At 43.1% G+C, this 288,358-nt stretch overlaps 11 protein-coding genes and 1 long non-coding RNA gene across 17 annotated transcripts; 8 read left to right on the plus strand and 4 right to left on the minus strand.

Moving 5' to 3' along the window:
* Positions 1–3,282: 3,282 nt before the first annotated feature.
* sema6bb (sema domain, transmembrane domain (TM), and cytoplasmic domain, (semaphorin) 6Bb) lies at positions 3,283–132,003 on the plus strand. 4 transcript variants are annotated; one of them, XM_039606955.1, is made up of 17 exons: positions 3,283–3,301; positions 60,048–60,175; positions 61,406–61,520; positions 69,287–69,347; positions 69,489–69,551; positions 79,011–79,109; positions 80,565–80,655; positions 81,073–81,192; positions 82,641–82,729; positions 83,471–83,688; positions 89,474–89,605; positions 90,577–90,726; positions 91,654–91,833; positions 94,315–94,455; positions 99,712–99,789; positions 105,307–105,365; positions 125,935–132,003. In XM_039606955.1, exons 2-17 carry the CDS (start codon positions 60,067–60,069, stop codon positions 126,840–126,842), a joined length of 2,613 nt encoding a protein of 870 aa, XP_039462889.1. In that variant the 5' UTR covers positions 3,283–3,301; positions 60,048–60,066; the 3' UTR covers positions 126,843–132,003. The 4 variants fall into 4 exon arrangements, with proteins under 4 accessions (XP_039462889.1, XP_031582637.2, XP_039462888.1 ...); XM_031726777.2 differs by lacking the exon at positions 3,283–3,301 and adding an exon at positions 4,426–5,965; XM_039606954.1 differs by lacking the exon at positions 3,283–3,301 and adding an exon at positions 15,363–15,558.
* Positions 132,004–164,116: 32,113 nt separating this feature from the next.
* On the plus strand, positions 164,117–176,760 carry rorca (RAR-related orphan receptor C a). The gene is made up of 10 exons (XM_031743517.2): positions 164,117–164,459; positions 169,716–169,801; positions 169,926–170,067; positions 170,185–170,625; positions 170,749–170,870; positions 171,553–171,685; positions 172,326–172,433; positions 172,602–172,712; positions 173,481–173,593; positions 173,716–176,760. Exons 1-10 carry the CDS (start codon positions 164,453–164,455, stop codon positions 173,875–173,877), a joined length of 1,425 nt encoding a protein of 474 aa, XP_031599377.1. The 5' UTR covers positions 164,117–164,452; the 3' UTR covers positions 173,878–176,760.
* A 1,607-nt stretch (positions 176,761–178,367) lies between these two features.
* On the plus strand, positions 178,368–192,939 carry sh3gl1b (SH3-domain GRB2-like 1b). Its single transcript, XM_031743522.2, has 9 exons — positions 178,368–178,748; positions 184,198–184,266; positions 186,456–186,528; positions 186,613–186,756; positions 187,001–187,134; positions 187,370–187,528; positions 188,179–188,282; positions 188,387–188,520; positions 190,513–192,939. The coding sequence occupies exons 1-9, from the start codon at positions 178,704–178,706 to the stop codon at positions 190,704–190,706; spliced, it is 1,056 nt and encodes a 351-aa protein (XP_031599382.1). The 5' UTR covers positions 178,368–178,703; the 3' UTR covers positions 190,707–192,939.
* Positions 192,940–193,833: 894 nt separating this feature from the next.
* On the minus strand, positions 193,834–202,512 carry mpnd (MPN domain containing). The gene is made up of 13 exons (XM_031743529.2): positions 202,371–202,512; positions 201,794–201,996; positions 201,473–201,694; positions 198,320–198,419; positions 198,145–198,223; positions 197,967–198,063; positions 197,810–197,882; positions 197,641–197,717; positions 196,349–196,517; positions 195,460–195,530; positions 195,002–195,091; positions 194,817–194,909; positions 193,834–194,746 (listed from the first exon to the last, which is right to left on the minus strand). The coding sequence occupies exons 1-13, from the start codon at positions 202,372–202,374 to the stop codon at positions 194,660–194,662; spliced, it is 1,365 nt and encodes a 454-aa protein (XP_031599389.1). The 5' UTR covers positions 202,375–202,512; the 3' UTR covers positions 193,834–194,659.
* Positions 202,513–202,556: 44 nt separating this feature from the next.
* Positions 202,557–222,001, plus strand: LOC116323254 (trypsin-like). 2 transcript variants are annotated; one of them, XM_039607254.1, is made up of 5 exons: positions 202,557–202,686; positions 220,424–220,574; positions 221,029–221,161; positions 221,357–221,614; positions 221,698–222,001. In XM_039607254.1, the coding sequence occupies exons 2-5, from the start codon at positions 220,471–220,473 to the stop codon at positions 221,863–221,865; spliced, it is 663 nt and encodes a 220-aa protein (XP_039463188.1). In that variant the 5' UTR covers positions 202,557–202,686; positions 220,424–220,470; the 3' UTR covers positions 221,866–222,001. The 2 variants fall into 2 exon arrangements, with proteins under 2 accessions (XP_039463188.1, XP_031599399.1); XM_031743539.2 differs by lacking the exon at positions 202,557–202,686 and adding an exon at positions 220,173–220,336.
* LOC116323267 (galectin-3-binding protein A-like) lies at positions 203,952–214,451 on the minus strand. 2 transcript variants are annotated; one of them, XM_039607253.1, is made up of 6 exons: positions 213,517–214,451; positions 213,147–213,219; positions 206,420–206,611; positions 206,203–206,334; positions 205,817–206,087; positions 203,952–205,744 (listed from the first exon to the last, which is right to left on the minus strand). In XM_039607253.1, exons 2-6 carry the CDS (start codon positions 213,202–213,204, stop codon positions 204,721–204,723), a joined length of 1,677 nt encoding a protein of 558 aa, XP_039463187.1. In that variant the 5' UTR covers positions 213,205–213,219; positions 213,517–214,451; the 3' UTR covers positions 203,952–204,720. The 2 variants fall into 2 exon arrangements, with proteins under 2 accessions (XP_039463187.1, XP_039463186.1); XM_039607252.1 differs by lacking the exon at positions 213,517–214,451 and having other exon boundaries at positions 213,147–213,458.
* Positions 222,002–222,136: 135 nt separating the features above from the next.
* LOC120436356 lies at positions 222,137–223,541 on the minus strand. Its single transcript, XR_005610345.1, has 3 exons — positions 223,461–223,541; positions 222,313–222,358; positions 222,137–222,213 (listed from the first exon to the last, which is right to left on the minus strand). It is a non-coding gene; the product is annotated as an uncharacterized LOC120436356 (long non-coding RNA).
* A 9,987-nt stretch (positions 223,542–233,528) lies between these two features.
* LOC116323255 (duodenase-1-like) lies at positions 233,529–234,876 on the plus strand. Its single transcript, XM_031743541.2, has 5 exons — positions 233,529–233,663; positions 233,742–233,892; positions 233,997–234,129; positions 234,258–234,515; positions 234,612–234,876. Exons 1-5 carry the CDS (start codon positions 233,606–233,608, stop codon positions 234,777–234,779), a joined length of 768 nt encoding a protein of 255 aa, XP_031599401.1. The 5' UTR covers positions 233,529–233,605; the 3' UTR covers positions 234,780–234,876.
* A 15,516-nt stretch (positions 234,877–250,392) lies between these two features.
* On the minus strand, positions 250,393–253,003 carry LOC116323274 (granzyme K-like). Its single transcript, XM_031743559.2, has 5 exons — positions 252,872–253,003; positions 252,589–252,730; positions 251,680–251,818; positions 251,133–251,402; positions 250,393–251,020 (listed from the first exon to the last, which is right to left on the minus strand). Exons 1-5 carry the CDS (start codon positions 252,933–252,935, stop codon positions 250,871–250,873), a joined length of 765 nt encoding a protein of 254 aa, XP_031599419.1. The 5' UTR covers positions 252,936–253,003; the 3' UTR covers positions 250,393–250,870.
* A 2,674-nt stretch (positions 253,004–255,677) lies between these two features.
* Positions 255,678–257,434, plus strand: LOC116323277 (granzyme B(G,H)-like). The gene is made up of 5 exons (XM_031743564.2): positions 255,678–255,800; positions 255,889–256,039; positions 256,137–256,269; positions 256,385–256,642; positions 256,749–257,434. The coding sequence occupies exons 1-5, from the start codon at positions 255,743–255,745 to the stop codon at positions 256,905–256,907; spliced, it is 759 nt and encodes a 252-aa protein (XP_031599424.2). The 5' UTR covers positions 255,678–255,742; the 3' UTR covers positions 256,908–257,434.
* Positions 257,435–260,755: 3,321 nt separating this feature from the next.
* LOC116323273 (mast cell protease 4-like) lies at positions 260,756–263,763 on the plus strand. The gene is made up of 5 exons (XM_031743558.2): positions 260,756–261,645; positions 261,723–261,870; positions 261,963–262,095; positions 262,212–262,466; positions 262,563–263,763. Exons 1-5 carry the CDS (start codon positions 261,567–261,569, stop codon positions 262,737–262,739), a joined length of 792 nt encoding a protein of 263 aa, XP_031599418.1. The 5' UTR covers positions 260,756–261,566; the 3' UTR covers positions 262,740–263,763.
* A 7,494-nt stretch (positions 263,764–271,257) lies between these two features.
* Positions 271,258–272,773, plus strand: LOC116323276 (granzyme B(G,H)-like). The gene is made up of 5 exons (XM_031743563.2): positions 271,258–271,351; positions 271,440–271,590; positions 271,688–271,820; positions 271,930–272,184; positions 272,291–272,773. The coding sequence occupies exons 1-5, from the start codon at positions 271,294–271,296 to the stop codon at positions 272,450–272,452; spliced, it is 759 nt and encodes a 252-aa protein (XP_031599423.1). The 5' UTR covers positions 271,258–271,293; the 3' UTR covers positions 272,453–272,773.
* The last annotated feature ends 15,585 nt before the right edge of the window (positions 272,774–288,358 follow it).

The following is a 288,358-nucleotide window of genomic DNA, read 5'->3' on the forward strand; positions in this document are numbered from 1 at the left end:
GGAACTTCTAGCAGACCTTAAAAAAAACATAATCTAAAAGATTTGTAGCCACAGTTGGAGAACGTAGGAGGAACCAGGTCACTGCGTACAACATGGAAAGCAGCAAAACAAAAGAATCTTACGACGACCAACAGGTAGTCTCAGTTAGGCTGCACAATTTCCTCACACTGTGTTTTATGACTTGCTTTTTGAATGCCCACGGCTGTCTCTCTGGGTCTCCCCTGTTTGTTTTGGAGAGCTTATTTCACCCCAGAGCCCCGACAGCGGGTCAGCTGCCACAGCGGAGGTGGTGAGGAAACGCGCAACGAGCCGGCTGACCCTGAAATATTTATGCTTCTTCAGTGTTGTGATTGTATGCGTTTTGACAGGGATGGCACATTACTGTGACCCCTTCCCAAACTAAAGGCCCGATGAGCTGCTGTCTGCTCTGACTCGGGGAGGTGAGGCAAAGCGCAGGATTCCACAAAACATCGATATTCCCAGCTTTTCTTTTTTTCCCTCTGCGAAAATAAAAGACACATCAGTATGTTTCGGTATTGATCCCATTCTTTTTCTGTCATTTTTTGAGGTGTTTTCTTTATCCCTTTCCACAGAATTCTGCAATAATATTGTCTTCAAACCTCTTGGCAGCAAAAATGTACTTTTCTTCTCTCTTCTCTATAAACTTTCTCATTTCCTCCACCTTATCACCGCCGTACTTCATCATTCAGGCTGACAGACTGATGGCTGCCTCTGCTGCCACGCTCATCTAGATTACTCCCAACTAATTTACACCAAGAGAATAAGTTTATTAACACTAGTCTATAAAACAGCATATTAAAAACAAATACAGAGATTATTAAAACTTATATATGATCATGTACCATTACAATTATTCTTATACTCAATGCAGAGCTGGCAAGTGGAATAAAATGGATAAAAATATGATTTAATATAAAGTGGTTGCTCATTTTGCATAGATTCATAAGCTGAGCAAACATCCTTCCATCGTTTATGAAGAAGACTTGTTGCTTTCGACAAAGGTTTCTTGTTCTAAACACTTTGCTTTTCTGTTTATATATCATGCTGAGAAAACTGAGCTCATTGCGTTGATGTTTTATATGATTTCATATGAATATAGACACAGTCTGACAGTGTGAATCATACTGCCAAGGTCATTTTCTGCATTCTGTTCAGTGCAGCATTATAAAACGGAACAAAGGGAAAATAAAAATGAAGAAATCGGGAATATTCTATGTTTTCCATTTGTATTTGGTGATTTTAAAGAGCTCCAGGTGTGAGTTGTCATTGTCACACAGATTCAGTTTGTCGTTTTTCATATGCTAAGTAACCAGTAACACATGGCTGCACTCCCAGTTAACTTCTTAAACCTCAGCTATCACTCAAGCAGGTCAAATACTGCAGTTTTCACTACAAGTCAAATCTAACTGGTTTGTTTGTCGCTTTAAATGATTCATAGTTTTTGCTTATTACTAATGAATTCCTCGGGATCTTGCACATGGAAGTGCAAAACCATAAAATTCACTGTCCAGACGTGATTCAGCGGAACAGTCTGAATGACTGCTCTAAGGTTACTGGGTCTGATCACATGAGCCCTGCATGTAATCTGTGCGTCTTTGTTCGCTAGTGTGTGAACCGTGTGACTACTTTGGTAAGACAGAAAATGGTCACCCTGGAGAATGAGGCTTCTTTCTTTTGCATTCACATTTCTGCTGAAAAAGAACTTAGCAGTCAAAAGCTCTCCCTGTGAAGAGTTCATCTAACTCTGGCATCAGCATATCCCCTCTTAGCTGCTTCTAACGCGCACACAGAAACACCCAAGGGGGGGGGGGGACTGTGCTGCCCTTCCCTTTTTCCCCATGTTGAAAGATTAAAAAGTGCATTCCCCATCAAAGGCTGTATTTTTTTCTCCTCCTCTTTTTTTTTTTGCAAAGCTTTCTGGCTTTCTCATGGCAGCTCTTCTTCTTTTTATCACGCTCAGGTCTACTGCCTGCCTGCTCTGACACACCAAGTGGGATGAAAGGAAGAGGATGAACAAAACGAATATTTCTTTATTTATTTATTGTCGGCACACAAACTTTGACAGGAGATGAAACGGTATGAGTTCTTTTGTTGAACATGGCTCAAAGTTTCTGTGTCCTGAATCATTTCTATGCAAAGTAGCTGGAAACAGAATAATAGGGCTAATCTGGGGATTTAAAAACAACAAGAGCAACAAAAAAAACTTCTTTTGGAGAGCTTTTTAATATTAGAGTAGTAGAACACCACTGCCAGCAGTAGTAGGAGGAAGTTTGTGAACGAGAGACATCATTAGATTTTCACGTTTCCCGTAGATTAGGAGAAGTTATGTTTGAAGGGGCCAGTGTTACATATCCATGAGCGAAAAAGGAAGTATGTAGGCCTAATGTTTGTGGTCTCCACAGTCTCCTGAAGAACATGAGTGCTTTGAAAAAGGCTGATCAAAGTCTGATGGGACTTTTCTGTGTCAATAATTCCATCAAGTTTAAGAAGATCTCCAACACCACTGGATGAAACGCAACCCCGGGCCACGACAGAGCCTCCTGCTGTGTGCTGTACCTCTGATGACGCTTCAGTGAACAGTACATGGATCAGCTGAAGGTCCAGATGCATCTCTCGGATACTGCGTCAGGTCTGTGCTGGATTCTTTTAGACCTACCGTTTCTTCTTTAGTCCAGTGCCCTCAACATTTTTAAGGACACACTGCACACCATGCTCAGATAAGCCAATTTTGGGGGGTTATAACTGTTTGAGAATCAGCCTCCACCTTTGGTGCAAAAAAGCTTTTTAATGCTGTCAGACTGTCTTTGAAATTTTGGGAGTTTCAACTAACGAAATGGGAACAAGTTATGTGTTTTTGTGACAGGCTGCTGCTAACAAAGAGCCTTAAGATACAATTTAAAACTGGTTCTTTGCTAAGTTGTCTGTTTCGTGTAGACACATATCAGAGTGCAGTGCATAACCTTTGAAAGACTTTAGGAAGCCTGGAGAACTATTGCTCAAGACAACTTTAAAAGATGACAAGAAAGTCTGACATCATATAAAAAAACTGTTCAGTTTATGTGGTCTGGGTTGTGCTGATACCAAGTAGCTTATGAAGGTTAATACAAGCAGTAGTTAGCACCGATGAACGTTATTCTGACATTTTATTGACTCGATGACTCTTCTTGTGTTAATATTCATTAAATCTGATTTTGCTGTAATTCCAGTATTCAAGTAAAAGCTGTCCAACTGCGATGTGGGTGGAGAATCAGGGTGAGGGCCCTGGCAGGGAATTAGCACTGTAAGTGTTTAATCACACACGTGCATATCCACATGCACTCTGAGGAGTGTACACAAGGACACGGGCATTTTAAATCCTTGTGGAATGAAGGTTTTTCCTCTATTTGACTCTGTGAAGTCACTTGGCCACTCATCTCAGGCACTCAAATTGCTGCACTGACTGCATGTTGTTGGTTCAGGTCCTTATAGACACATGAGACATGCTGGCTTGCAGGAGACAGGATGGAGGGAAAAAATTGGAGAGATTGAGGAGAACTCATCATTATTCCAGTGTTGGAAACCGTGTCTGCCTGAGTAATGATACCGCTGTCGAAGAGGTGTCCTCTGTTGTAACCGCAGTCAACCTGTGCAAAGACTTTCAGCAGCTCTCTTGTGGAGAACACAAACTTTCCTTCAAGTTTTAATTGCGGAAGCTACAAAGTCACAGACGGCATGGGATGATAAGGTAAGCAGGATAAATAATGTTAATAAGTATTACAGTGCTGGGGCAAGCAAATTCTGGCTGTGCAAATGACGATAAGAAAAACCAAAAAACCAAACAAGCAAAGCAAAGTCCTACAATAATGTGAAAGTCACAGAACACAAGTGGATTTAGAAAAGGGATAAATTCATGTTGCAGCAACATCCCAGGTTACTGCTGCTAAAAAACTAGTATTGCTTATGTAAAGTAACAGAGATGATGAAATCTTTATTACAGTGAGGATTTATCTTAATCTGAATGATACGCAGCCATAGCTATTTGACTATCTCCCTCATAGGAGAGGCTGAGCTGTGTGATCAGCAGCTTGTATGAAGGCTGTCAGAGCACTTGCAGTAGATTTATTAAGATGCTAAAGAGAGTGAGCTACACACATGAGCCTTCAAGCCTGCAAAAGTCATTATTTCAGCAATTAATTATTCATGAATGAAAGCTTAAAAGTAGCTTTGGCTCCAAGCAATTTCACTGAAAGGTCCAGTAGGTTTTAACTCCTTTAACTTAACACAGCAACAGCACTGCCGGCTCTCACCGCTCCCTTTCAAAGTCCTGCTTGTTTATATCAGTGTCACTTGAACAAACACAACTGGTTACACATTCATTTCAAACACAAACCCCAAATTGTGCTGAGCAACAATTAGATTTGACTGGAGGCTTATTGAGATTTAATGAGACTAAATTATTCCTCTATTGTGTTAATTTAGGCTCAGTGAGAAGATGCAAATACAGAAAGAGCTTAAACTAGAGCATGGAAACTGTTCAAAGTTGCTGAATGCTTTTATGGAATTACAGTGAGCAGCACTTTTACGAATTGTTATTAAAATTGTTTCCACTTGAAAATGTTAGAAAACAACTTTCTTTTCATAGGGGATGATTTCATTTTTGCATTTTAATGACTTTCAGCTGTTTGTTTCGAGGTTTAAATGTGGTAAATTTCACGCATGTTGGGAATAGATGACACTGGAACACTGTGTGATCAACATGCATCCTCGGGTAGGCTATTTGGATCTGCTTTATTGCGCCCTGGAAGCCTCTTTCAGGTACTTTCCACACTGCTTCACAGAGAGGAGAGCAATAAATGCTCATCTTTATCAGGAAACGGCTTTGAATCGGCCTCGTTGTTTCATCTTAACGTCAGCACAGTAAGCGGAACCGTGAGGAACTTCACCAAACCTTCTGTTGTTTGTGTTTCAGAATAAAGGTCTCTTGGAGTAAAGAACGGCGGGCTCTGTCAGGTGCGTGCCTCAGGTTGAGTTTGAACTCGTGCCTAGCGCCACTAATCAGTCATCACTTTGCCACCGTGAAACCGAGTCAACACTGAGCTGACTGTAGGAGCGCGCATGCCCCAAACAGCTGCCTGACTTTGATGTTCGGAGGCTTTGGGCTTGCCTCACCGTTTAAGCCCAATTAGTCATTAATCAATTCCATTCCAGTCGCTGCATGATTCTGCTTCAGGTTTTGGCTCTAACAGGCTCAGTGCCGGAGATGCTGTAGCTCACACTGCCGCTAGAAGAAACGCCGAGGTCCTCCGACTCCACCGGAGCTCCAGAGTGCCGCTCACGGAGCGGAACTGTTCGCGATCAGCGGATGAATGGGACTTTGCGCTGGACCCCGAGCCCGGCTTTGCGCGAAGGTGTGGCGCACAGGCGGTGAGGAGAAGTCCTTTCTTTCTCTAACAGGCGCGGACGAGAGCGCACTGCTGTGAGGACGCGAGGCTGAGAGCGGCAGATGTCAGTCCCAAACGCCGCAGCTGCTGTGCCGGATGCCCGTTGTCGCTTTCTCCTGTTCGTCACCCACTGCTCCCAGCGCGTCCACGTCCCTCGGGGGGAGATCTCGGACGGCTGTGAGGGAGTGCTGCTGCAGACACTAACGGGGAATGCCATGTGTCGCCGCGCGACATAGGAGCTCTTTGTGGGCTGTTCTGCACCGTGGACAGGTGGTGCCCCTTGTGTGTGTGTCCGTGTGTGCGCTCACACTAGCAGGGGGTTCGGACAGTTGTCTGGGGGATGTCAGGCCAGCGTACGAGATCAGCGTTTGCCAGAGACAGGTGCGGCAGGGAGGAGTAGTTTCCAAAGCCCTCCACCGGATCTGGTAACGCAGTAACGAGCTCGCTCTCGGATATTTTGTACCCAGTGAGGAGACACAACGGACTCGCGCTGCTTTCACACTTCTTTCCCCTGATAGTGAGAGGTAAGTGGACCGAGCTGTCCGGTGTGGAGGTGAGGTGTGGTGCGCTTTTGTGGCTCTGTCGCGCTTTGACGCTTTTCGGGGAAAAAATGATTATAGGAAGAAATGTAGTCATCAGAACCGAGCCGACCCACAGCACCGGGCTAACCTGGTGTCTGTGCATCAGCGCTACAGTCGCGCTCACTGTACAAATATCATACTGCGTAGCTTGCAGCTACGCACAAAACAGGCGGATTTCTGCTGCCCGCAGCCCGAAGGCGCTTCACCTTCCATCCATCGGTGTGGTATGGATTTTCATCGTTAAGGTTTGACTAATTGCATCGTGATGAGGTGTCAGTGCAGCTCAGTCAAACAGGTTCTCCCGGAGGGTTCATTGTGAATTCTTGATTTATCCTCTTTGACTCTGGCGTAAGGCTCAACTACAAAACATAATTTCCAAACCCAGAGTTGCAGAACAGTGGACGCACAGTGAGCCCGATTGGTCAGACGGACCCTCTCTGTGAACTGGTTTGTTTGTGCAGTGAGTGGGATTTGTGTGATTGCATGTTATCTGCTGCTGGTCTGTTCTGAAGTCCTACCCGCTGGGCCCCTAATGTCCACCACTCCTGCCTTCAGGCTCTGTCATCTCACCCCCCCTCTCCCTCTGCAGTAGCTGCTGTCTTTACAGTACATTGGGCTAGTTGGCTGGATAGTATCAGAATCACATTTTTGCTTTTGTGCAGGGACCACTACTTCTCAGTAGCTGGCTCCTGGTATCTTGAAGTTCTCCCATTTGGGGGCAGTGTTTTTGTTGCGGTCCCTGTTTCAAATTCAAATTGCTTTTCAGCTGCCTTTTGTCCAAAGCTGAGGTTTGTGGACTGGAAAGTGCAGTCCCCGAGGGTCGAGGCATTCCTATAATAAGCACTGGTGTAAGTGAGGGGAGAGAAGAATAAGAGAGACATCTTGAAAGAGTGAGACAGTGCCCCCGGACCAGTGTGAGGGTAGGCACAGCTAAGAGAATACCAGCACCTCCACTAACCTTTCTGTCGCTACCTTGTCAATCAGCCTTCGAGGACAAGAGCCTCTTTAATTCCTCTTCCTCGAGTCCGGGCTGTCACCCACTCTGACAGCCAGGGCTCGGGAGTGCTGCCGCAGGATGCACACAGTTCCTCTGTCCCTGCTGCTCACATCCTGCTGCACCAGTCTGTGTTTCAGACCTTTCTTAAGGAAGATACAAGTTCGTGGTGAAAAGGACGCAGAGATGATCGTGAACTGGAAACCTTCTAATGTGCCGAGGCATCTTTGACGTGACAGAGTGGGAGCTGTCCTCTTTTTCTCAAGTGCTGACATCCCTTTTAAGGCCCATCACACCATCAGTAATTACAAGACAAATGCTATCACAGGAAATTAATAAACAGGCGGCAGAGGAAATACCGCTGTGATAGGATCTGTAATGGATACAGGTTTTATTTGTTTGGAAGCCATGGACCAAACACCCTGTGAGAGTTTAGGAGAGAAGCATTGTGACATGTTTATGGAAAAACTGATCAAAATTTAGGTTGTGAACAAGATTAAGGAATGAAAATTATTAAGAGACAGACATTAGAGCTTCCGACAGATAAGACTAATTTAACCGTAAGCATTACTGAAAAAGAAATTAGACTGAACTCTTTAACAGCTTCACAAAAGTGACTTTTGATGGGATTCATAATGAGCTACCTGAGCAGAGCTGAATCCGAGGAGTTTGTGCATGCAGGGAAGGGGGGATAAATGCTTCCTCACTCAGTATATAAATAACTAGACAGTAGGAAGCATTGCTCCTTCCAAGAGAAATGACTCAGTGGGGGACAAGATAGCACAAAGAATTATAAAAGGCAAACATAAGGAAAGCGATTGAAGAAACGGTGTGCCTGATGTTGGAGCTGATGTCCTGAGCACTAAAAGTGATTAGTGGAAAAACCCCAACAGAAGAAAAAGCAGTAGATCCGAGTTAGAGCCAAACATAGGAGGATTTTTTTTGTCAATGGAGAACTCAGATAACAAGGCTAAATGAAACGAGGCAGGGGGTTAGACTGTTCCAAGGTCCCAGTGCTGATGTCAGTTTTTGGCGGCGTTTTCTCCTCGAAGCTTAACAAACCGCTCACTGGAGCTTGGCTAATCCTTGGCTAGCAGTGCCCAGTGATTTATTATAAAGTTAGCTAATTTAGGGAGTTCTGCAATATCCCACCATGCACGCATGCCCTCGACAGATCCCCCGCTGTCTGGAGTCGGAATTGCAATTTAGTTATGGGAATTGTTTGTGTGTGTGTGTGCAGGTCAAAGAGGGAGGCAGAATGAGAGTTTGTCTATGTCTGTCAAAGAGAAACACAAGGACCAGTGTTCTTCATATTGTGTCTGCCTTCCTGTGTATGGACTTTGTGAGAGCATGTGTGTGAGTCAGTGTGTCTGAGCCCTATACAAGTGTGATTCAGCACTGTCCAGCCTGGATTGAATGGGTGCCCTGTTTGCGTCTCATTTCTGACACCAACAGCCGCTCTGCACCCCTTGCTTCGGGGCAAGTGTTGCACCCTGTGTGCTAAAATAACAGGTGCCTTTATGCAGTGACTTAATCCTTCTTCTGCACCTTCCTCCAGCACCCCGCCGGGGGGTTACGTCACCTGTGATACTGGGTCTGCTCCAGCATAGAAATCAAAAACATAGATTAGTCAAACCGTTGTTTTCCAGATTGGCTGAGGAAAATGTTACGGCATTAAGTATTACCTCATCAAGGTTTTATTTTTACATTCATTACATCTGACTGCAGAATATACTGGTCAAAAGAAATTTGTAGAAACCTGAAATCTGTGATTAGAAACTAGGATTTGAAAAGCCTTCTTAGACCTCCTTACTGCCGGGGTTTCTTCTTGTTCTTCTGCATCTATTATCTGTTCTTTAAAGGGCACAGATGATTATCCGTGTGCATCATCATGATGAGGGCTACCTGTAAAAAAACACCAAGCCATTTTTCTCGAATGATATTGATAACCAGTTCCAGGCATTGCCCTCTCTCAGATAGTACAGACCTGCAGTGATACTGGGAATACTCCGGTTGGTTAGACAGTGGGGCTGTTTTCTGATGTGAGCTTTCATAAACTGAATAAATAACCCAGATCGTGTCATCAGGTTTGTTTGGGCTGTCATACATCTTCTTGGGTTTTTGCCAGCCTAGCAGAACTATTCGAAGCATCCTTCGAGGGAGCAAAGCCTTCACCACCTACATCAATCTAGTGTGAGACTGACAGATGAAATAAGACGAAATACTATTGAGCTGCGCGGTCCGGGGGGCTCATGCTAAACCCGGCACCCAGGTCTCTTTTTCTTCTTCCTTTCTCTTCAGAGTAACCCCCCCTCATTACCTCTCTTCTCCCCCCTCCTCCCCCTCTCGCTCTTAAGTCTCCTTTGGACCTTGATGTCAAGGCCTCTCAGGCAGTGTGGTCTCTGTCTGCAGGCTGTCAGGGCAGGGACACTGCCCACTGGGACCCTGAATGGGACAAATTGACCGTAACAATGTTCCCACTTAGCATGTGGAGCTGGAGAAAGAGAAGGTGAAAAGAAGGGACTGATGATTGAGGGGCAGGCCAGCCAGACCGGGGAGGGAGAAAGTGGGGGTGCAGGCAGGAGGTGTATGAATTGAAAACTTATATTTAATCACGCTGCTCGTATTTTGAAAATCCTGTCATCTCAAATTCTCCCTCCTGCACACACACACACACACACACACACACACACACACACACACACACACACACACACACACACACACAGATATTGCTTTGCTTGTTGTTATTTGCCCAAGGCTACTGCTGGGGTTGCCATAGCAGCAGGATAAACACGTCTGCTTGTGACCCTGCGAGCCCTCACACACACACACACACACCTCATTCTCAGTGCCCAGCTGCCTTTCATGGGTGGGGGGTTTGTCAAGGCTGGCAGTTTGATCTGCACTAAGGTGTTACCACTGCCTCACAAAGGGTCAAGGATCATCCAGCCCCCCCATTAAAATGCAATAAGGCCCACAGCCCAATGGGACCACCTCCACCATTTAATCACACACCGCTGCTCCCTCATCATCTGCTCTCTCCCTTTTATCTTTTAATCACTTGTTTTTCCAGCCCTGTCTTCCTTTCGCTCTCATCTCTCCGTCTTCATGTCTCTTATGCATCCAGTGCAAATAAGCCGAGGCAGCCAGAGTAGATGAGTGTTCAAAGAAGTGAAGCTCGATAGAGTCAATAATAAGCGGTTTTTCAGTGTTCTTTGAAAAGTCTGCCTCGTATAGCCGCTCTCATCGGCAGCCGTGAGCCAGTTTCTCCTCAGAATTTGTAAAGTCTTAATTTCAGGATTTTTTCCGTGCCCTTTAGCTGTGACAGAATGTCCCCGAGAAGAAGTCGGAGTGGGATCGTGTTGTGTAAGCCTGAGGTTGTGCAGTGTGGCAGCGACAAAGAATGCAGCAGCTATCACTATAGGCCAAGTGCTGCTGAATGAAGATGCTTCCCATTGCAAAGCTGCCATCCCATACAGGCTTATTGTATCTCCAAAGGGAGTGTGTGTGTGTGTGTGTGTGTGTGTGTTTTCCTGTTTGTGAATAAGGTACGAGCTGCAGATTCTTCCATTATCTGCAACAGTGAGAAAGAGACACTGTCACATGTAAACTGTAAACCAAACCAGGAACGATCCAGGACTGAAAGACAAGGCAGACAGACGAGATGAAGACAGACACCGGTGTTTACTTCCTCGATGCAAATAAACAACTTGTGTGTGTGTGTGTGTGTGTGTGAGCTCAATGTTTTCCACAGCCTTTTTGCTTGTCATTAGGACTTGTTCACATAGCTGTTCTGACACACACTCACAAACATGTCGGGAATTCATATCTTGTGGGGACATCTAATTAACATAATGCTTTCCCTAGCCCCTTATCCTAACCCTGAAAAATGAATACCTAACCCTAAACCTAACCATAACCCAATTGTAACCCTGTCACTAAAACTACACTTTGAGTCTCAAAAATGCCTTCAAACTTGTGGGGACCATGATTTTGGTCCCCATAAGTATAGTAAACTTCCAATTTTTGGTCCCCACAAAGACATGAATACACACTCTTTGGGTCACTCTCACACTCCTGACGTCTCTGTGTCAACAGAGCCTCCTTTTTTTTTTAACAAGAGAAGAAACTAATGAGGGTCTCTGGTCCCAAATACAACACGACCAGCAGACTGAGACTCACACTCAGAAACGAGCCTCCACAGGCCCAAAGCAAAGAGCACCACATTCAGTGCCAGCAGCAACGCCGCAATTATATTATTTTTCTTCTCTGACGTGATAAAAATAGCAACACTTATTTCTATAATAGCATTCACAGACACATGTTGTACACCTCCCTGGCTAGATCTCCCTTGTTAGGTTGCTATGATAACGAAGCACATAACTAATAAGGCACAGTTTAACAACTGTGCGGTTGCAGACACGGTGAAGAGGATGCCGGTCACACACATCCTGAATCATTTCCCGCATCGGCACAGCGTGAATCTGAAAAAAGCGTGCCCTGCGGGCCGGGCTGGTATTATCCCGCTGCTGTTTTATGGCTGATTCATTTCTTTGGGGAACTTCCAGCCCAAATGGCTTTATCTGGTTGTTTTATGGCTGCGGAGGAAGAGCAAAAATAAAATCAGAGTGTTCTCACGTCGGCATTGTCTGAGTCTGCTGCTGACAGAGTTGTTTACGGCTATTGTTGCTGCAGTTTTTTTTTTGCTTGTGTTGCTCCGGTCTCTCCAGCGCCGTGGTTTTAAGTTTCTGACTGTACTCTTTAAAAAAACAAAAAAAGTTAATGTCTCGTTGTGCTGCCAAGCTGCCACTTGTTTTGTGCTTTGAGGTAATTAACAGCTTAATGTGTTCAGTGACCTGAGGGAATCAGTCATGCTGAAAAAACAAAAAGAAAACTATGGCTCGCTGGCACCGGGCGGAGGGCAGTTGGCGAGGTGCAGGGGACGGAGCAGAGACTGTGACCTGCTGTCTCTCCTCGCTCGGTAATGGTGAAATGAAGAGAGAGTGGGGAGTGAGTGAGGCAGGGCAGGGTATGGTTTATGGATGGAGCTGCACTGCAAGGTATGTGGGGAAGCTGGGGAGGTGGAAAACAGTTGAAGGGTCTTGAGAGGAGGCTTGTTCAGCCTGTGTTGCTCTTGGAAAGTGGAGGCAAAGTGGGTCCTTCAACATACTTGCCTAAATTAATGGCTCAGAAGCACCAATTAATGTACAGCCTCGCTGTGGGTCTCTGCTGTGCTGAATCAAAGAGGTCTTGCTGTGCGGTGCGTCTGCTCGTCTCCCAACCGTCATGCATGTGTGCACGCGCTCACAAACACCCCCACGCAGTGGAGATTTTGGCCAAGGAAGTCGATCCAATGAGGGAGAGATGAGATGAAAGTTTCACACAGCGCTAACAAAGCTGAATGTCAAGGTTAAAGAACAAAAAGGATGATGATTTGGGGCTTTGTTAATAAGTGCTGAAAAGATCAAGGCAAGGTCGAGTTGGATGTCTCGGATGAGAAGAGCTGAAATAAGGAGTGGAGGCGGGAGGAGGACAGAAATCGCAGAATCAGACTGGGACCCATCTGGAGGCAACAGGTCTGATGACAGCAGGCGGGTCCTCGATCCAAGCGTCCCAGCCGTGTGAGACAGCCAGGACGAGAGCCAGGGTCTCCCCTCGTCCAAGACCCCCGGAGACTCGGCCCGTCCACCGGCAATCTGTCCCCTGGTACTTAACCACTTGAGCGTGACAGAGAGGCATGTTTGTTATGATGGGTTATGGATTACAATTGTTCCAGCTGAAAGTGGATGGTTGATTACACGGTATTAGCCACCGCTGTCAGAGACGAGTGGATTCTGTGGGGATGGTAGACGGTCTGTATACCGAGGAGTTATGTGGAAAATGATTTATGGATTTAAGCTTTTTCACAGCAAATCTGTTAATGCAGTAGTCCTGGTCGGAATTCATTAACATTCATTTCGCTTGATATGAGAAGCAGTGACAATAGCAGTCACAAACCAATAAGCCACAAAAGCAAAATAATTGATATCCTACACACATAACACCTCCTTCTAAAGCCTGCGTGCTACAATGGAGCTGATGATTGGCAACGGCTCTGTGCCGGGTTTCTCTGCGGTTGCTGTGCATTCAGAATACCATAGCTAGCGTGCACACAGTAGCTAGTGGGTCATTTGTATTTGCATGTAAATGTTTTTCACCCCTTGGCTTTGCTGGCGAGGCAATCAGAATGGGGCTCTGTCTGCATCACTTAGAGGGAGGCTGCAGTGACTGACTGTGACATTCAGAGCTCAGGCCGGGCTTCAGCATTTACTTTCATTTGCTTGTTCGCTCAAACGTTCGTTTCTGTGGGAAGGAAAGGGCAGAAGACGAGAAGGGGTGGCTCTTAAAAAAAAATGTTGATCCAATATCCTTTAGTCCATGATCATGTTCTCATTATTCATAGCTTGATTTTTCTCTAAACCTCCAAATCGGACCGTGTCATCCTGAATCCTCCTACCTCATCATCACACTCAGGGGGGCCTGAGCTTGGACTCCTCCTTTGTCCCGTATGGCGCCACCGAGATATACACTCGCAAGATTTTTGTCTCGGTAGGACCAATGTGACACACAACCACACACGCACGCAAGCACGCACACCTCCTACATGCCGACGATGGGTACATGTGCGAATGCATGTCCGCACTACGGAGGAGTGTTTGTGCTCGACTCATGCAGCACGTCTTGGGACTTGGCATCCGTCAGGCATCTCTCAGCCTCTGTCATTAAATGATGCACGGTCCTGTAGGTCCTTTAGGTTTGGCTAGCTTGGATTCTCGGGTTGCCGAGCAAGGCTCGCAGGCAGAAAAGACACCGACAGACGAGAACAGCGAGGAAGGAACGGATGTGTGGGTGAATGAGTTTGAGCAGGAAAGAAATGAATGGGTGAATAAATGAGTTCCCCTGCTGCTACTCATTTGTGTATTTATGCCACAAACGTGTCCAATAAACAAAGTATTTAAACATGTCTGTTACGATGACCGCAACGATCCCCGGTTCAGTTTGTTCGCTCTGCTGTATCGATTTTGCGTCTTTGTCTGAGAATGCGAGTCTGTCTCTGAAAGCCTGGGAAATGTTGCTCTATATAGACACAGAATAAACAAAGAAAACATTTACATAGTTTTCCAGTTTATGCTCATGTGTGTTTGATGTCACACTTCAAACATTTCTCTAATCCTACTGTTTGATATTTGAGCCCACATTTGTTTCTGTCTCTTCCTTTTACAATTACGTGATGTTTTTCTGTGGCAGAAAACATTGGATTGGTGCTGCCGTTATGTGCTCTTTCCTTATAAATGCAGTCGCAGTACATCTTCACTAAAGCTGAAACGTTGAAGTGTTGGTTCTAATTTGATAACGTGGCCGCTGTCTTCTTGTTTAAGGGTCTGGGTGTATTGATTCTGACAAAGCTCCACTTCAGTAACACCTAAAACAACTGCTCTTTTTGACCTCGCCTTACCTGGCAACATCATCACCATGGTGCCTTGACATCCTGTTGTGTGCATCAACACGCAGCCTACTTGTTACCTGCTGTGGCTGCTCTAACCTTTTCAACAATTATCTGCTTGCTTCTTATAAATAGCCTCGCTTGTTCTGTTTCATTTCAAAACCAGCCACGCTCTCATCTGGCTTTCTGCAGCAGCAGCACAGAGAAACTTGATACCAGAGTTTAAACCGAAGCAATAAACAAGACAGAAAATGCCCGAGCTCCAGCTCTGCAGGCCTGAGATATGTCATGTAGCATGCAACATTAAGGGTGTTGCAACAGAGGAAAAGCTTCCACGTTGTTGGTGTAACAGCAAGAAAAACAGAGCAAAATGATCCAAATCATTATGAAACACGCAGCCAGTGAGTTCCCTCCCGGATCCACCTCCTGCCTCCTCAGCATTCCTCTCATTTGTAACAGGATTTTTCTTTCTCTTCAATTTTTCTGTTATTGATGACTCTCAGTGAGTGTGTTTAATTGCGCTAGCCCGAGGGTGCGAGCCGAGTGCTTAGTTACAGAAACACTGGTGAGCGCTGCTCCTGCCAAATGTTAAAGATGGCACTTATCCTTGAGTGAGTTTTTAGTTTTTATCGCTTGCCTGCCGGACAGCACCGTTTGAGCATTTATTCTTTATTTTTATTTACTGTCTTTTTCTCTGGGCTTGGCTCGTGCCGCTCCACCTGGCACCGGGATCCTCTCTGCGGCCATCGGCACCATTAACCGCCTCACAAAAGTGCTGTGGCTTTGAAGCTCTGCAGGGCTGAGGCCGTAATGGGAGGACGGCTCCAGGCTATAATGCACGGATAGCTCCGGGGCTCCAGTGTTTGCTCCCTGGTTCGGATTTCTGTCCCCTTTCATGACATAAGGCTTTAAAGACATGTGGACCAATTATGGTCTGGCTTGTTATCTACTTTTCCTCATCACCTCCAAACTTGGTTTGATTCAGCTCTGACATCAAAGGTGAGGTTGACAGATGCAGCAATATGGATCGTAACAGCATAAAATGATGCCAGAGTGGTAAGTACATGACAGCGTTGTTGTTATTGTCACTCTCTGGAGCTTTATTCAAGGCAGAGATAACAACTGCTTGACACTCTGTATTTATGGCTGTCTTTTCTTTTAATTGGGTGCATTATGTTCATTTCCTTTGCAGCTTTTCAAATCTAATCAGATGGCTAATTTACTGTCTTCCAGGCTTTAGCCAGCTGTCTCCCAGCATAGACACTTTCCCCCTTCTTCCATCTTTCCCTCTTCTGTGTGCGTCTCCATTGTTCCTTCGGCTCATTTTTGCAGTCAAAGTGAGCGTTAGTGTGTGAGAGTAGGTGGGTAGGTTAATATGATAGGGTCCCCTGCTTTGTCTGGCAATAACACAACAAGGCAAGTAAAAATGTGAAGAGAATTAGTCGTCTGACAGGTCTGAGTCACCACACAGCCGAGAAGAGCAAGCCACTGTGAGCGCCTTAATGAATGTAATAACACTCCTCTGCTATAACGGCTCCCTATGTGGCGTGCACGCACACACACACACACACACACACACACACACTCTCTGGGTACCTGGCCTCTTATTCATACATTAGTACCTAAACAAAATTCCCAAAAAGCAAAACGAGGAAGCCGATTACGTTCTCCGCTCTCACGTCTGCCTGTGTTTTATGAGCCGTCACAGCTCAGCGTTTTCTTGCTATTGTCAAGTTGGCTCCCCGCTGCTGATAAGGAGTAATTGCGAGTGCAGCAGTTGACTTGCTTCTTCCTTGAGAGTTACCATCCAGGATGAAGCAGGCTTTGAGACACTTTTTGTCTACATCGGTATCTTTGTCGAGAGGTGGGGAGATTTCGTTTGCATCTGATAATCCCTTTTCACTCCTGAAATTAGTTTCTCTCTCTTGAGGGGAGCACGCAGAAGCAAAATTACAAATTAGCGAGGATTACAAATGTAAAAGTGTGAATCAGAGCAGATAGGGAAATGAGTTGGGTGCGTGTGTGTGTGTGTCTGTGTGTATTTGTGCAAGTGGTTTCTCTGCCAACAGTCAAGGACTCTAGCTGGGATACTCACCTGATTAAAAATGAATAGATCCCTGGATGGTGGAATCAGGAGGAGGGGAGGGGGGAATGTGGAGTGGCAGCCGGAGGACTCTTTAGTCATCACACACACACACACACACACACACACGCACGCATACACAAGGTTGGCTCAGTGGCTCATTAATACACCTTAGCACCACCGGCTCCAGCAGGCAGCTAGCCAACCTCTGAAAAAAAGCGATGAGACGCTGCTACCGAGGGCCGCCCTTTGCTGGGTGGAGGGATAGACCGAGGCCACTGGCAGGTTTCAGGTATCACTCATTAGTACCCAGGCAGAAACTAATGAAGAGCCTGGAGAGACACAATGACACAGACAGAGAGAGAACGAGACACAGTTCCTGAAACGTCAACATGAGCGCGAGCACTCGCACGCGCGCCGACACCACTGTTTTCACCGAGGAGTCGATATTCGGTTAGACTCGAAGCTTAAGGAGTGCCCGTGCAAGTGGACACGGTGATAAATCTTAAAGCAGAACACAGAGTCGTCGGTGTATTTTGGTGAACTAGTTCTCTTTCATCATCAGGTGCCAGGGGACGCAGACACACACACAGGGGAGGCTAGTAATAGAAATAACCCCAATCTTTGCTCGTAAACACATCTCGTGTTTTTAGGCGTGTCCCAGACCTCAGTCCACCTCCCTCAGCAGCCCGCATCAGTGTGATTAAGGAAACAACGTTGATTTTGTCACAGCACTCTCAGAGCTAAAGTACCTTTATGTAGTCAGAGTACAGGTGCACGGCGTTGTGATCGTCAGGCGTCTCAGCGGTCCCGTTCAGAGTGGGGTTGCTCGTTTTTAAGGCTCTACGGCCAAGGCAACCGGTTTCTTCTCCAAACCCTCCTGAGACTAATTCTTGTGCATCTCATTAACGTGACCGATTATGCACTTGGAAAGAGCGGGCCATGGTTTTGGAGTAACGAGGCAAAGCGTTTGCTGGCACACGAGTGTGAAAAATCAGAATGCCCACTCACATTGAGTCATTTTTGTCTTAGATCATCCCGACGGCTGCAAGGAGCCCTTTGACATCTCATTCTGTGTCAGAAATGGATTTCCATCTTATTTAGATGGCGACTGAGCGCGTGTGGACGGATTTGTGTCCTTCTGCCTGCTCGTTGTTTCGGTTTCTCCGTGCTCGTGACGGTTATGGTGTGGTAGGTTTTAATGCATTAATTACCATCTTAATTAAAAACATTCATCATACAGAGCTCAGTGAATTTAACTGAAATGACCACAGAGACCATCCACAAAACCCTATATGAGATCATGTACATATTCTGTACACAGATACTCAGATTCAGAGATTTTTGGGGGGCAAGCAGAGGTGTTCCAGTAGCAGGCTGTTTTTATTGTCTGTGTTTGTGAGATGGGTCAAAAGAATAAAATACCCAAGACTGTCCAAAAAGGGGAAAAAAGAGAAAACGCCATATTTATAAGTAGAAAATGACTTTCTTGGTGTTGTGAATGCACTAAGTGGTGTCCCTGAATGGGTGAAAAAAGCAATAAGATTTAATGTATACGGCATTTTTGTTATAATTAGATGTGCTGAGACTGTTTAAAATGCAGGCAGGCTTCAGAGGGAAGGAAAGCACAAACCCTCAGAGCCATCGCCGCTGTTTCATAACAGCTGGAACACAACATACTGCGAAGAGGAAACTAAGAACGAAATTCTCACCCTGACCAGTGTTTTATACACAAATATATAGTTTCAACTATTATTTATCTTTTATGTAAACTACTGCAAATTCCTACCATTACTGTACTCTTAATATAGAACAGAGATCCTATCATTCGAGGGCCGGCTTTATTTATAGAGCAGGGGACAAATTTAAGAGCAAGAGTCAAGTTTATTCTTTAAATGTCAGAGATTCCCCCCCACCCACCCACCTGAAATGTTACAGCCAAAGAAAGACAAAGAAAGCTGCATTACAGAGACTTGGTGTTTGTATTAAACAGCATCAGCAGTTTAATCATTCCCTGAAGGGGCTGAGTGAAACTAGCCAGAGTGTCAGGCTTCAAAAATCTGTTATTCTGGGAGAATTGAGAGAATGGGCCAGGATCTCCCGCTAATGTAATGGTGTGTGTCAGAATGTGAAATTCAGCCTGGCATTTTAACTGGGCAGTAATAGAGTTTCTGCTTAAAATGGCTCGTGCCTTTTGTGAGAGGCCTCGATAACATCAGATCAGGCTTAAGGCTCCAGCCCTCTCATGGACAACCCATTGAAATCAGGGCATAATTATATGGCCTCTGCACAACCTCCACCTACACACGGCTGCAAAAAGATCGGACCTCAGAAAGCTTAAATAGATAAAAACGTTATAATTAGATGACGAGTTGCATAAGCTGCTTTTATAATGGGATATTCTTACAAACGGCACACAGACTCGATTATACTTTAAGAATTAAGATCAGTGACAAGCAGCAACTAAACCTTTTGTTAACTAGAATTAATAATTTAAATTTTCTGAATGTTCTTAATATGTTTATGATGAAAATACTAAAAATATCATTTCAGTTTCTATGATGTCTTTTAGCTGATTGTGCCAGTTCCTCACCCACCCCTCGTGCTCCTCTCGGCACATTTATGGTCCTGGATTGCTGTTTGCTTGTGTGGCTCTCCAGCTATAAAGTCATACTTAGTCTGAGTACTCCAAAACGCCAGCAGCATGCTGCCTGTCGAATGAAAGAAGCACAGACAATGACTGCATGGGACAGCGTTCATTGTCTTTAACACTCGGTTTCTCATCAAACGCTGAGCTGACATCGGCTCAAAGACGAGCAAAAGTGGCCCGCGTTATTGGTTGTTACATATAATTTCAACCCACCCCCCAAGTGCCAGCAGTCGGTGGCAACATGTAGCCGTGCATCAGTTCCGAGTAGAAGTAACAATGCAGTACCATGCTGAGCCAAAACCAGCAGTACCACTGGATGTGGAAAATTTTAACTAAGCTGTTGTTTGGTTCATGTCGGGAGGATGTGAGTCATCCCAGGTCTGATACACCAGTCCTCCAGTTTCAGTGTGTTTTGTCTCCATCCTGCACGACTGACCTGACAGTGTGACAGGAGGTGATGGCTTCACTGTCCCACGGAAAGTACAGGGTCAGTGTCAGTGAATGAGGGGAATGTGCCCTCACTTATGACTGTGGGAGTTCAACTGGAAGAAGACCAGTCGAAGCCAGAGAAGCCTTGTACCTCTCCAGAGCGATCTTTGTGCAAATCTGAAGACCAGGAGAAGCAAAACACTTGGTTTTGTCTCTCAGTGTGTGCACTGTGTATGAGCTGGAGTGTCTAACTGACCTGGAACCCTCTCCTCCCTCTCCTCTCCCACAATTCCTTCTTGTTCTCTCTGTGGGCGTCAGCTGGGGTACAAAAAAGGAGAAGGGCCTGGGCCACTTCCAAAATGATTTCCATTGCTGCATAAGTGCGTTTGGAAGAATGCAGTTTGGTGCATGCCAGGAAAAGAAAGAAATAAATGACCCTAGAGCGAGAGCTCGAAGTGGGCCAATCGAAGTTTGGTCAGAGGAAGAGCGTGGCTGCCTCTTGCCAAGGCCCAGCAGGGCAAATTGAAGAATTTGAAGCAGTGGAGAGAACAGCATGATGTAGTTTAGAAGAAGGCCAAGCCCAGTTACAGTAGAGCTTTGAGTAGCAGGCCACGAAATTAGCACAGAGGAGAGGAGGAAGAAGATAAAGGCACCAAAATACCGATATTCAGCAGAACTAAAGGAAGCAACATCAACGTGTGTGAGGGATGGAGAGAACAGGAGCTAAGGGGAAAACCACGTCCCCCCTTTGTATGTTTGTAATCGTTTCAGCCTGTGCATGTTCTCGTTCCCCTGTTGCTTCTGCAATTATCATCACAAGACCAGGGGCGCTTTCCCTGAAGTTAGAGTGTCTGAGACACTTGGGTGGCTTGATAGAGTTTGGCACCTAGCGGCGACAGGGCCTAGAGACACCACTTAGTTAATTAACCCAAAAGACTGAGAGTGATTCTCTGGGCTGATAAACAGGAATTAGGTGAATGTGTTCCCCCCCCCATGGGAGAAACTCTGGAGAGAAAAATCCTGCAGGTAGTTTCAGGCTGTTTGCTTTTCTCCCAGCAACAAAGGCTGGGAATCTTATCGACACCGAAAGGCGGGAGGGAAGTTTTTACGGAAAGATGAGAAGTCTGCCTTATCAAGAGCCGATTCTTTGACTTCATGTATCTGCATATTTTCTGTCATTTGTGGGGATTTCGTTGCCACGCTTTGCATTTATAGACACTCCCTGTGGCTTTGGGCTGTTGTAGTCGCTCCTCCGCAATGCAATACCTGAGAGAAATATACACACTGGTGTTTAGGTGCACGTCTCCCTGCCTGTGAGGCTGTTTTTATGCAATAAGGCGGCTGACGAGCGCAGCAAATAGACGACACAGGAGCTTGGGCAGAAAAAGCGTGCTGGGTTCTCGTAAACCGATGGTGGAAACGATTAACATCCGCACCTTCCCCAAACGAACCCCAACTGCTTCCCCACCGCCTCATTTATTCTCGCTTTCAGTCTGCGGGCCTCATTTTCACTCGGGAAGGAAGGCGGTGCGTAATTGTTTTAAAAGCAACACTTTGTCTCAATCTTTTTAACATTTTTTTCCATCGTAATTAGTATCTTAATTTTTCATGGCAATTTTCTCAAATTCACGTCTCCTCCTTGTGCCAGAGTGCCGGCAAATTAGGAGTATGATAAGCCAAAAAAAGGAAAGAATTCTTCCTTGTGTGATTTATCCGCCCCACTGTCTGCCCGTCTTCTCTCCTTTTTTTACAGCTGTATTTTATGAGCAATGTCCTGTGGTTTTGGGGAGACAGATAATGCCATGTGGGGCGGGGTTACTGCTGTGTCACTGCTGACTCCAGCACACACGCTGCAGACTGTGCAGACATCCCGTGACCTCTTATCCTTTCATGGCTGCACACAATTGGCCTTCCTGGTGCCATCCATCGCTGACTCCCCGTGCCCTGGCATTTTAGCTTTGCCCTCCTATTTGCTATCTGCTCCTATTTCTGCCGCAGTGCCTCTTTCACATAGTTAGCTTGTGCTTAGCTTTAAGCCTATGCGCTTCCACCCTTTTTAATCACTTCCTGAGCACTTTGCATTGTTCCCCATATTTTCTTTCCCCTTATTCAACCTATTCACTCGCCCATGCTCGGTGCGTTTTTGCCACCACGGCTCAATTGCGTCTTAAATCATGAGATTTTCAGCTTATGCTTGCGTGACTGCCGTGGATGTCTGCTGATTTAAACATTTTCCTTTATTAGACAGGGTGTTGTTAGGTTAGCTGTGTAAATTGGCCTTATAGAAAAGGAGGCTGTATTGTTCATTAAGCTGCCATGTCACTAATAGCTACCTTGCGCTGGCTTTTGAAGTAATTGCTACCAAGGAGATTAAGCAATGATATTACAAGGGTGAGGGCATGGGCGTGTCACCCGTCAGCCATCTCTGAGTGCGTCAATAGAATAAAATGGAGCTGCTGTAAAGCATAATGTGGCATTTTCTGAAGCGTCAGTGTTGCTTGCAGGTAAAGTGAAACCGATCAGGTTTCAGTTTTTTGAATTTGATGGTTAAAGATGTGATTACTGGGTTTTTCATGCTTTCCTCGACTCTGTACTGATTTTGTCTCATTTCACATATAAAAGGGGGTTTTTCCTTCCCACTGTCGCCAAGTAACATAAAGCACTTTGGGGTGACTGTTGCTGGGATTTGGTGCTATATAAATAACAGTGAGTGAACTGGAGGGAAAACGGTTTAATCCTGGGAAACTTTGGGGAAAAAAGAAAGAAATGCTGTGACATTATTTTTGCTTTCACAACAAGATCAGCTTTGAAGAAAGAAAAATTTAGATTTGACTGCAAATACAAATGTGCAAAGAAACACAACCACCACCCACAGCGCCTAGACTCGGCTTTCTCCTCACACACAGCTTCCTCCTTTACTCCGCCTTTAGCTTTTCTCGCTGTCAGTTGTATATTAAAGTGGCATAAAACAGAGCACAAAGCAGGTCCCGAGTGCCCGGGTGCTTGAATAGCTCGATTTTAATTCTCAGGGAGACATAGTGTCTTGGCCTGCCAAGTGCAGACAGATCACAGCCTGGCCCCACCTCTTTAAAGCAGTCTACTGTACACAGTGTCCACTGATAATGAGATATACTCTGCATCCAACAGATTCAAGTCTTTTCACTTCTCCTCCGTCGCTCTGAGCCGACTCGCTTTAGAGCCCGGCTCTGAAAAACGCATTTAGAAAGGTGCCGCGCCTCTCGCTCTTTCTGACACACAAACACACGAAACCGAAACGTGACATATCTGCGCACCGCAGCGAGGCTTCGGTTAATTATCACTACACTCTGAGGTGAAAAGAAAAGGGACAGACAAAGATGCTGTGTGACTATTTGCCCCTCTGCCGATCTCATTTAACTCTGCGTCGCCTCACGAACGCGTCAGAGCATCTGCTGATGGCACCCTGCCCTCTCCGTGGGAGATGAGAGCGGCTGGCAGAGGGTGCTTCACTGCAGGGCTCCTTTTCTATTCGCTGGGCATCTATCACATCCCCACTTAAGTCCCAGTGCAATTTACAGTTGAAATGAAAACACTCCAGCGGTGGGGAGTTTGACAGGATGTGAGTGCTTTTAAATGCGGCCCCTTTTCTTTATTAAACACCACTCAGGTGAGACAAAGACATAAACAGCCGTTCACAGAGCTGGAATAAGTTCACTTTCGAGTGTTTTTATTATGTGAATTTCCTGCACTAGTTTGGCTTATTCGTAGCTCAGCAACTTAAGCCTCCATTAGCCACCCAGCTAGTTACTGAAAGCAGGCCATTATCTGGGAAGAGCCGCTAACAATAGATGATTTCTTGCAGCGCATATTTACAGTCTAACTCTGTAATTGATTTTTATGTAGGCAGTTATGTTGACTCTTCCTGATTGAGTTACAATAATTAGATTGGCATGCAATCAGGAATTTGCATCACATTTAACTCTGACAATTAGGAGGTCTCCGCACGCAAAACAGATGTCTAGAAATCAAAAGCCAGCTTTGCTGCTGGCCATCGGCCATCCTAATTGACCTATCAGAAGGCACCTTGGGTCCAAACCCCACTTAACTTGGTGGCTGCCTTATGCTCTGCCTGCAATCCAGGCTGCAGAAAAGAAAGTTTGTTTGTCCATGACACCGTCTTCTCGTGGAGATAAAGCAGGATCGCAGAGCTGATGCTGCTCTGTGGGCTTTCAAAACGGGGGTTGTTTTGTTTGGCCATCCAACGAGGTTCAGAGGTGTGGGGAGAGAAACTTTACTGCACTGCCAAAGGACAGGGAACCGCTGTTGCGCAAAGTTCCCTAACACGTGTTTTGTTTGGCCGCACAGCCCAACAATACATATGACTCCCATTTATCCTGTTAACTTAACCTCCCTACTTCTCTCCCTCTCTCCTGTACAAAGTTAGTACAATTCCCCGAGGGCAGAATCATTTCTCATTAAAGAAACCAAATCAGCCTCAAACTGCCAGGGGTTCGACAGTGAGCACATATTACCGTGGCACAGGATAACCCATCTTTTCCCAGACTTCCTCTACAACAACAGTTCTTCCCAAGTAAGGTTGTGAATGAAACTCCGAGGATTTTCCTGTTGCTCTTGTCTCTGCTGGGAAAAACAATCTTCTCGGGATGTTTGCAAACCCTTAAACATCCAGGCGTCTCTGAGGAGCATTTAATTTAGCTGTGTGTCAGGCTGTAAGACCGGGGAGACCTCAGTCCCTCCCCTCTCCATCTACCGTGACCCTCGCTCAAGATGGCCTAATGGCTCCTGTTAGCGCCGCAGGTTTGAGGTGGGAGGGGCCGTCCGACTGTCATTCCAATTTAATATTGGATAAGCAGAGGTCAAAGGTCATGTTTACACAGCAGCTCTTACATTTCCCACACGTCATGTCACAAGTGAGATATATGGGAGGCTGCATAGGAGAAAGGGAAGCTCAACTCGAGGCGTCACGTCCACTTCCACCCTTCTCGATTGCTGTCGCTTAGCCCTGCACCCCCTCCCTCCATCTGCCCGTCTCTCTGCATCTCACTTAAATTACGCTAACGTGCAGAGACGGGTCTCACCTACAGCGCCACATCTGCTAACTGCCATAAAATTCCAAATCCATAAGCTAACTTTAATATTAGCATTTAAATCGAGCGAACGAGGAGAAGTCACCGCAAACGCTTTCCCCCCCCTTTGGCATTCCCGGCGGCTTTTCCAGGCCACGGGGGAAGCACGATAGCCAACACTGACTGTTCTGTGATATGATACAGAGCTGTCATGATTGATTTCCATGCTGCCATGACTCTGAACCTAAATTAAGCAGGATCTGTATTCATTCTGAACCTCTGTCAATCCTTCACCCCCCCCTTTCCTTCGCTCCTTCTCTCCCACCGTCGGTGCTGTTTGCCATCGTCTGTGGTCTGCTGGTGGTGTTTTGGACTTTTAACTGTGTCTGAGATGAATGCTAAAAATGTGCAGGCGGTTGCAGGCCCATGCTCAACAGCGGTTTTGAGGAGTCAAAGTCAAGGGAGAAACTTTTTGCTGAGAAATTTCACAGAAGCCTCTTTTTTTTTTTGAAGCCCTGAAGATTACAGAGAATATATCTATGATTTTTTTTTTTTTTTTTTTACCCTTTAATCCCTCTTTCAGGTTAAGAAGGGGAAGCCCTTTATCTTTCCGTGTGTGGAGGAGAGAGAAGGACAGAATAAATTGAAGGGAATACTGGAGGTGATGGCGGAGACGATTGGCCAAAGTGGTCTGTGTGAGTCACACAGATCAAGGTCACATCACTGACTCGCCCGGGCTTTTGTGGGTGACCGCCGCTTCATTAACTCCATGATTCTCTTGCAGACCTCCATCTTTCTGTGTGCGTGTGCAGCGTGTTTGTGAGTCTGTTTGTACTTTCTTTGCATGCGTGTCAAGAGTCTGATAGGTTGTTGATAATGAGAGAGACAGCATCAGGACAGATGTAGAGGAGAGCAAAGTGAGCGAGGAAAAGTAGTTTTTGCACTCAGCTTCTTGACGCAGACCCCCTCCTCCCTCCCAATATCCTATTCCCTTCGTCCAAACTGAGGAGAAGAGCTGCAGGCGGAAGAAGCAGACAGGCCTTTGATCTCCAAGATGATGGTTACCAAAACCTCTCTCCCCCCCCTCTCTCTCTCTCTCTCTACAGCCACACCACGTCCTCCACAGATATGTGCCTAATCACAGTCTAGCCAAGCAATGATGCACCCACCACCTCTCTTTTCTTCGGCCTGTCTTTCCGTCCGCGCGTCTGTCTTTGCCGTCACCGTTTATCCGGCGCCGCTCCATTTCCTCACGTCGCCTCCCTCCGTCTCGTCTCTCTCACGCGGTGAATGCGAGTGGAGTAAACATAAGTTGTCACCGGTGCAGCCGGAGAAATCGCGCATCCCGTCGGCTCGCTCAGAAGCCAGCGCTGAGCCCAGGAGCGGCTGGCAGGCAGGTGGAATCGTGGGTAATAAACAAGGAGGATTTGGCTTTCTTTGAAAAAGAAGAGTTTCATACCTGCTTGAACTTAAATCGCTTTAGGCTGTAAAAAATTCCGCAAAATATCCCTTTTATTTGTTCAGTCAGTCTGCAGAGCATGAGACTGTCTCTCAAAGTCACGCATCATTTTGTCCCTGATTTATAGAAATCATCCCGGACTTACTTTCAGTGGAACAAATCGGAGGTTTTAAGCCCAAGAATCACATTAAAGACGCATTAAAGACGCATTAAAGACTGAAACTGTCCTAATTCCCTTATTTTATTTTAATTCATTTCTCAACAAACTCTGTCCGGTCTGAGGCCGCCTGTTAGCACGTCATATTTAAAACAGTGAGTGAGGATTGTTCTGCTCTCGGTAAAAACAGAAACTGTCATTATTTAAGATTACAGGAGGCTGGAGGCTATTTCTGAAATAATGACTCCACGACGGTGACTGTCACAAACTGACAAACTTTATTATGATGAGCAATAAAAGATCGCACACCTTCACTTATCTGCACAAAGAAAAGCAGATTTTCTACACGATGTCCGGTTGTTGGCACATTGTTTTTGCGGTTTGATGAGAATACAAACCCGAGTTTGTGATAATTAAAAGAAGAAGCAATAATTAGAAGAGCAGGTAAACAACATAATGTCATTAGTTCAGCCAAACTAAGAGCAGAGAGCGGCGCTGTAAAGTGCTCTGCACGTAGGTGCATTTCAATTGGTATTCCTCCCATTCACAGCAATAAAAGCAGGTTAGCGCTGTCAGGATTCAAGTGGGATAGCCGGGATTAGAGGGTAGATGGCCCCTCTCCTTCTCACTGCGTGCAGGCCTCACTCTACCTTTACTTCACTCTGCCTCCTCGTTCCTCTCTGCGCTTCGTCCGCATGCTGTGGGAGTCTTGTTTAGACCTTGCAAAGCCCCTGATTAGGAGACTGTACTACAGAACAGCTGTGAGCTCTGTTTTTCTCATTTTTGCCTGGATGGAAGTGGATGGACAGACAGAACACTGAAAGCATGATAAAAATAGATATTAAAGGTGATGGAAGCAGCAGGCACAGTGCTCATCCGCCATTAACTTAAAAACATGAGTGAAAAACTGTAGTGGATCAGTTGACGCAGTTATTGCCCACACATGTTCATAATTTCACGTATAGAGCCATTTGTTAGGCTGGTATGTTAGTTAGGGGGTCGGGGTTATCATTCATTTTTGTTTTATGTCATATATGCACACACTTCAAACAGACAAATCTGACCTCAGTAATCACACCTGTTCTTTATAAAATAAGGTAAATAATTCCATATTTGAAGTCAAACTCATAGTGACTGAATATCTGCACCTGTTGGACTTTTTCTCCCAGTGAAACAAGCACGCGTTTTGAGGGAACCATAGAAGCCGACGCAAATGCTCTGATCGATACTTCATGTTCTAGTATTTGTTCAAAGCTGTGTGCGGGCTTGTTAAAGAGGCATTTAACAATGTCCGACTTTTATCAATTACAGTTTTTGCTATCTGGAAAATGGAAATGCAGGAGCACAGGTTCAGAGGTTTAGACTGCAGAGTCTCTTTTAATACGAGGACATCGATTCACTGAGATTTCATTTGCTCACAGTCAATGGGGAGTGAACAGCGGTCAGCAGGGATAAAGTCTAACAGCAGGAAGCCACGCGTATATTTAAATGTTATTGTCTCAATCAGCCCTTATTGACTCACTGATTTTCAATTCTAGCTATGCCGCCGAAGCCAGGAAATATAGATCAACCAAAATAAGACAAGCGTGGAAATGCTGGTGGTGGGAGCAGGTGACCCTACAGGCGAGGTGTCAGAGAGATGGAGGTATTACATCAGACAAAGTGCATCTACTCTGGTCAAAAGAATCCATGCTTCGTACTGATGTGACCTGTTCAGTAAGCTGACAAACAGGTGTGTTTTAAGCCTTACCTGTCCCGCAGTCCCAGCTCACACTTGCACACCATCAATTTAAGGTAAAGGGAAGCTGATAGGGAACAAAATCTCCAGAGACGAGGCTACCGTGTAGATAAGTCACTGATCGAGTCTCACCTTCCCTCAGATTAAACTCATTCCACCTGCTATCTCACTCTCTTTGTTCTTAAGATTATTACCTTTTCACATCTACTCCCTCCCTCCCTCCCGCCCTCCCTCCTTTCTCCTTCCCTCCTTTCTCCCTCCCTTCATCCTCTAGTCTGGCTTCTTCTCTTTTTCCTTTTTTTGGTCTTTCTGTGAAATTTCCATATTTCATCAAACTTTGGCAGAGGGCTTTTCCATTCTCTCACAAACTAAAGATCTACTCTCATCCCCAGTTCAGTCAACTGGCAGCACATGAAGAAAGCATTGTCCAGGCGGCTGCTATTGTGTGTGAGAGCAGTGTTTGGTTATGGAACATGTCTGACTGCCACGCAGCTGCATTTGTTCCCTAAATGATGTTTTGTGATTGCAGATAGAAGTCAGAGAAAGCACAGCGTTTCCTCTGAGGAATGCTTTCAAAGGAAACGTGTTTCACACTTTTGCAGAGCAAACAGTTTCTCCAAACACAATGAGTCCTTAAATTGTGTGCGTGTGCATGTGCGTGTGCATGTATAGATGCTGGATTGCATCAATCGTAGTGCCATTGGATTTTTAAATGATAAAGAATGTATGTTAATGACATAGCCAAGTAAATTAATTAAAAGTTAAATTTTGCATGACGTTGTCACAGTGGTGCAGTGGTTACCACAGTTGGCTCACAACGAGAAGGTCCTGGGCTTAAATCCACGGCCTGGGGGGGGGGGGTCTCCCCTGTGTGGAGTGGGGAGCCCCCCCCCCTCCCTCCCTCCCACAGTCCAAAGGCATGGATGTTGTTTAGGGTCACTGGTGAGTCTAAATTGGTTGTACTTGCGAATGTGAGCATGAATGAGTTTTCTCTCGGAGTGCTCCACCTTTGCCCCCCGCTACGCTGAATTGGACAAGCCGTTAAGAAAAGGGTTTGGACTGGTGGATTTTCACAAATAATAAATTGGCCTAACTTAATTGGTTTTTAATTTGACTTTATCGGTTAATAAGATTACATTTTTACATCTCGTCCCAACAAAACTCTCACAGGTTCGTTCTGACAGGAGCTGCACAAACACGTTTTTAAAACCATGAGTAGCAGGGGCCTCTTGTTTCTTTTAGATGACTATAAGGCTTGGATATAAGGCTTGAGAAGTCTTTTTCATTTTGATCAGTGTGAACAAGTAATGCACTCTAAGTGTCCTATTTTTCTGTCATCAGCAGTGCTGAGTGAAAGCACGTTTTGGCACCGTAACCTTCTTTAGAACTCGGTTTGGAACACTTTCTAACCATAATGTGCTGCACTAACCTCCAAGTATTTCAGTTTTGGTGCAGACCTGCTCTGTCCTCACATCCTTCATGTTCAGATAGTAATGGTTAAAAAGTGAAAACAAGAATGAAGCACACGTGCAGTGGAAATCTCGCACAGCCGATTTACAATATAAACCAAAAAAATAGGAAAAATATATGTACGCTTAGTATTTTTTCCTTCTTTTTTCCTCTAACACTATGTGTGATCAGGCACACGAATTAGATTTCTGAATAATAATCTCTAAATCGTGGGTGTGTCTAAAGCTTTAGGATAGACTTGCTTGCATTTCCATTGTGCGACTTGGAGCCACACAAAAGCACTGAGATGGATTTGGAAGAGTAATATGACCTCTGTCAGATATTTTAGCCCTGGGCTGCTCTGCTTTACTAGCTAGCATAGTTGATCTCAGAACAAAGTAAGCCAGGTTTAAGCAAGCTCGTAACATGATATGCCCGCAATGATTCCCATGCATCCCGGGGTCACACATGGGGAGGCACATCACAGAGGCGACGTCACACCGGAGAGGACCATTCCCTCACCCTTGGCTAAAAATGAGAAACCTGATACCAGTCGCACACACGAATACACACCTCACACCCCCACGCAGGCACGAGAGTGGGAAAGGGACAAGGCTGAGTTAAGTGTAAGGCCCCAATGAGAGAGCATCTGTGTTCAGTATTGATTAGTATTTGATCCCTGCCACTCGCTCCTCTCTTCTGTCTCCCCACAGGCTCCATACTGACCTTCTCTGACAGTCTGTCTCCACACACACACACACACACACACACACAATCACACACTCTGAACCGGAGCTCTGCTTCTTGCCACGAGCATGATAACCTTGATGGAGATGGTGTGAGACACTGTGGGGGCGTTAGGGGCAGAAAAAAAATAACAAAAGAAAAAAAGTCTGAAAGAAAGGAAGGAAGAATAAAGGATTTGGCTTTGGGCATGCGATGGGAGACAAATGGAGTGACTCAATAGATCCATTATGAGCTGGGGAAGGGTGGTGGTTGAGAGATGGATGGCCAGGATGAAGCTTTGACGGGATGTGAATAGATGTAGGGAAGCATGGATAGATCGGGCAATCTGCTTAACCAGCTTACCGCTCCTGGCCCTGTTCCCCACTCTCCATCTTCTCACACTTTCTGTGCGCAATCAGACGTACTTTGATAGCACTTATTATCATAACTGTGCCAAGTGTGCATTAGCGCTTTCCTGCGTATTGTTATGGAGCAAATTCTTCAGTCACCTTACTATATATCTCTATCTGAGACTCGAGGTGAGAGGATTGGAGGTAATCTTCGATATTCTCTGCTAGTCTCTATATGTTCCCTCCATTTCCGAACCGCCTTTTATCTCCCCCGACCCCGCTGTGCCCTTCTTCTTTTAATCTATGTTCATCTCTTGCACTTGTTTCCCCTCGCGTTCCCTTTTTTCCTTTCGTTCGCTCCCATACATTTTCTCAGGCCGCTTCATCCGAGCTTCCTCTGGCTGTCTGCAACTGTTAAGTCATGTTTTATAGTTCTATCTGCTGGCTAGCCCAGCCTCTATAATAGAATTGCTCCTTCCTACATGGACAACAGTTTCCAGGGTAACAGAGACGGGGGAGAGAAGGCCACGGAGTGCACTGTGGTGTAGTCAATTTTATCACCAGAATGTTTTGGCCCATTTCTGATACACACTGCCTGCGTGGCTGGTATCCTGAGGTTTGGAAAGAAAGATGTAGGACAGTAATGTTTCCATCAGCCAAAACATTACTGGAGTTTTCTACTTAGGTGATTGCGTTTGCTTTTTTTCGAGTAAGTGTTTGTGTTGGCTCCTGCTGCTTTTTGTACAGGTTCAGTGGGTGATGCATGTCTCCTTTGTCAGAAGTAAACCTGACTGGCTTTTGCAGGAAGGAGTGAGTTGGAATGCCTGGCAGCGATTCACTGGCATTTCCCTAATCACTCCATCTCATCTTTTATTACCTCGGAAAGTCGTTCTCCTCTGGGGTGCTGGCACTGCAGATGCTTCTACCGCCTGCAGTATTGGACATTTTCTCAGCGGCAGAATAAAGGAGAGGAGACAGACCGTAGTATGACTGTCAGTAATATTCTCGCTTTGCTCCTGGGATTCAATACTCAGGCTAAGAATTGCTGCAAACTCTCTGCAAAACTACATTAAGAAAATATTCCGTCGTCAAGTCTTTGTCACTTCTGGGATTGAGGACTGAATTACACAGCAGAGATGATCTGTTTTCCTGTAATCCGCATTATTTCGAGCTCAGAGAAGAGCCCCGATACGAACATCAATCATAGCGAAAACGGCAAGATTGCATGCTTTTCACTGACTTAAGGGTAGTTTAACTGGTGCCCGCAATCAGATTTATTAGCTGCCGTAGCACAGTGACAGATTGGTTTGCATTGTTGAAGTCTGCTTTAAAACAGTCCTCACGTGTCCCCATGTGCACTTACACTGCTTTCACAGATTGTAATCAGCTGTTAAAAGATTCCTTTACTCCCCAGAGTTTATCTGATGTTGATATGAAGCTTCATCTGTTAATCAAATCATGTGGTGTTTTAAAGCTTTGCACTTTTTGTACATAATTACCCCTGTGTGCTCTAAGAGGGGCTGGCTGTGCCGTCATGGAATTTCAGGTAACATCACAGACTCAGAGCGTTGGATTCAAACGTGTGGGAGGATTCGGGGACGGCACAGAGGGTGCTGATCCCTCCCTCAAATGTAAGTGTAAGTGTAGATCTTCATGACAGTACTGTGCAAAAGTCAGCATTTCTTTATATTTTGCTTCCAGCAAGCTAGACTCTCATCCAGTCGAGGGATGAATCAGTGTGCTGTCTACACTGAACAGGCAACTTAGCAAATAGTATCTTTAGGAACTTTATTACAAACAACCTGTTGCTAGAAGGATTCATTTGCACTCATGTCTTTATTTGATTTGCTGAAAATGAAAATAACACAGTTATATAATAATATTTATGCACCAACAAGGTGAAGCCCAAAAAGCTCTTAGCTGAAAACTTGGCATATTTCATTAACATTAAAATATTGGAGGAAAGTGTGGAAAATAAAATAAGATGAGCCAGGCCTACAAAGCCATCTGTAGCAGATGAACAGCATCTTAAAGTCATGTTAAGGAAAAAATCCTTCTGTCTTACTGCCACAGGACTGAAAATCGCAGAAAAGTACCATCAGAGTTTGATCTGTCATGCAGTAACATCTGGACAGCCTCTGATTGGCGGCAGCTTTATTTTTCAGTGTGACAATGATCCCAAACACACTGCCAGTGCAGTGAAAGCATACCTGGAACACTATCAGTCATGGATGGGCCTCCCCAGAGCCCGGACCTCAGCATTACTGAAGCAGCGTGGGATCATCCTGACAGAGAACAGAACAAAAGGCAGAAACATCCAAAGAATTGCTTTGAATGTCCTTCAAGAAGCCTGGAGAACTCTTCCTGAGGATCCTCACAGAGATGACAGAGAGCTGCTCAAAGAGCTCAGACTGAAGAGCTGAAGGATAAAGCTGCTCACACCAAACATTGACTTTCAAACTTGGTAGAATTGTATAAACTTTGTTTTGCCTTTTATATAATGTGTTTCATGTATGTTTGCACGTTTCCCATTATCCTAGTAAAATATAAAAAATGAGGGGTGGCTTAAGACCTGTGCACATTGCTACATCACCTCATGAAGCTGTAGGTTATGCTTATGGCATTTGTTGAGTGAGACCTTTGGGACGAGTCTGTGATTGTGTTGGCAGTCTGGATTGTGCTGTTCACAAAGCTGCAACAGTAGAAACACAACCTGCAGGGGAAGAAAGTTTACATTTATCCGATTTTTGAACTTTGGATGATTTGCTTGATTTGTATCTTCCGAATGAGGCATGTAACTTGGGAATATACATCATTTTCAACCATGGGAAGTGAAGTGCTCAGTTTGAACGACTACAACAAGCCTTTATATGTGGGCCTGACTTATCAGTATTGCTGTCTGTGTGTTGATTTCATTAACTAGTTCCAACATCTAAAAATATAAAAGGAGCACATTTGTTCAGACTGAGGCCAAAAGTTCACAAAAAGTCCCAAAAGTGTAGTTTTTAAAGCTGAAGAATGGCCCTACTGAACAGCCTGAGCAGCAGAGAAGTTTTAATGTGATTCACGTGACTGTACAATGGAGAGAAAACACAAATATGTTAGTTGTGCAACTAAATTCCTGAAAGCAATTCAGCTGGAGTGTTTACACCTACGTTCTCTTCTGTTTCCAGATTTAATAAACACACAAGTACCAGCAAAAATCCAAATTGTTCAAACCACAAATCGCTGCAGCTTTACGCACTTCAGCACATTGACGTGATTCGTCTAATTTTGTCAGCTTTGCGAGGACTGTTTTTGTATCCGTCCAAAGATAGACTCGTGCAAACAGACATCACCATGGACATCAGAGTGGATGTTTGATCGCCACCTCTCTGGTGCCACTGATCCCTGGTTGTTACTGTAATGTCATCGTGTTTCTATAAAAGGGGATGAGACGAGAGCGCGTGTAACTCTGGAGGCAGGGCTGGCCACCGTACCTCGTTTGCTCCAAATGAGAGGTTTAAAGGGGGGGGGGGCGTGCAGAGTGGTGTAGCGTGGGGCAACAGAGAGAGGCCGAGAGGGAGAGCACGGCTATATTTAGTCTGACCTGAGTGCCCGTGTGTGGAGAAGGCCAGGGAGAGAAACAGGTGCAGCGGCTGGTCATTATGGACAAACACAAGAGCCTGATAATGGGGCCTCATCTGACAACTACCTATAGCCCTACATCACCGCCTATATTTAGTGCTGATCTGAGAGCGGTGGCTGGAGCTTAGAGCTGTGCATGTCTCTGTGTGAGAGTGCAAGTGTGCAAATGTCTCCAAGAAAAACAGTGGGTGTGTGGGTGGGGATTGGACACTGGCAGAGCTGTCTCTAGGGAGACTGGCATCTGTTTGAAGACGACGTACTGTGTTAGCAGTGTTTGCTCAGGCGATGCAGCCAATCGTAGAGGTGTTTCTGACCTGCAGGGTAATACGTCTCAGTATTACACAAACATGCGCCGCCTTGCAGTTTGTCGTATCTCTATAACATCTGCTGCGTGATTTACATGCGTCTTCTTTGCATTGGTGGCGTGCCTCTGACTCGCTGCTGATGTTCTGCTTCAGTGAGAGCAGTATTCAAAGTCGGCTCGACTGATATTAAAACTGTTTAGTAGATATTCTCAGTTTGACTTTACTGCATTTAAAGAAATAAATGCAAATCAGCTGGTGTCGGGGACTGGACTGCATTGCTCGACTCTCGGCACAAAACAAATATTAGCTGCCGTGTATCGAGTGGAGTCCTTCCTTTCGTCCACCCGTCTGTCTGAGACGATCCAAAACCCTGAGGCAGAAGCTGAAAAAGGAACCGGTGACACTTCCAGGACTGTTCAACCTTGGACTGCTGTCTGGGCCAAAATGCTGCGTCAGCCTAATAAAACTGCTTTTCCTGTACAAAGTCTAACTAGTGCATGTGCAGATGTGCTCCTCACTTGTGACATTTTGTTCTTTGTAGAGTGATATGAGGAAATTCATGCAAACTACCAGTTCCCAAACTAGCTGCAGAGGTACTGTTCTCTCCTGCCGCCTGGTTGCTTTACTAGTTTTGTCTTGTAACCTCAGTGATGACCTCATCTAACTACTGGGAGGAGGTAAATAAGCATCTTTCCTAAAATGTTGAACATTTTCTTTAGTTTTTACCATTTTGGATACATTGGCCATCCTCTGATGGTGCATCTGGAAGAAGACAAACGTCACCCTCATCACCAAAATCCGCCTGTACCGCACACTCGTATTGCTCATTCTTCTCTATGGATCCGAGACCTGGGACATCCTCAAGCACGACCTCAACAAGCTCGAGCTCTTCCAAATGCGCTGTTTACATCAGATTCTCCAACCCCCCTTTTGTGACCGTCCCAGCAACAGCGCGATACGTAGTCAGTGTCACCAGCAGCCCTCGATGGAAGAACTGATCCAGAAGTGACAACTGCAATGGTTCGGCCACGGCTGCCGTATGAGCAACCATCCGCCATATTGCCTTCTGCTGCAGCAGCGCCCCGCCCACTGGAGAATCAAGCGTGATGCGTCCAAGAAGGCTTGGATCGAGCAAACTGAAGACGATCTTAAACAACGACGTCTAACCGAGCAAGAAAGGTAAAGGCCAGAGATCGCAAGGCCTGGTAGTGCATCGCTGACCAAGATGGAAACCCTTCGTATCGGCTTCGTGGACGACTTCCCCTGCTGACCGAAAGCTAGGGATAAAAGGAGAAAAGAAAGAAAAGATATCGGACATAGTTTCTCATCTCGGCCAAATGCATTTATATGACTAACGCTAATGACACTGAGATGGACAGTCAAACGTGTCCATTTATTTTCATTTTCCTGTTCTTAAAGTGAAATGAATTATGCAGTAAAATCAGGTTGAAAGGTACATTAGCCATTCATCTAAGGATCACTACTTCAGTTATGCTTTTAGGAACAATATGAATGGGAGTCAGTCAAGGTTGCAGTTTGGCATAAGAGTGTGAAAACAGAAAGGGAGCCTCGAACGCTGTGGTAATCTGAGGCAGGAAAGCAGATAGCCCTGATAACTAAAACATAGTGGCTCTGTCATAATGAAATAATATCACCTGCTCCAATTACACGGAGCCTCTGGAGCAGAAGGCAATGGCACACTTTGGCTCTTTTTGATTTCAGAGAGAGAAAGCCCTGTTTTTACAGCCCAGTTTAGAAAATGAGTTTTTCATGAACTCACTGGGTTGATTTGTGCATTTTCTATTTCTGTTTTGTTGCCAAACAGCCAACGAGTCGGCTGGGAATACAGCATGTCATAGGAGATACCGTTTTATCTGGCCCTGCCTGCTGGCTGCAGATTGCAACAGACGAATAATTTTCTCATTCTGATGAATGTGGTTGCGTGCGGGAAAACTTTTCTTCCTACTTGCGCGAGAGGAGTTTTTATTGGAGCAGATCTTGTGAAACTTGCGCTCAGGTTGTGCTGTGTTTGCTGTTGCTAAGTGAAACATCATAATTGAGGTGCATGGTTGACCTTTAGCTGACTCATAAATTGTCAGCTGGACCCTTCACCTTGGCCTCAGACCGCCTTAGATCTCACGGGGGACGCACCGTTTAAACCATTAGAGTGTAATTTGAGAGAAAGGGGCAGGGTGGGTGCGAGGCGGTCGGTGATTCTTCTTCGTCTTTTTCTCATATTTCAGTCGGGTTGTTCAGCGGAGACAGCTGAGGTCATGGTCACTTGACGGTTTAAGTGAAGACACTTTTCATTGTGGGTAAAGGGAAGCAGAGCTAAAATAAGGGGGCGGGCGTTGGCCACTGAAAGCAGAGATTGAGGGGGGAGTTTGGGGATATAGAGGTGCATAACCTGCTCGAGGCAAAGAGACATGGAGGAGATGAAGGGGGGGAGAGGTGTGTCTGTTCAGTGAACTGAGAGAGGCACAAAAAAATCCACGAAGTCAATTAAAACTTTACAGAGCCCAGGAGTGGGCCCGGAGGGTGAAGAAATAAGGCCATGTTTTAAAAGTGCTATCATGTAGCCACAAATACAAAACATTCCTGCATTTGAATAATTCATGCACACATTTTGATTAATTTATGCTCATCAGATACATGTAAATACAGAGAACCAGCACAGCAGACTAGCCTTTCACCCCAGAGTCGGGATTTGAACTACAGGGAAACTACGGGGAAATCATGTCCTAAAAAGACATGCGCTCCCCTCCATCACATGGGTTTACACTGACAATGACTCATTTTTATCATGCAAATTAACAATACTCTAAATAAACAGCACCGCTCTCTCTCATGTTGTGCTGAAAGGTACACAGCAGCCTCTGATTCTCACTCCTTTTCTTTTTCTTAACAGTCACGCAGTGCTAAATTTGTAAACTGAAGGTAAAATTATTCAAAGTCTGGGAATAATTGATCAAAACAAGGAAACCAATTATATTTTTTGTACAGGCGGCAGTGTTTTGTGCACTCGGTGTAGTAAAAATGATCATTCTGTGTCTTCACGGCCACTTCCAGACACCTTAAAAACCGCCGTTAAAAATATAAAAAGTTTACATGGTTGGGAACGGCTAACGTTTTCGATACTTCCCAGCAGCCTTTTTTTCCCCTCAGTAATTTGAGCTGAAGACAAATGAGTATTTTGACTCGACTTTGGCTTGCTTCCTATCACATTTCCTTTGCAACATTTTTCTTGGTGCTTTTGCAGAAAGGGAGTCTGGAGCTAGAAGAAGAAATGCAGCAAACACTGCAGGCAAAAGTATGTGTGAAGGAGGAAGGATACGAGAGCAGGCTGGTGTGGTTAGGAAAAGGAATTCAAGTCGGTGCTGAAAGCCGTGTGCACATTCTCAAAGCATCTCACAATCTAATTTAATAATAATGTATTTTAGCTTGTTAAAATAATCCCGAACTTGAGGTTTGCATTATAAAAAAGAGTTTTATAGGCAGAAGGAAAACCAGTAAATCCTATAATTTGTTTGTGGGAAGCCAAAGTACACCATTAGAATTGCCTTAAATTAGATAAATAGATGCATCTGTTGGTTTAACAGACATCAGAGACCAATTAATAGAGTGGAGTGCTGGAGTTTATTCAGTTTCTGCGTGTGAGTGCATGCATTTCTTTTTGTTTACAGTATTGATTTAAAGGCCCTGCGGTCCACACAATCAAGACTTTAAGCTCGCCATAGATTTCTTTATGTAAATCTACACACAAACACACACAGAGCCAGAATCCTTTCCCTCCTCGGATTCTTTACCTCTGCAGCAAAGAGAAGCAGTGGCTGTTTTGTATCCGAAACACGATGTCTTGTCAGTTTTCTTCGCCTGCAGCCCTTCGTGAACCCGAGCCAGCGTCTCACCACCCATTTATCAATCGGCATTAGGCTGTGTGAGGTAAGCAGACGGGTCAATCCACCTCCAGATGGATCCATATTAGTGACAGTCACTCCATCCATCTAAGCCCAAACTACCCGACCTGTGCCAAGAGTTGACCCGCTTGAGTTTGGGAACTCTCAGCAGGGTTTGAACCGCTTTTCCGAAATGTTCAGAAATTAATAGTGCGCAGAGGAAGTTTGGCATGGAGGTGCATGCAAGGATGAATAAATATATAAGCCTTTAATACTTTATTTCCGCTCAGATCAATCACATTTTCACTCACTATCGTCAGCCTGTCTCTCCCTGACGATCGCTGTCTGTCTGTCTCTATCCGTTTTCCCCAAGCCCATAAAAGTTGGAGCACTTTAATAAGAAGATGAAAAGGGGGAGAGGAAGCGTGTGATGTGATGGAGATGAGAGAGATGATGAAATGGAGATAGATCTATATGGATGAGAGCCACAGGTGACAGGTGTCATCCTGTCCTCCCTCTCGCCCAAAATCTTTGCCCCCTCCCTTTTTGCTTTTCGTGACTCACACTCCGTCTCTCGTTCTGGCCGTTTTTCCTCCCCACATTCGCCTTCTCTCTCCCTGCTGCTGTCTCTGTTTTCCCCGTCTTACTCCCCGCATATATAGGCCGTGCATGGCGTGGAGCAGCGCTCGGATAATTAGCAGTATTTTATTAAATATGAATGAGAGCTGGTTCTGTGGGAGCCAGTGAGTGGGCCTCTCGCAGAGACTCATCAATTAAACAACAGAGTTTCCCTGCCTTTTGATTAAAGATAAAGAGGAAATAGGATGATCAATAGAGACCTGGTAAAGAGTGGCAGCACAGACGAACAAAATGCAAGGAAGGACGGAAAGAAAAGGAGAGAGAGGAGGAAGCACAAACACACAACAGGTCCTCCAGCTTTGAGGTTCTTCTGACATTCAGAAGTGACTCGATGGGTTGAGAATGTGGGAAAGTGTGTGTGTGTGTGTGTGTGTGTGTGTGTGTGTGTGTGTGTAACACTGGCGAACGCATCAGCGAGCGAACATTTCACGTGACATCGGCAGCATGGTGGGAAAGCCTTGCATCAATCATTACTCGGCCCACACAGACCAGAGCTTGGACGAAGGCCAAGGTGCCAGCGCGCCTCGGTGCCAGCCCCGCTGTCTGTTCTCGCCCCGCTTTTTTCTCGGCCTTCCTTTTCCCTCGCCGCCCTCGTTTGACTCTGCTCTCTCTCCTTTGTTCTCTCCTTCCTTCTACGCTTTTCTCCTCTTTCCCTTCTGTTGCTCCTCATCTTTTCTCACCTCCTGCCTCCCACTCTTCTGACACCGCCTCTCGCTGCGGTCAGTTGTTCAACAAGCCTCCCCTCCGTCAGCAGGGCAGGGCCCCGTGTCTTACTTTTGTCTTCCCTGGTAGATTTAAAGTATTTTTTGAATGGAATTATAAAGCAGAGAAGCTGTAAGTGCAAAGGGTCAGGTTTGACAGCATGGCACGAATCACTTTTGAACTTGGATCCTGTTGTTTCGGGTGATTTTGCACATTCACCAGCACATCTAAAACTACGTGGTCTCCGTCTGTGGACATATGGGCCTCTCACACTGCCTCCCACATGTTCGCCTTCTCAGCAGCCTTGAAGTTCAGGCCAAGTGCGCGCCAAAAGATGTCCTGTTAATTGACGCCATGTCTGATTACGCGTTGACACCGCTCACAGGAGGCGTTGTCAGGCTCCCGTCCAATAAGTCGCTGCAAAAGTGGGCGTAGAGTGCCGCCATGATCATCACAAACACGCACACGCTGAGATGAGAAACTCGCAGCCCTTCTCTCCAGGTGAAGCATGAAAGGGAATTAGCTTTCAGCCATGTTTCCAGTCCAATTACTTTTACTCGCTTTTGAAAATGACCTCCAAGCACATGTCAGTGGAGGCTCTAAGGATGCGTCAAACCAGGATGCCAGTAGTTTTGCTTTCAGACGACTGTTTGGAGTTTTATAAATGAGCTCAAGCCTAAAATGTTATTATTCTGAGCTGCTTCTGATCTGAAATCTAAAAACTATGAATGACACCTGCTGAAAATAGACAAAACACTTTCAAATATTCCTATTTTTCTGCTCTAATTAATGCATTCCTTGCTGTATTTTCTCTCTAATGTGTCCTTCAGACTGCGTTAATATACTTTATGCTTTCGACTTGTTTTTACTGGCTAATGTAAGACTGCTTTTTTAAAATGAGCAGGAAAGATTTGTATAGAGCAGTTCTGCTGAAATCACTTCTATTCGATTTAAATCTTTCTGCGCCCCCGTCCACCCGTCAGTGTCACCTGCTTCCTTTTTAAGGCGTTTGCATTGATTAGAATCAAAGAGAGTCAAAAAAGTGGGTATAAAAATGTGTACCTCGCTTGCAACCACCCTTTCTCCTCATCTTGTTTCTTCTTTCCCCATCTTTGATCACTTTAAACAGCATCTGGTGCTTTGGGACTAACCAGCTCCACCACCTACTTACAGGAAAACCAGCTAATAGAAAATGCATCCGAACATCTGGTCCCCTACGCTTTCATTAGCATCTGCATATTAACACCGCTGAAAGCTAAGAGCAGACACTTTGCAGTATCACAGGGACACATATTTTGTTGCATTTTGAGGTTCCAAGTGCATCCTCTGCCCTTGTTGTCTCCCCTCAGAGCGGCAGCTTCTTTCTCTTGGCATGCTCTTCTGCAGCTACTTGCCAGCTTACATAGCATTACCCTCATTGCTCAAACCCCCTTCAAAGCAGTTCACTCATCATAGCTCGAGGATGAAGGAGGCAGCTTCTCTGGCCTCGCTGAGGAGCTGAAGCTCAGCCCGACATTCAGGCAGCCACTGCCGCAAAGAGCAACTTCAGCCAGAGCCTAACTTCCTGCTTCACTTGTGATTGGTTATGGATTTTGGCCTTCAGTGTTTTGCTGTCTTCACAGGCGCGCAGCCTTCGCTCACCTCGCTGAACTCAGCTGCTTTTTTCGACTGCAAAACACAAATCTAAAAATCAAAGCACTCTGACTCTCGGCGCTTTTTTTGCGCCTTAAGAAAAAAAAGAAAGCCGTGTTTGTTCTCACATCCTCTAACATAAGTTTTAATGTATAACAAGAGCTCCCAACTTTTTTGTGTGGGAAGCTTGCTATCATTAGCAGCTACGATACTTTATGAGTGGATGCATTCACAGAGAAACTTTCCCCGAGGCCGAAATCAGCACCGGCCAGACTGTGCTTTGTAGAAAAGAAGAAAACTCAACTAAAGCCAAATCCACAAGGGTTTAACTCGTCTTTGTTTTTATTTTCCTCTGTTTCGTAGCTTAACGGTTATTTAAATTTAGTTTTTTCTCATTTTTTATGACATCGCTATTCTAACTGAAGCTCTGGTGATAAAATAAATCACACTAATGAGAAAAGGAAGCAGCAGCTGTAGTAATAAAAGTTATAGAATATAACTAATATAAGAATATATGTAGAAATATATTACTTCTCTGCTTCTACTTATCTGGACCTGGGGGGGATAATCTATACAAAAACAGTATTGATCATAAATGGTATAAAAGCGACATCACTCATTGGTTTCTTCTATTTCAAAGCCTCATTTATGTCGCCGCCATCTTTTCTGCCTCCAGAATCCTGCAGTTTGAAACGTGGTTTCATTGAACAGACACTGTTTTTTAAAATCTGTATGACTCAAAAGGAGTGGCTGAGTCCAGGCACCACACGAACCACGTGATGCTAGATTGGCTGCCATTTTGGACATGTGACCATCATGGCGATGGTGCAGGATTAAAAAAGAAGCCACTCAGGCCTAAACATCGATCCACCATTGGCTGCTGTAAATGTGTATTCCCCAAACAGCTGTCAAAAACCGATTCATAATTTTTACTTTAAAGGTGAATCTTACCCATATCCAGGTTGTGTTGCACTTCTACTGCACCTCGGCTAGTAGTTACTGAGTATTCAGTCATTTTTTTGAAAACTTCAACTATCGCCATCTGGTGGTCCTCAGATAAAACTGAAATATAGAAACAGAAATATCCTTTATTGTCTTTCATTGGGGAAATTCAGGGTTACAGGTTCTCAGGAACTTCATCACATCCATGTTTTACACTGTCTGTGGCAGGCACACACTGCCTCCCCTCGCTGGCAGCCGAAGTAGTTGAACAAGTCAATAAAACTCCCATTTTTACAACGCTGAGGAATAAAAAACTTTTCGTACAATAACACTGGCACAGGATTAGCTCAGGCAACCCAGAAAGCTAATGCAGAGACCTGGGTTCAAATCAAGGCCGTTTACTGTGTGTCTTTCTCCATCATCCTAAAAAAACCCCCTCAAAACAATAATGTTGAAGCTAGGGAGCAAAAGTTAGGATTCCTGTGCATCTGTAATACTAATAGCATTAATTTATCAGGGTAACACAATTATTTGCGAGTAAAAAGTGTTGTTGTCCCTGTAAAGCCCAGGTTGAAGCTGAGAAAAGTCTGCTAGCACCCAGACAGGAAGAGAGGCATCAACAACTCCACCAGAGGCACAGCACTGCCACAGACAGCTTACAGATAGTGGAATCTTACTATTTGTTGTGTTTGTGGTGCTTTAAATTGTTTTTTTTTTAAATGCCTTTTTCATTTTTTGTCATTTTTTCAGACCCTGGCTGAAAATGGCATTAAGTAGGATATTTTCCCGTCCATCAGTGTGACAGCCATATTTTATATTTTTCACTGAGATGAGCGCTCACCTGCTAAACCTCACCTGCTAGCTGTCCTAGCTGCAATGCAAACATGAACGGTTCGATGACTACTGGCAGTCAATCGTACAAATACATAATTTGAATAAATCTAATCATTTATTAATGACCTGGAAAATTCCTGGTAACCGTAGGTTAGTTATGAAGTATGCTGCACTGACTCTATCTTACTGATGATGAGTGTTTCTTGATACAATCTGACTGCTCAGGTTTCTTGTGTTATGCATGTAAAAGGTAACTGTTGATCTTAAATTGACCACAGGTGTGGATGTGAACATGTGGGGGTGTCGCACTGTGTGTTAGCGCTGTAACGGACCGAAAACCTGCTCGTACTTTACTCATTTCTAACTTTTTATTCGGGGGAGATGCTGGTGATTAGCCCAGCAGCTGCAGAGTCTTGCAGAGCATCCATGTCTGTGGTAAATCACGCACATGCATGCAGTCCAACGTACACACACGTGTTGATTCCCATGTTTACTGAGACTCTGCAGGACTGAGTGCCTTGTTGCCATAGCGCCTGCTGGCATTGAGGGACACGGCGAACTGTGGAAGCGAGGAGCGAGTGCGTGACATAAAGAGGAGGAAATAGTGACGCGGGGAAAGAAACAAGTGAGAACGGCGAGGGGTGGATGATGCAGTTAATGAGCAACCGTATGAATGTTTGGTTATTCAGACCTCAGTTGTTGCTTCCTTCACGCCTTTTTCCCTCCCCGCCTGCACTTTCTTCATCTTACTGACAGATTTCCCACAGTATGACTCATTCTGATTAGCACCGAGAAGCCCTTTAAAAAGCTCTCAGACTCTAAAATATAGACTAACACACTGGCCTCTTCTATGCGGTCTGCAATATAAGAAATGCTAAGAGAAAAGAGAAATAGACCAGCCCTTACAGCCACAGGATGATAAAGCCCGTGGTTTAATTCAGGAGTGCACAAATTGATGAACTGTGTCTGTCCTTTAGCGGTGGTGCTTAAATTTCATTTAATGCCACTGCAACAGCTAATCGCTTGTGTCTTTTCTCTGTGTTTGGCAATTATGTGTCTACGTGTGCGTGTTTTAAGCGGAAGGAGCTCCTCGTGTGGGAGAAAAGAGTGTTGCGAGTGTTATCCAGCCACCACTTGGGATGAGTAAAAATGGAGCCTCGGGTTGTGATGGCTGTCCTTATCTTGTCATGAGCCAAACTGTTTCAGCAAGAGAGCACGGCATTACGACACTGCTGGCGAGGCTGCCTCTCCACTATCTTTCCATTTGTCTCCCACCGTTCCAATCCAATCCTCTATTTTCGTTTTTATCTCCCCATGTCATCTCACCCCGGCTCTAAAATTCATTTATGCGCTCTTTCGCTCTTGTATGCCGAGCTTACATCTCTCTCGCCTCTCTCTCCATCGTTCCTCACTCTCTATACTTCTGTCTCTTTATTTTTCTCCCCCATCGGCCGAATCACCTCCTGACAGATATCCCTCTGTTTTTCTTTCTCCAGAAAAGGATTCCAGGACAGCTGTTTGTGGTGTTTCTGCAGCCACCTTGGCTATGATCTAGCTCTTACTTGCATTTCAGATTTTACTACTGAAGCATCATCATGATGAGCCTAAGTTAATGTGAGTGATGTGGTTCATGTATGGTGTGTTAGCAACAGTTGGCTGCTTTTGTGGACGGGATCGTTTGTGGGAGATTTTAAGGGTGTACCGCAGCTGTCTTTCTTTTTCCTTTGGACACCAAAAACGCTTCCCGTACAGCAGGCCATGGTATGTTTGAATAGTTAAATGGACTTGCACTCATAAAGCGCTTAGTGCTTTCTACTACGAGTCTCATTCACCCATTCGTACTGCAGTTTTTTCCATGCCTAAGTGCTTTTTATCGAATATTCACACAGCACATGACCCACGCTTCAGGCCTCCCATTCATCCATCCATCCATTGTTGGGACTTTGAAATACCAACAAACTAGGAATGGGCAATATATTGATATTTCAAGGAAATTAGGAAGGAATATTTATGATAATATACAAAAAAAATCATATCACTTCTTAAATACTAAAAATTTTTTAATTCCATTTAATTTGTTAATATTCAGAGGGCATCAAATCACAACAACAGTCACCTCAACGTGGTTTATATTGTAATGCAAAGCCTTTATAAGCATACAGAGAATCAGACGACCCCCCTATCAGCAAGCACTTGGTGACAGTGGGAAGGAAAACCTCCCTTGCAACAGGAAGAAAGCTCCAGCAGAACCAGCTGTGACTGGTTGGGGTCTTTTTAGGTAATTTCCATCAAAGGCTGAGATGTTGTTCTAGCTGGGCAGCGTGCCTGTGCTTGTCTCCTTGTTGTGTTACTGATATCATGATATGACACTGTTATATGATGTATAAAATGTATGTAATGGTCTAAAAATGCACCTTATGCAAAGTCATGAGTAGTAAAAAGTGTTGTAGATTAAGTGTTTGGAGCGGTCTCTTTGGCACTGAGTTTCTGGTTCATGGTGATTCCTCATACATGTGCCGACCTCATTGTGTGAAACTGTGGCCATATTTAACAGGGTTGCCACTGATTCTAAATGTGGCAACGTTTGTTTTGCAAAACTTTGATCCAAGATTATCAAATATTTCGAATAGTGCTCTGAGTCAGAAATATCATCTGCACGTTATTAATAGGAAAGAAACTGAATTTATATCCAGCGTGCAGAGTCTAAGCCATAGCTCCAAAGGCGAGGAAGGTCTTTATCAAACTGTAATGCCAGTGTTAGCATTAAATAATAACAGCCTCCTTCTCTGAGGCTGTATTTCTTTGTTGATGGGAAAGCCAAGCCTGACGTTCATGAGGCGATATCGAACAGTGCTGTTTTTCACACAAAGAACAGTGAGCAAGGGAGAGAGAGAGAAAGCTGGTGCCCAGCAAAGTGGCCTCTGGGCTTCTATGCAGCAACGAAACCCCAGAGATCTGTCAATAACAGGCAGGTTGTTGTTGGCTGTTGTTGTTGGATCAATCCAGGCCCCGAGCATTGCTTCACTTCTAATTGCCATGTGCACTGACAATACAGCACATGCTCTTTACTTTCATGTATCTTCGTGGTGCTTCTCGGTGTTTTCTAGACCGTGGTCTGACTGCTTTACGGTTTTGCTGTCACTTTTATGTTAGGTTTAATTTAAAGATTTCGAGTCGAGTCGAGCTGCGATTTGTTTTTATTTCGGTACGCACGGCTGGCCGCATAAAGAGAGATGGCAAAACATCAAGAGACGTGCAGCAGCACGCTTCAAAAATCAACCGCCGCTACCTGCTGTTAATTGATTAGCTGAAAACGAACCCATACATTATTCAATTTTGCATAATTTACAGTTCATATAGAGCATTTTACATCAGGCGTTTCAACATCATGTGCCTCGCTGCATCATGTGACTCACTTCCCACAGGGAGGTTTGTTTTTGCCCAGTGTGAGATGCTGTCTGAGTGGGAGTGGAAGCTGCTTAAATGGACTGGGTGCTCTTTCCCCAGTAATAAACTGACAAGAATGCCTCTTACTGCATTTGTGTCATTGAGAAGCACACAGCAAGGAGTTTAGATCCTGCACCAGTCGAGCCTACGTGCAGACCAACACTGACGATATCTGTGACAGTCCAGAGAGCAGAGCGGCCCGAGGCCGTGCTGTGTTTTAGAGGCGTTTGCAGCTTTAAGTAGGTCCACCTACACCCGTCACATTTACATTTTCTCACGGCTGTTCAGAGCCGCTCTCAATAGTGCTGTAAACTTTAGCAGAAGTAGAACAAGTGGGTCTTAAAGAGATGTGGCTCATGCAGGTGCTTTATATGTGAACCATCTGAATGATCTTTTTGTTCGTGCAGATTGTTAGAATTTGTTTTTTATTTTATTTAACCAGGATAGAAACTCATTAAAGATCTCCTTTATAAGTCAGATAGTAAAACACACAAAGACAGACACACACACAAGGACAGACACACACATGCACGCGCACACACACAGACACATGCACACACACACACACACACACACACACACACAAAGACAGACACACACAGTCACAGACACACAGACAGACACACAGAGACAGGCAGACACACACACACGCACACATGCACACACACACGTACACACAGACACACACACACGCACGCACACATAAACACACACACACACAGACACACACGCACACATAAACACACGCACACAGAGACACACAAACACAGACACGCACGCACACATAAACACACACACACAGACACACACGCACACATAAACACACACACACAGACACGCACGCACACATAAACACACACACACAGACACACACGCACACATAAACACACGCACACAGAGACACACAAACACAGACACGCACGCACACATAAACACACACACACAGACACACACGCACACATAAACACACGCACACAGAGACACACAAACTTTTTCTTCAGGTTTGGACACATTTGTAAAATAGTTTTGCGTGCAGTCAGATTTGTGGTTGTGAGCTGACCGTAGCACGCTTGTGTGAGTCCAATCACTCTACACACTGCACTACATTGTAGTTTATGTTTGTGGATCATATCATACACATTTGTAACATTTTTTACGGCAAATTTCTCTTCATACAGAAACAATCAAAATGTGCAAACCTCAGTGTGCATAAAGAATGAGCACATTAGTAAAATGTGATGGCGTGCAGGTGAAACGGCTCTTTAGTGTTCGTTGATCCTGCAGCTGACTCCAGGCGAAGGAGCTGCGAATCTGAACGGGTGAGTTATGTCAGCACCTCACTGTTTGTCCTCTCCTCAGTTGTTTTCAAATGGCAGCCTCTGTCAACAGCTGCAGCAGGGGGCTCGTCTCCTGTCTGCGCGTTATATACCCTGGTGCTCGAAAGCCCCCAGAAACACCAATCAATGAATGAACCACTTACCGTGGTATTCAGAGAACAAAGTAATGTCTAGTAGTCTGCTGGAGTGGAAGGAGCACCAAGTCCAGGGCTTTAATGGGGCGAGGAGTGCGAGGGCTGATGGAGCCGTGCGTTAGATTCTTGTTTTTGTTATGTGGCTTTTTAAAAGCCCAGATGAGCTGCCTCATTCCTCTCCACTGACTTCATGACAGGTAACACAGAGACAATCGCTTCCCCGTACAGCCTTCCAGCTCACGTATCCTTGAGAATGTTCTGTACTCCAGCCTGCACAGTCAGTGCCGTGAATGTCCTGCAGAGCTCACCTGAGCTGTAAACGCTCGTGTTGTTCTCGTGTCAGGTGCGAGCTCACCCATGTATTTCCCTGCACATGTTTTTACTGAATTAAGTTGACGTGCGAGGCGGGTTGGCCGTTGACTTCCAAAGGAAACGGCTTTCATCGCTCGTATTTTCTGCGGAAGGTGGCAGATCGCAAATGAAACATCGTCAAACACGCGTGTGATCGTAGACCAGCGAGGAGGCGATTGAGCCCGTTTTATGCAAATAGGAGTGGATGTTGCTGGGTGACTGAGCACAGAAAAGCCCCACTGGGATGTTATCTGTGAAGTGTGTCATGTGAATGCATTTATTTTTAAGCGAATCGCCACAAATGGAGGCCAAGCCCAAGAGCCTTGTGGGGTAACGTAAAGAAAAGAGGCCGTCAGCCAGAACACATCTTCTTTGACCGCCTGCCCGGGTGATTCAGGTCGAGCAAACTACATCTCTTTAATTTGTGTCTCTGCGCTATTGTTTAATAAAGCTAAAGACCCTCTTTTGTGCATCCGCTTCTCACATGTGACACTTTTGAATGATCTGGTCTCTAAATTGACTGCACTTAGCGCTCTTCTTCTCTTCTAATTTCCTCTCTTCTGCCCCTACTTTGCTCCAATCCCTTGTCATCCGTCTCACCATTGTTATCAGTGTCTGCACTCATGAGCTGACCACCTCCTTTCACTCCCCTGCCTCGTGACTTTAAGTTGGGAAGTGTCTCTGCACACACAAAGCTGCTGTATGCCTCTCCACACAACGCTCTGCTCTTGCCATCTTCCCTTCCTCTTTCTTTCTGCCCTTCAGCTTTCAAAGCTCATTCTATAAAAACTCGTCCTGTGAAACTCATCCAGCATCCCACAGCTACTCACCCGCATCCAGTCGCCGGAACCAAATCTACTTCAGCACAAACACACGCCAAACCATCAGAGCACGGAGGTGGGAGAGACCTGAGGTTGACGAGGGAGGGAGGGAAAAAGAAGAGGGCAATAAGATGTCAGGCGGGTGGGTAAAAGTGAGCTATCTTCACCCGGCCTCTTCTAAATAAGCCATCCATTCTTTAGTATTTTAAATCCCATCAGTCTAACCCTGTGGGGTGGGAGGGTGCATTAAAATGTAGGAGCGAAAAGACAGACGTGATTTGTTGTGATGGGACGAGAGCTCGAGCGAGAACAGGAGGAGAAGTAGAGGAATGTGAGATAAATACAATGAGGTGCAGGTTTGATTCGAGCAAAGACAGATTGGAGAGAATAGATGCAGATAGAGGCGGAGACGGAAACACGGGGAGTAAGAACAAGAGAGATAGACGTATACGGCTGAGCTGGCAGCCTCCTCCGCCGATTAACATGCTCCTCAGACACGGTGAGGGGGATCAAACTTGCACAAAGCCAGGCCTTGGAGTTATGCCTGCAATGCAATGAAAATGCATGTGTGTGTGCGCGTGTGTTTATTTCTGTTTGTTTGTTTTGAGTTTGGAGCTGCTCCTCGACACACACAGAGCAGTGTGTCTTTGTTCACAGCTGCCTTGTGTGCACAGTCGTCAGCTGGAGACGACTGTTGATTGACATCACAGTGTGTGTGTGTGGTGTGTGTTTGTGCGTGTGAGGTGTGACATTCAAAGCAACAGGGAAGGCCAGAGCAGAAAGTGGAACCCAGAGTTACTGTAGTGCATGAACTCACACTGGAATTTCTGGCTGATTGGTGGAGGGAGAGGACAAAGAAGGTGAGGAGAGGCGGTCAGAAGGAGGAGGAAGGAGATGCGTGCGTGAGTCCAGTCCTGGAGAACGAGTGTATGCTGATTTTGTGCGCAGGGACACGCTTGTGTGCGAGTGTCAATGTGAAATCAAAAGCTGAGGACTTGCAGGTACACTTTTTTTTAATATCTTTACTGGTGCCAGGCCTGATCTGTCAGCCGTCTGCTGAGAGAAGATACTCTGCAGTGCATCCCTGTCTCTGTACACAAAGACAAAATTGCTTTTAGAAGCTGTTTATGATGGGGGCGTTCACAGCGGCGCCTTTGACGAGATGATTTCCTGCAACATTTGCAAACAAAAAAAAGAAATCTGGACACAGCTGAGGGAACATTATTCTTGGATGTTATAGCGTGTGGCTTGTATAGCTGCTCTGCTCACTGAATTATTTCATCATTAACTCTGCACTGAATGCCTTGAAAGCAAACAGTGCAGGCTTCATGCACAGGACAAGCACGAATGCTAGAGAGGTCTGAGATTCTTGTGATTTGTCTTTCTTCACAGACCACCGTGTTTGTCGTCTTTGTCCTTTCTCACGCGGTTTGTCATCCAATGCGTGTGATTAGTTGTCGTGTTACTCTGCACATTGCGAATGTGCAAACCAAAGTTTAAAGTTATGGGGGATCTTTTTCTCTCAGAGCTCGAGATGTCTGTCCTCGTGTATCTGTAAGACACGACTTTCAGCGTTTGTTGTTTCTGTGACTTCAGGAATTCACCGCTTGCAGCAGGCGTCAGAGTTAACCTCTTAGTGGTTTTATTTTCTTTGCATTCAGGAGCTGATTTGCATCATATCGCTAGTTTTCCTCATTCATGAAAAGCATGCATTCAAATAAGTGTTACTGTGCAAAAAGTGAGGATTGTCCTCCATTTAAAGTGTCCTGTTTTGTTCCTGCCGTGTGACCCTACTCGCCCCCCTGACAGTCGCTTGTTGCCATTACAATAAATCCAGCTCTCCTGATTCAAAAGCAGAAAGGCCGAGCAGTCTCCAGATGGGAGCATGCTGCCCTGTCGAGTTACTTCTGTGTGTTTGTGCAGGATAATACATGTCCTTTGGGTTCTTTTATTCCAGAATAATCACATCAAGCCGGGTCCTGTCATGCTGCAGACCCTCTTATTGCCATTAGCGAGGTTTCTGTATTTTGTTCTAACCATGTTGGAGATTATCGCCTCTTGTGTTTTTCCTTTACTGACTTTATGGAGCCACGAGTCCTGATGGATGCAGTTACTTTTAGACTCCCACCGGTCTGAGAGTGTGTTTTCTTTTCAGTTTTACTGCAGTATAGCTGGGTTTCTCCTACGTGGATGTTTGAGTTTGATTTATGGCCTTGGCCCCTGATCTCTGCCCTGCTAATGATGGCTGTAAACTGGTGGGAAGCCAAAAGGTCAGGGCTATCCCTGCTGTTGTGATGTGACACCACGTTCCTTCGTGTTTTATGCGTCGCTGTTTCGATGACCACCATGGCGAGAGGTGCTCAGACGCAAAGGTGTGCTGAGCACGGAGAGGTAACACGTAGGATGGAAAATAAAAGAATAAAAGCGTTATCTCTGCGGATTTCGTTGGAGAGTCCTCCTGAAACGCAAACCTATAATTAACCCGCAGACGTCAGCAGCAAGCCAGCGCTGCAAATTCTTTGTTCTGCTCCTTCTAGATTGTGGCTGTCTCCTGATGTCTTCACAGCTGTAATTTTGAGGACTGTGAAGGTTAATGACAGCGACACAACTCTGGGGAGAGCTCGGAAAAACTCAAAGATATCCATTCATCAACAATAAGCTATTACAAGTATTACATTTGTGCGCCGTCATGCGGCGGTCTTTCATCGAGCTCCTTCTCACCCGTTAATAGGAGCACATCCACGCGTAAGAGAAAAGAGTCAAAGATTATCTTATTCCAGCTCCAACCTTTAAATCCTTTGAAATTATACATCTATTAGACACACAAAGGAGATACTGTACTAACCACGGGAGTAGTCAGGTAGCAGAGACAGAGCGCACATTTTCATGATTCGATTCTGATAAAAGAGAAGTGTTAAAGAAACGTTTTGTCCTTCTGCTCATGCTGCACATATTTCTCACCACATAAATCTTTGCCGTTTTGTCAGCGCATGAGAAAATCAGTGTTCTGTGGAAAAAGGTCACTCTTCATTTTTCATTGACTCTGTACACCCCCCCCCTCCCTTTTCTCTCTTCTTTAACCACTTTGACCCTCTCTTCCTTTAAAAGTGTGTGAATTTTTTCTTTCTTACGGCTCTGGGATTTCATGCTGATGCAAATTTCTAGTAAACAGACCGCGGGTCACTCAAGTCCCAAGAAGAAGTTGTGTGTGTTTCACTGCAGAGGAGGGAACTCCGACATCATTTTTACAGTAGCCCTGGAAGAGAGAGAGGGGGCAAGACAGCGGCTGGGCTCGGAGGAGGCGCAATGCCCAAAGGAGGTGTGTTTTGTTGCGTGCATGTCATCTAAAGGGTACGGCGTACGCGCTGTATGTCAGCATAGTAGAGAGGGAATCGCTGTCTTGAGCGAGCACAGCAGATTTAAGGTGCATTTCCCAAAAGCGCAAGAACATAATGTACGAGGTTTTATTCCAGCAGAGACTCGGAGAACAACCAGACGCGGTTTAAACACAACACAGTTTAAAGAGAAAAACAACCACGGGGAAAACAAATGTTTCCAATCTGTTATTTACACTGTTGATGTTGGAGCCCGTTGAATATTCAGTAAAATAAAATTAAGAAAACAGATCGAAACACAACTGCTTTTGATTTAAGTCTTGTAAAAATGAGCTTGCACCCGATTGGCTGAATGCTACCATGTTGAAAAAGTCCAATATTAATCCTGTCTGTAATTAATCAGAATCCCAGTGAGGGAAAGAAGAGCTCCGGGAGCAGGTGTGATGCTTTTACATTTCTGTTTTCTTATCAGGAATCAGCCGCTGCAGAAATCCTGCAGCCATAATCATGAACAATAGAGCAGGAGTTCATCATCCCACCATCCTTAAACATTTGGTGCCTAAAGGATAATTCTGACATCCACTTATTGATTTCATGCTGTTTTCATGTGACAGACCTAAAATATGTTTTAGTTACCTGACCTTAGCCAATCTACCCTTAAATAGTTTTTTCATGATCTTTCCTTTAGCATTAATCAGGTGTGCCCACATCTATCACACACAACACATCAATGCATACACTTAAATGAAACAGAGAAGAAGTGAAGGCACTGCAGGGTCCCGGTGGAAAAGTGCAGAGGAAGAAAATGAAAAGCAGAAACCAAAATTACAGGTTAAGCGAGCAGATAGGAAAGCAGAAGGACTGACATTTAAATAAAGGAAGGGCTGGGATAAAAATACACAGGGAACTAATTAGGGAACAACATGCAGGTGAAATTAATCAAAGAGGCCAGACAATCACAAAGGCAGGAATAAGACGAAACATGACACACAAGAAAGTGAACAGGAAGTAACCATAAAAGAGGAGCAAACAAGCGAATAAAGAGACAAAGAGTCATAATCACATTTGGGAAAAGTAATGAGTAAGAAAGACGGGGGACTGGGTCTTACAAAACCCTGCAGCAGGAAGAAAAACAGCATCACAAAAGCCAACATTTTGAGGCTTTGCCATAAAACATAAGGTTGCAATCAACAATACCACTCAGATTTATGACCTTTGTGTGCTTCTAGAGAAGTTTCCTGTCACGTTTTAAGCTTGGCCCTAGTAACGAACAAGCGTTTTGTCTTTGATTTGCAGGAAGTTGTTCGTCTAGTTAATTATGTCTTCAATACACTGAATCACTGACTTTAAAAGGTCGGGGTCTCAGGGGTACAGATTAATATAACAGTCTGATAATCCGTCAGCATGTTTATGGTACATTAGCACATGTTTTTCCAATGTGTTACTTAGATGTGCACGTTAAGAGATAAAGAAAGATGTCATCGCTTGAGATGAGTTGAAAACCAGAAAAGTGCAGAGCCATAAGTTCTTCCCACTAGTCTGCTTTTGGCTCAGGGTGAAGATAAATCTGGCGACGCTCATCCTCTCTTTGTCTCTCTCATTCCGCACATTCTTTGGCTTCGCCGTCTGTATTTCCGGTGTGACTCCTCATCTCTGTTTGAATGCCTCGCTTGTTTCTCTTTCACCTCTGGTTCCCTTCATCGCTCCCCGCGGTGCCTTATTTTTGTCATCTTCTTTGTCCTGCCTTGTCCTCTCTGTTCTCCAGCCTCAGTTTTTTTTATAGCAGTTCGTTTCCATCTTTGCCTTAAACCCTCCCTCCCGGGCCTCCGTTCTCACGTCTTATTTTTCATTCCCTTACTTCCACACAACCCCGCTGCTTATTGAATCCTGACTGAAGGAGATCCAAGCAGCATCGGGCTATCACCTGTCATTGATTGTGCACACTCCATAAAGCAGCCTCTCCTCTTTCACTAATATGACAATTAGGCCGGCCCCTGGGAAATCTATGAGATATATTTAAGTAGAACATTCACAAAATCCTCTGCTGCATGCTTTATATCCTTTTCCATGTAGCAGCAGCCTCATGTACAAAACCCTGAAGGTCAACTTGGTGGAGCTCGCCCTGAGGCGAAGGAGTACTTCTTGGAACATTAATCCCTCTTTCAAAGTTATTAAGTGTTTTAAGACCCAAAGTCTTTTGGTACATGTGTGTGTCTCCTCTAACACAAGTTACTTCTCTGCTAAAGCCTTCAGGTTATTGTGGTCTCCCCTGAGTTACATCTGCAGCCCTTTATTCACAATGAAAACAAGCTTCTGGCACTGGTAGCGCTAGTGTTAGCTTTAGCGCTAACATGAGGGCAGCAGCTTGCAAATAGAAAAAAGTTGTTCACCAGCAGAGCAGAAGAAAGTGAGTGTTTATATGGAGTAGTGTTCCTGTCCACCATCAAGTACATCCACTATTCACCCCCTGCTTTTGTTCTCCACTAACTCCTTACAGTAAGTAAATATCTGGCTTTTCAGCTGCTCCTCCAGCCTGCTGGTATTTGGTGCTAAGCGGGGAGTGTATAAAGTCTCCAGTTTGTTGATGGAAGCAATGAAACTGAAATACCATACAAGCACGCAGCTAGGTTATACTTTGTGGGTCAGTTACTGAGCGTTTCCCGTGCATCACATGCCAAAGTAATCACATGAGCCACTGCTATTACAGAAAAATACACGCATTACCTGCAAACACCACATTTTTGGCGTAAAGAAAAATTTGCCTCATAAAATGGCAATAATAGGATTTGAGTCGAAATAGATCGCATTTGTGTTCCTTCTTCCTCTGCAGGCTTTTCAATGCCAGGCGACCAGTGTGAAAAAGGATTATATTATAGACTACTGCTTGAGTACTGTTTGATACCCCTGCATAATACTCAAAACCCTCCCTGTTAAATATTTCAATCATAAACACCCAAACCACCACCGCTGTGTTCCCATTAATACCGCTCCATTTCATTACCATTTTCGCTATATCTAGGACACGCATAATCTCGGGTTTCTTTCAACTCTTCATCCAAATTTTTAGCGTGAGTACCTCACAGCTGCGCGATAGGAGCACAATGAGAACATGCACATCATCAAGACTGGGGTTAAGGCAGCGCGGGAGAGAAGCGAGAGCATAACGAGATGGTAAAGAGAAGAAGAAAAGTTGGACCGAGGAGAGGAGGAAGTGAGAGCCATGGCAACGGTAATAAGTGACAAAAGCATTTCAGAGCATATTAGCGTCTTCATTTGATGAGGAGGTGTTCTATTTGCATGCAAAGTACCCAGACCCCTGCAGCAGAGGGTCAGTATCTATCTATAACCAGCATCCAACTCGACACTCCCCGTCTGAGTGTTTCCTCTCCTCTTTCAAGTCTGTGTTCTTGAGTCCTTATCAGATCGACATTAGTCTTCATTAGGGCTTTGCTTAAGACTGTAGATATCATTGATTGGCTGGTGATTTGTTATATAAGTCAACCACAGAGGAAATCATTCTGGGTCGGCATTGATGAGTTCAGGGGAGATACCTAAACACTACACCCACCACCCCGTCCCCACCTTTTTGACAGCTTGAAAATGACCTGCCTAAAAACCCAATCGAATCGGTCTGAGACGGAGTCTGAGTCGCACAGACCGACGACTCTGCGGAAACTTGGCTGTGCTGCTGAGTTGAGAGGACTCGGACTTACTGTAAGCTTGACCAGCTAATGTTTGCGTTTTTCCTCCACAGTTGTCATTTGCTATCTGTGTTAACTACTTGGCACCCAAGAAGGGCTTTTGGGATTGTTCCCACAATCCAGCTCAGTCCCTGTATTTATTTATGTGTCACAACACTGGAAGCAACAGTACCCCCGCGGTGCAAGAGCTGACAATTTTCCACTGACAGTGTAGGTTTTTTTTTTAAAATCCAGGGAGTCCACACGATGTGCCAACTGCAATATGACTTCAGTGACATCTACTGCCATTTTAATTTTAAACACGGAGCGCTATAGCACCCTGGGGTTGAATGTTTCGGATTAGTGTCTCCTACAAATGGCAAAATGTATATGTGACTTGTAGTATGCTTGGTTCAATGATAATGGCATAGCACTGTACAGCTTGTACCGTGCAGCGATGCTGCTGAATGGACTGGCTGTTGCCATTTGTCATAATTACGGAGATGCTTTGGCTCAGAACCATTTGCGTGTACACACACACACACGCACACACACTTGGTTTAATACTGGTGTACCTACTTATTCTGCTGTCCAATGAAATTGTATAGCCCTGGGTGTCTAATTATACTAATCGAATGCATACCGCCTGGCATTTATTCATACATTATTAATAGCAGAAACAATAGAATCTCTGATTGGATATACTGGCTTCCTGACTTCTCATCTTCTCCCTGTTTCTTACTCTTTCCCACTTATCTCCCACTCCATCTCTCTCTCTTTCTCTCTACCCCATGACCTCCTTTCTTCTCCCTCTGACTCTTTTCCCCTTCGTCTCCCGTAATTTGCTTGTGGGTGTTGAGTAATTAGCATTCCCTTCACTTTTATTCTGATGTCAGAGCGGGGAATTTGAGAAATGTCCCATAAAGATTATATGTCCCGATAAGGTTATGTCTGAGACTCCATTAAAGAGATGGGCTGCACAATGGCTGTTTGTATCCTTCGGGAAAAAGAGGGCGTGTGTAGGAGAGAGACTGACGGTGACTACAAACCGAGGCTCGTGCAGCCTTTTCTCTTTCATTAACACAAACATTACAGTGAACTAACTGCTGGTTAGTTTTACAAAAACCTCCACAACCTCCTGTACTGTGCTGTCCACTGAAATGCTGATGATGTTTAGGTTACCACATAGGTACTCGCATGATTGTAGACCAACTTTTAGCAGCAGTAAGTTGCAGCGATGGTTTTCTGTGTGAATTTATCTCTCACGTTATTGTGGAGGACGTCTGGGAGACGCTTCTTCTCAGCGTTGCTTCAGCTGGTTGAGGTTTGCAGCATTCGTTTATGCGCAGGGCTCTGAAGGTCCACCGCCAGCGATTCTTTTTCAGCTGTTGTGTTGGAGGTTTGCCGCTGTGTGCTTGGATCTTTGTCCTGTTGATGACCCAGTTTAGTCCAAGCTTTAGCCTCGCATTTAACTCTAGAACTCCAGATATACAGAGGAGATATTCAGTTGAGTTTTATTTATATAGATCAGACCATCCCTCCACCACCGTGCTCACAGTCGGTACGAGGTGTTTGGTTTTCTCCAAATGTGCTGCTGTGCATCATGGACAAACAGGTCCACTCTGGTTCGTAGGTCCAAAGGACATTGTTCCAGAAGACTTGTGTTTTGTACAAATCTAAGCCGTGCTGTCGTGCTCATTTTAGAGCTGGGGTGGGAAACTCCAGGCCTCAAGGCCCAGTGTCCTGCAGGTTTTAGAGCTCACCCTGGGTCAACACACGTGAATCAAATGATTAGTTCATTACCAGGCCTCTGGAGAACCTCAAGACATGTTGAGGAGGTAATTTAGCCATTTGAATCAGCTGTTGGATCAAGGGCACATCTAAAACCTGCAGGACACCAGGCCTTGAGGCCTGGAGTTCCCCTACCCCTGTGTTAGAGAGAAGAATGTTTCTCTGGTAACCCTTCCAAATAAGCCACACTTGTTCAGTCTGTTTCTAATTGTACTGATGATGAACGCTAAGTTTAACAGGCTGACTGAGGCCTGTACAGTCTCAGTTTGAGTTCTTGTTTCTGAGTATTGCACAGACGTCCCCTTCTAGGAAGATTGCTTTAACACATACAGACCAACAAACTGCAGACGCTGCTTTAATAGAGGTGCTCACACTTAATCAAATGAATTTGATTAGCAGGGCTTTCTGTATCACATGACTGCAGGTTTTTGGAAATGTAGTATTTTCTTATTTGCTGGTGTTAGTATATGCGTCACATTTGTCATGATTGTGGTTAAAAAAAATCAAATAAAATACATTTTGTGATCATTTTATCTGTTTTTTATAGTAAGTTAAGAAGTGGAAGGCAACAAAATGTAGCTGTTGCCACAATACTGATTTAAAATAAATGGAATAGGACAAAGACGGCCGTCCACTCTCATATTCTGGATTGAATCGGGACTTTAATGAGTAAGAATGAATCTGAAAAGTTGACATTTCCCATGAAGGATGGGGATTTTTTGAGGAGGTTTGTTTTTGGAGCCTCGGCACTGGCAGAAGGGAAGAGGTGATGCTCACCGTCACCTGAACCGAGGCGTGATGACTTTGCTTTTTTAACTGGGAATGATGCACTCAAGTTACTCTAGTAAAAGTCAACTATAAAAACATGGAGGTGGAAATGAGCATCACCGATGCCCTTTGATGGAGACAACAGCAGATATAACAACACTGTACAGTCAGCTTTACACCGTGCGCGCCTGTGACCACAGGCAAATGTTAAAGCATTTTGCATAAAGAAATCCAGATTCAAATGTCAGGTGTTGTTAGATGTTGCAATTGTGCATGACTGTAAAAGAAAATGCTTTGTGTTTGCAGTGGTGGTGGGAGGGAACTGCCTCCCCGCGAGATTTTCAAAGCAAATGACGCCATGAGATAAGTGTGGAGCTGTGGGGCTTTGTAAATTGCAGTGTTTCTGTGGAATTCCTTTGAAAACACAATTTATTGCAAGGCAGGAAATTTACTATAATTACAGATGAGTCAGACCTTAAGACTATAACAACTTTATAAAGTTCTCTCTGGCAGCTCCGTCTCACAAACAGAGATGGGGGGGTAGCCAGCTCGTCATACCTTTTGAGGTTTGCGGTTTAAGTCGATATCAATTCTGAGTGCTTTCCTCCTTCGAGGCTAAGTGCTGGAGCCATCGTTTTGCAGATGGATTGTGTAGGCTAACTTCATTTGGGTATCATTTGTATTTCCACATGAATTACGTTCTAGACCTACATGTCTCGGTGTTGCCCGGTGAAAAATGATTTGCGTCACTGGAAAGCATTTCATTTAAGTAAACCACCACTTCTCTCCCTCTCTGTCTCTCATACTGGATAATACGTGACGTGTATCGAGCCCGTCTCTCTGCCTTTATGCCCACAGAGGGTTTTATCGATCGGTGTATGGGACATACGTTGTCCTCTGTCTTGGACAGGATGTCACCCTCTCTTTTTCCTCTGATGTCTCTTTCCCGTAGGATTTGGATGTGTCATTGTGATGTGATGTTCGATGTGGTGATGCCACAGTGAGAGGTGGCTGACTGGACACTTCTCCTGGAGTGGATGACTTAATCCGTCACTCCGAGCAGATGTTTATCTCCCCTCCCGACAGGACGAAGACGCAGATGCTGTGTGAATGCAAAGATGAACTGGAGAGAACTAGCCTGCTAGTGAATGTGTCTACTACAACTCACCCGAGTTCTCCCTTTTTCTGTTTCCACAGACTCTGCAGTTGGGTTGCTATGGCAGCTGTGGCACCTTCCTACTTCTTCCTGCTGTGTTGGCTGCTGCGAATGGCTAGCTCGGCTTTCCCGGAGGAACCAGGGCCCCTGAACTTCATCCCTACAGAAGGTTTGACCCCTCACTTTCTCGCTCCTACTCCCTTTTCCTCCGTTGCATTTCTCTCACCCACGACATGATGTGAAGTGTTGGGTTACAGCCAAATGCGCATGGTGATGAATGAGGGGGGAGGCTACAGCGAAGGGTTAAGGTCACGATGGTGGCTGTGGAGATTTCACACAAAACGCGTTGAAGCGTGGGGTCACGCTCGGGAATGAGACCGAAGCCGTGGAAGGGGCTCTCGCATTCGTGACTTTCCCACACATGAGCTCAGACCCTTGAGAGATGCAGCCCCTCGAACGCTCAGACACTGTGGCTCCGTATCGGCTCTCCAGTCTCCGGCTTAGCCCTGACCTAGATTGACTGCAGTTCAATAATATTGACCGGTGGTTTTCCAGCTAAGTCCAGGCCCTTCTCAGTGTATCAATACCGAACAGCTGAGCGTAGACGTGACTACCGGGTGCTGCCTATTGGCTAGGCTGCAGTAGACCCAACAGCTGTGGTTTACAGCAGGTATAAGTGGAAACAGAAGGCTGAGGCCCAATCACAGCGGGTCAGAGTGATGCAGAAACTGGAGCAAAGATAAGACATACAGGATAGGAATGAAGTAGAAGAAGAAAAATATAGAAATGAAAAGAAGAAATCAGACTGTGCTGAGTACATGGAAAAATGTCAGATAGAAATACTGGTAAATATACCAGCTTTCCTTATAAATCATTATCTTATATGTAGCTGTTACACATCTGTGGTACAACATGACTGGAAATGTTTTATTGCTTCCATATTCAGTTCCCTTCCTCTTCCTCGATGTACAGCACTGATCATTTACCTTTCTGATATTTGTTTCTGTCTTTTTGAATTATCTGAATCAGCCGGCAGAACATGCATTGCCAAACTTGTCAACAAAAGGCTGCATGTAAATGAACAATCCATCAAAAGTGAATCTCAATCAGCCAACAAACAAAAACTTGTGAATATAATGACATATGAGGTGCAGTTCAGACATCTTTCATTTTCAGATTATTTGTCTACGCTCCCCTCCGTGTCTCGGTACGTTTAATGTAGCGCATCGGCTGTGCTTTCAAATGCAGATCTCAAATGCTTTCTCCACTTCACCTTGAATACCTGTTACTGAGGCTGAACTGTCAAAACAAACTAACACAAAACCACTTTTATGCTGAGTACTTTTGGCAAAGATGGATGTCCGTTTCAGAGAAGCCATTCTGTTTGATTTTCTGACAGTGGTGAGAAGATACCCCGTGTTTCTGGGCCGACCGCACAAAACGTGGCTGAGACAAGAGCCTCTGCACGTCCAGAGGATCCTGCAGGTCAATCGGACACTCTACATCGGAGCGAGGTACGCGACCCACACACACATGCAGACACATGTGTAGATGTACCGATCGGGCGTACCATTCTGACTGCTGCTAGGTGAGGTGAATAACTGGTTATGTCTTCATTGTGGCACCTGTTAGTGGGTGGATATATCAGGGAGCAAGTGAATGTTTTGTCCTCACAGCTGATGTTAGAAGCAGGAAGACTGAGCGAGTTTGACAAAGGGCCAAACTGTGACCGCTATACGACTTTGCAAGAGCTTCTTATAAACTGCAGGTCTTGCAGGGTGTTCTCGGTCTGTAGGGGTCAGTATCTATTAAAAGTGGTCCAATGAAGGAACAGAGGTGAACGGTGCTCCTTGATCACTGTGGATAATGTGCTGAAAGCAAGAATCGTTCAGGAACGATTGAGGAGCACAACGTTGCTTTTGAGGTGTCGACTTGGCTTCTAAATTCCCCAGATCTCAGTCCGATCCATGGAGACTGCCTTGATGGTCATAATGTTTTGCCCGATCAGTGTATATACTAATGTATGTTATGTCACTTACCTGGGGTTTTAAAATCTCTTGGACTGCCTGTTATCACTATATGTGTTACCAAGTAACTCACATCACCAAGCGCCATCGTCACAGGAAGCAATTTGCATTGATGTAACGACCAGATACCGCCTCACGGAAAGTGAGTGACATTTGGTGACTTCATACGTGTGAAACATACACTCCTGACTCAAAGTGAGCAAGTTTAACTTCAGCTGTGTCCAGACAGGAAGCGAGAAGCAGCAAAGTGGTGAATAAACCATAGACGATTAACCCTCCGTATCCCAGCGGCATTCCATTAGCATGGTCCACATTCCTGAGAATTCCTAAATTTGCCTAAAGAACTACAGAAAAGCGTCCATGTTTTCACTTAAAAACAAAAAATAGCTCTTTCAATTTTCATCATGTCTTTCTCATTATCTCTTTCACATCCTCTCCATCTTCCTCCTCCACCACTGCTGTCATCTTCCTCATCTCCACCTCATCCTCTTCCTCCTCACCTGAAGCCTCATCTCCAGAGCCAAAGTCAGAGATTTAACCTAAGACAACATGCAGATTAGACACATGACTCTCCGGCTTCTATACCGCGGACAAAGAATTGGCTATAACAACAATAGCTGGTTTTCTAAGCTCATGTTATTCCAGCTAATGTTGGACTGGAGTCTAACTTTAATGACAAGGACGAATTTCATGTCACAGATTCATCGATCCAGTTTGGACTCACAAAGAAGCTCCTGGAGAGGTGGATGCTTCATTGCCTCCTACTGATGTTAGCCAGAGCTTTGAGCTGACCTGGGCACCAAAAACTTTCACATTTCAGAAAATATTTAACGTACATATATCAGTTTTTATTCCCAATTTATTGTTAAATAAATTATACACAATATATTTTGTACAAAATATTTAAATTCATAACCAGTAGAAGAAACTCAACCACTATGAGGTGCAGACCTTCCACAACTTCAAGAAAGTAATTACGAACAAGCAGCTGAAGCAAACACCAGTGAGAGTGCAGGGCAGTGATGGACACGTGACAGCGTGGTGAATACAACAGATGGTTAGCTAAACAACCGGCACCTGAAATGTCTGCGAGCACCCAGACGCCACAAGCACATCACTCCCCGTGTGGATACTCCTTAGTGCTAACATCAGGATTCATCTCAGAGGAAATGTGCAAGTACAGCTGAGGCTGAAGTACACCCAGATGTTACATTAACACACAAAAAAAAGTCAATAGTTTTTGACCCGTGAAACATGGCACCACAAAGCCCAGGATGTGTAGCTTGTGGGACCTGCTTGGACCATTAGCCTCTGTTTGATATACTTTGTCTCTTGAGAGACTTAAAGAGACTCGGTGGATCCTGAGCGATCAGCCAAAAGTATCAGGAGACTAGCTTTTAGTAGCCTCGAGTCCACTCGCACAGCATAGGAACATAAATACTGAAGAACTGGTGACATTTGGACAACGACGGCAGAACATGACCAGTAAAACATTAGCTAAAGAGGTGTGAGAACTGATGTTTTTAGAACACTTTTAAAATTTTCTATATCGATTATTTTATTTACTTCTTACCAGAATATGACATTTTCTTCATTATAACCATTAATGCCAACCTCACACTGATCAAAAAACACCTACATTACGATTCCCTATTAAATGCGTTTAGCTTGTTCATGTACTGGTTTCACACCAGCCAATTAAAGAGTAAATACACTGACATTTATAGTATATTACACTTCTCTTATTGTCTATTTAAAGCACTCTAATTCACACACACATTTGTACAGCACTTTATATTATGTTTTCACACTTTTATCCATCACACACACTTGACCACGGACCGGAGGAGTCGGAGATCGAGCCGCCTCCGGTGGACGACCTGCTCTACGTCCACAGCCACCGCCGCCCCCGATGTGTAATTATTAAACAGCAGATGTAATTTTCTCCTGAAATGTCTCGCCTTTCAAATGAACCACATAAAACAAAACTGTCAAACACGCGGCACCTGATTCTACGATACTGTTGTAATGACAGCTGGGACACACATGAAGTTAGCAAGGAGTAAATCAGATTAGCTTGCTCGCAGGGTAATAAGCGTCTCCCCTCAGGTTTTTAGCATGTATTATTAATCTTCCAAAAGAAGTTTATTGACAAATAAATTAATAGTTACAAGGCAGACCTCTGAGATGGTAGGAACCTGGCAGACTGGCACAGCTGCTTTGTGTTACTCTGACATCTGTTAGAGCAAAAGGTGTCTGACAGCAACACGATGCCACCACGGTAGCAGTTGTCCTTCTCAAACAGGAACTTTAGAACTGAGCACCTGGAAATGTTATGTAGGCCTGCACGGAATAGCCTCGCAGCCATGTTGAAAAGATAACCACAAGCCACGGCGTGCTGCGTGCCATCTGTAAACGTTAAGACAGAAAGATTGAGCGCATGTTATTGTTTTATTGCTAGCTAGTAACGTGTTCGTTTAGCTGTCGCTCTCTCCTCTGGAGTAGCTGCATGTGAGGGCTGATATTTGAGCTGACAAATATCAAGTCGAGTGATTTCTAGTTTGTTCCCCGTGTGACGATGGTCCCCATATGCCTGTCAGTCTGCTGAAGGCAGTGATCCTGAACAGATAGTAGCCCCGGTGGTCAGAAAGGCCAGAAGCCCAGTCTCCTCAGCTGCGCCACTGCTGTGCAACATCTGGTTCTCCACCGGCGCCATTCAGGAGCCGACCTGAAGCAACCGAGCTAAAAAAAAGAGCACGCACGTTAAGATTTACTGTCCATGTTGTCCAGAAATTAACGCAGTTTGAAACATCCCGAAAGAAGGAGACACAGCTAGTTTCTGCATATGGTGCTGATTATTTGCTGTAGTGCAAGGAAGATTGAAGCGGTTTCCAATAAGAGACGCCGCTGTCGTCCAGGAAATGACCCAGTCCCTGGCCTCCAGCAGGTCTAACTTCACTGCTGAGACTTGGTAGTAAATATATCAAACTATGTAGCTTGGTTCCAGCCATTCTGTCTGCACCGGGAGGATCTATAAGCACACACATGCACACGGCCGGGCAATAAAACTTCCCACAGACAACTATAGCTACTGCAGTCTGAAGGTCTGCTTTATAACAAACGGCCATGAAACACTTAAAAAATTAATTTGAATTTACAGCTGTAGAAATTGTTCCTGAACAGGAGGAGAAATCTGATCTGAATGTCTCAACCAACCAGATGATGAGAAAATACTAAGCTTACAGGCGGGGCAGCGGGGGAGGCGAGCAGAGAGAAAGTTTCAAGACTATATTTCTATCTTTTTGTAAGTGGCTAATAGTGTTTGTGGCTTCCTGGCGGTAAACAATCAGCCTGGAAAGAAATAGATCCATGTGCAAACACATTTGTGAGCCAGAGACGGCCCAGCAGGGTGACTGAGTTTTAAAATGTACACTGTATGAATAAGTACCTGTGGTGGCAGGTATGACTGCCAAAAGCTTCGACAGAGTGCGTGGCCTGATAAGACGCCTCACTCATCCCCAAATCCTGTCGCCATTAGCATAGTTGCTCCTCTGACTGCAAGCACTGCTAAATCCCTGCCCCAGACGCCCGCTGAGAGCTGCTACCTCTCCGTGTCCTCTTCCCATCCTTGCTAAATGAAAGTAAACTCTGTATTTGACTGGTGCCAAGTGGAGTAAGAGTCTTGCTGCGTTAAGCCCCATTTCATTGCTGTTAAGACGAGCAGCTGTGGATCCTGTGGTCCTCAGCCCCGAGTCAGATCCAACAGGCAAATCCACACAAACATAAACCAATTGGAGAGTTTACCAATTGACAGCATGACTGAAGGAATGACTCGAACTCTTGAATAACTGTTCCACTTGTAAGATGTTTGTGCTGTCAGACTTTGTGCGCGTAGGCGTGTGTGTGTGTCTGTGTGTATGTGCGTGTGTTTTATCTGCACATTCTGCATTACCTGGAGTGGGAAGTGCTAACTTGCTGCCAGTCTGGATGTTTTTCACTGTGTTAGCCCGCTAATGTGACTCTTGAAGTGAACAGGTCAGGTAGCTTGTGGCAGTCAGACAGGGAAACACTCTACTGAGGCCGGAAGGGAAAGTTTAGCATGTGAAGCAAACAACCAATTTATTTATATAGCACTTTCAGACCAGTCCAGGCTGGAAACAAAGTGCTGTACACTTGACATTGCAAAAAAACGGCACATTAAATAAAGTTTAAAAATAATAATAATAATAAAATAAAATAATAATAATTAAAATTAAATTAAAACAATAAAATCAGTGCATTAGATTAAATTAAAGCAGGAAAATCAGGGTCAAACTGTGTTAAAAGCCAAGGAATAAAAATGGGTTTTAAGTAGTGCTGTCAGCATAAATCAGCGGTAATCTCGTTAAAATGATGTTAACGCCATAACTGCTCGTTAACCCATTGACGCCATGCAGCCCCACGCACGGGGCGATTCGCGATAACTCGCTAACGGAGGTTTGCCGTTATGAGGTTATAGCGTTAACGTCATCTTAACGAGATTAAGCTGACAGCACTAGTTTTAAGACGTGTTTTAAAAATGGACAATGAAGGGGCCTCGCTAATGTGCAGAGAGCAGGTTATTCCAGAGGTTAGGAGCAGCCATAGAGAAGGCCCTGTCCCCTCTGAGCTTCCTCTTGGACCCTGGTACCTCCAGGAGCAGCTCTAGGGCTGACCTGAGAACTTGGGGGTGAGTAAGGATGGCAAGACCGTTTAAGCATTTAAAAACAAACTTTGGAATTTTAAATTGAGCTCTAAGACATACAAGCAACCAATGGAATGAAGCCAAGATGGGAGTTATGCGCTCTCTTTTGCAAGTTCTGGTAAACAAGGCTGAGAGTGCAACTCTCAGGATCACCTCACCACGTTACCAAAAACATGAAAAATGAATGAACTGCTTTTCAGCTTCCAGCAGCTGTCTCGGTTTTGCTGTACAGTGGAACAGCGACGCCCGTCGCTCTCCATCACACTCAAAAGACTTGAGTACACTTCAAGGCACAGTTCAGTTCATTTAGACCGTAGTGCTGATTTTCCATTTAACGCTGTTTTGGAGATATCTCTGTCTGCCTTATGCTGAATAAAATAGATCTGTCGATGACACTCGCCCTAAGAGGCGTTCAAACACCTCATCAGCAACCAGATATCAAATAAATGCCCAAACCTTGTTTTGAGCAGTTCTATTTAAGAACTGTTTCCTTTCTGCCAAACTGCATCTGCAGATTGTATCGCTGCAGAGAAGAAGGCGCACAACTACCCATGACCGGAGGCTCGTGCTTAAGATTGAGGGTGTCGGTCATAGTGGAGCCATAATGTTATCTATCTGCATGCTTATTTTGGCCGCTGGATAGCCAAATGTCCTAAATTTAATGTCTGGATGTGGTCTGCAGACACCTGATGTCCCCTCTCGCATACTTACACCGAACTCCTCTCGGTCATTAATGTCGGTGTCAGTTCCTCCATTTCTGTTCCTTCACTGGTGCAACTTCTGCTGCACACTGGATTTTCACTCAGAAAAGCAGCACAACACTGCAGCTATGGCAAGAAAAAACATAGTTATCCTTTATTTATCCAAGCAGAGATTCAAATCTCTTTTCTAAGAGAGACCTGGCCAAGAGGGCAATTTGAGAGGTCTCGACCTTGAGCCTGCTGGTGTTTGTAGAAAGTTCATGAGCTGGTTGAGTAAGAAAATGGTTTCGGTTGAGCCTGTGTTTACTTTGAATTACCAGGTCAAAAGGTTTGGAGGCATTTCTAAAATAATAACTCCGGCACGTGGGTATCGTACACGTAGATAAGGCTACAAAGAGACACTTGTTGATTGTGCTTTCAGGAAAACCTATGAAGCCAAAGGGTTGAGGCGACTTGAAGGCTTAACACACATCCTGCAACATAAATGTGAACTCTTTGCACACCCTTAACTCTAACCTTATGTCACAAGCAGCACACAGAAACTGGCTAACGCGCATGTAAACAAAGAAAAGCATCCAGGCTTTGCGTCATTCGAACAACCTGAAGTGCAGAAGGAAAGAGAAGCAGCAGTGTAAATAATTCCTCATGCTCTGCACTACGAGAAACACAGTACTGGCTGCCAGCCCCTCCGACTCAGAGGCCTTTTGCTGTATTCATCATGCCGAGACGATGCTGAAGCAGCCTGGATGAGATTACGTCTCACTCTCTAGCCCTCTCCGCTGATTTGAGGATGCTTAAACTTTGACCTGTTAAGCAGGGGTACACCAAGCCAGTGTTTGGTGATTTTGCACTTCTTCTCCACTTAACAATTCTCCCGCTCTGCTGTGCTGAAAGGGCTGTAATATTCTGACACAGCAACAGGAAGTGAAGATAAATTATTCAGAAGAGGGGTGACCTGCTGGCTCTTGGCCTACCTGGGCTCTTATCAAGCACGCATTCTCACAGCCGCCTCTCTCGGTAAAATTAGATGCAAACACACACAGATACACGCTCTCCAGCTCACATGAGCAAGCACTTGTGCGCCTCGCCTTCTGTGAAAGAAATTAGGAGAGATCATGCAGCACAGATGGAAGGTAGAGCTGGGTCAGAGATGGATCGATACTGCAGGACTAACATGGCTGTGGCAGATTTACAGATTAGCCACTTCAGAAGAAACCCGTGCTTCAGATTCGTCCTGGCCCTCATCAATATGCAAACGTCAGCTGTTAGCTTCTTAGCCTAACTCTGGTTTAGGAGGCATTTTTCAAGGTTACTGCAAAAAGCAGACTAAGAGTGCAAAAAAGCAGTGTTTGGGAAGTCATGAATACATGCATGGTGTTAGGGTTTTGGACCACGTGTGGGCAGTGTGTGGGGGCGTGAAAGCATCAGTGTAACAACTTGATTAAATCATCCATTAATTCAATTTTAGGACTTTGAAAAAGACTGATAAGCCAAATTTGGGGCCTTGCAGCTGGGTGTCGTTTTTCTGTATATATTGGGACAAATGGAAGACACTGTAAAGCTCTTCCTTAATCTCTGTTGCTCTTATCAACTTTAAATGAATAAACAGCATTTCTGTGTGTGTTTGCGTCATAGCTGCATGTGCTGTGGCTAAATTATACACAAAGCAAACACAGGTTACAAATGCAGATGATGTACTCATGATTAAAGCGTATTTGCATCGGCAAGCTAGCAAAAGAATCCACGTTAGGAGGGAGCCGATGTCGCCTTGCTGCTAGCTTTAGATGGAGCTGTGCTGTCTAACTCCCTCTCTGTGTCTCCCTCTCCAGGGATGACCTTTTTCGTGTGGAGCTGGACACCACTGCAGGAGATGAGATGTTTTACAACAAGGTAAGCACCTTCTTAGCAGACACACATAGCAGTTACAGCCTTTTAGGTGTGCATGTCACTTCAAGCTGGAAAATGTCATTTTCCACGAGAGAAATGCCAGGCTAAGCAGCAGTATTTATCCGTGCTTCATTTCATTTATAGAAAAGAACGTGGGAGTCGAACAAGAACGACATCCGGATCTGCAGGATGAAGGGCAAACATGAGGTGAGACGCCGTCTGTCTGTCTTAAACATGCTGCAGAGTCTAAACATCCAGCAGATTCAGACTAACTTAAGTCATGTTTGTGTCCACCTGATTTATCTGCATCCAGTAATTCTCCTTTTAGCTCTGATTTTGTCTCCACTCCCTCCTGGGCAAAATATCCGGCTCTTGAGCCGATAAATGCTCCGCCGTGTTTTCCAGCTTGACACTAAGCCTGCAGACCTGAGTACTGTGTGTTTGGAGAGGTTTTTTGCTAAAAGCTGCTCGCTGTGCCAGAGAACAGCACTGAGCAGACAAGTGACACTCGACCGAAACAGTGGACAAGAAAATCAAAAGTACCCACTTAAAGACACAATAAATCTCAGTGGAGCAGCAGAATCAGGTGGCTCGGTCATTTTTAGAAGACTCTGTCACGTATAAATCATGTTGATATGATTTGATCACAGCAGCTGAAACGGCTCAATCGCTTTTCCAAACAACAGTAGCTCGTAATCCATAAAATCCATAAAGGGATGATATTAAAAATGGATTTTATTGCTCTGTATGAACTATAAACGACTGTAGCTGAAGGAGACTTTGGACATGTCTGGTTGGTGGATAGAAACTTGATCCTGAAGAAAGTAAAAGGATTTCATTTTGCATTTTCTCTGTTTTTCACCACTTTTTTTTCATATTCTCTGAACTGTTTATCGTTTCATTTCGTCATTTGCATTTGCGGTAAATTGGAGTGAGTGGTGTCTCTCTGCAGCTTGAGTTGTTTTGCAGCACATGTGAGCTGCGCAGTGGCACAAAGTCAGTGAAAAACTGTTTAAATCAATCAGCTTCCTTTGAAAAATCCTTCAGCAAGGCTTCAGTCACGCTGTCTCTGCACACACATGTGCACACATGGGCTTTGCTCTCCTAAATTATGGCACATGTTTTACCTTTTTTGCCTGGAGCCTTGGTTTCTCTGTGCCAGTCATCTGATTGTCAGCTCTGCTGGCGCAGCCTTAAGAAGGAGGGCTGTGACCACATGTTATTGTCCCTGCTCATCCAAGCCGTCACTCACGAGCCAACATGCACATCGATCGGGAGAGCACGCCTACTCCTGCCAACGTAGAACTCATCCCACCGTCGTGAGTTAGGATCGCAGTCTGTGCCCTCGGAAAATGCAGGTGGGCGTCAGGAAGCCGAGGCGGTGAGGAGGGATGGGGTAAAATGTCCCTGCAGCCGGCGGCAGCCCACGCCTGAATACCTCTTATATCTCCTGCACACACACTCAGTCCTTGCTGCTCCTGTCTGCCACACACAAACATCACGTATTCAGTGTCTGCGTGTGTGGGTGTATGCAGGTGTGATGGTTGTGGTTGACAGGGGAAACATGGGCTCTGTCCCCTCCAGGCACACAAAAAATGACTTATTTAACACAGTGAGAGAACACCTGACATTAAATCTGTGTGAGACATCGCCAGACAGAAGCACAACGGAGAATAGAGGGACAGAGACAAAAAGCTCGGCACAGAGAAAGGAGGGGGCGAGTGTGGGTCCCTGTTGGCCGGCCCTGCGGAGAGCCGTGGGGCTGACTGAGATATGAAAGGTCTTCTTGCCCCTAATGACTGTGCTGGCTGGTAATGCTGTGAGTCACACGGCAATGTGAGGAAGATAAGAACACTGCCAGGTCCTCTCAGTCAGCTCTCTGGGCTCAGATGCATTTGAAAAGACGTGCGTGTGTGTGTGCGTGTGTGTGTCTGTGTGATTGCATCCAATCATGCACTCACTCCCTGACGGTACATCTTATATTTACTGTTAAAATATGACTTGAACGCAGTTATTTTCATTCGTAATTACACTGAAAACAGCACAATAAACATTTTTAATTAACCTCTGACAGTATTAACAAAGATGCAACATTTTGAAGGTTTTTCTTTTTGAACATATTACATATTCAGTTTTCTGTTTTCTGCCAAAATAAGTACAATTATTATAATCACTCATATTTAAAATGCATTTTAAAAAATTCTATAATTTTTTTAACCATGCAGAGGCTGCTTTACTGCCTAAGTAATGATATGAAGATATAGCAAAACCGAAATAGTTTGTGGCAAACCAAGAGCTTGATAAAGAGAATAGCAGCAGTATTTTTACAGTAAATGCAAACATCCATCCATAATATTTTCTTCCACTTATCTAGATCAGTGTCTTAGGGGGTCAGAGCCCATCCCAGCTGTCATAGAGAGAGAGGCCGAGTGTATCCTGTACAGGTCACCAGGGCTAACACCTGCAGCCAAATTAGAATCACCAGTTAACTTAACTCCATGCATGTCTGTGGGAGTACCTGGAGAAAAGCCTTGCAGACACAGGAGAACATACAAACTCCTGATAGAAACCAAGGAGGTGATGGTGCTAACCACTGCACCTGCATGGCATCCACCTGAGAGATCATTTAATGATAAAGTATCTCCATCTGAATTAGCATCGTTAAATACTGTGAAGTCCTACACACACTGTGTGAGTTTGGGCTGTCCCAGACAGAAGACGACCAAGAGTCATGATGACATCTTCAGCGTCACAGTGAAAGCGGTTCAGATCGGACAGATTTGATCATCTCTGCAACCAAAATTCACATCATGTCAGAATCTTCCACTCTGTGTCTGTCGCTTTGACGCAGAAAATGGAAAGTCTAGTTGTGTTGGGGTAGCAAAAGCTGTTTTACCGTCGTGTCCTCCAGTCGAGGACGAGGAACGTGGAAGCAAATAGTGCAGGAGTAATAGCGGTGTGTTGTAGCCCATCATTTACAGCATTAAACCTGATGTCCTACCACAGTATATCGATGCCTCTGGATTGCAATAAAACTAATATATACTGCTGAACTCGCACGGTGGTCACATGAACATGAATTCTTTTGGAAACTATTCTCACAAAGTCCACATCCTACATGAACCTGCATGTCAAAATATGGAGAAATACACAGATCTTTACATGCAAACATGCAAAATGGAGTCCCTGTGAAGAGCCAAAGTGGGAACACGTTTTCTGGAGTGCATTTGATAAATGAAGATAAACGGACACACAGAACAGGAAGTCTTTCCCAGGATGTCCTCCAGGCACAGCCGAAACCCAAATTATTGGCTTACAGTCATCAGACTATAGCTGCTGGACTATTAAACTTGAGTAAGTAATTACAGCTGGTGTGCAATTGTGTGTTTTCTTAATTCATTATGACTTTATTGAGCTGAAGGGCTGCCTGGAAAATTTGGGGATTTTTAGATTCTGCAAGGCAGCTTTTGAGATCAGACAATTATGTTATTTAAAATGCACATATGATGCCACGATGATGATAAAATGTGCATCTCAGTATCAATATGATCTTGTTATATCGGTGTCTGCAGTGTTTACTGAAGCACTTTTGCACTTGATTGCATCAGACCGCCGCGGGCGCGTTTCTTACCCCCTGTTGCCGTTTTGATTATCATGCTGGAGGTCAAGGAGGATGCCTGAATATTTAACAAAAGAAGAGCCATTTCATGCATTAATGCATTCGCATGGACATGGTGCAGAGGTTTGGGTAAACACAGACGAGGGATCATCAGCAACACTGTAAATCCTGTACATTTATACACGCCGTACTTTAAAGTCTCTCTCTGCTGCACCTTCCCTCCGCCTGGCATTTCTTTCTCTTTGTCTCTGTGGCTGCAGAGGCAGATAGAAGAGCGCGGTGCCGGAGGACTGTTGCTGCACCTTTGCTGGCAGCACGACAGGCCTTCTACACTAGATGTCATGCCTCTGATTCACGAGTGCTGTCGTGCTATCCAACAGCACACATTGTTGGCTTAGTTTGGTTCAGTATGAACAACCACAGGCAGCATAACGAGGAGGTCTTCTCACCGCCGTTACGGTGTGAAAGGACCTTTTGTTTCTCACCTACCCGTACACGAGCACAATCAGGACTCTGTTGTTTTACGTGCCTCCCTTATCCTCTCCCCCACACTGGTTCCCCTCCTTCTCTCCTCCACTTCACCTCCTGAAAATGTCCCGTTCTGCTCGGGGGGATGGTCGTGTCAGATGTGATACATTCGCCACCTCATAATTGGTTTTGTAATTAAATGTTTCTGCTTGGTTGATCGCAAAGGACATAGTATCTCCCTAATTAGGCTGAAAATTCAATATCCTAATCCTTTCACCTTTTTTCTTTTCCCGTGTTGACCAAACTGCTGTCGATGAATGCAACAGTCAGCCTTGTTGTCACTCACTGCATATTCTACCCACATTAGATTTTCCTTTGTCCGCGCTTTCCGCTGTCTCTTTATCGCGCTCGTATTTGCCCTTTTGATTGTCTCTCGCTGCCATTCGCTCTCCTTATTTCCCTCTTTCCTTTCTCTCCTCACAAAAGCAAAGCGCACGAGAGAGAGAGAGCACGATGTCGTGGGTGAGACGCTCCCCAGAGGTGGCGCTGTGGCAGCATGGGCATCTAGACGCAGACAAAGGCAATACTATATAGTAGAGATGCTTAAAGAGCGGCCAGGCATCATTATAAGCAGCACTTAGCAAGATTGTTTGATCAATATTGTGATGATCGTGCTCTCAGAGGAGCTCTGGGTTTGCAGTCGTCCGACCGTTTCTGTGTAGAATCATCACAAGATGTGGTTTTATTGCTTTTTCCCAGCTTAAAACACTCCAGGTGGAGTCACCGTCATCTTTTTTTTCCAACTGGCCAATATCTCATGTTTCTGTGTCTTTTGATTGTGCTCAGCGTCCCAGGCCCCACACGCTACTGTGGACTGGATGCACTCGAGCTCATCACCAAACGTAGGACTTTTTAGGGTCAAAGACTTTGAATATGAAGAAAAGAAGGCTTCGTGATGCCTTTGGTTTTCATGATGTTTGCAGGCATACAGAATCACATTTAATTAGAATAATCTGGTTTACGTGATCGTTTACTCAGCAGGTCTGCAGCTGGAGAGCTGTGCAAAGGTGATCCAGGTTAAGTGCTACGGTCAAAGTGTGTGTGTGTGCTCGGACGACCCGGCGAGCTGTAGGTTTTACTACGGTTCGGCTCGCTCTCTGCTCATTTATTCTTGTATCTCTATCATCTCACTTCTTCGTCCTGCTTGTGCGTGCTGTTTGTTTGTGGCCTGTGGTGTGTTCAGTCAGAATTACCATCAAACGCTGAAGAAGGGCTACAGAGGGATGCGGATTAGCTTTAACATGCTGAGTAAGACCGCAGCACTCTGAACAGCACAGTGCTGCTAATTTGGTACCGCTGTTAATTTATCCTCCGCCCACATGCACACAAACATATACACACACTTTGTTCCTGCCACGAAGAGTCACTCTGTTTCCAGTCAGAATCGTGCATCGGGGATTTTTCTGGAAATGACAGACCTGTTGTTAATGAGTGGGGAAGAGGGTTCGCCAAGGCTTTGTGTGCGGGTGTGTGTGAGTGTATTGTGTATACAGTATATGTGTGTGGGTGAGTTCTGGCTCAATGGCGGCTCTTGGCAGAGCAGCGCTCTCTTCTCCCTGGTTGCTAACATCAGGGGACCAGCCAGGCATGTAATGGAAACTTTGGAGATTTAGAGGAGCAGCTTGCTAAATACGACCCCCTGATGTACTGCCTTAGATGGCTCCCATTGTACAAAACATTACTAAACCGGGTCATCGTGATAACTTATTATATTTTATGGGACTATGAAAACTGCTGTGGTTGTTCCTAAAACAGGAAAATGAGCAGAATATTTTACGACCCTTACCTGTTTTGTATTTCGGTTCGAGCAAAGATAGGAATCTTTATTGTAGCTGGAGGTAAAACACCTTGTTCTTGAAGTTTGGAGTAAAGAGTGATCGTTAGGGAAAAAAACTCTGAGCTGAGGTTTATGCCGAGTGAAAAGGTTGTTATCATCGAAGACTGAGGGCTGAGTTCTGGACAATAGATGAAAAGCACATGCTGAAGGTGGAGCCTCCTCGGTTTTAGTGGTGCAGGTCGTTGTTGTGTTGCTGTGGATCCTCTGTGCGTGATTGCTTACAATTATCTTAAAGCTGGTGGATGTGCATATTTCTGTGTCTCTGAGGAAGAGGTTAGCTGTGCAGTGGGAAATGCACTTGCTCTGTCATCGTCTGCAGCGTACAGCTAGCCTGGCTAACATCTGCCTCAAGAGCGAGGAGCTGATTAAACCCTGCTGTCTGCCAGCATCTAGTTGATATAAATGTACATTTGCATATGCAAACATGTGCAAACACTTGTGCAGCATTTCTTGGTAGCTTTCCACACTCCCTTTTTTTCTCATTCCTCTGTAAATTTATCCCTTCATTGACAATTACGTCCATATTTGCACCGAGGCGTGTGCTCCTGTGTAACTCATCTGTGCTGCAGATTAATTTTTCAGAGCACAGGCAGCTCTGCCGCTGTCAGTAAGAGGAGCAGGAGAAGGAGGAGGAAGAGGAGGAGGAGGGCTGCAGTCGTCTGGGTCTCGGGAAGGCTTGCCAGCCAGCACAGGTGGCGTTTTGCCTGGATTCTGCCCAGGGAAAGGGGATGCACAGAAAAGGGGAGGAGGCATCAGACCGTACAGCACATGGGTTTATATATGATTGTTTAATTCACAGCATGATCCTTTATAATAGGTTTTTTTTATTTTTTTATTTTAATGTGGAGCCCACAGTAAAACCTTCATCCTGCTGCTGCCTGAATTGGGCTTTGAATAAAAAAAGACTCGTATCTGGAGTGCCAAATGACTCCCTGGAATAGATGAATGGGGATTAATAAAATGCATGTGTGCAGCACAGGATGAGTTTGGATGATGTCTGTAAAGTGCAGAACTGAATAGTTAAAATGTTATAAACTGCGTTTTATTCTAAAGTCATGAAATCCTTAATGTTATCTGAACAGCCACTGCCAAGTGAACACATTTGTGCAGCGGTTTGGCTCTTCTGAGTATTCGCTCCCATCTCCGAGATGCTGGCAGTGGGTCTGGGTTGTTATTAAGAGTGCTTCATCTGGCTTTGTGATTACAGCTCTGACCAAGCTGACAGACTGCAGCCCCACCGACAAACAGCATGCAAATGATTCTCACACACGAGGCTGCATCTGTGCTGTGATTCTGATGCACGCACACACAAACGTACTCGTTACATGTGTACTTAACTACATGCATCACGCACACTCTGCGTGTGTGGGAGTGATAGCACGCGCTCGCACGTACTGTGACAGTCGCACTTCTGTTTGTCACATAGCGGCGAAACCATTAGAAATTTGCACCTTGCGCTCGACTCAATTCATGCGCTCTCGCCGTTCGCATTCACGTGGAAACACTTCCTGCTTTCCTGTTTCTTTCTTCCCGCTGAAAGACAAGATCCCTGCAGGGAGAGAAGGGGAAAGGTGGGGGAGAGGGTGGAGCATCTGGAATAACACTCAGCCGTCTCTCATATCACTGCTTTCCCTCTGATCTCTTTCACACATGCATGCACACACACACACATGTTGGGTATTTGTATCTTGTGGGGACATCTAATTGACATAATGCTTTCCCTAGCCCCTTACCTTAACCCTAACCATCAAAAATGAGTGCCTAACCCTAAACTTAACCATAACCCAATTGGAACCCTGACACTAAAACTTCATTTTCAGCCTCAAAAATGCCTTCAAACTCGTGGGGACCAGGATTTTGGTCCCCATAAGGACTGTTGGTCCCCACAAGTATTGTAATCCTTACATTTTTGGTCCCCACAAAGATATGAATACACGCACACACATGCCACTTTTACTTCATCTCTGCTCTTCTTTCCATCATCATTAATGTGAGCGGTGGTCTTGAAGTAGACCCCATCTGGTGTGTCTGTGTGTGTGTGTGTGTGTGTGTGTGTGTGTGGGAGAACTGGTGCCATCGTGACTGGGACAGTAGTGTGCTGGGTTGGGGGTTGCTGGCTGCTGTGTATCAGTGACCTACTGTACATCACCACTCACTCTGCGTACTCGGGCGGCTGTGCAAGTGCAAACTGCTGTCAGTCCCTTTTGACTTTTACAGTTAAAGGTCACATCTGAAAGTTGTGCTTAGCAACCATGGATGGAAAAATTCCTTCAGGAAATCAGAACATAAAATCATGATTTTCAGGCTCATGCGCTGCCCTGTGTCGTCTTACAGATTTGTTTTGTGTGCAGTGAAAAGAGTTTCAACAAAATCCTTTCATATAAATGAATAATCTTAGTTAAGTAGCGTAATAGTGCGTGGGTGGTATAATCAAATGTAGCTAAATTACCTCAACTAAATGTGCTCATTATGTGCAATGACACTTTCAAAATCATATATATGATTTTATATATTAGATTCTAATTATTGATTTATATCTGTTTAATTTTGCAGCTATTGAGTTTGATCACCTTTATATTGCTCAGTAGCTTGATCTATAATAAAGCAATTAATCTCTAAAATAATAAGTAAATAGTATGGAGGGTGAAGTGCAATGATTGCATCCAAAGTATGAAGCTGAAAGCAGCAGAACATGGAAATTAATAAAGTACTCGGGTATTAGTGAGTAGGTGAGCAGGAAGATTAGAAAAGTGTTTCCAGTAATTAAATTAAAAGGAAGTTAAAAAAATAAAAAAAAGCTGCTTGTTCACCTAAATGCTGCAGGAAAGAGAGTGAAGTCTGCACAGTAGCTAAAACATAAGCTAACCTGTACAGTTACAGATCTGTGATTACAATAGTTATCGATCAGAAATGAATAAATGAGAACGCTTAAAGTAATCAATAAGCTGTTGAGATATAAGGTATGATATATAGATATACAGTATGTTTAACATGACAGACATGGCTGAAACAAATAGATGCACTTCTTTACTGGTACATGAGGTCAAATTGAAAACTAAAAATATGAATAAACAGCCTTCTAATGAGTTTAAGATGATCGATAAGATGCTTTAACAGTAAATGAAGAAACATTTTTAGTAGCACAGTATAAATGAATAAAATAGCTAACAGTAACAACACAGTATCCGTGTGGAGACACCAACATTTATCTGTATTTGGGACTGTGGGGCAAAAACAGCCATTATGGTGGTGCTGAACTCAACGACTGTTCAAAGAATGAAAATGTGACTTGCCGTTATTTACTCATTACACACGCTTCATGTAGTGAGAAATTAGCCATAAATCTGCCGCTTGTTCTAAAATCCTAAGGCTGCTTTGGATTACCCTCCGTCAATCAACTGCTGTGTGTATGCGTGCACGTGTGCATGCATGTGTGAAGAGGGTAGATGCCTAAAGTCTCTGCAGGCTACGTTCAGACTGTATCACTGTGATTGACAGCAGTAATGGTGTGATAATTCCACACATCAGGCAGCCGAAAAGCTTCATTTCACAGAGCGGTTTGGCTAATCAGCGTCTGAAAAATAAAGGGTTTTTTTTCTATTTGCGCCATCATCTGTTCCTCAGACTCACCCCTCCTGCATATTAAGCCTATTCTCTGTATTTCTGTCTTTCACTCGTGCAGGATGAATGCCGTAACTTCATCAAAGTGCTGCTCAGCAGAAACGGAGGCTTGTTTTTGTGCGGAACCAACGCCTTCAACCCGCTGTGTGCCAACTACACTGTAAGTAAACGCAAGGCGGGTGATCGCAGCCGCCCTACACCGCCACCTGCGAGCGGTCGAGCGCCTCTTAGCTGATAAATAATGTCTATTTTTACAACAGAGTCTCCCTCCTATAGATCAATTAGTGCACTTGTTCAGGTGAGAACGTACAGCTTCATTAGAGCTGTTTGTCAAGCAGTTGAGTCAGTGCCGACTGCCTCCCCAGGAGTTATTTATCCTTGTTGTCTGGCAGCTCCAGCGCCTCGTTTTCCTGAGATACAACAGTTGTTATTTCTCGGCGGTTAAACTTTGTGGTCTGCCGAGCTTGTTATCATTGAGAGTCAGAGACAGAAAATCAAGAAGAACACAAAGAGGGGAAAAGAGGGAGAGGAGCGTGTTCACAGAGTAAGGCTGCTGAGACGTGACTTGTTGTGGTAAAGAGAGAAAAGCAATGCCACAGATGGAAGCGGAATCTAAAAGATGCCAGTGTTCGAGCTACAACTAGTTCGAGCTAGCCAAAATGTTTTCGGAATATTTCTCCAGCTCTGTCCCACAGCACATTTGTCAGACTCTGAAGGTTTGTATCCATCAAGCAGCAAGTCGCCAGAATCCTCCACCGTGCAGGGAGCGCGCTCCACTTCTTAGCCTATCCCTGTCTCGCTCAATTACAGTAACCGTTTTAAACTTGCAGAAGAAAAAAAAAACTGCACATAAATATTAATCATCGACTGGGGTGATTTCACATCATTCCGTAGCGATATTAAACGAGGAACGAAGGCAGTGGAGTCGGAGGGAGAAAGAGAGAGAGAAAAAAATCCTTTCACTATCAAAGGCTTTCTCAGATAAGTGTTATTTTCAGTCTCTCACATTTCAAACACGGTGCAACAGTGGAACACTGAGACGTACTTGCCCCATTATCTGTCAGCCGCTAATGACATTCTACAACAGCGTATACCTCACCTGTCTCTGCCTGATAGGCTGTCATTTTCTCTGGGGACTAGTTAGTGATGCTAGCTACTGTTTTATTTATAGCAGGGTTTTAATGAAATGACACCTATAAATTATTTCATTTCAAACAGCCGATGAGAGCTGAAGTCTTCCAAATCTGCTGCTCTCCTCAAATAGTTGCTTGCGGCGACCTTTAAACGGTTTGTGTTTGTGTAATTGATAGTGAAAGAATAACAGAGATTTCATTACACGAGCTGCCAATTTTATTGAAATGTACACGTGTGGACGTGGATGCATAGATGTGTGTGCATGTGTGTGTTATTTATGGATGAAAATGGGACTCTCTTGTTGTTTGCTGCTGTGCCTAATTGCCTCCAGTGAATCATTAGTTTGCACTTATGGTAACACTCCCTAATTGCCATTCTCTTGTGGTTTGTTTTCATGATGCTGCTGTAGATGTATTCATATTGTTTGGAGTACCCAGATTGATGCATGCATCTAATTGTGTGTGTGTGTGTGATTTAACAGGGAGACACTCTGGAGATGCTGGGAGACACAGTCAGTGGGATGGCCCGGTGTCCCTATGACCCCAAACACGCCAACGTAGCTCTGGTCGCAGGTACGACACACGGTTTGTTTAGACTGTGCTGTCACACAATGAGGAATGTGCAACATCATCAAAAGATATTTTTGTCCCTTGAGCAGAACAAAAGAGAGCTGCAGCGTTTCCTCAGCTTCAGTTTACCTTGTCGTGTTTGGACTGTTCATTAATAATCAATACTGTGTCTGAAACTGTTCAGATCCTTACCTGATATTAGCTGGTAGTAAAAAAATCACATGTTATTTTTGTGTGGGCGTGATGAAAAGTTGCAATTACATTGTTGAGTGGTCAGTCACATCGTGTTTATAATGCAGCGCATAATAGGTTACATTAACTCCAGCTTCACTGTTTACGATGGTGCTTTGGCAGACGATCCAACTTAGCAGCTGTTTTTATGTGTGTGTGTGTGTGTGTGTGTGTGTGTGTGTGTATCAGAGGGGAATCTGTTTACGGCCACAGTGACGGACTTCCTGGCCATCGACGCGGTGATCTACCGTAGCCTCGGGGACAGTCCTGCTCTGCGCACCGTGAAGCACGACTCCAAGTGGTTCAGAGGTACCTGCAGACACGCGTCCATGTGTGTGTGTGTGCGTGCTTTAAGTGGGCGTGTTCGTTTGTGTGCCGTCAAGCATAGTTATGTCGGCGCAGCGCGCTCAGCATCACGCCTGCTGTTGATGTTAATGTGAGTCTGATGGCTGGAGTTTGTGTCTACATTACTTAGCAGCACGCGGATCGATGCATATGCTGGTAGGACAGGTCTGAGTCAGCATGCAGGCAGCTAGCTGTACACAGAGCTGCCTCTTTCACAGAATCACCCATATTACACAGCGTCCGACCAAACGTTTGTCCCCCCCGGGCCTGCAACAGGATCTCAAAGTTTTACTTTATCCTTGTATATTTTTGTTGGCTCAGGGGAAAAGGAAGCTCATTTTAATAACTTTATATGCTGCTGTGATAATACAGCAGAATCTGTTAGTAGACCTAATCTAAACCTGTAAAAATACTCAGTTTTTAAACATTTAAAATGTCTCATGAATCTAATACATAGATTATTATCATTATTTTCTACCCAAAAGGGTTTGAATAGAAACCTTTTTGCGCTACGGTGCTGCCTCTTTGCTGTCAGCCGATGCACATGTCAATCAAAAAAGCCGCAGATCCACCATAAATCATACCTGTGATGACAGCGTCGCTGGCACAGTATCTGTGTTCTCAACAAGCTCGTTGTGTATTCATTATTCATAGCCATGCTCCTAAATACACGCTACATTTGGCACATGTGTATGTTTATTCGAGCATGCAGGTAAAATGCTTCCACCGTTGAGCCCGTCATGCCCCTTCAACGCCGTGTGCAGCATCGTCTGCTTCCTTTGACGTGACACGTTTGACTGAAAAACACTGCGCGCACTTGTTGGTGACTTTGACTGCTGGAAACGAGCGGGCCAATCACAGTGCATGACAGCTTTTTTCACAGACTGCAGCTTTTGTTATTTGTTGACACACAAGATCCTACAGTTATTTTACAGTTCGAATATTCGAGAGTAAGACACTTTGCATTTCCAGTGCTATTAGGAACATTTTTCTGCTGTTTATGCTACAAAGTAAAAATACAGAGTGTGATTGGTGGACACTCACCGGACTGAGTGGACCTGCCAATCACATTGCCCGAGCCCCTGGTCTTAATGCTCACACAGGTTTTAGAAGGTCCCAGGCACGCCTGCCTCGCTCCTCGGAAGCACGAGGGAGTCATAATGTGCTTATTGTTTGCTGTGAAATCCCCTTTCACCATGTAATGAAATTAAGCATGGCTGTTGCCTCTTTCTCACTGCCCCCATGTCGCTCGGTTGCTGTGGGAATTAATGATGCATTTGCAAATAGAAATGCTGTTTTGTTATACTCGTTCTCGCCTATACTTCATGAAACCTGTCCTCTCCGTGCACACCTCCTGCACACGTCGCCTTTCTTGTTTGTTTCCCTGAGTGTTTCTTTCTCTTACGACACAGAGCCGTATTTCGTCAGTGCTGTGGAGTGGGGACCTCACATCTACTTCTTCTTCAGAGAGATAGCCATGGAGTTCAATTACTTGGAGAAGGTAATATATTCTCCTCTCCTGCTGGGCTCTCTCACATTACCTTGAGGTCCATTCACAGCATCTTTTAAAAAGGACTGTAGAGAAATGTGGGAATCTATCATTAGAATACAAGCATGAGGAGAGCTGCAGGTCTAGTTGTCTCTCTGTTACAAACTGCGATGACCTTTCACCTTTGTATTTGTTTACGTGCATATCTAATGCAACAAGTCACGTTATTAACAGCTGTCTGTATTAACCTAAGAAAAACTGGTCGATTTTCTACTGACTTGATATATTTCTTGCCCCCAGAGCAGTAGCTGCATCTTTATTAAAAAAGAAAAATAAATAAATATAAACCTGTTTCTTTAATAAATTAGCAATTCACTTTTGGGGAGTGTTTGCAAAAGGTCCCTGGCTGCGACATGTTTACAGAGAGCAGAGTAAATTGATACTTAAGCAGCATCGCTATTGTGTGTTCAAAGAAGCAATTTTGAGATGCACTGACATTTTCATGAATAATTGATATTAGATTTAGCATTATAAAACAATGATCTGTCAAAAAAGGGTTTCCACATTGCAAATAGCATGCAAATGACTCTTCAGAGATCGCCCTGGAGTTAAAAAGAGCTTTTTAATATGCAGTTTTCAAGATGAAACCTCAGGAAATATTAACTGCCCAGCTTTGGAGTCATTGGAGATATATGCAAGCTGTGCTCGTTCTGTATAGTAAGTATCATATTCTGTGCTCGCGGCTCCTCGCAGGTGGTGGTGTCACGTGTTGCCCGGGTATGTAAGCGCGATCAAGGCGGGTCTCAGCGCGTCCTGGAGAAGCAGTGGACGTCGTTCCTAAAGGCCCGTCTGAACTGCTCCGTGCCCGGCGATTCCCACTTCTACTTTAACCTGCTCCACTCCACCAGCCCCATCATCAGGATGCATGGCAGGGACATCATCCTGGGGGTGTTCTCCACACCAGCCAACAGGTACCTGCACAAACAGGAGACTCTCTCTCACACAGGGAGACTTAACACCCCTGAATCTTGGCCTTTCCTTCAAATGTGAAGAGTTTCATTTAATAAATTATGCTCTTCATTAGAGTAAAAAAGCAGGATAAAGTAGTTTGCACACATGGACAATGTCAAAATTGGTGAAAATGCTCAAGTCGAGAATCTAACTGTTTATCTTTTATGTACAGAGTATGGTTGTGTCCCAGACTCCTTTGTCCATTTCACATTTTTATGACACTGCTTTGTATTTTTCAGCTGTGTTAAACTTTTGCCTTTGTATGAACTCAGTATGGGATGTTCAGGTGTGATATATAACTCAACATTGAGTTGTTTTCGTGAAATCACTGCTTATATTACATCATACTCGCAGCAGAACCTCAAAGGGACTGACTTCTGTAAACCTGTCTGCCTTTAAGTGCATTTTTTTGCGGGTTGTTTATGTTTTTATAGTTTTTTTTATATATAAATGTGTGAATGAGGCCTGGGGGGGAGGGGGGGTCCTCTGTCTCTGTCATGGTTGGTGTTTTTAAAGAAATGCACATGTGTGTAGTCGCCGCTTTTGTGGACCACCGTCTTCGCCGACTCGGAGAGAAAGAGCAAGGTTTCCTACGAGCTCCAGAAAAACGAACGTGCCTGTGTTGGGGTGCAGAGGTCAGGATTGTGGAGTACAGAGTAATTTAAGACACATGGAATGCTTTCATGGAGGACAAAAGGGTGATTTGTTGAAAGACACGATTAAACTGAAGAACGCTGAGAGGAGGAGGGGGGAGGAGAGATGTTGCCCGGTAAGTGGGGGATTACTGCAGGCTGAGGGCATTAGCAGAGCCAAAGACAACACAAACTGTAACCCAGAAAAAGTGAGAAAAGAAAATGTAAGTCACAGCTGACTCAAACGATGAGCCTTGGCAGTGTTTTTTTTAATCCCATGTCTCTTTCCTCATACAGTTACAGTAATCTGCTTATCATGCTGCGTTTGAAGATGCTTTCACCGAGCACTTTGATGCTGTTTTTCTCGGCATTGTAAGACATCATCTTAGAACTAAGTCTGAGCCTAAATTGCTCTGAATGTTTGCGTCCTCCGAGCAGCAGAAGGATGAAAGTCTATGACTATATTGCAGTCTAAGTGGCTCATATTATAGAGCGGGATTCAGTATAGTTTCTCTGTGATGGCCCACTCATGTTACACTACCTCAATGGCCTTTTGCTGTGTCTGCTAGTGCAAGCACTTTAAAGCACACACTTGGAAATGCTCGCAACTGCCTCCTTTTTGGTGCGATAGCAATCCAAACCTCTCACTGTAACGCCACCAGCAGCCTATCTGCCATCAATCAGTGGTCCCATTATAAGAATATCTTTATTTTTTAGAATATAATAAGGCTCTGTAGCAGCGGGCGCGGGAGGTGCACAGTGGGACAAGCACAGAGGAGACAAGTACATTTAAAAGGGAGGAAAGATAAAGAGGAGAAGAGACGGATGAGAAACTCAAGGACGAGGAAGTCAATAACGGACAACACGTGCGTTCTCTGAGATCTAAAATTGTTTCATCAGCTGCATCTTATCTGCGTGTTTGGAAGGGCACCGCTGCGAGTGGGGGCCACTGCCTGCAGAGACAGATGGATGCTTTATGCACACACAAACTCGCACACTCGGAAACATTCACAACGGTTCTCAGATAACAGCATTTACAGCTCACCAAAGAAGCGCGCCGGCTAAATACACACACGCCCACACCTGCCTGCGCAACCTGCCGCTGGGCCCTGTTTTAAATAACCCGCAGCCGAGCCAGAGAGAAAAGGAGGTTCAGATGGACAGATAAAGAGAAAAGTAAACACAAAGAGATACAGAGAATGTGTGAGGTGATCTAAAAAAACCTCCCACTGGCCCTGGTGTGGCCCACTGCGCCACACTGGCCAAGTGCTTGCCAGACAAATTGCTTTGGCTGGCAACTTGCAGTGAAAACAGCACGAAGAAGGACCTGGGAGTGGAGGAAAGAGCCATTCTTTCCTGCTATTTGGCCTGTGCAGCGTTGGACTGTAGCATGGGAATGAAGTCAGGGTTTTACTGTCTCCCCTGGACGCTCGGGAGTTACTCATCTCCACCTGTGAGCCACCTAGTCCTGGAGTCATTTTACAGCTGCTCCACTGTTTTGGATCATTGTGGGATCATTTCATCTCCGTTTCCAGAACATAACATCACCCCAGGTTGCCAGTTCCTTTGTCGATCCAGTGCCGGAGCCCAGGGTCATTTCTCTCCCAACAGGAATGAAAGAGGAGTCCAGACTTCCTACCGACCACCCTCCTGCATGCCTGATGCTCAAAAGGTCAAGGAAAGATCAAACTTATGAGAAAGTGTAGGAGCTTTCTGGTAGCTGTGTTTCCTAGTTTATATAACAAATGATATATCTTTAAAAAAAGAGCAGCAGGATGTCAAACTGAAGGGTTACCTGGGGCTGGTAATGAAAACAAACCATTCTCATTATTTTTATTTGTCGTTGTTTTGCCAGCTAAAAATGTCTATTTCTCCTGGAACAGACTGACAGCTCATTAGTTTTGTTATAACCGCCCAGGAATGGAAGAAAAATATTTTATGGAAAACAGAGTAAATCTGCTGCATCCTGAGAGCGGGAGGCCATGTTTGGGTTTGGTTGTAAAGAATCCCAGGGGTCAGACAGCGGGATGCCCCTGTGGGAAAACACAGCAGAGGAGGGGAAATGAGGAGGACAAGGAGCAGGAGGAGAACAGGTTTACGATGCCAGGATGCACAGCTGTGCAAGCTAGACCCCCTGGGTCTGCAAGCAGAGAAGGCACCAGAATACATAATAAGGCAGCTAGCTGTTTCTTGAGAAATGGGCAGTGGATAGGAACACGTAGCACGTGGAACGACCACGGCACGAGAAACACCGAGAGTTTAAGAGCGAGGTTTGTTAGTCGAAATAGGCCACGGCGGTTTGGTTAGAGAGAAGACGAAAAATCCACACGGACGTCGAAGGGAAAGATCAAGAGAAAGTATGAAAAACATAATTGTCAAAGTTCAGCAGCGTGGCAGGCAGGATGTGGACACAAATTAAGGACTCGTGAGACAAACGTTAAGCAAAGGGGAGCTTTAATGCTCAACTAATTCAGAAACACAAAAATATAAACTGTGGCTGAACTGGAATAAACAATCCCAAAACTTGAAATCTCAGGGAGACATGGAGCAAGGAAACACACTCCCCAGAGGCAGGAGACGACCAAGGACATGACCAAGGACACGACCAAGGACAGGGAGACACTAAATACTCCTGGTATAATGAGGGGAGAGGACCAGGTAGGAACAGCTACGAACAAAACGACTCGAGGGGAAGTAAAACTAAACACGAGACACAGAGAAGAACAATCACCAAAATAAAACAGGAAGAGAGACACAACCGAACAAAGAAAGACAACGAGACCAATGCAGAAACGAGGCAAGACGAGCCGTATGGGAACAAAAACGCAGAAAACTAAATAGTGCAGTAACCAAGATACACAGCGACTCGAACATAAGCTAAGACTGAAAGGCAAAAAACAGACAAAATGCTGGAGAATATAATAAATGGAAAATAGAAACGTTACAGGTGACATAACAAAAAGACGCAAATGAGCCAAATGGTAGAAGTTGAAAAGGTTCCAGTAAATCTTTTTTACAACATATTAGTCTTGACGGGAGCCTCTTGCCCAGTGACAGCCCACAGTTTCATCAGAAACTTCAGAAAAAAGCTTTAAGCCTGTCTGTAGAAATGCTACAGGTTACAAATTTTATTTCTCTATTTTTTTGTACAAAATCATTTTTCCTATATTTATACCGGAACAGAAATTTCATAACCCTGATGTAAAATCTATAAATGCATATATCCAAAGTCTCTGTAAGAGTTAAACCACCAATTAAAAAGATTTTCCTTCCGTCCTGTAAAATCCTGGCGTCACGCGTCCGTTCGGACGGTGTGAGAATATTTCAGGCTGTCAGTGAGTTTGTTAAACAGCGAGGAAGCCCTTCAGACTCCACAGAAGTCCTCTCAGACAAACATCACACAAGTCTTTGTAAGCCTTGACAGTCTGCCACTCAACACCAGCAAAGAAGGCAAATTCCAGCAGACTGAAGGGAAGATGGAGATGTAAACAAAGGAAAAGCAGACTCGAGTATGAGGGAGTAACTAGGAAAATTATTGGAAATGAATTTTGTGTGCGAGAAAAAAAACACACACTGACTTAAAAAAATACAAGTGGGAGAGACAAAGAGAATAAAAATAAGAGTGAGAATAATTAGGAGAGTTCTGTGAGATAAACAGCCCGAGGCTTTTTGGCTTGCTTCTGTCAGACACCGAGCCCTACACGGGCCAAGCCCAGTGACCTGCAGCGAGAGAGAAAAATAGAACCGGGGGCTGAAGGGGCGGGCGAAGGTAGAGAAAGGAAGCCAAGCTGGTGCTGATGCAAAGCTTGGAAGACGTGTCAAACGTAACATCTGGTGCCTGCAGCCCAGAGAGAGACGCCGTATCGTCCACAGATACACCTGCAGCTCCGCCGTGCCGCCCGGGGTCGAGTCGCATCCCTGCCTACGAACGATAAGTACCCAGGGAGACGGCATGACCCGATCAAACGGCACATCGGGAGAGCGCGGCTCCCTACCGCAACCAAATCCAGCCTTCAGGCGCTGCCGTTCCAAACAAACGCCGCGGCTTTCAAAGGGGCACTCAACAGAAACGCCTCTCAGCTTGATGCAGCGTCCTGGGGGCAAGCTTCAGAGACCCTCACATTCACCAGCTGGACATTAACTTTTGAAGGAAGCGTGAGAAGAGGAAATAAACAGACGGGGATTGTGTGGGTTTAATGTAGCAGCAGGTTCCAGGTGACTCAGTCTCAGGTTTTTTTAATGTGTGTGTGTATCTCTAAGGTATTAATACTGAGTCACTGTTCTCACACCACGCACTCCATTAGTCATTGATGAGGACACAGAGACTTCAGTGTGGAAGGAGGAAGCATGTTCAAAAACTCATTTCTTATCTCACCCTGACACCGCTCTCTTTACTCCTTTGTTCCGTAGTCAAAGCGCAGAAATGTGGCCTCAGAAGTGAGTCTGACTTTGTGTGAATGTGTCTGTATTTGTTGGTTTTGTCAGTGTGTGTTTGCTTGTGTCGAGTGTGGGACACAAACGCTTCTCAGAACAGACGCTCTGCGCCCTTTCGCCGGGTCTGCGAGTAGTTAAACAGCCTCCGAGGTGCACCGGGTGTTTTACTGTAACATTTTCTTGGGTTCGTTTCTTTACGGGAATCTTCTGCCCCCTCGGTGAAGAGAAAATATTCAGTGACTCACTTCCTGTTTGGTTTATATTTCAGGAATTCCAGCCAAGATCTTTTCACGGGCCTAATCTAGCTGTTGCATCCATCGCGTATCTATTCTTTGGACACAGAGTTGACAGCGTCTGTCTTACCCTGCTTCTCTCTTCGTCTCACTACTGATTTCCTTTGTGTTCCAGTAATGGATGTCAAAATATGAACGGCCCATATCCAATTTGTCATCTTTGCCGGGTGTCTGTCTCTTTCTCTTGTCACAATTGGCTTTCTATATGTTAACTTTTTCCTATTTCAAGTTTCACAATCTATTTTTCAGTCGAGCTATAATCTACCTCATCTTCTCTTTTCCGTCACTTCTTCTTTCCGCAGCCTCGTTGGAACGTACAGCCTGCTGACACTGAGCCATTCTGTGTCAGTTCAAAGTGTTTTTATCAATCGTCTCTGTCTCTGTAGCATTCCAGGTTCGGCGGTGTGCGCCTTTGACATGGAGCAGCTGGCTGCTGTGTTTGATGGAAGGTTTAAGGAGCAGAAATCACCAGAGTCTATTTGGACGCCTGTTCCAGATGAAGTCATCCCAAAACCAAGGTGCAGATGGCGGTAATCAATTTGTGCACCTGTGTTCGAGTTGTTATCAAAGAATGATCAGGGAAAAGCTGCGTTGTAAAGTTTTGTTTTGAAGTCAGAGTTGGCCGTAAGACTCTTTGGAAAATGTGTTTTGCAGGTTGTCGTTCGTGGGTAGGGTTTCATCCCCAAAGGGCATATAGACAATGCAAAGTAACATGAGTGAATTTTACTCCTGGGTCTTTCAGTCAGGAACACTTTGGGGAAAAATGGAGGATTGTTATTCCATCTGCAGCAAATTATATATGGCAGTGTGGTTTTGTTCTGAGCTTCTTCCTCTCACATACACTGAAAGCCTAAAATGGGGATGCAGCAAAAGCCCCAAGCATAGACAAAAGCAGGCTTAGCATTAAAAAGGAAATAGCTGGGATTTCAATGTCTGGGTCTCCAAGTGGCTTGCAGAGAACTGGAGGCGGGAGGGGGCAGTGTAAATTGTGCAGCCTTTATATAGGGTGTCTACTTTATACTAAAAAATGCCTCGAGAAGACTATTGTTGTGATTTTGTGCTATATAAATTAAATTAAATTGAACTGAATCGACCAATCAGATGGAAGGGTCCCAGCTGAACCCTCAGCCGATGTGGCCTGTGAACTAAAGCTACCGTTGTGCTTTTTATATGATTAAATAAGTAGGAAAAACAAAAGTCTGGTTATACACACTGAAGCAGAAAAATCCCTTATCACAAGGATAAAGCTTGTTGCCCTCCAATCTACGTCTTGTGCTCGTGCATATCTGTCACTTTATTTATACTTTATATGTCAGGTCCTTTTAACTAAATCAGATCAGTGTGTTTTTGAAAAAAAAAGGATATCTGTGTGAGTGTGAGACACTCAGACTGTCTAGACTGCTTAATTATATAATACTATCTTTACTGAGGATGGATTCAGAAACATTATATACTTTGTGCTTAACATGCTTAATCTTATTTTCCCCAGACCCGGTGGTTGTGCCGTTCAAGGATCCAAGTTTAATTCCTCCAACTCCTTCCCCGATGAGATGTTAAATTTTGTGAAGACCCATCCTCTGATGGATGAAGCAGTCCCATCACTGCGACAAAGACCCTGGATAGTGAGAACCATGGTCAGGTGAGACGGTCCGAGCATTGCTACTATATTACTCACTCAGACTGCATAAATATCTCTTTGCGACATAATGGCGAGAAATTACATTTATTATATCTGTCCAGCTGGAAATATGTCCATACATATAGACTATATATGGACATATTTCATTTTCCCAGCTATTCCATGTTCAGCTGTAACAGCTAAAACAAATTAAATCTGTCTAAAAACTGTTTGTTTTGTAACCAAAGTTGAAAATGAACGAAACTGGGGGTGCACATTAATTAAGCTTTACCAGTTCAAGTCGCAACAGTTAATTAGAGGAGATGCGGTGTGTATGAGATCTGAAATGGCCTGTAACCCTGTATATTTACATGAACTCCTCCCTTTGTTAAGTTATGTTGGTTGCTGTTGAAGCCTGTGGTAGCAGGCAAGCAGCTGTGGCCCATCAAGTCCCACATAAATACTTGTGCCTGCCCCCCCGCCTCCCACTGTCTACCGTACGGAGTCCCACAGCCACCAGGGGATTATGGGGACCGGGTGCACGAGGAATATTAAACACCCAGCACAACATGGCTTCTATTCTCATCTACTTACTCACACACACAGAACTCTGTGTGGATCAGCAGCACTCTGCTATTGTCCTAGGACAAACCCATTTACTTGACTAATATTATTAATGTCTGAAACGTCTGGCGTAATTAGTTTATTATGCAAATTTGATGAGCGGTTTCTTCGCTAAGGAATTCATATCATTTTGCAGTGACTCGAGTGAAAATGGCATATCACGATTTAAATTCACACCAGGCCATATTTTACACCTAAATCAATAATTTGTAATGCACTTAAATCATAAACTCACCTCCAGGAGCTACTTTGTGGAAGTGAGTCCCAAATGAGCTGCACAGCGCCGTGGCACTAACGCAGCGCTCTGTTTCCCCTGCGGTTCAGGTACCAGCTGAATAAGATCGTGGTGGATACCGAGGCCGGGCCCTACAGAAACCGCACCGTCCTCTTCCTCGGCTCAAGCAGAGGGACCATCCTCAAGTTTCTCATCATGCCCAACCAGGACAATACCGTTACCAATAGCAACATCTTCCTGGAAGAACTGGAGGGCTTCAACCCCGATAAGTAAGCGAGTACAACAAAGCATGATCTGATTAAGAATCACACATGTGTTTTGGACTGTTAGAAGAACAGTTTTTGGATGTAGATGTGAATAACATGTGATGGAGACTGTTGGCTGGTCTCTTTCATTAAAAATGAGCCGTTTTTACACATGAACTCGTCGGGCGTCGGGGGATTTAGGCGAGGACAACGTCTGAAGCTGCCCTTTTTCACATGGAGCACACTTCAGACATGTCCTCACTGGAAATACTCCATTTGGTTCAGGCGGCGTCTTTGCTTTTCCCACACGAGTGCAAATAAGTGCAAATGGACATCACATGGACTGCATCGGACTCTTTCGTGCACTTCCACTGAGTGATGCATGGTAAAGTTCAGGGCTCCAGTGCATGTGTGAAGAAAGTTTATATCTCATCCATGCATGATGTATAGCACGTGACATGTTAATCAGGAAGCTTTAAAGTTGCTGTTTTCTTTATGTGACTAACTACCCGCAGGCAGTCTTGGTATTTGTTATATAGACACGAAAGTGAAGAATTTCTTTATTATTCCTTTAAGGCACAAACCTGGGTAGTGAGAGAGCTTGGCGTGGAACAGCTCGCAAATAGATGACGCGGGTCGAGGGAAGGAAGGGGTTAAGTGACATCTAGCTTTGATGTATACGCAGCGCGGGGAGCCGGGGAGGTGATGTGGCTCTTACTAAAAGAGGCGCTGCAAGGGGAGACAAAAGCACTTGTCTCGGAAACACGGCGAATCATACAGAAAAGCTCACCTACTCTTTGTGCGATGTACGTAATTGTGGCAGATGTGAGGAGATGAAACGGCCTGCAGAGAATAGGAATTAGGCAAACAGAAAAGAAAAGCGGTTAATGTTCATTATCGAGAAATCTCAACATGTTCTAACGAGCCTGAGAAGAGCAGCATTAGTGAGAAAACATCAGTAATGAAACGATGATAAAATCACGCTATCTTTAATCTTGACCAAAGTTACAGATTGTCAGGAAAATTGACCCCTTATCTTCAGACTGCAGCTGAATCACGTTTAATATCTGGATCTTGGCAGAAGATCGGAGTAGATTGGGCTTCTTGATCCGTTCTAATTAGCATTTTGCACGAGGCGCGCAGCTTTGAGGCTCCTCTGAATGCCCATCATTACGTAATGAACACAGGGTACAATAGCCTTTCAGTCTTCTTTTTGTTCTTTGTTGAGATGGTGGATGACTCCGGGCTGGGAGGGGGGGTTGCCTCACAGATGCACGCAGCTTTGGCTGGTGATTATCTTTTACCGAGGCTAATTAGAGTCGTTTAAAAAACAAAGTACATGTTTCTAAACACGAGCTTTCTGTTTTAGCTAATTGTGCTCACTGATATATGCCATTTTTTTTCTTGTGGGAACAAAGTATTATTCCTTCAACCAACAGACTGGCAACACAATCCCATCTCCTCACACGGTTTCACTTGTTATTCATATATCTACCACTCTCTTTTCTTTTTCCATCTCCTCCCAAACACCAATTTCTGTCAGATGTGACAAAGTGGGGGACAGAGATGATGGCAAGTGAAATGAGAGGGCCCTGTGAATAAGCTTATGTGGACTGGAGTGATTTGGTGCGCACGGTGAGGTGAGCTCTCCGGGCTTTCACAGCAGGGATCCAGCTAATCAGGAGATGGAGAACTACCACATCATTCTTTTTCTGCAGACCACAGACTCACCTTATATCCACAGAAACAGGGCAGCTAACATAGTTCTCACTTAAGAAGTCATCACAGAAAAAAAAAACACTGACCTGTGATAGGTCGGCTTCCACAGTGAACCAAGCAATCACCTGAAATCACCGAATGTCTTTCATTTTCTCTTTACCAGACTCTTTTTTTGGCCTTTTTTCTACATTTGTTAGCTGTGTGATCTTTTCTTCACCTTCACTGCCCCTCCCCCTCCCCCCTCCCTTTTGTGATATTGGCTGTGAAGAATTGACTCACAACTTGGCCTTAGCAGAATGATAGATTCTCCTTAATGACTGTGGGCCTGCTGCAATGCTATTACCATAAACCATCCAGATACAACTCATGCATGAGTGCACATGTGCATAAAAAGGTATAAATCAGCTGCATGAAGGCAGGTCGGTGCCAGCTATCGCGGCTCTAAGTGCCAATTAGATGAGATTCAGCTCCTGGTGTTGGATTTGATGGCCAGCCGACCCCTCGAACTTCTATAATCAGTGCCGTGGATTTTTGGGTTGATACTGTAACATCTACACGCATGGTCTCTCTAATCAATTACTTTTTTATTATGGCTTTTATTTATAAAGCTGTTTATGTTTGGCTGTGTTTCATATTTAGTCATTAGGGAGTTTTTTTTCCAGCTGTAAAGCTAAGAGTGGGGTCAGAGGTTTAATGTGCTGCCTCGGTCTAGTAATTGAAATTGTGTAATTCTAAAAAATAATTTTTTTATGTGTGTCTGCATCTGTGTGTGTGTGCTCGTTGCAGGTGCGCTGAGGACTCTCTGCAGGCCAGGCAGCTGTTGTCCCTGACTCTAGACCGGATGAGCCACACTCTGCTCCTTGCCTTCCCGTCCTGTGTGGTCAGAGTACCAGTGGCACGATGCCAGCTTTACTCCCGATGCATGAAGTAAGCCTCCGACAAAAACCGTTCACACAATAGCAACGAAGGGCAGCGGGGCAAAGATGAGATGTTAGGTGACCCTCGAGGAACCATCTGGCCTTCACAAGTGTCCTTCTTCCAGCTGCAGCTGTAGCAGACCCGTCTTTGCTGCAATAATAACACAATATTACAACTTATAACATCTGCCACTTTGCCCTTGAGCAAGATGGCAATCTGTTAAATGCAGCACAGTAAAACGAGTCAAACTTTAATAAAATAGGCGAATAAGTTGGCATAAAATCAAGTGAAAGCTTTTAATGTAATAAATTCAATTAAAATAGTGGTGTATTATTTTTGTTTTACTCTGTCGTGTGCAGCATAATTTTACTTTCTAGTAATAATAATTGCTGATAATACAATACATGATATTTTAACTTGATAACAGAGTAGTAATGATATGAACGAGTCCTGCAGTTGAGTAGAAACGGAGCAGAAAAGCGAACCTTACGTGGCAAACACTTCCACAAATCCTCAAATCCCAAAAGGCCAGCTCCAAAAAGTCCAGATTGAAATGTCCTTGCAGTGACCAACTTGAGTGTGCAACACCCTCAACCTCTTGGCAACCAACCGAGATCACAAGGTGATTACACCTGCTGGGAGGCAAAAGTGAGGATCACCTGCAGTGTGTGTCTTCGCAGCAAGGGACTCGACTCAGCTCTCAGCAAACTGCTTGTATTCTGGTTTTACTAAAGCAAAGTCGCCCGTGTCATATATCAGCATCCTGCAGCAACTACCTTTGTGAATTTCTGCTTCACATCTGTGAGGTTTTGGGTCAACTCTGAATGTTAGTTAATGCGAAGTTCTGCGTTTGCAGACGTCAACAGATTTGAGATTTGCACTGATTTATCGCAGTTGATTGCGATGCATGTAATTGCCAACTTGACTCCACTGTATTGCAAACTGATAGCAGACTGAGTTAGCGTCTTATTGCCACACAAATGTGACATGAAAACTCACTGCGAGTGGTTGCAGACCTGGTCCCCATCTTTGAAGCAAAGAGGAAAAAGGAAACGAGAGGTGCCAGATACGGTAGCTGCGGTCACACAGCAGTCATCACCTCAGCTAATGTGAGTTAGCGACTGGTCTTGGTGCTGTTTGGAGCATTTTAAATGCTTGCTTTGCTGTTAATTGTGCTCACAGATCATCTAAAAAAATCTGTGCTCAGTCTGGCTTTCAATGAGTAAAATTAAAGCTTAATTTTCGTTCTGTTTCAGCACTAATTAGTAGTTGTGAATCCATACAGTGTACAGATGATCCTTGCAAAGCAAGCTCGTTACTCTTTAGCTAGTAACCTAGCACCCAACCCTCCCGATCACTCTGTTCATCACTACATATTAGATTATGGGAATGAACAGTGAAGAAGCTGGATTTCTGGAAGCCTGGCTGTGCTGCAATTAAACAAGATTTATTCAAAGCAAGATTGTTTCACCTGCACACACCCACACAGTCTGCACACTGGAGAGAATCACTCTTCAGTCTAGTTGCCCGTGGCTGTGGCCCTTCAGAGTCCACTGACACAGTAACACAGACTGGTACACACTCTGGTACATGAGGCGTGCAGTTGCGTTCACTGAACCAGGTGAGTCGTACAAGCGTGTAATGCACATTAAGAAAGCACTCGCATGCTTTCTGAGGTGTGTATGCTACGTGCACTTTTATTTTCGATGTGTGCGTGAGAGTTAATTTTCTGTGTGCAAATAGGTTAAACATTTCTTAGTCATGCTTCGCTGTCTTCAAGTGTATTTTTTTTAACCTGTGAAGAATATTTTTGAGCACTTTGAATTTGGTTCAGTGCGATGACAGTTGATGTGCAGATTCCTTTCCACCTGACTTTAATCCTGTTTGATATGCTTGCATTTTTAAATAAAATCTTCAGTATTTCATAGTAACGGCTCGGCTTTATGCTGTGTGCCGAGCGTACAGCTGGATCTTTTGATGTCGTTTAACTCTGGCTCATTAAGCTCTGGTGCAGAATATCATTAAAGGTGCATGCAGAGTCTTCCCCTGCTGGTCATTAGAAAGAAGACAGTCTTAAGGTTTAAAAGACTTTGTGCTTGCTTCATTTTGCAGACTCTAAAGCTACGCCCACCTTTTGCACCATCTGTCCTTAACTTTTGCACCTTTGCTGTTGCTGTGCAGGTAGTTTGGTAAAATGAAAGACTGCCAGCTGATTTGGTGTTGCAGATATAGCTGTACCTATAATATTTGTCTAAATACACCTTAGTAAGTTTCCCCTTGAAGACGCTTTTGGTCACCGTCAGCTTCTGCCATGATTTTGGGTCATATTTTATTTTTTTTGGCAGAATTGGTAACGTTCTCTAAATCAGATGGTTTCCTGGCACAGACCCGGCTTGTAAGAGCCGTCCTCTGATTTCATTAGCTTTTTGAAGGCCATTCCAGAAGCTTAATGTTAGCCTGCTTTATCCACTCCCCAACTAGCTCTGATGTGTTTTTGGGATTATTGTCCGGTTGGAACACCTGACTGTTTCAGTCATCTAGCTGCTGATAGGAGGGAGTCCAATTCTCCCTCTTCACTAAATTCTTCGGACTTTCCCATGGTTCTGAGTTTTAGTCAGTCCAATAAGTGCTGTTAAACAAATTCTCTTAACGCTGCAAAGAAAAACTATCACCTCTAGTCAAAAACTTAATTGGCCTAGGCTTTGTCAAGTTAAAAGACACTTTTGAGCCATCAGCCATAATGTTGAGCCTGTGTGGATTAGAGACATCTGAAACCAATTCAGACTTTTTTTTAAAATAAAAAAGCCATTAAAGATATATGCTGTGCAATCATTCCACCCTGGAAAATGAACACTTCAAAGAAATCACCAAAAAAGCTAAAATTACCAGACATATATATATTTAGATATCTCTAAATATGTGGTTTAGATGAATACTCTTACCCGAAATATGATTGGTGTTATTGACACCAGTTTTGTTTAAAACTTAGAGTCTTTCGGACACTTTTTTGGCAGTCTGTGGCGTTTGTGGTTTTGTCAGCATTACATTATCAGTGGAGCTGTGAGCAGGGGAGATTTGTTGCTGCACTCAAGGACATGGCATTTTATTTTTAGAGATGGAGTAAGCAATTTTTCAGAAAGTTTGACATTTGAACTTAACAGCCAAATAAACACACTCCTCCCTTCACTGCTCCAAATTCATGGGCGTGCATTGCTAGGACAATGACATTTAGCAACTGAGTTAGCTGACCCAAGGAGAAATGTTCCAGACTTCTTTTTGTCATAGCTAAAACACACAAACACGCCGTTCAAAGTGCAAGAGAGTAAAAAGCACCAAGTTAGTTGTTTAGATTTTTAGAAAGTTTTCACAGGGGAACCATTAAAGGTGCCTCCTGTTCCCCACCGTAACCAAAGCCAGCAACTAATGTGACCTCCTGCCAACCACTGCGAAACGTCCCAGTGAGCTGGAGCCAGTCAGCAGCTTTATAGGGAAAAAATATTTGAAAGTCACATTTTTACTACATATGCTTTGTAAACAGTTCCTGCAAGCTTGTCTCACATCTGGCTCTTGTGCTGGCTTTCTCTACGTTCGCCTAATTACGGACAAGACCAAAAACATGCCCACAAATGAACCAAAGCATGTGCAAAAACACTTTTTCCTCTCTGTGGTTATTCATCGGCTGTTTTCCTGTCTGGAAGTGTGCAGGGATTCACAGTGATGTCTGTGCACATGGAATAACTTCCCCTGCGGCTGGTTGGCTGGAGTAGTGACGTGTGGGCCGGTCCAAGCCACTTTGTTTTGTTCCCATTGAGAGAGCCAGGACTTTTTTTTCTGTGAACACACAGAATGAATTTGAAGTGTACTGGAATATTTTTGGCTGACTTTACCTTGAAGAGAATTAGTAAAAATATGAAGTGAGTGATAGTGTTAACATATCTAATTTATGACTCATGTTTTTTGAAAGTCAAATTTAGAAGAAAAACCTCAGGCAGTGCTGATGCTGAGAATCCGTTTTGGTGAAGGTTGCTGTTGAAAAGCTCACATCTCTGCTGAGACTCCCACAGTCTACTAAAAAGTCTTAAATTAAGGTCCCTTTGCACAGCATTCAGCTCCATGATCAGAACATTTACGAAAGACTTATTCGGACCGTTTTATCAATCTGTCACCTAGTTAAACATCAAGAATTCAGTTTCAGTTTTCAGGAAGTGTTTTTTTTAAGTGCCCGTCCCTCCTCACAGCTCTGTTATTAGCTTGCTCTCTATTGATTTTTCTCAAAAATGACAAAATATTCACTGCACCGAACAACATCTAACACGTTTTACAGGCTGTAAAACTTGAAGGTCAATGACTTCCAAGGAGATGGAAATCCATCTAAAAAATTCACACCATCACTCCTAATTATCAGTATTTGCTTTATAGTGGATTCAGTGAAGGAAAAAGTAATCAGGAGATATTTTATGACAAGCAGTTTTTAGTTGTGAGCACAGTATGGTCCAATCCATGAGCAAACCACCAGAAAGATAAGCAGGGTGATGGCTAATGAAAGTCAGTTAACTGCAGTTATAGTCACAATCTGCAAATCTAACAGTGAAGCTTACTTAACGCTTCCCCCAAACAGACGGCGTTTGATGACCTCCCCTGTACCCTTTTCCAAAGGTAGCTGCATACTCAGAGACCAACATCACTAACTTGCGATGCACACCCAGTTAGACCTGAAATATGACAGAAACTACTCGGATCAGAAGAGAGAAACATGGGTTACTCTGAGTAAGAGTTAAATTTGATATATCAAAGAAATATCCAAACACACAGATTTCTTTTTATTGAATTTATTCACTCTAACAGCGTGCTTTATTACAGACTCCTCTTTGCTTCCCTCTAGTTTCTCCGACAGTGGACTCTGATTGTTAGCTACGTTACCTGTGCAGGTGTTTTCAGTTTGCATCATTGTTACAATCATGTCATCTGTGGCTGTTTGTCTTTTAGAATGAAAGTGGAAAGAAATGAGCTAACATAAACATGCACAGCTAATATGAATAAAACTGTAACGCATTACCTCACCGGTGTGATTTCCCGTGAGTCATATTGAACAGATTGTTATCAGCTGCTTCATGACATCATCAGTCTCTGTGTTTAGTTGCTGTTTTGACCCAGAGACCCCTTTAAGGCAGCAGCTGCACAGCGTGCACTTATGGGGACCGAAGTAGAACTGGGAACCTTTTCGGTGTTCAGCCAGTCAAATCATTTGTTTCCTCTCCTCTGCAGGAACTGCATCGCCTCCAGGGACCCTTACTGCGGCTGGACCAGAGGAAGCACCTGCTCTTTCCTCAGACCTGGAACCAGGTACGGCATCCTTCTTTCGTTTTTCGTGTATTTACAACTCACAGCATCCACTGCTCACTTTTATATTTAAAACAAATTCTTTGACACACTGTTTCTTTAAGGTATTTTTTTCTTTATGTCACTCTGAAGCTCTGTGTGTGCTTTTCCTGCAGTTTTTCTCTGATCTGCTGCTTTGATCCAACTTGTTTTCCTTTGAATTTCTTTGTACTTTTATCACTCCTCAAGGTTACTTTTCTGACAGCAGACCACCCATGGAGACCATGCATTTTTTTCTTAAGTGTGGAAGTCGCTAGGTTTTATTTGCAATGATTTATATTTATAAGTGACATCTGTGCCCTCGGAGTAACCTCTCCGCGTACATAAAACATGTACGTGTTTAACTGGATTCAATGTTTTTGCATGTTTCTCTGTTTTCTGCGTAGCACACGCACACAGAGCGTTGTCTACATGAATGTGTGTGTGTGAAGTGCAGCGGCCTCTCTTGACAGCTCACCTCCAGTTGTGGCTGTTTCCTCCCAGAGAAATCAGATTTCTCTTTAGTCAAGCTGCTTATTGAATTAGGCTTTCAAACACAGGTGTAGTGCCAGCCGAACAGGCAACACAGGCCTTAAAGACCACCCCGGGCTGCCTGCTTATACTATTATAGGCCTCTATGTTGGTCTTGATTTGATTTACCAAGGGCGGTCAACTCGGCAATCGATTCTGCATTGAGTTACTGTGGATTTCCTCTTTGTGGAATAATGCAACCTCTCTTTCCAAACCGGTGCGAGAGGAGAGCTCAGCAGCTCGTGTTGTTAGATGCAGTTTCTTAGGGAGAGCTGTTTTGTAGTTTCAATAAAGGAAGATGTTATGCTCATGGTTTTTGGTTTGGGGGGGAAGTATGTTGTGCGTTCAGGATTTGCTTTTGCCAACAAGAATTTTGTGACAATTAAATATTCCTTTTTCCTGTAAACCACTAATTTAGTCTTTTGTCAGTTGTACCGACCAACATTTTCAAAATACATCAAGTGTCCACTCTTGATTACCACTGACCGGTTTTTATATGTCTGTGTTAATTATTTGCACAATGAAGCATCAATAAAAGCAAAGCAGCTTAATGACAACAACAACAAAATGAAATGTGAATTAAAAAAGCAAATGGGAGGTTAGAAAAGAAATCATGTTCAAAATTAATTGATCGACATTGTTTCTAAAAGAAAATGGAAAATATTTGCTAACAAAACACTTACAGAAACAGTGTGTGTCGGGGGTGGGGGCATTTTTAACTGGCACATTCAGGATATCAAAGCATGGTTATTAAATAATAAACAAAATAAGGGAAGTTAACCCATAATCTCTATTTGGTATAGTAAAAAGGTGTGGAGCCAACATCATTTCTTCATATTTCGATTGGAAAATGAGAAACAGGTGCAGGGATTTACTGAACATACCCATACATAAATCCAACTATAGATCCAACTATAGTGGATGTTTGTCGATGATAAAAGTTGATGTTTGGTGTGAGCAGCTTTGTCCTGTCTAAGCAGCTCTCTGAGGATCTTCAGGAACAGTTCTCCAGGCTTCTTGAAGGACATTCAAAGCTCTTCTTTGGATGTTTCTGCCTTTGGTTCTGGTCTCTGGCTGGATGGGGAGGCCAATCTGTGGGGTTCCACTGTGGGTTCTAATCCAGCCGTGATTTCACTGCAGTGCCATTGTCCAGAAACGTGGATTTATCTCTCCGTCAGACCTGTTCCACTGATCTTCAGTTCATACCTCAGTCTTTCTTCCTGTTTCACTTTATTAGTGTCTGATGAGGCTTCGGTGAACAGTAGACGATCAGCTGGAGGTCTAGATCATCTCTCGGGTCCTGTGTCAGGTCTTTGCTGGATTTTTTAACCCTGCTCTTTAAGGACATGACTTTCCAATTCTGTTCACACATGCCGAGATATGCCAGCAGCTCTTTGGGAATTATGCCTGTCAAACTGTGTGATCTTTGGCATTTTTGTAGATTCAACTAAAAAAAACTGGAACAAATTGATTCTTTGCTAAGTCGTCTCTTATGTGAAGACAAACACTGGATCAGTCCTTGAGCTCACTGCCTTTTCTCTGCTTGAATGCTTCGTAGGTCAAAAAAGATCCTCAGGAACAAGGACTGGACTGAAAATAAGTGAAAAAGCAACCGAAAGAAAAACTTTGAAAGAACTTCATAGTATCTGAAGAACTACTGCTCAATACAGCTTTATAAAGAACAGCAGCTTCTTGAATCAAAATATAAAGAAATGATGGGTAGAACTACTTCCACTAACCCTTACTGGGAAGCTGTGCTGTAACAGAGTCCACACTGTGGTCTTTATTACTTTCTCTTTAGTTACTGAATGAAGTCTTTAAACAATGATCCAAAGTAGCCGTGAGAATATACAAGAAAAGAAACAGTCAAAATGAAAAAGCAACAGTAAGAAGTGGGCACGCACACAGAGCCACAGACACGTCTAATGTATACAAAGTGAACAACCTGCCGACTGGGAGATGCAGCCAACTGAACACATAACATTACTCTTTATTAGGATGGCACCGCTGCAGGTTCACAGCACACTTGGACTCATTTGTCACAGTTTTTTTAGGCATTAAAAGCACGAATGTTGGCTGCTGTTTGAGTCTTTAGCTAATTACACAATGCTGACTTCTCGAGTCAAGTTCAACTTTCATGCACAGTCAGTGCTCTGACATGTCAGATGTAGCTGCAGTGCCATAAAACAGCGTATGTGAGAGTGATTGCTACAAACGTGCACATCTTTGTGGTAACGTACAGAAGGCGTGCATCAAATCAACCGAGCCCCTGCTAAATGCTCACTTATACTTATATGGTGACAGTTTAGGCTCAGCCGATCACATTAGGTCACGCATTGGTGTTGTGATTGTAAGGCTATGGCGTTGTAAAGTTTAACATCTGGGGAAAATATTGTTATTTATTCTTTTGCACCAGGTTTCTTTGATCTGAGGCCAGGAGACTGTTTAAGCACACAACCTTAAGGATCACTCTGGGCAGTGCCACCATGCAGACTGTTAAGCTAATGGCCTGCTGGCTAAAGCTTCATATTCACTGTTGTAAGAGAGTGTTATTGATCTTCTCACTCATCTATAAGCAGGACAGGAATTTACCGACAAACTTTAAAGGGGATCTGTTATTCTCATTTCAAGCTTTACATTCATTCTTGGACTCTACTACAGCAGCTTTTCATGAGTCACACTTTGAAATGATCGGTATTTATCTCGGACGGGGACTGGGAGCAGCTCATCTCTAACTGCCCCTCATAAACAGAAGGTTTTTGAGTGCAGGTTGTCAGCCAGAGCTGTTTGCCTGAGATGGTCCTATTGGAAATATTCTCTCTCTTTAATACAAACGGAGCCAAGAGCAGAAAAATATCTGACACAGTCTGAGCTTCGACTCGTGAGGATTGCGTGCACATATGCTGATCTCATCATTTAAAACTGGTTAATGGTTAATATGAGCACAGTTTAGACATAATAAGCCCATTTAGCTGCTGAGAAAAGTAGCTGTTGCCAGTGTGAACACATTTCAAGCCACAAAAAAAAAAAAGTTTTTTCAGTGGTTTTTGGCATTTTTACTTTACAGTAAAATTAAATAAATTAAATAGTGTTTTATTTAATAGGAACCGTGCAGTTTAACATAGCTCCACTACAGAGCGTGAAGCTGATGAGTTTATAGCTGATGCTAAAATAGACAAAACTTTACAGCATTCATTACTGCAAACTTAAATACACTGTAAATATAAAGCTACAATACATTTATACAAAAGTATTTGGCAAACACAACTTTCTTTTTGTTTGCAGACTTTCTTGTAAGTTTCAAAAAGTGGCAGCTCGTTACAATCATTAGTTCTCGTTTCTTCAGTTGAATCTACAAAAAAGCCAAAGATAAGAGTTTAACAGGCAGAGAGTCATATTTTTGCACCAAAAAGGGCTGAAACTCGATGCATATCTCAGTGCGGTGTGCAGCGTGTCCTTAAAATATTGAAGTAAGTGGAGACGTGGAGGACAAACGGCCTAAAAAACTATCTGCAGGAAATGAAAAGCATCTGAAAATCATAAGAAGACCTGAAGAAACATAAGAAACAAGACCTGACACAGGACCTGAGAGATGATCCATCTACTGTTCACTGAAGCCTCATCAGAAATGGTCACAGTGGAAGGCAAACAGGGAGAAATGACTGATGGATTCAGATTTTTAAACAGAGAAGAGAAAAAAAAATGCAAAAACGTCCAAAAAAGCCTGGAGAATTATTCCTGAAGGTCCTCACAGAGATGACAGAGAGCTGCTCAGAGAGCTCAGACTGAATAAAGGTGATCATATCAAATACTGACCATTTCTATTTTTGCTTTAAATACTGTATTTCTCATTATCTTTTCATGTTTCGATAAATCGCCGCACCTATTTCTCATTTTCCTGTGAAATATAAAGAAATGCGGGTCAGCTCAAGACTTTTGCACGCTAATTTACATGTGACCAAGGAAAACTAAAGAAACAGATGCATGCATGCTGCATTCAGAATGAAAATGATCTGTTTTTTTAGCGATTTCGTGTGTTTTTTACGTGTTTCTTTTCCAGAGCTGTGCTGTTGAAAAGGGGCAAAAGTGCACTTTCCCCTATATGATACTTAAATCACTTAACTAGAGGTCTTTCCAGTCACATGAAGCTCATTATAAATGAGTTCTGAAACGCATGGAGCCTGCAGGCACGCTTTTGCGTGCACTCACACACCTACACAAACGTTCTCGCTGCGTCCGTCGCAGCTTCCCCCTCGAAACGAGCCATAATCAAAAGCACTTGTGTTTGTCTCGGTGTGCACCTGGCCTGTGAGCCGTTCTCATTTCCTCTCCACTTCCTCTCTTCATCATACTCTATGTTATTGTCTGTTGAGGTTTTCATGCTCCCCTTTGGACCAAAAGGGAAATGACTTGTATAAATACAATATGTCATAGTTTTCCACAGAAATCAGTACAGTTTGAGGTTTTGCTGAATATTTCACTGATCATAAATGTATAAAAAGTGGTAGGATGCTATGATTACGTCCCCACCCTAATCTGCATATTAATGAGTGAAACACATGGTGTTGGACTGTTCCACCTCTTTAGCACTTTGCACTCCAACAGTTTGGAGTTTATATCTACAGCAAATATCTCTAATGTGAAGTCCTTTGCTGACCTAGAAATATTTGTAATTCATTGCATTAATTAGTTTAATTATTGATGCTGCTGGCATGAGTGGTATTTTAAAATTATAATGAAGATTATTGTGGGATATTAGGCAGCTCGAGGGCTTCTTCACTTCATTTTTCTCGCCGGCCAAACAAAAAAAATGAGATTTCTTAAGTGCCAGGAGCTCGTCGAGATGTACGCCCCAGTGTAACACTGAGGTAGCGCTCTCGTGTCAGAGCGGATCTCCGCTGTGGGCTCAGCGGCCGAGTCGCCGTGCCTCCGTGCCACCTGATTAATGACCGTGTCTCCTCTCCTCCGCAGACTGCCGTTCGAGCAAGATGTTGAACACGGAAACGTGGACCACTTGGGCGACTGTGACGGTAAGAGGAGCGATTGTGGCTCTGTGTGTTTGTGTTGCTCTGCAAATGTTCAAACAAATAGCTCTCCTGTCTTTGGCAGGCCTTACATAAGCTCGGTATGTTCGAGGTAAACAACAGCACAGTAAAAGAGAGAAAGAGCCCGGTAGTTTCAGTTTACACAGAAGAAATCCTCAAATAAACCCACAATACGTCCCAGTCCACCTCGGCGGTCGGCCGTACCTAACTCCTCCCCAGGGTTATCGCTCTGATCCTACACGAAGGCCTGAGAGCTGGTTAGAAAATTACAGTGTCTGTTTTAGCTAATTTTGTTCTTCTCTCTGTTTACTCTGTCCTCCTTTGTATGCTGTCTTTGCTTTGGTCTGGTAGGTTTTGTTCCATATACATGTGGTTAATTATACTCAACTCCAGCTTGGATTCCCCTTGATGTCTTCTTTTTTTTCCCTCTCTATCCATATCATTATGAAAATAGATTTGGTAACCAGCAAAGCACAATCTCTACTCTAGATACACTGAGGTTTCGGATACTCCCGTGGCACCCCTCGCTTTGATCTATGTGCTAATTTCAGTGCGTGCAAATTAATCCTTTGCTTCTGAAAGTTCCCGGAGTTCATGTGCCGTGCTCCCTGAGAGAAGAACAGATAAATATTTCATAATCAGAACCTGCGTACAACTCTAATCCTGTTTCAGATGGCCCCTCCGTTTGATGCTGCTCTCTCACGTCAGGTCCTCTGACCGCCAAACCGCGGGCGACTTCCTCTGGAGCTGATGACGGAACAAAGTTAGCCTTCAGGTTTTGACGTCACCAAGCCCAAGGGTGGGTCTTACAGAACGTGTGGAGGACCCTAGTCCTCCCAAGTAGTGGTCAGATACCTAAACAGATACCAGGGTGTGTTATATCAAACACAGAGTAATTAAAGAATCTCAGGGGTTTTTTGGTTATTAACACATTTGTGATTGCCAAAAAGCATAATGATCCGGACAGACCGACAGCCTATCCAAGCAATGAAACCTTAAACAGAGTTTAATGTATTTCTACTTTACATTAAAATAACATCTTGGTTCTTTATCAAAGCTGCTGCTCTGCACAGCCATCGTAGCCCGCTGCAGATCTGATGGCCGAAAAAAATCCTGCAAATGAAGAATAAGCGCTCACATTCATCTGGTTCTCACACTAATAAAAATCATAAACTAGATGAAAAATGGTCATTTTAATTAAATTGCACAATTTCGACCATGTGGAGATTTAGCTTGAGCAACTATATAGAGGAAGCTTAATTAAAAGCAAAACCTCTCAATCATTGCTGGTGTGCTACGCTGGTGGGTGAGAGATGAACACAATCACACGGGTGTATTAGTTGGCTAATGGGGTGTTTTACAAGCTGGGGTCTGGTATCCCGGTTTTGATGTTATGTTTACGGGTTTCATGCGAGGTCTTGGGTCAGAGGGGTCAGTGGGACCAGGCTGAGACTGGCTGACATGTTGAAGGTGCTGCTGCAAAGAGATTTCATAGAGCAGCACAGACTGAAGGTGCATTAGCTGATCTCATTTACAACTTGCGGTTGGCTATCGTGCTTAAATGTTGTGGCACATTGAAGCAGGAAACTCGTTTGAGGTCATGACAAAAGAGGCCAAGTGATCATATGAAAACAATTAATCTTCACCGATGTCAGATTTTCTCCCTTTGAAGCAGTGCATTCCAGAAATACCTCTTCAAAATAAAGGGCTCATATTTACACAGTCATTTCAGTCATTATGAGTCATTCGTATCCATTTAAGGGGACCGATTATCCTCATTTCCAGCTCCATGTTGTTATTATTGGATCCTACTAGAGCAGCTTTGCACAATTCGCAGTTTGATGCCATTTCCATCGTTATGACTCACTCATATCCAATTAAAAGGACCTGTTATGGTTATTCCCAGCTCCGTGCTTTTATTATTGGACTCGAGCAGCTTTCACAGTTTGATTGATTATTGATTAGATTACATACTCTACTTTTACTCTCCCTTTAAAGCCTTTAAGACCTCCCTGTCAGACAGATTTCTTCTGATTGGCTGCCCCTCGGAAGCAACTCACAGCCGGAGCTATATAATGAGGAAAGGCACATTGAAAACTCGTGTCCATGATGATGGACTTTAACATGGCAAACAAGCGTGCATGTCCCTTTAAATTGGCCACAGAGTGGACAGAGAGTGTTAATTTATGAATTTATCATTTGTACACGGACATGAAAGCGTGCAGTATCTGCTGGTCTTGGAGCGCCGCCACATAAAGATGTATCCTCCTGCTCTCCGGTCCTGCCTTTGAGGAATTTCCGAGCTCCGAGGCACGTTTTGGTCCCACGTCTGATCCCGTCGTGAAATATGGCCGAGCTGAGCTCAGCTGACAGAGGCGAGCTCCGCCGGTGCGAGGTGACCGGGCGCTGCTGGGCCCGGTCGGCGAGCTCCGCCGGTGCGAGGTGACCGGGCGCTGCTGGGCCGACATGGCGGGAACGTGAGCCGGCGTCTATCTGACAGCTGCCACCGACGCTCAGGCTGCACTTTGTCTCAGCGGGCGTGATGGACTCGGTGCCGCGCTCTATCCTTTCATCATATCTCTTTTATTTGACACTTTCATTGTCTCTGATACGGTCGCTTTCCTCGGTGTTTCCTGTTCGTGGTTAATGCCGAGTCCATCTCTCTTTGTCTTTCTGTAAGACAAAGACTCTTTCAGTCATCTGCAAATGTAATATTCAGTCAGAGGAAGACGGAGAGGCGCGGCTTCAGCAGGCCTGCTATGACAAACTGTCACTGACACCGTTAAGACTTTGAAAACAGAGTGCACATCCTCACTCCGTGTGCCTGTCAGCATTCCTCTGCGTTTTTATGTATATAGGACACGCGCTGTATATGCATGTGCTTGCAGCCACACAGACTCCTCGGAGGCCCGGATCGGTGGAACAGACAGAAGCCTTTTGGTTGCTGAATATTTCATATCTCTATATTGGACTCATTCCACCTGTCTGTACCTTGACCAAGCAGATGAGAGGTGAGATATGGTCTGGCCTATCTATGTCTCTTTAAGGGAATTCAGCAAACTCGTTTTTTGCTCTCTCCCTTTGGCTTCTCTTCTCTTCTTGAAGATGAGTCACTTTCTGTAGCTGCATGTCTAACAACATTTTCCCTGTCGCTTCCAGCCACAGTTCAGATTTCATATTTTCACCGTTAAAAACAGAAATTACAAAATAATAAATGAAGTCATGTGATGATTAACAGGAGAGGACATAAGAGAAAGGAAACTTTACTCTGAATATTGAATCTTCGCCTCTTCCTCTAAAGAACCGGATACTTTCCCCGCGGCAGGTAACATGTTTTCATCGTAACAATTTAAGAAGTTTAAAAGCACAAGTCCTCTTTGATAGAACGGCTGTCGGTGACAATCTGAACGCGTTACGTCTCCGCTCTGCCTCGCTCTTTCAGGATTCTGGTGTTATCTCGCCGCTGGCGTCTGAGCCTCCTCGTTGTTTCCTTTCTTTCAATTTTTCCAGACATTTTCTCTAAAATATTTTCCATTGCTGTAAATGTTTGGAACCAAATTACTGAATAAAATCAAAACTGCCTGCTTGGCTAGACACCGCCAGTGAAACTGGAGGTGAGAAAGTATGTTGCTATTTGTATTTCATAATTGGCTGAACCGACCCATTAAGGTTATGATGGTCATATTCAAATTATGCTTGTTTTGTTTTGCTATTAATTTATGGCGCCGTTGCTTTTGCTTCCTCTGCTTCAGCGCTCCTGCGACCGGGAGTTCCACGTGCTTCGCTGCATTTCTGTCGTTTTTCTTTCTCCCCCCGGACTGAAACGACACGCTTCCCTGTGATTAGTTCTAGTTTGCACAAGTTAGCGCTGCAGACTTTTCAACGTCTGGATTTTATTCATGTGGCAGGGACGCTGTCATCGTGGGTCGAGCTCAGGTTAACCTTTCACCGCCAGTGCTACTCCTGATGGGGAAGGTTGTGAGTCACAAGCCATGGAGATTTTGACAGAAAACGTGGACGGGAGCGACATGAAAGACTCGGAAATGACTTACATTTGGGAGACAGAGGTGAAAGATGATTCTCATGTGGGAGAATATGAATAACAGTCTAACAGGAAACGTGTGGGTCAAAAAATGTGTGGACGCATTCCCCCTTAAAGCTTTCACAATCATTGGAACAGGGAAAGGATTTTACGAGTTTAGTTTCCATGCATGTGCTTTGTATGTTCTTGGTGAGGAAGTTTGGAAAGCAAACTGTGTTTGTCCTTCACACGCTGAGCGGTAAACCTGCAGCCCGTCAAGGGTAGGTTGGTTATATTCATGATTTAAGGGGATATTATGCTAGTTTTGTTCTTCCGAGCCATTTATTGTGCCACAGTCTGTGGTCCTCTACTGCTTCAGTGCCTCTCCTCTAACTCTTCTCCCTCTGGTCTCTGTAAGTGCTGCACTGATTTCAGAGCAGCATTGTCGTCAGACCTCAAAGAGAGATGGATGGACGGCCTTACTTAGAGCCCGGCTAACTGCCTCCCCTTTCTCCTTAACCAGAGAGGAGCAGTTGCTGGAAGGAGAATCGATTTTCATCTCTTCGCTGGCTGATGGCAGTCGAATAGATATCAAGGGTGATTCTGCAAGGGGAAAGGAATGGGGCCGAGAGGAGCACAGACGGGGGGGGGCTGGGTAAATCAGATCAAGGAGTGGAGAGCAGAGCAAAAAGAATGAGTAAGGGATTGAGAGATCATAGGAAGAAGGCAAACTTTGAGGATGGAAAGGGTGAAACGGTTCAGGGGATCAGAAGGACAGAGTCATAAGGGTGAATATAGAAAAGAAGCAGAGTGATGGGGAGAGGGGACAAAAATAGTCTGGTTATAGGAGGAGGAAAAGGCGAGATGCTGCAGCGGTAATCACGTAGGAAATTGAGAAAAGAAGAGGGTGAAGGTAGATGAAAGCCGTGAGAACGGAGGCCGGCGCGGGGAAAGGAAGGAGCATCTTTTTTTTGGCGGAGCTTGGTCGGCCCGGTGTGACAAATGGACTGAGAGCGCCACGGGCGTCTCCTGCATCACGCAGCTGTCGCTGGCCTCTTCGGCGGGCTTGTGAGCAGGCTGTAACTCTGCCGCGGCGACGTAAAGCACCTGCCTCGTATCCTCCCGATCTTTTCTTTTCACACATCACAGAGGAGCTGTCCTTCTCCTTTCCTCACTCAAGCATCCACGTCTTTACTTTGCATCTCTCAGATTTAGTCCATCTGTCATGAAAGTCAATGAAATGAGGATAATGTCTCTCACAGCATCACTAAAAGAATTTCTTTCTGCAGTGTCAGGAGACCGCAGCGTGAGATCAGTTTCTTAATGGGAAACGGTGAGGAAGTTGAGCGTAGCTCAGGATATTGACTTGTGGTTATGTATGGCTCTCTGTGCATTTATTAGAAACAAAATCCCTCCTCCACATACACACACACACACACACACACACACACACACACACACACACACGCACGCACGCAAACCCAAATATTAGTATGTAGAGACATGCTGTTGCTCTAAACCCACTTTGATCAAAGCAGACTTTGGAAGCACAGCATTTAATTGAGACGGTGTGTTGTGGGAGGGACACTTTGATGAAATAGATGAGGTCAGAGAAATATCTGGATTCAATTATTCACGTGTGTGTGTGTGTGTGTGTGTGTGTGTGTGTGTGTGTGTGTGTGTGTGTGTGCGCTTAGGTAAGTCTATTAATCTATAGGCTCTATTTTCTCTTGTGCAGGCACTTCATTGTTGCTCTCTAATCTCTCTCATACAAACTAACATACAGCACAAACACTGAGACGGTGAAGCTGTGATCTGTACACATATGCAGCAGTTTCGAGGCTCTAATGCAGTAGCGGGCAATTTCCCAGGGGGCCACAGTGCTGTGAAAATAATTGCCCACCCCTGCTCTTATAAATGCATGCACAAACATAATATACGTTTTCAATTAATAAAATACTGTCTGTGACTTCATGTTGATTTTAGGAGACCTTCCCTTGAAAAGATGCAACCATCACGTAGCAGTAATATTGACATGACATGAATATTGACAGGGGCGTCTGCTGTGCAGTGAATAATACCCATAGTCAGGTCAGCAGTGTCAGTACATTCATCAGTTATTAAATAATTCTGACACAACTCCAGGATGGAATGAAATACATGTATTTTTCATTCCATCCTGGAGACACAGACTTTTCAGTCAGTTTCTGTCTTTAAAGCAATTTTGGTCCATAAAATAGTGGACGACAGTCACAATGCGGCAGGCAATCTGTGATAATACGATCATTAACTTTGATAAATCTGCAAAAATCACTTTGTTGCCATCTACATGTGCAGACTAACCATTAACTACTCACATTCCAGCCACAATCTCAGAGATATTAAACAGAAATTCAGGAATTCCTCTACAAACTGTGATGTGAGGATTTAACTGCAAAATGACAAACACGCTCAGCAGCCTTTCTTTTACATAGGAATACAAGCAGTTCGGTCAACTCTGCTGCAAAGAGTCACGTCGCAGACTGTCAGCAATCTGTCTGCATTTAAAAGTTAGACGGCAATTATTTGAAAACCTCCAGCCTGTCTGAGAAGACTGCAGTCAGTCTGAGACAGTCCGCCTCCCACCAGGCGAGCTGGGGAATCGCCCCGAGGTCAGAAGCGGTCGCAGGGAGGTTTCCTTATTTTTTCTTACTTGCTAGGGTCACAGGAGAGCTGGAGCCAATCCCAGCAGATGCTGACAGAGACGCAAGGTTCACCCCGGAGTCCTCGCAAGTCCATCACAGGATTATTTATTAAGTACTAAATAAAAATATTTGGACTGCTGATGGACAGAATGCGCTTCCTGGCCTCAGAGGAAACTTACATGACTTGCTATAATTAAGGTTGCCGTGACTACACATGCTGATATTGTATTCCGCCTTTTAATAAGCTCTTAATTTCTTCTTCAGCTTATTTGCTTTAGTGTGCTATGTGAGAACTGTGCTTGTACCTCTGGTCTCTAAAACTGCACATATAAGTTGTGCAGAGTGTCTGCACTTACGGTTCTGCTTGCAGGAACACCGTCATTAATATCTGCGAGCGAGCAGTTGTGTGCCCTCCAATTTAGAAGGCTCTTCACAGTGGACGTCTCAGCAAGCGTGACAAACTGCAGCTGGATTTATGCTGGATTTACTTTTAATGATGTTTGAGCAGAACATACTCTGTTGACAGAAACCCCCAAACTAACTCTGAAACGCTCGAGTGTTTTGTGTGTGTGTGTGTGTGTGTGTGAGGGAGATGAGAATGTGTGAACACGCATGTGACAGGTAATATAAGCCACTTCTGTAAACAGCGTAATGAGTCAGATTTGATTAAAGTGTCGACAGACGCCACATATGTCAGATCCACTTGCGACAGGCTCTCGCGACGTGTCGATTGGCCGGCTTCAGTTTTTCCAGGTCGTAACCTTTGCTGACAGGCCAATCGGTTACAGCATAAACACGGGCTAAACGGTCTGTCAGACCGCCAGCTTCGGTCTTTTAATTTGCCGTGAGGGCATCTTAATTCTAAGAGAAAGATTCTCGTATCCACATCATTTTTTGGGTCCTGCGAAATCTTCGGAAGAGCCTCCGGCAGCAGTAATCTAAACACTGCCTCATTTTACCTTGCTGTTTGCAAGCCTTTTGAGGATAGCGTCAAATTGTGTTTGTGCAGACACCTCATCAGCTAAAGTCAACTCTGTTAAACTAGTCATCAGACGGGATTCGGAGGCGATGTGTGGGTGTTTGTGGGGCCGGAGCCGCCGAGACGTCAGATTCCCTCCTCATTCCGTTTCAGCACTTTTCTCAAATCTCTGTTTTCCCTCTGCTGATAATAACGGAGTCGGTTTTCCAACAAACGCCTGCATCCAAAGTGACACACAAACAATCAGAGTCGCACATACGCATTCGGCACCCGTTTTTGCTGTGAACTCACTCAGCCGTAATGACATAGCTAGTGTTGCCACAGCGTAGCTACAGATGGAAGCAATTATGGTGCTGTGAAAATATTTCCTGAAGAAAGGCAGTGTTTTGACTGGTGGAACAGCGGGATGCAGTCACTCAGTAATTGAGGTCCGCTAAAACATCAATGAGGCGAAGGCAGATTGGAGATCCCTTGTTGTGGCGTCATGTTCGAGTGGATGACGATCACCACAGAGCTAGGACGGGCTCGGGCTTTTTGTCTGCTGCTTGGAACGCTGTGACGAGCTTTGTTTAGGAAGGAAAACCTGTTGCCAAATTTACAGCCGCGGCCTCATTTCATTCCATCCTAATTATTGCACTTTGGAGGGGGCCTCGGCTGAGGCTTGGGCAGCGGGGCTGATAAAGCCGACAGAGCTCTTTGTATTTAAACGGCAGCCGGTTAAAACACAGGATCTTAAGTTTGCTGATGATAAATGTGTTGCCCTGCAGTCTGAACCCATCCAGAAAGAAAGACAGAGAGGGTTTTTTTTTCCTTTTTGGTTTGATGCTGTCCCCTTTCAGAGGCTGAGAGCTTTCAGTAACCTTCATACCACCTTCCTCCAATCCTGTCACTCCTGCAAGTCGCATACAAGGGCAGGGAGAGTGAGGGGAAGCGGAGATGGAGGAAGCGCAGCGCGTAACTGCGCATCCCCAGACACCAGCTTGCGCTCTAGCTCTCACATCTTTCCCACCCCGAGGAGCTTCTGAGAGGCTCGAAGAACAGAGCCGATCCCCTCGGTGAATACTGAGGTTTAGGCTGATGAAATACGAGGACCTCACACCATTTACCAACTGACATGTGTAAGTGTGTGTTTGGGCGGTGAAATAGCGTATGGTGTGTGTCGTTTTTCAGTGTGGATTTTTTTTAAAGAGCTCTAAGAAGATAAGAATAGTAGCTTCAGCCTTTGGAAAGCTCGGCGAGGTGCAAGGACTCCTGAAGGTTTTCGGCTCTTTCATCTGACTTCTTCCTCCGAGTCCTCTCGGCTCGCATCGCATCTCGCTCTCCACAGCAGGTTCCTCACAGAGAGCACTGAAAAACACACAGGAGCCCGCTGACCCCTCAGAGAGCCACAGATCTTGGCTGATTGATGTTTTCTGTGTGTGTGTGTGTGTGTGTAGCCTCATGACCGTCACATATGTAAATCAAAAGCATTTGTTGGAGGGGAAAAAATGCCACATATATTGTAATTAAAATATGGTATTACAACATAGTGTCTGCAGAATATTTCAGTGGCCTTCATTGAACACACAGCGTGAACGTTTCCGGTTTGTGTTTTTCTTGGATTTGTCAAAATCAGATGAATCCATGAATCCTCCCTTAGTTATGCTGCAATAGGTATAGGCTGCTGGGGGATTCCCATGATGCACTGGGTGTTTCTTCTTCACTCACTGTGTTTATACACCTCTCTGCGTTGAATCATTAGTTATTATTAATCTCTGGCTCTCTTCCACTGTGTGTATTATTATTGGGCTTTTCTCTGTCTTACTGTTCAGTCTTTATCTTATGATATACAGGACGTTCATGATTTGAGAATTTGGCGCAATCTAAATAAAATAAGCTCCACTTGATGGTGTTACTACATTGTCAGTCGGAGCTGATCAGCAGACTTCGTCCCTCTATTGTTTTTGTTCTTGTAGTGCGAGAAAAACTGTGAATTTTTTTCTCCCAAGCTTCAATCGTTATTTGCTAATGAATAATTAAAGGCCTCCTATGAATCAGTAAATCCTAAAATAGTCCCTTTTAGGTGATCATTTGTTTTAAATGTTTATTAAGCACAAAAAGAGTTTGGGAAAAAAAACCTGTGCCCCATTTAAAAATTTCGAATCTATGAATAATCAAATATTTTCATGAAAAAATATTTAAACTTCACAGAAGTCGAATGAACACGTGCAGGCTTCCACGTCGCGCCTCGTCTCAGATGAATGTCGGATCCAGCCGGGCTTCCTTTTTTATGCCACGCAGTCATCTTGTACATATAAGTGTTAAAGTCAGATCCTAGGTGAGCTCAAAGAAACTTTCCTCCTTCGGCAGATGAAAGTAAAAACTGCTTTCTGGTGTCAAACTCTGCACGTATGTCGTTCTGCACACTGAAGCTCAAACATCCGACACAAAGAAGTGAAAGAAAAGCACTGTTTTTGAGGTGAGACGGACTCATTTCCAGAAAAAAATACATTTTTCAAGCAAATGTTCAAAGGCTTTAATGTCTGATAATAATGCTGTCACCTTTTTCTTTTTACTAATCCAAAGTTTGAGGCAACAACCTTGATAAACTGTAACCGTGGGGCACAAATAAAACCATTAGGTGCTTGATTGCAAAGATTCAATCAAATAAAACAACGTGATGAACAGTCAGGCAAAGAAAAAAGAAATGTTTAATATTTCTTTTAACTGATTGTAGTGCACTTAATGAGATCAACGGTAGTGCATTTAAATTGCCTCCAAATGTTTCGTCAGTGGAATAAAGCAAAAATAATGCTTTTGTGTTTTAGTTGCAGTTTTCCAATTTTGTAATCCGGTAAAATAAGAGCATACTGAGTACTTCTACTTTTACTTTGATTACATTTTGTGCCTTATATTTAGGTACAGACCCTTTAGCGTGCACATTTACTTAAGAATGAGTGTGGGGCGATGGTTTGTGATGGTGAGCGTCCTGGTTTGCATGAGCCGGGTGCCAGGCTCAAACAGAGGTGATACATTTGTATGAAAAGCAAAATATAGATGGGGTGTGAGGTGACCCTACGCTTTGCACAAGAGCACACGAGCGTACGCTCCACTTTGTCTCCGTCTGCTGAAATAAACAGCGGGCTGCGTGCCGTTTGAGGAATCTGAACTGGCCCGGGGCGCCGAGTAATATGGGTCCGGCGCCGCGTCCTGAAAGTCCTGCAGTGTGACAACCAGTGCTGTAACTACTCTGCTCTCACAGCTCTGGGGATTGTTTTTGTGTCACTCTGACGAAAATCGACCGTGGTGAGTCCCCTACATCAAACAACACTTTCCCTCCTTCTGAAACACATCAATAACACTGCTGTTTTTTTTCACGCTCCCCCAGCACCCCGTTTTTACTTTCACTTCATTGGTGTTTCTCTTCCCTCTGACACTGGCAGACCTCTTCTTTGTCACATCTCTCGGCCTCTATTCCTCTTTCTGTCCTTCCTCTACGCGCCGTCCATCACCCTCTTCCTATCTTGTTAACCCCAGAGTTTGTTGCGGCACTCCCGTATTGATCAGTCTAAAGTCTCTGTAGTCCGGGGTCCTGACAGGCGCCGTGATTCTGAGTGATCATTCAGCTCTGGAAGTATCCTGGCGGTGTCCAGTTGCGGTGCCGTGGGCCTGTGTCACGGCCGAGACATTTCATTAAAGGCCAACTGTAAATTAACAGAAGAGACGAGCGGCTGCACGGATACGGAGAAAGCAGCTTTTGTCAGCCGCCCGCCTCGACGTGAGGCCTGATTTTTTTTAATCATTTTGTTAAACCTTCATAAATTTGTATGTGGAAAGATTCCAACACTTCAGCTCTGGTGGTGTTAACATAAGAAAAACAATGTGGCGTGTGTTTTCAGCTGGTGGGTGTATAGCACAGCACAGACGTGATATATGGACGTAGCATGTGAGAAAGATTAAGTTGAATTGCCTGCTTCATGATTTGGGAACGAGAGACGTGAACCCTCTGGGCAGATTGTTAGACTAATTCTGCGCGGACCTGCTCTCCAATTTATTGCCTGCGACAAGTTTGTGAATATTTATTATTGCTCTCGATAGTGCACGTTTGGCTTTGCACCTAAAATGAGAATATCAATTACCAAACGAAAGCACAGCCAGCGCTGTATAGCACCCCTATATAGAGGGAAATAGTAAAAAGCTACATCCTGCTGAGGAACACACGCATGTACGTTTGCACACGTGCACTCTCGTGCACACAAGAAGCTCTGCAAAACAATTTATTTCACCACAGTGTCCGCCACAGCCCAGTTGCTTTGTTTGGATTGGATGCAGCTGAAACTGCTAACAGATTCTCTCTTGTTAAACTGCCTTTCGCTAAAAGGTTGACCAGATTTGGAGAACAAGGTCTGCTGATATAATCGAATGAAGAATGAGGAATAGCAACATGTGTGCATAGGCTGTGAAAAAAACATTTATGAGAATCGAAAAGAAAGAAAAAATCCTGTAGCATTTGATTACACGGCACCCCCCCAGATGATTTTAACACACGTTGTTCCCCAAAGCAACTCCAGACTTACCTCATTTACCCCTAGCAGAGTTTTCTATAAGCACAAAGAAGGAAGCCAAATGAGGGCGTGTTAAAAACGTAGATAGACGCGATAGCTGGAGAGTAAGAGCGAGATGGAAAAGAGGAATGTATAGGCAGCAAGGTCTGTAATTATGCAGTCATCACTGAAAGCCTTGACTCTAAATCAGCCAAAAGCCTGATGTGCCCTCGCTAATAAACCCAGAATCTATTAACAGTGTGTTTTTTGGTGGAGATTTTATGGAATTTTAATTACAAACACATGGGTGGTGTGCATAAATGTTTTAACATATTGATCAGCCGAGTGAGCGTCTCAGCGGCCCTCGGGAGCCAAGGTTGGGGTTTTTATTTCTTTATTTCTTTTTTTTAACCAGAGAGTTGTGCACAAGTCCCCAGCAGCTTTCTTTAAGCCGCGCTCTGAAAACGCTGTCAGGGACAGACTGTAAATGGTTTTACAGTCATCCCGAGAGTAAACAGGGTTTATGAGCAAGCAAGGTTTAGTCCAAGTAAGGAGCTGGGCTTCTTTTTAAAGCCTTTCAATTCTTTCCCAGTTTGCTGCCTGGCTTGAACACACATTGGTGTTAGTTTCACAGCTCACAACATGAGGTGCACTGCGTTTGTGTGCGTGAGACAGAAGTAGAGGAGGTAGTGGAGGTAATGGGTAAGTTATGTAGTGTATCTGTTAAGAGAAAAATAAAAGGAGTAAGACGGCAGGAAGGAGTACGTGCTAAAAACAAGAAACGAAACAGCGCCTGCAGTCTCTTCAACAGAGGAGAAGGAGACGAGGATAATGAGCAAAATCACTGAGCCATGGGTGCAGGCAGAGCGCGCGCTTACTTATTAACTCACACATATTCATACATCTATACACACTTATTCGCACCACAGCACACGTGCTTTGCCACGTGAAATCCCGCCGTCACTGCGTGCATAAACACATTAACATTATGCATAGAAATGGTGGATTCCAGAGATGAAAGCCCCTCAGATCACCGGCTGTACGCTGACACAGTCGTAACCTATCAAGCTCAGAAGTGTGCGCTCGTGGCATCGACAGGTCCACCGGGAAGCTGTGAAGTCTCTTTGTTCTGTTTTGATGTGCTGTAATTCTAAAACATGGATTCTGGCTCTCAAAGCGAATAAAAGTTCCCCTGCTTGCCTTTTGATTAAGGAACTTATCGAACTGTAGCAACCTCAAATAGTTTGCAAATTAATTTGTTAGCATCTAAAATGGCTAACGCTAGCGGACGGTAATCGAAACCGGCGTGAGTCATGATGCTGGCGGGAACACCAAAAACTAACACTTCATGGGTTTTATTCAAAACCTAAAACTATATTTTCAGTCTGGTTTGTTTTAGCAAAGATTTGAATTTCATTTCTGTGATACGAAGAATGCGCACACGCCCCGGCTAGCACCCCATCCTCACTAGCTGCACGTGCTACATCTAACAGTTGTGAATGGTTAAAACAGTGGGTGAGGTTTCCTTGGGTGTTTTTAGAGGCCATCTGAATCAACTCATATCTGAAAAAAGCCCATTTCAGCTGCTCGAATCGTGTTTTTCTTTCTTCCTCAATCGTCAAACTCCATTCAGAAGTCCAGCGTAACAAACTGCTGTAAAAACAACAGCGCTTATTTCTTTGTCGAGTGCAAAGGCGCGTGGGAATGTTATAGAGACGGACAGATTTACATCCCGGGTTTCCAAAAAACCCAGTTTCAACATCGCTGAAAGGTGTTTTATTTTGTTAAATAATAACTACGGGAAATAAAGATCTCAGTGATTTATTGATCATTAAAATGTGTTCAGATGTTGCAAATTGATGATGATTCAGTTCATAAATCACGACACGCTGCTCTCCCCTTCATAAGCTGCATTTATAGCTTTATATGTATCAGACTACGGCACAGAAACGAGAACAAATCAGTCAGCTGCTTAGACTCGTGTAAACTGCCTGTAAAACACATGTTGTGTAGATCACAGTACACTGACGGGAGCTGTGGCTGTAGATAACAGTGGGCACGCTGCAAGATAACAGTTTAACGCCAGTAAATCTTTCAGCGATTGTCTGAACTCGTGTTTTTCTGGAGGTCACTGTTCCCAGTTTTTGCAGTCATTACAGTATCATCATAACCTACAGAAACCATGGCCAAATCTGCCAGAACGATAAGACTCAGTACATGTGATAAACAGGGATTATGCTTTGGCTGCACTTCTCTAATCATAATCATCATCACCGATGGTGGGTCGAAAATAATTTTCCTTCCCTTCGTCTCATTCACACACGTTCACAAGGCCTTTGTTGAAAGTGGCGCCAAACTGTGATTCTGGAGCGAGCAGATACCGAGTCTTCTGCCAGAGCTCTAATCAAGGGAAATGTTGAACAACTGGCACGGCTAGCAGGGCTTTTCAATAATTTCCTTTACTCGCTCTCTAAATGCGGGGAGGTAGAAATGAGAGCGGAGGACAAGTAGGAGCGATTATTGGTAGGCACAGAAGTGTAGCATAACCGCGTCTGTCACACTGCAGAAGTAACTGAAACTTTGACACTCGAATATAAAATTAGATTTTACTCGACCAACCTTGATTTGAAAGTATGAATAAAAGTTTCCTTACTTCTCTTTTGAGTTCGAAGCTATTACTCCCATCATGCCGCCACCCCCGGTGATCAAAGGAGCGGTGGGTAGGAGAGAGAAATTGAGAAAGGATTAACGGCTAACAAGCGGATAGGAGGGAGGGCAGGACGGCGCCGCGCGAAGGAACGGATGACTGCGGGTTAGAGACAAAGCCGGCGAAGTACCAGAGAAACTCTGATTTTCTTTGTGCTTTGGATTTTGACAGTTAGGCGGTATAAAAGTATATTCGAGCAAATATCTTATCAGTGTTGCTTTCATCAACAGGGAACTACACCTCTCCGCTCTCTCTCCTCTGTGCTCCCTCCTCGGTCGTATTTCACTTTTGTGGTCACCTCTTTAATCCCCTCTCCTTTTTTTTATTAGCCGTGTCCTCCCTCTCATCTTCGCCCCCTCTTTTGTCTCATGTCCTCTCTTCTCCTCCCACTTTCTTTCCTTTTTTTTCTCCTTTTTTAGCATACATACTGTAAAATCGCTCTCCTCTCCCTTCTTCTCATTGTTACGCTGTAATTGGAGCTGGAAGCCCGGAGACAAGCAGCTCAGTGTTCGTCAGGCTGACAGGCAGGCCTGTTGGCTTCTATTAAGGTTTAATAAGTGAGCAGGATTGGAGAAGAGAAGGAGCCGAGATGAGGAAGGAGCGGGCGAGCAGTAGTTTCTGCTGTCACCCCAAGGATGCAGGGAAACCTGCCTGCTGTCACAAAAACGCACACTACCCAATCGCTCTGCTTTCTGCGTGCTCTCTTTATCATCGTAATCCTTTTTCAGCTTATTCCCACTGGCAAAAGATTTCCTCTCGATGTCAAGCATCCAAGAAAGACATAAGTGGGGGATAAAAGAAGCTGGCAAAAAATAATTAACATATCTAAGTGTCCGTGTCAAAGAGTGAGAGAGAGAGTTGGGGTGCCATGATTGCTGTGACACACACACACACACTCGTACAGCAATAATAAACACACTTGTCAGAAACGTGCCCCTGCATGAAGCTGACAGCAGCATTATTGCATCCATGCAGAATTTAATCTAAAGTGTCACACAGCAAGCCTGGACCACAGCCGAGGTACACGTTAAAGAAGCATCTGAAACCTCTGCATCCGAGTGCGCCGCGAACAATTCCAGATGTTGCGAGCGTGGGAGAGGAGATTTGCGGCAGTTATTGCCTCGTTCTGAATTTTTCTGCGGTCGCATAACTTCATTTTCGTTTACAAACTCATCAGGACTCGAGGGATTATTGAAGAAACATCCAACCCTAGATACGTGCAATACCTGACTTTTCAAACTCCTCAAGCCTCTGTGTGTGTGTGCGTGTGTGTGTGTGCGTGTGTGTGTGTGTGTGTGTAGGAGTAGAGCAGAGGGAATATGGTAGTAACTTTCTGCCTCTGTGTTGCATCTGTGCCTCAAAAATGTCCTTTTTCCTGAAGAGAGGAACAATAATGTAACTAATGCTGACAAGCTCTCCAAGCTGAATATCGGCCAAAAACATGGAAATAAATACAGCAATAATCAGCCTGTGTTTAGGCTGTGCGACCAAAGATGCCAACAATATGTTCAAGGAGAGAAGAAGTCCCAGTGAACAAACGCCAAATTCAGTCCAAACATGGAAGAGCATGGGTGCTTAAATGAATACACAAAGACTGTGCTGGTTAGCCTGCGTAACCACGAGCTGGCTGTGTTTTGATATGCTCTGAGATCTCAATTATGAGCTGCCATCTGTGTTCAGAGCAATTTTGAGATATTAGGCAATCAACTTTTTACATCCCGTTGGGCAAGATCCTAAATAAGCCTTAATACACGGTCAAATAAACACTTTCCAATGCATAGCATGAACCACATGTGAAGACCTGCTGCAGGAGAACAAACGTATTCTTTTGTCGATACGTGTTAATATTCAGAGGCTGTGATGAAGTGATTGGGAGAAAAAATGGGAATGTGGGGAGGAGGGATTGTTGAATCAACCAAAAGCAGAAATGAAAGACAAATACAGATCGCATTACGCTCTAAGGCTGACACGATCCCGCTGATCTCGGCTTATTGAGGAACATTTGTCTGATGAACTGAACTGAACTGTGTGTGTGTCACATAATTAGCAGACTGTAACTAAAGCCTGTGTCCACGTGTTTCACTGAGCTCAGCGGATTGGTGATAAAGCACTAATTAGTGACGAAAAGGACATTGATTGACCAACAAGGCCACTTGATTAATGGCAGGATTCAATCGATGGAAATTGCAAACTTGTGAGTGTATGAGCTCACATCGATGGCGTCCGCAATCTATTGTCCAAGCTCTAACATTTAATTGTTAGTGACAAGGGATGGATGAATGATTAAGTGCAGTTGTGCCCATTGTCACCTCAGCTCTGTGTGGTGCAGTCATGCTTTAAGGCAGAGACGTCAAACTCGTTTTACATCGTGGGCCACGCGCAGCCCGCTCAGTGAAACTCCCATTTCAAAAAACATTTCCATCATTTAATGACGGAATAATCTATTAACCTGATTACTTTGGTGTAGCATGAACGGCCATGTGCAAAGTCCTTATCAGTAAAAAGAAATGTGTAATACAATTAGAAGTCCAAAATTTATGACTCCCTTCACATTTTCCAAAGCTGTCCAGAGGAACTTTATTGGAGTCTCTGCCAGGCCAATTCTGGCCCCAGGACCTGATGTTTGACACCCCTGCTTTAAGTAGGGTGGGTGGTGTGAGGAGGGTAAACCAAGCCTCGCTCTGCTGGAGGTTTCTTCCTATTAAAAGGGAGTTTTTCCTTTCCACTATCACCAAAGCGCTCGCTCATAGGGGGTCATATGATTGTTGGCACAGACAGAGGGCAGGATGGAAATGTGAGCTTTAATATTCCTGTTATTGGGTCCAAATATGCAAAAATATTTTGTCTGCCTCACATGTGCTTTTTGTTAAATAGCAAATATTGACACGTCAAACTAAGACAGAGAGCCTGATAAATATTACAGCTATCAGCATTTCCTCACTGAGGAGAAGAGCTTCAAGTTGGCAGTTGAAACCAAAGTTTTTCCATTTTTAACTTTGTTTTAAATGCTCAGTAATCGTAAAATGTTCTTAAGATGTGGCTGAACCCAAAGAGTTTGAGGATTTTGTTGGCAGAAAAGTAAAGAAGCTGCAAGTAAAGTCCAGTGAGTTCCACAAAAGGTCAAACCCGAAGTATTACAACACGTAACACTGAAATTATCTGAGAAAAACTAAGTGGTTTTTCAATGAGTTTATTCCTCGAATGAGAAATTATTAATTTTTTTGTTATAAAACACGAGCTGTTATTTAATTATTATTAAACCCATTTGTCTTCAAATTTTGACATTTTTTAATAAAGTTAAACGCAATAAAAACTTTTCATTAAGAGTGTTTCATGGCTACACGATTTCTGGTCGATGATGAAGAACACAGAATATGCTAATACCTAACAAATTCAAATAACAGCTGTGCTCACTATTACACCCCATTATTCACAGGTTAAATTACCCACATCCTGTAAGCACTGACGCAGCAGCGTGCACCGTACAAGAACGCACGACTTTATGAAGTTACTTCAAGATGAAGCTGCAGATTTGTCTGCTGGAGACGGCGTCCTTGTTTTTATCCAGCCCTTTCACACAGGAAGTAACGGTCGGGGTGTTGTCTAATATTATTTTTAATTTAATTTGGAGTTTTATCATTGTCTGCCTGCTTGTTGCGGCTTCAGTGATGATGGCAAGCTAAACTATTAAATGTTTACAGGATATTTGTGGCATTTATGGGAAATTTCTTGAGAGGAAAGCGTAATTTTTCTTTTTAAACTCAGTTTATTTTGATTGTGGTTTCTTCTTCGGGGCTGTTGATACACCTGCTGTGTGTTTTTCTGATTACAGATGCTTGGTTTGCTCATAAAATAAAATGTGATGGTAAAGTCGTAGCTTCCTGTTCCTGTCGAGTCCCAGCAGAGAGAAACTGGCTTCAGGGGTCCGTATTTACAGCGGATACAATCTGCCCTCGGAAAAAGTCTCATTTAAGCTGAAAATAGAGCTTCTGTTTACCTGAACGTTTTACTGCCTGTGTGTGATAAGACGCTGGTTCGTGCTTCCCGGCTCGTGGAGCGTGATGTCTGATTTTATGTATCGTCGGCAGATTTCCTAAACAGGTTTTTATATATATGCGAGTTGGCCACAGTGTCAGGTTGTCCTGAGCGAAAGACCCAAAGATCAGCTAAATTTGTGAGTCACTGCTGTCGGTGTTAAGTTGAACAGTTTGTGTGTAAGCTCAATGTCGAGTCCACAAATGGCCAGATGTCTCCACGCAGGATTTCTTGGTACTGCGTTTTTGGACAAAAAGTTCCGAATCATTTTTAGGTCAGTAAAGAGTCAAAGTTTTTACCCCCTTTAATCCAGCCGAGAGCGGCGTGGCCGTTCGGCCGCCTCTCACAGCGGCTTAGCTCCCATTGCCCTGCTTTAATACCAATATGTAGCATAACACCAAACAACACAAAGCCACGGGCCACTTTAATTAAGCACCAGGCTGTCTCGTGCTGGAGTGTTTGAACCACAACTGGCACCATTAAAAATGAATATCTCTGTTAATAAAAGTATGTTTGTTTAAAAACACAACAGTGCCGTTTTCCTAGTGTTCATTATTCCTCCCGTTCTCTGCCCCGCTTTGTGCTCGGCAACTTGTAAGTGAGTAAGTGGCTCCCACTGTCTATTAATGATATCCATTTATTTTCTCTTAGAAAGGATTTATTTTGCTGTCCTTGTGGAGACATTCCTCCCTCTGCCACTACTGGAGCTGTAATTTAACAACTATTACAAGTGTTTGTCTAAGGCCCCAAATGTTCAAGTATGCTTTAGGCCACGACTCTCTCTCTTTCTCTCTTTTCTAACACCCTCTTTTTTGCCTTCATCTGCTTCCCTTGGCACGCACATGCTCTCATTGTATTCATTTGGTGCTGGTCCCAAGAGCTTATGCAGCAAAGAATGACTTCTTTTCTGGCATTTTTCTAATTGATCCATGGCAGCCCAGGCTGTGGTCTCGCTGTTTTCATATCTTCAATAATTCATAAACAGTTCTGTCTGAGGGACTTCATCTCTTGTACTCACAAAAAAACCCCCAAGATACAGAAAGTTGTGTTTCACAGATGAGTTGTTCTTTATCTATAAACATGATGCCTCGCGTTCACTCGTGCAAGAAATCATCTTGCTGTATGGATGCAACAAAGAAAATGAATGTATGCATACGTTGGGCTAACACTTACAGGGCATTTCTGTTTCAAAATAGTTTAAAGTCAGACTACCTACAGCACACATGTAACATCGACGGCACCTGAACTGTATAAGTGATTTTCATGGTATGGAAGCTTGAAGTTATTACTCGCCATTAACGACAGACTTGGCATCTCTCTCTGTAAAGCTAATGTTGTGAAACATGTTAGCTTTGAGAGCTATTCTCAATCAGGAAGACAGTTATTAGAGCTATTAAAATCACCATCCACTTTACATAATGAAGGCAATTAGCCACAGCTACCTTGGCTGGAAAGCATACGACCATTACCACCCACAGAGAGGAGATAGAAAATAGGTCACTTTGTCTGGCCGTTTGCGAACTCCCACGTGCTTTGTGCAGGAAATGCTGATGCTTTTTGCGTGCACCAGTTGACTGAAGGCTTTTTTCTTTCTCTCTCTGTTAGGAATTCTGCTCCAAGAGAGTTTCATGGAGGAGCCCGATGGCCTCGTGTCCGTAAACCTCTTAGTGGTGTCTGCTGTTTCAGCCTTTGCAACAGGAGCCGTCCTTTCTGGTCTCACCGTCTGCTGGATCATGAGTCACCGGCACCGCCACTCTCGCGGCTCCGGGGCCGGCGGCACCCGGCGCAAAGGTGACAAAGAGCAAAGCATGCTGGGACAGGGCCGCAGTGGGTCGGTGATGAGCGTGACGAGAACCAGCGGCGGGGAGCGGCGCTGTTCGCAGGCGGACAACCCCTTTGTCACGCCCAACGGCTGGCCTAAAGGAGAGATGGACCCCGGCTTGCTGCCCACGCCCGAGCAGACCCCCCTGCAGCAGAAACGGGGCGTGCATCTCCCGGACACCGAGTGGGACCAGAGTCAGACTTTCCTCACCGCCGTTGGGACTCCCTGCCCTAACAACTCCGTCATCTACCTGAGCTCCAAGTTCCTGCACGGCGGTGGAGGCGGCGGCGGTATGGTCCGGATAGATGACCCAGGAGAGGTGGTGCTGCCTCCGCACACAGAACGCCATCGCTACCTGATCCTCGCCACGCAGAGAGGGGAGCACGGTAGCAATCGGCCCACTGGTGCGCTAAGGAACTCAGCAGGAGAATACATCTACCCTGCCACACCGCAGGACTCCCCCGACCGACGGAGGGTGGTGTCCGCTCCCACTCCCCACATGGACTACGGGGAGCCTCGCTGGAGTCATGAGGCACTCAACTACAACAGCAACAATGGCGCACCCTATCACCCTCAGCGCCAGGGCCTCATCAGGCCAGACATGCACGGACCCCGAGGGCTGGGAGAACTGGCTGACTTCAGCCATCTTCTAGGAAAGAGCGTGGGCGAGCGCAACCCCAGTGGCCAGTGAGGCGACGCAGACGAGCCCTGACGCCAACCCCTTCCCTCCAACAGCAAACTGGAATCAAACAACCCTCAGATTCACTGTCCCGGTCCAACCTTACCCTGTCTGTCCTCTCTCACTGTCATTCAATGTTCAGACATCACTCAGCTGACTAAAGAGAGGGACAAAGAGAGAGAGCTGACAAAGAGGAGACAACTCTCTGTACATCTCCGTTCCTCCGTTCGTAATCCGAGGTGCGCGCCTCGGCTCTGTCGGTGGATCCAACCGCAGAGCGTGACTTTGACTCCACGGGACGACCGGCGAGCTAAAAAGAGGGGTGCGGAGAACGAAGGCTCTTCATAGAAGGACAGTGTGGAGATTAAAAAAAACAAATAAAATGACAATTTGGCTTGCAGCACCAAATGTGAAAGGTCTCCCTCAACCATTCTGTTCACTGTTTTAACACCACGGATCTTCTTTAAGTGTGAAATCACGTTTCTGCTTTGGTTTGCTGATGCCGGTGGCGTCCAGCAGACAACCATGTGCTTTTCTTTGGACTCGAACTGATGTCGCCGTCAAAGGGCCGCGACGCTCAGCCAATCACGCTGTGTGTATGTGCGAATACGTGTGGCCACGACAACCCCAGCCAGCGTCCTGTCTTAACTGTGAAGTATACCTGTATAACGAAGATGGTAATAACATTATTTTCTTTTTATAACCAATCACAGAGAGACAGACGGATTTTATCACGTGTCTACTTGAGGCTCTTTGTGTTCACCAATCGGAGGTTTGGATGGTTGGTTGATCGGTGGCTAGTGAGGAGGTCGGACTCGCTCTGTGAAAGTAAAAAAAGAGCAATAATGAGCAAGATATATATAAGGATAAAGATAAAGCCAATTTAATTTGATATTTTTATATCAGCATCTTCTCAGCAAAGAAAACCGAAGCTTCGAGATGTCGGAAAAAGGCTCTGGGAAAAAGGAACAGTATCTCCACTCCACCCCCCTCCCTTGCTGCCTCTCAGTATGCCTGGGTCTGTCTGACCTGACCCGAGGCCTCCCCGGGCTCCGCAGTCCATTTGAAGGAGGGAATGTGAGCTCTGACTGTCTGCCCGGCCGCTTGGGAGCTCCATTCAGCCTCTTCTGCCCGACACTGAGACTCTTTGTGCCCCAGAGGCGGGAGGAGACTGCGGCAACAAATAACCGTTAAGAGTCAAGGACCTAGCCCACCGCCACAGCCCGGCGGAATATCAATGAGGAGGACAGCAGCTCCATCCGTCACGAGAGACGCAGCGACTGGGCCCGGGCATCTCTCGCGGCTCACGCACACTGGCGATTCACTGGTTTGCCGGGACAGGGAGGAGCTGAGGGGCTGAAGCTGGGGCTGAGGCCAGAGTAGGGGCACTGCTCGCTGTTCACAATGGTCATCCCTTGTGGCTCCGTCCCTTTCTTACTCTCAGTGTGTTTCCCAACAAAAGCAGGATAAAGAAAACAGACGGGCATGGGTATATTGGGGTGTGGAGTTACTCTTTCACTGCGTTGTCTGATCTTTTGATGTTTCCTATTTTCATCAGCTCTCATCTGTCCTCGATTCCAACGTAGATAGCTTCATCTGGGTCATACGTTCGTAAAGGTGGTGTTTTTATGAGTGTGTGAGTCTCTTAGGGCTTGTATACATGAATGTGTTACTCATATTGAGTGCAACAAAACAGCTTTGATCAATCTTACTCTCATTCTCGCCCTGCTTTTCTTTTCTCTGTTGAACCATTAATGGCCGTCTAACACTCACAAATGCATGTTAACAATGTCAGAGCCCTGCGTGGGAGCGCTGTATGCTATGGACTACGTTTAAACCATTATACCGCGCACAAAGAAGTGCAGTTAAAATGGACGAGCTGGGTTTTCCGCTTTAAATTATAGATGCTATCAACATACACAGGACACACATCTTTTGGTCCTGATACAAAACGACCCTTTTTCTATTCAGATCAGTGGTTTTTCCATCAAAGCGGGACGCATGCCCGCCCAGAAACTTTAAGCTACCTTATAGTACCTCCAGGGTTACAACAGCTCGTCACTGGGGCTCTCTAATGTACTGCCATTGTGCCCTGGAGGTTTGTAGCTTACAGAGACCAGTCCCACACCTCTGGTGACAGTTTCATACCTTAATGCAGCAGTCCAATAAAACTATTAATCAACACGCATGTCTTTGAACTGTGGAAGAAGCTGCAGCGCCTGGAGAGAAACCCACACAGGAAGAACAAGCACGCAAGACAGATCCAAAAAATGCTTTTCATTTCACTTTGATTTAACAGTTTGGTATTTCTTAGTATTAAACTCCAGAAGAGAAGGTCCTGTGATTAGCCCCGAGGAGGTAGACTGCACTTGTGGGGACAGAAAAGCTCTTTCTTTGTACCCACACCTCTTAGCTCTCTGAGGATTTATGGCACCGTTTCCAAAGTTTTTCAGTTTGTTTTCTGTCTTAAAACTTTCGATCGATCGATCTCAATGCAGGGGTGGTCCAGCGTCGAGCGTCCAGAGTCTAGGTTTGGACCTGCAGAACCTCAGACCTTCCTGTGTGGCGTTTGCATGTTCTGATTGTGCCTTACTCCAGGTTCTCTGGCTTCTTCTCAAATGCATATGTTTTAGCTTGACTGGTGATTCTAGCCTTTTGTTTGTCTGCCTGCTTGTGTGAGCCCAGCCTCTCACCTGAAGTCAGCTCCATTCCCACCAAACGTCTGGGCGGACATCGTCAGTTTCTGCTGCAGCTTCTTGCATTTTTTCACCTTTTTTCTTTTACAAAATAAGTAATAAACGTTGTTCGAGCACATCGAAACACATGCAGGCATATTTCGAACAAGAACCGTGTGATCCAAGAAGCGTAAACAGAAGCATAAATCTGACCTGACACTCGATACCACCTGACAGTGTTCAGCTCCGCAGACACATTTCTGTTGAGGTTTAATACCCAGCCCTAACAAATGTACAGCCAGGCTTGACGTAATATATGAGACAGGCCAGTGAAAGAGATTTACGAAGGCAAGGACAGAGGAGGAGGTCAAGCAGGCAAACGTGATGTTACTGCATTACCGCCTCGCCACCACATTAAAGCAGTGTATTCTTTACACATTCCACCCTGAAACAGGTCATTAGTATTGAGGATAGGAAGCTCTCCACCAGCCAGGACGCCGCTCGTCTCTCTCCCACCGCCGAGTCTGCGTGTGTGTGCCCACGAGGCCTCTCTGTCTCGCTCGGCGTGCCCAGCGAGGCGTCTCCTCGCTCCGCATCTCCTCCGGTTTTTTCGCTAAACATGCTTGATTAGGCAAAGTACATTCCCGGCCCTCTAATGGCCTGATGAGCCCCTGAGAAGATTACTGCAGACACATCAGCCCTGAGAGGGAGGCGCTGTTCAACCAGCTCCGCTAACCACCAGCAGAACACACACACACACTCACACACTTGCATGCAAACACACAAAAAGGACTTTTAACCAAATTTGGGGCACAATTGAATTAGGATCGGGAGCTGGGCTCGGGCCTGCTGTAGGCTGACTCTGACTGGCGTACATGTTACTTTACTGACTGCATAATTTGATTACCTCAGTTCAACATTACAGCGGAGCTAAAAAATTCACGTGGACCTCATGTAAGCTCTGTTTATTAAAGCCATCATCCTCCCCTTTCTTTGCATACTTCATGTCATTCCCGTTCCTCCTCACCGAGCAGCTGCACTTCTTCTCCTTTTCTTTAAACCCTTTGATTGTTAGCAGACTCTGCCGGCCCAGCTCTCATTGCACTTGTCACCATTAAAGGTTAGCTGGTTAATTTAATGATTCAGTAACAGAAACAGAAATCAAAGCAACCTCCACTTTATTTCACATTAAATCCTTGATGTGTAACAGTTTTTAGACATTTCCGTAAGCTCTCATGTGGCAAATTGCTTTCTTTTTCCTATAAGAGCTTTTGCTTTGTTTTATTTAAATGTAGCGTATACTGCCTCCAGTCCTGCAAACACACACACACACACACATCCTTCCTCTTTATCTCTGCTCTGCACGAATCAACACACACATAAAATTTCCATCTGTGTCTTTGTGACCCAGCCTGTCTGTGATTTTATTTATTAAGATGTGTGTGTGTGCGCGCTCGCTAAAGAGACCATGCCTTTGTGTGTTGGGGTTGTTTGTGCCGTGTGGCCCAGTCACGTGATGCCCCCCAGCCAGTAACTGCCATTTTGCCCCACGGTGCTCCAGTGCACTGTCCGTGCTTTATGCCCCAGAAAAGGTCCAGGAAGGAGGCTAACTCGCTTGAAATCCAGCGATGCACGGGGATGTGGTGAAACGAGACTGCACCTCCCCCGGCCAACGCACGAGAAGAAAAAGCACAAACGGCGAAAACAAAACCAACGTTTGCATTTTTGTAAAGTTGTAGATGTATTTAGTCGGCGCTGACCATTTTTGTCATGTTTGCTTTTTTCTATTGTTTGTTTCTGTGGTAGATACTTGGTTTTAAGATTTCAATGGAATATTACTGTATATGATTTCAATTCTCTGATGTGCCCGATTTGATGATGACAATGAACCCGATGACTATCATGACGAGCAGTACTGTGAGCAGCACCCAGGTGTTGCGTCCTGTTTGGATCTGAATGTGAATGTGAATCGGAGGAAGAAGAGGAGGCAGAGCGAATTAACCACAAAGACCCAGCTTTGGGAGGAGGCCGTTCTCCTCCAGAGCGAAGGACCCCGCCGTCCTGCGGCTCCCACCAGAGGCCGGCCCCGGGGCCTCGGGGGCGGGCCGTCATCGGATGACAACACATGTCCCTGCTACGTGTACATAACCTTGATGCTTACATGTAATTTAAGTGCAGTAGCTGCATGACGACAAAGCCTCCGTGTGTGTACAGAAGTAGCGACGTGTGAATTTGTACAGTACATGCAAGTGTGTGTGCGCTTGTGTCCGCGAAGAAATCTGTCCGTCGTCACGCCAAAAGCAACACGTGCATGCACCCTACGACAACTGCGCAGCACACACAAACACAAAGGCCACACTCATACGAACACACAGACACGCTCCAGCAGTTGTTCGCCATGTCGCCACATTGTCCCGAGCTCTGCCTGTCACTCCGCATGGAGACTTTACTCTGTGTCAACTTTCTTATTCTAATAAACCACTCAGACATGGACTTCACATCGAGTTGTGATCACTGATTACGGTGTTCTAATTCATTTTTGCTTCGTCACTGATCATATTTGCTTACATAAAAACAAAAGCCTGATATCCCGATACAAGGAAAAAGTGTTTGTAGAGCGTGTATACGATGCAGTATGCTGTGTATATGAAACAAAGTGAGCTGATAGCAGCAGCTGTCACAATAATGTCGTGAAAGTAGAGAAGCAGTCGAGGGTAAAACAACCAGAGCGGATGCATTTAATTAGATTCCACAGCTGGAGTCACATTTCTGCGCTAATATTATTTTTTTAATCGCACACACTGTCAGCACAAACTTTAACAGCGGTACAGTGTTTGACATTATGATGTCATTGCATCAGTGATGACCATGGAAGGCTGTGAAACCTGCGTTTTCCTACATGGGTGCCTCCAAGAGAATTACGTTAATCTGTTTTATCTGAGGAAGAAAGAGAAAAACACCAGCTCATTTTGGATTTGACGGAGAAAATGTTTGATGTCTAAAAAAACTACTACATTTTGTAAGTACAGTCCTTAAAAGTATGAGCTGAGGAGAGCGGCTGCTGGACTTTTGGGAGAGGGACGATGCCTCGTTCTTGTCTCACAGTGTCTCACAGCACAATGTCTTTATTTCTTATGATAAATGTACTCTCCTGTTCCCCAAACATATCTGCAAACTGTGTTTTTCTTTCTTTTCTTTGCATTTGAAACTGATCAAATATTTAATACCCAGATTCCTCCTTTTGAAGTGTTATCACGAGCTCGCTGAAAGCGGACTGGTTGCTTTTATAAGCAGACAGTTAGGAACAGATCAGGCACACAGTTCATTTATTCATGGTGAAGTAATAACTCCATCCAGCACTTCATTTGGGCAGTTATCCAACCCCTTCAGCTAAAACCTGGGCAAGGTCATATTATTCCAGTTTGCTCTTTAGAGCCGTCATTATTTTAGTTTCATCCCTTTCAGCTTACTAATTCAGCCTAATTTTACATGTTTAATGGGGACATTTATTTTGTTTTTAATTGGATGATTTGCTGCGACTCAAATAATAGTAATATATCCATCCATCCATTTCCTTCAGGGTAGCAGGGGGGCTGGAGCCTGTCCCAGCTGTCACAGGCTGAGAGGCAGAACAGGCTGTGGACGAGCTGCCAGTCAGCGCAGGACCTCATGAAGAAACACAGTCAGAGGATAACCGATTCACTCGCTCTAAAGATGCTGTTCGGTAACGCTGAAGATCTGACTGTGTTGTCACGCGACGTGACGAATGAAATGGAAACATGAGCTTTGAAAAACGATGATAAATTATAAATAAGTCATTCACTGGTTGAGAGAATTTCCTCGTGTCTTGAGAAGGAAAAACGAAAGCCTGAAAATCGAAGCTGACACAGATTGAGATCCATTGTTTTTTCTCTACTGCACAACAGCCCAAAGCTGCAGTGAGCAGTCGTTGTAGTGTCATCACTCTTTGTTAGAGGGTGCTACTGCTCCATTACATTCACTGTTATTGTTTCATTAAATGCCAAAACCCAGAGGCGAAACGGCATCTTTATATTCAGTAAAGCAATCATAAAAAGGTGTAAATCCATGAAATCCACGTCATTTACCTGTCACTTCATATTGCTCGGTGTAGACAGAGTTTACCTTCCACCTCTCCTTCTTCCCCCCCCCCCCCGTGCTCCTCACTGGGCTATGCCTCCACTCTTCTTCCTCCCTCCTTCCTCCCCATCTAGTTCTCCATCTCTCTGGGGAGCCTATCAGGCCATTTCACATCTGTTGAGTGGTGCAGGGCAGCGAGGACCTGTCAGGGACTCTCATTCGCTGATGGTTTATGGGAGTGAAGCCCTCCAGTGCTGCAGTACTCAAATGATGGAATGTGCCGGTGTCTCACACTGTGTGTGCAATCCCACATTTGTGGCATCCTTGTCCGCCGTCCTCTGCGGAGCAAAACCGACTGCATTTGCCAGCTTTGGGATAATTTACAGTGTGTTTGCAGTCGCTCCGTGCTCTATCAGATCTATGAAAACGCACGAGTGTGTGTGCATGGCCTATCTATCTATACACACACACTCATTATGATGAATCTGATTAATGAAGAGGCTGAAACAGTGCCAGTGGGTACTCTTCTTGATTTGACTGCCTTCTACAGCTGAGCTCCACACCGTGCCAGCTCTCATTCCTCTCAGCATCTTTGTTTTCCAAATACTCACATTTTCTCCGACACCACTGAAAATGAAAAATATTCACACTTTTACACGCACTTTGGGCTTGATGTGCACTGCATGAAAATCAAGTGCAATAATGTGTTGTGAAAAGTTAAAAGGGCAAAGAAATCAAGGTGCTTTTTCCTGGTGAGTGGAGACACTGATGCACAGGCACAAGAAATGTTCACGCCGTTCCCGCCAGACAACGAACAGAAAATGAGCGATAGAACGATTCGGGGCAGATGAGCGAGCAGGTCGACAGCTGAATACATTTACATTTCGTGCAGACCCTTGCTGTGGAGATGTGGCTAATGAGATAACCCAACTGTGTGCTCATTCAATTGTCTGTAACTCTGCTCATGCCTCTGATGATATTTCCCAAACAAAAACATTCATACCTCATGAAACTCTTAATTGCTGTTAAAATCTCTAATAATTGTTAAATCAGAGCAATGTTTTTGTGCACGGCTGTTGGCTATGACTCAACACCAGCCCTGCTGACTCTAATGAGTCCACTACTGTGCCATATGCAGTACACAGAGAGTGTGCTGCATTGCTAGAGAAGAACAGTTTTTCCCTCAAACTGAAGAAATTTTGCCAATTGCAATAACAATCCTGACCATCGGAGGGCGATGTAAGCTGCTGGGAAAAAACACCAAAACCATGATCCCAAAGAGTAAATTGAATTATTCCCTTTACGTCCTTTTGAGTCCTCCAGCTTTAATAACTGGCTGGTGCCATGAGTTGTTTTTCACATTTTATACTGAAATGTATTAAATATTTTAATCTCAGTGCCTAGAATGTAATTGCTTGGAATTATGTGATGAAATGAGAAAAGCACAGCAATACAAGGCACACAATGAAATTAAAACCATAAGGGAATAAAATGAACAATCAAAAGGAAGTGAAGGTAGATGAGTTGACAGCCAGGGCCATAAAGCCTAATTTGGGAGTTTGAGTGGGAGCAGAGAGCCCCCAGGTGGCCATCCGTGGAAGCTCGAATAGGAAGGAGAGAGTTTGTGACTCATTACTGTTTTGATTGGAAAGGATGGGTCGTGCTCGGTTTCTGCGAAGACTCAGAACTGTGTGGCTTCACGGATAAAAGATGTTACACTGGAAGGGACTTGTGTTTCAGCATATTAGGATGTCTTGAGTCACCTATTATTATCTCTTGTAATCTTTAAAAGTGGTTCTCCAGGTTCCTGAAGGTCTTTCAGAGTTTTTGTGGGGACTTTGGCTGCTTTGTGACACATTTTCAGTCCAGTCTTGTGCCTGAATCTTTTTCCGTTCTTTGTTTGTTAAGCCACTCAACACTGATCTATGAATTATTCAAGCATAAAACAATGCACCTATTAGAGAGATGAACCAGTGTGATTCCATATATAACAGAAAACTTACCAAGGGACCAATTTTAAGTTTGGCAGCCTGTCACAAAACATATCCTTTCTTCTCATGGTTGAATCCACGAATATTGCCACAGATTGCACAGTTTGACACACAGAAAAAATAAGTATTTGTCTCAACAAGATGATTCCCAAAGAGCTAATAGTTGAAAACTTAGCATATGTTAACTGTTGTGTCCTTAAAAACTTTTCAGGAAACTGGACAAACAGAAGACAAAGGAAAAGTAGCAGACATCAGATAAACAGTATCTGAAAGTCATGACCTTAAAGAACAGGGAGAAGTCCAGCCTGACACAGGACCTTCAGCTGATCATCCTCATCAGAAATTATCTTAAGGGGAAGGGGGGAGGGAGGGGGCGGCTTTCAGGAAGCCATGCTTAATGAAGGGGGGAAAAGGCTGAGGTATGAAAATTACACAAGAACTGGTCTGACAGAGAGATGAATCCACGTTTGACATTTTTGGTTGAGAGCGATACAATGCTCAGTGTCTATCCATCTGTAAAATTCAATTCAGCTTTATTTATACAGGGCCAAATAACAATATCAGTCTCCTCAAGGTGCTTTATATTGTAAGGTAGACCCTACAATAACACATACAGAGAAAAACCCAACAATGATATGACCCCTATGAGGAAGCACTTATCGACAGTGGGAAGGAAAAGCTCCCTTTTAACAGGAAGAAACCTCCGGCAGAACCAGGCTCAGGGAGGGGCGGGGCCATCTGCTGTGACCGGATGGGGTGAGAGAAGGAAGATAGGGCAAAGACATGTTGTGGAAGAGAGCCAGAGATTAATAACAAGTATGATTCAGTGCAGAGAGGTGAGTAATATGGATAGCATCTGATTGGCAGCAGTTTCATTTTTCAGCATGACAATGATCCCAAACACACTGCCAGTGCAGCCCATCCATGACATACACTATCAGTCATGGATGGGCCTCCCAGAGCCCAGACCTCAGCATCACTGAAGCAGTGTGGGATCATCCTGAGGCAGAAACATCCAAACAAGTGCTTTGAATGTTCTTTAGGAAGCTGGAGAACTATTCTTGAGGATCCTCACAGAGATGACACAAAGCTGCTCAGAGTTCACACTGAGCTGTTCACACCAAATGTTCACTTTCAGGGTGTCTTTGCATTATATGCTATATTTCCATGTAGGCATGTTTCAATAAAAAGCTGCACCTTTTTCCCGTTTTCCTAGCAAAATATAAAGAAATGAGAGTGATGCAATACTTTTGCACAGAAGAATTTAGAATCAGTATTGTGGCCTCTCAGGGCAAATATACTGGGAACTTAATTAGCTCTTACAGGTTAGAGACAGACACACAGTGTCAGATCATTATTCATGTATGGCTTCATAAGATTTTTTTTTTCTTTACAGAGTGATTTTTGGGCATTTTATGGATTTGATGAGAAACCTCTGGATGTCTTGTTGTGTCATTATAACTTTGCCAACTCTTTAGAAGAGGAAGAGGGGCAGTTCAGTTCCCTGCAGGGAGATAAACTCTGCGGTTACCCTCATTTAACCACATATTTAATTCACTTTACCGCGAGCACTCATCTGTGTGAACATAAAAATACGACCAATTCAGAAGAATCGAAGCTGTCGCTGGAGGCTATTGTTTTATCACACGCATCTTTCCACCTTTATTTAATTGATTTCATCTTGGAGTTTGACAGCTGTACAGTATGAGCGATAATCTCAGCGGTCGTTCGTGATATGCACATCTGCGAGTCGCTGAAAGGATATAGGTCTAATTACGGTCGCCAGTGTGTGTGTCGGCGTAGGTGTAATTGGAAAATCAGCAGGGTGCGTAACGAAATGTGTAGGCCTAATTGGCAAGTCAGCGTGGTGTGCAGCTGCGCCCTGAGCAAACAGTGTAGGCAGGACATAACGAACATCGCGAACACAAACACCACTGAGATCTTGATGATTATTTATTTTTCGTCTCAGCAGTTCACCCCACAAATGCAAAGGCATGAATAAAAATAATGTTTTACCACCGCAGGGGTACATACAGTGTGTGAGCTGTAAATAAAACCATTTATCCTTTCAGGGCATCGTGGTGCGTGATGCTGTGGGGACCGTTTGCCCTCTGCACACCACCACTAAGTTTCAGCAGAAAGTGATAGCCAAAGACAATTAAGGTAACGGCGGTTATGGGAATGCACACAAATTTGGTCGAATTTATGCATGAGGCGGGGTTAAAATGCAATAATTCAGCCTCATAAAGCGAATTTGGGAGTATGGAGTGGAGAAAACAGTCTCATAATGAAAATTCATCTGCCAAGAGTAACAGAAACATGAGAATCAAACAAGCTGAGGAGCAAGAATGATGTTTTCTTGGCAAATTTGTTATGTTCACCCACTCAGCTGGCTGAACTCGGGACTCCATTTACCACTGCACTCACAACCACGTCCTTTCTTTCACCTTGCAACGTGAAGCCTTTCAGGTGTTTTAAGGGATGGTACCTATCAGACTTTCTTCAGCAGGCTAATCTAATTAGTAGAGTGCTGAGTGCTCTCTGGGAAAACGTGTAATGCTGTAGTCACTGTTCAGGTGCTTTCTATCGCACGAGGCTCCTCGTCTGGTTGGAGAAAGCAGTTTATGGCCTCAATCATTAGTTTGAAGTCTTGTTACTGTAAGTACAACATGATGTTCATTATGGGCGCCTATAAGAGTAAAAATGGATGATAAAGCAGGTTGTTGGCCGCCTTGTTACTGACGCGGTGCAGCTTTGTGAGCCTGCAGTGTCTCGAAGTTTCACTAAGATGGTAACAAGAAAAACATCCAGCCGGAGGCTTCCCACTGGGATCCCACTAATGAAAGGGTGAATGTGTCCAGTTTTTTGTGTTAAGGCATGAGGAGGCCTGGGTTATAAAGGTGTAACAGCGACATGATAGCAGTGCTTCCTGTTTTCTTAAAAAAAGATACAGCCAGTCATTTTTGGAGGTTATTAAAACAGAAAAGCTGTGCTCATAAATATACACCGAGTATTAGTTTGCAATGACATCTTTAAACATGGCCATCGCTTCACATTTTATGCATGCACCTAGATACCGGCCACATGTGTAGTACACATTATAAGTTACTTTTAATTTAAAGATCCCAAATAGCTCCTTCAAAGTATATATGACCATTTAATATTTGAACATGCGTGTAATCATCGTCTCATTCTCATTATTTCTTTCTCCTCCACCACCACTGCTCTCTGTCCTCCCTCATTTTCATCTCATCCTCCTCCTCCTTACCTCAAGTCTCGTCTTCTGAGCTGAAGTCAGGGCTCTAACACACGGAAATGTCTATAAACATGTTTATTTTTCCCCCATATTGTTGCAGGTAACTATTGCCAGGATATTAGACACATGACCCCTCTGTCTGCAGACAGCTGACAACAAGCTAAAGGCTAAACAACAAAGACAGCTGGCTATAAGCTAACATTCAAATGGAAAATGGACTGGTTCTTATATAGCGCTTTTCTACTCTATCTGCACACTCAAAGAGCTTTACACAACTTCTACATTCACATTCACCCATTCGCACAAGCACTTTCTATCTAACGCTCATTCACACTCTGATGGATGCATCAGAGAGCAACATGGGGTTAGTATCTTGCCCAAGGATATTTGGCATGCAGACTGGGATCAAACCACCAACCTTCCACCCCACTTGACCTTAATGGTAGGCTCAAGTGTCCTGAAAATTGTACAAGAGTTCACGTTGTTGGGATTTTCTCTCTATTATAGATTTTATTATTATTTTAATGATATTATATTAATTATATTTTATTCCAATCATCCATTCCGCTTATCCTTGTCAGGGTCAGAGCCAATCCCAGCTGTCTTAGGGCGAGGAGCAGGGTACACCCTGGACAGGTCGCCAGTCTGCCGAGGGCTAACACATAGACAGACAACCATTCGCACTCATATTCACACCTATGGGCAATTTAGATTTTTCAATCAACCCGTCGCCACTAACTGCATTATATTATATTATATTATATTATATTATATTATATTATATTATATTATATTATATTATATTATATTATATTAGGGTTTTTACCTTACAATATAAAGCAACTTGAGCAACTGCTGTTGTGATTTGATGTTCTATAAATTGAACACTATTAAATAATTCTTATTATTACATGATATTATGAGAAAGTTTAACTAATGCTAACTAATGCTTTCACTAACAGCAGCTAATAGAGGCTAACAGCAGCGCTTACTGACAGAAAAGTTCAGATTATCCTCCACAGCTCCCCTCAGCATCGCCGTCATCGGACAGAAGTGAGCTCCATCGACTCATTTCACAAAGTTTAACTCCTCCAGAATAAACAGATTATAGCAGCCACTATAGCTTGGTTATGCAGTTGAGGGAGAGAGAGAAAGAGGGAGAGAGAGAGAGAGAGAGAGGGAGAGAAAAGAAACAAATTTTAGATGGCTGCAGTCTACTGATGACGTTTTACACACTGTACCAAAAATATCACACTTATCATCAATGTTTATACCACGACAGCCTGAGCGTGCACCCCTCACTATGCCTGCTATTAAAACTGTATGCTGTGTTTTAACAAGCAAGTCAAATGGCTTTGATCACGGCTGTATTTCATACCAGCATCTTCAGCCTGTCAGCAGATCTACCATTATGGTCCAGACTGGAATATCTGACCTTCTAAATCCCAGACTTCCACATCCTGGAAGGTGTCTGAATGACTTTGCTTAGTCGCTGAGCCGCTGGTGAAATCATAAGATTCACTTTGTCCCTGTGGGGAGCAGTCTGAACATCTATTCCACGGATTGTCATTACCCTCCTGAGACCCAAGCTCTGACAAGAATACAATCTAAACATTATCTGTGAACAGAAAGCAATAAAAATATGTCCTCGTATGGGGGCAATGGGTTTATTTTACAGCATAACACAATAAATTTAACACGGCATAAAACGCATTAGTGATGAGAATGAGGTTTAAGGTGTAGCAAAGCATAAATGTAATATCCACATATGAGCGTGCAGCAGCTCGGGAGGTCAAATCCATATTGTCCTCATTGTGACCTGCAATAATGACGTGACCCCGTAACTTACAACTTGCACCAATGTGTGTTTGATTCAGATTAGTTCAATTTTGGTCATACGGCCTCAGCTCACAGCAACAGTCGTCTCAAGGGGATAATAAATAATAAAATACACACTACATGGTTAGAGAGACAACCCCAGGTACTTGCAGTGGTGTGATGGTAGGAAGGAAGAACTCCCTTTTAATAGGAAGAGACCTCTATGAGAACCAGGCTCCAGGAGGGGCAGCAGTCAGCTGTAGCACAAGTGAGAGGGGCAAGACGCCAGGTCGCCAGCTTTCATTTTCCCTACCCCTTCAAGCCTGCAGCATGCGGGCTACTCTGCACGTATTATTATTAGTAAGGGGTTAAAATTACACCTGTTAATAAATCTGGTGTTGATTACTTGCAAATGTGGTAATCTCCCATCTGCCCATGGAAACCAATTCCTCATTAATCTGCAGGTGCAAACATCTGCTGTGAGCACTGTTTTAGCTCGATGAAGCTGACGTCTGCATCATCTCTACTAGAACAGTGTGTGATGGCCAAATCTAACAGGGGGCAGGAAAAACAGATCTGCAGCGTTTAGTGGCTTTTTCTGTGTCAGTGCATCTCAAAAAATCATCAGACACTGTTTACAAGTATTTATACAGACAAGTCATCATAATAATGGAAATAATGATGTGAAAATGAAGCAATTTTCCCCCATAAATACAGCTGTGAACTGTCTGAGAGATACTTTTGTCAGTAGTTTGATCATTTTCTCACACACAGCAGACTGCATAATAAAGCAGCTTTTAACAGAACAGAGGGCTTCGCATATCAAAGTGTCTGTAACAGTAGCACAGTTTCAGAGAATCCAATTTGACATACAATACTCAGAACATGCTGCAAAATTGCCCAATTATCCAGCGGCCTGGTATTATGTGACGACTACACAGGAGTGTCCAGGTTGAAAAAAGGAAGAACAGGCGGCTGTTATAACAACTCTTGATATATTCTTTGCAGAGAACAAATGATCGTTTTTATCATGTGTGAAAAAGCACAGAACAGAAAACGCCGCGCATCTGTTCAAAATGAGCTTTTTGTATTGTCATCGTCGAATAAGAATCGCGGCTTTTCATCACTCTCTAATAACGACCCTTTCACTGGAAGTGTCAAACTTTTATAGCTTAATACATTCAGGTTATAATTCTGCATTTCCTCTGTTTTGTGAAAGAAAGCTCCAGAAGGGGTGGTCAGAGTGTAGATGTCACAGTTTACTGGGGCAGTAAAGCAGACTGCTGTTAAATGACGTCTGTTGATCCTTTGTCCCATTTCCACTTCCTTTGTCCCTTCTTCAATGCAGCGTCCATTTGTGCCTCAATCTTGCTCCCTATTTGCTGTAAACTGTCCTCGTTTTTTCTTCGCTCCTGCACAGAAAGGTGTTTACTTGCTTTGTGTGATGGCGAGATTACCTCTGCCTTTATCCAGCTGAGCAGGTCGGCGAGGCAACCAGACATCTCCTTGGAAACGAGGTTCAAGGGTCGGTATATTGCAGACGAACTTGCCGAGATGTAAAGATCGTGACTGGGCTTTAAATGCGACTCCTGCGAGTTCGTGTTGTGCCATTTTCCTTTCGAATTAAACCAAACAAATACACGTACCGTATTGTGTAAGTCTCTCTCGTGCTGCCCAAACGACCCTGAAATGGACACAAAACCTACAGACTTCCTGTGGTGTCTGGTACAAGACGCTTGAATGGGATCGAACACATTTCCTGTGCCTACTGGAGGTGTTTTTGTTTGTCTGCTTTAATTTAATCTAATGTGCTGATTTTATTGTTTTGTGTTTAACGTTTTTCTTTTGTTATGTCAGGCGTACAGCACTTTGTTTTCAGCTGGCAGTTGTCTCAAAGTTCTTTATAAATAAATTGTTTGCGTGCTGTTTGTTTTTGTTTTTGTCTCTGTGTGTTATCATTTTAAAACCTACACATCTGCGAGAAATCAGGTCTTTGCAGTTGTATTATAATCACAAGGTCATCATTTCTCAATGAACCTGTCATGGTCCTGGGTCACTGGCCCAGTGTTTCTGAGTTAGTGGGCTTTTGTTTAACAGGTCAGTAGTTTCTTATTCTCTTGGCATATTTAGTCTTCTTCTACTATACACTGTGTTTGAATAATTCCTCCCTCTGTGTTCACCGTTGTCTTGTGTCTAGTATTCTGTGTTAGTTACTGGTGTCGCATCTTTTTCTCTCCGTTTTGGCCTTCCGTCCACACTGAGACGGCGTTTTCGGTCAAGGAAAACGCAGCGTTTTGAAAACGCCCTCCAAAGCGGATGCATTTGAAAACACCGTTTTCGCGTGGCAGTGTGGACAGCGAAACCGGAGCCTTTTTGAAAACGACAGATTTTAGTCATGTGATGCAGTCATGTGACCAATTAAACTAAGATCGCGGAGGGCATTATACAGCAGTTGTTTTGTTTGCGCACAATTTTGACAGCCCTATTAAAGATTAATATCAGTTTGTACATGCTCCAGATAGCTTCTCTTCAAATTTAATTCTCACTCGCTTTTGCAACTTTGTACTTTTGCGTTACTTGCAGCAACAACTCCACCTCATTGTTAGTCCATTTAAAAAACTCGGTGCTTTTCCTCGACATTTTGCCGCGACGTTTTAGGAAAGTAAATAAACGGCAGACAGAAACGAGGCAGGTCGAAACAGCTTGCGTTTCACGCATGCGCAGTACTGAAAAGTAAGCGTTTTCGGCTGTTTCAATGTGAACGCACAACTCTGTGAAAACGACTGAAAACGATAGTGTGGACGCGGAGCGTTTTCAGACAAAAACGCCGTTTTCAAATTTATCCGGGCTAGTGTGGACGTAGCCTTATGTTAATGTGTCTGTTTCCTCAGTCATGTCCGTGTTTCTTCCCTCTCTGCCTCATCTTTGGTTTTCCTTCTGTTCGTGTCTGTTGTCGTGTCTGTCGCTGTCTCAGGTCTGTCTGCTTTGCATGCCATCGTCTTCCCACGTCAAGTTGTGTGTCTTAGTCTGAGTCTCAGTGTGAGTTTCTCATACTTCCTGTTTTATTCTGATAGTCACTTGGTCTCGTCAGTTAGATTATGTCCAGCTGTGTTCTCCGGGTGTTTCCTCCCTGCCCTGATTCCCTGTGTGTATACATTGTCTGCATTTCCTTCTATTCCTCGTCGTGACCTCCCTCCAGCTCTGTGTCCTGTCTGTTTAGAGGTTTCCATGAAATTAATACCTCCAAGAATTTGTCTTTTTTGTTCTGTTCACTGTTTTCTGCAAGTTCAGCAATGAAGCTGTTTCAAACTCAGTCCCGCCTGTGGTCCGCGACTTTGCCTGCCACACACAGCATAACCTGAAAAAACCAGCCATCCATTTTCTTCTGCTTTTCCAATTCAGGGTTGTAAATATTTATTCCTGACTTTGTTTTTGTGGTACTGTTTCTGTTGTAAGTATTTGATTTTTTCAGATTTGCACAAACTAAAAAAGTTGGGTAGCTGCATAAAATGTAAATTTAGACAGACTGCAAATTTGCAAATCTCAGCAACACATTTGTTCTTTAATACATAGGGGCTACTTCCCCATGCATATCGCATCTATTCCAGCAGCATGGCTTCATAATAGAAGAGTCTGGGTGCTGAATTGGCCTTCCTGCAGTCCGGACCTTTCGTCAGCTGAAAAAATCTGGAGGATCACGAACCAATGAATCCTCTATCAGACAAGAGCAGGACAATATTCCTCTCCCAAAAGTCCAGTAGGTGCTCTTCTCAGCTCAAAGATTTTTACTGATTGTTCTTGAAGAAAACAGGGTGCCACACATCTGTGGTAAACATGGCCAACCTTTCTTAGCTCTGCTGCTGCGATCAAATAAATAAATAAATAAATACAATTTTATTTGTATAGCACCTTTGAAGATAAAAATCACAAAGTGCTTCACAGAAAAGCTAAAACAGAAAAATAGAAATCAACCAAAAGCAAGTTTAAAAAGATAAGTTTTTAGCTGTGAGTCCACAGATCTCAGGCTCAAAGGAAGGGAGTTCCAGAGTCTGGGGGGCCACAGTTACAAACGCTCTATCGCCTTTTGTTTTCAGCCTCGTATTTTGGACGACCAGCAAGCCGTGATCACATGATCTCGGGAACCTGCTGGGGATGTACAGATGTAAAAGATCTCTGATATAGGTTGCTGCTTGTCCATGCAGAGCCCTGAATGTCAAAGTCAAAATCTTGAAGTGGATTCTGCAATTTTATGGGGAGCCAGTAAATGTTCAGCATTCTGAACAACTTGCAGATGATCCACAAAAGCTTTACTTAAACACGTGAACAAAGAATTACAATAATCCAAACGAGATGAGACAAATGCATGGATGACCATTTCTAGTTCTGAGGGTGTTACAATGGGACTCAGCAATATTTTTTAAATGATAAAAACAGGAGCGAACCAATAAATTAGCATGAGTGTCCAAAGTCATAGCTGGGTCCAAATTTACACCAAGGTTTCTGACAGAAGGTTTGGCAAATGTAGCAAGAGGGCCTAAGTTTTCCATAACCATAGGTACCAATTTTTTGGGAGTACTAACAAGGACTTCAGTTTTCTCCTCATTTAGCTGAAGAAAGTTATCAGCCATCCATCCCCTAATGGAATCTAAGCACCTATGCAAAATCAGTAGTTTGGAAACATCTTGGGGCTTAAAGGAGATATACAAGTGAATTCATCTGCATAGCAGTGATAAGAAATATCTTTAAAAGTGCTCAATAAGTGCTGAAGAGGGAGTATATACAGCAAAAACAAAAAAGGCCCCAAAACTAGGGATGGGTATCGTTTAGGTTTTATCCGATACCGTGCAGAAAACCGACTGTTGAAAGATAGGTGCCAGTGCTTAAACGGTGCTCAAACCCAAGCTTAAAGAATGGAGAACACAAACTTTGTCCAAAAACCTCTTCATGTTCAGCTGTTTTTTTTGTAAAAGATAACAATGTTAGCCTTTTCTGCAGCTATAGGGCATATATGGTCTCACTCTTGGCTGGAAGCAGTGCTTAAACAATGGAAAAACACAAACTTTGTCCAAAAACCTCTCATGTTTAACTGTTTTCCACTTTTCTTTGGTCATTTTAGCCTTTTTGGCCAGGGTGAAGGGAGTATCTGCCATCAAACAAGAAGACAGCCGCATGTAACTACAAGGGTGTTTGCTAGTTCACCTTACATGCATTAATGTAATAACGTGGTTAGCGTACTCAACGTTAATTACACACGAACAACATGAAGCTACTCACGCAGAGGAGAACGGCTGCTGCTGACATCATCATCCTCATCATTTCTGCTATGCTGACAGGGCTAGGGGCCAGGACTCTACTCTTTTGGGGGATGTTGCTAACTCCAGGTCCGATAACAGGCACCACACCCGCAGTAGATGTGCAGTGTGAGGTCTCGCAGTAAGCTATCAAACACGGCAAATTTCTCGGCTTTAAAAAAAGCTAACTATGCGTCGCCAGGTGTTTCATCACATTTGAGGTGTTACCTCCTTTGACAGTATCACAGTATCAGCTTAAAGCACTTGTTTGCAGGCTGCTGAGTTTGCACCTTTGCTGTGAAGTACAGCCAGACTTTGACCCTTCGCCTTGGACATTTTAATCTGTAGCTCTGCTCTGAAAGAACGCTGTCAGGACTACGTACCTGGCCCACGCCTACTATCCTCGGAAACGTAAAATGATTGGCTAGAATTGGCTCAGGAAAAAAAGCACCGAAATAAAGCACCGAAATGTGCGCTGCTTTTTCAGGTCTGGTTACTACCGTTTATGTCAGAACCGGTGCCATCATGGCACCGGACACCGGTACCCATCCCTACCCAAAACAGAGCTCTGTGGCACACCATATTCAAGAGAAGTAGAAGAGCACCTGTATTTAAAGTTAGCCACAGAAAAAGATTGTTCACACAGATAGGATTCCAGTCCAGTTCAAAGCAGACCCTGATATACCCACCCAATGTCTCAGCCTATCTAGCAAAATGTGATGGTCAACAGTATCAAAGGCAGAGGTCAGATCAAACTCAAAATGAGCTAATATTTTTCTTAAAATGGTCAATTTTCTCATTTTAAACATGTTTTCTATGTTCTACTGTGAATGAAATATGGATTTATGACATTTGCAGATCATTGCATTTCACACAACACACCAGATTGTCAGAACTGGGTTTGTAAATTGTACACCATGAGCTTCTTGTAGAGATCCCTTTATCTTCCGTGACCCACTATCCCGCACAAATGACAGCACGGCGATCCATCACATGCATTAGTTTGCGCGTGCAAGTGCGTGTGTTGAAGCTATGAATTTGTGTCAGTGTGTCAGGCCCACCCGGTCCCAGTGATTAGCTGTAGTACCGATGCGCTGTAACACAATGAGGGCTGGATTTAATTGAAAAGTGAGCCTCCTCCAAGCCATTATAGATCATTCATTGTGATACGTCTTATCTTAGGCCTTGTCTTACTGCAGTCCACCGACCGCAACTAGACTGAAAGTGAGACCGACAGAAGTGATACAGTGCACGCTCTGTCTCTGACCCCGTCACCATTTGTTCAGTGGCAGGTAGAATCTAATCAAGTGTGAGTCCTTGATTTAGCTCAGGCTTTAATACCTAAGATGGAAGACATAGTGTCAGCTGAACTAAAACATTAGCAAACAAAAAAGCAGAATATACAGCATTAAATTTAAAATATGTGCACAACATTTTATGCGATGGTTGTCGAGACAAAGTCAAAGACTTTCCATCTTTGTTCTGTGTTACTGTAGGAGCACCATTCTCCTCATCCCCTCTCCTGCTTTTTAAAACTGTTCTGATGTTAACAGCAAGCTGTGAGTCACCAGACATCTGCACACCTCACCGCAGACTAAAACGCTACGGTGCGTGTGCAGAGTGCGTCAGAGTCAGATAGTTTTCGACTCTGTTAATGGGCTTATTTTAAAAGACATGACTTTTTTTTCTATCTATGCTAATAAAGATAACTAAGAGCTCCTCTGTGTCGGCCTGAATGGAAGAGCATGAGGACATCTTTTTGCTGGAATCTTTTTTATTTATCTGCCTGTAAATACTGGCCCGAGGACAGAAACCTTGGTTCATATATCATTTGTCCTAAAGGGACTAAATAAGCAGCCTATGGGTTTGCAGACTGGAGTTCAGGCTGAGGTAATACTGCAGAAATGGCGTACATGTCAGACATAAGCTGCGACGTTCTCAGATAAACCTATTTCAGTTTTCTCTCATTGCATTTACATTTAAACAAACAATGAAAAAGGAAATCGCTGTCAGGACTCACAAGCACAGCTGAACGCACAGCATGGACGATGCAGTTCCTGCAGAGTACAAAAACAAGTCTCTATTATCCTGTGTCATTATCATCATATTCACTCCCATTCAGCCATTCTTCATGTCCTGTGCTCCACAACTAACAAGATGAAAAAGACTTGCACTGTGTGTTCAGGTATAGAAAGCGTACTCTCCACTTAAATACATAACAGGCTGCTTTTGCTCCACATAATGCATGACCTCATGCTGTAATGGTATCAGAGGTAATGCAAAAGCAAATGTTTTCCTGGCTCATTAGTTGTGATCATATACTGATAATAAATGTGGAGAACCAACACTGTGAAACTGTCTCCATCCAAATTATCCCAATAGAATAATTACAAGTATATTAGCCGCAAATGTGGAGTCGGAAAGCTCAGTTAAATGAGTTGTTGACAGCCACTGAGTAATTTGATTAGCTCAAGGTGTAATTTTACAATTTTCCCCTGATTGCTTTTGTTCACGCGCATCGAGCGAGAGCCTCTAATAATCAAACCATCACGTAACTTTGGCAGCTTTTGTTCGATTCCACTAAAAAGACACTTTGTCCTTTCACCACACACATCATGCTGCATGTGAACAGTCGGTCTCCACGACAAAGGATTAGCAGCTCTGTGCGCGAGTGCTTGGCCATGGGAGTATATTTTTTTCCTTGGACTTTTTGTTCAGTTATACAAGATCCTCTTTTTCTCTAATAACCAACAACAAACGAAGCATTTCGTCATCACTTTTATCAGCGATTATTGTTAAATGGCATCACAGGAACTGATATTAGGCTTCATTTAAGAAATCTTTTTCTTGGAAAATTGTAGTATGCTGACACCAATAAGGTCATGTGTATACCCACATAATACCCAGCGGCCATGTGCAAAAATAAAAACATGAAAGAATGATGAAAAGATGCTGCTTTTTCAATTTTAGTAAGTACGCTCTTGTGAAAAAGAAAGTACACCCTCTTTCAGTTCTGAGGCTTTGTGTATCAGCAGAGGTTGCAAAAGTACGGACATTCAACACTTAAATAGAAGAACAACTACTTGTGTTAAAAAGCACTCTGGTAAAAGCTGAAGTACTGATTCAACTCTTCACTCAAGTAAAAGTGAAAAAGTACAGGCTCTGAAATGTACTGAAGTGTGCTCTGCGAGTACATCTCAGGATAGACGTGAAAAGCAGCTCTTTGAAGGACGTTTCTACAAGCTTTGTTTTTCTTTGCAAAGCTAACTGAAACTCATGTCCTAATAACATCATAAAAAAATACTGCTGACACGCAAGAACGCAAACTTTATTTCAGCCTAAATTCAAATTCTTTTGAGATTCAGCTTTAACATCTGTTGTGTCGAGCACAAGTGAAGAAAAACAAAGGGAATTAAAAAGCCAAAGCTCTGTTTGCCGTTGCCTGTAGATGAATGACTTTGCCTCCACCCCCAAACAGAAAAATGAGTTTAATTAGGAGTTATAGCAGGTGTGGAAACTGTAACGTCAGGTGTAATGGTGCATCATGGGGTAAAGAATCACTTTGAAATAAGTCACGATCATTGTTGGTGTGAACTGGAAAAAACCCGAGAGCCCCATCTCTGACTCTACAGGCCTCAGTTGGCATGTTAGAGGTTCAATTAATGATAACACGATTAGAAAATGAATGAACGAGTGTGGCTTGTTTGGATTGCAAGAGTTCTGGAACAATGTCTTGACAGAGGATGATTAGTTTGCAGTCACAGGATTTGAAGACCTTGCAGTCGTTGCGTTTGACCATGAACTCCTCTGGATACCAAAGTGTTTTAGGGTCACATTTGAGGCCATCTGTGTGACAGCTAAAGCTTGAACTCAAAACTCTCCAAAAGAATGACTGAAAAAGAAAAAGAATCCTGCAAAGAGCCAATCAAAGTGCAGACCTCAAACCTGACTGAGAGCTGTGCATGAAAATCTCCCCGCAAACCTCAATGAACTGAAACCACGCTGTAAAGAAGAGCGGACCAAAATTCTTCCACAATGATGTGAGACACTGACAAAGCCACGCAGTCAGTGTTAGCTTAGTCTTTGTTAAATAAGTAATGAGATGGTGTAACATGTAAGTGTTGTGTATTTAAATCATTTCTGATTTAAATAATATTTATTTAACCTTGCCTTTCCTGCTCGTTAATGCCTGTATCTGATCTATTTTACCTTTTATACATATCTTTTATGGCTTTGTGCTTTTAACATGTTTTACTTGATATGCATTTTATGCTATTCCTGTGTATTAGTGACACTGACCTGTTAGCATACTTGGTACTTTGCTACGGTCCTATAATATTTAATAATTCTAATATTTATGTCTTATTTTCTGTCTTTTATGTGAAGCACTTTGGGATACCGTTGGTTTTTAAATGTGCTCTATAAATAAAGTTGTATTGTATTGTATTTTAGAACCTTCAGAGGGTTTTCAGGGTTCTCCCTGCCGAATGTTATGTGTGGGACAGTTTCCTGTATGTGTCACGACTAGCTGTGATTGTTTAACAAAGTGGTCAGTAAACGTCCTGAAACTGGCACTTGAGTTTTTGAAACAGATGATTTTTTTTATGTCCTGATGTAAAAATTTAGGATTGAAAGATTCATTTTACATGACTGTATATGCATAAAGTAAGTGTTAAAAAAGTTATTATAACTACAGGGGTCCAACAAACAATGGCCACGCATCATACTGATGCCTTCTGAAGTTTATTTCTCTCTCTCTCTTTTATTTTCTTCAGACATCGTGAAAACTGAAGAAAACACAAAGTATTCAACGTAGATATCTTTGACCTAACAAAGTCTCTCATGTCAGCGTCCATAAACAGTCTTGAGCTAGCAGAACAGGAAAAATGCAATGTAATGGATATTACTGAAAATTGCCAATGTAAAACATGTTTACAAACATTACATACACAGTATACCTGAAAACGATTACCGTGCGCCTCTTCGACCACATGTAGAATAACATCAATGTTTTGGCTGTAGCCCCATCCATAGCTCTGTATCCACGCTAGCCATGGTTGTGCTCTCATTACAAACTCTACCTCAAACTTTGCATAATTTTTTAACCCTTTCCTACAAATAAATGAACTAAATTAAACATGAATCTATCACAGAAACATATAAAACAAACACCTTTACTTAACTATCTCAGGGACAGTTACAGTTATTATGACTTACAATATTTTAGATCCAAGCTAAAAAAAAAAAACCCATTTGTGATGGGCTATAATCCATTTTGTGAGCTTTTCATGTTGTACAACTGATCACGAGTTGCAATCACAAGATGTGAGAAACAGACAATGTCTGTGAAACAACGCAGAAAACAGTAACGTCTTTGTTGTCATGTTCGTGTCCTCGTTTCTGAGTCCGACGTGCCTCATTCATTACAAATTTGATTTTTTTCCACTAACACTCATCCCACATTTTTTAGGAGCACGTAAACCTTACATGTTTGTTTTTTGTTTTACTTTTGTTGTTGTTGTTTTTAGAAAGTGTTGAATTATTAAATTAAGAATCCCTGATCTGGGTCAGTTTAACCATCCTAGGACAAGATTCGATCAATTATTTAAACTTCAGGCACAATTTGCATCAGGTCGCACTAATTAGGGATTGTTTACCGATACTTTGTTATATAATGAGAAATCCTAGCCATTAGAGAAGTAAGTAAAGCCTACATAGCATCGTGGTGGACCAGCTAAAAAGAGACTGCTGCTGCTTGTAGCTCGGCACATGTAATTCAGTTACAGCAGGCATAAGTTTGTTCAGTCTGAAGGCAGTGAGCGTTTTAGAATCTGTGATTAACTTTGTGTGTTCAACATATAACCTTGAGCCTTTTTTCGGTAGACAGACGATAAAATTTTGCACCTTATTTTTCTTTTCAAAGCTGTTATGAGAAGAACAATTGGGGTCTACATCCCAGCGTATTTACATTATGACAGATGAATGGTTTCATTGCTCTATTCTCAAATGTATTAAAAGAAGCATTACATTCCTGATGACAGCAAACTGAATGTTGCGAATCATCTTTAGAACAAACTACATACAGCTGTCACTGCTCCTGCATTCAGTGCTTTGTTTGGTTACAATGCGATGCCCTTGTGTAAACACGAAGCTGCACAGCATGTACAGGGTGCACAGGGTGTGGGGTGCAGGCTGAGAGACGGAGCATTTCTTTCTAGGTCGTCCTTCTTCTCTGTCGCTCTCTCACGCTTTCATTTTCACTTCCTTCTTTGTTTTTTTGCCTTTCCCCTACAGTTTATTTTAGAGTCTTATCACTCACCATTTTATTAATTGATACATAACACATCTATCTATATAAAACAAATGCCTTCTTTTTGGTTTGCATTAAAAGACCCGTCAATCCACAAGTAAACAGTAACCGACCTTTTCGCTCTAAGAAGTCGAACACGCGGACTTTCAGTCACCTTTTATGTGGATTGCTGATTAACTATTTGCCAATCTGACAAGACTGATTTAAACAACAGACCAGATCACAGCCCATATATACATTTATATGTCAGATACATAAACATGTTAGCTGTCAATGCAGCCTTTTTGGTGATTGTGTTGCTCTACATGTTGTATCTGTGCGTGCATGCTATTAATCAATAACAAGCGCATTGTGTTATTTAGGTTAAAGTACTACTTGATTGTATTCAGAGAAAATACACTTTTTTAAAACTGCATTTCAACCTTTTCTCTGTGCATTTCTAGTTGTAAGTATGCGCGGTGTGTTTTGGTGTCCTCAGAAACCCAAATGTTCCTGACAATAGGTGCATTTATTTTAAAGTTAGACACACTATAGGTTGTGTTCGTCAGTTTTCTTGATACTTTCAGTTTATACTTTCTTCTGTTTCTCGTCTAATTTCTGCTCTTATGTCCTTTATAGTCTCGGTGAGAGCAAAAAGCACCGTGCGTCATGATTCGCCGCCTTTTGCTCTTCCAGACACACCGAAACACTTTTTCCAGTTGCTGAAAACATCAGCTGTCAAATCAACCTGTGCTGAATGTGGAAAAGAGCCAAAGTCAGAACATTTTCCCGAAGTTGCCCGAGGGCACAAAAACACCAGCCAGGACCTCCACCGAGCTCTCTCCGCCGCAGCACTTGCATAATACTGATTAATCTGGCTCAGTGAGAATATTAATGTCTGCGATCCCAACACACACGAATGGAATTATAATGCTTTCATTATAGTCATTTAGCTCTATGAGCTCTAATTTACATCTGCTGTAGAGAGCAGCTGCGCCAAAGAGCTGGCTGGATGTCTGTTATGCAAGGAGCCTTCGCACATCTTATCACCAGGGGTCGTCGTTTCACTGCAGTGGGCTGTTATTCAAAACATTCCTCACCACATGACTCTAATAAAAACCAAAGAGGGGAAAGGGAGGACGCATACACATAAACAAAGACATTTCTCTCCTGCTGAGACGAAAACACAGTTTTAAACTGGTCGGCTTAACCAAACAAAATAATCTAATATTACTACGAAGCCTGCAGAGGAAACATGTTTGTGTAATCTAAAGACGGACAGCGATGAATGCACACACACACACACACACACACACACACACACACACACACACACACAAATCAAGTAAATACTGGGAAAAACAGGTTGTTGTAGTTTGCACACCAGATTTTGATTAGCTGGACCAAAAAAGTGCATTTTTGAAATTGGAAAGATGATTTTTTTTTTTAAGCACAACAACACAAAGATTTCTAATAAAGACAGATGAAAGGAATGAGGAAAATTGCTTGACTGCAGTTGAACTGAGAGCAGCTCTAAGTGCTCCGCAGCACAGATAGGTGAAATGAGGGGCTGATGGCTGGAAGTGATGGAGTTAGAAGAAGTAGGCCAAAGAGCTGGAGCAGGAAAGAGCAGAATCTGAAGGAAAAAAAATCAGGACCAATATTTTGTCGCACAGCATAATTACTAAGGGAGTGTGTGGATTTTGACAGGGTGGCGTTATCTGAAATTGAATATGGCAAGTTGTGCAAATTAGTTTCCGCTTGTGCCAAAATTATGTCCGCATGCATGCTGTGTCTTGGCTGAACATGTGACAAAACATTTATCTGCATCTTTCCGGCTGATTTGTACTCCAGTGTGATAAAACTCCTCTGACAGTCTGACTGTGCGTGTCACTGCACCTCTACTTGTCTTGTCCTGTTGCACTTCCTCTTGACGATCGTTGATCTGATACATTGTTTTCTGTGATGTGTATGCTGCAAGCCGTTATCAATACTTCATTAAAACATGTCAGCTGATCTCTAAAGTTCTGTTAAAACAATTTCTGTTGTTACGAAAGCCATTACGACTGGCTTTCGTAACAACACAGTCAACAACAGGAAGTGCAGCATGACAACAAAAGTTACACTTACACACAAAAGTAATCTGACACACGAGGCAGTAAAGATCAGCTGAAGGATACAGATGTATATTAAAGCAGCTCATGTGCACCAGAACTTCATACATGTGTATCTGTCACTAGGTCTGTTTGCATAAAGGTGACAAAGGTAGTGTGGAGACAGAGGATCACACAGAGAGGTGGGGAGGAGAGTGCGTGCATGTGTCAGCAGCTCATCGCAGCGACAGTTTTGACCTTTTGTTGAAAGGCCAGTGTGACAGAGCTCTGGTCTGAGGAGTTTGGCGTGTGCGTGCGGCTCATACCTGCTCGTGGATTCGTGTATACGTGGGTCATGCTTTGGTAAGTAGGTCGTAAAAACACAGCGTATCATGCTGATTCATCAAGGATAAGTAAATCCTCGACAGCATGGTGGCCCATACACAGCCCACCATCTTATCACCTGATAGAGCAGAAATTTGGGACACAACCCGGAGGGCCGAGTGACAACCGCTGACTCACTGCTTGGGATGTCTGCTTTTTTATTCCTTCCAGTTTCATGGCTTGTTTGAAGTGTTTTTAGGGTAATTAACCTACTCATGTTTATCATTCAGAGGACCAATGTGTAGGAACTACAACTGAACACCTTTTTCCAGGCATAAAGGAGAACTGGCACCATCATTTCTTTACAGTTTGTGTTTGCCTACCTTCAGCTCCTATCCAAAGTTTCATACACAACTGAAGACTTTATGTGAAAGATACACATGTTACCCACTGTTTCATGCAGTACGAATGAAGCCCCTAGTTGAGAGTCCTGATCAAAATAACACAAATGAGCTCTGACTGACCAGCGACACCGTGCACACCCATAACAGCGTGAATTGTGTCTCACACATGCATGCTGTCTTGAAACTACAAACAAATGATGGAGAACATAAACTTGATTGGAATCTTAACTTCTATGTTTGAAGACCTGTAGAGCCTGTATTTATACTGCTGGTGGTATCCGAGTTGGAGAATCTCTTTTAAAAGATCACAGAAACACAGACCTCACTGCACCCACAGATGATCCCCTGTGAGCAAGCACTAGGTGATGGTGATTGATTTAGACAGAAGATGAATGTGCACCTCCTATAAGGTCTACAGGGGGCTCTGTGAAAGAGCATCCAGGCCCTATTTCAACATGTTCACTGACAAGAATGCAACCGTTTGTTCCTGATGATAGCTCCACCCAAACAACAGTTGTATACAGCGTCCTTTAACATAAAATAGCTGCAGTAAAACTGACTTGATTTGAGCGTTTTTATGTTGAAAATGTTGCTTTATATATGCTTTATCAAACTGTGTAGAATAGAAGCAGATGAGGCATGAAAAATATGGATTGAAGCAAACAGAATGAATATAAATTATGAAGGGAAAAGAAATGGTCTCTGAAGAAGTTAAATATGTCATGATCCTGGGTGTTTGACTTTTGCTGTTCTTTGTCCTTAATTAAGAGCTTTCTTTTCCCCCCTTGTATTCCTGTAATTATGTTTTGGGTAATATGAGGAGTTTCTAGTCCTCGAGTTTCAGTCAATGTCTATTTTTCTACTAGCATTCAATTTGGCGTGTGTTTGGTTTTTTGACTTTGTGTCATTAGTTTGATTCTGTTCACCTGTGTTTTGTTTTCCTCCGCTGTTTCCTCTCTCCCGACTTAACTCGTGTGTATTTAAGCCTTCAGTGTTCCTTAGTCTTTGTCATGTCCTTCCTCAAACTCAGTGTGCTCTTGCTTTGTGGCTGAGGTTTTGTATTTCTGGCTCCAGCCCTGCCTGCTTTCTGTTTTTTAAACGAGACGTCAGTGTTAAACCTGCTTTTCTGAGTTCTGTCTCCAGAGTCCTGTAGTTGTGTCTTCCTCTGTCTGTCACACCACCATTCTGTGACTTGGTTAGGCAACTATTTAATACTAAAACAAAAGCAATTACATTTTAGATATAAGCTTTTTCAAATATGTTCCTACTTGTTTCTACTACTATGTCGATTCTTCCTGGGCCTGTCAGCTGGTATTTTCTTCATTTAACTGGTGAGTCTTACCCAGATCTAAATGATGGAACTTCTTAATTATATCTATGATAGTGTTTGTTTAAAGCAAACATCCTAATTCAACTACTGTGGTTATCCATATCAGGCAAAAATGGCTCAACTAACTACAAAAATTAACAGTCCATCAATACTTCAAAGCATTAACGACAGTCAGCCCCTGAAAGCCAATCGTCTGCTTTCTAACAGCCCAACCAGGAAACCTCAACCACCACAATAAATTTAACAAACGTTGCACATGTGTTAACTGCTCTAACAGTTGAAGTGTGATCCTGCTCTGCGGAGTAGAACTCCCACTTCTGTGAGAGCTGAATTAAAGTCTCTGAAAGCTGATCCGACATAAGAAGAGAACGTGGTCGTGTGCGTGTCTGTATGTGACCCACACACTTCACACAGACCTGTGTGAACACTCACACAATATGTGTTTTCATGTACTTACATGCACATGTGTGAGTCTTTGCATGCACAAATGTGTTTTGGTGGGTGTTACCATACCTACAGCACAGATGATCCATTACAGACGAGCCACGAGGTCGGGGGCCCTGCAAGGCTGTTGTCATGGAAGCAAGTGTAAGACACAGTAGATCTCCTTTCAGTATCATCTTCAGATCGTTGGGACGTCGGGCTGGTTCCCTCTGAGTGTCTCACTCTTGTGCAGTGTCTCACCTTTTCTCTCCTGTTCAGGTTCTTTCTTTGTTAGTTTATATTTTATATGGATATAAAAGATTCAGAAGAACTTTTTCTTAAACACACATTTTATAGACTTAGTCTTTGTTCTTACTCGCAGCATACTTTTGTAATGTTACAACCAAAAACTGCAATTCCTTTAATAACCACTTGAGGCTGTCTCCAAGTTATATGTACCAAACGTTTATAAAAAGGTTATTTCATTTTATCAAAAGTTTATACATGGTTAATATTTATATAAGTGGAGTTTAAAGCAATACACAGTTAAATGTATGGTCACTCACACTGACAGGTGAGCAGAGCCATCATAAAAGACACTTATTAGACACTTTTACGCAGAAAAGGAGCTAGCATCAGCAAATAATAATAATAATATCAATAATAAAAATAATATCACCCTTTTTGCCTTGTTAATTTATTCAAACTTTTTTTTAAGCCAAATTTTAGATTTATCAAGGTCTGGCTGTGTGGCAGGCAGGATAGGACCCAAATGTTCCTCACTGTACACACACTATCAATCAATAGCGATAGAGAAAGAGACCCTATGAGTGTCCTGTGAAACAGACATTCTGATAGATTGTGTTCACTCATCTTTGTTCATTTGTCTTGTGATGAAAAACTGACTGGTAGAGAGTCCGTCAACAGCCAAGTGTCAGAAAAGCAGAGTTTAAACCAAGTTTTTAAAGCAACAGAGGTCTGATTATATCGAAATACTGCAGAATATATTCCTGCCCTTTTATTATATGAATGATATGGCAGACTGGGCACACTGAGGTATGCAGAGACATGCATAGACAATAAATGTTAAAAAGGGTAAGTGTTTTCTCTTCTTTTCCTCCCCAGGAGCACATCTAAATATATGCCCATGCCATGAAAATGTGGAGTGGATTAGCAGTTAATTAGTAATGAAGGGAAGGGTGGGAAAAATAACAGCAGATGGGAGGAAGGAGATAAGAGGTAATGAACATTCAGGCCTTATACGCTGGAGCCACTTGAATGTCTGCAGCGTGGTTATTGAAAGATCCCTGTGGCGATGAAGAGACTTACTCATGATCTGGTTTGGAGTCATTATGGTTGGAGAATGATATATAAGCTTATGTCTACCAACGGTTTCAAGGTGGAAGTGCTGATTTTGCAGTACTTGCCTTCTATGCTGAATACATGAGCGAGGATCAGTAATATTATTCTGAGGAGATAAGTACGAACCCCAGTAGGCAGCAATCCCTTGTCCAGCTCTGTCCTTATTTAATGTTCCTCTAAGACTCCATTTCTATCTCCCAGTCATAATCTGCCATAATCTCATCTGGGTCCTGGTATTATCTATTAGGCTGTCTAAATTGATGTTTATTCCTCTGTCCTTTTATCAAACCCCTGTGACAACTCTGAAAATGCCTTCAGCCGCTTTTTCCTGTCACGATTGTAAGATTTGATATTATCTAGATGGAAGCAGAAACAATATCGGCAGACAACGGGACAAAGAGCGTGTGCACACACAGATACACCATGCTAAATGTCAGGTTTAATTGGATGTCTATCATTTGAATATTGCCTTTCAAGACCAAATAAACAGCACGACTTCACAGATGACAGGATCCAACGATAATGGGAACCTAAGGGTAACAAATGCAGCCATCTCTGGTATCCACAGCTGCTGATGGAGGACAAATACCAAGTTAAAAGTGAACTGAAGGGCACTCCAGTTTGCATCTTCTTTGTTTGTTTAGTACTTTAGTGCATGCTCAGCATGTCACATCCAGTTCACCTTGGAGAAGCATGACAGCAGTTGTAGCTGGTGGCATATGAGAGGAAAAGGTGGATAAGGGTTTATTTGTTTGTTTTACACAGATATTATTTGATTAATTAAAAAAAAAAATTAATCAAAAGTAAAACAGACCTCTGCCTCAGCAGGTGTCAGCCGGACTTACAGTGTTGCTTTGTAGATCATGTCGGAGGTTTATCCTGGTAAATCTTTGTGGTTCACATGAATTCCACTTACTACTTTTTCCTGCCTTCCTTTCTGCAGAGCTCCTATGCCTTAACTACTGGGACTCAATGACTTTATATCTGCTGCCATAATAATAATAATTCCACATTTAAAAGTTTTTAGTCAATGACTAAACACTGCAAAGTAAGTGACATTCACATCAGGCTGAGCTGTATGTGAGGTCAGTAATGAGAAGCTGGCCCTTATGGTGATAAATGTTGTATTTGTAGATTGCTACCACGATAATAATGTTCTGCTGGTTGGCTGGAGCCTGTTTGGAGGCGGCACAGGGCTGCGTTAGAGCACTCTGTTGCCCAAGTGCTCATGTTTCTCCCACACTTCCTTAAAGGTATCTGCTTGCTATTAGTTAGCTATAGGTGGGGATGTGAGTATGAACGGTCTCTTGTTGTGCCTCCCTCCTGACCCTAACTGGACAGGCAGTAAAGAAATGAATGGATAATATTGAGGATGTGACTACGAGCCTTCAGGACAGGTCGATGCAAAATCGCAGACCAGACATCGTTCTCGAATGTGGAAATATTATCCAACAGTCTCATCTACGGCACGCTTAACCTTCTGGTTCTGGAAATTTGCACCATCTAACACGATCCTCCATAAACTTTTAAACTTTTGTCATGATAAGATTGAAAGCTTGGAGAGCAAGTGTAACAGTAGCTGCGTGCACCAGGAGTGACTTCATCAAACACCAACGAGTAGGAGGAGACATCCCTCGTGTTTTGGAGGAGATGGAAAGGATGAGAGGCAAAGAAGGGCGCAGAAGTGGTACCCTATAGTTTGACATAATGACCTATTGATGCGAACCTGGTGCAGGTGAAAGAAAGGTGCAAACCAGATTACAGCCACACAGAAAGTCCAAGTGAGAGATTAGTAGGCATTTGAAAAAGGAGAAGGGAGAGGGTTTAGCAGGATGAGGGAGAGGAGAGGAGAGGAGAGGAGAGAGGATTATGGAAGCCTGGATCCTAAAATAATCCTCTCAGTGCACTGGGCTCTCTGCAGCGTGTGACAAAGGCCAGCTGAGGTCTTATACTGTTGTTGCATACATGCATCACGCCGTGAAAGTTCACCATTCACTTCTGAACGTGTTAGCATCATTAGTGCAGCCTCTGTTTTAGAGCTGATGGCGATTTGATTTGTTCTTTGATTTCTGTTTTTCTGACGCACACACACACACACACACACACGCACACACACTCATTCCATCTGACTTAATCTGGAAAGCTGGTTGAGCGCTACGTGCCCGTATGTGAAGCTCTAAGCGCCTCCTTCTTTCCATGGCCTGTGTTCTAATTTGGGTATTGCCATGGTTACATAAGATTCAGGGTCAGGAGGTCGATGACGTTGGAGGCAAACACCAGATAGATGTGTGACTACTTCATGGCGACATGATATAATCCGAGAAAGGTAGCAGATGAGGATGAGGAAGGAAACATACTGAATGCTGGGGAGGAAGAGGAAGTTTACATCTGCAGAACAAAATAAAGCTAAACGTTCCTCCAGCATTTCCCAGCACTGTATTCTTAAACAAGGACAATCAATGCACTGTGGCTCCGCATTTAAGTTTAAATGTTTTGCTTTCCTTTTTGTTTCGAGGATGTGTGGGAGAAGTTGTACAACGAGAATAGCAAAGGCACGCAGTGTACACAAACGTCTGACAAACAATGAGCACAAATATAAAGCATGCATAGGTGGAGATGAGAGACTGATATGATTCAGGAGAAAAGTGTTCACGGTGGAAAAAGACAAGAGGAGACTCACCACGCATGCACAGCAGAAAAACCAGAGAGGGAGGGGCGTAAAAGCTCTGCGTTGCTCCACTAACCTACTTACCATAATCCCTCTCTTCTCCCTATTTCATAACTGTGCCTACGTTACATGATACACTCGTCATCTCGGCCACGCCTGCAAATCAGTTATTTTCATCAGAGCTGTTATTAATCGTTTTGGTGTGCTGTACGATGCCGGGCTGTTTCTGCTGCGCTGCACACACACCTACTTCAACAAACACAAAGGGGAATCACAACAGGAATGAAAATGCATGTCATGCACAGAAGCGCAGCTAAGGAGGGATACTTTGCACACCCTACATCCCTCTCTTTCCCTCTCCGCTGCTCCTGATGTCTATCTTTCTTTTATAACTACACTATAAAAACACTGTGGTCAGTTCATTAGTCTGTATTTTAGGGTTAAAAGATTTGCTCTCAGCTGCTTCCCAAGTCCAACATTTAGCCCAGATTTCCCCATATCAGGAAACGGAAAACAAAACAAAACGCAGCATAACAATCTGTGCTCACACTTAATTCTCTACCCAGATTAGCGTTTGTTAATCCTGTGATGTAGTTAAGCTCTCTTGCAGTGTATCCAAGTAAAAGGTAAGCTGATCACAATCTTCATGTATATAAACATATCCATGTATATATATATGGGTGTTTAGTTTGCAAATGGAGTACCACATTCTTTCAGCTAGAACATACTGTTGTTTGTGTGACTATTCTTACTAACTTCTGCATTTACATAAGCAGCGTTTACCATTTAACACATTTTCATTCATAGAATTTATAATTATGCTAAAAACAGTTTTAACATGCATGCAGATGTCACAGCGTTGCAGTATATTTAAAGACAAAATATTTTTCAGGCTATTATGGGTCACTTTAACAGCCATGAAGAATAAATAGGTTTTCAGTTTCATATGTCATCGTCTGTCCTGTCAGGATCTTTACATCTTGCTTGTATGTAAGGTTTTTATGGAGGCCTAGCTTGTAGGTCCAATTTTAGGCTACCTATAATATATCACGTTTTAATGGAGGGACAGACTTTGTCACTTTGTTCCTACTGATGTGATGTGTGATCATTATTTTCTATTTCGGCTTTAGTGGTTTTTAAAAATACAAATGATTTGGGGACACCAGCCTGGAGCAAACGCACAAACTTCTGTGAAAAAATAGTCCAATAAATTGGATTATTTTTGTCACTTAATGTTTTCCATTGATGCTGAATTAAAGTAACACGCAGTATGTGGGGGTTGGGGCTGAGGCTGCTCTGTCAGCCAGCGCTGCCTTCTTCATCAGGATGGGGAACTTCCCAGACTGGAATGTCATAAAGGAGACTTCACTACTGGCTGACTAGAAGACCAGCACGCCCTGAGCATCACATGAGGCAAACTGGCTGCTGTGTGTCCAGCCTGGGTATTTCTGGTCCCTGTACATTGAAGCGAGATCGATCAACTGCAGACCAGACAACAAACGACGGAGGCACCAGACAAGTGCAATCAAACGATGAGTTTATTAGCACAGGAGAAGAACCATCAGCATATGGCTTCTTCTGACAAAAATACAATGGATGCGGGTTTTATAGCATAGAAAATTAACGCCCACACATACATGTCAATACAGGTCAAAAATACATCGTTTACAGACAAGAGTACATCATGTACATCTTAATAACTATAAACAGACATATAACTTCTCTTTTCTATAACACCTGCCTTTTAAGGTAATAAACTTCAAGCTTCAGGGTCTCTAAGGACTAATAATTGACCCTCGTCATCAATCACTAAGTGAACTAATTTGCCACAGGTCTCAAAGAGAAGCAGAAGACACTTGGGCCTTCGCTCAGGCCTGTTGCTAGATCTATGTGTATTGTAAGCATGCATGCAATTAACCTGCTATGTTCTCATCTTCCCTCAACATGTATCACCTGGACACTCTCACCAGTGAAGCTTAAAACCCTCTTGGATGGAACATCAACTCTAAACAAGCACAGATATGCAATGTGTATAAAATGAACTAAACCTGTGAATAAAATGAATGTGATGACAAACATATTCAATGCAATATGAACCCTGTAAGAAATATTACTGATAAAATAATGCTGTAAAACATGTTCTTAATGCATTTATCATAAGGCAGGTTATATGGTAGCAATAAAAGAATCTCTGAATCCCAACAACATCTGTAGAGAGGCCTTGGTTTGCAATGTCAGCAGTAAGTCAGAATGTGCACACAGGGCTGTCTTTAGTCAGAGATGCTGTTCATAAATATCATCATAGAATAAGTTTGCTTGAGTCTCCGCTCTTTTGCAGATGATGTGGTTCTGTTGGCTTCATCAAGCGATGTCCTCAGGCATGCACTGAGGTGGTTTGCAGCTGTGTGTGAAGCAGAATGAGAATCAGCACCTGAAACTCTGAGACCGCTGGAAAAGGGTGAAGTGCAGGGTGAAGGGTGAAGTGCAGAATGAGTTGCTGCCCCAAGAGGTACCAGAGTAGAGCTGCTACTCCTCCACATCCAAAGGAGCCAGCTGAGGTCGTATGGGAATCTAAATGGAAAGGGACTGGTTCTTTCCTCAGAGCTTTATCCAACATGCCTCCTTCATAAAGGCACTTGGACTGGAACAAACGACCAACCTTCCAATTAGTTGATGACCGGCTCTGCCTCCTGGGCTACAGCCATCTGACCAGGATCACCCCTGGACACCTCCCAGGAGAAGTGTTTGGGTCATGTCCTTCCAGGAAGAGGCCCCAGGACAGACCCAGGATTACGTCGCTCCAGCACATCCTGCATGGATGGCTGGTTATGCTGCTTTACTTTAAATTACAACTGAAAACTATATTAAAAAAATAAAATCCACATCCAAAGGATGGCAAATAAGCTGACAAATAATGATGTGAATGACACTAAAAATTGTATTAAAGATTTTCATTTAGCAATATATATATATACACACACACATATCTATGTGTGTGTGTGTGTGTGTGTGTGTGTGTGTGTCATTATTTATATACCTAATAAAGCTGTGATAATAAAGTTTTTATGTTTGCTGCTCTCTAAGTGTTCTCACACTCAATGATGGGGGGGTCTGGGGGTCTCGGGGCCTCGCTGGCAGTCTGCGCGTGCCGCAGGTCTGCAGGAGGAGAGTAAACAGTTCCCACGCTGGTCTGCTGCCGGTCTGAAGTGACACACTGCCACACTTTCCCACGCACGCGAGAGCCTCCTTAAAGCGCGAGGGGGAGGGGGAGCGCGCGTCAGCTCTCTGGGCACGAGGCGGGCGGGCCGCGGGATGAGGATCATGTGTAGTCCACGCGCCGAAACTAGGTTAGAGCGAACCGCGCAGCAGAGAGGAGCAGAGCGCAGAGCAGACCTGGAGTTTCCCGCAAACAGAACGCACATAGCGGAGGCGTGCTGTCACACACTTGCAGGTTACGGATCCATATGAGGAGTCGTTGTTGTGACGGTTTCCAGCGGCTCCGGTGTGGAGCGAGTAAGTGCGCGTCGCTGTCACAGTTCCTTGGCTTCATTTCCACGCGGACATTTATGACCCCAACAGTCGGTTAGACCCACGGCAAACATGAGAGGTGAGGTTTCTTTTCTTACTGTGGAAAACGTGACTTTTGGGTGTATTTGCGTGTTTGTTCGTGCGCCGGAAAGTTTCCGACTGCGCGCAGCTGATCGGACGTGAAGTTACCAGCTGTCACTTCAAAGACTTCCAGGCTCGTTTGCTCACTTTTGACACAAAAAGTGAAGAATATTATTTTAAAAAGAGGGTCGTGTTAAACATAGGTTGTGGCCGTGAGCGCGGATCCGAGCAGGGATTCGTGTCCGTGATTAGAGGAAATCTAATCGGCGAGCGGCTCCGGTTATGTAAGAGGCAGGGAGGAGGAGAGCGGAGTGATTCGTGGCTGCACGAAAACCTACAGCCAGGATTGTTTACGTTATTTCCAGCGTCAGCTCTCAGTGATTATTAACCTTCTTACTGTTTATACTTACAGACTCGCTTTAGAAGTAATTTTACTGTTGAGCTGGCTGCTGTGTGATACAGCTCTGGTTTACTAATAATGATAATAATAATAATAATGATAATGATAATAATATGGAGGTTGTTTGAGTTTCTCTTCTGTCTCGGTGTTTCGTGTAATTCATAAATCAGAGAGTTTTGTGTTTTCAGAGTCGGTTTTTCTGTGAAAGAGAGAGAGGAGGTGCTCCATTGACCTAGTTCTGTCATTGAGGATTACGGCGCGTGCGTGAGTGCGCGTGCGTGTACACAGATACCGTCGTCAGACTGATACAACGGAGTCGATCATTTCCTTCAGGGATGTTTTTTTTTTTCGGACGGGAGCTGAGCTGGGACAGCCTGCTGTCTTTAAAGCTTCAGTTTTCTTCAAAGTTGTGCTGCAGATAAAATAATGGGACACAAACGCGTCTCCTCCTCCAATGTGCGTGTTGTGTTTGGAGTTGGCTTTGCCAGTTTTAAATGGCTTTTGTGATGCTGGACCATCATGCACACCGCTGTGACAGGCAGGATATGGGCACAGCAGGGTTACAAGACACAGCCACTCACAACACAAATGTAAGCTAGATCTTAAAGTGCACTTGAATTTGGCCTTTTCCAGAATCATGAGTGTAGCTGAGTTTTAGGCAGGTGGGTGCAGAGTTTCATACTCGGTGCCACTGCATTAGAGCTCAGTTACCCCCCCAAATCAAAGGCACGGTGGCAGTAAAGAGGGACGCCGTCTCTGCTGTCCAAGGACACTGCTGTGCTGAGCTCAGCATCAAAGCCACTATCTGTAGGCTGTGCAGCCTTGGGGAAGTTCACAGCAAGTTACTGTATGTGTCAAGGTGCCCTTTGTGTCTGACAACTGCATGCTAGGATTCCAGACCTCTTATCTAAAGCTTTAACTCTTCGTGTAACCTGCAGGCTGCCGTGTGAGCACAGTGTTACCGCTCTGTGTGTGTTGTGACTGCACTTCATTCTGCAGTCATTGTGTTAAAAATATCATTTTCTTCTCTTTAACATTTGTTTAGAGTAAGAAGTATCATAATCCATTATCATTTGATAGGTGTGCTAATACACGATAAGCATTTCTGTGAAAGCAGATAGCAGACATGCGAACAGACATAAAGAGATTTTAATTCAAGGTGACTGTGATTGTTTCACAGGCCTGAATTTGTTCCTGCTGTTTGCAGCAGCGCGCACGATTACATGCTGGGAAGCGAATTCCTCAGTCTGTCTTTGCTTGTGTTGCAGAGGCCCACTTGGGTTTGAGCTTGGAGTAGTGCACACACACACGCACACACACACACAGTCAGCTGAATGCACTTTATCTTTTCTGATCAATGGTGCGGGATTACAGAGGCCCGCTTTCTCGGTAGACGCAGCACTGTGCTCAGCATATAATTATTTAATACAAGGCAAACAAAAAGTAGAATGAAGGCGTGCAAATATTTATATTAAGGCAGTCGCTTTAAATGTTTAATTGTTAGCAGTGTAATACAGCCAGTGTATAAAAAAATAAAAAATAAAAAAAAACCTGAAGAGAAACACCCTTTTAATCTGGCGAGGCTGACGTGTGCAGACAGGCTTGTGTACGGCACATTGTGTATATGCACTGACGTGGCTGGCTTCCAGTTATAGGCTGGTTATACTTCAAGCCAGATGTGTCTCATTGCATTTGTGTGAAAATCTGAGATAATTAGAAGAAAAAGTATACTGTGGGAGTGTGATATCCTCTGTGTGCAATAACATGTTTCATTTCACCGCAGATCAATCTATTACGCTTGCAGCACATTTTTAAAATGTTCGGGGTTAGTGTCAGGCCACGCTAGGCTATCTGTGCTCCGTAGGTAGGTCAGTGGGAAGAGAAGAAGAGAAAAGGCAATCATTACTCCTCACCTACCGAAGCTGTACAGAAAACAGGTGGCCACTGGGGCCCTCAATGGGAAACCTGTAGAAAGAGGGTAATTGAATAACCTGGCTGCAGCAAGCTCTTCAATGGCAACCAGTCCTCATGCTATGTTGCACAAACCCATATGCCGCGCTATACCACGCATGCCCTGGATACCCGTTCGATTATGGGTTAAGTATACAATATGTCAGGTAAATGTAAAGTGTAGGGCAAATAGGACCTTGGACGGTATTTGATTAGCTGGGATAAGAGGGCAAAGTCTGCCTCGCTCACTGTTTACAGCGCTGACAAAGAAAGAAGTGTTGAGTAACTGGCACAAAAGGGACTTTTACATGAAAACCTCTTTGAATCTGAAGGTTTCAAAGGCCGTAAAGCTGATGGAAGAATAACTTTTTGAATTGGAGGTTCCAAAAGACTACATATCCCACAGGTAGCACAGCCTGTGAAGTAAAAGTTTACATATTTGAGCTCGATCAAGCTTCAGTTATACAGCTGGTGTCAACTAGTACTGAAGCCACTGATCACTGAGCTAATATTAGGTTCTAATTCGATTGTGTCTAAAAACACACAGATTTCTGGGCTTAAACATACGATGTGGCATTGAAACAAAGACGAGTTTCTTTGTTTGGTCCTGGAACAAAAACGAATGCTCAGAAATAAACAGGCGAGAATAGAGATGCTCTTGTTCAGACCCGTCCTGCACAGCAACATGTTTACGAATCAAAGCAGAGTGTGTTAGCCTTTAGGGCCCAACATGATTAATCTACACGCTGGTATTTAAACAAAATCAAGTGTACTTATGTGCAGCATTTTAGTTTATGCAACATTTATTGGTTTATTTGGCAAAGAGCCCCTGAGAGCAGGGGAAATCTCTGCACAGCCACTCTGCACCAGGGTAAAAATAGATTTATGGCCAAGCTCAAAGTCAGATACGATTTCACTCAAACACCTGACATGCTGTAACAAGTTAAGACCTACTATTTGCTGCGTCTGCCTGCGTTTTACTGTACGACAGGCTGCTGGAAATAAGTTTGTGTCTTCAGTCTAGTCTCCTTCTATAATCAAATGTTACACCCTTGTCTTTCTAAACCAGAAGCAGGAATCCACCCCGCCTGTACTTAAAGACCGAGTCAGATCTGATTCCACCTTACAACCTGCCAGAAGCAGGATTGTGTTCCTTGCAGGCTTCCGCCACAGGCGCCTCCCCTCCACTGAATGGGAAACTGTGTCAGTGGAGCAGCTCCTGTTTGCTGAGCTTGGCTGTGCCGCTCAGCTGACTGGCAGGTGAGGCTGCGAGTCACAGGCGAGGCTTCTCCCTCGAAAGCCAATAGGAACGCAGGAGGGTGTGGGACTTTCGTCACACTGTTGCCGGGACAACCACCTTTGAATGAGTTAGTTCGTGGAATGCAGCCAGATGCAGTTATATAACAGGCTGAAGGGCGGGGTGAGGCTCTGAGGGGGGAGCGATAAAGGGAGCAGTGGAGAATGGGACTTTTTTTTCCCATTGCCTTTTATTTATTTATATCCCTCACTTACGTTTCAGTGTCTAGCTCGTTCTAGATCACCGAGATCCTTAAAGATATGTCACCTGTGCTGCACACAAAACTTCTCTATAAGGCGAAAATAGGGGGAAATTAATGAGGCCATAAGTCAAGATTTGCAGGATGTCAGTCACCGATCCGTCTAATTTAGCCTCAGTGTGTGACGCAGAACTCTCCCCACGCAGAGTGACTCATGTGATTTATTGGTTGTGAGTGGTTTAAATCAGCCCCTTCAGAAAACAGCAATTTTCCCAAAAGCTCTGAAGACCAGTTAAATCCTTTTGTGTGATTTACTGGTTACCTAATGCCCCGTGTGACCCAGCAAAAGTGGTTTAGTGGATTGTTTGGTGCGGCTGAGAGCCCTAGAAAAATGAGATTTTGCACACAGCATACACGGTGACAGTCAGCGTGGCAGTAATACCTGCTGTTAACCCGCTAACATTGTGTTCAACCTGGAGGAAGAGCTACAGAGCAAGAAAGAGCTGTGAAACTTTATAACCCCGGGCCTCAGCTAATGCAATTGACCTGCTATTCTGGGCTCGAAGGAGGCCCGGCTACTTAGATAAACAACATAATGAAAAGAACAGCCTGTTCCTCGGTAAGAAGGCTCAGGCTTTCAGTGAACTCCACGGGTGTACTGTGTACGTTTCTTTTGTGTTCTTTCTTCTCCTCCTGACATAATCACAAATGTGTCTCATCTTCATCCGCTGCATTTCAAATATCGTGCCGCAAAGATGATGTGATGCCAGTTTCTGTGAGGAAAAGTGCACCAAAAAGTCTCCTATGCACGGCAGCCACTTGATCTCAAAAAGCTGAGCGTTATGTCAGCCTGGAGTAAAGACCTGACAATACCTGCATTCAGCATGACTGCCCTAAAAAACAGATGCTGATGTTCCTGTAAGTGGAGCAGTGATACTGCAGAGTAACCGACTCTATAACTCCCTTATACAAACCTCTGTTCTGGGTTTTCTGCAGAGGATTTGATCCACTTTCAGTTTCACTGAAACTTACTGATATTTTTATAATAAATGTGACCAATTTGATTTTGTCAGTACAATCATAAAGAAAAAAAATGCTTCTGACAGTTAAAAGCAGATATAAATAATTGATCAACTCTTGCTTTAATAAAAGGTCCAAAAAATATTGAGAAATGCCGCGAGCAGAGCAACAGGTTTGCTGAAAACGGGTTAATGTTTCAGGCGTCGCCCACGCTGAGAGATTTTAACGATGAACGAGTGATGGATTGCGTCCTTTTTATGTTTTGTCTTTTGTACTGTGTATAAATCGTATCATCTTTCTGTTATTGTCATATTTGTTCTGATGAATCTGTACCTGTGAATGTGGATTTCATAATTTCTCGTCTTTCTGCACTCGTCTCTCTCTGCAGCTCAAATAGAAGTGATTCCCTGTAAAATCTGTGGCGACAAATCATCAGGGATTCACTATGGTGTCATCACCTGTGAAGGCTGCAAGGTGAGCAGCATTCATCAGCAGTTGGTTTAAAAACAGGAAGAGCTGATCTTTAGAAAGTGTCGATGCTCCTCGGCGTGAATAGTGTTTTGTCAGATGCGCTCATCACGTCTGCTTTTGTTTGCAGGGTTTCTTTCGGCGCAGCCAGCAGAACAATGCCATGTACTCGTGCTCGCGACAGAGGAACTGCCTAATTGACCGGACCAACCGTAACCGCTGTCAGCACTGCAGGCTGCAGAAGTGTCTCGCTCTCGGCATGAGCCGCGACGGTGAGTTTGCTTACAAGATCTGTATTTAATTAACTCCAGTTTTCGCCCATCACAGTGGTGAGACACTAACGCTTGTTTTACCGAGACCTTTAAATGTTTCGTTTTTCCCCGCCGCAGCTGTAAAGTTTGGTCGAATGTCCAAAAAGCAGCGTGACAGCCTATACGCAGAGGTCCAGAAGCACCAGCAGTCCCAGGAGTGCGGAGGGATCGGTGCCCGCGAGGAGAAGAGCGACACGGCTGACCATGACCGTACCTACAGGAGAGGCTCCAGCGCCACGCTCAGCGATCTGGACGACATCACAACGCTGCCGGAGGGGCTGCTTTTTGACCTGCCGCTGACTCCGGAGGATGGCGGAGGAGACTACTGTAACCTGGACATGATGGGAGGAAGTGCAGGCAGCGGCTCCTCCTCGCAGAGCTCCCCAGAACAGACCAGCTTGGACTTTGGTGACGGAAACCACAGCATCAAGCATGAGTACCAGCTGCTGCGTGACTCTGGACTCTTCTCACACGCCATCTTCAACCCGCTGCCTGACGGCTGCTCCCTGCTCGAGATAGGTCAGCGTCAAACCGTCTAATAAGACGCTGTAATTGATGATGTGCCTTATGAATATTAAAAACCTCTCGATGCCCTTGCAAATCTAAAAACAGAAACTAAGGTAATACTTTCTTTTGGTTCAGAACGCGTTGCCCAGAATGTGGTCAAGTCCCACATCGAGACGAACCAGTACACCTCGGAGGAGCTCAAGAGAATGGCATGGACCTTGTACAGCCCAGAAGAGACCCGCTCATACCAGACCAAGGTAAACTTTAGACAGATTATTGCTGACAAATTTGCTGCTGACCTAAACAAGTGCAGAGTCGTTTTTGAGGTTTTTTTGTTGCTGCTGCGAGTCCAACTGTAAACTTGCCAAAGCAGAAGAGACCTCGTATTACCAAGCTGGTGAAACGATGAAACAGAGTAACACAACACAGCCGGTATCGTGTGCACCACTTCAGCCGTCATTGTGCGTTTACATTGTTTTCCCTGGAAATCAGTCACCGGTCCTCCGTGCAAATTATGAAAGTCAGCGAGTGACTGTTTGTTGAGAAACAGTGAGACTTTATGACTTTATAATTATTATATAATTAATCTGACACAGTGGGACAAAAATGTTGTGCAGTGTGATTCCAGCTTGTTAATCCTACTCTGTAAACTCACACTGTCCTTTACAAGGTTATCAAAGGAATGCTTTCAGTTTTTACAAAGCAAAGAAATCAGAGGTACGACTTGTTGGAATGCTCCTTTCTTCTTTGTTGCTTTAATCTAAACATTCATGTAGGAAGCCACAGATGGACGCTGCAGATTCACACAAGATGCGTGAAATACTTTAAAACACACTGTAGGACCGAAAAAACCCCCAGGAACCATGCCAAACAACTTGTTTAATGTCTTATGTGTTGCGGTAATCAGATGGCCTTCCTGTGTTTGTCTTTCTCTTGCAGTCAGCTGAGGCGATGTGGCAACAGTGCGCCGTTCACATCACCAATGCAATCCAGTATGTGGTGGAGTTTGCTAAGCGCATCTCTGGCTTCATGGACCTCTGTCAGAATGATCAGATTATCCTCCTCAAAGCAGGTCAGTACATGACACACACACACCCACCCATTTCAAACTTATTTGTTTCCTATTCTTGATTTTATTTTTATTTTAGCGGTCTCAGATTAGAACATCGCAGCTCAAAGTGGTTTAATTCCATCTAAATCGATATAATTTATGTGTAGTTTTAAATCTAAATCTTCGCCTTTGTGTATTGTTGTTGTTGTGTGACAACTGAAACAATAACTCACAGGTTTTGAGTTGCAGCCAAATGTACTTTGTCTTCAATTAAAGAGGTGTTTATAAAATGTTCACACCCCACATAAAAGTTATGAACACTTCGCAGGCAAATAAAGGAGCTGTTAGTCCAGCGGAGGAGGCAGGAATGCATGTTTGGGAAATTAGTAGAGCATCTTTACTGGAAATGTTTTTGTTATTAATGTGTCAATCACACACACGGTGTGATGTAAGAAACATTGATGGCACACTGTGGGATTATTTGAAAAAGGAAATAAACCAAACATTTTTGTGTGGGTGACATTTACCACTTTCTATAGAAAGGTGTTTTCGGATTCTTTATGTAACCGTGGTAACCGGTTTTATTGTCTTTGATCTCTGCTTCAATAACAGCTCCGTATGAATGTGTTTGTCCTGAATGGCTTTTTGTTTGCGTCAACAGGCTGCATGGACGTCCTGCTCATCCGCATGTGTCGGGCCTACAACCCCATCAATAATACAGTGTTCTTTGATGGAAAATTCTCCACTCCTCAGCTCTTCAAAGCTCTTGGTGAGTGCACACGTTTACGGCCTCTTGCTCACTTGCTAGTTTTCTCTCCAAACAACTTTTATGAAGGGAAGAGCGGAGGTTTTTAGCTCATTTATAAATGGTTTACCGTTCTCATCACAGCCACTAGATTTTTGTTCTGATGCCATTTTTTCCCCTCTGTCCCCGAAGGCTGTGACGACCTTGTGAACGCGGTGTTTGACTTGGCTAAAAGCCTGAGCCGTATACAGATGTCTGACGAGGAGATTGCTCTTTTCAGTGCTGCTGTTCTGCTCTCGCCAGGTGAGATGACAGGAAATCACCCACTCACACATGCTAAACTGGTGTAACTGGTATTCTGGGCATCCGCGTACCACCTTGATGCTCTGGTTTTGTTTTTCTAATGCATGTAGAAGGGTCAGTACAGGTTTTCTGTCTGGGATCTGTAAACTTATAAACCGTTTTGTCGGGGATTGATTGCTTAAAAGTTTGAAGCTTCCCTTTTTTTTCACCTTAAAAATGAATTACCCGGTCCAGATGTCCTACAAATATAGCATAAGAAATATGCCTTCATGCTGGGTGTGAACAGGTTTTAGTGCAGTTCAAATTTTCATATTGTCAGCACATCAAAAATGCCTCCATGGTAACAGTGCGGTACTAGCGCTCACAAGATATTTATAAACCCCATAATTTGCTAAATGTTCTGGCACAACCTGAAAACTACTGTTGGCCTTTAACCAAAGCATACTATTGATGAATGAATGATTAATCCTCATCCCTACCAGGCAGCCCGCCTACATCATCATTGAATCATAGTATAAAAGTGAAACTGAAACCATGGCGACTGTGGTTAAATTGTGGATGTTTAACAGTCAATAAAAGCTCACATGTTTTGGAAAAAGGTGTGCAGTCCTGTAAAACACAGACAGTTACATATATATATTTTTTATAGCAAAACAATATAAAAATACTTGTAAAAAACTTCATGCTTTGTTTATATGTAGTTACACATTTAAAACTTACTGGGTTCAAATCTAAATGATGACCCGATGTGACTGCCTTCTCTTTCAGACCGACCCTGGCTGACGGATGTTCAGAAGATCCAGAAGTTGCAGGAGAAGGTTTACGTGGCTCTGCAGCGCTGCTTACAGCGAGAGGGAGCATCAGAGGAGAAACTGGCTAAGGTACAAAGCCTGCTGCAGCTCCTGTATCACCATTATTTTGGTTAAAACACCCAAATATTCAAACAGTTACTGGAAGTTGTGTCCACTTTAAATCCTTACTCTTTTCTACATTTCTCTTCTAGATGGTGTCTAAGCTTCCCACGATGAGGTCCATTTGCAACCTTCACATTGACAAACTGGAGTTTTTCCGTCTGGTTCACCCAGAGACGGCGTATACGTTCCCTCCTCTGTATAGGGAGGTTTTTGGCAGTGAAATCACCTTCCCAGACTCCACAGAGGGCTAGGGCTATTCAGCTAACTGCTGTGAGTCAAATAATGACACTGAGGTGCAGGGAGAGGAAGATTCAAATGTGGCAACCAGCTGAAGGAACACCAGCCAGCAGCTCAATGACAATCCTGCATGCTACGCTTTAGCGCACACTCCTCTCACCTCTGGCTCTCACTGCTCTGCGAGCCAGTCCTTTAAATCTAACACGACAGGAAGTGCTGCTGGGTAATCCGTGCACTTTACCTCCCTTTAGGGAGTTAAAGGAACTATTCAAAAGTAGCCTACGCTCTTTGTATTCTCAAAATTATTTTTCTATAAGACCTTAAACCTCTCGTTAGGTTGAGTTCTTTTCTAATAAATTGGACTCTCGCCGCTCTCACAGTTCCTGTAAGCTATTGTTGAATGTACCCCCCGTTCCCTGAACCATTCAGCACAGCCCTGCGCTTGATATAGAATGTACATACCTAAAATCCTCACCTACTTTGTGGAGAGTTGCAGTAACGATGCCTGTTTCCGTTGTCAGTCTAGTAACTGTTAATTGTTTCTTTAAGTATTTTTGGTAGCACCCATATTTTTCAGTTTTCTAACATATGAACAAACTGTTTAAAGGGACCATGATCAAACTCTCGAGCAGACAGAGTTTTTAAACTGTGTGGGTCATGGGCAGACATTTAGCGTTTCTGTTGCCAAGCACTTGGAAAGTCTTGCACACAGAGCACAAAACTTAGCGTTTACGCTGAAAATGTCGTAGGTATTTTTATGAGCACACCCGCAGACACTGACGTAAGTGATCTCTCTATTTTTTTAATCTAATCAGTGACCTCAGTCCTATTACCTTTTCCCTTTTCGAATGCCACTTAGAGAGACGCACACAGAGCTATTGTGAGTCTTTCAGAGAGAGACAGGCTGTTGCTGAGATGTAAAAATGTAAACTAGCACTTACGAGTCCTCCTTGGAATCAAAAAATGACCTCTGGGCACGAGATGTTACGGGTTCGCACTCATGCTAAACCAGTGAGAAACACTAAATAAACCCTCCAGCTGTAGATGAGCTGTATCACAAAGGTGCTCAGAGTCCAGCCCTCAATAGGTTATTGTGCCCCCCTACCCCCGCCGTTGCAACCCGCAGATTCAAAAGACTCTGGATTAAAGAAAGCTCTTGAATGTGACAGTTAGTGCATCACCACCAGTATGGTTGGAGGAGGAGATAGGTGGATGGTGGTGTTAGATTTCCTTTCTGCTCAGGTCCTCGCCGCTGTGTGGTCGGGCAGGTGTTCTGATCAGAGAATTCACCCTTCTGTTTCTTGTTCTCCACTCCTTTACTACCTCACCCTTTTCAAACACTACATGGCACAGCAAAGGGTTGACAGAGCCATCAGCTACCCCCCTGAGTTATTATTTCTGCTTCGTATTAGAAATCAGCAGTTAGTGCTCAAATCTGAACACCAGTGCTAACTGTTTCAAAATGTACTGTGTTTTTTAAAACTGGACAGGACATGAGTGCAAATGACCTGCTGGATGTGCTTGCCCTGAGGACATCCTCTCCGATTGTCAGAGCAACTCATGCCTTTAGGTCGAGGAAGCACGGGATAGATACAGATCTATCTTAAATCCTGGAGACGCACTCTGCAGACAGAGGCGTGTCTTCATAGCTGAGGAATGTATTAGACTTGTGTAGAAACAAAGGAGTATCCATTCTGCCAATATCCTAAAAAGGCTGTGAAGAAATTGTAATTCTAAGTTCTATCTCGAGCATTTTTTAAGACAATCACACGACAGATGTTGGATGTCTGCTTTTGTGTAAAAATGTAAGCCAGGTTTGCTCTGCACTGCTGGGACAGTGCTCTTCGCCATACACTATATTTTGTCAGATAGTATGAAGGGGGTGTTACTGTTGTCTTGGTACTTAAGACAGAGGCATTGTGGGATTGTGCAATGTTGTCTTTCCCATCGTTCTCAGTACATTGAGCTGTTTTTTGCCATGTACTATAGCTAATATTTTCATAAGCACTTTGACTCAGTTGACCTTGCGGCACAACAAGTAACGCTATTTATAATGTAATGTACCAAATACACAGCCACCTTCTTTTCAGATCGGCTGAAAAGGGCCGAATGGCATTTAGAGATTGTAACAAAGTGCAATACTTTGTGCGTCGAGCCTGAAAACGCTAGACGCGCTAACTTCATAGAGTATATTTTGTGAGCTTGCAGGCCTACAGTCTGTCCGGGGGGGGCAGTAGTTACGCTCTGCACTCGCATTTCTGTTTAGAGTCACTCAGGGAGATAGCTGGGCTCTCTGTCCTACAGTGTCTGCAGTCAGTCTAGCTAGCAAGACACCTTGCACCAACATAGAAGACCTTTAAACCTTGATCACTGTGTACAGTACATGTTCTTGTGAATGTTGGATTACAGAAGTATCAAAGATTTTACCCCTGTCTAATATCATTATTGCAAAACATTTTTTGAGTTGTAGATTAAATAGGATATATATAAATATATATATATATCTTCATATAAATATAAAAGATGGATTATAATCTCGGATTCTTGTGTTGGTTTTGTTGTGATCTTTCATTTCTAAATTTTTATCCTTTTATGTACTTGTTTCTCATCGGTTTAGTGTCCTTTTGTCTTGGAGAGATGTAATTCTATTTTTTTTAAAGAGCGTTTTTAAACATGTCGCCCTAAACTTTCTCTTTTGTCATGATCCTTCTGTTTATGATATTTTCACTCTATTTTAAGATTATAACTATGAAATCAATATAGATTTTAATATGGAATAATTTATGACATGTCATGAATATAAAGCCCATTAGGGTTTAACACAGTGAAGTGTTATTGCACAATGGTGATACTATATGTGGATTTAAGAATGTAATAAAAGTGTTTTTGCAATTAAAAAGAAAGTTGTTTGTGGCTTTGTGTTTTGCTGGTAAGAAAATTTCTTCTTTGTTAGGTTTTTGGTTGGGTTGGTTGTTGGGTGGCTTAACAAACTAAACATTCTTCTGAAAATGCTCAGATTCAAGGACTGGACTCAAAGTAGCTGATGTGGAAAGAGAAGCTTTGAAAGAACTATAACTCAAGACCAGTTTAAAAACTTTTAAAAAAGAAAGTCAACCTCCTTAGAAGCAAAATATAAAGTGCAATAATGTTTAAGAGGCATCTCCTCAGCTGTGCTTCATGAGCTGGAAGATGTTTACACTGTTCTGTATTTTGTAGAGTAGGTGATGCAAAAGGATGAAAATGTGCACCACTAACAAAGAACTGATATGATACAGAGCTTTAAATAATGGCCCAGGGTTTAATGTAGACTGTAGGTCAGAGGGCACGACCAACACACCAAATGTAAAGCAGAGAAATCATTAACAATTCCAACTTTCCAGTTATCCATGTTTAGATTTTGTCATGTCTTAATTCCTGTAACTCTCTGTCAGTCAAGCCTCTCCCGCCTGCAACTTGTCCAAAATGCAGCTACAAGGCTCCTGACGGGTACCAGAGAGAGTATTACTCGGATACTTGCTTCTTTACATTGGCTGCCAGTTAAGTACAGAGTCGATTTCAAGGTTCTGTTATTTGTTTTTAAAGCTCTCCTTGGCTTGGCTCCGGGTTACATTTCAGATCTCTTAGCCCGCATTAACCACTCGAACTCTGCGGCCTACCGATCGGATGATTTTACTGGTCCCATTCCCATGCTCCCAAATAAAATCTAAAGGTGACAGAGTTTCTTCGCCGCCGCTCCTCCGAGACTCTGGAACAGACTTGCCTCTTTTATAAAGTCCTCCTCCTATTTGGAAATCTTTAAATCAAACCTCCTTATTTTCACAGGCTTTCAGATCACTTTGAAATCAGCTGCTGATCTATTCTGTCTTAGATGGATGATGTATGCATGTGTATATGTATATATTTATTCATGTCCACGTATAGATGTTGTAAAAAAAATTGTTTATCTCATTTACTTTAATTCTTTCTTTTATTTTGACTACATTGTCCCTCTGTTCAGCACTTTGGGCAACACTTGTTGTCTTTTAAATGTGGCATACAAGTCAAACTGACTTGACTTGACTTGAATAGAAAGCATGCCAGTACAAGCATGGAAATGTACAGCAAATCAAAAGTACTTGTGTTTGAATCATAAACAAGCGCACTGTCTAAATGTAAATGTTTTTGTGATTTGGTAGTAGCTTTGTAAACTTACTGCATGTTTAAAAAAACACAGACACTCATTATTTTTCCTCATTTGGTTTTATAAATATTTTATGTCCCACTGAATATAAAATCCTTCCGAGCATCTTTGTAAAATAAGTACATTTTGAAACTCCTGGTTTATTTTCTAATCTCAGGTTCTACCTCGAGGAAATTGCAGTTTTTAGACATAAATATATAGAATTTACTTAAAATTGTGTGTATGTGATCAGATTACACCTGACCAGAGCACTGGCAGCCTGCGTTTTCCTGCTCCATCCAGCAGGAGGCAGTGTTCACCAACAAAACATCCGCACTCTCGGAAACTGATTATTTCTTTGAAAAAGGGCAGTGCGGCTTTGGCGTTCTGTGGAAGGCGGGCTGGCAGTACTGAGTCGTAACGTTTGTGGGTTTTCTCAGCTCGGAGAGTGCTGATACCGCTGTCTGTGGGCCCCGTTATCTGCCGTGACAGCGCGAAGAGTCTCGACGTGGACGTGGTCAGTTGGCGTGTCCCGACTTGGAGTGACGGCTGTGCGGTCCTATGATTTTCCCCACACGCTCTTCGCATTGGCCCATTTTCTGACAAACTATATCGCCAACTTCACGTATACCGCAACCTTTTTCACCTCGGTTGGAAGCTGAAGACAAGACGGGCTTCAAGATGTCTGTAGCGGGCTTGAAGAAGCAGTTTTACAAAGCCAGCCAGGTTTGCGAAACTTTTTTGCCGTTAGCGGCTAGCCTCGTTAGCATGTGCTAACGGTGTGCGGTGAGCTAATGTTTGTAAGAGTTTGTTGTGTTAGTTTGTGGTGACAGCAGCCTACTCTCCGTGTCAGCGTGAACTCTTTCTGTGGGTTTAACACTTAGTTTGTGTCTGTCTACTTTTATTAAACCATCCTAACTAACTAACTAACTTTGGCCGATGTGAGGTTAATTGTAAGACCGCTTGCATGATCCGCAGGTATCAGAGAGTCTCAGGGAGTCTGTCCTCTGTAGCTTCTGACTCGGTATCCTGTGGTAAACATTAGCTGTGCTTGCCGCAGGGACTCTCCGGGTGAGTCAGAGCTCTCACTTAAAACAAAAGTGTTGGAACTCAGTCCGAGTTTGCAGAATGCACTGAAACCACTTCATCTCCATCGGTGTAACCTGCAGAATGTCTGCTTTCAGCACAGCTGTCTGTTTTCCAGCTGTGATTTTAGGCTGGGCTCGGATCGGTATTTAGGGCAGCTGAGGGGAGTAAAAAAAAAAAACACCACTACATACCACTGTGATAAAAATGCCACTGCTCGCACTGGAAATGTAAAAGTCATGATTCTGGCGTCTGAGCCTCGGTGTGAATGTTTTTAATTTAGGCCAGCTCTCAGTGATGGGAGGGGACGGTTTGAGAGGGTTTTTTGGAGGCGCTTTTCTTCCTACCCTGCTGATCTAAGCAGGAAAGACATTTGGGTTCTGCCCCAGCTTCCTGTCAGGAACAGACTCAGATCCCTGTTGGTTTGCGTTTAACGGGGAAAATAAGATGATTTAGAAGCTTCGTGTCGAGGTTTGCAGCTCTTACTCTGCTGAAAATCATCAGGAGACGAGATTAAGTGGAGTGGTGCATTAGCAAGTGACCCCAGAAATGATGTGGAAAGAGTGTGCTTTCCCTTTATTTGACTGCATTGCAGCTGCTCCTGTTGCCAAAACTCCATGAGAGTCAATAACAGTCACATAGCTCAGATTTTCTACACTGGAGGCATGCAGGAAGTTGGCTGTGGAAATGATATCTGTGCCTCGCGCCTCTCATCTGCTTGTTTTGATCTTTTAACGTCTCTCTTTCACTTGTACTCGTTTTAAGAGATAAAATCTTCAAGCCTGGGATGTTCTGTACAAATTCTGGGTGGGACGAGTTTTTAGTACTGAATGAATACTTAGAAAGCAAAGTACTTTCATGTGAGAGTAACTCTGAATACATCAGCCTTCAGGTGATTTAATGGTTGACAAGAGGCAAATATCAGACACCTTTTGCATCGTTTATTTTTTTAGTTTAATAACACAAAACTTGGCTGATTCTAGTGTGCAGTTAGGAGGTATTGATGAGTGAGTAGTCATAGGAGAAAGCCTTGATATGCAGTGCTTATTATTATCTATCATCTTAAAAATGTTTCTGTAAAAACATTTTGTTGGACAGCACAGCGCAGGCTTAGAAACATCAGCCAACATTATTCTTTTTAGCTCATGATACTGGGTATTAAGACGCTGCATTCAGAAAAGGATTAGGTTACTGGTGAAAAGAGATTACATTTTGATGCAGACTTCATCTGGGATTAAACCCATTTATAGGAGTGATATTTCATCTGCCGTATAATCCCAGAGCTGCTTTTTATCACTCAAAGTCAATTTTTGGTAAAGTGTGCTGGTGAACGGATGCTGGCATTGGTGTTTAAATAAATAGACAGCATCCTTTATTTCTTGCCTGCGTGTGCATGATGTTCTTACAGCTGAAAGGCACAGAAAAGACTCACTTTTACAGCTAGTCCATCTGAGAATTATTATCATTAGATATACCATAGTTTTAACAGCGAATGTCTTTGACGTGAAGTAACAGAAACAAACATTTGGATCCTGTGTATTCACTGGAGAAAACTTGAAAATGTGCATTTTTAAGGGTCATAACGGCATGTGGGACAGCTGGTGGCTACTCGGGACAAGTCATAGTGTATGAGAAGGCCTCCCTTATACCTTCACTTTGATTGCAGGCTCATCTCTTAGCCATCATTTCATTCTGTGCGAAAATAAATTTTAAGTATAGTCGTACTTTAATGCTTACAAATAAAAAGAAATCAGTGTTCTTGGATGATCGGGTGGGATTTTTCCCACATTTGACTTGTTTTGTACAAAATTACGTAAATGTGATTCGGATAAACGTGACTTGTGATGATGATATTATGAGATCATATTATTGATCGATAAGAGTTGAGCATTAAGTTGGGAATCGCTGCGTAAGACTACTTTTAGCAGCTTCTGATTTTTGTACAAGTTTGACACCAGTGTGAAAGTACTACTCTGATTCATCATCGGCTTAGTTTGCTGCTTTAGTCGGCAGTACCGGGGGGTTTGAATCCTGACCAGGGCCAAAGGAGGAGAGAAGCCACTGACATCAAGCGTCTTATCATGCATGAAGGGTTTCACCCTGAGACTGTACGCTAAGCGAAAGGAAGGAGGCCGAGGACAGAGTGTCAGAACAATTATCCAGGATGAGACAAAGATCCATGAGTACGTGAAACTTTAGGAAGATGGCCTCAAACGATCATGTGCTCTGCAGCCACATAAAGCTGGTTCAGATGGCCTGATGGCTTCAGGGCAGCTGCTGCAGAGTCTGGCTGCTACTGTCTCACATAAGCAGCTTGTGAGTTAGAAGACGTTTGTTGGATGATTGAAGGCGGTCACTGCTTAAATAAGGCCTCAGTAAGATCGGTAACCTGGCCATGTAGAGCATCATATACAGCTGATACATAAGAAAGCGGCTCCCTCTTTCACAGCGAGTAGATCTGCTTGTATTTGATTTGGAAGTTTTACGCCGGATGCCCTTCCTGACGCTGGCCTCAAGAGATTTGTCTCCTGAACTTGAACCTGGATTCTTTCTGCTTGCAGTTAGCCCATATGCAGCTGATTGTGAGAAAGTTTTAAAATCTGAAATTCACTGGAAGCTAATTTAAGAAAGGAAGAGTGCTGTGCATCTTCCAGCTAGCTTCTGTTAGAGAACGTAAGGGCTCCTGACCAAACCTGTTGCCACGAGTATTATATCCGTGTTACCCACCAGCAGAGCCAGCAGGCTGTTGTATGCATAAGGTGTGAAATGATTAACCAGGTATAACTTGGAGGGAGCTGGAGAGTAAAAATGACATAAGACATCAGCCGATCTCTGGCTTTTAACTGTCTGAGTTCCAACTTCCTGAGAATCATCAGGTTTTTCTCACGAACTGTCTCTTTAACTATAAACCAGACTTTTGGGATTTGCCATCTTGATGTAATCTGAAGCCAAATAAGAGCTTGAACCTTGAGATAATGTGCGGGTATTTAACTAACACCGAGTCATTGTGAAGAACACGATACGTGTCACAGGCTGATCCCTCTGTGTAGCACTGTGAGCTGTTTATACCAAAACTGAGCTGTGATAGGGTTTTTCTGTGGATGCTTTTTAGCTTCGTCTCTTTATGTTTGTGTGCATGTAAATAATGATGTTACACTCACAGTACAGCTTGACGCTTAGGTCAGGAGAAGAGCTGAGGTGTTATTTAGTGGCCAATCAATGTCGCCAACAGAGCTGCAAAGGAATAAGATTTGTCTACGTAATAAAAATTCCCCATCATGGATTTAATTCTTTACCAAAGTGTGTAAATCAGACAGAAGTACCCAGCATAAAGGAGGGCTGTGCAGTGCTGTGTAGGTCCTGAGTTGAGGCTGTATCTATACTTGTGACCTCTGCATACAAAAGTATAGCCTGAGGATACCAGACTGTTGTTAGAGCTACAGCTGAGATGCGGACGTGTTGTAGTGGTTTTTCTGTTTGTGTTGAAAACTGATAACCTCAGTGAAACAGATGAAAGGCAAACTGCAGTTATAAGTCATGTAGGAAATGACTTCAAACAGCTGCTGATGGTTTCATCCTAAAGCTGCATGTGAAAACACAGATGTTCATTTCAGTCACACTGGTCATTAATCTCAAACCTGCTGCCTCCCTGGTACAGAGTCAGAGGTCAGCTTAGGAAAGAGCAGGTTGCTGTGTGCAGGATTTCCAGCTAACGAGTGTTTTTCATCTTTCCCCGCTAAAACCAGCCAGTGTGTTTCCAGCTGAGGCAGACTGTCTCCCACTGAGTACTACATGTGAGAGGGTCACTGTGGACAGTGTCCCGACCAGAGTTCATGTGCCAAAGAGGCTTAAGGTCAGGAACACTGTATGTCTCCGAGTAGATCACCGTGGGAAAAGGTTGACTGATCAGCCCATGGAGTGAGGGCTGTTTTAATAATATACATGGATACATAGCATAAACTGGATCCACTGTGTGCATATGGGTCTTTAGCGTTATCATCTACTGTACCTCATCAAAAAGCTTTAAAAGATATTTCTCAAATGTCAGGAGACTGCACAGATGCCGGCTATGAAGGCCTCCTGACTCATTAACTCATTACCTTAATTATGCTGCTGACCTTATGTGCTTAAGCCACTTCCTAAAAGGATCCTCTGAGTTGGGGGGGGCCTGAAAATGAGATCCAGGTCATACATGTGTAGCTAAAATCACGTATTCTTTGCTTGTTACGTTTCCTGTGTTTCATTAACTGTGCAGACGGTATAAATGTCTCCCTCTGTTATTACTGCATGGTGAAATAATTAACGATTAACAGAGAGCTCGTTGCAACTTTCCTCAGAACTTCAGCACACAAGAGCAAAGCAGATTCTTCACATCCAGGCTTTATTGCTCTCACAGTTTCATTGCTGTGGACTGGAATCATAGCAGAACCACAAACAGAGCACAAATTAGTCATTGTGGCTGGTGTTCGTCTGTGCACAACAGGGCTTCCTGGTGATATTAGGCCTCGTTTTGCTCCCTGTTCTGCTTTGAAAAGCTTGAATATGGTATCATGTATCCCGTGGGTGATTATCTTGAAGTTGCTCCAGCGCAGACTCATTAAAGAGACAGAATTAGTACTTTTATTGAATTCAGCCTCCTCAGAAATGTAGATTATTAGAAAACAGAATCTACAGCAGCACTTGTACAGTAACGTAGTTCCTTCATTTCTTAGCATGAGCAGAGACCACAGGCAAAAATCCAAGTGAGCTCACTAAGATAGTTATATGCTGTTGACATCAACAAGATCTACTTTGAAATAGCATAACATTGCATTTTTCATGCATTTGTGAGATTTCTGTGGTATTACTGCGAGCTTCTCTGTTGTTCTGAGTCACCCGAGGTTAAGGTTAGGACCGGGCATATAGCACGCAATGCTAACAGTCACCATCTTCCTGGGTGTATGATCACAGAGCAGGCAGTGGTAAATTAAAGATGTGCTTCAGCTTGTTTATCTGCTCAAATCAAAACCTTATGAGCAACATTAATGAATTTGCGCTCTTGTTTTCTCAATCCTCTCCCTCCCTTCCTCCCTCCCTTTCCTCCCTCTAGATGGTGAGTGAGAAAGTTGGAGGTGCAGAAGGAACCAAACTAGATGATGACTTCAGAGACTTGGAACGGGTAAGAGAGCCATCCTTGTGTAGTCTAACAGAGAAACATGCTGAAGCTGAAGGCCTGTGTGGTTTCACCGAGTACACAGGCAGCATTATTGTGTTATTTTTGTTTGACTTGTATTTACATGCCATGGAAAGCGTTATGTGATCCTATCATACAGTTCATCTGCTATATGTTGCACATGTCTCAGAAAAATGAAAAAGTAAATTTTTATAAACTGATCCTGATTGAGAACCAGCGCTGAAAAATGCCATTTGGACCCTCTTTAGGCACAAATGGCAAAGAAATGTCAATGCTGGAAGCTTTTGTGATGTCCTTGGGTTTCAAACTGTTGTGCAGACAAAACAAGTGAAGGACGTCTCTTTGGGAATTCTTTTTAACCGTTATCTGAAATGTTTCAGGGCAAAACTTTCATCATGAATAAATCCAGTGGAAAGCACATAGAGCAGCATGTGTAGATGCATCTCAGTACAATATAATACACCGATCAAACTTTTTCCAGTTCTGAGATACCTTTACTTGCAGTGTCTGACAAACCTGTCTCATACCAGTGCTAAATTAATAAGGTGTAACTGTGAGGAAGAGCCTGGGAGTCATCCTTTTATGCATGGCCTTTAAACACAGCTTTCCTGTGAGTGTTTTAAACTCGCGTGACATGAACACACAGTAAAAGTTGTTGCTGTAGCTGGAGTGAAATTTTTTTTTTTTTTTTTTTTTGCATATTTATCCCACTGACATGTTTCAGATCACCAAACAAATTTTAATATTAGACAAAAATAACTTGAATAAAAACAAAATGCAGTTTTTAAATGATTATTTGCCTTTCTCACACAGGCCGCCTGGACTTATTCTGTAATTTTGGCTGTAAAATTACAAAATAATTCAAATTTTTCTGAAATTGTTTGAATGTTGTCTGTAGCACAAACTAACTGAGTTATGTTATTTAAGGTTATCTAAAAAGTGCTTATAAATGGGCCTGTTGCTGGTCTAGTAATGTTTTTAAATGGTTGAGGGGGAAAAAAAACATCTAAACCACGTGGGAATAAAAATCATAAATTAACTTTGTTAACCACATTTCAGAAAGCTAAATTTAATTTCACTGCCACACCCAGGCATGATCACTGTCAGACCTGCTGAATCACTTAAATAGAAGCTGTCTGACAAAGTGACGCAGGCTAAAAGATCTAAAGAAACAGCCGAGAAACAAAGTCACTGACATCCATCAGTCTGGATCAGTTTACGGAGACATTTCTGAGGCTCTGGGACTCCAGTGAACCACAGTGAGATCCATTATCTGCACATGGAGAAACTGGGAACAGTGCTGAACCTTCACAGGGGTGACCAGCCCACCAAAATTCACCCAGGAGGTCACAGAAGAACCAGAACAATATCTGATGACCTGCAGGCCTCGTCTGGCTTTGTTAAGGTCAGAGGTCATGCCTCAACCATAAGAAAGAGACTGGGCAAAAATGGCCTTCATGGGAGAGTCTAAGAAGAACACCACATCTGCCAACAAACATCTGGATGACCCCAGAGACTCCTGGGAAAATCTTCTGACTGATGAGACAGAAGCTGAACTTTCTGGAAGGTTTGAGTCCTGTTACATCTGCATCAGTCTAACAGCGTTTCATAAAGAGAACATCCCAGCAGCAGGTGGACACAGTGGTGGTAGTGTGATGGTCTGGGCTGCTCTGCTGCTCCAGGATGACTCGCTGTAACTGAGGGAGCCATGAATTCTGCATTTCATATTTGCTTGGGTTATCTTTGGCTAATATTAAAATTTGTTTGATCTGAAACATGTAAGTGTGACAAACGTGGAAAAACCAAGGTAATAAAGGAAGGGCCAAATACGTTTCCACGGTACCGTACCTCCACAGTAGTTTGGCTTTACTGTTAGCTTCCTGCGTGCTACGTTAGGTGTCACAGTGAACCGATGGATGCGTGCTGGATGGACTACACACAGCTGAGCAGTTTGGATCGGCCCTGGGCAGCTCGGTGTCTGATCCAGGCTTTCCAGTCGGGATTCATTGGCTGTATATTGGATTTATGCAAACTTATAATATTTATCTTGTTACTGTGACCAAAGTCTGTTTAAACAGGAACAAATTAGCATACCTCCTCTTTCTCTCTGTGCTGTTTAAGTGCTCTGACCTGGGGCTCTGATGCAAATGTATGACGAGTGTGTGTTTCTGCAGAAAGTGGATGTGACCAGTAAAGCAGTGGTAGAGGTGATCTCCAAAACATCAGAGTACCTTCAGCCTAACCCAGGTGAGGAGAAGACCAGTTTCCCTGCAGCTGCTTAGATTATTTAAACTCCGGTTAGTTTCACCTCCATTTCCTTTATTTTCACAGCATCGCGAGCCAAACTGTCCATGCTGAACACCATGTCCAAGATTCGCGGTCAGGTGAACAACCCAGGCTATCCTCAGGCTGAAGGGCTGCTGGGAGAGTGCATGGCCAAGTATGGGCGGGAGCTTGGAGAGGACACTAACTTTGGTAGGATGCGTGTCTGTATTCTGGTTTAGTGTCATATTTTCATGTCAGAATAGCACTTCTGTGAGTCAGTAGTGGTTTTGATGTGTGTGGTTGTGGTAGTTTTGGGTGTGATAAATTTAAGCGGACCCAAAGCTTACCCAGAGTGTGCTGAAACACTTTGATTTGTGTGCTTGGATCCAGCACGTCTCTGCAGTTTGGCTCTAAAATCACATCTCCGCTTTCAATGTCTCTGTGTGTGGTTAAGGTGGCGCTCTGGTGGATGTAGGAGAGGCCATGAAGAGGCTGGCCGAAGTCAAAGACTCTCTAGACATTGATGTCAAACAGAACTTTATTGATCCACTGCAAGGGCTTTGTGACAAGGACCTGAGAGAGATCCAGGTATCATACACTGGAAATAAACTGTGATGTATAATTATACTGGTTAAGCTTTAATGTCTTTTATTAAATATCTTCTTCAAGTTTGAAGAAGCAGCACGATTGCTGTTTCTGTAAAATATTCAGTGAAAGACCTAAAGCGTCCATCTGAAACTCCTGACTGCTAACGTTAGCATTTTTTTTAAATGACAAAAGTCAGTGGGGCCAGTTTCATAACTAAACAGTAAATTTTCTGCAGCACTATCTGAAGAAGCTGGAAGGTCGCCGCCTGGACTACGACTACAAGAAAAAGCGTCAGGGAAAGATCCCGGACGAAGAGGTTCGACAGGCTCTGGAGAAGTTTCACGAGTCAAAGGAAGTGGCTGAGATGAGCATGTACAACCTGCTGGAGACCGATGTAAGGATTTATTAAGCGTGTTTGGCACATGAGCTTAAGCCCAATCCTGAATCCTGATCCTGAATCCACTTTTTTCTATCTCTAATATAGACATATTTCAAAAACATAACTGCGGACATTTTCAGCCTGGTGGTTCTTTAGATCTGATGCTGATATTACTGTATCATACAAAACTGTAGTGCTCTGTCTGGCCTGGTCAAATACAACCCACCCACAGAACAAACACACGTTACATTAGCTGGACCTGTACAAATTGATAAAGCACAGCCATTCAGCGCAACACTGAAGACAGCCTGCTAACGCCTGCAGCTCGGCAGTCACAACTTTTGATCTCTTTATGGTTCAGTACTTCTTATTCATAATAATCAAACTAATAATAAATCACTTCAGTTAAAGAATTCAATTTAGTAATGAAGGCTGGTCGACGGGGATGAGTAGGCTAATTGGGATGAAGTCTGTCAGTTTCATATTTCCTGTTATTTCTCTGGTGTCCTCCAATCTGTGGCCTGCGTCTGTGCTCGTTTTAATTTGGGACTTTGGAAACTAGCAGTTGGTGAAAAGTTGAATTGTTTCACAGTAAAAATCAGTTCATAATAAACAAAAGAGGTGAAACTCAAAGACGAAATCTGTGTGTGTGTGTGTGTGTGTAGATCGAGCAGGTGAGCCAGCTGTCGTCTCTGGTGGAGTCCCAGCTGCAGTACCACAGACAGGCCGTACAGGTGTTGGAGGAGCTTTCAGGCAAACTCGGAGACAGGTGCAGTAATGAAACCCGATGATTTAGCACAGCTGACTGTGTTGGTGTCTGCGTATGTCTTTCAACGTGATGTGGAAGATGCATTTGTTCATGTTTTTGAACAGGATGAATGAAGCTCAGTCTCGAACAAGACGTGAATACACACCCAAACCCAAACCCGTGTTTGACTTTGGAGACAACAACCATTCAAATGGAGGCTACTCGACCCCCATGGCTCCTCCCCCGTCACGCATCTCGGGTAAGAAACCTTTTAAGAGGACTTAAAAAAAGGTTCAGTGTGAACAAGTTGCCATGTTACAGTGAACAGAGTAACAAAAGATGGCATCTTGGCAAAAGAAAAAGCAGTACTGTCTCTTTATTGTTTTGTGTTCATGCTTCCAGTTGCAAAGCTGCATTAAGGCACCAAAGATGAGCCGCCCCGCCAGAATTTTAACAGCTAACCCTCCATCTGTTTGTGCCGACACAGCAGATGGGCTAAACCGAAGCAGTGTGCCCAAATAAACTTCAGTCCTTACAAATCTGACACAAAGTCAACTGAAAGTTCTTGGCATTGCCAGCAGGATTGCTCACCAAACAAGCGCCACTGAGTCCAGTGAGCATCTCCGTTTGTCTGCTGTGTGAGCGAGGCTTTTTAAAAATGATGGCATGAAATGTCACTGAGTTGGTGATCATGACAGCATGGGGTGTGTGCGTGTGTGTGTGTGTGTGTTTGTCATCTTTCCGGCCTTTCTCCAACCGACCTTGTTCCTCTTCCTTGTGACATCAGAGGCGACTTTTCACTTGACCAGGCCACAATCCTTGGAAACAAGGATTGTGTGAGTCACCGGTTATGTGTGTGGTGCTGTTTCTCAGTTGCTTTTAACTGGTGTGTGTGCGTTTGCACTTACTTCTGGGGTGAAATGTAGGAAGTGGACCAAAAGCTGCTTTTCATTGGTTGAACAGATAGTGGTTTATGGTTTATGCATAACACAGCAGCGGGTATGTGGTTTTGTTTGAAATGACTGACTTCCTGAATCTGCAAATGTTTTTTTTGTTTGATTCGTATTTTAATGACCTTTCAGTTAGGTTTTAGAGGTGAACACAGAAGCATGAGTAAACGTAAACCTTCAAACATGTAACCCAGATACAGACACTTTGGTCTCTGCATGGAAAAACTACATCATAACTGGTTTGTAAAACTTTTATTTTAGTTATGTTGGCCCTCGTTCGTTGTATGTGATATTTAATTTGTGCACAGCGAAGCGTCCTGTTTCCATGTCTTGATTTGCATGTCGTGGAAGCATAAAACACAAATAACTGACAGAGTTTGTTGTGGCTCTGAAAAGGCCTGTGGGTGTGGCTTTGACTGTTTATGTGTGACCTTTTTAATAAATAAAAATGTCTGACCCCATGTAACTAAACCAGTTAACATTACAGGACAACACATCTGATTGAATGAAGGAATGTTTTCATTTGGGAATCGGTACTAAATCAGCCGTGTTTGGCACAGTTTTAGAATCTCAGCAGTGTGTTCAGTGTTAGATATTTATTTTGCAACTTTTTTGACACTTGTCTTCATTTAATCTAATTCTGTTCCTGTTTTGTTTTGTTTTTCATTCATCATTATTTTGCACAATGCAGCGAGCATCATTTCTCATCTGTGTGTGAACGCTTTACTGTAAACACGTGAGCTCACATAGTTGTGAAAGAATTTCATGCTTGAATCACAAAAAGAAAAAAGTGTGACGGTGAAGGAGGTTTCATCTGATCTGATTCTCTAGATATCAGCACCTGTGTTTTGGGTTGTAAATATAAGAAGCAGTTGGTCCTTTTCCATTTAGAGTTTGTGTTGTGTTGCTGCTCTTGTAAACAGATGAAGACCAGAGAACAGCTGACCAAATCTTTTCCCGTCTCTAGCCGTCGCAGCAGTCTGCGGGTTGAGCCAGATACAATGAGAAAATTGTTTGGCAGAGAAAAAGCCCAGTTTGTCTGTGCATGGAGCCTCCTCGCTGCTGCTGATCTCAGTGAGGTCACAGAGAGCGAGAGGGAGGATCTGGTCTTGGAAAGCTGCTGTCAGAGGAAGTTCTTTATGCTTTAGTCTGTTCAGAAGGTCTCGTGAGCACTGTTTACTAATGTTATACTGATGTTTGATGTGAGTTGCTTTTCCTGGAACTTACACTCTGTGACCTTTAACCTTTTCAAATATCCTGCTGTCTTCCTCATCTCTGCTCTGTTTGCTGGTCATTTTCAGCCCCGGAACAGCCGAGCTGCAAGGCGCTGTATGACTTTGAGCCCGAGAACGACGGAGAGCTGGGCTTCCGCGAGGGCGACATCATCACCCTGACCAATCAGATCGACGAGAACTGGTACGAGGGCACGCTGAACGGCCAGTCGGGATTCTTCCCCCTCAACTACGTCGAGGTCCTCGTGCCGTTGCCACACTAATGCAAAGAGAGGGAGCTAGGAGGAGACTGATGTAAAGGAGGAGGGGAGAGGAGGTAGAATGAGAAGAGAGCGAAGCGAAGTGGAGGGATGGTCCGCAGAGGTTTCATTTTTCACCTTCGGCTCCAATGTCATCATCACAGAGCACTTTTTGGTCACCTGGAGTCCCGAAGAACTACCCGACCAGAATATCAGCGTTTCACATGGAGATCTGTTGTCCAACAGCAAGAAGCGTATCGAGGACTAACTGATGAAACAATTTGTAAGGAGTTTTAACAACAAATTAATAATGTAGAAAAAATGAATGTGGGTAATTGGAGCGGTCGGGGTGACTCCTTCATATCGTTTTCTTGTATTTGCAGTCTGTTTAAAACTCAGGTTGGTCACCAGATTAAGTGGGGTGGGGGTCATAACTTGGCTGAACATTTTCCTCATTTCAAAGTGAAAACTGGTGGTTTTCACTTCAGCTGTGGACTGGTTTGTGCCTCGTGATGCCACCTGCTGGCATGACTGAGAATTACTAAACTGAGATGGAACCACACACGACTAGCTGTATTTAAAAAAAAAAAAAAAAAAAAAATACTGCTTTGATATTTTAATGATAAACTTGAGCCAAATTCTTCTCAGATTTTGAACATTTTCAGGTTTCCCCTGTTGCGTAACGACCTGTTTGTTTTATCTCTGTCAGGCTGTGCAGCCACACTCACGGTTACTCCGTTCTAGTCTTTGATCGGTGTCCGCTCAGCTGACTATGGTATCTTAGTAAAGTTCAGCTGGTAACGTGTGAGAGGATGTTGTAACTGCACCTTTGTCCTCAAATGAGATTGATGTGTGTGACGGACATCTCCGGCGTCACACAGACCCGAAGGTTGCGTGTGTCCGACGTGTGGAAGAGCAGAGCGGTGTGTTCAGCTGAGGAGACGATGCAGGAGACTTTATAAAATGCAATAGAAACATATCGCTCGGCGTGCCTGTTTAATGATTCTGTAAAACAGCCATACTTTATAACGTTTCTGGCCTGTTTGTTAAACATGTTAACCTTTTTTCAGCCTTGCGGCTCACTTTAGACACCCGTCGGCTACACGCAGAGAAAACGCTGCTGGCAGCGTCCATCTCTCTGTCCCGCCAATGTCGTCTTAGCTCAGAAACGTCCTCGTGCCCCGTCTTTCTGACGGCTCACGGGCTCTGATTCACGTGATTGGTTAGTATGTTTAGGGCTGATGGAGGCAGACTGTGTAGACAAGGCTGGCTTCTTGTTCTGGATTTGGCCTCGGTGCACACCTGTGGGTGGAGTCTAATCCAATACACCCTGTACAGTCTGAGGGAACAATGTGGAAGTAAAAGGGAACCACTGAGGGAAACCTGCATGTAAGCGGATCTCCGTTTGGATTATTTTGGAGAGCCTTTGTTAGCAAACCTTTCTCTTCAGTGCGTCTGATTTCAGATGCTGAATGTTGAATACACTGTGCAGTTTCTTCTTTTTGGTCCATCACTCCATGCTGCCAAACACCAACTCCTGTCTAACCTGTTTACATCTTTGACCCTTCTGCACTTGGACGCTCACATGAGGTTCGGGGCTGAGTGTGAGCAGAGATGTGCTGTCTGGGTCTCACTGTTATCAGAGCCAAGTCTTTGTTTTAGTGCCTTTGGAAAAGAGAGGAGGGGGAGTATCCCAGCTTACACAGCAACCAAAACCTAACAACTTACGATGGTCACAATGACTTTTACTGCGTTTTCTCATCGTCGTCACCTTCCCGTGTAAAGGGGACATGCGCGTGTGCATATTTCTGCACATTTTGATGACACTACATGCAGTTTCCTGGATATCTTGATGTGACGTTTGTCAGCAGGCCACCAAAGGAAACTGTTTCTCTTTCTCACAGAGATTATAATCCCGTTTCAACATTTCTCACAGATTACTCATCGTAAAGGGTCGTGTCTTTGTTTCATCAGTCTTAAATGCTTTTTTCAATGTTAAATCATTCTGACTCTCTATAGTATTATTTTTTTTATATATACAAGACCTAAAAACCTTTAAATTAATCTCTGCATGTAGTCCTATATTACACCTAGTACGTGTATATCTTAGATTTAAGTTACTTTTTACTTTTGGTATGAATACAGAATTTAACTACAATATTGTGTCTTGTATTATCACAGTATTTGTACATGCTTCTGTCCTGTCCCCTCATTTCCCTGTTCTTAAAATAAATAAATAAATACAGTTTTAAATGAAGCCGTTGTTTGTAGTGAGGTGTCAAATTATGGCTTTAATGTTGGATTTTATATGGAAAAAAGGGTACATCACTCTAGGTGTGTGTGTGTGTGTGTGTTCACACTGCTCAAAAAGAACTATGGGAACTTTGAATCATCTGAGTGAAATAAGCATAAAGCACTGACCCTGCTCCGGTGCAGGTGGGTCCACAGATCCCGTTTATCCCTCCTGACTCATTTTTCCCTAGTTTCACTTTTCCTTAGTGATCTCGTCTTCTCTGGTAGGAGGAGCCTACAGTACCTGTGCAATCATCCAGCTCCACCAGGATGAAGCATTGATAGGTGGAGATATCAGGAGATGAGCAGTTTCAAGTTTCCTTGAAGCTTAGAACTGAAGCTTCTTCAGTTCTAAGAGCAACTGGTGGAAAGTCCCAGATTTTAAGCCCTATGGGAGTGTCCCCAGGAGGGTCATGGAACCCCTATTGATCCTCTACCTAATCACACGAGCCAAGGTGTGAAAACGGGTGTGGGTCACAATCAGCCAAAGTTTCAAGTGAGCCCATTGTGAGACCTAGCCCCCACCCTATCATCTTTCCTTGGCCGACTGTGACCCACACCCGCTTTTCTTTCCGAGCTCCTTAGACCACGATGAGCCGGATGACTGAGAACCACAGCGAGTGTCACCCTGTCGTGACAGACCTGCCCTGTCTATTGTTGGGAAGGCACAGAGGAGCTGGACTACCTGTGCAGCCTGAATAGGCTGCAGGTACCATCTCCTGTTACCAACAGCAACAAGGACACTAACAAAATGAGGTCAGAATCCGTTGTTGGTGTCGGCCCTGCTGTTCTCCGGTCCCTTTATTTCTTTGGAGCAGTGTGTTTTAGACTGAAGGGGAAAAAATAACCAACACTTGTGTTTAAATAGTTCCAGTGTGTATATTTTAATGCTTTGTGGATCATCAATCAGCAGGCTTAAGGCATTGCTCTGTCCTCAAAGATGTACCTCTACAATCCACAGGCAGTAATAAATACAGTACAGGTAGAGAGGAAGCAAATGTGTGTTCCTAACCAACAGGACTCAAGTTTCACACAACCTGACAGGAAGACAGTAGACGGGCACGTTCACAACACGCTGGCACAAACACAGACACACACCTGTTCACTTCACTAGTGAAACTGAAAAATTAACTTGTGGCACAGCGGACTTGATGCACTTACAAACCCGGCTGCAGAGCACACTTAAGGTCGCTGTCGTAGATTCTGCACTGCTTTTCACTTTTCCCCAAACGCCGATCCATTGGCTTTGTCAATAAAAGGCAATTATAAGACATAAAAGTTCACGTTGTATATATCTGTCGATATTTGCTCATTGCCACAGGTTACTGGCACAGACAGGCACATACTTTAGGTCCATGCGTAGAAGGTAAAAGGCCGATTTGTCTTCTGCAACGTGGTTCTGGGTAGTGTCCTGAGGCAGAAGAGCGAGGTCTCATGTTTTCTAACATGCTGCTTTTTGGGTCTCCTCTAATAAAAACAACTTTCTGGGGCAGCTAATATCACAGCCACTGTAATGTATTTGTCTGATCTCACGATAATGCTGTATTACAGGTAAATATCACTCTAATGTACGAGCAATCGAGGCATCTATATGTTTGTAAAGCAGGGTTTACATTGTATTTCACACCAATCCTGCAAGCTCTGCAAAAAAAGAAAGGCGTTTGAAGTGAACGACGGTGATCCGTTCAGTGCATGCTCCCCAGCTGACTGTAGACGTGCTCCAGGATCTGAGAGTAGGCCTGGTCTTTGGGAGCGTGGCAACTCAGAGAGCCCTGAGGAGGAGGACGAGCTCAGTCAGCCGGCATGCAATCTGATCAGGTACACAGCGAGACTTTAACTCACCTTAATTTTGTCCAGCATGGTCGTATCAGGACACCAGTACTGGTTGAACTGGACGAGGTCAGGAGCTGCCCTGTAGTAGTCGACCAGCAGCATCTATGCAGAGGTTTGTTTTGTTTTTTTATTAGTTACAGCATCACAGAAGCTTTTTCCAGTCTTTTCATACGATGCATCTTGCAGTATCATACCATCTCATTAAGAACATCACTGGTGAGGAAGTTGTCCTGTACGTAAGTGACCTCAACAGCAACTGGGATGCCGTAGTCATTAGGTCTTTGCTGCAGAAAGAGACCACATGTGTCAGAAAAACTCAAACCCGTTTCATCTGACACTGCAACCTAACCTGCTGACCTCTAAACAGATTTCCATTTCCTCTTAAGAAGCTTGAGTTTATTCTGAAAACGGTCACACTTTAATACAAACTGACGATAAGCAGCTTCATGAGAAGGTCAACGACAGCACGTCTGAAATTTCCACGTTACAAAGAAACGCTGCTGTACAGAGCCTCTGTGGACTGAGCCAACGATGGCCACGACTAAGGCTTCGAAACTGAACAACTCATTATGAGACCCTTTGATGGGCCAGTTCTGGCTCCAGGCTGTACGTTTAGGTGAAGGGGACCAGTTCAAACACTTGCAGCACTCACCTCAGGTGGCGGCACGACCCAAAATGGAGTTATTGTTGATGCCACGCCTTGATTTCCGTGATAATACGGACCTGAAAGAGAAAAGAGATGAAAGCTCAGCCACCAAACCCCGAGGCTGCGTGTGTGATGACACGGAGCCAGTTTCAGGGAGTTCTTATATTTTTTCTGTTTGCAAACACAAACCTATATCAACATGTAGATTTGACCATTAACAGGCTTCACTGTGAGCTGTGGTATAAATAGATGTCAGGATCTGATCACGGCTTTGTGAGTCTGACAGAGGCCATGTTGAGCTTTGTGCTCACACACACTGAGGTTTTAGTATCACGTTCCAACAACAGAACCAAGCTTCATGACAGCGAGCGTATTTCATAGAAAATACTGACCATAAAAGTGGAAACCCCATCTCCGAGTTTGGATCTTTTACTGACCTTTGACCCTTTGAGTTTGTGTCTCCATGCACTTACAGAACCCTACCTACCTGATGCTTAATTCAAATGTATTATACTGCAAACATTAATAATTATACTCTGTAATATTAATAATAATTAAAATGCATTAGGTACACCTTCATCATTTGTTCCTGCTACAGTGAAGCTCCAGCTGTTTACAGCTCGTTTTTCATTTATTTTCTCGACAAATTCCCACATTACCCTTGAATGCAACACTGCTTGCAAGGCTGATACTGACACCTGTTATCTTGCAACATCTGCTGAAACCTCAACTCTATAAAGCTGTTACATCCTGTAGAACTCTGAAATGTGCGTATAATCCTGCGATCTACTAACATCTTTCTTAAAATAGTTTAAATACATCATCCCGTCTGAAGTGCAGTGCACCGATTAATACTCAGTGAACCTGATCTGCAGCACCGTTATGAAGGACGTACCACAGATGATGCCCAGGCAGGGCTGGAAGCCGTTGTTTGAGCCCTGCAGCCTCAGCTGATGGTCCATCTGTGAGTCGATGTCCTGCAGCGACGGCAGGGCCGGACCTCGCGGGTGACTGTGGTACCAGCCCACCAACGACAGCCCACGCATGAACAGGTTCTGACAAATCTGAGACGGCAAGCACAACAAAGAAACAATGACGGACGGCTCGTTTGATTTTCATGTTTATCGGATCAAATCAAAGAAATCACAGAAAAACTACTGCTCTGATTTTTTTGGCTGTACTTTGTAAGCCTGAAGGCTTTTACACTCCGGACACGTAAAAGTCGTGAAAATGCTCCAAGTGTTAAAACTATTTTTCGGACTCATCTGTTCTTCATGCAGCTGTTCACACCAACTGTGTAATTTCACAGGACAAATTTGCAGATTTTTTTTTTTTTTTGGATCAAGCTACATTTTTTTCCCCAGTTTTTCACACGTGAATAAACAGATCTGACCAATCGGATCACTGCATGTGGTAACAAGTGCGGTCAGGGCTAAAAGGCGCACCAGTACTGAATATCCAATGATATTCAAACAGTCAAATAATCCTGTGCGACCTCAGACTCGCAACTAACTGAAACGATTCCTCCCAACTCTGCCAACAGGAGCACAAACCGATCAAACCAGGGAATCGTCCTTGCTGCTGCCTGCTCCTCAGAGTCGGACGAACCAGAATCTAGACTATGAGGTACTAAATAGTGAAAAGGGGGTGGGATTAAATAAGTTCATGCTTCTTCCTGCTCCTTTTTGAACATGTAAGTTATTTATAATTATTATTGCTTTGTTTTCCTTTGTTTGTCTCTTTTTTCCTCTTTCATTGTTCTTATGCTATTTAAACATGTTCAAAATAAAGATTCAATACAATCCAAAAATACACTAAAACTCAAAGTAAATATGACAGTTTTGCATTATAATAAACTGTGTGTTGCAAACTAAAAGCTAAGATAGTCTCAGGTAGACGTCAAAGCCAAGAACAACTTGGTTGCAGAGTCTTTGCATTCCTGTAGCTTCTGCTCGACTTCAGATTCGAAGACTCGCATCTCAGATGCAAGAAACTACTAAACACTTGTGTTGTTGTACATCGTTTTAAAGGCAGACACATCAACAGCAACAACCTTCAGCTCGCAGGCAAAGATTCAAGCACATTTTCTTTGGTTTGTGTGGTGTGTTGCGTGCTGCCAGGCTGTAAACTGCAGCTTGTAAGTGTTTTAAGTGGGTTTTTCCACCTCTGTGTTTCTGCGTGCGTTACCTCCTCCTCAACAGCGGAAGCCGAGTCTCTGTCTGCCAGCCTGGTCCGACACGGGAAAGCCCTCAAGACCGTCAGCACTGAAATACAGAGCGAGAGGAGGGCAGCTTTAGCCCGGCGTTCTGCTGATTTGATCACTATGCTCTCTTTTGTTGGATAAAGTCGCACTCACGCTGCGTGTTGGTATCCCATCGTCCCCCGAGGTATCCCACCACCTCACTGGTGGTCAGGTGACAATGGAAGTCCTACAGCGGGAGAAGTGGGCAAGTTAGTCTCTTTACCTGTGATCAGTGTGAAGCTGGTCTGCTTGAAAGCGTGTTAATGCTCACCATTAGCAGCAGCACATTACTGGACACGGCTACATTGAAAGGCTGGAACCTGTTGATGGCTGAGAAGGCTGACAGCTCCACTAGTGTGTGTGGATCTCTGAGGACACAAGCACACCTTTCATCGTACTCTGATTCGCTTCATGCACAGAGCTGTGAAAGAAGTCAGGTAAGGTGGTACCTGGCAGCATCTCGGGTGCCCAAAGTGCAATATCTGACGGGAATTCTCTCTCTGTCAGTCCTCCGTGAAACCATCACATCTGTAATATCGAACAGATGAGGATGAGAGGAGGGGAGGGGGGAGGAAAGGAGGAGGGAAAGGCAGAGGGAGGAGGAGGGAGAGGAGGAAATGATACCATGTAGTCCGGGTTTGGTGTTTTTGTTCTTGTCGTCTGCCTGCACAGCTGCCTTTCCTTCCTCCTCATCCTCGTCATCATCTTCCTCACTCACCAAGCTCTGACATCACAGGAAGTAAAACAAATGTCAAAGTAAAGTTCTGGTCACACTGGATTTACCTTACTGTAATGAATGTTTCATCATTTCCTGTTGGCAGAGACTCCAAATCGATTTCACCATCACATTTTTCTTCTTCTTTGCGTTTCCTTTTTCCCCGTCAGCATGTGAGTCAGCACCAGCTAACTGTCGTGTCAAACCACAACCTTTATTCTATTTTCACGGCCTGGCCTGTTTTAATATGTTTAAAGGCTCGATCGCCCTTTGACAAAACATTAGAACCACTCCTTATTTTTAACACCACATCTGTTTAAAAGGGTCTTTCCGAGTACTTATACCATCACTCCACATTTCTGCAAACCGGGGATTTTAGACTATGAGAAAAATATATACTGGTCCAGCTCACGATGTGACACGGATCAAGTGTTCCTTCTGTTACAGGAAGTTAATAAATGTTTTGAATATGGGCTCGCTTTCACATTTACATTTTCTAAGAGACAAAATGTCCCTGGTGTCACGCTGCAGACGTGGTTAAGAGGCTGTTAATAAATAAGTGTCTAAAAAAAGGACACGATGTATTTCACAGTGTGATTAAAAAGATTTTCCATTCATCCATCCTCTCCCGCTTATCCCTGTCAGGGTCGCGGGTGGGCTGGAGCCTATCACAGCTGTCTTTAGGGCAAGAGGCAGGGTTCACCCTGGACAGGTCGCCAGTCTGTCACAGGGCTAACACATAGACACAGACAACCATTCAACCTTCCAATCCACTCCCAGTGTCACAGTGGACCAGGTCAGGAGACAACTGAGGAAGCTTTGCCCCAGCAAGGCAGCAGGCCCACACAAGGTGTGTCCTAGGACACTAAAGGCGTGTGCTGCTGAACTTGGGGAGCTGCTACAAAGAATCTTCAACCTCAGTCTGCTACTGAGGAGAGTGCCCGCCCTCTGGAAGACATCCTGCATCGTCCCGGTCCCCAAAAAGAACCAGCCCAATGAGCTGAATGACTTCCAACCGGTGGCACTGACGTCACATCTTATGAAGACTCTAGAGCAGCTCTTTCTCAACCTCCTCCAACCACAGGTACAACATGCCCAGGATCCACTACAGTTCGCATATAAGGCGGATGTCGGCGTGGAGGATGCCATCCTGTACCTCCTACACAGAGCCCACTCAAACCTGGACAAGGGAAAAGGCACGGTCAGGATCCTTTCTTGACTTTGTCAAGTGCCTTGAATAAAATCCGGCCCTGTCTGCTCCAGGAGAAACTGGACAGGATGGAGGTGGACCCCTGCCTGGTCACTTGGATCTCCAACTACCTCACTGACAGACCACAGTACGTCACTGAAGGACATCACGTCTGACACTGTGGTCAGCAGCACAGGAGCACCACAGGGAACTCTGCTGTCCCCTCTTCTCTTCACCCTGTACACACCTCTGAGTTCTGCTATAACTCTGAATCATGCCATATTCAGAAGTTTGCGGACGACAGGGCCATCATGGGGTGTATCTGGGATGACCAGGAAGAGGAGTACAGGAGTCTGGTGAGGAACTTTGTTACATGGAGTCACACAAACTGTATAAAAAAGGCCAAAGCAGACTGTACTTCCTCGGGAGACTGAGGTCCTTCGACATCTGCAGGAAGCTCCTGAGGATGTTTTACCAGTCGTGGTTGCCGGAGTACTGTTCTATGCTGTGGTGTGCTGGGGGAGCAGCACAGCAAAGAAGGACAGGTCCAGGCTGGAAAAACTAATCAGGAAGGCTGGCTCTGTGGTTGGCATGAAGCTGGACACTCTGGTTTAACATACATATATATATAAATATATGTATATATATATATATATATATATATATATATATATATATATATATATATATATATATATATATATATATATATATTATTTATTTTTTTTTTAATATCCAACGGTGCAATAGACTCACAATAGTTGAAACGTGCAATTCCCTGGTATTGTTATTCCTATTTATTCTATTTATCCCTATTGTATACTCTGTATTTATATATGTGTATATTTAGTATATTTCTGCTCACATTCTGCAACTTCTGTCGGTGCTGTGCTACTGGAAACTGAATTTCCCGGAGGAGCCCACCCGAGGGATAAATAAAGTTTTATCTAATCTAAATCTCTCTCTATTCGCACTCTCAATTTACAATTAACCTATCCCCACTAACTCCATGTCTTTGGACTGTGGGAGGAAGTCGGAGAACCCGGAAACATGAACAGAACATGCAAACTCTAAACAGGAAGACCCTGACCTGATGGTGGAATTGAACAAGGACTTTCTCGCTGTGGGGCAACAATGCTAACCACCGTTTTTCATTTTTACATCTTTAAATCGCTTCATCGTCTTAGTTCATTTGCAGGCGACAGGCTGGACAAGACATAACGGCGCTGGCTCTGTGTTACACCACGACAACGTGCAGTTTTTACGTGGTTTCACTGCCAGAGCTGAAATTTCATGTATTAGATAAGAAAATAAAAACTATCTTCTTCACACAGTTAAGAAATTATAATCCTGTAAAGGTTTAAATGTTTATAACGTCTACTAAGTAATCATCTTAGTAGACGTCTAAACCTTTACACTTTTAGTAACACTGTTAATTTCTTATACCTGTTCTGAGTTTTACTTTGACATCTGTGTTTATAATAATTTTTTCCTGTATTCATCACAGTTACTAAAAATATGAGTTGTTTATACTGTAAACAAGCGTCACAAGGTGGATGTGTTGTGCTTTACTTCATCGGTGAAATGGAAAAAGAGCTTTGGGAAAGAGTGATATTCTCACAGATATTACTTCCTGTAAGTCATGTGACCAGAGGAGCAGTGAGAGGACGTGTTCATGAGTAACACAGGTGAGAGGAAACTCAAGGTCATGACTTAATTATTAGACTTTAAACATTACAAACTCAGTTTAAAGTCTAAAAGCAAGAACAATAAAATAGGCTTAGAAATCTGTACTAACCCATTTTTAAAAATACATTCTGTAATGGAGGCACCAAATATTAGGAATGCTCCCCTTCAGTCATGCTCCTCTCACCATGTCGGCACTGGGCTGGTACTTGTGCAGCCAGGTGGTTTTGTACTGGACCAGCTTCTGTCCCCGGTACCGCACCGACGCCCAGCCGCAGCCAGACTTTTTGGCTGGGTTCACCAGGCGCTTGCAGTGAGTCGCCCAGGCGCTGGGGGAGTTGAAGATCTGGCCGGTCTCCACCCATCGGATTTTCCCATCAGTCAGCAGGTCTCCCACAAAGTTCTTACCCTGCAGGAGGAGAGAAAGAAGGAGTTTATGACTTCCTGTCAAGTCACGCATACTGTGGTGAGTCAGAATCATGTTCACATAACTGCTATGTGTTATTACCAGATAGTGTATGGCTAGCACGCCGTCCCCGGGCTCCACCAGGCCATCCTTGAGGAGCACTCTGAGGGTGATGCCCCTGCGGGTGAGCAGGGAGCCCCGGCCTGAGCTGGACCGCAAGTCTGCCTCCTCCCCTCCGCTTAGCTCCTCCTCATCCTCCTCTCCTCCATCCTCCACCACCTGTGGAGAGCTGGGTGGCTCTGACCCTGTGGAAGCACAAAGTAAAACTAGGATGTTGGCTTGGTACAATGCATGAACGGTATTCTCATGCAGCAGGCTGTGAACGTCACATTGCTGCGTTTACGTGTGTATGTGTAGACTGACTGCAGACTGACTGTGTTTCAGAGGCAGATCAGAAACAAACAAACGCGCATTACTGACAGGTTCATGGCAGCCTGCATCCTTCATAACCGCAGGAGCTCAATGATAATAAGCGCGTGCACACGTGATGAGGAGGAAACCGAAACTCGCCTTTCGTGGATTCACGAGCTCGGCGGGCCTTTGTTTCCTGCTACTTGACAACAGGCCTGCCGTTCACCCCCTCACCCCCCACCCTCACCCAGAGCTCCGTTATCCTCACCCATGTCTCAGGGAGCGAGCCTGTGCGCGGCCCGGTGTGAGCGGCTCGTTCCCGGTCCGTGTCCGGTGGTTGTTGAGAACGAGCTGAAGGCGTCCGCGGCTGCGCGGCTGGTTTCCTCGTTGTGCTGCTTTACCGTCCCCCCCTCTCTCTCCCTCTCTATGTTCCACAGCGTGCCGTGCCGTTATCCGCGCTTTGTGTCACCGTGGAGCAGGAACCCTGTCAGACCAGCTCACAGAAACACGAACCGTGACGCTTTTCTCCGCCAACACCACGAAGCGCTGCCGCGTGCGCGTGCACGTGCAGCGGGCGCCGTTCGGTGAGTTGTGCGTCGGCGGGATCGTGCAGAAACCGTGGAGCTCTCAGTCACCGGAAGCGGCCGAGCGGTTCCTCCTTTATCTCCGACACCGAGCACATTTACCGGGAAGCTGCCGGCGGAGGGCAGCAAACCTCCGGCAGCCTGTCCTCCTCACCGGGCCCACCGTATGCCGCCCCCTGCTGGCAGCACCGAGCGCAGCTGGCCGTTCTCTGGTGTTCTGTGGAGAGGGGCTCTGCTTCTCAAGCATTTAGACCAGGGGTTTTAAACTTGCGGCCCGTACATTGACGTGAGAAATGTAACACAATTTGGCCTTTGAAGTGACTTTTTTTGTTAGGGAGGATTTGTTTGTTGTTGAGTGCAATGTTAAAATAAGTTCTTTAAAAAGGCAAAAATGATTTCATATGAAGGAACTATGAGCAGAGAGTACAAACATGCGGAGGGATTGGCTGTGTTAGTTCAGTGAGAGAGTCAAAAACTAATGTGTACACTTATATCTGCATTTTTATTTTGTTAAATACAAACAAAATTATAGCAGAAGTGCTGCCGCATGTCTGGGCAGAAAGAGAGAACCAATGTGGTTTTATGGTAGTTCAATGAAAGGCTTCAGTTAGTTAAGAGTGAGAAAAAAAATAAGCTCATGTTTGCAGTTTTGACTTGTTATACAATATCTGAAATTTAAAAAAAAAAAGTGTTTTCTTGTTTGTTTGTTTGTTTTTTTTGTACTACTTGAACACTAAAGTGGCCCTCCAATGAGACGACAGTACCAGCCGTGGCCCACAGCTCATTTAAGTTTGAGACCCCTGATTTAGACCCTTTACTTTAGTCACAGTATTCAAAACATTAAAGTGAGGAAATGAGAAGCGTCGTTTATCAGAAAGGTTTCTGCCTGTTTTTGTTGAATTAAGCTCGGCAGGATCTAAAAGCCAGCTCCATAACATAAAAGTGTTTATGATTTTGACACCGGTCCCATTTAAAGAAGTGCAAGAAGAATTTATTTCATACCTCAGTGGAGGAAACTCTTTAAAACACTTAAAAACCAACAGAAACAAACAGCAGCAGAGTTAATATGAATGCTCCCGGCCTCCGTACTGTGTTAAAATTAGCTGAAATAATTTGATGACGTAAAACACGTCACCTTGAAACAAGCTGTGCTCATTAATGATTTAGCAATCATACATTTGTACTTACGTAACTTAACTTTACTTGTAACTTCATTGGAAAAGAGTTTGTTTTGTTTCTTAAATCTTTATTTTCAATCCATCAGCCTTTGGTATCATCATCACCCCACCGTTGGGCGGGTGGGCCGCAGGTGTCTCTACACAAAATCTTGGATGAATTCAAATCTCAGTGACCTTGACCTCAAGAAAGTCTTGTGAATGCGATAACTTGAGACCTGGGCGATGAAGGATTTTCAAACTGACACCATAGGAGGAGGCAGCCTGCAGTATGTTTAAACACTCTATTGCATACAGCGGACTTTAACAGGTATTATTAATAACTGTTTTAACTGTCTCTATTCTATCATTCTACTGTGTTTGTATTAGGACAGACAGATTGTGCTAAGACTGCTGGACTGTTGTCATGGCAGTGACAGTAAATATTTTCAGTGAATCAAATACATTACAGTACACTGTACATTACACTGTAATCTGATTACACATACATTGCATAATAAAAGATGACCTTCTGCAGACCACAGAGTGATTATAACAGTAGACCAGACCTTTTTTATTAGTTTTTCATTTATCATCAGATAGAAATGCGGTGATACTGCTCTCTGCCCAGGTTTACACTAACACCATGTGCCCAAACAAGCCACAGTGATGCATTCCACAGCAACTACAGGACAAGCTGGCTCATGTTTAGAAAACTTGCATGAAGCCAATTCTACCTGCTCCAGGAGCCATCTTAATTTTGAGTGTGAGGTTTCCACCTGCAGCCGCTGCACGTAAGGAGGAGAGAGCAGAAAGCATTATGTGTGTGCAGTTCTTGCACTGACGCACACCCTCCTTCTCTAAAGTTCTCTAGTCAGATCTAATCTGTTGAGTACTGAGGACGTACCACCACCTGGTAGGAGAACAGGTTTGAGTGGCACGGGTAGACTTGTTCTGAGATGCTGGGAACAGCTATGGGGCTGTCGCTGTCAACAGCATTAAATTCGTTCACGTGGAACACGTGCCTTCCTGCGCACATAAGAACGAGCCTGTTGCTGTAACGGATGCGGCCCTCCATCTCACTGGGTAAATTCTTTTCTTCAATCTTCAAGCTGATCGCTGGTAAAGAAGCACAAGTAACACTTTGCTTTGTGCAGTCTTCCTCTCTGACGTAGGCCGTGGTTTTCCAGCGCATGGTGTGAAAAGCGAAATAGGCGCTGTTATGAACCGGTGTTTGGAAATCAGACGTCAGGCTGCTGACACGCTGGCCTTGAAGGATGTAGACCCCGGAGTGCTGGTAAGCTCGGATCTCCTGACTGCTGAAGGTGAAGCTCCACGGTCTGCCAGTGTAAATCCTGGGTGTGTAGATGGTTTCTGTCAGGTCGCTGAGGAGCATTTTTACAGGAAGAGCATTAAACTGAAACCCCTCCAGCTTGCTAGCGTGGTACTCTGAGCTGTCAAGACTGTATAAGTCCTCAGCTGGTATCATCGGGAAGCGGACGAGCTTTAGAAGTATCTCACGCATTGTTGCGTTTCCTCGAGCTTCTGCCCATCTCTCCAGTCCACTCAGGACGACTGTTTCATTACGCACCACGAGGTCTGAGCGAGAAAGGAGTGCTTTGACCAGATTAAAAGGAAGGCTTGTCCAGGCCGGGGAGTTGATCAGTGCCTCGCAGTTCCACGCCAGGTAGCGAAGACATAGTTGCTGCAGCGTGTCGTCACTTCTGCGAACTGCGTACTCATAAAGAGACTTCTGACTTTGGAAGGTGGGATCCTCAGGGAGAAACAGTCTGAAGAGATTTGCAGCCTCATTATGATATTCAGTCAGGCCCCAGTCAGATGCCATTTTCAGGATGCAGTGGGAGGAGGCCAATGTGACCGTAATCTTCCTCGTGTAGAAGTATCTGAAATTAAAAGATTTGATTGACAGATCACAGGTTTACATAGAAATATGTGCAAGTGTGAACTTTTTATACCTGACAAATATGTTGGCATGTTGGCTGCAATCAGAAGACACATTAATGAGCAGGCTGCTGAGGTCTGGATGCAAAGCCTTGAGGTTTGAATTGAGAGACAGGATGACCCTGTGAGCACAGATGGTCTCCACTATGTTGTTATCCACCGCCACTGCAATGTCCACGTCACAGTCCTGTCTGCTGTCAAACAGCTCGCCCAGCTGCTGAGAGAGGCTCGCATTGTGGTCCAACGTGTACTCGTGGTTGAAGTCCCTGCTCTGAGGCTCCGCCCCTGATAGAGATCAACGTAGACACGGTGAATACACCTGTTTCTAAGACAAATGTCTTTCTGACCTTTATTTCTCAGAGGAGGTTGGAGACTTATATCCTTATGCTGATTTCTTCACCTTTCTCGCATCTAACTCCGGCATCTTCGCCGTGACCGCAGTTATGGACCCCCCAGCCAGGAAACGTACACTGGAGTAGGTTAATCTCCGACCCACCGCAGGTTAAATCGTCCATCCAAATGTTACCGACCCCTAAAACCAAAACAGCCACACAATTACAGTCTAGCCATTAACCACTGAAATGCAGCGTGTAAGAGGAACGTCATGGTTTTGTTACCGGCGCCAAACGCAGCTGATCCAGGAGCCTCAGCTGCACCAGGGAAACGCAGCTGTCGACACACTACGTGAGCGTCATTTATGTCCCAGCCATCGTCGCAAATCGTCCCCCAAACTCCATCGTGAAAGATCTCCACACGGCCCTCAGAGTATTCCTGGCCACCAGCCAGCCTGATATAACCTTCTTCATAGGCTAAAGGAATAAAAATGCAGTGTAATCGATTTATTTGGGATTTATGGTGAAAGATCATGTAGATTTCACAGCACAACAGATATATAGCTCATTTTTCCACTTTTATTTAGAAATAATGATATCAGATCAGCGGTGGTTCGTTCTAGAGCCTGTAACAGGCTGAAGAAATTCACACCAATGTGAGCAAACGTCTCGACAACGTTAGTACTGTACACAGTGTTACAACATCAGCTGTTCTTTACAGTGACCAGGGTTAAGACCATGCAGTTATTAAAAAACAAACAAACATGTTTTTAAAAAATGAATTTACTTTATTTATGCCTATTTTTGACTGACTGGTCATGTTTGACTCGAGAAATGCATAAAAAAAGCTTATAAAACAAACTCAGCAGCACTTTTAATTCAGTTCAGTTTTACTTAAACAGGGCCAAATCACAACAACAGTTGCCTCAAGGTAGTTTATATTGTAAGGTGGACCCTACAGTAAATGTCTGGATGGAATTTCCTCTCAGGACAGGAAAAGTCATTAGGTTCAGTGAGCTGTGTTTTCCTTATAAATTCTGAACAAAAAATAAGGATTTTTATTTTTGATTCATTATTGCACATATATAAAGCGTTAAATAAAACTATAGTTGTCATGAAACGCTGTGTGGCAGGCAGGAGTAGGACCCAAGGTGCAGACACTCAGACTCGAAGGATGAACTCAAAACTCAGCTTTATTGCTGGCAGGGGGAAAGCATACAAAACTAAACTGGGAAATATAAACTTACATTTGACAGGGAGGCACACAAGGAAACACACAGCTTGAGGGACGACGCGACAGTGAGCACAGGAAAACACAGGGCTAAATACACAGAGGAGTCATCAAGGAATTAGAGACAGAAGGAGAACACAGCTGGGAGGAATAAGACCTAACGAGACAGGGAGAGCAAAGCTGGAACACTGACATCAGACAGGGACATGAACCTTCAAAGTAAAACAGGAAACAGAACACACTTAAGACATGGACTAGACAGAGGCAGACTTGGCGCTGCACCACACCGGCAATAATAACAAAATACAACCCGAACCTAAGTCATAATGCAGAAACATACCAGAATAACTGAAACACCGATCCATAATAAAATCAACAAAGCACCAGAGAAACCTAAAGAACAATCATTCAAAACCAAAACATAAGGAACTCAAAATGCTGGGTCGAACCGACCCCGGACCGTGACAGTACCCCCATGAGGGCTGGCCCCAGACAGCCCAACACAAGAAAACAAAAAGCGACCAAAAACAGAAAACAACCCGACCAGGGCGGGCGGCGGGGCCCAGGAAGGAGGGCCCGGCGAAACAAAACAGGAGCACCAGGGCCCAGAAACGACACGTGCACAAAAACACTGGCGCACAAAGAACAGCTCAGCAGGAAGTCAGGGGCCCAACCGTGCGGACGGCAACGGCGGCAACAGAAAAACAGTTCAGGGGCCGACCGAGGTCGCTGGCACAAAAGTTCATAAGTCCAACGGTCGGGGCCGACCAGGTGGGCGGCACAGGCGACAGAGCCGGTCAGGAGGCCGGCCGTGCAGAAACCAACGGCCGCGATGACGTAGAAGCAGCTCAGGGGCCGGCCGTGCGGGCGGCGGCGGCGGCGACGTGGAAGCAGTTCGGGGCCGGCCGTGCGGACGGGCGGCGGCGGCGGCGACGTGGAAGAAGTTGAGGGGCCGCCCTCAACGGCCATGATGCTGACTCAGAGGCCTGGAAAGCGGCGGCGGCGCCGAGGCGGCAGTTGGTGACTTGAGAACGGCGAGGCCCCGCAGCTCCAGGCAAGATAGAGGCTGCGCCAGGCGAAGCCGGCCGATGCAGGTGAGGCTGCAGCAGGTGGCTGGACGGGCTCCTCGGGCCCTCCAGCTGACGAAGGAACAGACAGGGCGTGGCAGCCACAGGACCAGGCGGCGTTGAAGCCGAAGCAGAGGCTGGACCGGGCGGCGGGCTGAAGGCTCGAGGCCGGACCGGGCGTGGATGAAGACACAGAGGCCGGACCGGGCGTGGATGAAGACACAGAGGCGGACCCGATGGCAGTGGTGCTCGGGCGTGGATGAAGACACGGAGGCCGGACCCGATGGCAGTGGTGCTCGGGCGTGGATGAAGACACGGAGGCCGGACCCGATGGCAGTGGTGCTCCGGGCGTGGATGAAGACACAGAGGCGGACCCGATGGCAGTGGTGCTCCGGGCGTGGATGAAGACACAGAGGCCGGACCCGATGGCAGTGGTGCTCCGGGCGTGGATGAAGACACAGAGGCTGAAGCCGAGGTTGAGGCTGCAGCTGGCGGCGGCGATGAAGGCTCTGAGGCTGCAGCTGGCGGCGGCGATGAAGGCTCTGAGGCTGCAGCTGGCGGCGGCGATGAAGGCTCTGAGGCTGCAGCTGGCGGCGGCGATGAAGGCTCTGAGGCTGCAGCTGGCGGCGGCGATGAAGGCTCTGAGGCTGCAGCTGGCGGCGGCGGCGTGGAAGCCGGAGACGGAGGTGCCCAAGCGGCGGCGTGGAAGCCGGAGGCGGAGGCGCCAAAGCGCGCGGCGCTGCAGGCGGTGATGGCTGAACGGCCTCGGACCCCAGCGGAGACAGGCTGCTGAACGGGCCTCGGACCCCCAGCGGAGACAGGCTGCTGAACGGGCCCTCGGACCCCCAGCGGAGACAGGCTGCTGAGCGGGCCTCGGACCCCCAGCGGAGACAGGCTGCTGAACGGGCCCCTCGGACCCCAGCGGAGACAGGAGGCTGAACGGGCCCCTCGGACCCTCCAGCGGAGACAGGAGGCTGAACGGGCCCCTCGGACCTCCAGCGGAGACAGGAGGCTGAACAGGCCCCTCGGACCCTCCAGCGGAGACATGAGACGGAGGCTGAACGGGCCCCTCGGACCCTCCAGCGGAGAAGGCAGGTGGCGGCATGGGAGCCGCGGAGTGCTGGATGGGCTCATCAGAGCTTCCAGCAGGAGCTGATGTAGAGCCAGAGGAATTGGGACCCCTGGCTCAATGTTACGCTGGCCAGAAAACCGAACTGCTACGGAGAACTGGGCCAATGGGTCAGGTGCGAGCTGAGCTACTGGTGGTGGTGAAAGAGGAGTGGGTGGTGGAGTTGATGGCTTCACAGGGGAATGAACTAGAGGCGACTGTACAGGAGACTGAGCTAAAGGTAGTAGTGACGGTTGAGGAGAAAGTGGAGCTGGTGGTTGAGTGGAAGACTGCACTGGGAAGGCTGAACTGCTGGAGACTGCACTGGGAAGGCTGAACTGCTGGAGACTGCACTGGGGAAGGCTGAACTGCTGGAGACTGCACTGGGGAAGGCTGAACTGCTGGAGACTGCACTGGGGAAGGCTGAACTGCTGGAGACTGCACTGGGGAAGGCTGAACTGCTGGAGACTGCACTGGGAAGGCTGAACTGCTGGAGACTGCACTGGGAAGGCTGAACTGCTGGAGACTGCACTGGGAAGGCTGAACTGCTGGAGACTGCACTGGGGAAGGCTGAACTGCTGGAGACTGCACTGGGGAAGGCTGAACTGCTGGGGACTGCAGTGACGGTTGTGATTGAGGTGTAACGGTGGAAGGGTGGCTGAATTGGCTGCGGCCAGGCGACTAATGGCTCAGCTACAGAGTGCATAAATGGCAGGGCTATAGAGTGAATGACTGACTGAGTGGTAGCCTGGACGGCTGAGTGTAGTGAGGATTGTGGTGGAAGAGAAGCAGGTGGTAGTGTGGATGATGGGGCTAAGGGCAACTGAGTTAGTGGCTGGAGTGATAGCTGAGGTGAAAATGGAGCTAGTGGCGGAGTAAATGACTGTGCTAGCGGAGACACAGGAGACGCAGCCAAGAGAGCTTCTGGAGGCTGGGCAGCTAAGAGAGCTTCTGGAGGCTGGGCAGCTAAGAGAGCTTCTGGAGGCTGGGCAGCTAAGAGAGCTTCTGGAGGCTGGGCAGCTAAGAGAGCTTCTGGAGGCTGGGCAGCTAAGAGAGCTTCTGGAGGCTGGGCAGCTAAGAGAGCTTCTGGAGGCTGGGCAGCTAAGAGAGCTTCTGGAGGCTGGGCAGCTAAGAGAGCTTCTGGAGGCTGGGCAGCTGAGAGAGCTTCTGGAGGCTGGGCAGCTGAGAGAGCTTCTGGAGGCTGGGCAGCTGAGAGAGCTTCTGGAGGCTGGGCAGCTGAGAGAGCTTCTGGAGGCTGGGCAGCTGAGAGAGCTTCTGGAGGCTGGGCAGCTGAGAGAGCTTCTGGAGGCTGGGCAGCTGAGAGAGCTTCTGGAGGCTGGGCAGCTGAGAGAGCTTCTGGAGGCTGGGCAGCTGAGAGAGCTTCTGGAGGCTGGGCAGCTGAGAGAGCTTCTGGAGGCTGGGCAGCTGAGAGAGCTTCTGGAGGCTGGGCAGCTGAGAGAGCTTCTGGAGGCTGGGCAGCTGAGAGAGCTTCTGGAGGCTGGGCAGCTGAGAGAGCTTCTGGAGGCTGGGCAGCTGAGAGAGCTTCTGGAGGCTGGGCAGCTGAGAGAGCTTCTGGAGGCTGGGCAGCTGAGAGAGCTTCTGGAGGCTGGGCAGCTGAGAGAGCTTCTGGAGGCTGGGCAGCTGAGAGAGCTTCTGGAGGCTGGGCAGCTGAGAGAGAGAGCCTCAGGAGGCTGGGCAGCTGAGAGAGCCACAGGAGGCTGGGCAGCTGAGAGAGCCACAGGAGGCTGGGCAGCTGAGAGAGCCACAGGAGGCTGGGCAGCTGAGAGAGCCACAGGAGGCTGGGCAGCTGAGAGAGCCACAGGAGGCTGGGCAGCTGAGAGAGCCACAGGAGGCTGGGCAGCTGAGAGAGCCACAGGAGGCTGGGCAGCTGAGAGAGCCACAGGAGGCTGGGCAGCTGAGAGAGCCACAGGAGGCTGGGCAGCTGAGAGAGCCACAGGAGGCTGGGCAGCTGAGAGAGCCACAGGAGGCTGGGCAGCTGAGTGAGCCACAGGAGGCTGGGCAGCTGAGTGAGCCACAGGAGGCTGGGCAGCTGAGTGAGCCACAGGAGGCTGGGCAGCTGAGTGAGCCACAGGAGGCTGGGCAGCTGAGTGAGCCACAGGAGGCTGGGCAGCTGAGTGAGCCACAGGAGGCTGGGCAGCTGAGTGAGGTAAGGACAGCACAGCTGGCAGTTCTGAAGTCCCACCATGCGGCTGTGGGTAACGCGCCGGGCGGTGCGACCGTCGATTCTTCCCCACAGACCGGCCGGGCAAAACCTCCAGCGGGGAGGCTGATGCGGCTGCTCCGGGTGGCTATTGTCAGTTGTTGGTGGGCAAGGTCCGTTATTTCCCGAGCTTGTGCCACTTCCGGGCTTTATGCAAACTGGCCAATAAATCCAAACATCCTCTGACCTGGCGGAGATAGGAATTTCCTTCGAGGATTGTTTCAATAGCATTTATCCCCACAATCTTTGCCCTTGTATTAGATGTGTGGGTTATCCATTCGACTAGGCGTTGGACTCGTATCAGGTCGCTCTCCCGGGTAGGTCTGCTGGGTCCATGTTGTGGTCGCGTCGTTCTGTCATGAAACGCTGTGTGGCAGGCAGGAGTAGGACCCAAGGTGCAGACACTCAGACTCGAAGGATGAACTCAAAACTCAGCTTTATTGCTGGCAGGGGAAAGCATACAAAACTAAACTGGGAAATATAAACTTACATTTGACAGGGAGGCACACAAGGAAACACACAGCTTGAGGGACGACGCGACAGTGAGCACAGGAAAACACAGGGCTAAATACACAGAGGGAGTCATCAAGGAATTAGAGACAGAAGGAGAACACAGCTGGGAGGAATAAGACCTAACGAGACAGGGAGAGCAAAGCTGGAACACTGACATCAGACAGGGACATGAACCTTCAAAGTAAAACAGGAAACAGAACACACTTAAGACATGGACTAGACAGAGGCAGACTTGACGCTGCACCACACCGGCAATAATAACAAAATACAACCCGAACCTAAGTCATAATGCAGAAACATACCAGAATAACTGAAACACCGATCCATAATAAAAATCAACAAAGCACCAGAGAAAACCTAAAGAACAATCATTCAAAACCAAAACATAAGGAACTCAAAATGCTGGGTCGAACCGACCCCGGACCGTGACAATAGTGGATCATTATTAGCCTTACTACTATCGCGGCTATGTTCGGTGCAAACACCTGATCCACACACCTCATACTGTGATAGCCAGTCGGTGTTGGGTTGTAAAGCTGACTTATATGCGTTTGTGATTGGCTGCCATGTTAGTAAACTAACTCATAACAACATACCGAGAATGCTCACAATCCTCTGTGCTGGTAATAATTATTTATTTATTTGTTGTGACATGATAACTGTATAAAAAGTAACCCTTAAACTGTCTTCTGACGGTTTCCTGCGGTTATGAAACCTTGGAAACAAGCAACAACTTCATCAAGAACATGCATGCACATGCACATGTGTTTTAGGTGTGTTCTGACACTAAACAAACAACACTACACTTCTGTTCAGCTTAGATTGTAACATTAATAGAGAATTGAGTTTAATGGGAAATCAGTTTTACTCACCACTGGACAAGGTGACGCTCAGGAGAAGAATACAGAATAAAAAAGCATTTCCATTCATTTTAATGACGCTAAACTGGAGGAGAAAGGCAAAAGTGCAGCACGTGTCTGTATTAAAAATGCATTCTTCTCTTTTCATCAACAATCATCCTGCTTCTTTCACACTTTAGCGTAATAATGACGTTTGTACTTTTAAAAAAATTACATCAGAGTTTTAAGAGTTGGAGAAGTTTTGTGTGCACATCATCACATTCAAATGCAGCTTTGCAGAGCAGCGACTGAAACTGTAAAAGAAAAACTAAACGTCCTTTTCTTTGTTGCCAGCAAATCATCAATCATACGCATTCCTGACCAAAGCGAGGAAAGGACTTACCAGAGCTCCAAGCTCCAGAAAAGCTGTTCTGTGATGAGGTCCGTCAGTCCGTGAACTGAAGAAGCCACTTTACTTTAGATAAGTACTTTATTTGTAGGCAGTGGTTTTCCAGGAATTACCACACCCAACGTGCTTTTCAAACAACTTGGGATGGTGCCACATTTGGTTCCAAAACATATGACTTTGTCATAAAAGATTAATAACGAGCCTTTATATTTTAATGGCCAATAATATTTTCATGAGATTATGGCTAGATCATACTCAATACAATGAGAAGTGAAAATAGTAAAAACAGAAAGCTGGACTAAATGTAGACTTTAAACTTAAATATTGCATTTACTAAGCTATGTTGGATCATGTCTAGCAGCTGGGCATGCATACTGTTGGGGTCCCCAGACTGCCCCACCCCATGCTGCCCCTACATGAGCCAGAGATAAAGTTATTTCAAAGCCAGAAGTTGATGTTTGTTTAGAGGCCAGTCTGAGTCCATCACCAGCAGATGGCGACATCACGAAGGCCAAAGAGCGTGCTCAGACAATGCTCAAGCATCCAGGCTCACTGTCACATTGTTAGTATGAGCTGTGCTCGCCCTGCTGTGACTAAAAGCTTTTAAACCATCACCAGGCTCTATGAACGCAGATGAAATAAAAACAGCTGTGCTTCCATCCTCTCACCTCCTCATCCTTCCTTCTTCACCTTCAAGTGATCGAGCAGCCGCTTATTTCTGGAATGTTTTCAATCATTAACGTGTTTCCCAGCATGAATTTCTTGGTGTGTGTTTCCAACTAAACACAGTTTTTAGTCTGTATCCAGTGTGAATGCATCACTCTCATAACTGTGAGATTCAGCTACAGATTATAACAGGGATCAAATGTTTTTCAGTATCCTTGAGCTACACCAAAGAGTAATTAATAATAATTGTTTAACAATGTTAAAATTTTATGTGATGACAGAAACCAATAGCAGCCTGTGCTGATGATTTAATTTAGGTGGAAATCAGGTCAAGCCCAAGGTCACACCAAATATAAAAGTCAGCAAACAGAGCAAACCTCAGTAGCTTCTTCAAAACCAGCTGTGGGCAACCAGCCGTCACAGAGTGATACAGCTACTAAAGATTTAAAGGAAGAATATTTAAAACTTTCTGAATAACACTGCAGACACTCAGAAATGAGCGTGAGCTACAAAACAGCCACATGATCAAACTGACCAAGTGTGATTTCCACAGAGAAGAATCTCAGTGTTACAGATGAGGTTTCACCCATTGAAAGTGATTTATAACCACAGATGATCAGGAGGCCCAAAGGCTCTTAAATTACATGAATAAAAGTGAGCAGCAAATGGAGTTAAAATAATGATGACTAAACATGATGAGTGTGTTTCACACCAATAAGCTGATGAACATGATTATAACACCAGTTTCAGTCTTACACTGAGTAAAGGATGCAGCTGAAAGCCACATTTACTACAATCGTACTTTCCACTGAAGCAAACTGCTCAATAAAAGTTCACCTTGACACTCCTACAAACACAAGGTAACCATTTTGCTGGCATCATGCTCGGTCTGCAGAAATTTGTCAACCAGATGTGTGCCAGGTCTGGCAATGACGCCACTGTTTATGTGATGGCATGCCATATCTGGCCTGATTGTGGTTTGGTGTATGTGGCCCAGGCCCATAGAAACCAGGTCTTCCTTGGATCCGGCATCAAACTGGCATTTCTGACTGACTGGTGTCATGGCAGGGTGTATGTCAACCAGATGTGGGCCAGGTCTGGCAATCATGGCACTATTTATGTTCCTATTTTCCTATTTTAGTTAGAAGACCCTCATGCCATGTTGCAATACTATACTGCTATGGTAGCCAACGTTTCAAATGCAGGTTTGACAGGTTTGTGAGTGGACACTTTATCCAAAACCTAGTGACAGTTTACTCATCTTTGCAAGTGGGTGGCTGTAGCTCAGGAGGTAGAACAGGTCACCTGTTCTACCTAGTGGTTTGATCCCTGGCTCCTGCAGTCTGCATGTCAAGAGTGTGAATGTGTATGAATGTAGTTAGGAAGCACTCAGTTTAGAAAAAGTGTGTGATTGGGTGAATGTGGCATGTTGTATAGAGCACTTTGACTAATCCGAGTACAAAAAAATTGCTATGTAAGAATCAGTCCATTCACTGTATGAAAAGAGTTTTGCCATGTTACTTTTGCATGTTCTGGCACATGTTGTTATTACATGGCTCCATTAAGGTACACATTAGGCTGACATCTGGGGCCAGAGCTGAAACTGTTCTGGGCCAGCACAGGGCCAGCAGGGTGTCTACAACTGGCCCGTGGCTGCACACAACTTACACATGGCCCATATACCGCAAAGAATTATGGCCCTTTGGTGGCCCCGATCAGGTCTGCCAGAGGTAGTCCACACATGGGCCAGCACAGGACCACCAGTGTGTCTGCAACTGGCCTTGTGCTGGCCTCTGTGTGGGCCACATCTGGCAAACCAGATCTGGGCCACCAAAGGGCCATCATTCTTTGCAGTATGTGGACCATGTATAAGCACATTGTGTGGGCCAGATCCAGGCCATACCAATTTTGCTATGGGGTTCAGTGGTGGTCTTTAAATCCAAGTTAAAAACTCAATTTTATACACTGGCTTTCAACTTAGTGGGTAACTGACACTTATTTTATTGTTATTTATTCATTGTATTTATTATTCTTATTGTACTTTTTATATTTCTGCTGTACAGCACTTTGGTTGCCCTTGTGTTTTTAAAGTGCTATATGAATAAATTATGGTATATCAAATATATATATGTATATATATATATATATATATATATATATATATATATATATATATATATATATATATATATATATATATATATATATATATATATATATATATATAAACTGAGGGGATTGAACTACCAGAAGGCAACATTGCAGACATAGAGGACAGTTACAAGTACCTGGGGATCCCATGCGAATGGGAACCATGAAGAGGGCGCTAGGAAAGCTGCAACCACCAAGTACCTGCAGAGGGTCAGGCAAGTCCTGAGGAGTCAGCTGAACGGTAAGAACAAGATCCGGGCCATCAACACCCACGCCCTGCCCGTGATCAGGTACCCTGCTGGGGTAATAGGCTGGCCAAAGGAGGAGATAGAAGCCACTGACATAAAGACAAGAAAGCTCCTTACCATGCATGGAGGGTTTCACCCCAAGTCCAGCACCCTGAGGCTGTATGCTAAGCGGAAGGAAGGGGGCGGGGACTGGTGAGTGTCAGCACCACAGTCCAGGATGAGACAAGAAACATCCACGAATACATCACGAAGATGGCCCCAACTGACAGCGTGCTCAGTGAATACCTCAGGCAGCAGAAACCCAAGAAAGAGGAGGAAGGCGAGGAACCATCATGGAAGGACAGGCCCCTGCACGGTATGTACCACCGGCAGATAGAGGAGGTGGCTGATATCCAGAAATCCTACCAGTGGCTGGACAAAGCTGGACTGAAAGACAGCACAGAGGCACTAATCATGGCAGCACAAGAACAAGCTCTGAGTACAAGATCCATAGAGGCTGGGGTCTATCACACCAGGCAAGACCCCAGGTGCAGGCTGTGTAAAGATGCCCCAGAGACAATCCAGCACATAACAGCAGGGTGCAAGATGCTAGCAGGCAAGGCATACATGGGCGCGCATAACCAAGTGGCCGGCATAGTGTACAGGAACATCTGTGCCGAGTATAACCTGGAAGTCCCGAGGTCAAAATGGGAGATGCCCCAAGGGTGATGGAGAATGACCGAGCTAAGATCCTGTGGGACTTCCAGATGCAGACGGACAAAATGGTGGTGGCTAACCAACCGGACATAGTGGTGGTAGACAAACAGAAGAAGACGGCTGTAGTGATCGATGTAAGCGGTTCGAATGACAGCAATATCAGGAAGAAGGAACACGAGAAGCTGGAGAAATACCAAGGGCTCAGAGAAGAGCTCGAGAGGATGTGGAGGGTGAAGGTGATGGTGGTCCCGTGGTAATCGGAGCACTAGGTGCGGTGACTCCCAAGCTAGGCGAGTGGCTCCAGCAGATCCCGGGAACAACATCGGAGATCTCTGTCCAGAAGAGCGCAGTCCTGGGAACAGCTAAGATACTGCGCAGGGACCTCAAGCTCCCAGGCCTCTGGTAGAGGACCCGAGCTTGAAGGATAAACCGCCCGCAGGGGCGTGCTGGGTGTTTTTTATATATTATATATATATATATATATATATATATATATATATATATATATATATATACATACAAAGGGTCGTAATTCTTTGCAGTATATGGGCCATATACCGAGCTTGAAGGATAAACCACCCGCAGGGGCATGCGGGTGTTGTTTTTATATATATATATATATATATATATATATATATATATATATATACACACAACAACTGTAGAAATAAGATAAACTACAAATAAGTACAACTATGTGTTGTACTTGAATAGAAATAGAAACAAAAGAGAATAAATAAATAAATACAATAGTACACAGACAGAGTGGAACAGTGCAAGGGTGAGGGGTGATGCAGGTCAGCCATGATGTTAGTGGCTTTAAGAACGCAGCATGAGGTGTAAATATCCTGTAGACTGGGAAGAGACCTGCTAAAAACGCGTTTAGCAGTCCGCACTGTTCTCTGGAGGGGCTCTGTGGTCGGACGTGTGGGAGTTTCCATACCAGATTGTGATGCAGCTGGTTAGGACGCTCTCTATGGCGCCTCTGTGTTAAGGATGTCTTCTTCAATCGTCTCAGGAAGTGCAGTTTCTGCTGGGCTTTTTTTCACTGATTTGGTGTTGCTAGTCCAGGACAGGTCCTCTGTGATGTGAACACCGAGGACTTCGGTGCTCTTCACTCTACTTGTGATGAGCACTGATGATGACACACCAGCAGGAGAGTCGTCTATGGGTCGTTGTTCAACGGCGCGCAGTGATGTGAAATAATGTCTCACCTCAAATGTGTTCAAACTGTTTTAGAAATGTAAGAAAGTTCAAATTTTGGTATTAAAAGTAGAGAGTAAGAGTTTAAAGTTGTCATAAATATAAATACTCAAGTATAGTACTTCCCACCTCTGGAGATTACTGCACTACTTCTTTTTCAATAAACACATTACTGACAGAGTCTACTGAGAAATCAGAGTCATGATGAGTCATGATGCTCCTTTAAAATGTGCTAGGGTCATGTTGTGTAGCTCTGCCAGCTCAGCTCGAGACACTTTATTGTGTTCTGGCTCATTCAGAGAGCGTTTGTGTTTCACAGTCAGAGATTCACTGTATGCTCAATCTTAATATCTGAATCTAGAATCAGCGAATCTAGAAGCAGCGGTGCCTGTGGTTCACATACAGTTTTCTGAGAATTTAAACAGACCGTGAGAGTGAGCATGGTGGTGTTTCATATCTATCTATAAATGTGACACTTGTTTTTAATGAATGTGTGTGTGTGACCTGTTTACATATCTTTGTGGGGACCAAAAATGGAAAGTTTACTATACTTGTGTGGACCAACAGCCCTTATAGGGACAAAATCCTGGTCCCCATGAGTTTGAAGACATTTTTGTGATTCAAAATGTGGTTTTAGTGTCAGGGTTACAATTAGGTTACAGTTAGGGTAAGGGTAAGGGTATGTCACACACACACACACACACACACACACACACACACACACACACACACACACACACACACACACACACACACACACACACACACACACACACACACACACACAGCATTATTGTACTTGTACATCTGCTTCTGTAGGTTTAAACTTTAAGCTTCTTGTTTTTTGTGTTTTGCTGTTGTTACAAAAGCTTCAGAAAAATCATTTCACTCACATCTAAATTAGCATTTGCTCTTTAGCTGAACATAACTGAAGATAAAAGCCAGTTTCATTTATCGCGGTTCCTTTTTGTCCTGTAAAGCTTTCATTACGAGACACAAAATGATATTTACAGAAGTTCTCAAAGTGATTAAACTTTATGTTTTCTGCGTTGCTCTCTTCTAAGAGCAAATGCTGACAAAGAAGAAAACTGAACCAGACGACCAGCAGCCTTCTGAAACCCAGACCCACTCTTACATGTGTTTTTGTACTGATAACCGTGATCAAACTATAACAAGTTTGTGGTTTGTACACTCGGCTCTGCAACGGCTCGTTTTCTATATAGTCGCTCATGTTTATGACTGCCCCAGTTAACGCTGGCTGCTCTGAAAACTCTCAGTGGTGAGCGTTTCACCCGTGTGTGTCTCTGGTCCTCAACTTCTGTAAAAGAAGAGGCTAACACCCTCCTCAGCTGGAGCTGAGGAGGGTGTTAGCCACCAACACACATCTGGAAAAGAATCACTTTAGCGGCCACAGTGCAGTTCATCTATAGTTTGCTGTGAACTGTGCTCAAAATATGTGAGACAACATGGCCCACCAAACCTGGAATATCCCTAGACTGTGAATGAATTTATACATTTATACACACACACACACACACACACACACACACACACACACACACACACACACACACACACACACACACACACACACACACACACACATAAATATATATATATGCTCATCTTTCTGATTTAATGATCATATATACGATGAGGAATCATGCAGACTCATCTTGAGTGAAGGATGTGGTTAGAAGACTGATAATCTGATGACTATCAAATCAAACTGTTGTATAAAAGGTTCACCTTGACACTTCTACAAACACAACGTAACCTTTTTGCTAGCATCATGCTCGGGCTGCAGAAATTTCTGCTCCTCCATCTTCTGGGATTCCTCGGAAAGCTCTGTAAGAATTTGACGTCTTTGTTATTGTCCTCTGATCATTTAATGGAACATTGTCTTCATTTTTGTTGATTTGATTGGACCTTTTCAGCACATGGAAGTGACATCATAGATGGTAAAAAAGCCCCAGAGAACTCGATGCAGTACATGGCCTCTGTGCAGAACAACAATGGTCACCATGTTTGTGGAGGATTTCTCATCAAGGAGGACTTTGTAGTCTCGGCTGCACACTGTGATAACGCGTGAGTAATCAAACATCTTCTGCTGTAATCTCTGACTCATGTCATTAACCCTAGAACACTATCGCTATAAATAGTAACACAATCACACCGGGTGATTTTTACCCGATATAATATAACCAATAAAAAGTAATCAAATATATCAAAATATGACAACACATGACAAATTAGAGTGTTCGTCTTTTACTTTCAACTGTGCCATGTCTAATAAAATGAAAGAAAAAAAAACTCCTAAAACAAAATAATGACTCTGGAAAGCTGGTCTTTGGTCCACCCATTCCTGGGAAATTTGAGACTTCCCTGGTGAAGGCACAGGCTCCTCGACACGCAAACAGCTGCAGGAGAGAGAAATCATGTAAATGTATTTGCTCGGGTGTAAATCACCCGGCGATAGTGTTCTAGGGTTAAAACACATTTAGAAAATGTATTGATTTCCTCTCACTGATTACTCTTTCAGGAGCCCCACATACGTTGTTCTCGGCAACCACAATCTGAAGAACGGCAATCATCAAAAAATAAAGATTGAAAACAAAACCATCCATGAAAATTATAAAGATGCTGGACTGGGTGATGACATCATGCTGATTAAAGTAAGGAGATACTCACATTTTAACATGATACATATTTGTGGTCTTATTATTCTAATTGTATTTTTTGTATTATTGTAGGGTCTTTACCTCACAATTTAACGCGCGTTGAGGGAACTGTTGTTGTGATTTGGTGCTGTATGAGTAAAATTAATTTGGACTGAAATAGACATTTCTATTTTTACTTTGTGTCTCCAGCTGTCTGAGAAAGTTCAACTGGGCCATGGCGTAGAAAGAATTCAGCTTCCACCTGCTGAAATAAACCTAAACGAAAACCAAGTGTGTCAGGTGGCTGGATGGGGAAAAACTAAAACTGATCATAATAAACCTGCTGATGAGCTGATGGTGGCGAACGTGTCCGTCATTGACAAACAAGTCTGTAAAAAACTATGGGATGATCTTCCTGACAATGTCATCTGTGCAGGTGGATATGAAACAACCAAAGGATTCTGTCAGGTATGTTTTCTGTCCTTTCAGTTTAAACTGGTTCCTTGATGATAAATATATAAAACATTGAATAAAATTCTTCCTCCTCACAGGGAGATTCTGGTGGTCCTCTGGTGTGCAATGGGTCAGCTTATGGCGTCGTTTCTTTCAACTATAAAGGAAACTGCAGTTACCCCAATAAACCCAACGTCTATACAGACATCTCAAAATACCTTCAGTGGATTCACCGGATTGTGAAATCCCGAAAATATGATGAGTAAAAACTTCATTGAAAGTTTGGCTTGTATATTCATGAAATGTCAGCATTTCTGATTCTCTGTCAGTGTAACAAAAAATGAAAAGTATTAAATATGTGATTTCCTTTTTTTAACTGATTGTTTTATTTTGAACATCATAAATAATAAAGTAACAAGAAAATACAAAGTAAACATTAAAAAAATGTGGGAAAACCAGTCACTATTTCCCCATGTTACATCATAAATATGCCGTACTTCTTAGGGCAGGGTTCGTATTATGGGTTATTCTTTCTTTTTTGCATCTTTATTTGATCTTCATCATATCGATGTACATCATGGATGTTCTGTTGTTCAGTCGTCCTTTTAATTTACCTGTATAAATGTGATAAAGACTGTTCTCATTTACCAACTTACATTAAAAAAATAAATACTATCAAAAATTTGTAGAATGTGTCCTTTCCTTTTAAATACCTGGAAGTTCGCTGAGGTTAATCCACTTGATCATATGACCCATGTCCTGAAAATACACTGTACTTATGATATAAGATTTCTACAAGTAATAAATTACATACGAATTAAAATGACCTATACAGTACTAAAAATTACTTACAGTATTTGTGTATTTCCTTTCAAATACTCAAAATTTAGGCACAACCTAAAATTACTTACACACTACTTAAATGCAATTATTCTTTTTTTTTAATGTAAAGTAACTGGCGTTGCAATACTTAAAAAATCATGTTGCAATGAATAATTATATTCCACACGATCTACACACTTGAAAGTTAGCAGTTATTTAATCATATCCTCATTAATGCTGTTTAATCATTTACAAATCAGTCTTCCATATGATGTATACTCAGAAAATATACATGTATAAGTACATACACGTCTACACATACAGTACAAACATAAACAATATATACTTCACCACCCAAAGGTCACTTTACAGATGCAATAGAAATTAATTTAAATTGCTTAAATTTATAAAACTCTTTTTTCCCCTTCAGCCAGTGGAACAATTACCCACTCAGTGCAAATACACTCTACTCTGTTTTATTGTTCTCTTCAGATAACAACAGATGATTATCACCAACCACAGTCTTCTCAAAGTTTGCAGAGTAGTCTACGCTTAAATATAAATGAAACACATATAAATGTACATCTGTGGTGTTCTGTGTGCAGCATATGTATATTCCAACACATGCACAGTATTTTAAAGTGAGTGGGGAGTGTATTGTGTAAATGATGCTCCTCATTTCTGTTAAACACTGTTGGTGGTGTTTCTTCCAACTACAAAAACAGCTGCAAACATCCCGATAAGCCCAACGTCTTTATGACATCTCAAAATACCTTCAGTCTACTGAGGAGCTAATTAAGTTTTACTTTTGCATTACTGAAATGTAATTTCTGATTGCACTGTAAGTGTGACCAGAAATAAAAAAATAAAAATATCGTTTGACATTTCATATCCTTTTGTAATATCCTTCTGTAACAATTGTGATCTTTTTTATAATCAGCTCGATTTCAACAAGAGTGAAACATTTGTTGATTCAGTCATTTCAATTAAACTGTTTAAAGGGTCATCGTGACAAAAGGAAGATTAAAAGAATACATACTGATGAGGAAATAAAGTCACCAGAGATCACCGGTCTATTGCAAGACTATCACACAGAGGAAGACAACCATTCACACTCCTGTGTGAATTTAGAATCACCAGCTAACCTCAAACCCATGCGGGCGTGAGCATCACTTATCACTGTGGTCACATCAGGCCTCACACATGCAGGGCAAGACTTATGCGCTGTTATCTTGTTGGCCTTGTTGAGAGCAGCCACCCAGTCTCTCATGTCGGTCACATCATTGGCTTGCAGGAAGTACCGTCGCAAAAGTGCATTGATGACAAAGCAGAACTCTGTCTTGGGCTTTTTCTTCATTGTAGCTTCACTCACCTTAGAGATATACCTTAATTTCAGGCTGCCAACAGAGCTGGCTCCACTGGGCAAGTTCTGAGGGTTGTCCAGTTCAAATAGGCTGCACAAACAAATCAGCTTCCGTGTGCTTAAATACACCTGCAACAAAAGGATGTGCATGGGCAGGTGGGGGAATGACTGAAATGACGTGTCTGTCATTAACCCACAAGTCTGAGGAACTATGGTGTGGTCTTCCTGCCAGTGTTATCTGTGCAGGTGGATATAGTGCAACACAGTTAAACCCCACAGTTCAACAGGGCAATGGCACCACCTACTGTCTAAAAGGCCCCTCTGCACTGACTAGTAATGCCAAAGGATTATGGGTAATCCTCAGGGCAGGAGGATTCACGATCAGGTAATGGTATATCTCAGCCTTTCCCAAAGCTGAGACTGCTCAGACCGTCTTCAAAAGCAGAAAATCACACGAGGCAGACCCAATCTTAAATCTCTTTTCTAATCAAAAAATAAGAGAAAGTGATGTATTTCCTTGAATTTGTTTTTGGTCTTTTTGTTTTTTTAACAGCATTACCAACACAAACTGTTAGTAATAAATCGTTAATGCTACGCAGTCATATGCAAGGTGGCTACCGCTGCAGAGGGAATATTAGCAGCTAATTTGCAGTAAGTTTAGGTCAGAGTAATGAATAACAATTAAAATTAACCACCTCCTATAACCACTTTTTATATAAATAAATAAATTTCTATAAATATGTAACTCTCCACACTTCTCAAATCTCAGACTGAATTTGGTTATTACTGCAGTTCGTCTGCATTACCTTTGTGACCCACCAGGGGGCCCCAGCCCACAACTTAAAAACTACTGGTATATCAGATATCCGGGCCGGATAATCCGGCGTGTTGGTGTTGTTCCTGCATCATCATAACAATGCCGATCCATGATCAATAATACCACTGACAAATCATTTCCACCTGACATCACGGTGTTGGGCAGGTTGCTGAGATTTTTGGTCCACACCGTCAATGATGCTCATATCTGAGCAATGTAAATTAAGTAAACAAATTGAATTAGATATAAGTTTGATCACTGATATTGAAATTGTTCTTTTAAAACAGTTGTTGGCTTGGGACATCTTAGCTAGTTTTATATATATATATATATATATATATATATATATATATATATATATATATATATATATATATATATATATATATATATATATATATATATATATATATATATATATATATATATATATATATATATTTTCATTTTTGTTATATATATATATATATATATTTATAGCACTAAATCACAACAGCAGTCACCCTAAGGGGTTTAATATTGTATAATATATAATAGTAACAGCTCATTTCCTGAAGATGTTCCTCCATCTGTTTTCTTACCCTGCTAATTACACCTTCACCCCTCTCTTCCTCACACTGTTGTTGGACTGCGTTCTCTCCTCCTGCACATGTCCACAGCTAGTGCAAACAACTGCAGCCTCCAGTAACTGTGAGGGTTTACATTGTTGCTGTTCTGTGGACGGTGCTGCCCAGCAACTGTGGGTAATTTGACACACCTTTTCATTTTTGTTTGTCCATCTATAGACATCTATATAGACAAAGATAAAGAATATTATATTGAACCATTGGCCCGCAACTGTGTTTACCCCCACAAATGCCTGGTATGCCAGTTTACCAGTGCAGCCCTGTTCATCGGCATATGTCTGTGTAGCACACAAAGGACCTGATGCATGCAGTGTTGCAGGAGCAAATTATGTTTATCGGCAATATTTCCAAATACTTTTGCTTTGCACAGCTTTTCAGCTGCCTCCTTCATCCACACACCACACAGCTCTCTCTCATCAGGTCCCGGCATCCAACTGTAGTAGCAAAGGCATGACCAGGTGATTGAGAACAGCTGTGGGAGTCAGTTTCTGCCTATACCACACCCCGAAACCCACTGATCCACCTCTCCCCTGCAGCTGAGCCACAAACCACTCCCACTCCACTGTCTCCTTCACTGACAGTCTCAACCTCTGCTGAGAACACACACGGTCATTCAGATACAATGGTATACATCCACATAGACTTGGAGCAAAACGTCTTTCCCCAAACATCTCATACTCTATTTTCCACTCAGGTACCATCATAGCAGGTGAAGTCAATTCATCACAGTCGTCACTCACTCAGTCTGACCAACCTGGGTACTACTGACATCATTTGGGTCCTAAATGGTGGAGACAGGACCCCAAGTAAACATTATGAATCCCATATTGAGAGCTCTTCCTTAATAATGAGGAACCAGATATTTTTTGATCCCTTGAACTTCTCACCGTCTACACAAACATCACTATATAACTTTCCCAAGTCATAATAATTAACAACATCATTATAAATAACAAAAGACCAACAACAGAGAGTGATCAGAATCTGCTGGTGCTACCATCACTCCCAACACTTCTTAATGTCAGACCATTAGCAAATAACAAGAACAATCATAACACAGGGTTTGTTAAATATCACCCGCTAACCATAGTTTTGGTTATTTCACAAAAACAGGAGCAGCGGTGGGATCGCTGTGATACATAAAAAAGTTTTTAGAGAGTTATTCAAATTTGAAATATCAAAGTTTATTAATTATTATCTCTCTTAGAAACACAGTGAGCAAGTTAGATTCCCCAGCACAATCTCATATCAAGCATTCATGTCAATGAGGTTTAATTATTATAAAGCTCTATTTGTGGGATTATGCAAATCATCAGTGACTTCAACCCATTCACAATGCAGCAGCCTGAGTCCTTTCATGTCATTGCACCTGCCTGACTCATCACATCTCTCTAACTAAAATAAAGTTCCAGTAGCAGTTTTGCAATTTTGACTCAGGGGTGAAAATCCATCAGGGAAACTCTGAAGAGCTGTGAAAAGAAAGGTCAAATTTAAAGAGGTATTTTAACAGAGTTTTGACTGGAATTTCATGAAGATTAATTTCAAGGAGCTCTTTTCATAGCTCAGGCCCCTTTCAAGTGTTTTATCGCTCATAGAAAATCAGTTCTTCAGGTCCTGTGAGCAGAAAGTGATTACTAAAAACTACATTTGCTTCTTAAAATTCAAAATTTATAATCCAAATTCAGTGTTTACAATTAATTTTAAGATCACTAAGACTCATGATAAGCTCACTGATGTGTACAGATTCACACTGTAGTTCATAGACTTTTGTTTCTACAGGAAGTATGTAACCTTAAGTGTGCAATAGTTACCATGGATACATGTTAACAGCTTCTACAAGGTACTGAATCATGGGGCGTACTCAGTTTTTCACAGGCTCCTTCTTATTTTTTGGTTGTTTCTGTTAAATGATTAAATAATCTGTGTGATGTGCTGCGTTTTCGTTAGTGTGAGGTTCCTTGGTCAGGTGTACAGAACTTGTAGTGTGTTTCAGGTCATTTTACAGACTAACATGAAAGTAATGTAACAAATTAATTACTTTTTCTTACGAGTAATTCATTAATGCTAATACTTTTGTAAAAAAAAAAAAAAAGTGCTTTTTTGTAATATGTGTAATACATTAATTCTTTTAAGTAACGACTGACAACAAAGAGGGCACATATCTCCAACATGCACAAACGTGACCAACAGCATGTAATTAATTTGCATGAATGTAATATGATGCTTGGCAATAGTGGTGACTTTCAAAGAGGAGCCATTGATAATGAAATTAGAAATTCTTATCAGTTTCCATCCCTACAAGGAACATGACTCAAACACTGTCTCCTCCACACAGTCCTCATTCATAAAATGCATTCTTAAAATGCCTGAACATTACGGCCAACAGGTGGATTCATTTGAGCTAACAACCAGTGAAGAACCAACCAACCCAGGGACTTCACATTCTGTACTGCCACAAGATGGTGCTACACTCTAAAAACTGCAACTTTAATGAAAATCCAGCTTCACAGACAGAGTAATTGTATGACAGTTGTTTTGTTTTTTAAGTAGGGCTCTGTTTTGTAAATTAGACTTAATACTTGTAGTGGTTTATGTCCACTTTAAGCATTTTGGTACCAGATTTCTGAAAAAATACAAATAAAAAAAGCATCATCTAGCTTATTATAATATATTATAGCTGGTTTGGCTTAGCATAATAGCTTCATAACTTGATTTAAGTTATGAACGAATTTGGGAGGAGTAGTAAGAGCAAAAAATGAGTTATCATGCAAAATACCAACTGATATTTCTGTAATAAAGTTACATCTGTGTTTAAAACAGAACACAAGGAGCAAAGTGTAAAAATCACAAAAGCCAAATGATATTAAGAGCAGGAAACTGAAGAATGTGTCTGTTTAAGATACTGTGTGAAAATCACCACATAGGGGTTTCAGACTCACACTATAATACAACATTTATAAAGATATTTACAGGGCTCTAGAGTGCGACCAAAGTTTTCAGTGGTGCGACTAAAAAAAAATATTTGGTCGCACCGGTGCGACCAAATATTTTCGGGTAACAAAAAAAAAAAAAAAAAAAAAAAAATCTCTGCAACTCTCGGTGTGGTCAACAACAGACACACATTATGCCCCTATCGTGGACTAAACCAATCAGAGATAGTCAGGGGCGGGACCTCTCTGATTGGCCGTGGTCCAGTTGAAAGTGCAGGTGGAAGAGAGAGGTGAGTAGCTTGAATAAAGCCATATCAATTCATTAACGGATTCCACACAAAGACAAACACAGAGCGGACCCGACGCATCAGAATCAGCTTTGTCTTTCTCGGCTTTCTCACCCCACGGCCCGAACACGGACACGCTGTCGGAGCTTAGCGATTCTGATGCGTCGGGTCCGCGCTGTGTTTCCAGCAGCAAAAGAAGCAGCAAACTACGCTTCACATTTGATCAATGTCGTCATCAATTCCCTCTGACTTTTGCTGTTTTGCTTCCACCACGATAAAAATCACACTTCATGCACAGCTCCCTCTCTCTCTCTCTCTCTCTCTCTCTCTGTACTTCAAGAACAGCTTCCTGTCTCAAATCTCTGTTTTCTGCATTATCCATTCGCTTATTACCCACCAGTCTACCGTTGTTTACAGCGCTGTCAGCCGCAGTCTTTTTCTTTTCTTTTTCTTTTTTTCACTTAAATGATCTCGGACAAGAAAGCCTAATTTCTGCTGTTCAATACTGAAGAAATTTAAACTTCTTAAAATTATGCAAAATTGCAGAATATTGCAGAATATTTTTAAGGTTATCTGCTATAAAACGCCAGACCAGGAAAATCTCCTTCATGTTTTTCTGTGTTTTATTCTCAGTTACTTTGACACAAAGGCATCTGCTGTGATGTTCACAATTCTGATGAAGTCTCATGTGTATCAGTACTGATAAATGATCAGAATTATAATATTTCTGACTGTCTGAGGCTAAACTGAATCGAATCAGGACTTTGAGTACAGAATCGAATGGATTATAGAAATCAGTGATGATACCCAGCCCTAGTGAGCAGCCTAGGCCCGACAGAAATGGATGTAGCTGTGGGTAATAAGAAAAGATGAAAAGAACTATTGATAACTTTTGTGTTAAGGCCTGATCTGTCTGAAATTCATAGCCAGCTCTGACACGGTGCCATCAATCTTTGAATGCTGAAAAACCACAGTGTATCCAGAAAACACATTATATGCTTCAATAAATGCACTGCCCAAGTGTCCCCTCTCCCCACTGCCTTTCAGCAGCAGGCAGCAGCAAACAGGTCGTCAGAGGAGCCAAGATGATGATTAAGTTTAACATTTTCTACAATATTGACAAAGCAATTTAAGCACAAGTTTGTTAGTTAATAATTTAGAAATGAATATTGTCTGTATGGACTTCCCCCCCAAAGAAAGTGCACATGTAAAACTGCGGTGTTAAGCGATGCGGTTGAAAAATTTGAGTGCGCCTAACTTTTGTGCCGGTACGCCTAAATTTTTAAAGTTAGGCGTACCGGTGCGCCCATGTCAAAAAGTTAGTCTAGAGCCCTGTATTTATGAGGCCGTCTACAGGGTCAGATCAGAAATGAAGTCAGATTACAGTTTTTCTCGATTGCTTAAACACTATAACCAGGCCTCTAAACTAAAATTTCAAAACCATAAACGCTATTGGTCAAAAAGCTCACCCATTTCCCTGAACTATAAACACTATTCCCTGCTTTGACACATGACTCAAATTTGGTGAACTGGTACTGCAAAACTCTACACACAAATCCCTACATTTTACAGTGCTTACACCATATAGTCATGTAGAAAGCACTAGCATGCAATAATGTTAACTTAAGTCAGCATAGCTTGAGCCCAATTAGCACACAATTAACCAGGTGGAAACACTAGGAGTCAAAATTTAGCACACACCAATCAGAACCTGCGATGGATAGATAAAAGGGCCAAAGTCAGCTCATTCAGGTTTGAAACAATGGATCCAAAGAGATGCAAAGGAAGAGGACGTGGTGGAGAAAGAGGACGTGGTGAAAGAGGAGGACGTGGTGGAGAAAGAGGACGTGGTGAAGGAGGAGGTGGTGGAGAAAGAGGACGTGGTGAAGGAGGAGGACGTGGTGAAGAGAGGAAGAAAGAGGACGTGGTGAAGGAGGAGGACGTGGTGGAGAAAGAGGACATGGTGAAAGAGGAGGACGTGGTGGAAGAGGAGGAGGAGGTGGTGAAGGAGGTGGAGGTGGAGAACGACGGCGACAAGGAAGGGGAAGAGCAAGGGCACGAAGACAGTCAGTCTCGGATGAAATTCGAGCCACTTTAGTTGACCATGTCCTTGTCCATGGGATGACTATGAGGGAGGCTGGGCAACGAGTAGTACAACCAAATTTGAGTCGCTTCACTGTTGCCTCCATCATCAGAACCTTCAGGGAGGAAAACAGGTAGGTGTACTTGCAGTAAGACTGCTTTGTACAGTAACGTTTAAGTTACTGAATTTATGTGTCTTGAGTTTCAGTATGTTTCCATTATTTTCCTGTAAAATGAATGTGTGACAGTTACAGTAATGAGTGCTTCTATTTTGTAGGACACAGAGACGACCACCTGGTGGAGGCAGGTTAAGGCTTTTGTCGGAGGAGCAAGAGAGAACTTGTAAACATGGTAATTGCAAATAATGTAATCCGCCTGCAAGAGATTCAAAGGAGAGTGATTGAGGATGATCATCTTTTTCGAGGCATAAATGCCATCAGCCTCTCCACAATTGACCGCATCCTCCGAAAGAATCAATTCGGATGAAACAGGCATACCGAGTCCCTTTCGAACGAAACTCTGACAGAGTGAAAAACCAACGTGTGGAATATGTTCAGGTATGAGTTTTGATACTGTATAAGGTATTGTGTACCATCACAGCATGGCAGTTTATGCTGCCATTTCAGCACTCTTGAACTTTGGTTCAGGGTACCGATTGACTCTACTGTGTTATGTGTTTTGCAGAGAATCTTTGAGATTGAAGGACGGCCTGTTCCCCATGAAATGATCTTTGTGGATGAGGCAGGTTTTAACCTGACCAAAAGAAGGAGAAAGGGGAGGAACATAATTGGCCATCGGGCTATTGTAAATGTCCCTGGTCAGCGTGGGGGAATGTCACTATGTGCGCAGCCATCAGCCAACGAGGGTACTCCACCGCCATGCCGTACTAGGACCCTATAACACTATGCTTCTCCTTGCTTTTCTTGATGGTTTAAGACAACATATGTTCCAGCTGGACTACAGGGAACCAGCACAGCCAGAGCAGCCTCACTACGTTGTTGTGTGGGATAACGTCAGCTTCCATCGCGCTGCTCTGGTTCTGACTGGTTTACCAATAACCCAAGGTTTTCTAATATCTTTCTGCCTGCATACTCCCCTTTCTAAACCCGATAGAGGAGTTATTTTCGGCATGGCGGTGGAAAGTGTATGACCGAGAACCTTATGTCCGTGTTCACCTCCTTCAGGCCATGGAAGAGGCCTGCCTAGACATATCAGTAGATGCATGCCAGGGGTGGATCAGGCATGCAAGAGGATTTTACCCCGCTGCCTGGGCTGGGGCCAATATAGCCTGTGATGTGGATGAGATTCTCTGGCCTGACCCAGACCAAAGACAAGATGCTGTGGTGGGATAATGTTTCTGGTGTGTGTTGTACTGTATAGTACATGAATGACAATGTGCCACTGTACATACATTGGTTGCGTCTTTTTGTGTTTATCATGTGACAAGGGTTTTGAAGGGGAGAACCATAAGCAACCTAATTGTTTTGGAACTATTGTTTTGAATTAATTGTACCAGTGTGCAAAACTCTGTTGTAGTGTGTGTGTTTTTGAGGGCTTGTGTTTGATGTCTGAGGGCAAAGTTCGGTTTTTCAGCAGGAGTGAATAGTTTTGGGTGTAGAGCTTCATTTTGACCTGGAAATAGGATGTTTGGGGAATTGAGTGAGATGTTATGGATTTGTGTTTACTGTTGTGCGGATATGAGGCGTAGTTTCAAGAAATGTGTTTTAGCAATCGAGAAAAACTGTAATAGTGCAAACACTCAGTTACTGAGACATCAGCATAAGTGAAACTGTTCTGAATGTGAACACAGATGTGAAAGATCAGTATGTGCGTACATGATGTTCAAGTAACTATAACGACAGCTTATCTGAATCCTGTGGTTTCTGTGTTTTATCTAGTTTGCTGCACTGAGCTCACTTAGTTGTGTTAAGTCTTCAGTTTGCCTTCTTTACTTTGCTGTGTGAAATATCAGAGAAAACAAGCCTGGAATGAACAAATCCTGAACTGAGTGAACAAAAATAAAAATGACGGGGAGAAGGACATTTTGGGCTACAATCTGTTGCTTATTGATTATACACTGCGTTGTCAGATTGGATGTTGCTTAAGAATGCATGCAACGCAGTGTAAAAATAAAGCACATTAGGTCATCTTTTTATATAGAAACCTCCAAAACCTCCAAACCTCCAAAAGTCAATCCACCAGCTATATTAGTATGAAACTCTCAGGTGCACTGGGCCTGATTACATATAAGGAAGTTTGCAGTAATATGAAACAAGTCCCAATTATCAACTTGGTGTCATCTGCAGGAAGAAATTGAGAAGTAAAATTATGCATATTGCATTACTGGCTCAAAACCATATTTTGGTATTAGCAGTTATAAGCAGAAAGCAAACCAGACTTAATTTTTGTGAAGACAGAAGTTTGACGTGACTGTTCAATGAGCAACAACTGGAGAGGAAACACTGACAAAACAAAACTGAAATCTGCTAATGCTCTTACTTCTGTTTTCATAGGGCTGGATAACATTTGCTGACGTACTTACTAAATAATTGATCATTAATTAGTAAGCAGTTAACTGATATTACACAAATATGCGTCAGAAATGCAAATTTAGCAACTGGTTGATTCACACGAGAGAAAGCCACCTAATATATCTAGGTATACATGTCTCTCTATGCTGGCAAAAGCTTTACGCTCATGTCATCTAGCTTTGAAAATGCTGTCAGCAGGTTTTTCTGGTTTGTTAGATCCAACAAAAATCACTTAATTTATAAATTTGGAAGAAAACAGCAGGTCCAAAAAGAGAGTCTTAAATTACAAAAAAGTCAAAGCAAGCTGCAAATGGTGCTAATATGATGATGACTGAGCCACACAAATGTGTTTCAGACTCATGAGGCACTTTAATCATGATAAAAAAGATCATGTAAATTCCAAACATGAAAACTTGCGTCGCATTAAGAATGTGGTTAGAAGGTAAGTTAAGACTGATTGTAATCATACTTGTCAGTGAGACAAACTGCTGTATAAAAGGTTCACCTCGACACTCCTACAAACACATGGTAACCATTTCGCTGGCATCATGCTCGGTCTGCAGAAAATCCTGCTCCTCCATCTTCTGGCATGCGTCAGAAAGCTTGGTAAGAAAGTTTTGTTATTATTCTCTGATCATTTAGTATGGCGTTAACTACTTTAGTTTGTTCTTTTACTTTTTTCAGCACATGGAAGTGACATCATACATGGCAAAAAAGCCCCAGAGAACTCGATGCAGTACATGGCCTCTGTGCAGGACAACAATGGTCGACATGTTTGTGGAGGATTTCTCATCAAGGAGGACTTTGTAGTCTCGGCTGCACACTGTGATGACTCGTGAGTGATCAAACATCAAACATCTTCTGCTGTAATCTCTGACTCATGTCAATGAAACACATTTAGAAAATGTATTGATTTCCTTTCAATGATCACTCCTTCAGCAACCCCACACACATTGTTCTTGGCAACCACAATCTGAAGAATGGCAATCATCAAAAAATAAGGATTGAAAACAAAATCATCCATGAAAATTATCAACGGGTTGGACTGGGTGATGACATCATGCTCCTTAAAGTAAGTGCATGTTCATGTTCACAACAGTTTCACATGACATATTTGCTGTCTTATTATTCTAATTACAATGCAACAAAAGAGCAATCATATGAAGACTGGCATTTTTACTTTATGTTGTTTGTCTCCAGTTGACTCAGAAAGTTCAGCTAAATGGCAGAGTACAAACAATTCAGCTTCCACCTGCTGAAATACACCTTCAAGAAAACCAAGTGTGTCAGGTGGCTGGATGGGGAAAAACTAAAACTGATGATAATAAACCTGCTGATGAGCTGATGGTGGTGGACGTGTCTGTCATTGACAAACAAGTCTGTAAGGACCAGTGGGGTGGTGTTCCTGCCAACGTTATCTGTGCAGGTGGATACAAAACAACCAAAGGATTCTGTCAGGTATGTGTTCTGGTTTCACAGAAAATTAAATTTGTGTTCCATTAACAAAAGAATAATTTTTTTAAATTGAAAAATTTAAATCTTTGCTCCTCACAGGGTGATTCTGGGGGACCTCTGGTGTGTGACGGGTTAGCTGTTGGCATTGTTTCTTACAACCACAATGGTATCTGCAATTACCCAGAGGATCCCAATGTCTACACCGACGTCAGGAAATACCTTCAATGGATCAACAAAACTGTGACTGACAGAAACAGTTTTGTGTAAAAGTTCAGCTTTTGCATACTGAAACTTAAATATTTTGAAGTGGTTTTCTCTGCTTGCTTTGTCATTGTGACCAAAAAATGGAAATAAAAATGCATCTGACAAGCTGCAGTCTCATTCCCTTTATTTCAGTGTCATTGCAAACATATGAGTTAACAAAACAGACTCTATATTACAGGTGTCGAACTCCAGGCTTCGAGGGCCGGTGTCCTGCAGGTTTTAGATGTGTCCTTGATCCATCACAGCTGATTTAAATGGCTAAATTACCTCCTCAACATGTCTTGAAATTCTCCAGAAGCCTGGTAATGAACTAATCATGTGATTCAGGTGTGTAGACCCAGGTTGAGATCGAAAACCTGCAGGACCCCGGCCCTTGAGGCCTGGAGTTCGACACCCCTGCTCTGTATGATAGTCTTTTCTTGCAGACTCTACACTCTGCCTTTGCATTGTTAATAAAATTGAAATGGTTCCAGATTTTGCTTCTTTTCCTGGTGTCACTCATTTTCTTTACCATACCTTTCTAATGTGACGATGTTGTCTCTTGTTGTTGCTCCCGGCTCTCTTTCTCTCTCTCGCCCTCCTGCTCTTTTCGTGTGCTACTGCTGTTGTGAGTGTAACAAGAGGGCAAGAGAAAGGAAAAAAAACCCACGGCTCCCAATAAGGAGCCGGCTCGCATCGCCGGGTCCAAGAGCCACTTCGTTCGCGACCGACCCATCACTACAGAGTCACCAATTGATGAACAATATAAAATTATATTATATTTGAAATCATTTTTTCTCTTATACAAAGACTACCTGATTCATGCAGACAAATGCCACACCAAAATATATACTAACAGAAAATATCACTTAAGCGAGAATAGCGTCTCATCACAGAGATAACATACGTCATATTCAACGACATCTGGAACCTGTTTCTGACTTTTCTGAAAACATTTAAAAAAAAAATTTCAGTTTATTTTTTCTTTTATGTATTTATTTTTTTTTTTTTAACAATTTATTTAATGCATAACAGGTACTGAGCTTTAAATTACTGGACCTCAATAACTTCAGATTATTATATAATACTGATGTGAAGGCAAAAGTGAGGTCAGAGGTCAAATGTGATAGCCCATACACCAGCATCTTCTCCTAAACGTTTCCAGTACAAACAAAGGGAGCAGAATTATAAGCAGAGTTTTAAAGATAAAAGTCATTTTATAAAAGTTTGACCTTTTTTGACCTATAAGAAGAGGCCAGCATTCCCAGGAATTTCTATATATCATTCCGTATATGCCTATATATTCTCAATACGAACAATGACAGTAATGAACATATATAACATTATTGTCACTTCAACCTTCAGAGAGTTTCTATTTACCTTGAAGGAGAGGTCAGAAGTCACCAAGATGACAACTGAGATGCAGGTTTCATTACTGAGATGATTCACGAGTGTTTCACTGAGTGTGTATGTGAAAGCTGCTTCATCTGCTTTGTTAAGAAACTCATTTTAGTTCATTACACATTATCCAAAAGTGTCAGTACAAGTTAGCATTTTTCTGTTTTTTGGTTGTTTCTTTTCTTTGCCTGTCCCGTTCGGCACTGTGGCAATCAGAATTATTGTGTGAAGGCCAAGAGAAATGCCCAACGCATTTATTTTTCCAAGTGGAACATTACGGCTTATCCATACTGGTTCACTTGATCTTTATTATTTATTTATTTATTTATTTTTAGTTATTTATTTTAAGTTTTAAGTTATTACAAATGGAAAAGACATGATTGGGGGATTGGAAAGGGAAAAACGTAGAGAAGAGAAGTTCAAGAAAAGGAGAGGGAAAGGGAAATAGAGGGGAAGAGGGACAGTGAGAAAGGAGACTAAAAATCCGCTGGATCACCTGCTGGAAGAAAAAGAAGAAAACAAGCAAAAAGAGAACAACACAGTAGGGAGACCACAGCATCAACCTGGATAAGTTGATGCTCACGCACCTCTGCACGTGAACGTGCTTGTATTCAAAAGGTTCCTGTGAGAGTGATAACTTAAGATTAGCATTTGTTCTTAGAAACATATAATCATTTATGCTTAGAGATATATAATCGTTTGTATGTTGATAAAATATCATCCTTATTTAGGTCTGCTAAGGTTCTGTGTGCACTGTGTGCACCATGAGAGGGGAGGACGTTCACGTCCTTCTGCTGTTTCAGCATACCTCATACACATGTTAAGTTCATGGGAAGGTTGCATCTTGTTTGGTGATATATGGTATGGCGGAACACACACTCTATATCTTTTCAGTTACAACAGTCTTTTGTCTTAGTTGGGCTGCTGCAAGGAGGACTCCCACTATTCTCCCAGGAGGCTCCTGGCACTGGTCATCTTGGGAGTTTCATCCTTTTGCAAATAACATAGTAAAACATCGTTAGGCCTGGCTGAGCAGTTTTCACAGGCTCATATTTTGACACACACACACACACACACACACACACACACACACACACACACACACACACACACACACACACACACAGGCGTATACTTTGCTCACACACACATGCCTGCTTGAGATTGTCATGTGTTAATGGAACTATGCATATTCATGTAATCACTGTTGTCAATAAAAGGAGCGGTACGGGGAGTCCGTCCGAGGTTGACGGGGTTCAAGTGGAAGGAACAGCGCTTGACCTTGGTTGGCTTCCCTCGCGAGTGAACACACAAAGAGCTCTGTCTTGTGTCTTGTTTTGCTGATGGAGTTGGTTGTCTTACGTTCCAGCAGGGTTTGTGCTTAGATAAACCCAACAGTTCCTCCATCTAACTATCTGATAGTGGGTGTGGTGAGCCATAGCCCTGCCCCCCAAGACATGAAGCAGGCATGGATGAGATCCAGCCCCCAGACATCTAGAGGCCCCCCAGAGCACGAGAGCCCTGGGAGGACCACTGGAGGGGCAGCTGTGCCACCCACCTAGAAAAGAGCTGAGGAGAGCCCCCAGCGTTCCTGCAGGCTCTGCCAGCAGCCAGCTGTGCTAGAGTGGACTGAGCTGCGAGCCTAATTTTTAAATATTAATATTCATGTAAACTCTGAAGTGATATTAAGGTGTTTTACGAACACAGTTTAAGGTATTTTTGGTGTTTGAACTATTTAAATAGGCAGCTATAAGCGTCTGTAGAGGGAGTATTATGGTTCCTAACCACCGTGAACACGTTTAACAGATGGTTTCTCCTAAAAGCTTGAGTATTAATTAATGAATGAACTAATAGGCACAGTTCAGAGGAACACTGAGGTGTTCTCGGGCCAGCAAAGAAATGCAATCTCTCCAGTGTGCCCTAGGTCGCCCAGGGCCTCCCTCTGGTGGGCCATACATGGAACACCTTGCCCAGGAGGAACCCAGGAGTAGGGCTGCCACAAATGATTATTTTGATAGTCGACTAGTCACCGATTATTTTTGCAATTAGTCGACTAATCAGATCATGCATCCATTGGACGTAAAACCTACGGCTTATTGCACCAGCATGCATCTGCTCTTATATTACTGTCATCACAGCTTGAAGTGTTTAAGTTATGTGCTAACTATAAATAAAGACAAGATGATAGTTTATTAAACTTTTAATGAAATTTGCAGATTGTCTCGGTGGAGTGTAATAAACTCAGCCATCTGGTCTTTGCTCCCTAAAATATAACAGGACACTGGAGTAAATTCTCAACCATCTCACACTTCTGTTTAATCAGTTTTCTGTTTGATGTTTATTCAGCTGTGTGAAAACAATAATATTTTTAAGTTATCTAAGTGAATTATATATCATGTTTAACCTGAGTAGTGAAAGACCGCGGGGGGGTTGAAAACGATGTGCCGGGAGTCCGCTGTTCTCGCCGGCTCTAGTGAGCCTTGACCTCCCAGTCACCTATCGAGCTGGTGGGTAACAGACGTCTCTGAAAACGTCGCAGCACTTTTGCAAATATTTTATGTCTTGATAAATCAAGCAGATATTTGAAGTTTACACAGCTACATCCTTGCCTCTCTCAAAGTTTATTTTGTGACACAGAAAGAGTTATAGGAGTCATATATAACTCCAGTTTCCATTGTTGGAAACTGGAATTGGCTGCGTCGTGCTATGAATTCTGGGATAGGTTGGGCCACGAAGAATACACCTGACCCATCCTTCAAATCTGGGGAAAAGGAGGACGCATTTGTCGGCCGCATTTGTCGGAGTCTTCAAATTTGGACAGTCTTCGTTGCGTCACTGTAACGTAATCGGCCTACAAATGCAGCCTCCGAAGGATGCAGCCCCTGAATTTGGACACAGCTATGATACTGGAGACTGCTTCTTCTTCTTCTGCGTTTAACGGCAGCTGGCATCCTTGTAGATGCATTGCTGCCATCTTCTGTTTCAATCCATTATTACTCTCTTAAATCCTACTACTTATCCCTGCGTCTTTCAGGATTTTACAAAGCTTCAAACGACACATCGACTATTAAATAAGTCGTCGACATTTTGATAGTCAACATAATCGTGACTAGTCTACTAATCGTGGCAGCCCTACCCAGGAGGCATCCCAATGAGATGCCCTAACTCCCTCATGTGGCTCTAATAGTCTTTGTGATTATTTCTCTTTAAATATTTTTTTTGGGGGGTGGGTGGGGGTCTAGGAGCAGACACAGCCTCTTTGGGGATGGGTTTGGAGAGATGATGAAAGAAGAGAAGAGAAGCTGCAGAGAGACTTACAAGTTTCCGACTCAGTATGGTCACATTACATTTGGCCACCACTTCAAGCTGATGTGAAATACTACACACTGTCATTCGGTTACCCCCCGCGGCTTATCACGATGGATCCTATCCCAGCTGTCTTAGGGCAAGAAACAGGGTACACCCTGGACAAGTCACCAGTCTGTCGCAGGGCTGTCTCTATTCTCTATTTCTGCTATCCATAGATGGCAATCAGCGAGGCTGTACTGAAGACCAGCGTTGTCATCTATTCTCCTCCAGTTGATCAGCTACCTGATGGTGGTAACCAGGCCTCACTGTTACATGTTTCCATGTCTATGCTTTGTACTTACCTTTTCCTCTTTGTTTCGCTGTGCCTTCAGTAACCTTGTCAAGTCACCGCTCAACTCACCTGCAGCTCAATAATCTGGACGCCGGCCTCCACGGCAAGATTCACTTTATTCACTTAGTGACTCAATTCTAGAAACCTAAACAACCCACTGCTCTCACCTGCCTGTCCTCTTGCCCGGTATCTTCTCAGGATCATTCACTCATTCATTCACTCACTAAAAGTTGATCATATAAAACCCAGATTTAATTTCATTTTTTATAAAATGTGAAATGATGAAATGAAGGAGGAAACGTAGATAATGTGACAGACTGTGTTGCAATGCAGTCAGTGAAAATGTTCCAGAACAACCAAAGATAGCGTGATTGACTGAGATATCACAAGCTGCATCCTTGCTCCAATTAAGGATGTGGTAAAAGAAGTCAAGACAAGTGTTGACATGTTTAGCATGTAGTGATAAGATTCCCCGCTGCTGTTATTATCTTCCTTTGACGTTAACTAGTAACGACTTTCTGAACCTCTTCACAAAAAACATTTAACCATTGGAGAAAAAATTACTCATAACCATCTCACAGACAAAACATTATGCACAGCTACTTTCAGTACCATTGATATTCATTAAGAGTATTTTTCTCCAATTGATCTTTCTGAGTTAACTTCAGTAGTTACTTCCTCCAAACCATCAGCATGTCTTTTAGACTCCATTCCTACAAGACTGCTCAAAGAAGTCCTGCCATTAATTAATGCTTCAATTTTTTTTAATAAAAAAAAAAAGATGTTATGGATAAGTCTAAAAATTAACAAACAAAACAAACAAACAAAAAACCCCACAATGGTTGTCTAATACTACTAAGTATTTATCACTCTGATTCACCCTCTGCCAACTCTGCTGAGATATATATATGGATTTATCAGTACATATCCATATTTTTATATCTATGTATAAAAACAAAGCTGACACTCTGACTTCGTCAGAGGTGTGAGCATCACAGCAGATGCCTTTGTGTTAAGGAAATTTTTCTAGTCTGGCTTTTTATAGCAGATAACCGCCTTAAAAAATATTCTGCAGTAGATGAAAAACTGAAGAAAACCATGAATCAAAATATGAACATTATCTGATGCTGCTAAAGTGAAGCAGAGCAAAGTTACAGAGTTACAAAGTTACTGGTGCGTAATAAGCAAGTGAATAATGCAGAAAACAGATATTTTTGATGGTAAACTGGTCTCTGAGTACACTGAGAGAGAGAGCTGCGCAGGAAGTGTGATTTTATCGTGATGGAAGCAAAACAGTCAAAGAGGGAATTAATGACGATGTTTATCAAACGTGAAGCGTAGTTTGGATCTTCTTTTGCTGCTGGTTCAGTAAATTTTGGTTTATGTGACGAAACCTGCAGCAGAGTAAGCAGATTCTTACTCTGGATGGCATTACATACCTACCATTTTTGACCAGGATATTAAATATATTAAACACATATTAAACACATACGTAGGACTGCTTTCTTCCATTTGTGTAATATCTCTAAAATTAGAAATATCCTATCTCAGTGGGACGCTGAAAAACTAGTTCATGCATTTATTACTTCTAGGCTGGACTACCGTAATACATTATTATCAGGATGTACTAAAAACTCCCTGAAAAGCCTTCAGTTAATCCAGAAGTTTTGGAAGTTTTTCCTTCCCACTGTTGCCAAAGCGCTCATAGGGAGTTATATTGTAATACATATATTATCTTTACCTTACATTATAAAGCGCCTTGACACAACTGCTGTTCTGATTTGGTACTATATAAATAAAACTGAAGCTAACTGAGTTACATAAAGCTGGTGGTCACCAAACACTGACTTTATTTAACTGTTAAAAAATCTTAATGCTCATTAAAAAAATATTAGGACATTTTTACCACAATGTAATAAGGCTGTACATGTATAAGCCTCTATGTGTCGAGGCATCTTACCACTTATATGAAAACACTCGGGTTGCATTGCAGCTGATTTAAACAAAAGTTTAAACAAACAAACTATTTTAAATTTTCTATTAAAACCCAGTTTGATTTTGTTGCTTCAAGGTACGAGCTAAACAAGCTGTCACCCTGTTTGTCCACCCAGAGAAAACAGAAATAAGGACTCTCAGTAAGCAGAAGAGTAGAAGCAGCTCACTTATCTTCTAAATTCAAGTCTTTTGGTAAGAAAGGGGTGTATATAATATTCTGTGTTTATTCTAAAACTTGAAGTCTGCATTTTGGAAAGTTGCAAAACCACATTCATCAAAGGATGTTACTGCAAGCTGTGATAAAATCATGTTTTGTGAGGCGCATACTCTGCATTAATTTGTACTTATTTCTGTTCTGATATGCCTCAGATGATAATAAGTAGCAGCACATCAGCACCTTTTTTCTGGCCCACCAATGTGTAAATATGAACGTTTTAACTTGAGCTTTTCTCTAATGCCATTTGCACTGGAACGCTGCTTTATATGACCCAAGTGCAGAACTGAAGCTACATTGATATTAAATAGTCAGATATAAAAATCATTTTTCACTCCTCCACACTGAAAATAATTTGAGTTATATATTTCTCCTTTTTTCACTTTTTAAAACTTTCAAATTACATGCATAATTATTATTTTTGTTTTATTGTTGATACCACGTCATATAATCTACTGATGATCTTGGATTTTAACATATTCAGCTATCCTAAACAAATAAGGGAAACCTTTAAATATATATATTTTTAGTTATCAGTTAACTTGTTTGTACTTGAAAGATTGTAACAGCTTTTTTTTTCACAAAATAAATTATTGGCCGACAGCCTTCGAGTGTTCCTAATTTTTTGCTGCCTGGTTCCAGACAAGATTTAGAAATGTGATTTTTGTCTGATGACCTTTGAAAGCACCTTGAGGCAACTGTTGTTGTGATTTGGTGCTGTATAAATAAAATTGAATTATATTAAATTTAAATAACAATAATAAAAAATAATAATAATGACCTATGTTACCTTGACCTATGTTCATATCCAGAATGGGATGATCCTTTTCCTGGATTAAAACAAGAGACCTGCACAGTAAGAAGACTCAATAAGCAGCTCTCCTCAGACCGATGCACACCTGGCTTCCTCTGGTGGTCAAAGAACAGAACAAATATTTCTGTGACAGGGCATAAAAAAAGACAAATGCATGATAGTCTAAATGGCTGAAAGCAACAAAAACTCAAAAATCTAACAGAAACAAAAATATGAATACTGGAAAAAAATGAAAAAATGGAAACATATGAAGCTCATGCGTAAGTATTTGAACTTTACTTCCCACCTCTATTGTCAGCACATAGAAAGTAGCGCAGGGAGCGGCAGAGAGAGGCCGACACAGTGTTTAATCTTTAAATAAAGATTTAAAATATCATCTCATATTTGACCTCTGACCTCTCCTTCAAGGTAAATAGACAGATTTAAATGTTGAAGTGATAATAATGCTGTACAGAGCCATTTAAAACTATGTTTATCACTGCTATTGTGTGTATTGAGAACATATAGCCATATAAGATTGATATATAGGAATTCTACATATCACATTACATTAGAACGTTGACCTCATCTTTAAGGTCAAATAAGGTCAAACTTTTATATCTTTAAAACTGCTTATAATTCTGCTCCCTTTGTCTGTGCTGGAAACATTTAGGAGATGACGCTGGTATATGGGAATTCTAAATGTCACATTATAGTTTGCATCCAAATGTCACATTTGACCTCTGACCTCACTTTTACTTTTCATGTTTGCCTTTCTTTCAAGTCGACCCCAAAATATGTTAGATAGTTAAATAATTGTTAAACAAAAATATTGTAAGAACGAGTTAGTTAGAAATATACTGCTTATATAGTATTGTCAAATTATTGAGGTCCAGTTTTCTAAAGATCAGTACCTGTTATCCATTATCCACTCCTACATAATGTCTGTGTAATCACATTGAACATCTGTCATGCTACATGACACATCAATAAATAACAATAATAATAAAATAATCAGTAATAATACCAACATCACCTCTACTGTTGTACTACTATGGATAGTAACAATAATACTGATAACAAAAACGAATAAATCAGTGAAGATAAATAATGATATTAATGAAAATATGAATGGAAATATGTTTAAAGAAGGCTGCTAAAATATCTGTGAAAAAGAATGACCCTGGTAAATGGACTGGTTCTTATATGGTGCTTTACACGGTTAGCCTCACCCATTCACACATTTTTAAAATGCTTTTTCTATGTAAGTGTCTATCCAACATTTACACACATTCATACTCTATGCTCTTCGTCGGAGAGCAACTTGGAGTTAGTATCTTGCCCAAGGATATTTGGCATGTGGACTGGAGCACCCAGGGATCGAACCACCAACCTTCGCAGATGACTTGCTCTAACCCCTGAGCTTCAGCCACCAAGGAGGCGTCATTATTGGGCAGGTCAACAGTGTTTTTGTTCTTTATTACACCTATCCTCTAAAAGACTGGTCATACACAGACAGAGAGCTAGAAGAAATGTGTATGGAGGTGTGGATATATTATCTCCAGTTTCATCTTTTATATGATTTTTTATATGGTGTGAAATTATCTAGACCATTCAGAACCCCTTTAGAACCCCACAGTATATTAATAGAAATATATAATATGTGCATAGAAATATGTGCCCTGGATTAAGCCACAATGATGGGAAACATCAGTAATAACTGTAACTGCACCAGCTGTTTTATAATTGCTTTGTTTGAGAACCAATTTGGACTGAATTGCTGATGTTCACTTACTGTAACTGAACTGCTGTTTGCCTGTTGAGGTTTTGCATCTGATGTCGTGCACACAACACTCAGCTGCCCGCTATAGTGGAAGTGATAACCGGTAGCATTCAAGTCCAATAACTACTTATCACTTCCTTCTTGTTAGTTATCTTCCGCTGTGTTGGCTGCAGCAATCATCAAGGGCAGAAAGTGAATCCTTTTTTTTAATCGCTTTCCTGCTGATGTAGATAAACAAAGATGAACAACAACAAAAAAAAACTATTTGATATACCAGCATCAGATAAGTAGTTATCAGTTATTTGGATTTTTAAAATCATCAAAATCAATTTCAAACAATTTTTGAACATTTACATTTTTTACATTTTAATTTTCTCTAATTTTTTCTCTCATCTTCTTCATCCGCCTCCTCAACCACTACTCTCCTCCTCATTGCCATCTCACTCCTAAACTGAAGTTAGGGTTCTGACATAAGAAAACCAAGAGGAAGAGGTTTATTTAATTTTGATTAGTTATTGTCAGCAGATCAGGCATATCCCCCCGTCTCCAGAAGGCCAACAAGAAATAGCTAAACAACAGCACAATGTTGTAAGTGAACATTATGCTGGCTAACATTACACTCTAACATCCTAACACTTTTAATAACACTTTGAAATTACTTTCCTTCTGATCAACAGAGCACATGGCAGTGGGTGCACTAGTGACTCTTTGCTTGTGCCACTTAATGTAGAAAATATGGACGACTTATTAGCTCCTCAAAAATGAAGCCAAAACGTCTCTATCGCCCCCTGGTGTCTGGCTGCAGTATAGGTCATAAACCCTGCCTCCTCTATGTTAGCGGCTGGGACCCTTTTTTAAAAGTCATTGGTGTCATTAAGCACATGTTAGGCAGGTGTCAAAGGAGCATGCTAAAAATAGCCTACTTCTACTAATTTAGATAGAAGAGAGAGGTTTGTGGTGGTGTGAGTCTCACAGTGTAACAGCAGAACAAAGTGTCAGAAAACAAGTAGAAATGAACCAGAGTGAAAAGGAGTTCTTTGACTATAAGGGCTGGCAATGTGTGACAAAGTTATAATATTTTTAGGATGTCAGGAGGTCTTACTGTTTGGCTTAGATGTCCTGTGTGCATTAAAAAATGCCATGCTGATGAAGTTATCGAACAGCTTAATGACTGAAACAGGAGATACAGCACCTTGTAATGGCTGTAAACCAGAGACACTATGAAACATCACCTCTGGTTTTCTTGGCAGAGTAATTAGGCCCCATCTACACAGCAACAGACTGCATTTCATTAAATTAGTAACTGCAAAAACTGCAAAAATGTATTTCCTTCTAATTAATAAAGTTTCACAACTGTGAGTTCAGAGAAGTGCGCTGAAGTTTGATTCTTATCTGGAAATTGTGGTTTCTGCCGTTCATCTAGTTTGCTGTAGAAAGATAGTGACAAATGACCATGTCGAGCAGTTCCAAGGAACAGTATCATGGACTTGCATCTGCCGTTTTCAATTCTAGATGAACAAAGTTAACAAAAACACTTTTTATGTGTTTAAAATGTGTTCACAAAATGTGAGACAAGATGGTGTCTCACCATCCAAATGAAAATGGTCCCAAAATAATTAAATAGGGGAGAGAAGTGAACAGCTTTTGTTTTTATACAGTACACGTGCTGTACCACTAAATCTACAATATTTTTGAACATATTGCTTATCATAGCACATAGTAAAGTTTTCTAAATAAAGTTATTTATTTAGAAAAGTTTAAACGTGCAAACTTCAATCCACTGACAACGTTTCTAGTAAAGGCCTGGAAATGAGTGAGGACTCAAATGACACCAACAGTGTTTATGGGATAAAAACTGTGTTTTTGTCATTAGCTTAGCAGTTAATAGGAAACACGTCAGACTTAATAATGAATAAAAATAGAATTATTTAATATATCTAAACTAACCTCTGACTTAGTAAAACTGGAATTACATGTTCATTTTCTATTTTCTCAAGATCCAGTCATCAATTTTTATATCGACCATCAAACACCGCCTGTAAAGTAAAGACCAGGTGATGGCCAGCAGTACACCAGGAGCAAGCAAGACATCGAGTCACTGATCCACCTCACCAGGATCTATAGTGAGGATATCAGGATGTAATTCAAACTGGATAAGTGTGGCCAAATGATAGCAATGATAGAGTGGAGCTACCAGAATGCAGATCAGCAGATATACAGGACAGGTGCAAGTACCTGGATACTTATATCTGGTTCCTGTTGGCCTGTGGGAACCATGATAAAGATGCTCAAAGGTCCACATCAGCCAAACACAGTAGGTAAGGCAGGTGCTTTGAGGCCAGTTAAACAGCAGAAATAAGATCCAAGCCACTAATGCATACATCATCATCATGATGATCATCAGATACCCAACTGGAATAATAATCCACAGTAGGAGATAGATGATCATGATGTCAAGACATGAAAACCATGATCCAAAGTCCAGCACCTACAACTCTATTAACAAAAGAAAGAGACATGGCGAGGATTAGCGGGTTTCAAAGCCCAGTCCAAGATGAATCAGAAAGCTTCCGCAAATACATCAGGAAGACACGCACCTGAGATGAGCTGCTCCAAGAATTCCTCAGGTAGTTAACGAGCAACAGGAACTGTCATGGACAACAAAGCCTCTGCATGTGGAGTCTACCACAGCCGACAGATTCCAAGTTACACACTGTGCAAAGGTGCACCAGAGACTATCCAACATACAGTAGCAGGAAGTCAGAGCAACCTGGGACAGCGTCCTTGATAAGGATGGATGAATGGATATGTAATAATTATTTACAATCACAAAGTTAATAAATGATCTTCAGTAATAAATAACTGATTAGTAAATAATGTATTACTTCTGTACTTGCTAAAGCCTCAATATTAGCAGCGACTTAAAGCCTAAAAAATGTAAAAACATTGAGAACAGGGTTTATTCATTGCTTTAATAATTAAATAGAAACTGTAATCCATTTTCAGTGAATTGATTTGGTCAAGCTGTTGTCACAGTGTGGTGCTGTGGCAGGCAGGATGCAGGACTCAAAAGCAGGACTCAAACACGAAGAGGGAATAAACTCAAAACGGTAGCTTTTACTGCTGGGAATACTCTTACACTAATACAGAAAATAAGAATCTAGAAACTCAAACCAAAAAACTAAGAAACTAGGGAACTAAACTGGAAACAGAGAACTAGGAAATACAGGGAGCGCGCAGGAAATACACAGAACATTGGGGTGGAGATGGTACAATGCAGATATTTCAAAACAACTTTACTGGATCAACACGATTCTCAGGAAAAAAGACTTGTTAAATCTTACTTAAAGCTTTGCTTTGATACCGTGTGATTGTACTTGTGCTGTTAAATCGCTGTCAATAAATTTTTTGAAATATTGCTTTCTTTAGTAAAACACAAGTGGAGGTCTATAATGACTGAAATATACTTACGACTGAAGGGACAATGTTTTTACACACATAATCAGGACCTTAGCAAAAACCTTTTAACTATTCCATCTGTTAGCATCGTACTCCACCATTATGCTATCAAACTGAGAATATAAAGTCAATATTAAGCAATGTGTTAATTTTTGGACCAGTGGGGCAATAAAAAGATATCAGGCAAAGTTTTACAATTCAGATCTATTCAGTTTCCATCTTGTCTACAGTTTCATGAGCCTTATCCGGTTCCTGCATTAAAGTTTCATTATTGTTATCATTTTTTTTGTAATCCTATTTAGAGTAGCACTTGAACATGTCAGTTGATTTCAGGACACAATCTCATCCGGCTTCTCAACGAGCTGCTGTGGCCCACGCTATGGATTCATTCCTTTAGGCCAAGCATTGGGTGGATACCATAATAAATCTTGAGTTTCGGCCTTTGCACTGCTCTGTAAACAAAGGGAAAATTTGCGTGCCTTGGGTTGTTTTATGCAATGTGACTATGTATTTTTTTTTTCCCAGTATATTTTTTTTCCCAGTACATTATTTGGATGACATTTCATTTTTAATCAGGTTTAATCAATAAACTTCTGAGGATGGTGAAATGGGGTAACTGTCTAAATACAGCTAAGTTTCATAACTGCGAGTTTGGAGAAGTGCTCTGAAGTTTAAATCTTATCTGGAAATTGTGGTTTCTGTGGTTCATTCAGTTTGCTATAGGATCTGAATATAATGACTACTGACCATGTCAAACAGTTCCTAGGAACAGTATCATGGACTTGCATCTGACTTCTTCAGTTTTAGATAATTAAATAATCAAAAACTCTAATTTCTAATTTCTGAAATGTGTTCATTAAGTGTGAGACAAGACAAATGGTTAAAATAAAGAAATGAGGGAGAGAAGGAAATAGACTTAGTGCACGTGCTGTAGCACCGGATCTATAATCAATATTATTTTACATTACTTACTGATAAAAAAGCGTAAACCAGCCAGATCCAATCCACCAACTTCTCACCAACAAGTGAGAAGTCAAATGAGAATTTATTAGATTTAAAAAATATGCTAATAGACTTAAATTAGTTTATGTATTATTTTATGCAATGACAACGCGCAGATGTCCGAGCTCCATATATCGGTTGTTAAGCTTAACGTAGGGATGCTTTACAAACATTCAGAGATCAACTTACACACTTGCTTTACTTCTCTGGGATAGCTGGCTCGGAGATGAAATGCCAGTTTGGCAGCACGTTGTGAAAACTACGTCCAGATGAACAACTTTTTGGATTTTACAGTAATCTAGTTACTGTAATTCTCTGGTTAAAATGAGGAGACAATAGTTCACAATTTAGAAATGTTCCTTAAATGAAGAGAGGAGTCAGATCTCACACTGAGATAATGAACAGTGGATGGACAAAGTAATCACTTGACTGATTCTTGAATGTATATCGGGAGCAGCTATTATCATGGCCATGGTGTTACTGGAGTTTAAAACAAAGCAATTATTGGAGAGCCAGTCACAAATCTCGGATAAATAATCAACTAAGGTCTATCCAGCTGACACGGCTTAAAAGACATAAACAGCGGAATATCATCGGCATAGAAATAAGTAACACCGGAAAAGAACGGAATAATGCTGAAGGTAGCATGTAAAAGAAAAATAACCATAGACCAAGGAGTGAACTTTGTGGAACCCCACAGGTTAGAGAAACAGTGAGAGAACGTGTTCACCCTAACAGAGAATGTTCTTCCAGAAAAATAGGAGGAAAACCAGGCTAGCGCTTAACCAGTGATACCAGACAAACCTTGAGGCTATAAAGCAACATATTTTGGTGTAACAGTATTATTGGTAACATTATATCATTGATGCACCTGTTAATTCTATTAACACCAAAGCAGCAATTAACAACCCCCTCTGCTACTTAACTGACCAAATGTTCAATCAAATTAATTGCGTGGGGCTTTTTTATGATCACAATTTAAAAACACACACAATCACACAATGTATTACCTATGAGACAGTGTGATAAAAAAAAAACCACTGCTATATTTTATTTGAAAATGTAAGAAAAGCAAAACGATTTTTACCTCATCAAATATGTAAATAAATTAGCCACAAAGGGCTCATTTGACAAAGAACAAATCAAGAATGTGGCCTGACTGCTTTTTTAGGCAGGTTTCTTAGGCTTAAAAGACATTTCATTTGGTTAAAAATGAAGGACTATTACCAATTTTTGATCAAGATTTCTTAAATTAAGATTAAGATTTAGTGATGTGAGATTTAGAAGTTACTGTAAAAACATGACACTTTGAGAGAATTGCAGTACAAACAATGAAAGACAGACAGAAGGAAATATATCTTTACTTCAGCTTTATTAGAAAGTAGGAAAAGTAGAAAGTAAAAGTACAGTAAAAAAAAATTGTTTTGTATCAGTTTTGTTTTTTGTGGGGTCTTTGGTGGTGTTAAGTAAAAATACTGAACAAAACTAAACAAGAAAACATATTTTAAAAATTTATCTTTATCAAAAAATCAGTTCAAAATCCTCATATTAATTTACAGCACATAGTGAATGTGTCTGGGCAACAGGCTGAACAGTCTCACTGTTGTTTTACTTTTGTGTGTGCATAAACAGACTAACCACGGGCTGCTATGTGCACAGTCTGTAACAATTAGAGCAAGCCAGCAGTGACAAAGATTCCATAAAATATAATATAATCAATGAAATAATAAAAAGATGCTGGTCAAGTGAAAGGTATGAAGTGATAGCTCAGCATAAAAGCATAAAACATTGTCATCTAGCTTAGCTTATGTGGACTGATGCCTGATGACTTTTAAGACTTCATTGTTTCTTTGATCCACTTCAGTTGCCTCTTTGAGAGAAATGAGTAGACTCCAGGCTTGTAAATGTCCCCACAACCGGCTCCAAAAGAAGTAACTCCAACCAGCTGAAAGCTGCACAACAGTGGGCCTCCGGAATCCCCCTGCAGCAAGTACATATGCACTGTAGACCTTTTTTCTCACTTACAGGTGTCAAAACGTCAAAATGGTGCTGAGCTCAATGATTACATGCTCATACATATTCTTCATACTTACTTGACAGGTATCCGCTGCTTTTTTGCCATTTGAACCAGCGCATACCATGTCACTGGTGATTAAAGGTGTGTAGTTGTAATATTCACAAGAGTTGCACTTATGTCTGCCGATCACAGTCACGTGGACAGACTTGAGAACATCTGAGAGGCGGTTCTCTTCAGTTATTCCCCATCCAGCCACCAGACACTTGGTGCCATCTGGAGGGTCTTTGACAATTTTGCCCAATTGGAGCCATTTTACTGACTTGGTTGCATTTACTGGTTCCTTAAGCTGAGAAAGAGTTAAAAAGAAATGTTACATTTTGACAGTGACTATCTATATGTTACAGACTTGGCTTTAAAGTAAGTATATCTGTGATACTGTGATAAAATCTGGGTCACTACTTAATAATGCATATATTTTGTTTGGAAAATGGGAAATAGGTGCAGCGAATTATTGAAACATGTCTAAATATACCCAGAAATGCACTTTATCAGGTAGAAACAAACTTATTTTCATTGTTGCATCTTTGCTTGACCGGCCACTGGACACTGAATTGTCAGCTTACCTTGAGCAGCATGAGGTCATTGCCCACAATATGATTGAAATAGTTAGGATGAGCAAAACGTTTCTCAACCTTTCGGACCTGCCTCGACTCTTCTACCTCTTTGGCGATGGAGTGCGCTCCCAGGATCGCCTTACTCATTCTGCAAAAGAAAAACTCAGTGTAGTGATGACACTTCACTTACATGAAAAGCTCAGGAGTGTGTAAAACTGTTCAAATCATAGTTGTGTATTATTACATACGCCTGGGCTATGGCTGTTACTGAGCCTGAGATGGATCTGCATGATACTTTCCTCCAACTGAGTAACAAACTTCAACATTATTAAATGTTATAGATGAAAAATTTATTTTTCTCTACTTGAAGGACGGCTGGATGTAATCTGTTCTTTGTGTTTGTTTGTCTGTTTGCTAGTTTTCAAGCATTGTGTGATGTCAGATACCAATAACAACTCAAGCTGATTTCATGTTGGTGAAAATCAGGTCAAAGCCACATCAAACTTTAAATTGCCCTCAATTGTTTATGGATCATCTTCAAACGTCTTAGGGGATGTGAGTACCTAGTTTGGCTATGCATTTGACCTTGACCTTCACTGTTAGCACCCAAGGTCAAAGCATGAAGAGAGAGCTGCACAACACACTTATTATTTTTTTCACTACAAGACCCTATGACATCACAATGAGTAAAGACAATAAAATGCACAACTGTAGTATGTCATTTTCAAGGTGAAAGGTTTATAGGTCAGGTTCTTATAAAAGCATGAAACATTTAGTGCAGCCCCTGCCTGTGGGGAGGAGTTACTCTGTGTGTAAGAAAAAATATCAGTTAGCATTACACTTCACATCTTCTGTTAAAAATAAATACTGCAATATTTTGATTTGGAAATTTAGGAAAAGTGAACCTCAGGTTCTTACCCAGTGCAGTGAGCAGCCGTCAGGACCCACTGTGGGTGGATTAATGTCCCCCCACACATAGATTTCTTACTTGTCAAATAAGCCATGAAGGGCAGCGAGTGTGGCTTAACTTCCTTCCCTCCAATAATCTCAGAACCATGACCTAAAACAAAAAAAATATCCAGTCGCATAAGAAAATCAGCAGATTTTTAAGTCAAGAACAGATGAGTGAGCACACATCCTACACCAACTGCTGTACTTAGAGATATTAGTAATGTAAACTAAAGTACAAAAGATCATTCACCTGACTGGATGATGGAAAGAAGCATGCACAAGATGAAAACACTGAAATTACTCAGGCAGAACATGTCGTCTCAACTCTCGCTGAGCGGATGTTGAATTCACTGAAGTCCACTGTGATGCACAGCTTTATACGCTGAGCAGACACCACACACACACACACACACACACACACACACACACACACACACACACACACACATACAGCCAGAAGTGCTATTAATGTGTTATAACAATCATCAGTAGTTTTGAAAATAAAAAATATAATTTGCCAATATGTTCACATGTTAATCATATGTGCTTTTTAATAATCGTCATTAATTTTCTAGTTTTACCAGTATTACTGTGAACTGGGTTGAAGCCACACAGTGCCCACAAAATATATCAGAGATCACCACCTAGTGGTTTAATATGAATATTGAGTGTCAGTGATGCAATGAAGCTAGTATCATAAAAGCAAATATATTTGATTGATTATTAGCTCTAAAATATCTGTGACAGCTGTGTCTGATTTACAGTGATTTTGAGATGTTGAGATTTTGAGACTTAAAAGATTTTGAGACATTAAAAAGCTGTTGGATTCACTGAAGAGGCTCAGAGTCGGTGAAAAAAATCCTGTATTCAGCCTGCGGTGGCTGTAATAGCTGCTAGTAGCAGAGTTTATTTTTAGGAGGCGAGATGTTATCAGAACGAGTGAGAACTCTCTGTATTGAAACTCTTCACTCAGTCTTCATGCCGAGTGTTTCAGCGAGCCCACTCTTTGCTCCTCACTAACACAGTTTTCATGAAACAGAGCAGAAATGAACCGAGCTCAGCTTCTTTTTCTCAGCAGTGCGCACACAGCGAGCGGCCTCTCTCTGCTGAATCTGTTATTAATACTGTTACTCTGTTAGATTAATGCCTGAATGTTGCCACACGCATGTGGCATGGTAACATTATATCAAAACATACTGATTTTCCTTCAGCCTCGTCTCACTTATCAGAACTGCCTCCCTATTTTCAGAGATTACCACTGGACTGAAACCTGAGTTTACACTGGATTATTTTTGCTTAGAAGGCCTGAATTTTGCAGCACTTTATTCCTACCTTTGTGCTTATGTTGAGTGTTTGGAACAAGCAAAAGCATCTGGTCTCCTGACCTGAGAGAATGAGGCAGGACACAAGGGTGCAGCAGCTCAGACACGTTCTTTCTCACATTCTTCCTCTGTCCTCCCCTGTGTGGTTTCCAGAAAAATCCTTAAATCTTTATCCGTTCCTTTCAATGTGTCGACAATACACACCACACTTTTAAGCACTTTTAAGCACTTTTAATCTTAAAAGGCTTTGTTTCAGTTTTCCACTAATAAATCTTAAAGTTGACCTTGAAGACGGTCAATGGTGGATGTGAGCCAAATTTTAATGGCTTGTTAAGGTGACCCCGCTTTACACCCCTGCAACGTTTTAACAGAATTCATTCGACACTTTTTGAGCTATATGTTTGCAGAGAGTATGGCATGTATACGCTACCACAATTTCTTGGTAAAACTATGCGTGGCAAAAAAGTCCACGAGAATTCAGTGCAGCACATGGCCTCTGTGCAGAACACCAGAGGTGATGTACATCAACGATTTCTAATCACTGAATACTCTGCGGTCTCTGATGCATGTCGTATAGCCTCATTAGTAATCAGACATATTCCGTGGTAATGCACAACACCTCTCAGTGATTAATTCTTCAGTTAATGAGAACAACCATTTTGCTCTCAGTAACCATAAAGTTCCATGTGAGCTTATCATTCTTAACATGTTTGCTGTGTAGGTGCTCACCACTACTGTTAGCATCAGTAGCTCCTAAAGATAAAGTGCCCGTTCGTTGTGTTTAAACCCTCCTAACAACCCTCCTTTCCCTCGTCGTTTATCTTCTCACTGTATTGTATCATGCTGCTGTCTTTTTGTGTTTTCCTCCTTATTACTTGTTGGTGTCCATCTTTGTTTTGGTATTGCATGCACAACAACATGGTAGCGACTACCCAGGTAATTGCTATTACCAAGTTCCATGTCATCTCATTCATGTCTTCCTAACACTTCCTGATTCATTATATTCACCGTCATCCATCCGTCCTCTTCCCTCTCTCTCGTTTTCTCACATTCATCAGCTCCTCGCAGTGCTCCTCCCATCTTCTCCACACACTCTCTTCACTTGTTGGAACATTTCAGTTTCGATCCTGAATCTTCCTGCACATCCTTTCCAGTCTTCAATTTCCAGCTTCAGACTCATGATTCTGTCCAAAACTCTCCTTCCTGCCACAGCACTATTCACATATTCTTCATTCAAGAGACCAAGCTCCATAATAATGCCTCCTACAGAAGAGTCGTAGTGCCCTCCTACAAGACAAATCCTGCAACCCTCTCTCCATAAACAGTTCACACAATGGAAGAAATGGTCCCAAGGAGGCGCTAAATGAAAAGGCATCTCCTTCCTGTTTTTACATTGCTGGTGGACAGATTATGAGCCAAGTACCATAATGTTATTAGTCTTGGTTCAAATATGAAATCAGTAACTCCGTGGGATATTGTTGTTTTGAGCTTTAACAGTGGTACAAAAAAGTTTCAACAACCCAGCTTTTTGAAGGTTTAGACACGGAACACGTTGCCTCATGGTGTACAAAAGTTACGGTGTGAGAGACTGTGAGAAACTCATTAAACAGCCCATCTGTTTCACGATGACGGGGTAGTGTGATAATGATGAACAAGATAGTGTAAAGATAATACAAGTCCCAAAAAAACAGGATGCGGTTAGAAGTCAAAATGTGATAATCAGATTTGACAGATCAACTGCTGTATAAAAGATCCACTTCACACTTGTGCCAACACAACTTCACCTTTTTGCTGGCATCATGCTCGTTCTGCAAGAAATCCTGCTCCTCCATGTTCTGGCATGTCTCGGACGACTCAGTAAGAACTGCAAAACTTTGTTGTTGTCCTCCAATAGCTTAATGGAACACTAACATCATTTTGGTTTGCTTTATTTTACTTTTTTCAGCACATGGAAGTGACATCATACATGGTGAAAAAGCCCCAGAGAACTCGATGCAGTACATGGCCTCTGTGCAGGACAATGAGGGTGAACATGTTTGTGGAGGATTTCTCATCACTGAGGACTTTGTAGTCTCGGCTGCACACTGTGATGACTCGTGAGTAATCAAACATCTTCTTCTGTAATCTCTGACTCATGTCATTAAAACACATTTAGAAAATGTATTGATTTCCTCTCATTGATTACTCTTTCAGGAGCCTCACATATGTTGTTCTCGGCAACCACAATCTGAAGAACAGCAATCATCAAAAAATAAAGATTGAAAACAAAATCATCCATAAAAATTATCGACAAGTTGGACTGGGTGATGACATCATGCTGATTAAAGTAAGTGTATGTTCATGTTCACAACAGTTTCACATGTGGTTTTATTATTCAGATTATATCTAAAGAACTATAATATGAACATAGATATATTTTTTACTTCATGTTGTGTCTCCAGCTGTCTGAGAAGGTTAAACTGGGCCACGGAGCAGAAACAATTGAAATTCCACCTGCTGAAATAAACCTAAAAGAAAACCAAGTGTGTCAGGTGGCTGGATGGGGAATAACTAAAACTGATGATAATAAACTTGCTGATGAGCTGATGGTGGTGGACGTGTCTGTCATTGACAAACAAGTCTGTAAAAAACAATGGCGTGGTCTTCCTGCCAATGTTATCTGTGCAGGTGGATATGAAACAACCAAAGGATTCTGTCAGGTATGTTTTCTGTCCTTTCACTTTAAAATGGTTTCATGTTAACAAATCTTAAAAACATAAATATAATGAGTATAAACTGATAAATTAAAATTCTTCCTCCTCACAGGGAGATTCTGGTGGTCCTCTGGTGTGCCATGGGTTTGCTGTTGGTGTCGTTTCTTTCAACTACGATGAGAACTGCAAGTACCCCGATAAACCCAACGTCTATACGGACATCTCAAAATACCGTAAATGGATCAACGAGGTTCTGAAAACATTTTTTTGAGTAAAACACTTAAACTTAAAGTTTACCTCAGGTTTTTCTTTTCACTATTGAAATGTGAGAATTTCTGATTCTTTCATCAGTTTAACCAAAAACAAAAATGCAAACATATCCCACACTTGATCTGTCATCTCTTTCTGTAACAGCCAAAAGGCTGAATTTTTAATATTATTTCTGCCTTTGTAGTGGACCACGCTTCAGTTTGCCTGTGATGAAAGAGATATTTGCATCCCTGTATGTTTTATTTGCTTGTCAAAATTTTAATTCAGTTTTTTCCAATTAAACTGAAGTTCAATATGAAAAGAAGCAATCAAATTCAGACTTGACAGACTTTTAATTGGTAAATTATATTCATAATATAACTTTAAGTCTGCAGGCGCTACCATGGATACAGGTCAGTGACTGTAGAGCCACGTTCTTCTATCAGAAAATGAGAAAATACGTTTCATAACATTTCATTTTTTATATTATTTGTATATTGCTCTATGAATGATGAACAGAAGCGTACTACAGTAAAGCTCAAAAACATGCTGGTTTCAGGGAATGACTACTTTTTGGTATTTAAGTAATATGAGGATTTTGTCAGCTTACTGTCGGCTCCAACATGTGCTCGGTGGAGATTCTGTTTGTTTTTACGTGAAATGCATTACACAATACTTGTCCTCGCTTTCACAAGTCACCACCTGATGTTTGTGGAGAGGGGTGATTATTGGCAAAAAGACATAAGATTTGAGGAGTGTAGTAGAATGACCTGGTTTGTAGTGGCTTGGATTTTTTTTATACTGCACACACCTGTGCTGGAAGATTTTATCAAACATTATAATAACTTCATCTACTGAAATAGAATGTTCTAGTGGTTCAACAGAGACCCATACAAATCTTCCTCTGAGCTTCAGTGCAGGGCAATGAGGCTCAAACAACAACACAAAAGATTTCATTTATGTGCACTATATCTTAGTACAGCTGGAGTACAGATTTATGATGATGAGGATAATGAATAATAAATTCACATTAATGCTGCAGATGCTGTATGAATGATAATTCAACAGATGAAAAGCTCTGTGAGTGCACGTGCAGTTTTACTAACAGCAGTAATAGTTTCTTAACTGCGAGTGTAGAGCATCGACTCTTAATCTAAAACACAAAGGCGAAGAAGTATATAATATTACACAGTATATGTATACAAAAGAGTCCAAACCTCCAAATTCTACCAACTACATTAGAATGAAATTGGAGGATGCACTGTGCCTGACGGTATCTGAACAAGTCAACCCTGAGTTGATACGCTTTGCCAGTTTAAGCATTTGATGTGTTTTTTAATACAACAACAAAGACAGAAATTATAAGAATGAAAATAACAGAAAAATAGTTTGGATTCAAGAGACAGACACCATCTCTACTTTTAAGATTAGGCTTCAAACTTTTCTTTTTGATAAAGCATATAGTTAGGGCTGGATCAGGTGACGCTGAATCCTCCCTTAGTTATGCTGCAGCAGGTGTAGGCTGCTGAGAGATTCCCTTTCTTCTTCACTCTCTATTTGTTAATACACCTCACTGCATTTAATCATTAGTTATTCATAACCTCTGGATCTCTTCGACAACATGTCTTTTTGTATAGTAAAAAATGCATTTGTGTAGATGCGTGTTGTATCTATAATAACATGTTGTATATCTATATAATAACAATCGTATAGATATGAGAAGCTCTATTCAATCCAAAAAGTGTCATAAACTGGCTGTGAAGCTGGCAGGATTGGACCCAAATGCAGACTGACAGGCAGGACTTTAACTCAAAAAACACAGCTTTTATTGCTAGAAATGAAATAATACAAACTATACCAGGAGAAACTTAGGAACAGAACACATTAAGAAATGCACAGCTATGAGGGAGATCGCGATTCAGGTCAGAAGGAGACACAGACACAAATAGGCACAAGGGCAAGACACAGACTAATTCACAGACCATGACACGGGAGCTGGGAGGAGAGAACGCTCTGGGACACGAGATGGAGACAATGGGGCAGTGTGGGCAGGTCCTGACACTTGCCTGGACCATGACAGCCTATGTTAGTGAATACATGGACTTATTAAATGTATTCGACCTTTGACCTTTGAAAAGATCCTGGAAACCATGTGGAAACCACACCGTAGATGTTTGGATATGGAAACAAGACGTTTTTCTGTGATTCTCTGTCCAAAATATCATTATTTAGATGGTTATGATCCTGCATGCTGGTGAAAACCATTATGAATTCATGTTTGTGAATAAAGCAGGTTTGAATTTTTGAGGAGAAGGAAGTCAGAAATTCACTGTCCAGTGGACAACCATCACAATATCCGTACAGCGGATCAATATCAGCATCTGTGCTGCTGCATCAGAGCATGGTGTGGTGGGATCCTGTACTGCATCAGACAGCGCAGAGCTCCCTGTAGCATGACATCTTAATAAATATATGAAATATTACTGAAATAGTTTTTAGGTATATGGCCATATAAATAACTGATTTTATATATTTCATTTATGTATTTGGCTTAATAATAAAACTAGTTTGTTCTTAGTGCAAATTGGAAGAAAACAGCGAAAGAAAGCGACTGAGAGAGAGCTGTCACGTGGTAAGCCCAGTAAAGTGAAAGCAGATGTGGTCTGGATGCAGAACAGGTGTGATCGTGTTTGTGGAGGCCTGAGAGGTTGTGGTCACAACTGCAAGCAACTGAGTGAGAGCCAGTCAAACATCTTCGGGCAGTCTCTAACATATGTCTTTACAACAGTTTAGAAAATGCACTGATCATTTCGCAATTAGTAAACCTTCAGGAAACCTACACATGTTGATTCTGGCACCCAAAAATTATTAAAAACATATTCAAGCCCATATCTTAAAGGTACACTGAGCTTGGTGCTTGTTTTATGCTCTTTACTGTAAGTTTATATTCAGGCAAGGAACAGTCATGTGCAATATTTTAGTAAAATTATTACATTTATTAGAACTAAAAAAAATTATTTCTGATATGTGTTTCAGAACATGAAATGAAAGGAAAATTGCCATGTTGCTAGGCCTGTGTTATTATAAATCACATTTAGTTTATTCCAGATCCTCTCCTCTACACTTACCTTAATATCATCAGCTTAATGAGCAATCTGGGATTTCACAGTTTAGTTATGAGTGTATTTATTCAAAGGGCATGGCACTGAGAGCTTATGACCAATCCGAAACACAGACACACCTACTGGCAGCAGGTAACTGATTTAACAAAGGAAGATAAAATAATGTCAGAAGAACACTTTAATCACAAGTGTGATAATAAGTGATCCCCTTTAACTGATTTTTAGTTTTAGTTTTTCCTCTGAGTTATCACTCTGATAATTCAATTAAAAACAATCCTTTTTTTTTTAATTTAAGTGATTTTGTTTGTTTGCACTAATTCCATCATGTTTCACCCCTGGTGGTAGTTAAACAGTGACATATTAAACAGATATGTTTAATATGTCTGCGGAGCTGGACACTGTGGTTTTAGCGATGCAGCTCATGGTGTCAAGCCAACGTGTCAATTTTCACACGTTTAGATGCAAACACAGGAACTGTGGAACAAAACTGAGCGATGCAGGTGGAAAGTGCTGGTGAAAACCACAGACAGACACTTAAAGTGTTTGATTACTTGTTTCTCTTTTTCCATATCAGTCTCATCACTCCTCTTACATCAAAGAAAAAAGAAAAGTCAGCTTATTTACTGTAACTGCGTCAGTATCCGAAATTTAACAAACTTATTCTGAAAAAAAGTGTTTGGGTTTTTTTCAGTTAGTGTAGTTTCTCCTTATACTCACTGTTAAATATCCCAATTCTTTGATCTTTGGGCTGAAGGAAGAACAGCATCTCTTTATTCCATACAATTCTCATTCTTCCATACAACACTTTGAGCATAAACGTCCGGACGGAAGTTGTGGACAGGAGGGTGTCCACCAGATCTCGAAGTGTCTGACCGTTTCTCACATTCTTATAGCTTCAGCCTCCCTCCAAAGTCCTAAAACCTAAACATCCACATTCTTTCTCTTTCAGCGAGCCTCAGTTATGACCTTGGCTTCCTGTGCAGTATGTTCTGTTCTTTCTAATCAGACAAATAAGGTCATGATTCTCTGAAAACAGTATTTCTTATAAATCAGCAGCATCATAAAACAGTGTAATGATTTCACAATCTTTAATCCAAGGCATAATGTGGCCTATAGCCGTATAATGATTCAACAATTCTTTGATTAGAAGTATAAGGTGGCATAAGATAGTATAATAATCTCACGTCACAAACAAGGAAATGAAAACCCTAACAAATGTTTTTAAATTGACTTAAAGATTTTTAGGTCAATTTATTTCTATTTCAGAGGAAAAGGAGGCCCAAAAAGGTGCCCAATAAACCAAATCAGGAAGCTGAAAAGTCTTAAATCACTAAAGTTGATCTGAAATTGAGCTTCAAATGGTGATAAAGAAAATAAATTAATGTGAATATATGTGTTGGACACTAAAATAAATATATACACACAATCGCAAAATTATAAATGTGTTTCATATTGATAATGAAAGATTATGCATGTATGTGTAGCTTACCTTGTAACCATACAGGATGTGGTTAGAAGTCATTGTAGCGAGCTGCACCATAAAAGGGTGGACGTGACACATGTGGTGTTTTGATGGCATCATGCACGCTCTGCAGAAACTTCTGTTCTTCCATGTTTTCGCATGTCTCGGACAAGCTGGTAAGAATTAATCATCGATCATTATTCTCTGACAGTCTGACGGGAGCATCAACTTGTTTTTTTTTTCCTCTATGGAGGACATGGGAGTGACATCATAAAGGGTAAAAAGGCTCCAGAGAACTCATTTCTGTACATGGCCTCAGTGCAGAGCGACACTAATCATGTATGTGGAGGATTTCTCATCACTGCAGACTTTGTGCTCACTGCTGCACACTGTACCACAGAGTAAGTCATTATTCTTCTCCAACGGCAGAATCTGACTGACAGCATTAAAACTGGTTTAGAGAGTGTATTGATTTCAATGATTACTCTTCCAGCAAACCCACGCATGTTGTACTCGGCACTCACAATCTCAAGAACTCCCATCAAGAAAAAATAACAATTGAAAAGAAATTCAAGCCCAAATTTTATCAAAGGGCTTGGCACGGTGATGACATCATGCTCCTTAAAGTAAGTATGAACTAAACTAATACTGAAACATTAAAGGTTTAAGGTGACATCATTTTGTGATCTAATTATTTACACTGCATAACAGTGCGAGCATTTCTAATGCTAACTGTCTCCAGCTTTCCAGGAAAGTTCAACTAAACAACAGAGTAAAAATAATTCCACTGCCATCTGCTAAAGTACACCTAAGAGAAAATGAAGTTTGTCAGGTGTCTGGATGGGGAAAAGCTAGAACTGATGGTAAAACTGTTAATGAGCTGAGAGTGGTGGATGTGCCTGTCGTCAACAAAACGGTCTGTAAGGAACTGTGGCATGGTCTTCCTGCTAATGTAATCTGCGCAGGTGGTTATGGCACAGACAAAGGGTTCTGTCAGGTATGTTTCCCGTCCAATCACTGACGTTGTAATTTGGCCTCTTATCGAAAACTGAAACTTAAAAAGACAACTCAAAAGTCTTCCTCCTCCTCACAGGGTGATTCAGGCGGCCCGCTGGTGTGCAAAGGAATAGCTGTTGGTATCGTTTCTTTCAACAACAACAACAGCTGTGACTATCCTGATGTACCCAACGTTTTTACAGACATCTCAAAATACCGCCCGTGGATCAACTCAATTCTAAAAAACCCAAATAGTGATAACGAAAACCCATAAAGTTTTGGTTTTGCATTATTAAAATGTAAACACGGTGCTGGCGATCGCTTCATCGGAGGAACCAAAAACAGAAATAAAAATATCTCGCAGTCCAAATTTCATCTGTAATATTGTCGTGAGGAGGCAAAAAATTTAGCCTAAAAAATAAGAAGTAAAATTCTAAAGAGAATAATTCTGTCACATGATCACTTCTACAGTTTGCTGTTCCCACAAGACTGAAGTAACACAACTGGTGTGAGTCGGTGAGAGCGGGAATGACCACACTCAGTGTTACCCCAGGAGGGCATGCAGCAACAATCATGTGGGTCTAAATAAAAGTATCAAAGGCGTTTCCCTCCCCATGTGACCACTATCAACAGTACATCATAGTAGCTGACAGGCAAACTAAAATATGGCTTTACAGTCAAGCCTAAATCTGCCAAATTGTTTCTCAAACTAATAAATTATTCATGAAAATACCAGAATCAGGTTATATACCACTGTAGTCTATTTATTTACACAATAATATCTAAAAAAAAATCCAAGAAATATTTTGTAATCTGGCATTTTAATCTTTAATCTCTTCTCCTCTCTTCTGCTCAGAAATAATCAGTTTACCAGCCAAGCACAGATAATTCAGCTTCAATACACTTATTTTTATTCCAGTAATTTTTGCTTTGCACTGAAATAACGCGAGTTGGTTCAGTGGTGATGGTCACAGCTCACAGTGGAGTCTCAGTGTGAGTGTGCATGTGCTTCCTGTCCCTGCAGGTTCTCTCTGTTCTCTGTGGTCTGGTTCACTCCAACAGTCCAGACACATGCGTGTTGCATAACTCATGATTTCATGTCACCCCATATATATCAATAACACACACACACAAAAAACTACTCAAAACAAATCAAAAGGCTGGAAAAGTGAGTGGTGCTAAAACAACAGCTCTATGAATTCTCTGTAGGCTCTTCTTCTTCGTGTGTTGCTTTCATTTTTTCCCCTGTTTCACTCTAGATGCCTAAGTATAGCGACAATAAAGGAACCTTTATCATTTGTCTCTTTGTCTGTTTATTTACTCATTTCTATTAGTGTTATTTCCTTTTTTGCAGTTTGTGTGTAATGTGTATAAGCTGACAGGCAAGAGGAAAAAGAGAAAGAAAAAGAAATAGGAAGAAAAAAAAGAGAAAACATAATAAAAGGATAGCGCACAGATAGAAAAGTGCAAAGGATCTGCACCTGTAAGAAAAACAGAAAAACATACAGAACCTGGAACAGAAGGAAATGACAAAGTACAGATACACAAATCACCTCGTCATGAGCCGAGAACCCGGCACTGCAGCTGTCTACTATCAGATGGGTCTCAAAGACAGTATTTTAGCTTCAGCAGCATGAATGTTGAAATGGCGGCTTTTAGTGGCGGAAAAGCAGACAACCTCTAAAGATCTTGCTGTGGCCTTATCTTCATGATAATGAGACTTATGCCAGATCTCTGGGTGCTCTGGTTTCCTCCCACCGGACAGGACAGAGACACACTGTAGAAGAGAGTCAGAGATTAATAATAAGTACTGATTAAATGCAGAGAGGTGCGTAAACACAAAGTGATAACAAACAGAGCTAAAACTAATATAAATGCTGGGTGTGGCTCCTCAGTGAGCAGCAGCTGTGACTATAAAGGAAAAACTGATGCAGACAAACTGTAATCTGCTGATCCTGTCACTAAATGAGTCAGTGTAACTGCACAGATATTACTCAAACATCAGCATTGCGTCAGCATTCAAATTATAGCACTTCACTGCTACAAGGCCAACTAACATTGTGGAGCACATGTTAATAAATTCCATTTTTTTATGGGAGGGTCACAGATATTTTTGATAACATATCTTTAGTTTCTACACTTCCCAGTGTTCTGATATTTTTCCACTGTGTCTGCTATAAGAGTTCCAGCAGGCGGTGCATCATTACAGCTCGAAAATGCTGTTACATCCTGTTAGTTGGGCTGTTAGTCCTTTTTAGTGTTCATCTCTAACCACCTTGTAAGCTCGGAGGGAAAGGGTTAAAGATGTTAAGCTTGGTACAAAATACCTTTCTTCTTTACTTAGAACTTTTAGTCAGACAAAATGATTTTTTTAAAATGTTTTAGTATGAACTGTCTCTACTACAAATTTGTATTTCTTGCCATTTATTTACACAAAGATGCAGACTAGACACTGAGACATAGAGACTGACTGGAGAGACAGAGAGAACATACAGACAAGACTGACTAGACGAGGAACACGAGAAAAGCAAAGTAACAGAAACCAAAATCCTAGGACTAAAAATATAACACAAGCAGAACCAAAACTCATGAATAACAATAATCAAAGAATATAAATTAATCAACAATCCATAAACACTGAGCCAGAGGATTCAGGACCATGACAGCTGCACTGTAATACTTTCCAAGGTATTTATCCAAATACACAACAGTTCATCTGAAGGCAATGAGGGAAAAAAAGCACCATGCTGAAAGACCTTTACTGAAAAGGGGATGTAAATTTAACGAGTTTTGATCAGCGCCTTTAGCTTAAATCGTGTTTTTGATGAATGCTGATAACTTCAAACACATGTTTTGGAAAATGACCAAACGACATCCATGAAATGATTTCAGCAAAATGTGATAAAATTGATATAAGTCCGTAAGTACAAACCACATAAAAGGATCGACTTCAACATATTAATACATTTCTGCAATCTAAAAACTGAATATTGATCCTTTAACTTATATTACAGTTTTTCTCAATTGCTTAAACACTATAACCAGGCCTCTAAACTAAAATTTCAAAACCATAAACGCTATTGGTCAAAAAGCTCACCCATTTCCCTGAACTATAAACACTATTCCCTGCTTTGACACATGACTCAAATTTGGTGAACTGGTACTGCAAAACTCTACACACAAATCCCTACATTTTACAGTGCTTACACCATGTAGTCATGTAGAAAGCACTAGCATGCAATAATGTTAACTTAAGTCAGCATAGCTTGAGCCCAATTAGCACACAATTAACCAGGTGGAAACACTAGGAGTCAAAATTTAGCACACACCAATCAGAACCTGCGATGGATAGATAAAAGGGCCAAAGTCAGCTCATTCAGGTTTGAAACAATGGATCCAAAGAGATGCAAAGGAAGAGGACGTGGTGGAGAAAGAGGACATGGTGAAAGAGGAGGAGGAGGAGGAGGAGGAGGAGGAGGAGGAGGTGGAGAACGACGGCGACAAGGAAGGGGAAGAGCAAGGGCACGAAGACAGTCAGTCTCGGATGAAATTCGAGCCACTTTAGTTGACCATGTCCTTGTCCATGGGATGACTATGAGGAGGCTGGGCAACGAGTACAACCAAATTTGAGTCGCTTCACTGTTGCCTCCATCATCAGAACCTTCAGGGAGGAAAACAGGTAGGTGTACTTGCAGTAAGACTGCTTTGTACAGTAACGTTTAAGTTACTGAATTTATGTGTCTTGAGTTTCAGTATGTTTCCATTATTTTCCTGTAAAATGAATGTGTGACAGTTACAGTAATGAGTGCTTCTATTTTTGTAGGACACAGAGACGACCACCTGGTGGAGGCAGGTTAAGGCTTTTGTCGGAGGAGCAAGAGAGGGAACTTGTAAACATGGTAATTGCAAATAATGTAATCCGCCTGCAAGAGATTCAAAGGAGAGTGATTGAGGATGATCATCTTTTCGAGGCATAAATGCCATCAGCCTCTCCACAATTGACCGCATCCTCCGAAAGAATCAATTCCGGATGAAACAGGCATACCGAGTCCCTTTCGAACGAAACTCTGACAGAGTGAAAAACCAACGTGTGGAATATGTTCAGGTATGAGTTTTGATACTGTATAAGGTATTGTGTACCATCACAGCATGGCAGTTTATGCTGCCATTTCAGCACTCTTGAACTTTGGTTCAGGGTACCGATTGACTCTACTGTGTTATGTGTTTTGCAGAGAATCTTTGAGATTGAAGGACGGCCTGTTCCCCATGAAATGATCTTTGTGGATGAGGCAGGTTTTAACCTGACCAAAAGAAGGAAAAGGGGAGGAACATAATTGGCCATCGGGCTATTGTAAATGTCCCTGGTCAGCGTGGGGGAATGTCACTATGTGCGCAGCCATCAGCCAACGAGGGTACTCCACCGCCATGCCGTACTAGGACCCTATAACACTATGCTTCTCCTTGCTTTTCTTGATGGTTTAAGACAACATATGTTCCAGCTGGACTACAGGGAACCAGCACAGCCAGAGCAGCCTCACTACGTTGTTGTGTGGGATAACGTCAGCTTCCATCGCGCTGCTCTGGTTCGTGACTGGTTTACCAATAACCCAAGGTTTTCTAATATCTTTCTGCCTGCATACTCCCCTTTCTAAACCCGATAGAGGAGTTATTTTCGGCATGGCGGTGGAAAGTGTATGACCGAGAACCTTATGTCCGTGTTCACCTCCTTCAGGCCATGGAAGAGGCCTGCCTAGACATATCAGTAGATGCATGCCAGGGGTGGATCAGGCATGCAAGAGGATTTTACCCCGCTGCCTGGCTGGGGCCAATATAGCCTGTGATGTGGATGAGATTCTCTGGCCTGACCCAGACCAAAGACAAGATGCTGTGGTGGGATAATGTTTCTGGTGTGTGTTGTACTGTATAGTACATGAATGACAATGTGCCACTGTACATACATTGGTTGCGTCTTTTGTGTTTATCATGTGACAAGGGTTTTGAAGGGAGAACCATAAGCAACCTAATTGTTTTGGAACTATTGTTTTGAATTAATTGTACCAGTGTGCAAAACTCTGTTGTAGTGTGTGTGTTTTTGAGGGCTTGTGTTTGATGTCTGAGGGCAAAGTTCGGTTTTTCAGCAGGAGTGAATAGTTTTGGGTGTAGAGCTTCATTTTGACCTGGAAATAGGATGTTTGGGGAATTGAGTGAGATGTTATGGATTTGTGTTTACTGTTGTGCGGATATGAGGCGTAGTTTCAAGAAATGTGTTTTAGCAATCGAGAAAAACTGTAATTATCTCCATCTGCATTACACTTCATATCTTCTGTTAAAAATAAATACTGCAATATTTTGATTTGGAAATTTAGGAAAAGTGAACCTCAGGTTCTTACCCAGAGCAGTGAGCAGCCGTCAGGACCCACTGTGGGTGGATTAATGTCCCCCCACACATATATTTCTTGCTTGTCAAAAAAGCCATGAAGGGCAGCGAGTGTGGCTTAACTTCCTTCCCTCCAATAATCTCAGAACCATGACCTAAAACCAAAAAAATATCCAGTCACATAAGAAAATCAGCATATTTTTAAGTCAGTAATGTAAACTAAAGTACAAAACATCATTCACCTGACTGGATGATGGAAAGAAGCATGCACAAGATGAAAACACTGAAATTCCTCAGGCAGAACATGTCGTCTCACCTCTTGCTGAGCGGATGTTGAATTCACTGAAGTCCACTGTGATGCACAGTAGGGCTGGGTATCGTCACTGATTTCTAGAATCGATTTGTTTCCGAATCACAAGGTCCCAAATCGATTTGATCCACGATTCGATTCAATTCGATTGGATTCGATTCAATTAAATTCGATTTGAATCTGGGAAATTTTGACAGTCAGAAATATTATAATTCAGATCAGTACATTTACATATTTTTGTATCTATAGAAAGGAAGCTGACACACGCAAGACTTTATCAAAGGTGTGAGCGTCACATCAGATGCCTTTGTGTCAAAGTAGCTGAAGATAAAACACAGAAAAACATGAAGGTGGTTTTCCTGGCCTGGGATTTTATAAAAATATTCTGCAGTACATCAAAAACGAAAGAAAACCATTAATCAACATATGAACGTTACCTCTGACGTTACAGCGGTTTTATTAGAGACACGGCTAAGCGTTTTGCATTTTGCATAATTTTAAAAAGTTTAAATTTGTTCAGTATTGAACGGCAGAAATTAGGTTTTCTTTTCGGAAGTATGTAAAACGAAAAAAAAAACAAAACAGCGTCCGACAGCGCTGTAAACAACAGTAGACTTGTGCGTAACAAGCAAGCGAATAATGCAGAAAACAGATTTTTAGACGGGAAACTGTTCTTGAAGTACACACAGAGAGAGAGAGAGAGAGAGAGAGAGAGCTGTGCATGAAGTGTGATTTTATCGTGGTGGAAGCCATCCATCCATCCATCCATCCTCATCCGCTTTATCCGAAGTCGGGTCGCGGGGGCAGCAGCCTAAGCAGAGAAGCCCAGACCTCCCTCTTCCCAGCCACCTCCTCCAGCTCATCCGGGGAACACCAAGGCGTTCCCAGGCCAGCCGAGATATAATCTCTCCAGCGCGTCCTGGGTCTGCCCTGGGCCTCCTCCCGGTGGGACATGCCCGAACACCTCACCCAGGAGGCGCCCAGGGGCATCCTTGTCAGATGCCCGAACCACCTCAACTGGCTCCTTTCGATGTGGAGGAGCAGCGGCTCTACTCTGAGCCCCTCCCGGATGGCCGAACTTCTCACCCTATCTCTAAGGGAGAGGCCAGCCACCCTTCGGAGGAAGCTCATTTCTGCCGCTTGTATCCGCGATCTCGTTCTTTCGGTCACTACCCACAGCTCGTGGCCATAGGTGAGGGTCGGGACGTAGATCGACCGGTAAATTGAGAGCTTCGCTTTTACACTCAGCTCCCTCTTCACCACGACGGACCGGTGCAGCGTCCGCATCACTGCAGCCGCAGCACCAATCCGTCTGTCGATCTCCGGCTCCCTTCAAGACTGGCAATAGGGACATGGAATGTCGTGGTGGAAGCAAAACAGTAAAAGTCAGAGTGATTTCATGACGATGTTTATGTGAAGCGTAGTTTAGATCGTCTTTTGCTGCTGGTTCAGTCAATATTGTTTGGAGAGAGATAAAACTAACAGCTTTAGAATCAGCGCAAAAAGGGCGTGAACACAAAGCGCGGACCCGCCGAAACATCAGAATCAGCGAGCTGTCGGCTTTCAGCCCCGACCGTGTCCGTACAGTTGTTGTGCCAAAAAGTGACTGTCTGCCAGAAAGTGATTGCCGTCCGCGGGAGCGCGCGCAGCCGCTTAAAGCTGCAGCGCCCGTCGGGTGAGAAAGGCGACATCTCACTGATTCTGATCCGCGGGTCCGCGCTGTGTGTTTACGTCCTTGTGCAGAATCCGTGTACCTGCTCTCATTTACTGTCTTAGCTGTTTGGTGGTTGTTGAAATTTTGTGAGGTTTCACCTGAGATTCTGGCGTTTCGGGCAAAATAAATTTATATTAAAAAATCGATTCAGGATTTTAATGAATCGATTTCACGTTATCCAAGCCAGAATCGATTTTAATCGATGAATCGATTATTAAAACCCACCCCTAATGCACAGCTTTATACACTGAGCAGACACCACACACACACACACACACACACACACACACACAGCCAGAAGTGCTATTAATGTGTTATAACAATCATCAGTAGTTTTGAAATTAAAAAATATAATTTGCCAATTTGTTCACACATTAATCATATTTGCTTTTCAATAATCATCATTAATTTTGTAGTTTTACCAGTATTACTGTGAACTGGGTTGAAGCCACACAGTGCCCACAAAATATATCAGAGATCACCACCTAGTGGTTTAATATGAATATTGCGTGTCAGTGACACAATGAGGCTAGGATCATAAAAGCAAAGATATTTGATTGATTATTAGCCCTGAAATATCTGTGACAGCTGTGTCTGATTTACAGTGATTTTGAGATGTTAAGTCATTTCCATCCTTTTGGCAAAATCCAACACCATTAGCATTTCTCTCCTTAACACCATACCTAATCAACACCTAATCAACACCTCCTCATTGCCTCTGCTCCCTTCACCTGCACTGTCTACTGCTTCATCCAACTGACTTCAGCATCATGCCTTCAATTTCCAGCTTCAAACTCATGATTCTTTCCTCTCTTTACCGCCACAGCACTATTCACATAATCTTCATTCAAGAGACCAAGCTCCATAATAATGCCTCCTACAGAAGAGTCGTAGTGCCCTCCTACAAGACAAATCCTGCAACCCTCTCTCCATAAACAGTTCACACAATGGAAGAAATGGTCCCAAGGAGGTGCTAAATGAAAAGGCATCTCCTTCCTGTTTTTACATTGCTGGTGGACAGATTATGAGCCAAGTACCATAATGTTATTAATCTTGGTTCAAATACGAAATCAGTAACTCGGTGGGAGACTGTTGTTCATTTAACTTTGAATTTTTACAGTGTTGCAAAATGTTTCAACAACCCAGCTTTTTGAAGGTTTAGACACGGAACACGTTGCCTGATTGTGTAAAGAGTTGTGGTGTGAAAGACTGTGAGAAACTTGCAACCATTAAACAGCCCATGTGTTTCAGGATGATGGGGTAGTGTAATAATGATGAGCAAGATAATGTAAAGATGACACAAGTGCCCAAAAAAACAGGATGCGGTTAGAAGTCAAAATGTGATAATCAGATTTAACAGAGCAACTGCTGTATAAAAGATCCACTTCACACTTGTGCCAACACAGATTCACCTTTTTGCTGGCATCATGCTCAGTCTGCAAAAAATCCTGCTCCTCCATGTTCTGGCATGTCTCGGACAACTCGGTAAGATCTGCAAAACTTTGTTATTGTCCTCCGATTGTTTAATGGAACGTTAACTTCATTTTGGTTTCCTTTATTTTACTTTTTTCAGCACATGGAAGTGACATCATACATGGTGAAAAAGCCCCAGAGAACTCGATGCTGTACATGGCCTCTGTGCAGGACAATGAGGGTGAACATGTTTGTGGAGGATTTCTCATCACCGAGGACTTTGTAGTCTCGGCTGCACACTGTGATGACTCGTGAGTAATCAAACATCTTCTGCTGTAATCTCTGACTCATAACATTAAAACACATTTAGAAAATGTATTGATTTGCTGTCATTGATTACTCTTTCAGGAGCCTCACTTACGTTGTTCTCGGCAACCACAATCTCAAGAACGGCAATCATCAAAAAATAAAGATTGAAAAGAAAATCATACATAAAAATTATCAACACGTTGGACTGGGTAATGACATCATGCTGATTAAAGTAAGTACATGTTCATGTTCACAACAGTTTACATGTGGTTTTATTATTCATATCTAAAGAACTATCGTATAACCATAGATATATTTTTTACTTCATGTTGTGTCTCCAGCTGTCTGAGAAAGTTGAACTGGGCCACGGAGTACGAGTAATCCAAATTCCACATGCTGAAATAAACCTAAAAGAAAACCAAGTGTGTCAGGTGGCTGGATGGGGAAAAACTAAAACTGAAGGTGAACTTGTTGATGAGCTGATGGTGGCGAACGTGTCTGTCATTACATCGAAGAACTGTGAGGACCAATGGATGATTCTTCCTGCCAATGTTATCTGTGCAGGTGGATATGAAACAACCAAAGGATTCTGTCAGGTATGTTTTCTGTCCTTTCACTTTAAAATGGTTTCATGTTCACAAATGTTAAGAACATAAAAATAATGAATATGAACTGATAAATAAAAATTCTTCCTCCTCACAGGGAGATTCTGGTGGTCCTCTGGTGTGCCATGGGTTTGCTGTTGGTATCGTTTCTTTCAACTACTATAAAAACTGCAAGTACCCCAGTAAACCCAACGTCTATACGGACATCTCAAAATACCGTAAATGGATCGACGAGGTTCTGAGAAATTTTTTTGAGTAAAACACTTAAAGTTTACCTCAGGTTTTTCTTTTCACAAGTTTTTTCTTTTCATCAGTTTAACAAAAATTAAAATACAAACATATCCCACACTCGATCTGTCATTTTCTTTCTGTAACAGCCAAAAGGCTGAATTTTTAATATTATTTCTGCCTTTGTAGTGGACCACGCTTCAGTTTGCCTGTGATGAAAGAGATATTTGCATCCCTGTATGTTTTATTTGCTTCTCAAAATTGTAATTCAGTTTTTTCCAATTAAACTGAAGTTCAGTGTCAAAAGAAGCAATCAAATTCAGACATGAACAGCTCTTCTGGTACAGCTTTATCATTTGTACATTTTTTTCGTTGATGAATTATATTCATAATATAATTTTAGGTCTCCAGGTGTTACCATGGATACAGGTCAATGACTGTAGAGCCACGTTCTTCTACCAGAAAATGAGAAAATACATTTCATAACATTTCATTTTTTATATTACTTGTTTATTGCTCTATGAATGATGAACAGAAGCGTACTACAGTAAAGCTCAAAAACATGCTGGTTTCAGGGAATGACTACTTTTTGGTATTTAAGTAATATGAGGATTTTGTCGGCTTACTGTCGGCTCCAACATGTACTCGCTGGAGATTCTGTTTGTTTTTGTGTGAAATGCATTACACAACACTTGGTTGTCCTCGCGCTCACAAGTCACCACCTGATGTTTGTGGAGAGGGGTGATTATTGGCAAAAAGTCATAAGATTTGAGGGGTGTAGTAGAATGACCTGGTTTGCAGTGGCTTGGATTTTTTTTATACTGCACACACCTGTGCTGGCAGATTTTATCAAACATTTTAATAACTTCATCTACTGAAATAGAATGTTCTAGTGGTTCAACAGAGACCCATACAAATCTTCCTCTGAACTTCAGTGCAGGGCAATGAGGCTCAAACAACAACACACTAGATTTCATTTATGTGCATTATATCTTACTACAGCTGGAGTACAGATTTATGATGATGAGGATAATGAATAATAAATTCACATTAAATGCTGCAGATGCTTAATGAATGATAATTCAACAGATGAAAAGTGTACGTGCAGTTTTACTAACAGCAGTAATAGTTTCATAACTGTGAGTGTAGAGCATTGACTCTTAATCTAAAACACAAAGGCAAATAGTATACAGGGAGTGCAGAATTATTAGGCAAGTTGTATTTTTGAGGAATAATTTTATTATTGAACAACAACCATGTTCTCAATGAACCCAAAAAACTCATTAATATCAAAGCTGAATGTTTTTGGAAGTAGTTTTAGTTTGTTTGTAGTTTTAGCTATTTTAGGGGATATCTCTGTGTGCAGGTGACTATTACTGTGCATAATTATTAGGCAACTTAACAAAAACAAATATATACCCATTTCAATTATTTATTTTTACCAGTGAAACCAATATAACATCTCCACATTCACAAATATACATTTCTGACATTCAAAAACAAAACAAAAACAAATCAGCGACCAATATAGCCACCTTTCTTTGCAAGGACACTCAAAAGCCTGCCATCCATGGATTCTGTCAGTGTTTTGATCTGTTCACCATCAACATTATGTGCAGCAGCAACCACAGCCTCCCAGACACTGTTCAGAGAGGTGTACTGTTTTCCTCCTTGTAAATCTCACATTTGATGATGGACCACAGGTTCTCAATGGGGTTCAGATCAGGTGAACAAGGAGGCCATGTCATTAGTTTTTCTTCTTTATACCCTTTCTTGCCAGCCACGCTGTGGAGTACTTGGACGCGTGTGATGGAGCATTGTCCTGCATGAAAATCATGTTTTTTTTTGAAGGATGCAGACTTCTTCCTGTACCACTGCTTGAAGAAGGTGTCTTCCAGAAACTGGCAGTAGGACTGGGAGTTGAGCTTGACTCCATCCTCAACCCGAAAAGGCCCCACAAGCTCACCTTTTGATGATACCAGCCCAAACCAGTACTCCACCTCCACCTTGCTGGCGTCTGAGTCGGACTGGAGCTCTCTGCCCTTTACCAATCCAGCCACGGGCCCATCCATCTGGCCCATCAAGACTCACTCTCATTTCATCAGTCCATAAAACCTTAGAAAAATCAGTCTTGAGATATTTCTTGGCCCAGTCTTGACATTTCAGCTTGTGTGTCTTGTTCAGTGGTGGTCGTGTTTCAGCCTTTCTTACCTTGGCCATGTCTCTGAGTATTGCACACCTTGTGCTTTTGGGCACTCCAGTGATGTTGCAGCTCTGAAATATGGCCAAACTGGTGGCAAGTGGCATCTTGGCAGCTGCACGCTTGACTTTTCTCAGTTCATGGGCAGTTATTTTGCGCCTTGGTTTTTCCACACGCTTCTTGCGACCCTGTTGACTATTTTGAATGAAACGCTTGATTGTTCGATGATCACGCTTCAGAAGCTTTGCAATTTTAAGACTGCTGCATCCCTCTGCAAGATATCTCACTATTTTTGACTTTTCTGAGCCTGTCAAGTCCTTCTTTTGACCCATTTTGCCAAAGGAAAGGAGGTTGCCTAATAATTATGCACACCTGATATAGGGTGTTGATGTCATTAGACCACACCCTTCTCATTACAGAGATGCACATCACCTAATATGCTTAATTGGTAGTAGGCTTTCGAGCCTATACAGCTTGGAGTAAGACAACATGCATGAAGAGGATGATGTGGACAAAATACTCATTTGCCTAATAATTCTGCACTCCCTGTATATCCTGCCTGCAGACTCACAGGCAGGACTTTAACTCAAAAAACACAGCTCTTATTGCTGGATATGAAGAGAGGTTGAAAGAGTACTAAAATATTCTACTCAAGTAAAAGTAATATTACTTTGATGAAATTTTACTCAAGTACAAGTAAAATTACCTGTCTAAAAATTTACTCAAGTAAAAGTAAAAAGTAGCTAATTAAAAATGTACTCAGAGCAAAAGTTAAATAGTTTTTTGTTTGTTTGGTTTTTTTGGCAGCAGGAGGACAATGGGAGATAAATCTCAACGTATTTGTTTTTTAATTAAAAGAAAACAAATTAAAGTGCAATGGCAGTTAAACTGGGTAATGGTCACATGTGCTGTGTGACAAATAAAACCAAACTGTCAGGTATCACAGTGTTTTCAAGACAAAACTGTCATTCTTTCATATGAGATTGTGTTCTAACTGTCAAATAATAGAACAAGTCAAATGAACTTAAAACTTTTCAAATGAACCGTACAGCAGCTGTTATAAAAAATTATATTTTTTTATTGATCCTGCCCTATGTTGGGATTTCGGATTCCCTCCCTGATCCTTTTATTCTGACCTGGTACAAGAAAACGACTCGAGACAGAACAATTCAATTCAACAACTCTTTATTTCACCATGTACATAGTGGATGTGCACAGCATAACAGCCTAAACAGATCCGAGGGGCAGTCCCTGGATCCATTACATTTATACTTCTTTCAGAGTTCCTCATTCAGCATCTGCCTATCCTGGTTTCTTAGTACACTGTGTTGTTGCCCCATTCTTCATGCACAGTTTTAATACAAACCCCTCCTTGTATGGTTCAATTCAATTCAATTCAATTCAATTTTATTTATATAGCGCCAAATCACAACAAAAGTCGCCTCAAGGCGCTGGTTATCTGCCCCAACTTCTATTTCTATTTCCCTGCACATGCCTTCATTTCCTCTATGTGTGGGTGGCCTTTACATGAACTCTCTATGTACCTTGAGCCTCGCCACTAAGTTCTGCTTCCCCTACTACGCTGGTCTATGTCTCTGTCTATACTTATCCAGATGTGTTAGACAACTGTTAGTTCTGCTTTTTCTGCACCCTTTCTTATAATGCTATTTTCTCTGTCTGACTACTTCTCTCTTAGAGCCACACAGAAACCTACCCTTACAAGAAGGCCTGATCTTAAGATGACCCTCTCATACCTTAATGCAACAACATTCTATTGCTAATTTTTATAATGCAGCAAGCTAATGCTATCAAGCTATATAAGAATTCCACAATACCTACTGTACCTTTAGATTAGAGTTCCTTTGTGTCCATCCTACACTGTTACTCTTTAGATTTCTTGTTAATTTTGAGGAGCAGTTGATTTTCAAAGTTAGTAGTTTATCCTTGCTCACTTTGCAGTGAACAGTAGTCCAGCACAGCTAAAGAGGCAGCTGAGGCAGGCAGGCCAGTGTTGTGAGGTGGTTTGTTTGATGTGGAGGGAGGCTGGTACTCATTTTATTTATGAAAGCGAAAACAAAATTCAAACATTGATTCAATTCAAATAAAACAGAAAGCAATAAATCTCTACATCCTTGTGCACTGCTTTTAAATATGTATTATCGTCAGATTTATATATTTTTTAGTTTAAGTTATTGTAACAGCATCAGTGTTTGTTCCTTAAAGGTTCTTCTTGTAATTGGATTTAGCTAAATTTAATAAAGATCTTCATCATTAGGGGGCAGTGTTTGGTGATAATGTTTGCTGCTGTAGTGAGGAACAAGTGGATTTAGTGTTTGTTAGGAGAAAGTGGTAGTTCGATGGTGAGAACTGTCTGTAAGCGCCAGACATCTGCTTTATGTTTTTATTTACGATTGAGTTCATGTTTGTTTTATAATTCATAGATTCATTACATAAGTCATCTTTTCAGGATTAATTAATGTGAAAATATATGTGTTTACATAAAGTAATTATGTGTGCCTATGCCAAGAGGCACACATATTACTATTCGTCGGATTTATTATGTGTGCCTATGCCAAGAGGCACACATATTACTATTCCTCGGATTTATTATTATTATTATTATTATTATTATTCTCCAGTAGCTTCATATATGTTACCTCATTTTGTGCGGCCGGATCTGGAATGGTGTGCTATGACTTTTGGTGTTTATGAATTTTATAGTTTTTAAATATTAATATTTTAGCGAAAATTTTCCCGCTCCTCTGCCGAACAGTTTTGACATTAGGGTTACATATGTTAGATCATTTTGTGCGGCTGGAGCTGGACTATTATGTCATGACTTTTGGTGTTTATGACTTTTATAGTTTTTTAAATATTAATATTTTAGTGCAAATTTAGGCCAATTCATCTTTTGGCGCCAAATAAACAGACTTCATTTGTGGTGTGTTGGCTCCATCTTTTGGTCCCATTGAAACAAATTTCAAACTTCATTTGTGGTGTGTTGGCTCTCTCTAGTGGTATGCCGGGAGTGGTACAGCCTGTCTACCCTTATTTGGATACCGTAATGATGACAATATCAATGGCGCCGCACAGCCTCGCTGCTTTCAGGAACCATTGGAGGTTTTAAGGTTGCGCGAACCATTGAATAGTTACGGTAAACACAATGGCTTCTATGCTTGGTGGAAAACTCCATATCCCACAATTCATAGCACACCTCTGCCGAGTTAAACAATGGCGGCCACCACTTCGTTTTATATGTCTTTTATTAGTGTTTCTAGGTCACAAAATAAACTTTTAAGATATTTTCAGGCGAGAATGTAGGTGTGTAAACTTCAAATATCTGCTTGTTTTATCAAGACATCCCATATTAGCAACAGTGCTCTGACGACCTCGGTCCTGCCTGACAGCTAGCCGGCTACCTAGCTAGCTGCCGCGCTTGGCTGCAAATGGACAGCGAGGGACTCTCTCTCCTTTCACCTCCCGGTCTCTCGCAAATGCTCGCACAGAATCGGAGTTACAGCTGGATGTGGAAAAAATAACTGAGTTGTTTGGTGGTGCTATAATGCGGAGCTACAACAGTGGGCAGCTATCCACCGTGTATGACAGAAAGGACATGCCGCGACCACCGATCAACCGGTGTTTGCTAACGCGAGGTCAATCGTGGATCAGGGAAAGCGAAGGCAGGAGCGTGAGGTGAACTGAATTTCAGGTAAGAAGTTATGACCTGCACTCTATTTGGGTCAGATATAAACCGAGTTTAGGTGTAATTTATTTTCGTTGACCTTTACAATCGTATTGCCACGGGGAGTTTATATACAGCTGTGTGCACTAAGTTACTGACGTTGGACTTTATTTTATTCATTAGGGTTAGTTCATAGAGTTGCCGTGCTGTACAAACAGAATCGTCCCACATTCAGAGAAAACATTATGATTTATTCTGTCGTTACGAAGACTCCCCTGTCATTCTCTCGCGTGTTGAAACGTCAATCATGAAACTGATCAATGATCGGCTGTTCGCTCTTATTTATCACGCTAAACAACAGCAGCACGTTTAAGCTTGACCAGCTGTTGTTAGAATTCTTTTGATTTTAATTTCTAGTATCAGCTGATGTTTGCTGGAGCATGAAGATGAAATCAGGAGATGTCCTTACTGAATCATCAGAGCTGAACTGGTGATGGAGAAACAGGTTTACACTTTAGGTGACATGAATGAGTTGAAGGAAGTTATGAGTTGTTTCTGAGAGACAAAGACCAAGCTCCTTTTTGTGTAGCTGACAGCTGGTAACTGTGCAGGGGCGGATCTAGCAAAGCTTTTACGGGGGGGCAGCTAGGGCATTAACAGAGAAAGGTGGACACAAAGATATACTTTTCTTTCTTACTCTCATATAAAATATTTAGCTTTTATTAAATAGTTATCTGAATCTCACAACCAAAGTTTGTATAATAATACACAAGATTGGCTGTAGACCATTGTTCATAATTCAGAACACTGTGTAAAAATAACAAAAACAAAAAGTGAATGCATGTGTGAAAAGTGGTCCATAATGTAATGCTTCAAAGCGTGTTCATGCAAACATTGTCGGGTCTGCCGTGGTACAATGGGACTTCTGCTCATGAACCTGTGTGCACAGCGTCTGCAAATCGGCGCTGTACTGGTAACTTCATCTTTACACAAAACTGTAAGCTGTCATCTGTGAAGCGTGAGCGGTGTTTGTTTTACCATGGTTCATGGTGGAGAATGGCTGCTCTTCTGAGTTTTGCTCTCTGTAGCCGTATGAATGGCAACTACAGTGATTAGCAGGGGCATAGGCACACATAAAATTTCTTCTGAAATTTTCGCTTTCTAGTTTTAAGTTACTGTTTTGGGATTGGAACCTAAAGGGGGTACCTCTCACTTTAAGTATGTAAGTGCAATAGTAGCATGAAACCCTGTGTGAGAGGAAGGGAGGAGCATGGAGAGAGGTTAGAGTCTCACGGTTTTCTGACCATGTACACAGGTAGTTCTGGATTACTGCTATTTTTTGGAACTTTCATGGTTTTTAGGAAGGAGTTCATTGTTACATCCTCAGTTTGTAATAAATAAACAGTCTTCAAATCATAATGCAACTGGAAGCATTTCTTTTAGAAACCAGGAACACGCGTCAGCCATAGACTCCTTTTTTTGAACTTGGTTTATTGGAAATTACCCTACATTTTTAGTCAGAAAACCTGGCTTGCTCCTTTTTTGGGAAAAGGAATACTGAAAAGGATCACATTTAGCAACGAATGGCCGTGCACGGTGGATTGAAGGTAATAGCCAACTTGGAGGAAGAATCACGGTAAGCAGTGAAAACAAGCTTTGCTACTGTGGAAATTTGTCATAATGGATGAGGGCGATGAAGAACTAGTGTGTGGAAAAAGAGAATCAAAAATGACAGAAAAGGCTGTTGAGGAAAAGCTGCACAGGTTGACCCAGTCTAGAAAGGCTAAGCTAGGCCACCTAACTAGCCAAGCTAATCAGCTCGAACGGCTAATGGAAGATGATGCTAACGTGAATGCTGTTAAGCAGAAATTGCGTTTAGACTACCAAGATTCATTTGGAGAACTGTGTAAGATAAATGATAGTTTGAGACTATTAATGCATGAAGAAGAATTTGAAAAGGACCAAAGTTCTTGGTATGAACCTAATGCTAGTCGTATTCGTGGATTTATGCAACATGTGGAAACATGGGTTAAAGCAGCTGAGGAGTGCATAGAACAAGCTAGACAGTGTGATGCAGACATCCAGCCTTCCGACAGTGTTTCTGTGATGTCCGCTGCATTAAGCAGTAAAAGCAGGAGGCACAGGTCAGCCGTTGGGAGCCAAGTGTCCACTGCTTCCTCAGTACGCCTCAAAGCTGAAATGGAGAGAGCCACATTGCTCGCACAAGCAACAGCTCTCAAACAAAAACAAGAGCTTGAACGACAGGAAGCTGAGTTGAAAGCAAAAAGAGAGCAGCTAGATCTGCAAACTGCTATTGCCGCATCTGATGCTAAATTAAAGGTATTAGAGAATTTTGAAAATGAGCGCTCGTCACATGTGAGTCCTGCATACCCAACGACTATTGATTCTGGATTCATACCATTACCTGTAAGTCAAACTCCAGTCACCAACACAGAAAATGGACATGGGGAATTCATGCCTTTACAAAGTCACCCTATTGGTACGCAGCAGTCTAGAGTGGATTTTGCAGCAGATGAGCAAGCAGTTGAAACACTCTGTACTGTCATGACACGTCAGAATAATATAACAGAGCTGATGGTGAAACAACAAAAAATGATGACGTTGCCACCTTTAGACATCCCTACCTTCAGTGGTGATCCTCTAGATTACAATACATTTGTAAGCGCCTTTGAGCACGGAGTAGAGGCTCGCACTGAAAGTCCTAAGGACCGTCTCTACTTCTTAGAGCAGTTTACTAATGGACAGCCGAAAGAGCTAATAAAGAGTAGCCTTCATATGAAGCCAGATGTAGGCTATCACAAGGCTAAACAGCTCCTTAAAGAGCATTTTGGAAATGACTACAAAATTGCTGTAGCCTACATGAACAAGGTCTCAAACTGGGCACCTATCAAGCCAGAAGATGCAGAAGCTTTAAATGCGTTTTCACTCTTTCTGACAGCTTGCTGTAACACCATGGCTGAAGTGAGTTACATGGAGGAACTTGATAATGTCGCGAGCTTGAAAGCCATTGTAGCAAAACTTCCATACAAGTTACGTGAAAGGTGGAGAACTGTTGTGTGTGGTATGCAAGAGCGAGGCGACAGAAGAGTCAAGTTCAAGGATTTGGTGGAGTTTATTAATAAACAAGCCAAAATTGCACTTCACCCTGTTTTTGGTGACATAAAGGATAGCACCACTGCTAAACCATTCACCATTAAACAAAACAGTAACAAGGATCAGAAAAGGGTTGTAATGAAGAAGTCATTCACCACAAGTGCCATACCATTGGACAATCAGGAGAAAGACACAAAGCCAATGGAAAACACAAATTATGTGAAACCCACTCCACAGGCATGTCTGTTCTGTAACGGTGGGCACATCATAGACCTGTGTGGTAAGTTTAAGGGCAAGCCACACAACGAAAAGTTGGAATTTTTGAAAGGCAAAGGACTGTGTTTTAGCTGTTTGAAGCAAGGTCACATGAGCAAACTTTGTAAGAAAAAGGTGAGCTGTGAGGTATGTTCTCTTGCTCATCATACATTGTTGCATATCAAGAAAAGGGACACAGATGCTGACACAGAGAAGAAAACTAAGAACAGTGAAAGTCAAACGATCTTAAGTGCATTTGTCTGTGCAGAGTCTGAGGATTGTGGGCCAACTGGGGCCGGGGAAGATGACTGCACACTTGCAATAGTTCCTGTACAGGTCAAAGCCAAAAAGGGAAGTGTAGTAGTGCAGACTTACGCCTTCTTGGACCCAGGAAGCTCTGCCACATTCTGTACAGAGACATTAATGGACAAATTGAAGATCGCTGGAAGGAAAACTGACATATTACTGAAAACTATGAATGAAGAGAAACCTGTCTGTACTCATGTAGTGTCAGGCTTGGAGGTCAGTAGTTTATCTGGTGACGACTTTATTGATCTGCCAGATGTCTTCACACAAAGGACAATACCTGTAGGAAAAGAAAACATACCCATACAGAAGGATCTCGAAAAGTGGCCTTACCTTAAAGAAGTAAAACTGCCTCAAATTGAGACTGACATTGGATTGCTTATCGGAGCAAATGTACCTAAAGCAATGGAGCCATGGGAGGTTGTAAGCAGTGTAGGTAATGGACCGTATGCTGTAAGAACCAAGCTAGGTTGGACTGTTAATGGACCTTTGAGAGAAACTGGCTGTCATGCAGACAAGAGAAATGCAGCCAAGGCTATTGCAAACCGCATATCAGTGAGCCGTTTAGAGAACCTGTGGCTTCAACAGTTCATGGTGGATTTTCCAGAGGGAGGAAAACATGACGAAGTGGAAATGTCAAGAGAGGACCATCAGTTTATGGACATGGTCATGGAATCTGCAAAACTGATGGATGGCCACTATACAATATGTTTACCTCTGAAGAACAGATTGGTCAACATGCCAAATAATCGCTCAGTCGCTGAACAACGAGCACGTAACTTGAGGCTTAAATTTCTCAGGAATGACTGTTTCCGACAAGAGTACACAGCCTTCATGGAAGACCTTAAAAAGGGCTATGCAGTACAACTGTCAAATGATGAACTGGCGCACAAAGAAGGAAAAGTGTGGTATATACCCCATCACGCCGTGTACCACCCTGTGAAGCAGAAATTAAGAGTTGTGTTCGACTGTGCAGCATCCTATCAGGGCACATCCCTGAACGATCAACTTCTTCAGGGTCCAGATTTGACCAGCAGTCTCATTGGTGTTGTCATACGATTTAGACAGGAACCTGTTGCAATTATGGCAGACGTTGAAGCAATGTTTCACCAGGTGAAGGTGCCCGACGGTGACTCTGACTTACTCAGGTTCCTCTGGTGGACAGGTGGCGACTGCAATCAAGCTTTGACTGAGCACAAGATGACTGTGCATTTGTTTGGGGCCACATCCTCACCCAGTTGCGCCAATTTCGCTTTGAGGAAGTGTGCTGAAGACCAGAGTAGGCAGTTCAGAGCTGAAGTTGTTCAAACAGTCTTGCAGAACTTTTACGTTGATGACTGTCTCAAGTCTGTCGCTACGGAGGAGGCAGCTATATCAATGTGTCAAGATCTAATGAAAATCTGTGCCAACGGAGGCTTCCGTCTCAACAAGTGGGTGAGCAACCGAAGGAAGGTGCTTGACTCCATCCCAAAGTCTGAACTGGCAGCAGAAATGAAAACCCTGGACCTGGATCATGGCAAACTTCCACTTGAGAGGGCCCTTGGTCTCAATTGGTGTGTTGAGTCAGACACATTCAGATTTCAGATCAACATCAAAGATCACCCATTCACAAGAAGAGGACTTCTTTCTGTCATTGGATCAGTGTATGACCCATTAGGCATTTTGGCGCCAGTGGTCTTGCCAGCAAAGATTATCCTGCAGGAATTGTGCAGATTGAAGATCGGGTGGGATGACGACTTACCTGAGCACATAAAGAGGCGGTGGACTGACTGGTTAACCAGCCTTCCTGCTTTGGAACACTTCTCAGTTGCAAGATGTTTCAAGTCCGAAGATTTTGGAAACTATGTATTTGCACAACTACATCACTTTGCAGATGCAAGTGAAGATGCATATGGCTCAGTCAGCTACCTACTCATGCGTAACACGGGCAATGAGACACATTGTGCATTTATGATGGGCAAGTCCAGAGTGGCGCCTCTCAGGCCTCCTACCATACCCCGTCTGGAATTGACTGCTGCTACAGTAGCCATTAGGATGGATAGTGTCCTGAGAAGAGAGCTACAACTGAACCTTGCAGAATCAGTGTTTTGGACAGACAGTACTGTGGTGCTCCAGTATCTCCGGAATGAGACTACGCGTTTTCGTACGTTTGTGGCAAACAGAGTTGCAGCTATCCTGAAAGGATCTGATGTGGAACAATGGAAACACATCAGCACAGACAAGAATCCCGCTGACTGCGCCTCAAGAGGGCAAAGAGTAGATGAATTTATGAAGAACAGAACGTGGGTGTCTGGGCCAGATTTTCTTCGCAGTCCAGTAGAGTTTGGCCTAACACTCCACTGAATTGTTCGGAAATCACTTCTGGTGATCCTGAGATCAAGAGAGCCACAGTAAACAAGATAGAGGTGGAAGAAAATGTTACTCCATTCAAGAGACTGATAAACTACTTCTCATCATGGATGAAGTTGAAAAGAGCGGTGGCGTGGTTCCTGAAACTTAAAGCCTTACTTTGGAGTCTCTGTCAAAAACGTAAAGAGCTATGCGTAACCAGTGTGGAGAATAGCTTAGACAATGATCGACAGCTGATGCAAAGTCAGATTGACAGTTTCAGGACAAGCTTTAAGCCTACACAAATTTCAGTGGAAGACCTGAATCAAGCAGAGCTCGATATAATCAGATTTTGCCAAAAGGAGAAATTCTCAGAAGAGGTTTCAGCTCTACACAAGGGACAAAGTGTGAAGCGCAATAGCCACTTATACAAACTGAACCCTGTACTACAGGAAGATCTGTTGAAAGTTGGTGGAAGACTGAGCTGGGCAGCTATGCCGGAAATCGCTAAGCAGCCTATTATCTTGTCTAGAGACTTTCACATTTCTGACTTAGTCCTCCAACAGATACATGAAGAAACTGGTCATGGAGGGCGCAATCACATGCTCTCTGAATTGCGACAGAAGTTTTGGATCCCAAGTGCCAACACAGCAATTAGAAAGATCATCGTGAAGTGTGTGAAATGTCGTCGCTTGCATGGGAGAGTTGGGAAACAACTGATGGCTGATCTTCCACAAGAGCGAGTGTTGCCAGATGATCCACCCTTCACCCGGGTTGGTGTAGACTACTTCGGCCCATTTGAAGTAAGACGTGGAAGAACCATCTTAAAAGATACGGTGTCATATTCACTTGTTTAGCGGTTCGTGCAGTGCACATAGAGCTGGCCTCATCATTAGATACAGATTCATGCATAAATGCAATCCGGCGCTTCATAGCACGGAGAGGACAAGTGAAGGAGATTCGCTCAGATAATGGCACGAATTTTGTTGCTGCCAATCGTGAGCTGAAGGAAGCAATTGCTGACTGGAACACCTCACCATTTCAGCATCTATTTCAACAGCATGGAATTAAGTGGACATTTAACCCTCCCACTGCTTCACATCATGGTGGAGCATGGGAGAGGTTGATAAGATCAATACGAAAAGTGCTGAATTCTACTGTGAGAGAACAAGTTCTGGAAGAAGAATGCCTTCATACAGTCTTATGTGAGGCAGAGTCGATCATCAACAGCCGACCAATCACCAGGGCATCAAGCGACCCAAATGATTTGGAGGCTCTGACACCTAATCATCTTTTGTCGTTGAAAACAAAACCTTCATTGCCTCCAGGATTGTTTGACCAGAATGACCTCTACTCACGACGTAGATGGAAACAGGTGCAATATATGTCCAATCTATTTTGGAAGAGATGGATTAAAGAATACCTACCTCAGCTTCAGGAACGTCAGCGGTGGGCCACAGCATCAAGAAACTTTGCAGAAGGAGATGTCGTTCTTCTTGTGGACGACTGTGCACCACGAAACTCATGGATTATGGGAAAGATCATCAAAACAGTTCCAGACAAGAAAGGTCTCGTTCGCTGAGTCCGGATTAAGACAAAGACTAATGTTTTGGACAGACCCATCACCAAGATTTGTCTGCTTGTGGAATCTGAATGGGCTAGTGGTAAAGACTAAGCCCCTACGATGAGCCATGTGCTAGCAACCTCTGGCTCTTTCCTTCTTTCTCTCTTTCCTTCTTTTCTTTCTTATTCTTTTTCATCTGTTCTTTTGGAAATGGACAAAAACCAGCCTTAATATACTTTGCAAAGCTGATTGGCAAAGTATTGGACAATTCATTTGTCTATAAATAACATTTTGTCATGTGCTTAAACATTGGATATGTCTAAACGTGGTTCATATTAAGTTTGTAAAGTTAAAAAATGTGGTAATTGTTCTAAGGCAATACATTATTAGAACAATTAGGGGCCGGTAATGTAAGCGCCAGACATCTGCTTTATGTTTTTATTTACGACTGAGTTCATGTTTGTTTTATAATTCATAGATTCATTACATAAGTCATCTTTTCAGGATTAATTAATGTGAAAATATATGTGTTTACATAAAGTAATTTTAAGTTACTGTTTTGGGATTGGAACCTAAAGGGGGTACCTCTCACTTTAAGTATGTAAGTGCAATAGTAGCATGAAACCCTGTGTGAGAGGGAAGGGGAGGAGCATGGAGAGAGAGGTTAGGAGTCTCACGGTTTTCTGACCGTGTGCACAGGTAGTTCTGGATTACTGCTATTTTTTGGAACTTTCATGGTTTTTAGGAAGGAGTTACATCCTCAGTTTGTAATAAATAAACAGTCTTCAAATCATAATGCAACTGGAAGCATTTCTTTTAGAAACCAGGAACACGCGTCAGCCATAGACTCCTTTTTTTGAACTTGGTTTATTGGAAATTACCCTACACTGTCTCTTTAATAAAGTAGGGTTCTGGATGGTGGGGGTCCTTCTCTGTGGACTCTGTTTTCTCCCTCAGTTCAAAGACGTGTTTGTTTGGTTACCTGTTAGAAAATGTGGTATGTATTTGTGGTTGAAGTATTTACAGTACAACACAAGAGTTATGATATGAGAGCTGACATTTCTGTGCATCTCCAGCTGTTTGATAAGGTTCAGTCAGGCTAAATGACTCACCTGAAGTAAACCTACGAGACAATGAAATGTGTCCGCTGGCTCTCACTTACACTTGTGCTTAAGTCTTTTAATAAATTATGCTGAAGTTCTACAATGTCCTTTGATTTGACAAAGCCAAGCTCTGTTAACTTCTCCTTCATAATCACGATAATGACAGCGCTCACTGGATTGATCAATACAAAGATGGGAACATTGTGCTGTCCTCACCCTGAGTTTCACAGTTTTCACCAGCTAGACAGCGAGATAACAATGCTTCAATTAACAGAATTATTTTCATTTTGTGCTGATTTATTAATGAATGGCTTCCGACCACTGCCTTCTCTTTGACCATCGTAAAACTGAAAACATACAAAATATTGCATTAGCTAACTAACATTGCAAACTAGCTTGTTACACGCTTACTGAAAGCTAACAAGATAAAACGTTCATACTCACTTAAAAATACAAATTATCAAACCATTTTTAAATGAAGCATTATTATTATTTTATCATCATCAGTATTTACAGACAAATCTCGTCGAAAGCAACAACATTTGAAGCTCCTTATCAGCCAATAATACTTATTTTGTTCAGCCATCTTGGATTTTCCGCTTCCTCAATTTTTCTTTTTCCAAAGTAATCAAAGCAATATTACAAAGCAGCCACTAGAGGGAGGGTAGTTTACAAAACTGTATAATCCAGCATAATTTATAAAAGTCTGAACCAGGGGCAAATCTAAAGGGTTGGCGTGGGCCAGCCTAAAATGATTTCTTGCCATCCCTAGTTTTTAAAAATATATACAAGCGATGCTTTTTTTTCTAAATACTATCATCACGTTTAGTGCGGAAGAAACAGTTGGGGGAAAAAAGCATTTTCTAAGGACAGGGCGAAAACAGTAAAGAAAGGGAAAAGAAGTTGCCTCTTTCCTATTGGTGGAAAAATGTACCATGTCAACAAATTTTTTTTTAGAAAAGCAACACGTGAGATTTAGTTGTTTAGGAAGAAGGGAAAGTTTTGGGAGTGACAGCGAGACAGTGCTAGCAAGTGAGAGAGAGAGTGAGAGCGCAAGTTTTGAGATGTGAGAGATTTGTGACGTGGAGTGTATAGTTGGTGTGTTGTGTTGTCTTGTGTAGTTATCATGTTGTGTAGTCATTGTTTTGTGTGTCACTGAGGGCAGTAATGAATGTCACAAAGGCAAATTGTAATGTAAACACTCTCTGTAGTATTTTTAAATGGTTGTACAAAGCCCCCAAAAAAAAAACTCCAGATGCATTGGCTGCATTTTTAAATAAATAGTTCTGTATAACTTCATAAGTTGTCAAAATTTACAGTTTAAATTTGTTATAAAAAATAATTTATGAAATATGTCTGTGGTTTTTACAGTAAAAAAAAATACT

Source organism: Oreochromis aureus, linkage group 23 (genome assembly GCF_013358895.1).
Source record: "Oreochromis aureus strain Israel breed Guangdong linkage group 23, ZZ_aureus, whole genome shotgun sequence".
Classification (NCBI taxonomy): Eukaryota; Metazoa; Chordata; class Actinopteri; order Cichliformes; family Cichlidae; genus Oreochromis; species Oreochromis aureus.

What these genes read in the sequence shown, in the direction of transcription:
- sema6bb (XM_039606955.1), top strand. Translation starts at nt 60,067, where the DNA reads ATGGCAGCTGTGGCACCTTCCTACTTCTTCCTGCTGTGTTGGCTGCTG. An exon ending in TTCCTCAGACCTGGAACCAG is followed by an intron (nt 99,790 to 105,306) that starts GTACGGCATCCT and finishes TCTCCTCCGCAG; the next exon opens with ACTGCCGTTCGAGCAAGATG. An exon ending in CCACTTGGGCGACTGTGACG is followed by an intron (nt 105,366 to 125,934) that starts GTAAGAGGAGCG and finishes TCTCTCTGTTAG; the next exon opens with GAATTCTGCTCCAAGAGAGT.
- rorca (XM_031743517.2), top strand. An exon ending in TCAGCTCTTCAAAGCTCTTG is followed by an intron (nt 172,434 to 172,601) that starts GTGAGTGCACAC and finishes CTGTCCCCGAAG; the next exon opens with GCTGTGACGACCTTGTGAAC. An exon ending in CAGAGGAGAAACTGGCTAAG is followed by an intron (nt 173,594 to 173,715) that starts GTACAAAGCCTG and finishes TTTCTCTTCTAG; the next exon opens with ATGGTGTCTAAGCTTCCCAC.
- sh3gl1b (XM_031743522.2), top strand. Translation starts at nt 178,704, where the DNA reads ATGTCTGTAGCGGGCTTGAAGAAGCAGTTTTACAAAGCCAGCCAG. An exon ending in TCAGGCAAACTCGGAGACAG is followed by an intron (nt 188,283 to 188,386) that starts GTGCAGTAATGA and finishes GTTTTTGAACAG; the next exon opens with GATGAATGAAGCTCAGTCTC. An exon ending in TCCCCCGTCACGCATCTCGG is followed by an intron (nt 188,521 to 190,512) that starts GTAAGAAACCTT and finishes GGTCATTTTCAG; the next exon opens with CCCCGGAACAGCCGAGCTGC.
- mpnd (XM_031743529.2), bottom strand. An exon ending in CACCAAACCCGGACTACATG is followed by an intron (nt 198,224 to 198,319) that starts GTATCATTTCCT and finishes TCGATATTACAG; the next exon opens with ATGTGATGGTTTCACGGAGG. An exon ending in GTAATGTGCTGCTGCTAATG is followed by an intron (nt 197,883 to 197,966) that starts GTGAGCATTAAC and finishes CTCCCGCTGTAG; the next exon opens with GACTTCCATTGTCACCTGAC.
- LOC116323267 (XM_039607252.1), bottom strand. Translation starts at nt 213,282, where the DNA reads ATGAAAAGAGAAGAATGCATTTTTAATACAGACACGTGCTGCACTTTT. An exon ending in CGGAGTTAGATGCGAGAAAG is followed by an intron (nt 206,088 to 206,202) that starts GTGAAGAAATCA and finishes GATCTCTATCAG; the next exon opens with GGGCGGAGCCTCAGAGCAGG. An exon ending in CATGCCAACATATTTGTCAG is followed by an intron (nt 205,745 to 205,816) that starts GTATAAAAAGTT and finishes TTTTAATTTCAG; the next exon opens with ATACTTCTACACGAGGAAGA.
- LOC116323254 (XM_031743539.2), top strand. Translation starts at nt 220,279, where the DNA reads ATGCTCGGGCTGCAGAAATTTCTGCTCCTCCATCTTCTGGGATTCCTC. An exon ending in ATGACATCATGCTGATTAAA is followed by an intron (nt 221,162 to 221,356) that starts GTAAGGAGATAC and finishes TTGTGTCTCCAG; the next exon opens with CTGTCTGAGAAAGTTCAACT. An exon ending in CAACCAAAGGATTCTGTCAG is followed by an intron (nt 221,615 to 221,697) that starts GTATGTTTTCTG and finishes TCCTCCTCACAG; the next exon opens with GGAGATTCTGGTGGTCCTCT.
- LOC116323255 (XM_031743541.2), top strand. Translation starts at nt 233,606, where the DNA reads ATGCTCGGTCTGCAGAAAATCCTGCTCCTCCATCTTCTGGCATGCGTC. An exon ending in GCTGCACACTGTGATGACTC is followed by an intron (nt 233,893 to 233,996) that starts GTGAGTGATCAA and finishes TCACTCCTTCAG; the next exon opens with CAACCCCACACACATTGTTC. An exon ending in ATGACATCATGCTCCTTAAA is followed by an intron (nt 234,130 to 234,257) that starts GTAAGTGCATGT and finishes GTTTGTCTCCAG; the next exon opens with TTGACTCAGAAAGTTCAGCT.
- LOC116323274 (XM_031743559.2), bottom strand. Translation starts at nt 252,935, where the DNA reads ATGTTCTGCCTGAGTAATTTCAGTGTTTTCATCTTGTGCATGCTTCTT. An exon ending in ATGACCTCATGCTGCTCAAG is followed by an intron (nt 251,403 to 251,679) that starts GTAAGCTGACAA and finishes ACTCTTTCTCAG; the next exon opens with CTTAAGGAACCAGTAAATGC. An exon ending in AAGCAGCGGATACCTGTCAA is followed by an intron (nt 251,021 to 251,132) that starts GTAAGTATGAAG and finishes TACTTGCTGCAG; the next exon opens with GGGGATTCCGGAGGCCCACT.
- LOC116323277 (XM_031743564.2), top strand. Translation starts at nt 255,743, where the DNA reads ATGCTCGTTCTGCAAGAAATCCTGCTCCTCCATGTTCTGGCATGTCTC. An exon ending in ATGACATCATGCTGATTAAA is followed by an intron (nt 256,270 to 256,384) that starts GTAAGTGTATGT and finishes TTGTGTCTCCAG; the next exon opens with CTGTCTGAGAAGGTTAAACT. An exon ending in CAACCAAAGGATTCTGTCAG is followed by an intron (nt 256,643 to 256,748) that starts GTATGTTTTCTG and finishes TCCTCCTCACAG; the next exon opens with GGAGATTCTGGTGGTCCTCT.
- LOC116323273 (XM_031743558.2), top strand. Translation starts at nt 261,567, where the DNA reads ATGTGGTGTTTTGATGGCATCATGCACGCTCTGCAGAAACTTCTGTTC. An exon ending in ATGACATCATGCTCCTTAAA is followed by an intron (nt 262,096 to 262,211) that starts GTAAGTATGAAC and finishes AACTGTCTCCAG; the next exon opens with CTTTCCAGGAAAGTTCAACT. An exon ending in CAGACAAAGGGTTCTGTCAG is followed by an intron (nt 262,467 to 262,562) that starts GTATGTTTCCCG and finishes TCCTCCTCACAG; the next exon opens with GGTGATTCAGGCGGCCCGCT.
- LOC116323276 (XM_031743563.2), top strand. Translation starts at nt 271,294, where the DNA reads ATGCTCAGTCTGCAAAAAATCCTGCTCCTCCATGTTCTGGCATGTCTC. An exon ending in ATGACATCATGCTGATTAAA is followed by an intron (nt 271,821 to 271,929) that starts GTAAGTACATGT and finishes TTGTGTCTCCAG; the next exon opens with CTGTCTGAGAAAGTTGAACT. An exon ending in CAACCAAAGGATTCTGTCAG is followed by an intron (nt 272,185 to 272,290) that starts GTATGTTTTCTG and finishes TCCTCCTCACAG; the next exon opens with GGAGATTCTGGTGGTCCTCT.